The sequence below is a fragment of the Python bivittatus genome, unplaced genomic scaffold (assembly GCF_059951505.1).
Source record: "Python bivittatus isolate LINGU-HERP-01145 unplaced genomic scaffold, Pbiv_v1 ctg000050_np1212, whole genome shotgun sequence".
NCBI lineage: Eukaryota > Metazoa > Chordata > Lepidosauria > Squamata > Pythonidae > Python > Python bivittatus.
In genome coordinates this window covers 1,143,669-1,432,026 of record NW_028277033.1, presented here as the reverse complement: position 1 = coordinate 1,432,026, position 288,358 = coordinate 1,143,669, and the positions used below count along the sequence as shown (strand labels likewise).

Here is a 288,358-nt window from a genome sequence, read left to right as displayed (position 1 = left end):
ACCATCCCTGCATTTCTTTATATGGGAATGAGGGGATGTACAATTTGATTACATTGTGGATGTCTATAAAATCTTTGTTGTTTGCTTTGCAAGGTGTGGTTCTTTTCAACACTTTGCCACGGTGTTGAATGACCCATCCAGATGTTTCTTGGCCCAATAAAACATTTGTTAGATAAAATGCCTCGTCTCAAGTTAATTTGGTTCTCTAAACTTGGGTAAACGAATAAACAAAGGCTAGTGCCTAACAGGGGAAACAAACAGAACTTGTCCCAGCTCATGTTGCCCAAATTGCTTTGTCTGCAAGGTGTAGTAAAAAAAAGTCAAGATAGCAGCCATGATGGTGTAATTGAAGCTCCAACTGCTTTTTATGTGCACTGCTTCAACTGCACCATTGTGGCTGCCATTTTGATTTGTTTGACCATACCCTGGTCTATGAGAACAATTGCAAGGATCTGCAGGGAAAGAACAGCCCAGGCTGTTAAACTCCCCACCGAATTTTAAATGGGCTCAGTAGAGTGGTGTGCATTTGTCTGATTATGAAGGGGGACCTGCAAAGCTGTCAAGCTGCCTTTCCCCTTTTAGGACCAGCTGAAGCCCCAAAGACAGGAATTTCCCACAATGGGAAACAAACTGCTCGCAACCCCCCCCCCAAGCTTAATTTCTGCCAATAGAAAGCTTGCTTTTTTGTGAGTTTGGATACATCACAAGCCAGCTGCAAAAAACAGATGACAGTTTTAGTTTAAATTAAAGTTCATTCACCTTCACTTCTGCTGGCCTTGAAATTCGCAAGCAGGCAGAGAAAACCATAACCCCGCTCTCTCTCCAGCTGATTAAAAGGAGGGTCCCCCAAAAAAAGACGTTGCTATCATCATCCCCGTCTAGTTGTACACATTCATCTCAATGCTTGCAGTGTGAGCAGTTTTACAGAGGGAAGCCACGGTGCTAATGAAGCCATTCCTTCTGCGGTTGCAGCCTCTAATCCTGGAAATTGCCTTTGCTCCAATCAGGTGCACATTACAACAGCTCTAACCACAGTTGCAGTGTAGAGCCACTACATGTGTGTGAATACTGTATGAGTGCGAAAAGGAGCGAGGAATGGATCACTTGAGAAATTTGGATGGAGGAAGGAAGAAGAGTTCCAGGCAGGATCCTTATATAAGCCTTGGGCATTTTTCTACATAGATTGTGAAACTGACTAGAAAGTGACTAAGGTTAAGATCAGGTTTGCTGATAAGGCTGGGCCTATCCCTCTCCTAGCAACCTTAGGTTGCAGCCAGGGCTGAGCAAGGCCCACCACCCTCAGGGTTGCAAAGAAAAAAGGAGGGGAAATCCAGCTTTGCTCCAACATCAGATAAGCCAACAAAGAGTCAGGAAAATATCATCTCAGCTCTCAAAATGAAACAATATTATGGGAACGAACAGGTCTGCCTCTGATCCAGCAGCGGCACAAGGAATGTGTAGCAGGACCCTGGTGCTGGAACGATGCAAAGATCCTGTGCGCAACTGTGCTAAGACTATAACCTGTATATGCCTTCAACAGCAATCACATTTTGTCCCTCTCTCCACTTGACCCTTTTCTGGATGTTTAAACATCTTGCATAAAGAAGCATTCTCAGAAACTCAAAGATTTGTACATATTTTTGATAAACCTCCAAGTAGCCTAATCAAAACATTATCTTAATGTGGATTTAGGAAAATGAAGAAGTCTTTGCAGCCATAGAAAAGATACCATGTGAGGCTGTTGAGAGCATTCCAGGTCACAAATACAAAATATAAAACCGTATTGTTTCCTTTCCTATCACACCAACAATTTTCTAGAGAAAACTAATAAACATCTGCATTTCTGAAAGTTTGTTTTTGGTCTCTGGAAAATAGCTAGCCACTGCCAATTTCCTGTTTTGGAAATAGGATCTTTGAAAGAAGCTTATATAAATTCCTGAAATATCTGCTCTGTGTGAACAGTGGCCTTCAGACCAGTATATATCAGCTGAACTGGTCCCAGAGGATAGACAGCAAATGCCAGGAATGTATTATTGCCAATAAGCATCACATCTGGAGTTCTAGCAGAGACAGTTAAGACCTTCTCCTAGATCAGAGTTACTCAAACCTATTGAATTCAGGCTTTTTTCTGAATTTCCTCTAACTTCCCAACTTGATCTGCAGTTGTTTCTTCGTGACATAAAACTGCAGGCAATACTTCTGCACAGTGGCCCAAAGGCATCCTACAGCTGTCTAAACAAGGATCTGGGATCTAGACTTCTCCAACATTAACATTAGAGGAGGAATGGGTTGGATATCCTACATAGGATCACAGCTTTGACCGTGGGAAAGGCTGGTACCAACAGTCAAGTAGGACAACCTTTCTCTTGAGCATGAGAAACGTTTCATTTCCTCTGTGAGGGTTATACAATTCATTACGTATTTTCGGTCAGCTTATCTCACCTTGAACTCTCCTCTTCTCCAATTTCACTAGTATGAAAAACCAAGCTCAGCAGAGAAGTCCAGCTGCTGAAGGAAGTGATTCTTGATGATTCGGCGTGTGAGTTGTCCCTTCCCCACCTCACTGGCAACATCCCTCCATTGACTGAACAATAAATTTACTGGTTAATCAAAATCATGTCAACATTGTTCTCTCATTCATGCATAACAGTGCAAAGAATGGCAACCTTTTTAATCCACTACAGTACGGGGCATGCATCTGAGTCAAAATAGTCCCATTGTCCAGGTTACCGCAAGCTCTTTGCACGCCAGTTTCCGACTGATGCTTCCTACGGTTAAATTTCTGCAAATGGTAAAAATACATTCCTTTTTGTGCTGAAATATAAACTGAGACAAAAAGCAAGAGACTCAGCAGAATGTTATCCTGCAAGGAGCCTGAATATCTCTGTTTATATCTCTGGCCTAAATTCCAGCATTTGGCAACTATGCCTGTGCCTGTCCTGACTCTGGGTGGACCTAACATCTCATTTAGAGCAATGTCAGAGCCTGAAAGAACCACCACAAGGTACACAAAGCATGATTAAAATGATGTTCTGTTCCAGCGCCCGCCCAACAACGTGAAAAAGTAGGTAAGACTTTCCATAAAAACCCCCCAGTTTGGTGATTTTTTTAAAATCTTCAAGTACCTGACATGGTAAAAAACATTTTTTTTAATAATCAAGAACAGTGGTATTTATACAGTAAAAACTAGAAATCAACAATGTGATGATTTAGATAAATTAAACCTTTAAAGATGAGGAAAGAAGTTTATATCAATGTCAGATATGATTTCTAAAATGTTTGTGAACATAAAGTTGCTTAAATTGTACAATTAATGTTAAGTATCACATTGATAAAGTTACAAAATGCATTGAATTATTTTATAATATGAGATCTTTCAGCTTAATACTAACGTCTCCACTGCATTGTTATTTATACATGTTAAAAGAGAGAAAAGAAGAAAAAGGAGCTGCTTGGAAAAAGTAGATAGTTATTTCATTTCTAACTTCCCCCTTCTTTCTACTTCAAGTTACAGCGTTTATAAACACTTAGATCCCCTTAAAAACCATACTGTAAGTGTTTCTATTTGCCTTGTGCATGCTGTAGTGTGCACACGGAAGCCATTCTTGCTTGAATAAAAGTTTAGCCATGCTGTAGCATCCTAGGGAACCCACCCATTAAACTCTGTCAGAGATATATCCTCAAAGATGCAGGTTCCTGATAAGTTAGACAGTGAAGTATGTCTCACTTGTTTTTAAAGTTTCTATTCTGACTTCTATCTTTTTGTTTCAACCCAGAGTTCTCACTTGAGGCACAAATGACCAGGCTCAAATTATGCTACTTTGGACACATTATGCGAAGACCCAGCTCTCTGGAAAAGGCTCTGAGGCTGGGAAAGGGGGAAGGAAAGAGAAGAAGAGGAGGACCAGCAGCAAGGTGGATGGACTCGATTACAGTGGCAATGAGTGCACGTTGGAAGATCTGAAAGACCAGGTTAGGGATAGGTTGTCATGGGTCTCTTCTTTTCCATAGGTGCAAAGTCTCCTGGATTCACTGGTATCTGTAACATCACTTCATAAGGAGTGGTTCCAAGCCTGACTGATAAGCCAACAAGATTCCTACTCTCACCTCTAGCAAAAGCTTTAGGCAAGTCAACCTCTGCAATATAGGGAAAATAATATTTCTTCTACAGTTAGTTTACCAAAATAAATGTATGTAAGAAACGTGTATTTTTTTACCTCTTGTTATAATTAATGAATGCATATGTTTAAATTAAGCTTTCTGTGTTTTGTATGGGTACTATATTTGAACATCCTTTTTGGTATGCTTCAAAGATACTAAATCTCATTATGTTGACATCTTGGTTGATGGCAAATTCATGACCTCAGTGTTATTGGATTTTTTTTTTTTAATTTGGGGGGAAGAAAATGCAGAAGAAGAGACAGATGCAAAGAATAATGGAAAGGAAACAAGGGAATGGAAGGAGGTGGATCTCAAATTGTCAATCTCCCAGGGCTGCCCCAGAGTCTCCCAAAATAAGCTGTCATATCTCAGCTTGCCTTGAGAGCAGTCTGGGAGAAAGAGAAGGAAGACCCAGCTTTGGGAAGTGTTCCAGAACAGGAGCAAGGCAAACCAAAACAGCCTTCTTCCTGCTCCCCCACTTTTCTTCACAACTGTGGTTCCCATCACACTCCATCTACTAGCATCAAAGATGTCTGGAGGAGGGAGTGTCTCAAAAAAGTCAGGATGACAGCATGACCACACAATTGTGGCTGCCACCTTCATTTTTTTTTTAACCTCCCATGCAGATGTCCCTGACCAGTACCTTCCCTCCAACTGATTACATCTCATGCTTTGCTGCACTTCCTCTTCTCTTTCCAGTCCAGAAGACCTTCCTCCATACCTTGTGTCTGTCCCATTTGGGTCTCCCTTCCCTTCCCTTCCCTTCCCTTCCCTTCCCTTCCCTTCCCTTCCCTTCCCTTCCCTTCCCTTCCCTTCCCTTCCCTTCCCTTCCCAGCTCAGCCACCCCTGATGTTTTGTTTCTGCTAGAAGAAGGGGGGATGTACGTGTTTGAGTTTGTGAAAAAGAAGTGTGTCCCTATATGCAGTCAGAAGACCAGTTAACTTTACAAATGAATTACTTATTTTATCATCAATGAATTCCAAATAGTAACTATTAATTCAGTTACAGTGGTACCTCTAGTTACGAATGCCCCTCCTTACGAATTTTTCAAGATACGACCAGCTCCGGCCCCAAAAATTTACCTCTACTTGCGAACTCTGCCTCTACTTACGAACCGGATCCGCGGCCATTTTCCCTGCTGCCACGCAGTCGCGGCTTCCTGTGGGCGAGATCGCGGTAGCAAGGAGACGTTTGGTGAGGCTTGTGGTGTGTTTTGTGGAGTTTGGAAGGTTTTTGTGGCGTTTGGAAGGTTTTTGAGGTTTAAAAATAAAATGCATATGTTTCAGAACTGTTTAGCCGTATTTACATTGAACCTTATGGGGGAAATTTACCTCGGGGTGCGACCAAATTCGGAGGGCAGAACGGATTAACCGTATTTACATTGAACCTTATGGGGAAATTTGCCTCATGGTGCGACCAAATTCGGAGGGCGGAACGGATTAACCGTATTTACATTGAACCTTATGGGAAACTTTACCTCGAGACTCAAGTTGCAACCAGAGTCACGGAACGGATTAAGTTCATAACTAGAGGTACCACTGTAATATTAATTGAATTTGATTTTGGTCCTGGCTCTGCCGCTTTCTGAAGTGTCATACATACACACACATCTCTTGCTGAATTGTTTGAGGAACTGGCAATGCAGGAGTGTGTGTGTTTGAAAGGCCAGGGGAGGGCACGCAAGAGTGGTTTTGAAAAAGGCATTGAAAAAAATCTACCCTTCAAATTCTTCAGGACGATTTGTTTTCCAAAAAGTAGCTAATTGTTGAAAGAATCTGAAATACAAGGGTTGAAGAGAAGGCTCATGAGGAACTGGATGAAGAAGGTGAGGTCTAAAGATGAAAAAGAGCAGCTCTAATAAAACAAAATAAAGTACAAAGGGAGAAAAAGAACCAGAAGATGCGCCTTTTCAGCTGCGACTCCCACCCTCTGGAACATTACTCCCCCCGCCCAAGGTGAGTTTAGCCCCATCCCTGTCAGCCTTCCGGAACATGGTTTTTCCAACAACCTTGGGGATCCCATGGGGAGCCCATGAGATGGTTGCATTATATCTAGGTGGTTGTTATTCCCGCACAGTCTTGGTTTTTATTTATGTTTAATTGTTTTAATGGTTGTTATATTGTTTTTAACTATTGTTGGTTGGTACTGCCCAGAGTTATGTTGGATGGGTGGCTATATAAATTTGCCAAATAAATAAATAAATGGCGAACAAAACATTTTTAAAAAAGCTTATATGCTTGTGTTATTTCAATTATTTATCTCTGATAACAATAAAAACTTTAATAACTTTTTTCTGTCTGGTTTTCCTCTTCTCTAAAGATTATCTTAAATTCATGCTACTCTTTTTTTCAGATACATACAGCATTACATCTTGCTCATTTATTCTCTTCTTCGTGGATCACTGCCTTGTCGTGGCGAAGGGGCTTGCGTAACTCAGTGAAGCCATGAGCTATACCGTGTAGGGCCATCCAAGACGGACAGGTCATGACAGAGACTTCTGACAAAATGTGGTCCACTGGAGAAGGAAATGGCAACCCACTCCAGTATCCTTGCCAAGAAAACCCCATGGACAATGTTAAAAGGCTAAAAGATATGACGCCGGAAGATGAGCCCCTCAGGTCGGAAGGTGTCCAATATGCTACTGGGGAAGAGCGGAGGGCAATTCCAAGTAGCTCCAGAAAGAGTGAAGCGGCTGGGCCAAAGCCGAAAAGACGTTCAGCTGTGGATGTATCTGGAAGCAAAAAGAAGGTCCGATGCTGTAAAGAACAATATTGTATAGGAATGTAAGATCTATGAACCAAGGCAAGCTGGATGTGGTCAGACATGAGATGACAAGATTGAACGTCGACATCTTGGGAATCAGCGAACTGAAATGGACGGGAATGGGTGAATTTAATTCGGGTGACCATTATATCTACTACTGTGGGCAAGAAACCCTTAGAAGAAATGGAGTTGCACTCATAGTCAATAAGAGAGTGGGAAAGGCAGTAATGGGATACAACCTCAAAAACGACAGAATGATCTCAGTGCGTATCCAAGGCAAACCATTCAACATCACAGTAATCCAGGTCTATGCCCCAACCACTGATGCCGAAGAAGCTGAAGTTGACCGGTTCTATGAAGACCTACAACACCTTCTAGAACTAGCACCAAAAAAAGATGTCCTTTTCATCATAGGGGATTGGAATGCTAAAGTAGGAAGTCAAGGAGTAATCGGAATAACAGGCAAGTTTGGCCTTGGAGCACAAAATGAAGCAGGGCAAAGGCTAATAGAATTCTGTCAAGAGAACAAGCTAGTCATAGCAAACACTCTTTTCCAACAACACAAGAGACGACTCTACACATGGACATCACCAGATGGTCAATACCAAAACCAGATTGATTACATACTTTGCAGCCAAAGATGGAGAAGCTCTATACAGACAGCAAAAACAAGACCAGGAGCTGACTGTGGCTCAGATCATGAGCTTCTTACTGCAAAATTTAGGCTTAAATTGAAGAATGTAGGGAAAACCACTAGACCACTCAGATATGACTTAGATCATATTCCTTGTGAATACACAGTGAAGGTGATGAATAGATTTAGAGGGTTAGATTTGGTAGACAGAGTGCCTGAACTATGGACGGAGGTCTGTAACATTGTACAGGAGGCAGCAACTAAAACCATCCCAAGGAAAAAGAAATGCAAGAAAGCAAAATGGCTGTCTGATGAGGCATTACAAATAGCTGTGGAAAGAAGGAATGTGAAAAGCAAGGGTGAAAGGGAAAGATATAAGCAACTGAATGCAGATTTCCAGAGAATAGCAAGGAGAGATAAGAAGGCCTTCTTAAATGAACAGTGCAAAGAAATTGAGGAAAACAATAGAATGGGGAAGACTAGAGATCTCTTCAAGAAAATTGGAGATATCAAAGGAACGTTTAGTGCAAAGATGGGCATGATAAAGGACAAAAAAGGCAGGGACCTAACAGAAGCAGAAGAGATTAAGAAGAGGTGGCAAGAATACACAGAAGAACTCTACAAGAAAGATCTTAATGTCCCTGATGTCCATGCTGGTGTGGTCACTGACCTTGAGCCAGACATCCTAGAGAGTGAAGTCAAGTGGGCCTTAGGAAGCATTGCTAACAACAAAGCTAGTGGAGATGACAGTATTCCAGCTGAGTTATTTAAAATACTAAAAGATGATGCTGTTAAAGTGCTGCACTCAATATGCCAGCAAGTTTGGAAAACTCAACAGTGGCCACGGGATTGGAAAAGGTCAGTTTACGTTCCAATTCCAAAGAAGGGCAATGCCAAAGAATGCTCAAACTATCGCACAATTGCACTCATTTCACATGCTAGCAAGGTTATGCTCAAAATCCTACAAGCTAGGCTTCAGCAGTACGTGAACCGAGAACTACCGGATGTACAAGCTGGGTTTCGAAGAGGCAGAGGAACTAGAGATCAAATTGCCAACATTCGCTGGATCATGGAGAAAGCACGAGAGTTCCAGAAAAATATCTACTTCTGCTTCATTGACTATGCAAAAGCCTTCGATTGTGTGGATCACAACAAACTCTGGCAAATTCTTAAAGAGATGGGGGTACCAAACCATCTTACCTGTCTCCTGAGAAATCTGTATGCGGGCCAAGAAGCAACAGTTAGAACCAGTTATGGAACAACCGATTGGTTCAAAATAGGGAAAGGAGTACGACAAGGCTGTATACTGTCACCCTGCTTATTTAACCTATATGCAGAGTACATCATGAGAAATGCCACGTTGGAAGAATCACAAGCCGGAATTAAGATTGCAGGGAGAATCATCAATAACCTCAGATATGCAGACGATACCACCCTAATGGCAGAAAGTGAAGAAGAACTAAAGGGCCTCTTGATGAGGGTGAAGGAGGAGAGTGCGAAAGCTGGCTTGAAACTCAACATTAAAAAAACTAAGATCATGGCATCTGGACCCATCAATTCCTGGCAAATAGAAGGGGTAGAAATGGAAGCAGTAACAGATTTCATTTATTTGGGCTCCAAGATCACCGCAGACAGAGACTGCAGCCATGAAATTAAAAGACGCTTGCTCCTTGGGAGGAAAGCTATGGCAAACCTAGATAGCATATTAAAAAGCAGAGATGTCACCTTGCCGACAAAGATCCGCATAGTCAAAGCTATGGTTTTTCCAGTAGTAATGTATGGCTGTGAGAGCTGGACCATAAAGAAGGCTGAGCGCCGAAGAATTGATGCCTTTGAACTGTGGTGCTGGAGAAGACTCTTAAGAGTCCCCTGGACTGCTAGGAGGTCAAACCAGTCAATCTTAAAGGAAATCAACCCTGATTGCTCATTGGAAGGACTGATAATGAAGCTCAAGCTCAGATACTTTGGTCACCTAATGCAAAGAGAGGAGTCTTTGGAAAAGACCCTGATGCTGGGAAAGATTGAAGGCAAAAGGAGAAGAGGACGGCAGAGGATGAGATGGTTAGATAGCATCACTGAAGCAATGAGCATGAAACTGAGCAAACTCAGGGAGGCAGCGAAGGACAGGAAGGCCTGGCGCAATATGGTTCATGGGGTCACGAAGAGTCGGACACGACTTAACGACTGAACATTTATTCTAGTTGTGAGATTTTTTCCTTATTCTTGATGGATCTCCATTCCATACTGCTGAATATTTTCCAGAAGGTCAGGACACAAACATAAAACGAGCCCGACCAGAATCTAGAAATCAGCAGAATGAAGCCAAAAATGCAGTAAGCTAAGCAATAACAATAATGTCCAGTTTAAGGAAAGATCTGAACTTCAGTGCCTTGAAAGGCAATTTGATATTGTCAGTGTGATATTAGACAATGCCGCTTGCAGTAAGCCAATATAAAGCATTAAGATCTATCAAGTAAAAGTGAATCTGAAATACAAGCACGCAGATTGCATTTCCTAATGTAACTTTCTCTTGTTGTTTTATTCTTAAAAGTGAGTGACTTTCCAGCCCTTCTTAATGTCGTTTACTTCAATCACTAAATTAAGCACAGCTTTAAAAAGAATTGGTGGTGCATCGAACTGAATGACATCAATGATACATTAGACTGTTGAACTGGCTGCACCATGTTCTCTGTTTCCACTTTGTTACTGGGTTCGATTTCTGTCATTTAGAAGCTGCAGAGTTGCTTCCCTTGGCATGCTGCTGACAGTACAGCTGTTTGGGTAAGGCAGTTTATCACTAGAAGTGCTTCATGTGGTGGAGATCTCAGAAATCTTCTTTCATTCAAAGCCAGAAACCAACCACTAATGAGTCAGCCCTTCTTTCCAGCGTGTTGCTCAGGAAGAGAAATTTTACTCGGCAAACACAGTGTTGGCAGACATTGAATCCTTGCTTAAGCTACACTGCCCACGGTGATCTGGCAGAATGAAATGGCTAGAATGTTTTCAAAGTGAGAATTGTAGGTGAAACACAATCTAACCCATAACACTACAACTGCAGGAGAACGGTGAATTCACAGCAATTTCAATTTTATTTTTAAAGGCAGTAAGCTATGTGTAATCTTCACAGCTTGACAAGAAGGCAGACTGATTTGTGCAATAATTAAGCCTTCAGTATTCCAATACTTTAACTGGGTTAATTGCTGTCACTTGTGCCACCTTGTTGGTAAATTTATCTGATAACTCTATCCCCAGCTTCACAGCCACACAGGGTGCTGATCTAAAAGTAAATATTGTGGAGTTCTTTACTGTTATAAAAGTTGTGCAGATGGATTGTAAAAACTTGCCTCAAGGAAAAAAGTGTTTATTAATTTCTTGCCTGAAGTTTCATTCCCTCAGCTTGTGGACAAAGGAGAATAAGAGTAAATCTTCATAAAAAGATTGCTAATGTTGTCATTTTGGAGGGAATGGGTGGTACAAAGAAACCATTTTTCACTGAAAAAAGTATGATGCAATTCATTTGAGAACATTCAGAATACAGAGGGAAATGACCTGCATTCTTATTTATTTATTTTAAAAAATTATATAGCTGCCCATCTTAAATATATAACTTTGGTTAGCACATTCTTTGATACCATTAATCATTTGGACGAGGAGGTGAATGGACTGCAGGTGATATACATTTCTAGATGACAGGCATGAACTTAGAAATGATCTAGAGAAGTTACAGAAAATAACAAGAACTTGGAATAATAGTTGATATCAAGGGTCTAACTGATGTTACTGCAAAAAAAGGCAAGATAATGGTGGCTGCATCAGGAGAAATAAAGTTTCCAAAACATGGGAAGTTGTAATTCCACTTTATTCTGATATAGTGAGATCCCTCCTCAACTTTTATGTCCAGTTCTGGGAACCATTCTTTCTAGGCTGACTGAAACAGATTCATTGACGGGCATGTGGTCAGAGGACTAGAAATTAAATCTTATGAAGGAACATTAAAAGAACTGGAGATGTTTAGTCTTGGGAAGAAATAACTGAGGATGGATATGACAGCATTTTTCAAGTACCTGAAAGGATGTCACTCAGAAGGTCAAGACCTTTTTCCGTTCTGCAGGATATGAAATAATAGGCATAAGTTACAGGAAAGCAGATTCTGGTTGACTATGAGGAAGAGATGTTCTAACAGTAAGAACAGTTTGAGAGTGGAACCAATCACTGGCAGAGAGGGAAGACTCCCCTTTGCTTTGCTCAAGAAGAAGCTAGCAGCCACCTGTCTAGAATGCCTTCACTTGGATTTCTGCACTGACAAGAGGGTGGGACTCAGTGGTTTAGCTTCCTCCATGTCTATGATGCTATGAAATCCAAGTTCTTCTTGGAATCTCGTGGTAATATTGTAGCAGAGGTAAGGCTGTGGACGCTCCTCATACTCGGTGTGTATGTATATTGGTCAATGAACCATGGTGTCATAAAAATGGCCCTAGTCTCTGATGACCTGCCTCCAGGAAACTAAATCTACATAAGTGATGGCATCATTGAGGCTCAAAAGTGGGGTAGAACAATGCAGATTTGAACTGGCTGTCAATAGAGTATGCTCTGACCATCAAAGCCCCACAGCCGAGAGCATCTGTAATGATAAGAAGCTAGGCCAAAACTGACCATTTGAGAATGTTATTATTTGACTTTTAAGAAACCCAACAGGTGCAGTGCAGCTTCCCGAACTGCAGGTGCAGTTTACTGAATGAGCAGGTTCTGCCATACAAAGACATCTTCTGGCCCTGAGGCTAAAAACATTCTGATTGCCAGCTTAGCTGGCTGAATTGGAAAGCTGAACTTCCAGCAGCCTCCGCGAGAAGAAGTGACATTCTCTTCTTCACCCAGGCAATAGGGAGTGGTCTGTTTTGATTCACAGTCTGATCATGAGTGAATAAATCTAGCAGGAGGGGTGTAGCAGCTGGGAATCAGTTCCACCCGGCAACAGTGTTCTCTGATCACAACACTTTCTCAGTAACTCCAGTCCATACATCTAAGTGGTAAGATATACAGTACCTCACCTTTCTGTTTATTCCTACCCTCAAGATGGCTTACAGGAATAAAAAGATCTCAGTTTAATTAACCAAATTAATGAAATTAATTGATGGAATGAAGAATCATAATCAAAATTAAATCAAAATAATTTAAATGATTAAAGTGGGATATTTCAGCAAGACTATGATCCCAAACATACCCTCAAATCAACCATGATATATTTGCAGGAAAGAAAGAGAAGGGTTTTGGAGCAGCTTTTACACTTCCCAGATTTGACTATTATTGAAAAATTTGGGGGAGATGAGATCTGAAACATGCAGTGCATGCAAAGAGACACATGAGTTTTTCTGAACTAGTAGAGTTCTGCAAAGAGAAATGGGGAAAAATTCCAAAGCAAGAATAGAAAGACCCTTATTTGGCTACAGGAAATGTTTGGAAGCTGTTATTTCTTCCAAAGGAGGTCTTACAAAATGCAGACTGGAAAGAGGTCCAAACTCTTGCATCTGCTATTTTCCCTGTTTTCTAAATAATAAGAATTCATCCAAATGTGAAGAAAGATATTGTGTTTAACTATAGAGTCTGTCTCAGGTTCTGCTCATGTAGGAATTTATTGAAACATACAATTTGACCAGGGGTGCCTAAACTGTAGCATACAACTGGACAGTAGCTGTCACAATCAGTCTTCAGCAATAAAGAAAGCTTTTCTTTTCTGATCAAAAATAATTGGTGATGCTGCACTTTTTCAGAACAAGACTGCGGATCTCCAAACCTCTAAGCAGTGTTGAACTTGATCGGTACTTGGACAGGAGACCACTCTGAGGTCTGTAGGTTTGACAGAGAAGTTGGAAAAACACCTCAGAAGGCAGCAAGGACATGCTGTCACCCGTAACACTGCATAGAGGCATCTATCTACATCATTGGGAATCAACCTTGATTTGCAGATGGCTTTACTTTTTAAGACTGCAATGACATATATTTCATTGCAGATTTCAAAATCTGCACAGGAAAATATGTAGTATTTGTAATGTTTCCCTATCTTGTTGACAAAGGCTTCTTGTAATTAGTTGATTCAATGTTTTGGAGAGAAAGACTGTTATATTTAGTCTGGAATCTTAATTCTTGGGTTTACGTAGTGCCCAAATGACAATTCAGTTTTGAAAGTGGTCCACTGGCACTTGATCTCATCACCGTTTGACTAAAAAGGGAAGAAAAAGGCAGTACTGCCGATAAATCAGCAGTTTGCCCTGTGACTCATTTTTGAAGCAGAATAATAGTGAGGACCTGTCCCACGGAAGCTACCTGAGGATTTATGGACTTTCAACTGCTTTCAATTGCAGGGCATTGACTGCAACATTCTGAAAAGTCCCTGATGACATCATCCTGCTGTGCCAACTTTCTGCCCTGTTTCTGCCTTATCACACACTGTGCATCTGTTTCAAATCCAGGTGTGGTATTATTTGCACTGGCCTTTTGAGAGAAAACCTGTGCAATATAAACTGTTCACCTGAAACCTTTGTGCAGGGACTTCCAAGGATGTGTGAATGTGGCCATGAAATTGCACAAAGTCCTGTCCCTTTGACACTTCGGAGCAAAACTTTAGTCAACATGTTTACAGCCTCCTTGACTTCTTCTACCTGCACGTGGACATCCCTGCCTTCATAATTTGAAGGTGCTGATACTTTGCATTTGGATTCCTCTGCCATAAATAAGACGTTGATTTTTCTAACTTGTAGTTACAATAAAACATTTCCAGAAATCCTGTAGTACAGCTATATCCATGAAAATAGTATATGAATTATACAAATCTTTTATTCCTGATTTTTTGCATTTGTTGAGGGACTCTGGTTGATGAAATTTAATTACTATGGCCATCAGTTTTGAAGAAGCTTTTCCTGTATTGTTTTCACATAAACTACACTTAGAAACACCACAAGACACGTGCTGGTTTATTATGAAAATGATCAATATTCTCTTTCCAGATTCTTATGTTTGAAGCCTTGTACCTCATTAGACAAGTATTAAACTTCCTCTGAAGTATCTCTGAGTGAATATTCTAAAAACAGAATACTGAAGTTTTTGCAAACACAAAGGCAGGTAGCATGTTACGTAAGTAAGTTTATTGTTGCAACTACAGGTTGTAACATATAGCATTCCATAAAATAAAATAAATAAAATAACAGTAAAATGGTAAGATTGTAAAGATAGCAAGTGAAAGTGCTCTTCTTTTTTCAGAGTTTTAAAAAGTTACAGTATATAAGGTTTTTAACTTTTCAAAATGCTTTTATTGACCTTTGCTTTCTTTTAATTGTTTTAATCTATTGTAGATGGGTTTTTTTTATAAGTTGGACCCCACTGAAAAAATGGGGCCAAAATAAATTATTAACTATATACATAATAATTATTATTATGAATATAATAAATAAGGAAGTGCAATCTGATGCAGCCATTTGCTTATTGAATACTCTTCTATTAGAATAACCTCAAATGCAGCTCAGATTGTATTCTCTCCTCTCTCTTTCCCTCTCTTTCTCATTCTCTCTCTCTCCATGCTAAAAAATCTTCCTTTAGGGTGTTACACCTCATTTTATGTAGTTTTTTTTTTTTACTTATTAGTTTTTGGCAATTTTAATTGCTCTCACTTCTTATCAGTAAAAATCTTACCAGCTAAAGAGGAAGATGAGATCATCTTCATAGCTTTATCTCTCCATATAAGGGCTGAAGTTGGATGGGGGAACTTACCTCAAAGTTCTTCCTCCAATATTTCCAGAGATGTGAACAATTCTTCCTCTTTCTTCTTCTTCCTCCTCCTTCTTTGATTTTTGCCTATTTAATTATGAAGAATGAGGGGTTTGGCTGAACATGCTTACAACCTTCTTTTTTATGGAGATCTTGACTTATCACGGAGAGGTTATTTATAACCAGTGTACTATATATGAAAGTATTAGGAGGAAGCAGGTATGCAAGTACATTAGAGGCAGTGCCAACATCCATTGTCACCTCAGTTTTAGTTATTCTAAGCTCAAGCTTAAGAGCTACAGAGGGTTATCCTTGATTTCCTGATGTTACCCATAAACTTCAGGGTTGATGAAGCTATTTCATTAAAGATTATCCCCCAACCTGAAGAACACACAACATGGTTCTACTCTAGATTAGCCAGAGAGGTCCAATGTGCTATTCACCATAGTGGGAGAACAGGTTCTTACACAGCATATTTACTGGGGGGAAAGTGTACAAAACTTATCTCAAGAAGCTTAGATGCACCTAAAGCAGAGGTTTTCAAATTTGACACCCCCTCAAAATCATATATAAATTTGTGTGATTCCCCTCATAAATAAAACTAAAACAAACCCCAAAGAGGAAATGATAATAAAAATGCTATGATTAGTAGTTGGTTTTGACAGATGAATAGACTCATGGGTTTAACCATCTCTCAGAATGTCTGTGGTTTTTGTTCACTGGTTTGCCTCTGCAAGCCTGATCAGTGATTCCCCCCCAAGTGGAGACATATACATATACAGAAATATATGTCCCCCCTGGGGGGTGCATTACAGCCCACATTTGGAGAACTTTTAATCTAAAACAAACAAACAAACAAAAAACCCAGAGTTTCCCTTGAGTCTCTCAATTCTGGTGGTTATATGAACACATTGTTCTGCAAACGTAAATGTCCCTAGAATTCCCCAAAACAACTGCTGCAGTTCTTCATATACTTCATAAAAAGTAAATCTAATGTAGAATTCAGTTCTAACAAGAAACTATTTTGGGACTATAATTTACTGTATGGTTTTGTCCTTGCTTGCCTGATTGATTAATTATGTGCCATCAAGTTGCCGTTGACTTGTAGCAATCGCATAGGTAGATTTTCTCCATGACAATCTATCCCTAACCTGGTCTTTCCGGTCTCCCAATGGTGCAACCGTCACCACTGTAACGGAGTCCATCCACCTTGCTGTTGGTTGTCCTCTTCTCCTCTTTCCTTCCACTTTTCCCAGCATTATAGACTTCTCAGAGAACTAGGTCTTTGCGTAAAATGTCCAAAATATAATAATTTGAGCCTGATCATTTGTGCCTCAAGTGAGAACTCTGAGTCGATTTGTTTGATGATCCATTTGTTTGTTTTCTTGTCTATCCATAGTATTCTCAGGATACTCCAGCATCAAAGTTCAAAGGTGTCAATATTTTTCCTATCCTGCTTCTTTAAAGTCCAACTCTCACTTCTGTAGAGGGTCATGGCTTGCACTATTCTGATCTTTGTAAGTATACAGTAGATGCATCCTGGAATCTAAGTATCTTTTTTTTCATTGCTACCACATCCTAAATGTGTGTGTGTCTGATATATTTAGAGTTTATATTTCAACTTTATAGGAAATTAGATTCCTAGTGTTGACCCACTTTGTTATAGCTGATCTTTCTAAGTGGTTTATACTGTATTAAACTGAATATTTTTAGTTTAAAGCTTAATACTGATTTTCAGACTCTCCTTTAAAAAGTGATAGATTTTGTCATAACTTTATAAGTAATTAAGGATGTACTGAAAAACTGTAACCTCCATGATATTTTATACCCTAAGTTTATTTACTTAAATTTTACTTTATGCACACACACACACAATTTAAAAAGAGAGAACTTTGTTATCTGTCTTAACACGTTCAAGCAGTTGCCATCATAGCAATCTGCTTTTCTGGCCCTATTCCTAAGGGCCTGCTTCCCCATCAGGGACTGGATTTTCCCTCACGCCTTTGTCCAACTGCAGTGCTCAAAATCCTCAAGAGTTCACAAAGGAAGGGTGGAGAAAAGACAAGCAACTCAGTCAGAAGCAAAGGAAAGGAAGGGCTCGGCCAGTGACTCAAAGGAAGTGGAGGAAGTAATTGCTGATATGCCCAGACTTCTCTTGATCATGTCAGGGGCGCCAATTGAAATCTGGTTTTCCTGAAAGGGAAGATGATTTCTAGCCCAGGTCTACGCAGGCTTTAGACCAAGGGCTGTTTTGGTCCCATGTTTTGCCACTCTCTGAGGGCCACCTTTATGGTGGCAGCAACTGAATATGAACATACACAAACACACGCTTTAAAAAAGCTTTTTACAGGCACTTACTTTATTTGAAAGGTACAGTATAATTTGTCTTTTTAAAAATTGGGAGTTGCAGCAAGCATGTGAAAGTGTAAAGTCAAAATGTGCCATTCCATTCAACTCTATTTTAAACTCAGAACTATGTAGAAAAATCCTTCCTTCCTTCCTTCCTTCCTTCCTTCCTTCCTTCCTTCCTTCCTTCCTTCCTTCCTTCCTTCCTTCCTTCCTTCCTTCCTTCCTTCCTTTTCCAAATACATGCAGAAACAAGTGCAGACTTGCAGTAAGCTGAAATTTCATCAAGACAGTGAAATGTGTGTTGTGACATCATAACACAAGCTCCATTCCTTTTGTTCATGTGGGCTACATTGCAATTCACACACAAAAGGGGCAGAGTTTCTGCTGCAATGCCACAACACAGAGTATCATTTGCAACCCCTGCCCATGATGCCCACGAACAAGCATTATTTAAGGGACAGGCTGGTTCAGGCATGCAGATTCTTCTTTGTATTTCGATAAGAACCCTGAGATTCAGGAACAAAAGACAGATGCAGAACATTGTCTCCAACCGTTTGATATTCCACTTCTCCACCAATCTGAAAGCACTTCTAAACCTCTGTGGTCCATCCCACAGCATTGGTAGTGTTTGATAGGTGAGCTGATTTCTGGCTTTACTGTGGTGTATTTGAAAACACAGTAAAACTACCGTTGGTTTGTTGTTTCCCTTTAATGCTGCAACTCTGATGTGTTTGTTGGTAGCTGTTCCTTTATTCTCGGTTCTTGGCTTTAGGACCTTCAGCTGAAAAGGTGGTTTGATGACTTTTCAGTTACCTCTTACAGGGACCGTTGAATTTTTTAAAAAAAATAGCAGCAGAGAAATGTAAAAAATATGAAGGATGCTGAGGGGGCACAAGTCTTTTATTTTATTTCATAGTTGAAGATTTGAAGATGATCCATTTGGAGGATAGGAGATTAGAGTGGTGTTAATATGGAAGTGTTCTAGCAGTTCTTTGTTTAGTCAGAAATACGTGGTCACTCTTAGAACTAAGCTCACAAGTTTTCCCACACTGACCTGTTTCTTCCCCAACTTTCTTCTTCAGTAATCTAATTTTGGAATGAGATAAAGCTTTTTAGTTTATTTATTTATTTATTTATTTATTTTCTCCCCCGCCCATCTCCCCCCAATGGGGGAACTCTGGGAGACTCACACAAAACATTAAAACCATAAATATATATAAATATATAAAACATCAATTTAAAAACATTACTAAAAAAAGAAAAGGAGAGTCCAAGAAGATGAAGAATCTGGGGCTGAAGACAGCAGACCTCTAGTTGTTGCTATCATTCAACAGCTAAGTCTAAAATATGTGCCAGTGTGTTTTGTGAATCATTCAGATATTTACCAGTAGATTTCATTCACACTTTTGCCCCTTCCTCCTTTATTTGAAGAAATATTTTTTAAAAAAGGGGGGAGGGGGAGACCAGAGAGAAGCAGCAGAATGATCCTTTGCATATTTTCTAAGAAACAAAACTTCAGGAGGTCAATGACACCATTATTTCTCCTGATTAGTGATATGGATGTTTGGTTCACTCCTCGCCCCTCCCAAGCCATGCACTTTTCAAATCCTCCACTGCACCCCCAGAACTGCCTGCCAATTGGAACACCAAAAAAGCTCCTTCATTGTAGCCCCTCCTGGGAGTATCTCAATACAGCTGTAAAAAAGGTTTTCGCATGAATTATTAATATTTTGTGATTTAAGAGGTGGGAAGGAAGACTGTTTCACCATCTTTTAGCTTTGCTGGGAATGGGAAAGAGGAGACATCCCAGGAGATTTTTGTAACAAGATCTCCAGAAGTGCTTAGCCAGGCTCAAGAGAATGACTTCATGATCATTGTCATAATCAGACAATTACTTGATCAAGCATACTTTCCTGGAAGAAAAGAAATGCCTTCAGGAAAGGCCATGGAAGGCTAAATAAAGGTCATTTCTGAACTGCAAAATTGCAGAGCTTTATTTGTTGTATCCTGGCCAAGTTCCTGAACCTTCCAGAGGGCTTTCTTTAAAAGCACTGATTTGGGTACCAATTGACAGAGGGGGGGATGCCAGCTTATTCCAAGGGTGCAACCCTCTGGGACTCTGCCTGGCCAGTAGCATTGAGTCCCTTGCTTTCTCCTGTTGTAAATCACCTTCTTTATGATGGAGAAGGAAACTGTTCAAACAAACTGAAGAAAAAACAACAATGGGTGTAGGGAAGAAAGGCTTTTACAGACTCTGTTGTCTTTTTCAGAGAACAGTGCTACTTTCCATAGGCTACACAGATACTACTTTCCCTATGACATCAGTAGAAGAGGGACAACCGAAGAAGAGTTCAGTGCTGGTCAAGCAACCTTGGGGCAATTAGATCAGATTCCACTACACAGAAGGAAAGCTTATAGGCCACTGTTGAGATAGCTGATTAATAAGCAACAGTAACCTCAAAAAATATGTAAAATAAAATGGGAAATTTATTTGGACATACTTAAATCAACCATCACCCTCATTGCCACCACCACCCTTACTTTTTCCCAAACAGCAAGAAACTGATTCTTGGTTGAGAGAAAGAGGACTGAAGAGATCCAGTTAAAGTACACATTTTGATCACTTATAAACATACAAGTAGCCCATGGTGAAAACAGATTCTTCTCATCCTTCAACAGGACAATCTTCCAATCTTTGAAGTTCATTCAGACCAGCTAAAACACAGCTCTTAAAAAGTTTGATTTCTTTCTATATCTCTAGGTTCAAATGTGATTCAAGTTCTTACTTTCTCCCCTCCCATTAGCTGGAAGTTGTTATCTGCCAACGATCTCAGTCTGTTAAGGACAATACTCCAGGCCATTAATGGTCATTAATATTCTTTCAGTTAGTCCTCAAATTACACCAAGATTAGTCTCACTATGAATTCATGTAAGGAAGTAAAAGAGTCAACATTTTTGGATTCTGAACTTACTGAACTTTTACCAAATGAAGATATGAAAAATGAGAAATGATGACATCTATGATCTAATAGCTTGACAAAGTAACAGGATGCTCTTGTTTTATGCAAAAAGAAAAAGTATGTGACCTTCATAAATTATGGCAATATCATTTATGTCAAGATCTTTATTTTGTACATATAGTACCAGTTGGATACTGTGCTGTTTTATCACACCTCAGCACTTGGTATAGTAAGGAATTATGAATGATGCCATCAGGGAGGGCAGAATAATTCTGCTAAAAAAACCAAGGCCCATTTTAGCTCAGCATTTTCTCACAGTGGCCAACCAGATGCCTCTAGGGTACTTGCAAGCAGAAAAAAGACATAGCCCTCACCCACCTTTCCCCCCCTGCAACTGGTATTTGGAGGCACGCTACTCCCAATCTGGATGCAACATTGAATTTTCAAGACCTGTCCTTCAAAACTTATTCAGTTCCTTTTTATAGGTATCCAATTCATTAGCTGACCATTCATCCAGTTTAAAGACATCCTTCTGGAGCATTTCACAGTCACTTTGTTTTTTTCCAAACCTTGAATAGCTGAGCATCATCAACAAACTTGACCAACTCACTGTGTATCCTTAGGTCAAGATCATTTACGAAAAAAATAAAAAGTACTGGTTCTAGCACAGATCCTTGACAGACTCCTGTTCTTACTTCCCTCCATTTGGAACATTGCCATTTAATCCTCCCCTTTGCTTTCTGTCTGTTAGCCAGTGTGCAGTCCCTTAAAGGCACACAACCCCTCATATCCCATCACTGCTAAGTTCCTCTGATGAGGATCTCTGTCAAAGGCTTTTGGAAATCCAGGGATACAGAGTGAACAGGCCCACCCCATCCATGTGCCAAAAAGTCTAAAAGAGGCAAGATTGACCTTTGCAGAATCCATGATCTTTTTCCCAGTAATGCCTTCTGTTTTTACCAGGTTGTCTGGAAACATCAACTGGCCTATAATTTCCTTGATCTCCCCTAGGACCAATTTTAAACACTGGTGTCATACTGGCTACCTTCCAGTCCTCTGACATTGATCCTGATTTGTGGCATACAGTACTGAGGAATCACAATTACTATTTAAAGCCTAACCTCCAGGGGCTACGAAGACATTTCACTTTTCCTTTCAGTCTTTTTTTCACCAGTTTCTTTCTTTTTTACTAGAAGATTCCCTTTTGTAATCAAATCTGATTATGTTGGACCCTGCTGGGAACTTCCCATTTGCATGCATGCTAAATATAGTAGCATGAAGGTCACTGTTTTCTTACTGGTTTCACAACAGTTACATCTCACATCAGTTAATGGTCATTACTTATGATAAAGTCTAGGGCTTCCTTCCTTCCAGTTGGTTCAAAGACCAACTCTTTTAAGGTACAAGCATGTAAAGTACAACCCCAAATTGGTTTCTTTGCCTTTGCCTGAACATGAATACACCCAATATATTTGTGTAATGGTAATCAGAGTCCTCCATTGTTACAGCAACTTCTCCTTTACATAACTCCCTGCTTTCTTTCAACACCAAGAGATTATCCTCAGTATTTTGATCATGTGGTGAGTGGCATATTCCTAGATCTAATTTATATTTGTGGCTAGTTATTGCTACTGATAGTGATTCTATGGAGGACTTTTATGGTAAGTAGACTGTATATTTTACTTTATATAAACAGCAATACCTCTCCCCATGCAGTCCTTCCTGTACTCTCTATAAAACTTGTATCCAGGAATGACCATATTCTACTGATCCCCCCATTCCACTATATTACTATTATTTTATTTATTTATTCATCATAGCTGCCCATCTCACAATCAATTGACTCTGGGTGGTGTACAACAAAATTAAAAACAATATATACAAATTAATAAAATAATAATATTATTAATATTTTAAAAAGTTAATTATAAAAAGCGCAAAACTAAAACAGAATAAAAAAGAGATTGTGCGAAGAGCAGGTGTTAATTACATGGGAGCCATCTCCATATCCCCAGACCTGCTGACACAACCAGGTCTTGAGGGAGCTCTGGAAAGTTAAAAGGGATGAGGCCAGCCTCACTTTTGGGGGCCACAGCAGAGAAGGCCCCTGCCTAGGGCCCACCAAATGAAGCTCCCTAGCCGATGGGACCAGCAGCATGCCCTCTCTGCTGGATCTGGTGGGATGGATAGATGTAACTGGGGAGAGGCTGTCCCTCAGATAACCCAATCCCATGCCATGTAGGACTTTAAAGGTCAAAACCAACACCTTGAATTGGACCTGGAAATAGACTGGTAACCATTGCCACTCGCAGAGCAGAGGTGTAACGTGTGTTCTGCTAGAAACAGATATACCTGCCTGTGCTGCTGCATTCTGCACCAGCTGAAGCTTCCAGATGCTCTTCAAGGGCAACCCAAGGGCACATTACAGTAGTCCAACTGGGTGGTGACTAGGGCATAAGTGACTGTGAGTTGAGCCCCCCAATCCAGGAATGGGCGCAACTTACAGACAATACGAAGTTGAGCAAAGGCCCTCCTAGCCACAACCCCATCCAGCACCAAAGATGGTATAGTCCTAGAACCGGCGGGCCCCAAGCCCCACAGCCACTCAGTCTTGCCAGGGTTCAGTTGAATATAGTTGGATATAGTTGTTATCCACTGTATCTATGTTCTCATGTGCAACCAAATGCTTTAATACCCTAAACGTGGCTGAAAGACCTCTAGTGTCATTGGTGTCAATATAACCACAACTTCCTGCCTTCTGCTGAGTCAGCAACTGGTCCCATTGTCCTGCCTTGGACCTTTCAGATTCTGATCCAGACTGGGAGCTTCCTCCACCCAGGTCTCAAAAACACTGATATCTGAAGGCAACGAGTCCAAGAAGTGTTCTTCCATGCCAAGAGGCAGCTAGGTGTCAGCAGTAACCAGCTGAAGAAAGCCAGCCTTGATCAGGCAACTGTGCTCAAGGAGGGGCCAAAGGGAGCAAGTAGGGCTTGGAAAAGTAAGTGGAACAATGCCAGTCTGTGAAGGACTCTGAGAAATCTGGCCCTAGGACTCCTGGTTGCCAAGACCCTTTCCCTGGAAATCAGCTTGATTTGTCTTCAGATCTTCTCTCTTGCTTAGCCTTTGGATATTTTGACTGTGGCGATTCTGCTTATGCAGATAAGAGGCTTGCAATGAAGTTACAGTTGCAAGATCAGCTTGATGGATTTACTACAGCATTTACTACTACAGATAGGCCTGGCCAATAATGAAGTCCAGACTCCCTTCCTTCCTTCCTTCCTTCCTTCCTTCCTTCCTTCCTTCCTTCCTTCCTTCCTTCCTTCCTTCCTTCCTTCCTTCCTTCCTTCCTTCTCAAACCTACACATGCACACACACACACTTATTTTTCTATACAGCAGTGTCAGAAGGCATATTTTTAAATTGAATTTCATTTTTCACTTTTCCCAGAGCAATGGAAATTCTTTAAGGGGTGGATATTTTACATTTGGATTCTTTGTGAGGGAAATGAAGTCATACTGCATGAAGTCTATCTGCTTGAAAGAATCTCTTTTTCTTGTATTTCTCTGATGGTTTATAAATATGTTTTCCATAAAGGTCAAGATCTGGTTTACTCTATGAAAAGAGCTTTGATGAAATCCCCTTTATATGCTTCTAATATGGGGCTATGACTTATCTTGCTACTATTAATAAAAAATGAGTGAATTTTTTTTCTTAAATTTTTATTCTCTTCACTGAATATATATTTAACTTCCAGCTGTGGTATTTAGTTGTTTAGTCCTATCATTATAAAGACTTCTAACATTTCTATACCGTTACATGACGACTATAAATGGAAGAAGATTCTTTTATGTTCCTCTCCAGCATAATGCTGAATAATTATGTATCGGAGGAGGAGGAGGAGGAGGAGGAGGAGGAGGAGGAGGAGGAGGAGGAGGAGGAGGAGGAGGAGGAATTTATTTTTATCTTTGATCTGTTAAAAAAATAAATACTGTTACCTAAAAATATGGTGCAGTGGTAGAAGGTGCTAGGCTAGGAGTCAAAACTGACTCAAAGACGTGTGTGTGTGTGTGTGTGTGTGTAAATAAAATATCCCCTCTTACCCCTATGGGTGGTATGTTTCTTCCTCAATCTCGGGTCCTCTACCAGAGGCCTCGGAGTTTGATCTTAGCTGTTCCTAGCACTGCACTCTTCTGCACAGAGAGCTCTGATGTTGTCCCTGGGATCTGTTGGAGCCACTCTCCCAGCTTAGGTGTCACAGCCCCGAGTGCTCCTACCACAACTGGTACCACTTTGGCCTTGACTTTCAACATCCTCTCTAGTTCCTCCTTTAGGCCCTGGTACTTCTCTAGCTTCTCACATTCCTTCCTCCTGATGTTGCTGTCACTTGGCATCATTACATCTATCACTACTGTCTTCTGGTCCCTGTCTACTATCATGATGTTTGGTTGATTGGCCACTACCTGCTTGCCTGTCTGAATCTGGAAGTCCCACAGGATCTTAGCCCTGACCTTCTGTAGAATCTCTCATCTGGACTTGGGAGAGTCTAGCCCATACACAATGTCCTGTCTAGTGTGGTAGACCCCTGCTTTTATGGATTTGGTGCTTAGTACCTGTTCTTGTGCTATGATCAGTGTCTCAGTGCTGTCTTTTAGTCCAGCCCTTTCCAGCCACTGGTAGGATTTCCCAATGTCAGCCATCTCAGCTATCTATTGATGGTACATCCCATGCAGGGTCTTGTCTTGCCATGGCACTTCCTCCACTTGAACTTCCTCCCATGTTTGCTGCTGCCTCAGGCATTCTCTCAGCAGCTCATCTTTGTGTGCCATCTTACTGGTGTATTCCTGGATGCTCTGAGTTTCGTTTAGGACAGTGGCTTTGACACTCACCAGACCTCACCCACACTCTTTCTGGCTGGTGTACAGTCTCTGGGTGTTCGACTTGGGGTGGAAACCTCTGTACATTGTGAGCAGCTTCCAGGTTAGGGTATATGCCACACTTAATCATCATTTGTGCAAGCTCTCTTGAGTTGGCTTCCAGTGTTGCCCTCCACAATCCCATTGAGTTCTTGAGGAAGGTCCTTAGTGTCCTGTTGACTTTGTATAGCACCAGGCATTCACAGGTCCATGTGGCATTGAGTTGTAGGCTTTCCTGCAGTCAATCCAGGCTGTGCTCAGACCTTGAGTCTTGGGCTACTGCTCTATGAGCAACTGGTGTTTTGAGCCTCTGATGCTGTTCCCAGTGCCCTTCTGAGCTGTGCTTATGTACTGCCCCATAAGGTCCTGTAGCTTGATGACTATGATGCCTGATAAGACTTTTCATGTTGTGGGGAGGCAGGTTATTGGCCAGTAGTTGGCCAGTGCTGTTCCCTTGTGGGGGCCTTTCATGATCAACACTGTCCTTCCTTGTGTTAGCCAGTCTGGGTGGGAGCCTGCTGCTAGCAGCTGATTCATCTGTGCTGCTAGGCATTCGTGTGGTGCTGTTAGTTTCTTTAGCCAGTAGGTGTGAATCATGTCCAGGCCAGGTGCTATCCAGCTCTTCATGTTCTTGACCCACTGTTGGATGTCAGCTTCTGTGATGGTGATTGGTTCCCATTCTGGGAGATTGGTGTGGTCTGCTCTGGTCCTATAGCCACTTTGCACTGGTGTTATGTGTCTTCTCTTTCTCCCATATGTTCTTCCAGTACTGTTCAGTTTCTACTGTTGGTGGCTCTGTTGTTACTGTGTTTTTGCACTTAAGTTGGGTGTACACCTTGGATGGTTCTTTGGAGAACAGGGCATTTATCTTCTTGGCCTCTGCTTCTCTAGTGTATGTCCTTAGCCTGGTAGCCAGTGCTGTTAGCCTTTGTTTAGCAGTCTCTAGGGCTTTAGATGGAGCCAGGCCCTTGTATTTTTTCAGTAGCCAAGTCTTAACCTTAATCTCCACACCCTTCTGTAATTCTACCAGCTGACTAACTTCTCTCCACGTTGCCTTGATCTTAGCCTCCAACCACATTTTCCAGGGGGGGTACGTACTGTTCTTGATTATGTAGCCAAGCATCTCCAGGACTACAGCGGCTGTAGCATATATCAGTTCATTGGTTTGAGTTATGGTGGTAGTAGGGATTGTTGTGAGGGCTCTATTGGCATCTTCTAGCAAACTATAGGATGGTACTTCTCTATTGAGCCTTGGTAATCGGTTTCAAGGGTTGACTGTAGCTAGCTTATCCGTGATATTATGCCTCATATCTGCTGTGCTCTGTAATGGAGGGGGTGGCAGTGACATTCCAGCTTCAGGTGTTGGCTGTGCATCCAGTTGTTCTTCTGGATCTTCTTGAGTCTGGGATGTAATGTGTAGTTGGCCTGTCTCAAGTTGTGAGAGCAGCTTCCTCTTAATATGTTGAAGCATTGGGTAACTAGCTGTTTCTCAGTGTGGATGTAGGTCTTCTGTCCATCCATAGTTCCCTTATATGTTTCATACTGTATATCCCCTCTCATTAGGTCTACTGTTGTATTAGCATTCCATCAATTCCAGGTTCTCTTGTCTCGTCCATGTATGGTTTGTTCCAGTATCCCACTTATCGTCAGATTGTCCTGGTTCCCCAACATCTGGTGCGGACCTTGTTAATTCAGGTGATGTCCAAGTTGGCACGACTCTGTTAGTTCATGTCACTCTCATATCTGAGGTAGGCAGGTGAAACATTAGGGGTTCTTGCCCAAGGACCCCTACTGGTAAGGCAGGTACCAGCTGGGAATCGAACCCAATCTCCCCATTAAAGAGTGGTGCTTTAACACTACACTATCCAGCCGCTATATACTGTATATAATACATATTCCATCTAACCTTCCATATGTGTGTATGTGTGTGTGTGTGTGTGTATCCACCCACACAAAAATGGGGTTAGATGGAATATTTATTAAGTCTTTCCTTCCTGAGACTGAAAACCACATTTTTTCCTCTATTTTAGGGCTGAAGTTCATTTCCTTACTACCTTCAATCCTCCTTTATTATGCATATCAAAGCCTAATTACAGTCTTTCAGCAAAGCACCCTTGGGCGCTCTAAATAATTTTTTTCCAATTTGCTCCAAAGGTCAAAGAGCTTGGGTTTAACTTCAGAATACTGTAAAGGAGAGTCTGATTGTCCCATTTACTGCTGCATAAACAACTTTTAATTTTAAAGTCCTGCATCTTTTGGAGTGCCAAGCACTCTACTATTTTAGGGTAACAATCCTCTTGAACACTTTCTGCAAATGTACAAGCAAAAAACAAGCTGGGAATTAAAATCAGCCCTACCCTGTGATGATTAATAAGTTAGAGTCACTTAATTATACCTATCCATGCATTATAGCAAGTGGGGAAATTAGACTTTGGGGCCAATTCAAATGTTTAAAATTGGCTTTTTAGGAATTGGGGATTTCATCAGATTACAAGGCTGTATTTCATGAGTCCTGAGGACCTGAATCTTATGAAGGGAGTCGGTTTGGATCCTGATGATGAAACTCACTGCTAACCATGTCTTTTTTGTACTTCCAGACAGGGCTTTGGGGCTGCTCCCTATCTTCTCATACTGAGGTTGTCCTTGAGCACAGCCAATTTTCTTCTCGCTTGGCTGCCACAATCTCAAATGCAAAACTGCAGTTTTGTTCTTTGAGATGGACCATGAAGAAGAGCAGTTCCCTGTTGGCTGAAACATCTGCTAATGCCCACTCCCAGATCCACAGCTCCCCTGCTGCCTCTGCTGTGATGCTTCCCCATCACAGACGTGAATGCTTTTCACAGCCAAACTCACTTCCTTTCCCACCACCTTGTAGCAAATCAAGGATGGGAGGTCACCAGAATTTCTGTGTTCCATATTGGTCCCCTGGAGGGAGCACAACTTAACTGCAGCTGTCTTCCCAATGGCTGTGTGGAATCAGTCATGGGGCATTATGAGAAGAACTTAGAATTTTGGAAGCAGCCCTCTACAGCCACAGGTCTTATGCCACTATTCCAATACTTTTGTGGTAAGATAGATTACGCAATTTGTGAGCAGAGGTAGAGAAGGTGATGTCCACCTGGCCCAGGTAGATGTGGGACAGGGAGAGAAAGGAGGAAAGAATGCAACCTCACCTACTTAGCAAGAGTTTAGGATTGACTCTTTGATTATGTGTATCAGCTTCCTAGATCCAAGGCAGTGGAGTCTTTGCCAAAAGGGAATTTCCAGACAGGCAAGAAACTGAGAGAGTCCTCTGAAGCTGAGCTCCCATTTTTATTTTTGTACATTTGGGTGGGTGCCAGGAAAGAGCAGAGGAAAGAAAACTGGACTTCTAGTTGGTTTTGACCTAGTGTTAAGAAATGTCCCAGGGAAACGGGAGAGTGGCATATGAAAAATGTCCTGGGAGCAAATCCTGAAGAGCAACTGGCAGAGAAGATACTATGGGATCCTGCAACTTGGCCATTGCAGGGAAAGGCAGGCAGGCTGAGAACTGACCTCCTATTTCCTTCTTTCTGATTGAAGCCTAACCAAGAAATTCAAGCGGACAGCAGTAATGGGCCTTTTCATCTTAGAAGTCCTGCTCATTAATGCCAGGTCAATTGGTGGTAGAACTTCTGGTATCCTGGATAAAAGCATTGATCTGGTGTGTATCATGGAAAAACATAATTGACAGAAGGGGTGGGGGGAGTTCATCTGTGATACAGAAAACTAGGATTGAAAGATAGATAGATGGAATAACTGTGGCCTATAAAATTCCTTCTCATTGACAGATGCTACACCCACCAGTAAGCCTGCTCCTACATGTTAATGCACCATTCATTCTTCCAACTAATACTCTCTCATCCTAAAATAGCTGGAATAAGCTTGGGCATGGTGGTAGATTATCACCTATCCTAACGACTTAAAACATCCATGTTGAGGTTGCATGTATATTGTATGTTACTCACTGGCTTTCATTTTCCTTTCTGATGGGGCTTGTGATATAAAGGTGGAAGAATGGTCATGGGCAGATTATTTCCTGGTCAATTTTAGGTGGATGGCTTGTAGAAATATTGGCAGAAATGGAAGACTGATTTATATTGCCCAACCTGGGCACTTGATAATCAAGATGGTTTCCTTGCAAACACTTGGAGAATTCTCAGTACCATCTGTGGAATATGGAGATGGCCCCAAAGGCCCTCTTATTTCTTGCAGAGCCAAAACAAGATCTTGCTTTACTAGGGAGCAGACAGCAATGACTCAGAAGTATGACAGCTGGAGCTCAAGTGTAAGAATTCTCAGGAGAGATCAGATGGGACATCTGAAGATTCATACTCTGCAGTTGTAGAGACAGTAAGAATGGTTTCTTCTCTGCCTCCATTGTGTCCTCACAAAACAGCTGCTATGTGCACCATGCAGTCTCTCTTCTGTCAAGAAGTTGGAGGAGAGGCAACTGAAACAGATAGTGGCCCCTGTGAGCATTTGTTTTGTTTACTTGGCACAACCTGACCTTTAAAGCCTTATGCAGCTCAGGGTCAGATTAGCTAAGGGACCACCATGTCTAATGGGGAATAGTTCAGCTGCTTAACTCCTTGTGACTCTATCCCTTTCACTTCAATACATCTTGTTAAGAAGACTGTGGAATTCATCTTGTGAAAAGAATTGCTCTCAGTTGAGACCAGTGCCCAGGAGTCTGACCCAGTGGAACAGGCCAGCCCTGGAGGGCCACATTCTTGCCACTTAGAAAATCTGCATTTTTTTTCAGGCTTTCTTTTCAGCTATAAAATAATTTTAGCAGGGGATTGGGGATTGGGACTACAGGCAGTCCTCACTTAATGACTGCCCTGTTTAGTGATGGCACTGAAAAAGTAACTTTATGACTGGTCTTCGCATTTACGACTGTTGCAACGTCCCTGTGGTCACATGATCACCATTTGTGCACTTCACAGCCAGTTTCTGACAAGCTAAGTCAGAATCTCAAGTTGCAGTCACATGATGTCTTGCTTTTACCAACCGTGTCACTTAGCGATGGAGTTGCTGGTCCCAACTGTGGTTGTTAAGCAAGGACTACCTGTATTCCTGAAGTTCCATGGAGCATCCCATGATCTCCTCTTCCTTTAATCTAGCTCCAATGCATTATTTTTACTTCATTATTTTTTTTTCCTTTTTTCTGAACGGGAATTCAGAATAAGAAATGCAGGTCTCCCAAAGCATCAGTGATCCATTGAGTTCAACTCCTCTAGGATGACTTGGATAGCAGCAGTAACACTCTTGCCCCCCTTCCCCTGGTTCCCACCTCTAAATCCCCATGTTTCTCCTCAAGCATCTGCACAAAGACGCCTATGCCTTCTTTTATCCTTTTTAAAAATATCAGAATGTCAGAAGAGAGCGCATGCCACATTGTCAAACTAAAGTGGAACAACTGCATAGGAAAAGCCTTTCCACACATTGACTTTCTCTCAAGATGATTTGCATTGTTGATTACAGTATCATTTGCATCTGGACCTTCTCCTGTGCTGGTGGTTTGCATGGAGGATCTGTGTTTGCTGAGATTCCCCAAGCAGCAGATTGGGAAGGAATTACAATAGGGAGCAGGCAAGAGCTAACTCTTTCTCAATTGCTGATTCTCCCTACCCTGCCTTCAGGAGCTTCTGGCACTCCATGATATATGAAAACAGCTTGCCTGCAGCTTTTCATAGAAAAACAAAAACAAAACAGAAACATTTCCAATCTCTCTCTCCATACACATACACACATAGGGCTTCTCCTTAGTTCCCCTTAACCATGGACATAACAACTACTTTGTTCTGCAATGTTTCCCCAGCTGAAAATTGTCCATAGCGTTCCACTTTGAAAGCACCCTGTTCTCTTTTCCTCCCAATGCAGTGTTTGTCAAAGAGAAGGCAGCTTCCCCAATATTGTGGTTGCTGTTGTGGTCAAAGCTTAGGATCTGCCTGCTTCCTGTTGGCCACTTCAGGCTGTGCAGGTGTGCCCCCAGCCCTCCATGCTCATTTTGGCTTGGGCACCTGGCTTCCACAGAAGCATCTGCTCACCTAAGTGCTGAATCAGTGCTTTCCATAGCACTTCTCCATAGCAGTTCTTTTATGTAGCCTCTTTCTTACTCAGGTTTAGCCCTGTTTTGTCCTATAAAGCACAGAGGTCAGTTTAAACTCAGTTCTGCCAATTCTGTGTTGCTTGTTCCCTTACTACTGGGGTGCATTGCAGATTTTCCATTGTTTCTGCCAACTAGGTGTTTCCCAGGACTGTTGTAAGGACTTGTGGAGGAGCTCTTTAACTCGCTCAGCAATGCTCCTGGGGCTGGTCTCATGTAGTTGCAGCTTCTACGGCTGTTTGTGCAACACAACACAGTTATTTATGTTGCCCTTGTGTGTGTGTGTGTGTCACCACTGCTTATTCCATTTCTGGTCTGATAGTACCAGATGCCCTGGTGATACCTATTGCTACTACACATGAGCTAATCATAATTGTGTAAATCCAAAAGTTTGCCTTAATGTGCATGTTCTCAATGGCTATTCAGTGGTACATCTGGGTGTTGCTGGTCGTAAGTTCAGGACAGGACTCCTTGGCCACATGCTATCAACATCACCACTCCCTTGCAGCGTTAATCACAATGATAGCTCCCTGCTGTTTCACCCCTCTGCACCTTTTACTTGTCATTCAGGCTATTTCTGAACATGGGTGTAGCACTCTTCTGAAAACCACTATATCTGGGTTCAAGAGCAGCTTGAATGACAGGTAACAGGCACCAAGGAGGGGTTGCAACAAGCAGGAACATTGGAAATGTTGGTGGACCCATGTGTCTTTTCCACTCCTGTTACCTATCAGCTTGGCTATTTCTGAAGCTGGTCTTAGTGTACTTTCCAGAGAGTGCTACATCCATGTTCAAGAATAGCCTGAATGATTTTTATTAGGACTTATGGATATACAATTAGAAAGGACTCATGGATGATTGGTTTTATATATGGTAACTGCAGCAAGGCTACTATATGCGCATAGTAGAAAAATACAGAAGCACCCACAGTGGAGGAGTGGATTGTAAGATGGCAGAACTTGCAAAGATGGCAAAATTGACTTGTTTGGTTAGGACAAAACACTAAGTACTTTTATAAAGAACTGGAAACCTTTTATGGACTTTTTCCTGAAAATGGATAAATATGAACTGGTGATTTCTGGGTCTGCTGATTAAAAGGGGTTGAATATGGGAAGAAGGGAACTATATAATATAGTTCTAAAGGAGAGACATAATACATTGTTGGAACTGTGGGGAAACATGGGGTTGAGATGATGGAAATTCACACTGCGTTATAATTAAAAGAGGATTTTTATAAAATGACGTACTGTTGGTATATGACAGCAGAAAAATTATCTAGAATGTCTAAAGATACTTCAACTTTATGTTGGAAATGTGGACAACATGAAGGGTCATTTTATCATGCTTGGTGGACTTGTTAAAAAGCCAGAAAATTTTGGGTTCAAATACATACACTGATACAAAGAATTTTAAAGACTAAGATTCAACTGAAAACAGAACTTTTTTTTTTGTTGGGATTAATGGACAGACAACTAGAAAAAAGCCATGGAAGATTATTTTTATATATGATCTCTGCTGTGAGACAATCATATGCACAAAAATGGAAAGATTCTGAAATACCCACAACAGAGGAATGGTTGGTCAAGATGACGAAACTAGCAGAGGTGGCAAAATTAACTTGTTTGCTAAGAGAAAGATCAACTACTACCTTTATTAGTGACTGGAAACCCCTTATGGACTTTTTGCTGAAAAAAAGAAAAACAATGAACTGATGATTTATGAATCTGACGATTAGAAATGGTAGATTATGGAAAGAAGGAAACTTTGATGTAACCTTAGAGGGTAAAATATAAATGTACTTACAACTGCAACTTACAATTAAGAAGATTGGAAGCCACTTCTCTATTACTCTCTCTTTTTTTCTTTTTCCTTCTTTTCTATCTCTTTTTCTTTATTTCTTTTTTTACTTTTCTATTACTTTTCTCTATTTCCCTTATCTTTAATTCAAATTTCTATTGTTTTTACTCTGTGGAAAAACTTCTTTAATAAAAATTATATGTACAGAAGTAAAGGGGGAGAAATGATAAAACTTTGTAACTGCTGTAAAGAAGATCAGAAGCTGCTCCTTTAACGTTCCTTTTTCTTTTTTTCTCTTTCTCTCCTTATCTGTTTCAAGCACTTTTTCTTTTATCTTTTTCTGCTTTTCTTTTATACATTTGTTCTTGCTTATATTTCCATTATGTAAAAACTTTAAATAAAAAATATTTTTTAAAAAGCAATAGCCTGAATGACAAGTAACAGGTGCAGAGGATAGACTGTGAGGAGAATTAGATTTCCCTCCCAACTTCACCTTGGTACTCCACTGACATTGGCCACCTGGTGCTGGACGTGACAGATGCCTCAACCCACCATTCTAAGCACCTTCCCTACCCTTGTCCAGCCCTGCCCCATCCCAGATTAGGGAGAGTGGATTGGTCTTGGTCTCCCCGGCAACCCTGGATGGGCAGGGCAATGAACCAATCCCTTTCATTAACTTGGCCTGTAATAAATAAGTAAGGGCAGCCTCATTAGTCTGGCAGAATAGGGAGTGGCAGTGGGGCAGCACAATTTATGCTAGCATACTTTCAAGGGCTGATGGGTGGCACTTGTTACCCAGTGCTGCACACTGAGGATCCATAATATATTCACTGTAATCCTGCGTGTGGAGTCCTTGGTGCTCTCTGAGCTTGGTTGTTTGCTTGCAGACGTTTCATGACCCAACTAGGTAACATCATCAGTGCGAGTGAGTGTGGGGTTTCTATATAGTAGCTTGCCCTGCCAGTGTTGGTGGGGATCTGGTTTTATCCTTGATTAGGGTATTGTTTTCTGCCCGATTGTTTGTCTGGTGGCTTTTTGGTTCTTCTGAAGGGGCTAGTTACAAGGGAAGATTTAGTTTTGAAATTCGTGAGGAATGAAGAAAATGTTACTTACTTTAATGAAATATAAACTTACTTGAAGTTCTGATCATCATGGTGGGATATCAGCAGGCTCCGTGCAGCCTCTTATTTAGACAAATACAAAGATTTGCATTGCTTGAGGGGGTTGGAAGAGAGGATCCACTTATGAAACTATTCATACGATATCTAAGCACAGTGCATGGGTACTCCACACCGGGCCAAAACAAGCAAGGAAATGCTTCCTTGTGCTATTCTCAGCACAATGAACAATGGGTTTCCTCTCTTCACAGCGAAGTGTATTGTTTCAACCAGTCTGAGACTGCTTGCAGATATGCTAACTTTCAGACTGGCCTAACTGGTTTTGAGGGTTTTCCCTAGATTTGGCTGCGAGAAGGCTGAAGAAGTCCTCAGGTTTAAAGGATGCCGAGGAAGGAAGTATTTTTAGTTGCATGGTGTGTTACTGCTGCTCAGCCAGAACCAGCAACATGTCCAGCTTCAAAGGGTAGTCTTCCCAATGTGCTGATCTAGATGTAGTTAAGAGAAATTAATCATGAGAAATTCACTTCAGGGCTTCCTACCCCTTCAAGATGACAAGGGTTGAGTAAGCCTGGCTGCAGGCGATTGTCTTATTAACTGAAACTAACAGGGAGAACGTGAAATGCAGGGTGTGTGCCCGGAAGCTGAAGCAGGGAGAAAGGGTGGGTTTTAGGGATTACTCAGATGTTTTTTTAATCTGAATGAATTATTCTGATGCCTGAGTTAAATTTAGCTCATTGTTTTAAATTTATTTTTAGGGTAATACAGTTGACAACTTTCTTGACAATATGCTCTCTACCCAAGTTTGCCAGAAAATCCCAGTGTTTCAAAGGATATATATTTAAAATGTATAAGTATATTCTAATTTATTTCTAAAGGTCACTAGTAAATTTTACCAATATATTCTGTTCCAATTAAGTTACTTTTTACTCTGTCCTGGGATCTATATGTAGAATATAATTCATTATCTAAATAAGAAAATAGTGCAGATTTAAAAAAAAATAAATAGTTTTTTTTAAGAATTGAAAATAACCAGCTTTTGAGGTGTTTGAAATACTAATGTGGCCAAATGTTCTCCATAAAATCTTCAGCTTGACTGAATGGGCTTGGGTGTGTCTATCCAGCTGCTAATTGGTATGTGAAAGTGTTAATTTGGCCCTGAGGCTTGTATTATATGAATATTTGGCAATACTGAAACTTAATCCCAGAGATTTTCAGACATTCTACTGTCAAGAAATAGTTTCCCAATTACAGGAGGCCAAATAATTTTTGTATGTCCCTTGTGCGGTTTGGACATATTCCTGCTTCATCATCACGGAGAATTGTATCATGGAGGACATGATACATGTCCTTCATTAATAAGGGCACATTGCAGTTGAAGATCATCAGTGGTGCCCAAACTGTTTATCAATTATAAACCATTGGCTTATTATGGATATGCTTCCAAAAGCTCCAGTGCAAAAGAAGATGGTTTGAAACTGAGAAATGATGCTCTCTGAGATTTCATGCAACAGACCTCAAGGTGGTAGATATGAAGAATGTATACCCAAATTCTCAGCCAAGAATTAGCGAGATCAGGACCTTTTTAGCTTCCACAAGGCAGCTGGATTGTCAGGTGTCTTGTGATGCCACAGCTTCTTGATCTGTCACGGCCTCTTGGTGAGCACGCCATATGTGAATCAGCACACAGAAGCTGTTGTGCTGTTTAGAGACTCACTTAATACTGTGCCAGAGGGAAACTCACAATAATGTTACAAGGCAATTTGTTGTTGGTCTAGAAGCTTCCAATTTAAAACTGAAAACTGTCCTTGCCTTTTTATGATATTGCCCCAAGGAATTTTAGGTCCTAATATCTTAAAAATATCATGTGGAAATTTGAAACAGTGAAATATAATACCCAAAGTATTCCATGCAATCAGTTTGATACTTTATAGTTGCTTCTGATAATAAACCGTTATGGCTGAGTATCTGAAACAACTATAAGCTAAGGGACATTGTACATTTGCTCTCCCTGAGACATTGTTAATAGAGCTTTACTCCTAATGTACAAGTGCAGCAAATCTCAAAAGAGAAGGAGACGGAGAAGGAGAAGAAGGAGAAGGAGAAGAAGGAAAAGGAGAAGAAAAAGAAGAAGGGTGGATAAGAAGATTCAGGAAATTATATGTACCATGAATATGGATATGAAAGCAGTTTTGAATGTTTTTTTTTTCCTGGGGTTAAAAATTTATACAGTATTTAGTAAATCATCTTAACGTACACAGAGTTCACAAAGATTGGGACTGGTTTACATTTCAAGAGCTGTGGCACTTTAATTGGATTTACTTCCTTTCCAAACATTTTAAAACTCTCAACAAAGAGCAAAGTTAGTATGCTTTGTAGTGTAACTTACTACACAGCAGCAATGCCAGCATTCAGAGTGAGTCTCACAAGGTATATGCAACTGGCTATGCTTTGGGACTGGAACATGTTAACACTTGAAAACCTTTGTGGAAAATATTTGCATAGTGTATTTCAAAGAAGGCTTTGCTATTTCAGTGTTAAATTGCAGGTGGGAATTGTTCTTTTTAAAGTAGGATCATTAGCAGAATACCTGCCAACTGCACCTCCTGGTTCTAAGAATAGCCTTCCCCAATTTGTTTAATCACAGCACCTGCAACTGGCATTACTGTCTCCCCCCCCCCCCCAGGAAGCTGCTTATTCAGATTGGGTGTGGTCTGTAACTGCTGGGATTAGAGACAGAAGAACAACTGGAAGTCCTTATCTGGCACCGTGAAAGCTGCCCTCATCTTAACCCCTTGATTTAGCCTGAAAGAATAGCATTTGTGCTAAAGATTTTATTGAAAGCCGCTTCCAGATGGCACTCTTTCCATTCCCCATCCCTCCAAAGTGGTATCTTTACTCTTGCCAACCTTCGAATGCTGTCAGGGCCCCTCACCACCATCAACAGGAGAGAATCTTCATTCTGCATGCAATGGCAGTTCTAAAGTCACAATCCACACACACACCTCCAACTCCAGACAGAGAATGGCTCACTTGAACTGAGAGGCTGGGACATAGAAAGAGGCAAGAGTTTGATGTACTCTGCTTCAAAGAGCCAGGCAATTTGCTTGTGAAACTGACTAATCTAATTAAGACTGGGTTCAATAATAAAACTGCCTGTGAAATCTACAGGGGAACCCAGACTTCGATCTGCAATTTGATCTGTCCTGCCTGTCCTTGATGACAAACTGGATAATGAGGGAGAAAATGCTATCTTATTCACCGGTTCCCCAAACCAGCATCTCTTTTTCACAATTAAGATCCAAGGTCTAAATGTATTTATAAAACATACAGTATATCTAAGCCTGTTAAGAGTTTTAGCCTTAATTAAAATTCTGATTTAAGATTTCATTTATTCTTTTTGATTGAGCTGATATCTCTAAATGCTGCTACGAACTGGATTATATGACCAGAATTTAAGTGAGCTGAAATATGTTTGCAGAGATCCTGGGCAAACCTGATTACTGTAGGATGAGCGAATCCCAAAATTTGGTGTTTGTGGAGGGAATTTCTAGACTCAAATCAATCAAAAGATTGTGAATCATCTGTGAATGGAACATCAAATTTGGGAGACCCTCAGGCCTTGTTTGTAATGCTTATTCTCATTCTTTATTAAGGCATCTTGATGCCAAAGATGGAAACCCAAATTCCATCCACCATCATCAGTGGATTCCATAGGGGTACACCATCAAGCCATTGTTTGTGCTGCAAGTCGCTTTGAAATGAACTTCAAGACTTTCCAGACAATTGATTTTTGTTGGCCTAGGCAGGTCCAAAGTTCCTGTCCTTATAGTGCCTAAGACTGAGGGAGATTAATCCCCAAATATTTGTGCCTTGGTACCATTTTTATCTCAAGTCGAAGAAGCCCACCTTTTCTTCAGCAACTCACCTCTTTTGTACAATCATCCAAATCCAAGACACCCCACAAGTCTTCTCCCTCCTTTTGCAGAGAGATTTCTGTTTTTATCTACCCAGAGTTCTTCAGAGGTCCTCTCTTACCCTTCCATTTCTGCTCTGCAAGCTGTTCAAACTTCTAGGGGGCATTTCATTCTCCTGACTAGTTAGCTTCCCAAGGACTTGGATTTCTGCCTTTCTGTGAAGCAGGAAATGAAGAGTCTTCATTCCTCAGCTAAGTTATAGGGCAGATGAGCAAATCCATTAATAGAAAAATAATTCTCAACTCTGGATTGGCTATGCTTCTTCAAGCATTTATCAGGTTCTTTATGTCCTGTGCTCAGAAAACCCACAGATGGCCTTTTACATAATCCAGCTAGCTAGCTTTCAAAGGACTAGAGTTGTGTCCACAGGAGATAAGTGGATAGATGGTAAAGGATGGAGGGAATGGAAACTATAACCTATTTATTTGTTAGTTAATTGAAGGGTATCAGTTACCTGCAGATTTGCAAGGTGTTCAAATGCAATTGTGAGAACCTGTGGGTTGGTACAAATGATAGTGTCAGTTCTCCTACTTGGAGGTTTGGTTAGTGTGTTCAGCAAGTATTCTAACATCCTCCCACACTAAATCAGCATGGAAATGCAAAGATAAAGATATTCCCAAACTAATCTAAGTACATTTAATCCATGTAAAGGCTTAAGTTGGACGAGCTGGCCATCTGGAAAGTTTCTTTTACTCATTTCGAAGAAGCTTGTACAAGAAAGGTTTGAGAATACTGTGTCCCATAGGTCCTGTCCTATGTTTTGTCATAGCAACTTTGGGGTGGGGGGTGGAAGAGGAGAGAATCACCATCATGATGCACATCAAAATATTTTTGAGAAAAATGTCAAAGTGTCAAAGGTGTATAACATGGACAAGATGGTATAGCAGCTTTTAAACCAATTATTGGAGGAAGGACAGCAGATCCTGGGCATCATCTGGTTTGGAAAAATGTAGATGTTTCAGGAAATATTGTAAAGGTTAGGTCCAACTTTGCAAGTAAATTAATGGATGGACATGGCAAGTCAAGAGACAAAAACTGAAACTGGTGCTTTTTGATTTGTTCTTAAATTTTCTTTAAGGAGAAGCAAAGAGCTAATCAAGTTTGGAGATGATGCAAAAGATTCAGGGTAGTGAAAAAGAAAAGTGACTGTGAAAAACTCCAGAAGCTCTTTAAACTGAGTGAATGGTAGACCCAATGGCACCTTCACTGACCCAGTTGAAGGGGAACAACAGTAGAAGAGGCTTTTGTCACTATTTTGTGCTTGAGCCCCAGCTAGAGGCATCTTGTTAGCCATTGCAAGTAACAAAATGTTGGCCAAAGATGGACCTTGGGGGGCTATTATGGTAAAGCACTATATAAAGCTGTTTAATCTTTATTCTAACTTTATTCTCAAGGATCATGAGAATAAAGTGAAACTTTATATTTACATATGGGGTGGGTGCGTGGAGAAATTACTCATAGTATTAATATATTGATACACTTGGTAGTTTGCTGCCAGAGAAAAATTGGGCTGCCTTTTTGTACTGATATTTCTTCCAGGAAGTATCCTTGATTCCCAGCTGCCCAGGAAGTTGAAGGTGCTAAATGCCTCAGATCTCATTTCCCAACTTATTTTCTTTAGAGTCATAAGATTACCATGAAAATTAGCTTTCCTTCTACAGAATAATGCAGGAAACATGGGGACAAAAGAGAGCCCAACACATGCTGAGAAGTTTCTTCTCTTAAAAATGACTCATATCCACTACTACCGTAGCTTTGATTATTTCCTTATTTAGTTCAAGCACTTATACCTTGTTGAGCTCAAAATCCTGAAATAGAGATTTATAGAGTAATTACAAACATGAAAATCCCTGCCCTCTGATTTATAATTTCATAACAGAGAAGGAAAAGGAAATGGGAGGGAAATAGCTTTTTGGTCCATGAAATAGCAAATGGTGCTGGAATGAGCTGCTCAGGATTGTACAAACAATGCCCCACACCCTGAGTGTGTGTCTGTGCAATGTGTGTGATTCCTACCTGTTGAGTTAGTAAGACAGTCTCTAGATTAGAGATACTAACTTGCATAGAATAAGATTGCTGTCAGCCTTCCCAGGTAGACCAGATAGGAAACACGACCAGATGAGCTAATTCTACTTTATTGTAAAGCTATATTAACAGAATCTTGAAAGTTTGAAAGTACAGATCTCCTGCCATCTCCTTTACAGCCCAAGAAGCTAGGGAGGGTCCCTTCTGAGGCTCTTGTTCCTCCCATTATGCAGCTGTCGGCTATGCCCTCTCTTATCTGACCGTTCCCTAGGCAGCATCTCTTCATCCCATCTCCCAAGGTCTTTCCCACATACCATTACACAAATTGACCAGTGGTGTCCTTCTCATTAGCAGAGAATGCTGCATGTGGTATGGACAAGACTGCTAACTTAGCCTATACTTTCTCTATCTCACTTTTTCACTTGGTGAAAGCCTCAGTTGACCCATATCTATGGGCCAATATCTATGGGCCTATCTGCTGATGACCAAGGCATATAGAAGATTGTGACTTGGAATGGAAGAGGAGTAAGTGGTAAAGAGCATGAATTAATGCATCTGTACTATTAAAAGGAAGACGTATGTCTGTGAAAGTAAGAGAAAATGGAGTGAACAACTGTTAAGTTATACATAAATGTTAAAAATTAAAGGATGTAGATGAATTTGTGTCTGTTGCTAAAATGTTTACTAAAGATGGGGAAATGGATGCAGAAATGTTATTCAAATGCTGGTACAAATCTATAGTAGTCCAACCTTTCACCATTATAACACTCTGTTGGTTGCAAGTATATTACTTGACATACCAAGCTTTGTACAAGGCAGACAAAGATTTCAAAGGGCAGCTTGGAACATGCACTGAAATCTGGAAAAGTGAAGCTGCTTTTAGTAGTAGGAGTGATATGCAGATGGATGTGTTTGTACATTTACGCCTGGCAACATTTTAATAAGATTAGTGACTTGCTTGTTGTTTTATTTTCTTGCATTTAATCACTTTTTTCCTTTCTTTTAAGTATAAACTCTATGTGTGTGTGTGTGTGTGTGTGTGTGTGTGTGTAATACAATGGTATTTGAATATTAATTTGGGTTCCTATGCAGGTTCTACATCTGTGAGCAATATTAGAAAATATGATAAATATTTAACTAAAGAAAAGTTCATCACTACATGTTTGCCAATAGGTACAGGTTATAAAATGAATTGATATTGGGAGAATATTGGTAAGTGGCCAAAACAAAATTAATGGATGAAATTAATTAGTATTAATATAAAAGGGCTACGAGATTCCAAAAACCAAAATGTAATCTTAGCATATTTAAAATCGTTAAGGGCAGACATTGCTCATTTACAGGAGACACATGTAATGGAACAAGATAAATCTCTATTAATGAAAGATTGGGTGGGACAAGTTTACCTGATAGATACCTCAACGAAAGCCAAAGGTGTGGCCATTTTGGTTCAAAAAGGATTTTCAATTGATGTACAACAGGTTATTACTGATGTGAATGGTCGCTATTTAATTTTATGTGCTAAAACAGCAGGGACTGTAATAGTATGTTGATGGACCTAATTTAAATTCTCCTATTATGTTTCATGAATGTTTTTGACATTTGAATGAGTGTATCTATGGTAAAGTGGTAATAGGAGGAGATTTTAATGAAAGATTGGATCCAAAATTTGATAGAAACACACTGGTTCAAAGAAAACAATCATTAGCTAGGGAAACAATTAAGACCTATATTGAAGAATTGAGTTTAATAGACCCTTGGCGTTTGATGCATCCAACTAAAAGAGAATATACATTTTATTCAAATGTGCACCAGATTTTTTTTAGGTTTGATTATTTCCTAATATCATTGACTCTATATTATCAAATTCAAGAATGTAATATAGACCTTTATTATGTATCAGATCATAGTGCAATTACTTTGAACTGTATGTTTCAGAAACCAGTTAAGGCATCAAGAAATTGGTATTTCAATGTTTCTCTATTGAATGATAAAGAATTTGTACAACAAATGGAGGTAGAGACTTTGCAAGACTTTGATTTGAATTCAGAACATCAAGTGCCCAAATTTTTGAATGGGAAGCATATAAATCTTATATCCAAGGTTGAATTATTGCTTATGCATCATATAAAAATAAGATTAAAAATAAAAGGGAAAATAATTTGAAAGGTGAATTGAAACATTTATGGGCACAAATGGTTAGAAGCCCATCTACTATTTTGTATAGAGAAATACAGAAGAAGAAATATGAATTAAATACTATAATATCAGAGCAGAAAGAATTCATGCTAACATGTTTATGACAGAGATATTGGGAGAATGGTGAAAGATCAGGTAACATGTTGGCTAATCATTTAAAACAAAAGAAAGATAGGGCTATGGTTCCAATTATTAGAGGTGAAAGAGATGAAATATATAAAACTTCAAAGGATATAAATTGTCAATTTTATAGCACACGAGAGAATATATTGAACGAGGATATAGAGGCCTTCTTAGATGATATAAATCTACCATACCTAGATGATAAACAAAAGCAACTTTTATTTGCTCTGCTATCTGAGGTAAAGATTAAACAAATAATTTTAAAAATGGCAAGTGGTAAAACACCAGGACTGGATGGATTAAATACTGGAAGCCAACAATTGGTGTTAATTTTCCAAATTGGGGAACGTTGGAATATATGTATATAGCACCTTTGGTTGGATGGACAGTATTAGGACCTAAATACAACAGAATTCTAATATCTCTGGAAACAATTATGTCAGTTAGAAAACCATGGAACGGAATGCATAATAAAAAAAAGATTTGACTCTTTTTCCCATGCTAAATTGACTCTATGGGGAAACCCAACATTAAAGATTGGGAAAAAGATGGTGGTATGGAAAATTGGATGGAAGCAGGGATATTGAATCTGGATCAATGAATAGATGATGAGGATGAATTTTTAACATATGCTGTGTTTAGAGATAAATATCATCTATCAGATGTATCCCAATGGCAATATTTACAGCTACAACTTTTGTTAACAACATTGCTTGGACCAGCAGTGTTTTCAGCTTCTGAGATACCTAAGATACTAGAACAATTTGTTAAATCCTTTAGAACTAAAAAACCTACTATTAGCTTTTATAGATATTTGTTATCAATAAATCAATTTGATATGCAGATGTTAAGGGATGAGTGGAATAAAGATATATTTAGGTTTCTATATTGCCTAGGCAATGGGAGAGTGTCTTAAGTTCTATATAGCAAGAGTGTCAATGGACCTTAAACAACGACTTAAACAACAAAAAATAATATTTAGAATTTATTGGAGTCCACTACATCTATATAGGAAAGGATTGTCAAAACAGCATTTTATTGGAGATGTAATAAGGACAATGCTTCTTTAAAGCATATGCTTTTACAATATCCTATACTTACTATGTTTTGGGAGAAAGTAGTGGACTATATAAATATGATTGTGCAATAAAAGCTAAAATGTTCAGAGGATCCTATTCTCTTGAATTACATACCTAGTAATGAAATTTGATATCTGGACAATGTAAATGGATTCTCCGTGCCCTTACTATGGCCAGAAGGCTGATATTGCAGCATTGGAAAGATGAATACACGGCCCCCTCGAGCGGATTGCCTATAGGCATAGACTTTGTATGGACAAATATAATGAAATATGGGACTCTTTTATACAAAATACAGTAGGTTAAAAAAAATGATAGTGACATAAATGTATTGGAAATATATATGCATCTGAATAATATTTGCATTAGATAAATACAGTATATATAGATTTGTAACTATTCACTGTTATAATGATATACTATGCTAAGTTTTTATTTCTTTTTTTGTATTTTTGTCACTTTTTTGTAACAGAACTTTTAAATGAATTTTTGTCTTCTTCTTGATAGTATATTATTCTTTTTGTGTTTTGTTGCTCTTTTTGTTGTTAGTAATTAAAAAGAATTTATTTAAAAAAAGATTATATGGGCCTGAATGTACTAAATGGAGGAAATAAAAAAACTGCAGCACGTAATTAGCTCAGTTTAATCTCTGTCCCAGGGGAGTCACACAGAAAATAAACAATATCTATAGAGCAATACTTTCTGAAAGAGGCTTAAATAAATACAGTAGATAGAGAGAAAAAGAGTATCTATTGATGCATTCAAAGGTTAGACAGCTGGGCAAAGACTTATTAAAAAGCATGCTTTTTAATTAAACAATTAAAACTTTAAGCCACTTTCCCAGTAGCGACTTACTGCATTTTCACAGTATCTCCCAGCCATTGTTAACGTGATTTAAAGTCTGTCCTCATTCTGTTATTTTGGCAAAACAGTGGTTGAATTACTCTAGAATGCACAGTATGTTGTTTTTGGGAAAATAAGATTAGTCTGCCTATGAAACTAAGCAAGTTTTTAAAGAAGATATTATAAATTATTTGTGATTTGTTGAAAGTCAGGAAATGATAATGAAGATTAAAAAAAAAATCCCAGACTTGTGACATGTTTTTTACGGGAATGATCTAGAATGGGCATGCAAACGTACCTACTCATTCTCAACGGTGGTTAGGAGTCCCATTCTGGTTTATTTACAAACTCAGCCCATAGTTAGGTACAGAGAAGTTGGTTCTAATGTCAAGCCACAGTTGCATAAACGGCACTTAAACAGGTTCGCATTTTAACATAAATAAATAGCTTGAGTGTAATAAATTTAGATAGACGGAGGGAAATTGGCTCAATACATTCAAACAAATGCAGTCATTTCCTCTGATGCAATGTCAAACCACATACTGGATGGAGCAACTGTTTGCCATCAATACATTTCACAGATACTCTTTTCCCCCAACAGCAATCCAGACTTACTGCAACACACTTTTCCTAGTGTAACGTTCAGACTGCCACTTTATTCAGGATATTCATCACAGAAGGTCTGTCTATACCGTCACCCAAATTATGCCTCAACCAAGTGTTCGCTCTTGCAAAACTCTCAGAACTCAGCAGTGCTATTGTGATGTCCTATCTGCATGTAACCAATGACAGAGGGGTGTACATAAGATTAACCAGAGAGATTTTACAAATGTTCAGCGACAAACACAGTTTACAAACAACAAATCACCAGATGTGTCCTCTTTGATATAGTAATAAGAAATTAAGCTGTTCATAAATAAGAGAGGTTTGCAACATGACTTGGCCAAAATAGAAATAAGATTTTAACAAATAGCTTTTACAATTTTCTTCCTTTCATGTTTTGTCTGTACCCATTGTTATTTTTTTTAAAAAATAGTTTATGTTGCTGCCATCTAATTTCTTCTAAAAACCGGTGGCATCAACTTTCTTAGACTCCAACCCTCTTTAGACCCAGCCAGTTGTGGAAGATGCTGGAAATGTAATTAAGGAACATCTGGAGGCATTCTGCCAATTCTTCATCCTTCTTGCAAGGAAAGGCAGACTTTCCAGAGGAGATGATGATGTTTGTTTCTTGCAGCCAAACAACCACAGGTGTTTATAGTGTGTTAAAAATACAGATATATTGTGTCTCATGCTTTAATTTGCCAGAGCTTGAGACACCAATGTATTTATTTCCCGAAATAGATTTTGTGGCATCTTGGTGGTGTTTTAAAGCAAAGGCGGGAGAAATTTTGGAAAAATATTTTCTCAATGATAGAATGTCAATCTGTCAAGAACCCTAGCAATCATCTCTGTCAGCAAATTTCACTACATTAAGGAAGCTTAGCTTTATTTAGAGATGCTGTGATAATACCCCCACCCACCAATATATCTCCATAAGAAAGAGCCTCCTCTCACAAGTCAATTGGCCCATGTCCTCTTGGACAGGGGGTGTCCACAGGGGAGAGGTCAAAAAGTCAAGATGGCATCTGGGATTAGAGATGAAAGCCCCCACACTTTTTATATACAACACATGTCAAAAAAGGACAGAGCTTTGTTGATGTCATTGTGGCCACCATCTTGACCCATCCCTGTGGATACCCATGGAGTAAAGTACAACCCAAAATGGTCCTGAACTGTGTGTTTATATCCCACTGAGAAATCAGGAATTTTAAAAGGATGATTTGAAAAACAGACATTTGAGAGGATGTGAGTGATGATGAGCTTGGCTGTCTGTGAGCTCATGAGTTTGGAAGTGTGTGCATCAAAGGTGTCCACAAGGTTGGAGAAGGGGGGCAAGTGATCAAATGTGCATCACAATGCTGTGATGCAAACTCTGTCCTTTAAACAATTTCCCATAACATTGCAATGCAAGTATGAAAGGGTGGGGCTTGCACTCTGATCTTATGACACACATTTTGTCATTTTGACAATACTTAGTTGTAGACAGATATCTATGTGTGCTATTTGTAATACAAAGAAAATCCATACAGGTGTGACGTGTGTGGGGGAGATGGCCGGAGTTTGAGCTGGCTAATATTTTAACCACACGGTAACATTTCTTTGATTTGCTCAGCCGCAGCACTGCAAAACCCACTATGAAATGCTTGGGGCTCCTTTGCTGGTGGTGCCACCACAGCGGCACCACTATCTTGCATCAACTTACTTTGAAACTTTTGGTATACTTTGTTGGTAAACTAACCTGGTTCTGCTGGGTGTTGCACAGCGTGGATGTTGGGAAGCAATGAGGGGAAGATTGTTAGAAATGACTCATTTGACTGAATGTATGTGTGCAAACATGATCAGTTCCAAGAACAAATGTGGAAGGAGAGACTTGCTTTTCAGCGAAGCCTGGTTCTTACCCCAGATATCGAACTGATCCAGGGTGGTACGGAGAGGAAACTCAGCAGAGGAAGCCTGTGTGGCAACGTTGAGCGTAGCTGGGAAGGGAACAAAAAGAGCAGGGTGTCTGACAGCAAAACCTGACGACTGTGTCACCACAAAAGCTCACTTCCAATACATGTGTCACCACAGTAATGACCATAAAAGACAAGGCTGTGGGGACAAAACTTTACGTTTTTTTTCACTTTGTGGGAGCTGACTAGATTTCTTGCAATGGAACCCTCATAGCTGGGAATCCACCTCTTTTGCAGACCACGCTGTAATGCAGGGGTTGAGAGCTTTTCAAAGCTCTAAAAAAAAGCTACTACCCTGGAAAATTTCTAACTCTATAATGGAAAAATCCCAATGTGAACTCACACAGTCATTTTTTTTCCCCGTATCACACACTGACTTTTGTCAGAAGTCTGAAAAATCTATCTTCAAGCCAGACTATTGGAGGAAACCCAAGAAAAGGACATTGTATCTTGGAAAAGGCAGCAGCCCCAGACATATTATTTCTTGCCCTTTACAGACATTTCTTATGTTTACAATGAACATCTCTAAATGTGAAGAATGTTATCAGGGCAAGAAGTACCATGAAACAAATCATCTGAAAGGGTTTCGTATTTCATACTGACAGTCCAGTAATGAATATGTTAATTTAGTTGTATGTAACAATATTCTAATGAGGATTGCATTTTATAATATATAATAATATATAATGCAATCCTCATTAGAATATTATTGCATATAATATATATATATAATATATTATATTATAATATTATATATTGCATTATATTTTATATATAAAATTCACCGAATGGCTTTGGGCTAGTTACTCCATCTCAACCCAATAGGTCAGAAGGAATCTAGTAGCTCCTTGTCCAACTAACAAAAAGCTTTTGCCTTTTAATAAAATTTGTTACTCAGAAAAGTTGCTACTGGAGCTTTCTGCTACCATAGGCTAACGTGACTCTTGTCCTACAATGCCAGGCCATCAGGGCTGTTGTTGTGGGGGAAGTATGACTACAGACCCTCATGTTTCCAATCTTGAGCTGTCATGGTCTTCCTCACAGCTGAGTTGAAGTCCTATCTGCTGGTTCTTGAGCTAGCAGAAATCTAGATTGCCATAAAGTTTTCTGCCTACTCTGATGACCATATTCTGCCACAAGCACAATGACATAAATGGTGTCATTCCCTTTTATGGTATACAAAGCACATTAAAAATGAGAACTGGTGGATTCCTACTCCCTTCCACCACATGTCACCAGCTGGCAGGAAAATATCCACCAATCCCTGTCCTTAATGTGAGATGGGGATGGGGCTGCACGAGGAGGCATATTTTGACAGATGGCTAGGATGGTGGGTTTAGCCATCTGTCAAAATTCACTCTGGTTGTGCACAAGTATTTTGTGCAGGTGCATTTAAAGAGATACCAGGTAATAGTTGGATTCCTTGTAAACCTGCCCTTACTGCTGTTCCAGAACAACTTTATTCTAGAGCAGTACTTTTTTAGAACAGTGCCAAACCCATATCCCAAAGAAGCCCAAGTATCAGGTATGGGGAGATTGTATGAAGCAGCAGAGAGAGACCCAGCTTGCCCCCCCCCCATACACGCACACATACACACTTGTTTGTGCAGCCCTTCCCCACACGCTGCTACTGCTGGCGAGCTGCTGTTCAGGCAAATTCAGGTCTCTAATCTAGGTTTTCAACTGGAAGTCTGGAATATACAGGAAGAAAATCTAGTTTGAAGACCTGGACTTTCTGGCTGGCCAAAGCAGGAAAGAAGATAATGCCCAGGGACTGGAGGAGAGTTGGTATGCCCATGCCAGGCTAAAACTGCCAATAAATGCCAGGCTGATTCCTACTCCTGGAATCCCATCACCAGAATGGCTGGTGAAGGACTTCAGATTATAACCATGGAAAACCCTAAATTGGGATAAGGGAGAAAACATTATTTTTAACACACAAATCCTGGAACCTGAACTTTAAAGAAGAAGGTTGTGACATTATTTGCCCGATGATGTCATAATGTATGGGCCATTATTTGTCCCCCTTTTCAGATGCCCATGACTACAGTTAGGGGCAACTTAAGTCTACCACTGGTATGGGCTGGGGGTAAAATAAGGGTAATATTTTGAGGGCACCACAGAAAAAAGAAGTTGCCATGGCACCTCTGGGGCACAGTGAGATGCAAAGGAGATAAGGCTCTCGGGAAAGAGAGGATATGCCATACACTAGATTGTCTCTAACAACTACATTTGGCTGCTGAATTTCATGGCATCTCACCAGAACTATACTGACATAAGCATCCTAGTTCATACATTCAGGGAGTGGTGATTCAATATAAGAGGAAAGAGCCAGGTTGGTGGGTAAAAGAGAATTAGGAGTTCTCACTAAGAGAGAATAGGATTTTATTAGTTTCCAAAAGTGGTTGGAGAAAAGTAGCTCTTGTGTCCTACTACTCTTTGGAGGTTCTGAAACACCTTGTTAGGACTTGAGCCCTCTTTTGAGTCTTGAAATAGGATTTGGTGGGATAAACATCAAGTATTCATCCCATCATCCTTCCTCATTTTGACCAAATGAGAGAACTCCAAAGATATAGAGGTTTCTGGAGCTGCCTTACACTGAATATGAAACAGTAAGAAACTGCAAAAGGTGTCTTGGAGATCTGTGGCTCTCCAGAACAGCTTGCAGCCCCGCCAGCCATCCGATATGTTTCACTCTGGCAGGCTTTTCAGAGCAATCCATTGTGAGATGTTTGCTGCAGCAACTAACCCGTCATGGCTGTCTCATAATGCATTGCTCTGAATATGACCCCAAAGCAACATCTGCTGGAGGGAGGGACGGACGGTGCTGCTTGGATGGCAAGTGAGTGGGGGAGTGGGTGCTTGGGCGGAGCAGTGAGAGCCACAGTGGAAAAAGAAGTGGTCCTCACATGAAGGATCTCCTGGGTCATCTGGCCTGCTTTTGTTAAGCTAAAGATCACCATCAGCTTTTGTCCATGGCAGAGCATGGATATACATGATATAGCACAGATATGTTGTTTGTTCCTTCTGTTTCAAATTCCCCCATGGCCCCAAATCATGCAAACCAAGTGCTTAGAGGAGAAGTCTTCCCCACACATGCGCCAAAGTCCTGATGAGGATTATTTGTGAGCATTACCTGAGTTTGCCTTTGGTACAGCCTGCATTAACCATTGAGCAATATAAGCACATGCTTAGGCCACCAAAGGAAGGTGGGCACCACAGAGTTTTTCCCCCTAGCTGTCATGCGCCTAACTCTTTCACCACCACACTTAACTTCAGTCATTTTTTTGTAATTGTCCTTATCTGCCATGTTCAGCTTTAACCTGCCTTGTTAATAACACTTTCTTTGGCACAGGGAGTGACTAAAGTTTAAAAGTTTGGTTTGAAGGTGACATCAGAGATTGTGTTTGTTTCCAACTCATGGCATGAGAGTTTCGCTTCTGTCAAGTATAAACACAGCTGGCTGGACCTGCTAATATTGAACTCATCATCTGATTTCTGTAACGGACCCTTAAGTTCTTTATTTCATTATTTCTTTTACTGATTTTTCACATAAATGAGATAAGTTAATTTTTGTATTTGCATTTTTTCCCTTATAACTATTTTATTAAAAATGCATTAAACATGTTGAAAGTTTGCATTTTTTCTGTTGCCCTAGTTGGAAGTAAATAATTTGCTTATATTGCTTACTGCTATTTAGTGTTGAATAATTTTTTTAAAGTTTAGATTTAATATAGTTGTGGGTTCTGGCCTGGGGGACGGCCTGGAAGAAAACCTAATTTTTTATTTTTTATTTTACCTTCAGCACTTAATGAGTCTTAATGTCTTGTCAGTCAAGCAGTGGAAGAGCCAATGGGCACCAATTTTGGGCTGTGCTTAGGGCACCAGTTGGCCTTAATCCAGCCTCTCACTGGGATATATGCTTATATGGCTACCAGCTTAATTCACTGTTGGTGGCAAGATGTTTTCCATATATAGTTTCCTTTTCTTAAGATCTCCAAAGTAAAGTAGACAGACTCCAAGGAATAGGTGACCTATTTTTTATTTGACTTGATAATTATTGCTCTTTGCTTTGCCATGCATCTATATTTATTTATTTATATTTATTTATTATTAAATTTGTATGCCACCCATCTCTGTCTGACCTCATTCTGTAGTAATGAATAGAGTCTTGATCAGCTCCGTATAACACTCTGGATCCACCAGACCACCACTAGAGTCAGGGTTGATCTTCCGAATGGCCCAGCACCATCCCTATTTCCTGGTTGTGGCCTCTGGTGCTGTCAGCCTTGTGAGGTATACAGGAAACACAGCCAGATGAGCTAATTTTACTTTATTGCAAGTTTACATTAACAGAATCTTGCAAGTCTGAAAGTACATTTCTCCCCCCATCCCCTTTACAGTCCAAGAAACTAGGGAGGGTCCCTTCTGAGCTGCTTGCCCTATCCACATTCCTGCTGTCGGCTCAGCTGCCTCTTATCTGACCATTCCCTTGGCTGCGTCTCTTCACCCTGTCCCCCAAGGTTACTCCCACATACCATTACAAATGCCTTTTTTCTTTCTCAGCCTTAGAGAACTCAGAAGAGAAGATCATTTTCTGAAAATTGCTTGTCAATTCATCCCAACATGCTAAGATTTCCATTGCTGTGGTTGTTCATTATATGAAGAAGGATATTATTTTCTTCCATGGAAATAAAACTCTCCCTATTATAAGATTGAAAAAGAACAAGTACTTTCTTTGACCTAATATACCACTGCGATAATTTTGCTATGTCAGCAAGAAATTATTATAGAAATCTCCTCCTTGTTGATGTATAAGAGAAGTCACAAAGGAACTTGCTAGTTCCTTTATTTCTGCTGCTAGTTGTTTTCAGATTTAGTATCAAATATGCTATGCATAAGAGGTGCTTCAGCTGCTGTGTTAGATGCAGCACTAGCCAAAGTAATTCACGGAGCCTGTGGCTATAAGTAACATTTGATTTGTATCATATCAGCCTGAGATCAGCATGTCACTTGGAGATATTACTGTGACTGCAGACACTTCCCCTTGGTGCCCAACAGCTCCTTGAACCCTGGTCTTCCTATATAATCTGTTTTTCCACTTCTTTTTAGAGACAAAAGCAAGTTGTGATGCAAAGCACTCATCTCCACTATTATCTTTACCTTCCAGAATGCCTCTGGGACCCAGCATGGCAGGGCAGCAAAGAAGGGTAGGAAATAGAGAACTGGGCTCAGAAAGAGCTCAATTTGCAGTTGTTTATTAATGCTATGGGGACACGGTGGCGCAGCGGCTTAATGACGCTGAAAGTTGCTGGCCAGAAATGGTCGACGCTTCAGCGGTTAGAGTCCAGCCTTCGCGTTAACAGGGTGAGCTCCTGTTTCCTCCCCAGTTCCTGTCAACCCAACAGTTCGAAAACTCACGTGAGTAGATAAATGGGGACTCTCACTCCGGTGGGAGGAAAAATGCTGGTGGCGCCTTGCAAAAAAGGAGTCGGGAGCAGTTGCCGGTAAGCGCGAAAAACCGCGTGCGCCCGAAAAGGGCGCGAAGCAATGGAAACCCCACCTCCTGCGCTCACCAGCTGGGCTCTGCTCTAGGAAGGAGGCTCTGGCAAACCACTTCCAAAACAATTGCCTTGAAAACTGCAAGGACTCGTCCAAGCAGTCACTGCAGAGTCGGTAACGACTGAGCGCAGATAAAAAAAAAAAAATTATATATGCTATATTCAGCTTTGGATGTAAAAGGTAAAATCTTACGCTTATTAACATAGACATTTTAATTGTTAATACTGATATAATACCTTTTCTTCCTTTTCTATCTTTGATGGTCTAAGACAGTGTTTTTCGAACTTAGCAACTTTCAGATGTGTGGGCTTCACTCCCAGAATTCCCCAGCCAACATGATAAACATCAAGGAAAACCCATAACAGGCCTTTAAATAATAGATTGTATTATTCCAAATTCATCCGTGATACCCTGCACCCCTATTGGGCTCTATTAAGAAGCTGAGATAAGATCTTGGAATGAAAAACCTGAAATGCCAGGGGACAAACTGACCCCTTTTACAGTAGTAAAACTGAAGGAGAACACTTAAAAGAGTTTCTAGCTAATGACAGTGCTAATTACCCATGTGTGCTCCAGTTCAAATTAGACTGAAAATTAATATGTAAATATTTGCATTTATAGACCTGCTCAATACATGGCTGATCCACTATCCATTTATATAATATCCTGGAGTAGGAGAAGATTAATGTTTTAGTTTTAGAGTAGTTTATAGTTAACTACTCTATAACAATAAACATATTGCAAGATGGCCTTTAACAATCACTAGAGAACTAGCTGCGTCTGGGGGAGCAGAAGAGAATCACCAGCATATAATAACACAGACACACATGTGTCATCCAGATTAGGAGCATGAAAGTCTTCAGATTACAAAAAGGCTGCTAAATCATTCATAGCTGATTGGTGGGAACTTCCAAAGGTGTGGACGCTCTAAATCTTTTTGAGTTAAGGCCAACGCATTAACATTTTTCCTGAGCTTCTAACTTTCTCCACAGTTTTAAAAGTCCTTGCTTTCTTTTCTATCCTCCTCAAAATTAATTCACCGTGCTAGATAGCAAAGCATTCTTCCATTTTTCCATACAAAAAATATCTCTCCCTCAGTATGATTCATTTCAAAGATCAGCTGTTAACACGCCAAGCCAGACACTTCCTCTCTGCTCCCACCAAGACAGGTTGCTCTGATTACAAGGGGCTTGTGTGTTTGTGGCAGACAAGCAAATGTTTTTATTGTTTTCTGTGTAGGAGGCTGACCAAGCAGGCAAATACACTGCAAACATACTTGCTTGTTTTCTAATCCTTTTCCAGAGGACTTGCTATCTAGGCATACACATGTTATTACCTTGCTCAGATAGCAGAGGAGCAGCTGGAGAGGACAGGAGAAGTTCCATTGTTTATTTGGTATGGGACAAATCTAAGGTTGGCTGGCATCTGCCCACTGCTCTGGACAAAAGAAGGACATAATGCAGGTTGGTAACTTTGGTGGAGACAGTTCATCCCCAAAACCTTGCTTTTCAGTTTACTACACCAATGGCTGCTAGTACTAAGTTCATGTAGAAGAGATAAGTGGATCCATACACAATGGCTTCTTCAGTACTTACAATTGGTAAGAGTTGTCTAAAATGGTATGTTTTCACCTGCTAGTGGAACATTGACAAGGAGATGATCAAATGAATTTCCACTGGAAAGTGAAAGCAATGATAGAGAAAGACCTGCTCTTAGGCCTTAGTGATCTAATGGAACAAACAGTAGAATAGAATTTCTTCCAATGTAAGGGAACCTTAAGATACAATACCACTGCCAGACCATTTAGGGCTTCAAAAGTATTTGCCTCCTTTAGTTGTGCTCCAAAGATGTACCTTCTATTATTGACTGATAGAAAAGTACAATATGTAAACACGTCCAAGCAGATACTGTCACTTAGTGCTAAACGTATTTGAGATATAGATGAACCCAATGCCTTACTTGCAGATTTTGATATGGAGGGAAAGAACCCGCCCCATCAAAGGAGAGGCACTATTTTACTAGGAAAAAGGGGGGGGGGAATGCCATGGTCTAGGTCACTCATTCTTAATTCAACTAAACTTGTTTGTCGCTGGCCTACACTGGATTTAATATTGAGAACATGTGTTAACTGTTAGTGCGTTAATGTGTTAACAATGTGCTAATGTGTTAAATGGTCACTCATTTCTTTTCTCTTTATCTCTCTCTCGCTATACATACACATACATAGCTTTTTGAAACATTTAAATGTTTATTGCTTTAAAATCAAATGCACACAATGAATGAAAACCAAAGAATCTGCAGTGATTATCCCTATCAGTAATCTTAAGGCAGCAGCTTCTTTGGAGATTTAAACTACTCAACATCAGTTTGTAGAAAACTAGAGTCATCAAAATACTGGATATAATCAACAGACACCACAATGAGTCAACTCAACTGATCCCAGATGATTCACAACTGACCTACTTTTTTACTTCTCCTTCAAAGAACTATATTCTTTCTCTACAAGCCGACATTCTTGAGCACACTATGGAAATGAAGATGAGAACGGGATTTTTACTCCATCTTCCTCAACAGTTGTCGATTCCCAGATACAAAAGGAGGCAGAGGTCCTCCATGACCAGTTCTGTTACATGCCTTGCCTTCTTTCTCCAAATCATTGTTAACACCATATGCAAAGCCACAGGAGTCCATATTGCCTTTTGGATTTTTCAACCTAGCAATTGTTATTTGCAAGGATGGATATAACTTCTCTCAAGTTTCATTCCCCCCTCCCCCATAAAGAGTTTGGAGTCTCAAGTAGAAGAGGCATCACCTTTCTTTCCCAAACTGCTAGAGGTGTACCACCAAATCGTAGCATGTTCAGCATATTAGGTAACACACAAATTTGAGACAGCCAGATACCATGTTTGTTGTTGAGGCGGTTGATTTAGATGAAAAGATTGAGGCTCTTGGAAAAATTACATAATTATGCAGTAAACGTTCCATTTTTTAGATAATTATTCTAATTGCCTCCTTTGGAATAAGGAAGCCCAAGCTTTTGATCTTCTTGCCACACTTCATAGGATGACAGAACTTTAGACATCTGGAAGAGGCCACTGAGATCCTCAAATCCAAGTTCCTGCTCAGTGCAGGAATCCAAAAAGATGGCTCTTCAGACACATCCAGTGAAGGAGAGACCATCACCACTCCAGGAAATTGCTCCTCTATCACACTGCACTTCCTGTTGGGAAGATTTCTCCCTCTGATGTTCAATCAGTATCTGCCTTCCTGAAACCTAAATCCATTATTCACTACAGTAGAGTACGTTTAACCGACCTTCACTTATCCGACATTCCGTCTTATCCGACGCCCCTAAAAAAAACACAACAACACGCATAAATCGGCGACGAGAAAAGTGTGCTGCTTGTTTGCGAGCGTGAGTGTACTCTTTCTTGTTGCTCCTGATGGTGCAGCGCTGCAACGCAAAAATTGATTGCCACAGGCACAGCAGATCAGGGTTTTTTTTGTTTTTTTTTACCGCACTCAATCGTCACTGTGTGTTATCCGACATTTTCGCTTATCCGACATTCTGCCGGCCCGTTTATGTCGGATAAGCGAGACTCTACTGTATTTTGCACTTTGGAATAGTAAAGAACAGCTCTGGATAATCTCATTGTTATACTGTACTTAGAGTCATGGACAAGCAATATTTGTTGCTTACATCTATAGTAAATATGCATCTAAATCAATAAATCTATCTCTGTTCCAAATCAGTTCAGTACAAAAAGGAATCTGATCAAGTCTCTTACATTCCATTTTGTAGAAGCTGCAGGAAAATAATCTTGCCAAAAGGGAGTGGTTGAAAATTATTTACTACTAGTTTGTGCCAAAAGTGTGCAGTGCTGAATCAAAAATACTGCTCACTCCCAACCAGCAATACATGGTAGAATGGAAGCTACAAAACTGGAAAAACAAGGGAAATCCAGATGTTACAACATGCTTATTTACACCCTAATCACTCACACTAGACCACCAAATTGTTAGACAATGAAAATAATCCAAAGTCCAGTGATTCACATATATCAGAGCCAAATGATCCAGATGTCATAATAATTCACTTTAAAAGTCAGGGAATGCAATCAGTGGAGGGGGAATTTGCAAGAAAAACACTATGATAACCTCTTTCAAATTAAACATTCTGGAGGAGCAGTTACAAACTGTTGCTTTGAGGTGAGTTACTCCTGGTTATCCAGCCATTGCTCTTCCATTGTTAATTACAACTGGAACTGCAAGTGATAGGAGCATCTCATGTTTCCCACAGTGCTCCACCAACATGGATGCATGATGAACTCAGCACACATTCTTTATAAGCTCTGAGATCGGCCATTTTTGTACGTTATTCTTTTAACTGGGATACAATATTTTCCTTTTTTTTAAATAAAAGAGATGCTTTTATGCTATTATGATGCTATAATGTGAATGTCTGCATTGTAATACTGCAATGGAATAGTCCTAAAATGCAATAATGCTGAATTTAAGCAGTGATTTTAAAAGCCTTTCCAGTCAAGAATGTTTTAGCCATAAGCAGAAAAGTTTGTTCATTTTTAACATTATAGTAGTGTTATTCCTCTTAATTAAAAACAGCTTATTGCCATAAAATCATTTCTGTGTTCTTTATTGTTATTATTTTTTTAATAGAGAAGATCATAAACTGGTTTATGAGTTGTGCTGAGTTGTGATAGATTTGTTTTCTGGATAACTTGCTGGACTCGTATAAACCCAGCCGTTTTAAAAAAGAAACACTAAAGGAAATCTGTACCTGTTTGGAAAAAACTTTTTGCACTTTGGGAAAAGACAAATGACCCACTGGATGGAATGAGTGGATGCTACTATAATATGGATTCTTCCCAAAAGTCAGTGAAACATGAGAAGCCTACAGCCATCTGTACCTGGAAGAGCTGCCAGCATCTTGGGGCACCTTAAAAAATTAATGAGTGTATTTAAATAGACCATGATGTCATTGGGGAAGAAGGAAGGCCAAAGAGTGACAGAGAGCAGGATCCTGGCATCTCTGTGCTTTCAAGTTTGTGGCAATTCCCTCGCAAATGGATCTCAAAAAAAGACATTGCTGTTTCTAGAATTTCTGCTTTCTAGGCAACCCTAAGGAAAATGACTTATCCCTTTTCCTGGTCCCAACTGGCCTTTGGCTAGTCTTGCTCCTTGAGTGGCAAGTTCACCACCAGCAGACTCTCAGCTTAAGGGATGATGTCAAAGGACATCGCTCCTCCAAGAGGCTGGCCAGCTAGTGCAAATTGCTAACATCTGCTGTGTTGCCTGGGCCTTTATCTTTTGGGAAGGTTTGTCTTTTCTTTTTTCTTTGCTTGACTTCAGTGGGCTTGTTCAGGGATACATTTTGGAGACTGGGGACATGGAATGGCACTGAGAGAAAACACTGATGCTTCCATCCATCAGCAGGACGTTCTCTTTACTGGCAGTTTTCACGATGCAGAAGCAACTCCTTAGCTAACTCATGTATGTTCTTCATTCCAGATTTGGGAGAGAAGGAAGGAATTTTTTCTCCTTTGAAATCTGCAACGCTACCTGCTTTGTTATTCCACTAAGGAAACTCAGCCCACGCAGGCGGCCTGTTTTCCATGGGAGGGATTTCTCACTATACCTCCTGACTTCTGGCTCCTATTCTCAGCTTCACCATTTTATTTTCATTTGAAACCAGGGCAGATATACACTCCCCTCATTTTTTTGGTCTCCTGACCTAGAGGTCTTGTATCTTGCTTATGGTACTTCCACGCCCTGGAGTTTGTGTACTGTTTATAAATGAGCTTATTTCACTCCTGCTTCCTGTACACCATCCATGCATTTGTCTACCTAAAGGGCTTTTGTATGTAGTTTTACTCTTATATCACTACAGTCCTAGAGGTGATGTGTTCGGTGGCACTTGCTTCAGTACTCCTTCATCACCAGCATCAGCATCATGAAACTGCTGCTTCCAGCAAACCACTGGGCAAATATAAACAAATACAGGTAGACACATCCAGGAAAGGCAATGGCTAGCAATAATGTCCTGTTCTTTTCCTTGTGGCAGATACCAGTTCAGGACTTGCTCATGCCCAAATGCAAAAGCTGAAGACCAGGAAGCAGAATAGAGGACAGCATCTGTACAGCATTTGTTTGTCATGTATTGATTACAATGATTTGTGTACCACTATTCAAATGACACTAGGCAGCTCACCTCCATTACATTAAAAAGATCCGTAAAATCCATAAATATCAACATAATTAATATACTTAAAGATCTGCTGCTGTCCTCCCCCAAAACTTATTCCCCAAAAGCCCCACAGAAGAGGATAGCTTTTACCTATTTCCTGTAGAGTAAAAGGGGGGTCTGATTTGAGTGGAAGGCTGCTCCAAAGTGAGAGGTATTGTTCTTTTTTTTTTAAATCCATTCAATTGTGTCCAATTCTCGGAGACTGCCTGGACAAGTCCCTGCAGTTTTCTTGGTGAGGTTTTTCAGAAGTGGTTTGCCATTGCCTCTTTCCTAGAAGAGTGACTGCCCCAAGGTCACCCAGCTGCCTTTGTGCCTAGGCAGGAGCAGAAGTCGCGGTCTTCCGGTTTCTAGCCTGATGCCTTAACTACTACACCAAACTGGCTCTCAAGTTGCTCATTTACTAGGATGCAATGACCAAAGAGGAGAACTGACTGTTTATTAGGGTCAGTCTGAATTTAACTCTGACTATGAACAAAAAGAAACTACATATTACAAGGAACATATCATTTTCTAAATGAAATTACTTATTCATGCAGCATTCAACTCTACTCATTAAGGTCTGAATCGGTCTTTGCCCTGCTCCCAAGCTTTTCTGCCTGCTGCTGGTCCTTGGTCAGGCCACGTTTCTGACTGGTCAGTCTCCTTTCCATAAGTCTTTATCATGGGTGATGGCCAAAACCAGAGTATCATCACTGCTTTCAATTGTGAGTGAGCAACTTTTGCTGCTTGACATACCTCAGTAGTGTTTTCCTCCCAAAATAAGGGTTCTTGCACACAGTTCTGCCTCAGACAATTCGATCTTTGATCAAAGATTCAGTCAATATACCAAAATCACAATGCCTGTTCCGTAGTTCCAGATCTGTTACAGATTCTTCAATTGTCTCCATCTCCTTCCACAGGAATGGTCTGAAGATAAATCCTTTAGGGTTACATTTTTTTCAGACTCCAATTTCTGCAATAAGGCTTTTAAATTATTTCTTTATCAATGAATGTATTATGCACATCAAGGGCATCTCTTCCGGTGCCTATTCACCCTCTTCTTCATGGCAGTTGAGCCAATTGTTCTGAAGAACAATAAACATCTCTGTTGAAAGCCTTCCTATTGCTTCAGGGGATCTAAGTTTTGAGAAAATAAATTTGAGACTGTCATTACTTAGCTAACACCAAAGATGGCACAATTCTCTAATATCTGCTCTGTAAACCTGCAGTTGGCCTTCTAGCCTTGTGCTGACTCTCCATGGTTTGACTGGGCAGCAAAACGCACATGTACTTCTTTTAGTGGAAGTTTGTTTTTCTTCTTTTGGTAAACCTCGCCTGCCATCCCTGCTGCCAGGCATTCAGCTTCACTTCTGACACTGATTTAAGAAAAGACAATGACACAAGAGGGGAACTGTATTTATTAAGATCAACTTGGATTCGATTCTGACTTGGAACAAAAAGGAACCTAACATTTTATTATTTATTTGATTTATCCTGCCTTTATTTTTTGTCAGCTCAAGGCAGTGTACACACCTAATGCTCCCACCTCCTATTTTCCCCACAACAATAACTCTTTTTGAAGTGGTTTGGCTGAGAACAAATACGTTACATACAGTACCATTATTCTTCACACCTCGGTTAGGCTCATTTGTTGGTAAATACCTCACATGAGGGAGCTCCTGCTGAAAATGTCTTTTTTGTGGGTCCCTTCTCCCCCTCCCCCCAGTCTTTCTAGGGATGGACGCCCACAGCATTCCCTCCTGGACAGATTGCACAGGGCAGTCTGATTCTACCTGGGAAAGTTTAGTCAACAAGCACATTCAAGGCTTTGGAAATAGATGAGCGGGAGGTATGGAAAGCTTCATAACTCTTGGCTGGGAAAGAACACGACAGGACACTCCAATCTGGCTATTACAGGGAAAAGGAGGATGACAGTGACAATCCTTCCCTCTTTCCAAGGTGCCATCTAACAGAGTAGTCACCATAATAGCGACCCCGGACCTTCCCACTGGCTTTTTAGTGTCCCATCAGTTACTGAGAGGATGTCTCTCATCCAAGAGCTGATTGTGGATGGAAATGCCAGTTTGGCACACATCACAAACATTTAGCTAAGGAAAGAAGGGGTGGTTTTCTTGCCCACTATGTCTGTCAGATTACTCTGTGGCATAGCAGACTTGGTCTGGAACATGACAGCAGCCTTGAGGAATTCTATCCCAAATGCCAGATGCTTCATCCGGCAATCGATGCAGTTTGCCGGTCCAGATGCTAATTTTGGCTGCATGCAGTTGTGATTGAATGGCTGGGAGAGTGTTTGGATTTCTGTGGTCACTATGTCATTTTGCTGCCCAACAATCTGATTTCTTAGCCATCCACAGCAATCCAAGGGTGACTGTAGAATTATCCAGAGCCTTGGAATAACAGTGGGGCAACTTTGAGGGTCTTACGCCCTCTGGCCTCCCTGGGCACCTTCCTTTGGGCCCACAAACTCCCCCATCGTCACGTCCTTTTTTGCCTCGTAAGCAGTTGTGCATATCCACTTGCGTCTTCTCTCTTCCCTTCTTCATGGCGTCTCTTCTATGACTGAAGAAAGACAAGATGACAGCCACTAAGATTACTGTGGCAGTACAGAAGCAGTTGTTACCAGAAGTGGCAGGGGGTAAAATGGCAGCAGCCACAAAAGGTGGCTGCATCAATGAAGATGTGAGGATGCTGTCCTAGGAGAAACTGTTCACCAACTCTGGTGAGCTGCAGGCAGCTGGGTATTCAAGAAAACCAACCTGCTGCACTGTGGAATTTATGGAGCTGCATCCCATCCAGGGAAGAAAAAAAAAAAACAAGCTTTGTGTTGCCTGTGGCACATCTGTCCAAGAACTAACTGCAACATCTGGGAGTGAGATTCTTTGGTGGCTGCCCAGCAAAATGAGCTTTCAGGGATCATGGTGTCCAAGGTACACATGACTCCTTTATCATGGACAAATTAAGTCTGGAATGTTCATACTTAAAAATATAATAGGAAAATGAATACAACAATGAGCAGAGCTCAAGGCCTAAAACGCAAGCTTAACTTAACAACCAAGCATCATAGTTGAAATAACAGTAAATAGCTGTTGAGGAAGAAGTCTTCAAGGAGAAAAGCCTTCTAGAAAGAAGACGGAACTGTCATTTTAAGATATGCTATGACTCTGGATTGTTAATTGTGCTACCGATAATATTGACATGAAGAAAAAATCAGGAATCATCTAAGACCATGGCAGTACCTAACTTCATATTTTGTTCTATTACTTTGTTTTAATTTGTGAATCAGCTATTTTATACAGAAGGCAGATTCATCTTTTTATGTTTAGGGAAAAAGTTAACATGGTAGAAAATGTATACAAGTAGAAAATGTCATTTTAAAAATCAAAGCTTACAATGTCTTGAGTCAAGCTCAGTTGAGAAGGTTAAGATGATGCCAGTCATGCCTGAAGATAACTTCCAGCTCTGTCATAGCAAATGATTCAGGCGTACAAGCAACATGGATGTCCCTGGGGCTTGTCAATTGTGGGGTTCTGGTTTACAGCTTTTGTTTTAAAACCTGTAATATGAGAAACTAGAATTAGCAGCTTCCTCAAATACATGTAATGATTCAGCTCATAATCATTAACTCAAATGGATACTAAACAAATATAGTTTAATGTGAAAGAAAAGCCCATATTTCTCTTCTTCCTCATTTTGTCCATAGCCCCTTTGAAAGTTCAAGAACTCTGAAGTTTTAATTCCTCCTCAGATCCCAGTTTGCAAACTAGACTACTCATTTGTACGTTTCTCATGGTTCCACAGCAAGCTGTAAGTGATTTCTCAGACAGCTTATAACATTAAAAGTTAAGGCATACTACATAGTATCGAGTAAGCAAATGTTTGAGTGATATAATTGAGTTACAAAAGTGTAATACATACTGGCTGAGCTCTGATCCAAGCGTTTCTCAAAAACCAGAGTTGGCTTGATGCTTATGAAGTGAAGACCTCTGTTCTTCAAGGCTTATTTGCTACCTTGGTTTCCATTATGTTGGGTCTGTTAAAATGTGGGTGCTCCGTTCTTCTTTGGCGCATGGAATATATGTTATTTAAAACGTAAGCAAACAGTATGCTACTGGCCTGAAGGCAGCATTGTTTTAAAAATCCTAGTTTACATTCAACTGTTCTTGATTAAAATCATCCAGCTTTGAAATTACTGCAAATTCTTGGGAAGATGTGGGAGGATTTGGTGGCTCCTCAAGGCCCAAATAGTATGATGACTGATCTGAAATCAATACTTGTCATGGTCTTGCTAGAGTTCAATACTTAATTGAGACTAGGATGAAACAGAATGGAGGGTAAGCCTTTTGACTCTCTTGGGTCTCTCCATGCCTTCCTATATTGGTTGATTAACTAGAATTGTCCTCGGCACTGTTTAGCTGGCAGAGGAGTGGAGACAGAATTCCAGTCTTCCCAGGATGAATGTCTGAGCGGGTTGTGATTGGCAATTTCTCTTCTGTTCCATCTCATTGTCATTGATTTAAGTCATGGTGAGCAACTGTAGCTTCCTGTAACTTCCAAACCCCACTAAGTACAACCCCTCATTTTTGAAGGAAGGCTTTTTGCTATTTTTCCAGAAATAAGTCCTACAATATGTGTTCATATGACACATGTTCAAATGTCATCAATGTGTTGATAACACTCAGCAATATTACTTGCATCAATCTAAGTTTGAATGACTGTCTGGATGCTGTTTAGGATGTATGAGGGCAACTAAGCTGACATTTGATCCAAGCAGCACTGACTGTAGAAAAACCTAACTATATGTTCTTTTGAAAGCTTATGCTTTTTAATAAAATGTGTCAGTCTGTAAAGGTGCAGTCTTCCTGTTTTAGTCTGAAGGTAAGTACAGTGTCCAGATGGGAGTGCTCTTGATGTTAAACAGGAAAGTTCTTGAGCTACGAGTGCATTTTTTGAAGAGCTCTAAATAAACCACTGGGACAAAATGATCCAAGAAGCCTTCACCTCTGTACTACCTCCCTCACTTGGAGGTCATCAAAAGATGACTTTGTCTCTTGTAGTGTGTGAGAGAGCAACTTCTTTTTATTAAGAGCCATAAATGTCTGGAATCAACCTCCTTCTTATGTAGGCCTTCAAGAAAGTTATGAAGCTCGATTTATTTTTATAGCCACTGCTAGATTTGGGCTGCTGGTTTAATTGCAATTGCCAGTGTTCATTTTTTCCTGATTTGTTTTATGACATTATAGCCTTCCTTTCACTGTATGAAAATAACCTACTTGGAAAAAATTTCCTCCGTAAAGAAATGGCAGAAATAATATTTGATCAATGAAACAAAATAGTTACAGTATGAGTGCTGGTCTCCCACTTTCTCAGATTATGTGGAATGTTTAGTCTGCATCTTCACAAGGGTGGTGCCTCTCCCATTTTCCCACTCAGAACAAAAACTCCAAGGCCCCAGATTCCATGCTGGTGGACTGCAGCTGTTTTAAGAAAACAAAGCACGGCCTTTGATCCCAGACGCTGAAACAAGATCAGGGTAATAAATTAATTGGCTGTGTATTTGAATTAAAAATATGATGCTATAGTCTGCTTAACTATGAGTTTGGTTGCCTATCCTTGCCTATCCTTGCCCATCCTTTGCTTGTTATGGCATGATTTGTACCACACCCCTCAGGCAACAGATTGTAGTAGAGTTTGGTCATCTGCCTTGTGAACCCACATGAATTAATTAAGGAAACTTAAAACTTGTCAGAAATACTGGAAATAATATTTCATATAGCAATTTTAGTGACACTGAGTCTCACACTTTATGTCAAAAGAGTGAAGTTTTTAATTCTTGACTAAAGCCATCCATCCAGGTCCTTTTTCCAAAACTGTCTTCATTAAATATTTTAAAACATAATCGGGGGAAAAAACCAAAAAATAGGAAAAACAAAAAGTATATAGGGAACAGATTTGCAAGCATTATAAAATTAAATAAAACATTCAAAGTAATATTAGTTTGATTCTACATATTAAAATATAATATATCATACAATACATGCAGCTGCTAAAATACTCTGCTTCACATTGGAAATTATGTATAATTCCTTCTGTGGAACAATGTGAATTAAGTTGTGGGAGTACAGATCAATGTCAGAAACAATCTCATATTTGAGAAACTAATCTGATACAGAATTCAGTTCCACTTGGAACCATTCCTGGCTTATAATTCTACCTATAGGCTTGTTTAGCAATATGGATAGACTTTCTAGACTAGACAGAAATTATAATAATTTATTATCCTGATTTATACTTTGAGCTATACTGATTATTGTCATTAATTAATTACTATCTTGATTTTAATAATGATCTAAAGTTTTTAAAAGCCATCCATATAAGTTTAGCTTTGCAGACAAATATTTTGACTCAGTTTTGACTCAGTTGCCTCTTTTTCCCTTATCCCAAAAAGTTATTTTTGCCAAATAATTTCCCCAGTTTCCACAATCATCCCACCCTAAGGGTACTTCATACTATTTATTCTATGGTGTTTTACTAAGAGTTTATTTTCATACCAATTCATGGCCCTTCAAAGTTTTGCCATTCTTTGCCATATCTTTTCTACCTAGCCATTCCCACTTATTTTTTGGGTTAACTGTTTAATGTCGAAGGTTTATATTCAAAACTTTCTGTGGGCAGGAAATGGGAATTTCATTTATGCTTGTGGGGCAATGAGGATGATCTCTTCAGAGAGAAATAGCTCATGGTCCTGTTTTTTCCCATACTGCTTCAATCTTGGCCATTCCATTTCCAGCTTTCAAGAAGTTACAGCCCCCCTTCTGATTAACTGGCTCCCCAGGTTCAAGGGGACTTTAACTAAAGTAGTTTGGGGAGATTGCTAGCAAGTATTTTGTTTTCTTTCTATGTAGGGGGTGAAAGGATCTTGTCAGTTCAGGACACTCTCATCCTTGGATACAGTGGGGATAGGGACCAATGCAGTCAGGGTATAGATAGTTGTCAAATCTTTGCTGGAGGAAAGAGTGGTCTTTGCTGAGAGCAGCAGTGATGGTCACCAAATGATCAGCTTCCTCAGCAAACACCCCTTCCCATCTAAAGTACCATGAAATGCAAAGGCAGAGACATCCACAAATGATATGAATGTTGTTAATCCTGCCTTTACAGGATATAAGATTACCTGGATATGGTATTCCACAGAACTGTTACACACAAAATTGCATTCTCAAACACACTACTGTGGGTTGGCTTGCAGAGACAGATGAGCCAATACAATATCTGGGAATGAAAGGGCTCATAAACACCTGCCTTTCTTAGGTTTGTTTTCACACTTGCCATCTTTTATGTTTTATTAGTTTTATTGTAAATTTTTGTTTGATTGTCATGAGCCACCTAGAGTTGTTGAGAGTCAGACATCATACAAGTTTAATAAATTTTTATTTTAATTTTAAGAACACTGCTGATCATGGCAAGCTGGTCATACATTTAGCTCCTTAGCCTAGAACTGAAAAGGGGACAGTGTTAATCCATTGTATCAATCCAGAACAAACATTCAAGATATCTTGCAAGCAAGTTCTTATTCCTGCTTTTTCCCTTTTCCACTGTTGATTTGTGTATAATATTGTATGATATATTTCAGTAGACTGTGTAAACAGTAAACAGTGTTGAAATCCTGAATGTGGAAAGAATGAATGTCATCTGATTCTGCCTGAGCAGAACATTTCTTTGCATCCCAACTCTGAGCAATATAAAATCTTATAAAGTGAACTACAAAAGCAGATTTGGATGATCAACATCTGGCCTGTTTATTGGGAAAGTTGTTTTTCCTTTCATTAATCAATATAAGGATTTATCATAAAGAAAACTAACACAAAATTATCAGCCCATGAAGGGAACACAATGTTAAAAACACAATGTTTCAAAGACACAATAGTCTCAATTCATTCAGGTATAAACATATAAAACATAATAAAAACCTAAGTATGGCATGGTAGACCAGCAGCTACCAATTTATAATCCCTGCCAACCCCAAATGACTTCTGGACAAACTGTTTTCGGCTGCTTCCACGATGCAATTAAAGTGGAAGCTAAGCTTATTTCTACTGGGGGGGGGGGGAGCGGTCATTCCAAAGGTCCAGTGTGGCTGTCAAAAAGCAATACCCCTGAGCCTCACCCCATCCCCCACTTCCCAAAAGCAGAGAAACACCAGGTGTTTTCCCTAGTAACATTGAATTGGTCAGGCTGATTCTAGTGGAAGGAATGCAGTCTTGAACTTAACTTGGGGCCAAGCCATAGAGGGCTTTATAGGTGAAGACCAACAATATCAGCCTTGAGCTCCAAGCCCAAGCATCTCTTTGGATGGACAGGTACAAGCTTGCAATCTGAATGTTTTCTCAAGACATTCCATGATCTTGTCTCATGCATGTGATCTCATGAGTCATGAAAGTCATGAAAGATGTTTATCTTTGAAACTGCCCTTTTGATATCCAGATAACCATGGGCTTCAGTGGGAGTTTTCTACCATGTCTCCAAACATCCCTTGTTTGTTTGTTTAACATGTTATCTATGCAGAGGAAGTGTCTTATTATTGTCCTATTACATTTAATGTTATCACCCTGACTCAGTCCACTGCAGGATGAATGCTTCTTCATTAAAAGTTATGGATCTTAATCTATCACGTTGGGCTAGTGCTGGCTGGTAGATAGATGTCTTTCAACTTCCCAGTTAGTAGGGGTGAGAGAGAGTGTTTGTCCATAGTCACCCTGCTGGGCTTCCATGGCTAAGGAAGTACTAGAATCTGGGTCTCCCTCCTCCTAGTCCATCACCTTAACCATTAAACCACACTGGCTCTGTCAACATGTTTGCAAACATTTTATAAATACATACAGTAGATCAATTTAATTTAAAATTATACATTTCCTAGTACATTAATTAATAATATGTGATTAGGGAACAGTCCTATATTTTTAGAAAAATAAACAGTAAATCAGTCTAATAATATTACTGCTTTTGTAAAGTTTTGTTTTGTTTTGTTGAGGTAGGCAACACCAAGATGATATTATCTGACTACTTTTTGGAAGCATTGGATTGGAATTCTGTGATGCTTCTGGCAGCTTTTCATCACTGGTCACCTCTATCCTGAAATCATTTTAATCTAGTTATTGTTAATCTGTTTCCCTAACTAGATAATTCTTTGGTCTCTAAGATTGATTAACCTGTCTTCCAAACTGTATATCTCAATTTAACTGAATAACCATACTTTCTCTGCTCTATGGATCTGAGTAAGTTTGTTCTGCACAACATCAGACTGGATATAGCAAACTTAATGAGATCCAGATGGTCCACCTACATGAAATAACCTTTCATAAGTCTAACCAGTCATGCTGTATGACTTAGATGCTGTTCTTCTCATCCATACAGTAATGGAGATGCAGTCTTCTGTCTCCCTGGATCTCCAGGCCCCAGGAAAGTTCATCCTATTTTTTTTTTTCATGCTGGAACCTGCTGGAGTTACCTCAGATTTTCATGAAACAGATGAGGTTATCTGAAAGAATTATGACTGGTTATTTTCTGCATTATGACAATTATGAAATTGGAAAAAATTCTAAAAAAAAAAAAAAAATGAAGAACTTTGCCAAGGGAGAAAAAAATGAACTGCTTACAAATTTGAGGGCCAGTTATCTAAGTAGAAATAGATCCAAGAATCACTGTGAACATAACCCTATTTCTAGGGTGACAAATCTTCAGAAATAATGATACTCTCAGCCATGTGAGTAACAAAATTCAGAGAATTGGAAAGGCAGCTTTTTGATAATGAATTGGGTGTGTCCTTTTGGAATTTATAAAAATGTGAAATGGTGAATGGAAGCGATTGTCTGGGCTGTAAAAATCCAGATGACCACTAGATGGAACGAAAGAGTTAGAGATTTGGATATTTCTTTGCTGCCCTGTTGTGGCGAGATGGATTTTTGAAGCCCAGTTCTAATATTTAGAATCAAGGCCATAATAACATAAGTACCCAATAATAATTTCCATCTCAGGGATAATCCTGGAATTTACAATAAGGGCTACCATACCAATAAGGGCTGAAAAAATCCAAAAGACCACTAGAGGCAACAATAAAACTGAGTTTTCTGTATCTTTTTGCTGCATCTAGTGGAAATAATAATAATAATTTATTTTTCCAGATTTTTGCAGCTAAGATATAGCAGATGTAATGTATGTATTTATTTAAAATATTTATATTTAAATATTGACACTCAAGACAGGTATACAACACATAGCAATGCAATCTGAAAATAATAAAAACAGCAAACAACAATAATTCTGCAACTAATATTTTGATTATTTTGATTATTATTATTATTATGTGCCACCAAGTCGTTGTCAACTCTTAGTGACCACATAGATTTTCTCCATGATGATCTTCATCCACGCAGCGATGTTGACAGACTCTACTTACCAAGGAGCGTAGGTGGGCGTGGAATGTTGCAAGAACACCAGACAGTTGAAGAAGAAAAAAGGGCACTGGAAGAAAATCTGAATGACAGTGAAGAAGATGCACTGAAGCTAGTGCACTGGTGTTTGCTGGGGCTTCCCAGGCACTGTGGCTGCACACAAAGGGTGAAAGGTCGGTGTGGAGAACTGGGAGAGAAGGCAGCTGGGCAAACAAATGCTTGCTGGAGCTTGCTGGGGGGGGAGGGGCTGGGGCAGCTGAGGTTTCCAGGGGCAGCTGTGGCTTTGTGCTGAGGCTCAGGGGCTTCTTGCTGTGTGGTTCTGGGGCTGCTTGCTGCCTCCCAAGGCAGGGTGCAGGGCAGCCAAAAGGGTAGGGATGGGGCAGGAGATAGGTGGGTGGGGGGAGTTGGAGGCAGTCCCTGAGGCTCAGGGCTGGGAAAAACCAAGCCCAGAATGGCTTGGATTAGGGTGGGTCATCGCTTAACAACCAGTGGGATTGAGTTAATGATGGCAAAAGGGAGTGCCAGGATTGCCGTTGCTGAGCAGTGCAGTCATGTGACATCTCAGTTTACAGCCACATCACTTAGCGATGGTCCCAGTTGTGGTTGTAAGTTGAGGACTACCTATACTTTGACCCCTGTATAGCTATGGACACTTTAAGACTGTCTCATTCAGAGGCTGGGGACAAGGTGAAGACGATGTCATTGGAGAAAAGAAAGGATTGCCAGGGCATGACTGCACCGTGGTTAGAGGCAAGTGGGGACATGACTTAAAGAAGAAAGAAAAACCTCAAAAGGCAGCAAAAGTGCCTTCCACCCATTTTCACTATACTTTCAAATGTGGCACAGGTGCCCCCTTGGACCATGTTTTATTCTCAATACATTCCTGATGTTTACTGCTGTTGCAAAATCTCTGTTTCTTCCTCTTGCTCAAACGGCTCCTATTTCTGCCTTTCTCCTCCCTCCCTCTGCTCCCGATTGTTCCTGTTCTGTGCTGCAGTTTTTCAGGTCTGTTCCGGTAGCTTGTTTCCTTCTGCCTTGGCATGTTGCAGAGCCTTTTTAAAACAGAGCAGCATCTCTGAGAAATCCAGACAGAGCGCCCTCCACCCCACAAGACATGGCCCTTCCCAGCCTGGCACCTCCCACGTGGCTGGAGATGATGGGCGCTGTAGTTCAGCACCTTCAGAGGGCCCTAGTTTAAGAAGAGCTTGTCTGGAGCCAAGCCTGCCTTTCTTTCTGGGTGTCAGATTCCTTTCGGACCTGGCTCAAAGCGTGGACAGGAAAACACAGAACGCTTGGGTTAAGTCGAGGATGGGTCAGCATTTAAGCTCCGATGATTAAATTCTAAGTCAAGAATTTGTTTGACTCATCAAAGGATCCTAAAGGAAAGAAGTGGCGTCATTCTTTCTAGGAAGCGGATGGGTCAGAACAATTACCGAAAGATGGAGCTTTATTCCAGGAGGTTTCTTAAAGAAAAAATGATAATAATAAATTTGCTACAATGCAGAAACCTTATTTTCTTGGAATTTAGTTGCAGTGGCACGGCAGATGTGAAAATGACCTGGGAAGAACCCAGCTGCAGCAAAACATGTGACCATGATCACATGAGCCATTTTCAATGATGATTCACTTATAGTTAATGAGGAATCTGCCTCTTTTCTCCCTTCTCTTTCTCCTCCTTTGCCAGGCTTAGACCTGGCTTATGTTGCTCGCCTGGAGTCGCTAGATGAGACCTGGTTTCCCCAGGGCTGAGAAGGAGAAAAGGCTTTTATTCCCTCTCTGATTTTACTCTTTGGGGCAGGAGCAGCAAACAGAGGCGGGTGCCCAGAGAATGACTTGAACTGCAAAGCAACTGAATTAGAGCCAGGATAATGTCTGAAATACAGTAGTTGCTTTGGGGAGGGGGAGGCTAGAATGTATAGAGGCACCAAACGCTTCCTCCCTTTTTCAACGGTTTACTTGTTTGTCTGGAGGACAACAATATTGCAAAGACTGTCCTTTGCATAAATTTCAGTTGCCCATAGCTGCCCTCGTTTATGCCAAGTTTAATCACTGGGTAAATTTGTAATGTGGTCTCATCCACTGCAAGATTCCAGACTGAATGCAATTCGTCTCTGATTAATCTCAGTGCTAATTTCATTTGCATGCCCTGCCAGTCCTCCAAGAGGCTCCAGGCAATGTTAATGAACTTCAATATTCTAGTTCATTCTCCTGGCAAGCTAAGATAGGTTAGCCTTGAAAACAGGGTGATTCGCTGAACCCTTTCCTGGCCTATAGTACCACTGAGTAGAATCTGAATCTAAATCTCAGTCCCATTCATGGTCTGCTACACACACACACACACACACAAACACATATGCGCACACGCACGCACACACACACACACACACTTTGGAATTGCATAGTGGTTCATTTTTATTCAGTAATCGTTTATCAACCAGGTACTGACCGTTACTTTGTAATTCAACAGTTTAACTGCAGGTGTTGAGAACTTGGCACCCCAAGTGAAAATAATGATTTTTCTGGGGGATTGTTGCCTGTTAAGATGTGAAAGGCTTCTCAGTTAAGAGATTCAAAAAAGTCAGAAAGAATCACAGTCATAAATCCATTACAGGAAGAACCAACTACCATTTTGGGAAACTTGTTTTCTCTTGTTGTTGTTTAGTCGTTAAGTCGTGTCCGACTCTCCGTGACCCCATGAACCATACTGCGCCAGGCCTTCCGGTCCTTCACTGCCTCCCTGAGTTTGCTCAGTTTCATGCTCATTGCTTCAGTGATGCTATCTAACCATCTCATCCTCTGCCGTCCTCTTCTCCTTTTGCCTTCAATCTTTCCCAGCATCAGGGTCTTTTCCAAAGACTCCTCTCTTCGCATTAGGTGACCAAAGTATCTGAGCTTGAGCTTCATTATCGATCCTTCCAATGAGCAATCAGGGTTGATTTCCTTTAAGATTGACTGGTTTGACCTCCTAGCAGTCCAGGGGACTCTCAAGAGTCTTCTCCAGCACCACAGTTCAAAGGCATCAATTCTTCGGCGCTCCGCCTTCTTTATGGTCCAGCTCTCACAGCCATACATTACTACTGGAAAAACCATAGCTTTGACCATGCGGATCTTTGTCGGCAAGGTGACGTCTCTGCTTTTTAATATGCTATCTAGGCTTGCCATAGCTTTCCTCCCAAGGAGCAAGCGTCTTTTAATTTCATGGCTGCAGTCTCCATCTGCGGTGATCTTGGAGCCCAAATAAATGAAGTCTGTTACTGCTTCCATTTCTACCCCTTCTATTTGCCAGGAATTGATGGGTCCAGATGCCATGATCTTAGTTTTTTTAATGTTGAGTTTCAAACCAGCTTTCGCACTCTCCTCTTTCACCCTCATCAAGAGGCTCTTTAGTTCTTCTTCACTTTCTGCCATTAGGGTGGTATCGTCTGCATATCTGAGGTTGTTGATGATTCTCCCTGCAATCTTAATTCCGGCTTGTGATTCTTCCAGCCTGGCATTTCTCATGATGTACTCTGCATATAGGTTAAATAAGCAGGGTGACAGTATACAGCCTTGTCGTACTCCTTTCCCTATTTTGAACCAATCGGTTGTTCCGTGACTGGTTCTAACTGTTGCTTCTTGGCCTGCATACAGATTTCTCAGGAGACAGGTAAGATGGTCTGGTACTCCCATCTCTTTAAGAATTTGCCACAGTTTGTTGTGATCCACACAATCAAAGGCTTTTGCATAGTCAATGAAGCAGAAGTAGATATTTTTCTGGAACTCTCGTGCTTTCTCCATGATCCAGCGAATGTTGGCAATTTGATCTCTAGTTCCTCTGCCTCTTCGAAACCCAGCTTGTACATCCGGTAGTTCTCGGTTCATGTATTGCTGAAGCCTAGCTTGTAGGATTTTGAGCATAACCTTGCTAGCATGTGAAATGAGTGCAATTGTGCGATAGTTTGAGCATTCTTTGGCATTGCCCTTCTTTGGAATTGGAACGTAAACTGACCTTTTCCAATCCCGTGGCCACTGTTGCGTTTTCCAAACTTGCTGGCATATTGAGTGCAGCACTTTAACACCATCGTCTTTTAGTATTTTAAATAACTCAGCTGGAATACTGTCATCTGCACTAGCTTTGTTGTTAGCAATGCTTCCTAAGGCCCACTTGACTTCACTCTCTAGGATGTCTGGCTCAAGGTCAGCGATCACACCAGCGTGGACATCAGGGACATTAAGATCTTTCTTGTATAGTTCTTCTGTGTATTCTTGCCACCTCTTCTTAATCTCTTCTGCTTCTGTTAGGTCCCTGCCTTTTTTGTCCTTTATCATGCCCATCTTTGCACTAAACGTTCCTTTCATATCTCCAATTTTCTTGAAGAGATCTCTAGTCTTCCCCATTCTATTGTTTTCCTCAATTTCTTTGCATTGTTCATTTAAGAAGGCTTTCTTATCTCTCCTTGCTATTCTCTGGAAATCTGCATTCAGTTGCTTATATCTTTCCCTTTCACCCTTGCTTTTCGCATTCCTTCTTTCCACAGCTATTTGTAAAGCCTCATCAGACAGCCATTTTGCTTTCTTGCATTTCTTTTTCTTTGGGATGGTTTTAGTTGCTGCCTCCTGTACAATGTTACGGACCTCCGTCCATAGTTCTTCAGGCACTCTGTCTACCAAATCTAATCCTCTAAATCTATTCATCACCTTCACTGTGTACTCACAAGGAATATGATCTAAGTCATACCTGAGTGGTCTAGTGGTTTTCCCTACATTCTTCAATTTAAGCCTAAATTTTGCAGTAAGAAGCTCATGATCTGAGCCACAGTCAGCTCCTGGTCTTGTTTTTGCTGTCTGTATAGAGCTTCTCCATCTTTGGCTGCAAAGTATGTAATCAATCTGGTTTCGGTATTGACCATCTGGTGATGTCCATGTGTAGAGTCGTCTCTTGTGTTGTTGGAAAAGAGTGTTTGCTATGACTAGCTTGTTCTCTTGACAGAATTCTATTAGCCTTTGCCCTGCTTCATTTTGTGCTCCAAGGCCAAACTTGCCTGTTATTCCGATTACTCCTTGACTTCCTACTTTAGCATTCCAATCCCCTATGATGAAAAGGACATCTTTTTGGTGCTAGTTCTAGAAGGTGTTGTAGGTCTTCATAGAACCGGTCAACTTCAGCTTCTTCGGCATCAGTGGTTGGGGCATAGACCTGGATTACTGTGATGTTGAATGGTTTGCCTTGGATACGCACTGAGATCATTCTGTCGTTTTTGAGGTTGTATCCCATTACTGCCTTTCCCACTCTCTTATTGACTATGAGTGCAACTCCATTTCTTCTAAGGGTTTCTTGCCCACAGTAGTAGATATAATGGTCACCCGAATTAAATTCACCCATTCCCGTCCATTTCAGTTCGCTGATTCCCAAGATGTCGATGTTCAGTCTTGTCATCTCATGTTTGACCACATCCAGCTTGCCTTGGTTCATAGATCTTACATTCCAGGTACCTATACAATATTGTTCTTTGCAGCATCGGACTGCATTCTTTTTGCTTCCAGATACATCCACAGCTGAATGTCCTTTCGGCTTTGGCCCAGCCGCTTCACTCTTTCTGGAGCTACTTGGAAATGCCCTCCGCTCTTCCCCAGTAGCATATTGGACACCTTCCGACCTGAGGGGCTCATCTTCCGGCGTCATATCTTTTAGCCTTTTAACATTGTCCATGGGGTTTTCTTGGCAAGGATACTGGAGTGGGTTGCCATTTCCTTCTCCAGTGGACCACATTTTGTCAGAACTCTCTGTCATGACCTGTCCGTCTTGGGTGGCCCTGCACGGTATAGCTCATGGCTTCACTGAGTTACGCAAGCCCCTTCGCCACGACAAGGCAGTGATCCATGAAGGGGTTGTTTTCTCTAGAGGCAACCAAAAATTAAATTAGCCATTTAAAAGAGAGATGAAGGGAGGTAAACAGTGGGCAGGAAAACATGGTAGCTCTTCCTCCTTTTCTCTAGTATCTGTCCTCTCCAATTGCTTCTGTATCTGTATGGAAAAGCTTTCTCAGTAGGCAGTGTTCTCTGATAAGAACTTTATTATATTGTATTACAAAGTACAATTAAAATACAAAACAGAAAGTAGAGCAAAGAAAGAAGATAAAACTAAAAGAAAAAAGACAAAAATTAAACAGTGAAGATAGATAGAAAATTGAAACAGAAAGTGACTTCCAACTATCTCCAATACAGATATAGAAACAATTTTTTTAAAAAAAATTAATCTCTTACTACTAATTAATCCAAGTTCACATTATTTCTATCAACACAAACCATCTAATCATTAAAGCCCATAATCAAAGCCTCATTTTTTTCCCACACAAGCACATAATCTAAGAAGGGTTGCCATAAGGAGACAAATTTAGAAACAGTATTATCTCTTATTAACGCTGTTAACTTCGCCATTTGAGCCAAATCGATTAATTTAATAATCCATTCTTCCACTGTAGGTATTTGTGGATCCTTCCATCTTTGCGCATATAACAGTCTTGCAGCTGTGATCATATACAAAAACAGAGTTCCATGTTGTTTCTCCAATCCTTTCTCCATCAAACCCAATAGGAACAGTTGTGGGTTTTTTTGAAAGCTCACTTCAAGAATCTTTTGAATAACAATACATATATGATCCCAAAATTTTTGAGCCTTTTCACAGGTCCACCAAAGATGATAAAAGTTTCCTTCACCCTGCAAACATTTCCAACAAACATTTGTTACACCAGTATACATTTCTGATAATTTATCAGGAGTTAGACACCAACAATACATCATTTTATAAAAATGTTCTTTTAAATTATAATTCAACATAAATTTCAAACCTTTATTCCACATATTTTCCCACTGTTCCAACATAATATTGTATCCCAGTTTTTAGCCCATTTAATCATACATTCCTTGACTTGTTCATCTTCTAGATTCATCTGTAACAACATCTTATACATCTTAGCAATAACATGTTCATCATTTGTACAAAGCTGAATCTCAAAATAAGTTGTTTCATTAGGAAATCTGTAATTATTTTTGTCCAACTTGAAACATTCAAACAATTGCATATGAGTAAACCAATGACAAATAAAACCTTCTAACTCTAACTGTTCTATTGTTTTAAAACTTGCTTCACCCTCCTCAAAATTTAAGAAGTCTTTGTATTTTAATCACTTCATTTCTCCCACATTTTCTCTTCTAGCAAATGCTTCCTGAGGTGATAACCACAGAGGTACATTAGGAGACAATCTTACCTTATATTTATTCCAGATCTGCAGTAAAGCATTCCTAATATAGTGGTTTTTAAAATCCTTATTAACTTTAACTTTATCATACCGCAAATAGGCATGCCACCCGAATCTTAATTCATGACCTTCAAGTTGTAATAATTTTTTATTCTCCAAGGTTATCCAATCCTTCATCCAAAGAAAATAGTAAGCACCAAAATACAATTTTAAATTAGGCAGATCCAAACCTCCTCGTTCCTTGGCATCTTGTAACAATTTATATTTAATTCTCCTTTTTTTGCCTTGCCAAATGAACTTGGGAAAGCTTTCTCAGTAGGCAACATTCTCGTCTTCACTGACTCTCTTCTGTGGGCAGAAATGGGACTGTTAGAGCTGGACTGTGAGATATATCTGGAGCTGACACCTTCAAGATGAAATGCATCAACAGTGACACTTCCGTTCTTCTTTTACACACCAGGTCAGGCACAATAGAGACGGAGGCTGTGTTCACATCTGCCAACTTTAATTTCCAGAGTGTCTCCGGACTTCACTTAGAATTAGTAAAAAAATATAAAATATTAGTCTTGTTAGAAGTGACAAAAGTCTCTTCTGCACCACAGCCTAACGGCAGAAAGTCAGCCAGTGTAAAACTGCTGCCTGGATTTCAGGAGAGGGACAATGAGAGATTCCTTTAGGGCACCACATAGTGGTTTCCTGGGCCTTTGTTTTCCTCCCACTAAGCTGGCAAGAGAGGTGTGGAGGGGAGGGGGGGAAGAAAAGGCATGTTTCCCCTTCTTCTTCCCTGCTTATCTACCACTGGCAAGAGAAACAGGAGAGAGCCTTGAGTTTCCCACTGCCCAAAGGCCAATGGCCTTTCAGATCAGTGACTGGGGACTGGCTGTAGATGTGTGCCTGGAGTAGCCACAGATGACCAACAGAAGTAGGGTAGGCCTCAGTCCCTAACCTTACCTTGGCAGGATTCATCTTAAACAAACCACATGGCATGGCTTGCTCTGGCAGAATTTTTTAAAAAATACTTTAGAAGCAGGGAAAGAAAACACAGGTACAAGCCACATTTGTGGCGGGATGGAGGTGAGCTGAAGGCCATGTTTCATTTCCTGAAGCAGTGCCGATCTGTGTTTAATACAGTGTGGAAAAGCCCGCCAATCCAACAAAGTCATTTTGCCAAAATCAGGAATCCATCTAATTAGCCTCCACAACATGGTTCAGCCGGCCTTGGATCGCCTCCGCCAGGGCTGTGAAAGACCCCCTCTCAGCCTCTTCTCCAGGGCTGGCTGTTTCAGGAGCATCCTTTGAAAACAGCCAACTGCCCTGGACAAAGTGCTGACCGAGAAACCGAGAAAGACTTGGCTTGCTTCTAAGTCTAGAAATTGCAGGTCCAGCATATTTAGGGAGCACAGTGATGGGGAACACTTTTCTGCTATAGTTTAGATCACTAAATACAAATTAAATACAAAGCAGTTATAATTTCAGTTCCGATGCCAACTATATTGGAGAAAACCTTGACTAAAGTCAAGGGGTAGGTTAAATACAGTTAATATATTTTGTTCTCTTCATGTCCTTCTTGCAGGAAAAGCTGCTATAAAATTCTGATTCCTATCCCTTTCCTGACTTTACACAATTTCCTTTATCAAGGCATCCTGCAAGGGGCTGAATTGAAGTTGAACTGCTGGGGTTCCTAGCTGAGATGCAAAGGACACCTAGTGGCTCTTAGCTGTAACTACACCATCCTATTGTGAAATGCCTTCAACTCATCACAAACTGCTTTCTACAACAGCCATCATGCTTGGGTCAGTATAATTGGCGATCATCGATGAGTTGCACAAAGCAGCCCTAGAAACTACTAGTCTAGTGAAGGAACAGATCTCTAAGGCTGCTGCTTTGCATTAACAAAAACCAAGAATGAAGACTTGCAACATTCCAGTTGCAGTTTGAGGCACTGGTTCCATGCATCCCTGTGTCTTTGGGACATTGTGGGATGTGTGTCATTAGCTTCTGCCTCAGCCGTGGCACAGGAGAACACCATGAGAACACTCACAACTTTAATCCCTCAGAGATGCAGTTTCCTATTGGTCAGAACTCTCACTGTCCCACCTCCTGGCTCCTTGGATCTCCTCATTCAGAGCTGAAGTCAAGGCCCTGTGACATCTTATCACCATCTCACCAGGCTTAAGCCAAATGAAGGAATGAGCTTTTTTTTTCCCATGGAAATTCTGCAAAGGGAATCTGAAGGTGTGAAGTGGGATTGTGGCAAAATGCCTGAATTATCCGCTGATAGGGAACATGGTCATCACATGGAGAGTACTGGTGAGGACTCTCATGGGCATGAGAAAATCTTGTTGAGGGTTTAAGAGTAAAAATGGTGGCTGGGTGCAAATGCTTGATTCTGGGGTGATAAAGTGAATCTAGAAGGAGACAGTGACCTTCATCTGAAGCCACTGAGGGCACACGTGCATGAGTCAACTGAGCAGTTTATAATCAACTCCTTATCAACTTCTTATACAACAGATATAAATGAAACATAAAATAACCTCTTACTCTAAAACTACATCTTAACATACATTTTTTGCATGGTCTATTTATTTTATTAATCATCAAATCCATACATCATAATTTCATTTTTTTCTGTTTCCTACACAAAGTCCAAAAGGGGCTTCCAATCAGCATTAAAGTTCGTCAGTGTTTTTTCTCTAATCAAAGCTGTCAGTTTTGCCATCTCAGCTAACTCCATCCACTTTAGCATCCAATCTTGATGGGATAATTTCAAGATTGCCTCATTTGTGTATTTTGGGAAATAAGTAGAAAATGTCTGGTCAGGGCTCCTGGGATGTCTCCTTCTGGAGACTGTCCTGAATATCCTTAGGAAATTCTTTCATCAGATTGCGTAGATCCTTCTGATATGTTGCAATGGGATCTGAGGATAGAAATTGGTATAGTATGGTGATGGAGAATTGTTTCTCAGCCTCCCTGACATAATCCACTTTATTCATAATGACAATTGCCCATCCTTTGTCCGCTTGTTTGCTTATGATGCAATATTGTTCTTGAGGTCTTAGATAACATCACATTCTGCCCTGCTAAGACGGTTACATAAGGGGAATTTTTTATTGACGATTATAACTTCAGCTTGTTGGCAAAAGCATTCACTGTAGAAATCTATGAGTAGATAGTGAAAGCATTTAGTGTAGTTTAAGTGCAGTGGAAGAACAATGTCTTTGCAGCCCACTTCCCCTCACAACAACCACTCAGGTATTTTTGGAAAATGACCAAACAAATGCATACAACATGAACTGAAAAATTGGATAGCCAAGGTGGTGAGAAAGCAATCATTTCATTTCCTTTTTATGCAGATGGGGAGGGGGGATGAGGGGATTTTTATTGCTCCAGCAGCTAGAGAAGGAGCACTGATGGTTGGTGTTCTCGGTCTATTCTCAATGTTCCAAGGCTGGAAGAATTGAAACAGGTTGGCTTCAAACTGCTTTGTAAAGAACTGGGGAATAGAAACGGTAGGGTATAGAAGTCCCATAATTAATACGTCACTGGGCCAAAGTATACACTTGCCACTGAGCAGGTTGAGGCAGAAACTGACGACTTTAAATCTGCCACTCAAATGACAAGGATTTCTTACAAAAGGAACATGTTCTGGCTTGATCTTCATGCAGTGATTCCTTGGAATGGTCTTGTTACATTTTCTACCTTCTTCCCAAGCATTCTCTGGAGAATAATTGCCTTGGGTGGTGGCTGAGATCATTTGTACGCTTTAGAAATCAGCCCAGCTGGCTTATCAGACATTAGCAACTAACATCCGGGATCCTTGTGGTGGATCTCTAAGAAGAGTATTTTGGCAGGTACTGCAAATTTTATTCTGCCAATTAAATCGCTCGTATCTGTGTTTTGACTTTTTAAGGCTACTGAAAAATGATGCAGATGCGACAGCACGCATTGAAAATAGCCAAAAGTCCAGTTGCTTACATAATTACACAAATCCACATTAATCCTCCTGCCAGATTCTCAAAACAAGGGATTTAGCAAAGTGACAGAGCAGAAGGGTTACTTTCCTCCAACAGAAACATTCACTGCCCTTTCAGGCAGATTTTAACGCCTTGTGATTTTGGAACAAAAGCACTCGCATAAACGTTTTGTTTTACCACAGTCAAATCATTGTTATACTGTATTATTGTTTTATTTTAATATAAAACTTAATTTTAACTTTATGCTTTATTATAACTTTATTTATTTTAATTAACTTTAATTAAAAGTTAACTTTCCGTAAGTCCCTCAAAACTTGGTTATGTCAACAGGCCTGGGGGTTCCAAGGGAATGGTGAGCTGTTGAGGTGGCTTCACTATTGTTAGTATCTGTTGCTCTCTCCTTGCCTTTTAATCATAACATTAATATTTTTGGTTGATTGTTTTTATATGACTGTTTTTTAGTTTTTTATTGTATGCCGGCCAGAGTCACGTTTTGTGAGATGGATGGCTATATCAATATGATAAACAAATAAGTCTGTCTATAAAGCTCAACAAAGCTTTGGCAACCTTAAAGCTCATATCAGCTACCTTACAGCTACTATTTTCAGTTTCCCCCTCCAACAACCACAGAGGGAATGATCTGTGATTAGGAAACATGCTCACTTCTTACTGAACTATTTGGGAAGTTAGACTCCCCGCTCCCCCTCACCCCCCGCTCGACTCTCCTTTGGGTTTAATGGGGCAGCTAATATTTCCCACCAGGAAAGTTTCAGAAAAAGGTCTTACAAGAACTTTCTTTTCCAAATGGATGTCAATTCTTGCTATGAATGTTCATTCAATGGCTAAAAGCACTGAAAAACAGGAACAGGCCTTTTCTACAGAACAAAACAGGCAGAAAAATAACTACATTTTTGGCACAAACCCCAGCTTTCTAAAAGGGCTAAAGACTAGCTCTTTTGTAATTTCTTTTTTTAAAAAGTTGCTTCCCACTTGCTGATGTTCATGGCTGCACGTTGTACTTCTGTCGTCCTGGGTGGGCCTCTTCCTCTCTCAGGGCTAAAGAAGGATAGCACACAGCTCCCTGGAAGTTTCTAACAAATCACGGGAAGCTGGGATATGTAAAGATAATGGGTCTGTGTGCATCTCAATACAGTCTTAAGACTGCTGTACTTTTGTAATTGAATACTAATGCTGAACATCTGAAGGTTCAGCTAGTTGATTAGCATACAATGGGGACCTACAACAACATTTTGCCATGCCTACTTACCTACTATTCTTCTTCCTCTCCCTTTTCTCCAAGATACACTATTCTAGGGTTAATTAATCAACACTTCCTCTTCAAGGAGGGACGTTTTAGCATTTTTTGGTTATTGGATTAGGGAGAGACACTTACACAAAATATTGGGGGGCTGGGTGCTTCCTGGGATCCGCTTGGTGGCTATTTAGCCATAGCTGAACTTTGCTAGCCTCTTCCAGAGCCAGAATGGACTTTGCAGTAAATTTAAACCTGAGTCTCAAAGCTTAAATTAAATAAGGAGCTCTATCCATAAAGGCTGGTTTAATAAGTGGTTAGTTTATGTTGCAGGAAACCACTTTTTAAAACAGCTTTTATGCATGAATAGAGCTGCTCCTTACTTAATTTAAGTTTTGAGACTAGATTTACTGCAAAGTCCAATCCGGGTAACAGAATTTAACAGGAATAAACACAATGCATCACATTGCTAGTTGAGTTTACAGACTCTGTTTTGCCACAGCTTGTTTTAGCTATAGTTTGTTGTAAAATGAGCTCCTTTTACAACAACTGTGGCTTATGGGTTAGCATTACCAATGAATCAGGCCACAAGTAAAGATTTATTTCTACCTTCAAGATCTGTGATCCCTCAGGTATTGTCATTAGGGTGACCAAGAGTGGACTAATCAGAAGGAACACTGATCTGAGGGAGATCTCTGGGCCTTTGAATCTGAGGTTCTTCCTCCCTCTCTTTTCCACAATTATGTTTTACAGAAATGATAGAATCCTAGAGTTCGACCTTTGATATGTTCTGCAACAAAGATCTAATATCTGTTTGTTTCTTTGTTTCTTTGTTCTCAACTGCATTAAACATTAAGGTATACATTAAGCCATAATATAGCATGCTTGGGTTTTTGGCTTAATGCAATGCACTCTTGGTCACCCTAATGACAATACCTGAGGGATGACAGATCTTGAAGGTAGAAATAAATCTTTACTTGGATCAAAAGCGCAAAGATGCTTTGAAGCACATGGGGGCACACCTTAAGCCAAACAGCTGTTCCCGGAAGCACAGGGGGGCTGTTTTAAGGAATTACAGACAGGTGTTCCATTCAGGTCCCCAGTTGCTCCAAAGCATCTTTTGGCCATCAAATCCAAAGCATTGCACAACTCTAATGCCTTATTCTATAGCTACAATTAAATAAATAAAAATTGTCAAAAATCCTATACCCGATGGACAGCCCTGTTTTTCCAAATTGGTGGTCTGAAAGTATCCACGGCAGAAGAATCACAACAGTTGTGTGGAATGAACCCAGCCTTAAGAGTGGAAAGGTGCATTATCAACTACTGATAAAAGTGGGTCAGTTCTAAGTTTGCAAAAGGAAAGGGATTTAGTTTAGTGGCTCCAGAGAATCCATTCTGATTCTTTCTATTCTTTTTTCAGTGAAAATGAGAGATAAAGCAAGCAGGGCAGAAATAATGGGCACAGACCGTCTCAACAAGGACCATTACCACATCTCCAGACCCGGTGAGCTAGAAGCAATGCAAGAGTTCTGCACTGAAAACCAATTCCACCTTGATACAATGGATAGTTTTTGATGGTGTAATTGGACTACCCCTAGGTAGGCATTGATGCAGACTTTCCTCCATTATCCTCCTCGATTCTTGTTGTCCCCTTTCAGAATTATCTGATAGAAATGCATTGCTGTCTGCTTAAAAATAAAAGCATGACTGATGCCTTCTATTTGTTTCTATTTTAGGTCACTTTGTTGAAAAATATTCCCAGCCGCCTTAATGATTTTAAAAGCCTTACTTGCATTCAACTGCTTACATAGCAAAAACGGTTGCAATCGCACACAAGGGGGAGACGTCTGCGCACTTGGAAGAATCCCAGGTTGGCAGACGCGGAGACAATCCTTGGGGTGGAGTGGGGGGACCCCCTGCAAGACAGCAGCGCAGTGAGGAATGCGCATAAACGCCAGGCAGGGAACATGGACCACGGGCACCTCCGCCAAAGGATCCAAAGGTCTGAGAGCAGCTTCAGGTCACTCTTGTGTCAGCTGAGCCAATGTAATCCCAGCTCAGCTGCCCTGGGTTAGAACTGCAACCGAGGGGGTGCGGAATTTGTCTTTTGCAGTACTCCACAGATTTGGCAACTCCACTGAGTTTGGGAGTGATCCCCACGGAGAACGCCTCGCCCCACTTCCTGGCTCCTAGGTCTCAGGCCCCTGGCAGGTGCTTCCTTGGGAAGGGCCCTAGAAGTGCACCCGCCATGACGTGGATGTGGATAGAGTGTTATTTCCCCTCTTCTCTGGAGGGCTAAGGAACAACACAGATCCTCAGGCTTAATTCACTAGATAAACTACGTAAAAAGCAGTTCTGTCATAAGCCAGGTGGGCCAAAACTGGTTCACTATCACAAAGAAATCCTCAGGGCCAATGTGCTACAACATCAATATTCGTACACGAAGACGCTTGATTTCCAACCTGATTTAAGGAATAACTCTGCCCATAGAAATCTCCTTTCCATCATACGTCAGCCACTGACAAATTTTCCCAACGCTTGATCCAACTCAGCAGCATCTCTAGAAAAACTAAGCTACAGCAGCAAAGAGAAGAAATAATTGATGCTTAATTCTTCAGAAGAGAAAAATAATTAATACTCTTAGTTTATTTACTGTGTGTAGAGAGTAAAGTGGATGACCTTAACAGAGAGAAGGAAGATCTGTTACCAAGGCAACCAGGAGGTAAACACTGCAGAAGCCCAGATGAGGGGGAGGGGTCCAAAACGTCTCACAGACCCCCGCCTCAAATTCACATGAAGATAAAAGAAGGGGAAGGAGAAGCACATTCAGACTTGCAAGATTCCCTTACTAGTCAATCTTAGTAGTCAGTCTTAACAAAAGTAGTTTTAGGCACATGCAGTCTGTTTCTTGGTCTGGTCTACCTTGTAGGGCTGACATCATATTAACGATGCCGAATGTGTCTGCTATTCTGACAAGAATATTGACAAATGCCATCAGTGCAGGGGTTGCAGCCATCTTTGGGCTCGCAGGCCTGGGGAGGTGCAGCTGGAATTCCAGTCTTTAAAAAACTAGTCAAGGGTAAGCCAGCATGCGCTCCCAGAAGAACCTGGCCAATCCCAATGGGTGGGCAGGAAGCAGCACCCTGAAACAGGCTGTATCAGGTATAACCTCTCTGGGTAGTGAGTTGGGGAGCCACTAGATGGCAGCAAAGGGATACAAAACCTCTTGCCTTTGCTGCCATCCGGTTTTCATCTGGGTTCTTGCAGATGCAATGTTTTTCAAACTGGGCAACTTTAAGATGTGTGAACTTCAGCTCCTAGGATGTTGCCTGGGGAATTCTGGGAGTTGAAGTACACCCATCTTAGAGTTGCCCAGTTCCCAAGACACAGCCTTCATGCAACTTGCTGGCCCCACTCGCCCTGTAAGTGATTATCCTGAGAGACTTCTGGAGCGTGGCCAGTCTGTGTGAGCCCTGAGCTCTCCCTTGAATGTAGCCTGTGGCGTTTTAATCAATTATTAAGGGACAAATGAAGCCCATTGGAAAGGTCTGTCTTGCAGACCAGAGAGTTCCATCATCCTCAGATCCCTGGAATGCCCGTTCTGAAGAACCTTGGATGGTAGTAAACCTGCCAGGATGCAAATTTTTCAGATTCAACAAATCCCTGTAGGAAGAGTCCACGCTGTGTTAGAACCTGTGGACGGATTCTGAGTTTTCCAAATTGTGCTAGGCATGCTGACTTGCATATTCTTAAGGAACAGTCTCCTCTGATATGTTGAGTATTACTCCCAGGTGAAGGAGAGTCTGGGATAGTACCAGGCTGTTGTTCATTTTGCTGCCCAGAAAACTGGGTGGGGGAAGAAACCTGTATGATAGGGGTGCACAAGAGCCACACTAGGCTTCCATATTAAGCTGACAAATCACATTCTAAAAGTGGAGAGAACCACTTTTATTTTTTCCTTCCCCCCCCCCTTTTTTATTATGCTTTTTAAAAAAATTAATTGTGGTATTTTTATGTGGGTTTGATAATAGCAAAATTCTTCCCTCCGAGACACTGTAGCTTTTTCCCCTTGCCAGTAGAGGGCAGAATGACGCTGAGATCCTTTCCAGACTTAGTGCTCCCTCAGCTGAGAAAGAAAAGCTGTGACAGCTTCTTCTACATCAGTGTTGTCCAAACTTGGCCACTTTAAGATGAGTGGACTTCAACTCCCAGAATTCCCCAGCCAGCATGGCTGGGGAATTCTGGGAGTTGAAGTCCACTCATCTTAAAGTGGCCAAGTTTGGACAACATTGTTCTACAGCAAGTAGAAGTAGAGTAGAGAAGCCGCCAGGGGAGGTAGAGCTGAAGGCCTGCTTGCTTATGTTACTATCGCTTGGAGGAGATGATTGGGATTTTTACAAATGTAAAATTGGCCTAATTTGGGAAGATTCTGAGCTTTTTTAAGGAATGCAGTCGATGCCTTAAAGCTCTGTAAATTTAAGGAAACCCTCCCTCCAAACCTTCTAACAAACAAAAAAGTCTCCAAACAATTCAGGGCCACTCATTGTGTGATGCTGTAAGTAGCGTGAGGACTATTGGAGCCATGAAAGAAGTGCTGATGGGCCACCTGCAGGGGTGTCAAAAAAGTCAAAATGGTAGCCATGACAGTGCAATCAAAGCTCTGCCTAGTTTTTGTGTGTGTTATCGTCTTGACTTTTCATGGCCACCATCTTGACACCCCTGGCCACGTGTGCCCTGTTGGTTGGACATTTTGCACTCTTGCTGTAGGAGTTCATGCACTTATTTTATGCTTCCAGCCAAGAATGGAGATCTGATTAATACGTTGTTCCATCATAGATTGCCTGAGATGTTCCTCTTTTTGAACACCAGGAAGAAGGTACTCAAAGCAGATAATAGCAATAAGCAATACAATAAACAATTAAAATGGGGGGGGCTGTTAAAGTAGTAACTAACTGAAACTAAAATGTCTGGCTAAAGAAGCAAATGCCAATTCCTTTCCTAAAAGCAAATGGTGAAATGGCTTCCATAGCTTAGGAGCAACATAAGGCAAAGTCTCCATGTGCCAGACAAGTTAACCTCAGACAGGGAAGGCATCTTCTTTAATTTCTGGGCAGGTTCACTCCATGCTACGAGGCCTCAAATCCCCAGGCACTAAACTGTTTACGGCTTTCAAGACCAGCACCATCGGCTGCAATTGTGCCGAGACCCCAGGCTGCAAATCCAGGCACTTCTTTCAACACGGGCACAGTATGTTCCTAGTGCTGTGTACCAGTTAACAGCTTGGTTGCTGCATTTTGCCCCAGCTGAAGTTTTCAGACCCTCCTCAGGGTAACCTCAAGTACAGTCCATTCCAGGAGTCAAGTCAGGATGTAACTGAGGCACGGATAAACGTTCTGGGTCTGGCCAGCTCAGGAACAGTTGAAGCTGGCAGAACAGACGTCATGGTGCAAATACACTACTGGATAATTTCAGTGACTGGAGTCACTTTTTTCTCGTTGACAATATAGGCTACTCTACAATGCGTTCCTCATTCATAATTTTAATTTTTCAGTGTATTATTTTCTCATTGTCCATTGTGTACCTGCTAATAGGATGAGGCAAAATACACGAAGGAGGAGGAATAGGAAGGCAAATTTGTATTTTGAACATTTTGAACTTGGCAATATTGAAGGGGGGGAAATCCACCTTCTTTTACTTCTTTAATCATAGCATTGTAAGGGTAGAAGGTACCCTGAGGACCATCTAGTCCAACCCCCTCTAATGTGCAAGAAAACCAATTAACCATTCACCATCCATGAGAAGTAGCATCCAGCCTCTTCTAAAACACCTCTGGAAATGATGAACCCACCACCTCCTGGGTAGATTGCTCCATTGTTGTACAGAGCTTACCATCAGGAAGTTTTGCCTTATATTACAAGAAAGTTAATGCAACTTTGCAGCTCTGCAACATTATTTCTGGTCTGTTTCTGGGTCCTGGAAAATAGTTCTAGGCCATTTTCCCTGTATCTTTGCTTATGCACCAGTCTTCTTTCTCCAGATTGAATGCCCCAAGCTTTTTCAGCCTGTCCTCTCAGGCCATGTTCTCAAATCCCTGTATCATTTTTACTGTCTTCATCTGAACCCTGTTTAGTCTGCCAATCTGGAAATATCGTCTCCAGATTTGTACAATTGGTGCAACCTAAAGTCTTGCCTTAGATCCAGATCAATGTGGCATTAAAAGTGATCCACTCTGAATCCTTTCCTGCAAGTTCCGTTCCTCAGAAGCATGGACTAAGACTCCCCCCCCCCCCCAGGGATTAGAAGAAAAAAAGTGGCTTTTATTTGTTCTTCCCTTTAAAATTTTGAATGGACTAGACCATATCTGTCTGACATTTGCTTTGCAGGCTGGTCTTTGTAACTCTCATAAACTGTACTTCTTTGCTGCAGTCTGAAATAGAAATTATTCTGTTCCTGATGCTGCCTTTCAAGACTGGCCAACGTTGCTCAGAAACAACACATCCGTCGTTGGAGTACTCAGTACCACAGATGTGCAAGGAAAAGTTGGCCAGTAAGCAGCAAATCTCAGGAAGAGCAGGAGAATGAAAAGTAGAAGGGCAGCAGACTGTAGTGACTTAGGAGTTGGACAAGGACTGAGGAACTGCACGTCCAAGTCCACCTTCAGCCATGGAAACTCAATAGCTGACTTGAAGCCAGTCATTCTTTTTCAACCCAGCCTATTTTATAGGACTGTGGTTCTGGGGATAAAAGGGAGATCTTCATGTAAGGTACAGAGAATTAAATATGGTTGAGTTACTACAAGTTTAGTAGTCAACTTTAAAAACCTAGATAGGTCCTGACATAAAAAGAGAGTGATGAGAAATGAGTAAGATATAGATGTACAGAGGCCAACATGTTTACTAGTATTTGCCAATCTGTAGTCCAAGTGAGAGCAACCCACACCATTCAAGATCCTCAGCCTCTGGTAGGATATGCCCCCGTGCGGGTACAAGCCCAGTCCTTGTCTCCTCATTGTTAGCAAGTTCTGATCTTCACTTCCATTTGCTCTAAGGGAGAACAATTTTCTTCTCCAATTTTCCTGCTTCTCCAAGATACTGTCTTTGTTATAGATTATGCAATTCTAACAATAAAAACCCTTATTTACTGTCTATCAGATAGAAATCAGAAAAGCAGCTGCAATGCACCACTCTTTCTTCCTTTGACTTGTCCCATAGATTCTCATACATATGAACATTGTATGCCGCCCAGAGTAGCTTCGGTGAGATGGGCAGCTGTATAAAATAAATAAATAAATAAATAAATAAATAAATAAATAAATAAATAAGGTTTGATAAACTGAAGGGTGCAGTTTTATGAAAGCTTGGCAGCGTTTTCTGAGTGTTGCAGCTGTTCTTTAGCCAGATATATTAACTAAGCCTCTTTTAGTTGCAGGATCTATCCCCCCAAGAGAGGACTCTGAAGCCTATCCCCCCCCCCCTGCTTTTATATGTTAAGCAAGCCATGTGTTTGCTCATTCATTCATTCATTCATTCATTCATTCATTCATTCATTCATTCATTCATTCTCCTCTGGCTGCACAACCACTGTCAGGTTTCTCTGAGGCTGCCTGCTCGCCATCTCATCTCACTCGTGTTTGCAGCTTTTGGCTGGAACATTTGTTTTCCTAACAGATAAATGTAAATTGAACAGCTTAAGCGATACCAGAGCTGAACAGATTCCTTTTAATATTATCTGAGCATTTCCAAAACAAAGCTATTCTTTGTTCAGAAGAGAGAGATTTCTGGACAGGGATGGAAGATATGAAAGATAACAAGCGCAGCTTTTGAAAAATGGTTTATGAATCTGAGAGAACAAAATGATAACTAAGAAAGATTTCTCATAAGAACCTGGACAGAAACCAACTGATGAAGTAAATGTAAAACTTTCATTTATGAAGAGCTCTGGAAATTACACACTTATATTATAATTTTGTTATTATATCATGGTATGATATTAATCCTGCCTGAATGTGGCACGAGCAGAAGTGTGGACATCAGTCCAATTGATTTCAATTCCCCACCCCCCAGTAAATCTAATCAACCTGGTAGGCCCACAATTAGCCAGTTTCTGCAAGTGAAAACATACTCTAGCCCTTCTAATCTCTCAGGTTGTGACTGTTGTTCAGACTGCTTTCAACAACCAACTAATAGTTGTGTGAGCATTTGAAAATGAAGATCTATAGGTGATATACAGTATAATATACTTAATATATAAGCGAGGTAGACATACAAAGCAGGGGGAGACTATGTATATTAAAAAAAACCCTAAAAGCTTCCAGCTAACCATTTTAACTGTGAGGAAAAATTTTTAAGAACTGGAAGTTACATGGAATTATTGAAATCAAGGCAAGTTCTGGATGCCCAGAAAATGGATCAGATCTGCAAAATGATCATTGCAAATGACACTGGAGGGGTTGTCCACAATGGGCACCATTGCTTATATAACAATCATCTTGCATGAGAGTTGTCTGAAGGAAACCTGTCCACCAAAAGGAATTGTCTAAAGTATGCAAAAGAATCCCTTGATCAGCCTAAAAAAAATTGGAACGCAATGCTTTGGCTTTATGAAAGGAAATTGAACTGTTCAGCCACAACCACGCCAGATACATTTGGAGAAAAAAGAGTGAGGCCTTTGAAGAAAAGAACAGGCTGCCAACTGTGGAGCACAGGGGTGGCTCTTTTATGCTTTTGGGTTGGGTGGCAGCCAGTGGTGCAGGAAATATTATGGAAGAATGGACTCAATTAAATATCAACATATCCTAGGAGCTAACATCTCACAGCTCATGAAGAAACCGAAGCTGAAAAGAGGTTGGATGTTTCCGCAAGGCAGTGATCTGAAACATACCTCCAAATCTTTATTGTTGTTGTTTTCTTTAGTGCTTGTCCTGCATGGTTTCAAGGTCTGTTTGCTTTTGCACTTATGACGCTTGCTTGGTTCTTACAGCAAAGCTATCAGCGCATGATACAAGTGTGGGGTTCGTTTGTCAGCCGTCTCGTTGCAGAGCCTGATGCTGATTTGGGCGGAGAGGTGGTGACTGGCCCAGGCTCACCCTGCTGGTTTCTGTGCCCAGGGGAGAAGAACCAGGACCCATCTCTCCCTGCTCCTAATCCAGCCCCTTAACCACAGCAGCGCACGTTGGCTCTCAAATCTTCCATGAGTCCTCAGGAAAGAAAGAGGGAGGTTTCCAAAAGTCCTTCACAGTCCCCAGAGCCAGTTTCTACTAAAATCTTTGTCGAGGTCTCAAACATGCAATGCATGTAAGAAGTCCTAAGAATATTTCTGAGTTAGAAGAGTTTTGCAAGGGGGATGGGAGGTGAGGTGGAATCCAAAACCAAGAATAGAAAGAGCTCTAGTATAGGAAATATCAGGAGCTGTGATTTCTCCTAAAGGAGATATTACAAAGTACTTACTAGAAGAGTGTCCAAATTTCTGCACCTGCTTTATTCTATTTTTCTTATTTTGAATCTGAAAACACCTGCACATAAATAGTAAGCGTGCATACACATTTGTAGAAAGAGGTTGTGTCACTCTATATCATGTAGAGGCTGTGTCAGCTTCTGTTCACTTAGGGGTTCACTGAAACATACAATCTGACCAAATGCCTAAACTTTGTCATTCAATTCATTACAGTAAGGGAAAAATAAACATTAGTACAGAAGAGACATTGAAGGATTTAGTGACTGAAGATTTTCAGTAAGGCACGAAAGAAGAGCTTGTTTAGGTAAACTGACTTTTTACAATTTGATGCGCATGCACACAGAGAGTACTAATTTCAGAAGATAATATATTTTTTATTTTAAGACTTCAGGAAGGATCTCTTGCTCTTGAAATGTCACCGGATCCTCTTATGGACTTTTTGCGTAAAAATGAAAAAAATGAACTTTTGATTTATGGCATTGATGATTAGACAGGATAGATTATAGAAAGAAGAGAGTCATGATGTAACTTTAGAGAAAGAGGTTAAAATATAATTGTGCTTATAACTGCTGTGAAGAATATTAGAAGCTACTTCTTTATGACTTCATATCTTTCTTTGTATCTTGCTCTTTTTTTCTTTTCTTTTCTTACTGTATTTTTAGCTTTTTCTGTTCTTTCTTTTTCATTTTTTCTGTTCTAATTTAGTTTGTTGTAATCCTTATTGTTTTTAAAACTTTTAATAAAAATTATATTTATATAAAAAAAGAAATGTCACTGGATGACTATTAGAACAATCTAGAAGTATTTAAATACCACCTCATAAAACAGATTATCCATTAACAAATAAGAAAGATGTTGGTCTGTCAGGACTTGTAATGCAGTACTGTAATTGCTTGCTGTGGGAGAAGTAGTCCAGGACAGAAGCTTCTGCAGGTCGATACTAACTTCTTGAAGTGTGTCCAGAAGGCAGTTGGTAGCCAGTGCCAATTTTTCAATATGGGCATTATTTATCCCTGTTCCTTGGATTGATCAGCAGCTTAGTTGCCACATTTTGCACCTGTTGCACTTTCCAGGCCCTTCTCAGGAATAGGTCCATGTACAACCCATTGCAGTAGTCAAGATGGGTTGTAACCCAGGCATAGATAAGCGATGTTAAGTCTAGCCAGCTCAGAAAGGGACGTAATTGGCACAAATATGCTCCTCATAACTGCTATCACTTGCAAATCTAGTGCCAGCTGATCAGGGAGTATCCCCAAATTGTGAATATACTGCTTCTGGGGGCTACAGTTCCATCCAGAACAAGTCTTAATTCCAGAGTCCAGATTTCTTTTTACCAATAGCACTTTTGCCTTGTCTGAGTCTAATTTCTGCTTGTTCTTTTATCATTATCAAGTTTAAGCCAACATTCATGAATACTAATGCTTCCTTGGAGTTAGAAAGTAAGAAGCAAAAGAAGTGGGCGTCGTCAGCAGTCATACTTCCTGACTCCATTAGCTGTCAGCCAGTGGAACAAGCTGGCCCATGAAATAGCGAGTTCTCCTTCATTAGAGGTTTTCAGAAAGAAACAGGATGGTCATGTGTCCATAGAGAGTATGGAGGATGACCTTGGTGTAGAGAGGGAAGATCTGTTACAAGGCAACAAACAGATAAACACATCTTAAGCCCATATGAAGAGAGCAGTTTATGAAAATGTCTCAGACAGCAACTCCCCTAATTCTCAGGAATATAAAAGAGGGAGAAGGGGAAGCACATTCAGACTTGCAAGATTCTGTTATTTTAGCCATTCTAATAAAAGTACTAGGGGGGACGCGATGGCGCAGCGGCTTAATGACGCTGAAAGTTGCCGGCCAGAAATGGTTGACGCTTCAGCGGTTTGAGTCCAGCCTTCGCGTTAAACAGGGTGAGCTCCTGTTTCCTCCCCAGTTCCTGTCAACCCAACAGGTCGAAAACTCACGTGAGTAGATAAATGGGGACTCTCACTCCGGTGGGAGGAAAAATGCTGGCGGCGCCTTGCAAAAAGGAGTTGGGAGCAGTTGCCAGTAAGCGCGAAAAACCGTGCACGCCCGAAAAGGGCGCGAAGCAACGGAAACCCACCTCCTGCGCTCGCCAGCTGGGCTCTGCTCTAGGAAGGAGGCTCTGGCAAACCACTTCCGAAAAACAATTGCCTTGAAAACTGCAAGGACTCGTCCAAGCAGTCACTGCAGGGTCAGCAATGACTGAGCACAGACAAAAGTAAATAAATAAATAAAATAAAAATAAAAGTACTGTAGTATTAGGCCTATGTGGCATTTGTTTTTTGATCTGGTCTACCCTGTAGGGCTGACAATGTCAGATACTCTAATGGATCTTACTCTAAACAAAGGATTAGACTAGATGACCTCAATGGATTCTTTTGAATTAATTCTAGAAGACATCCCATTCCAACACTCTGAATTACCTCTGTTAGGAGATTCGTATCTGAGAACATCATAGATCTGCAATTTAGATGCTGACCAGAGTTCCCAGCACCACACTCTGCACATGTCCTAACAAGAAGGACCAGAACCACTGCAAAACAGTGCCTGCAAGGCTTACCCCAGTCAAATGGTTCAGAGAGATATGATAGCCAATTATATTGAATGCTGCTGAGAGATCCAGGAAAACTAGGAAGGTTATACTCCACACCTCCCCCAAAACTAGTTTCTAGCATAAGTCATCTACCGAGGCGACCAAAGCAGTCTCAGTACTAGATGAAATCCCACCTGCAATGGACTTAGAAAATCAGTTTCACCCAGCTGCCACTTTCTCAATCAATTTGTCTAAGAATGGAATATCTGAAACTGGTCTATAAAGACAACTTCTGGATCAAAGGAGGACTTTTTCAATAAAGTTCTTGTAACAGCTCCTTTCCACATTCAGGAACACATCCAGCACCTAAGGAGACATTAATCACCTTCCTTAACCAGGGACCTGGTCCCTACGTGGCTGATTTAATCAGTCAGAAGGGGCAAGGGCAAGGGGTGTCCTTACATGTCCCCACCTCTATGTCCACATCCTCAGGAGCTACAAGGTGAAGAGAATCCATATGAACCTGGCAAATGATAGGCAATTTTATCTCCATATCAGCTGCCCCAGTATTGGAGTGCAAATTGAGGAAAATCTGCAAAGAACAATGAAAATTGCTTGTGGCAAGTCTTGGCCAGTTCTGGATAGGAAGAGGTGCTACACAGTATGGAAGAACATTTTAACGGCAGTGGTTTATAGCAGTTGCCAGTCTAAAACTAACCAGAAAGTTATCAATCCAGAGGGACAATAGAATTACATAAAGTTCCGCTAATTTCAGACCACTAAGGCCAACTAAACACAGAACCAAATCCAGTGTGTGCCATGCTGCATATGTGGGACCAGATACCAGCTGGGACAGGGCAATGGTCATCATGTTGGATGTGTAATCCTGAGCCACTCCTGAGTGGTCAACCTCAACATACACACTGGAATCTCCCAAAGAAGTCTAGGGTAGTCCATTGGCACATCAGCTACCACTTTGGCTAGCTCTGGGAGAAAAACTGTTGTACAGCAGGATAGACAGTACTGTAGAGGTAGTCCTTGAATTATGACCATTTGATCATTTGCTCAGTGACCATTGTTGTCGGTGCTGAATGAAGGGACTTACAACCAGTCCTTGAAGTTCTGGGCCATTGCAGCACCCCTGTGGTCATGTGAACAAAATTTGGGTGCCTAGCAACCAGCTGGCAATTACGACCAGTTGCAGTGTCCCACGATCACGTGATTGCCATTTGCGCTCTCCCCTGCCAGTTTCCCCCAAGCAAAGTCAATGGGAAGCCGGCAAGGAAGGTCACAAGTCGTTGGGGTAAGTCTCCTACACACCCCATGCCCTCTTTCCCTACCCTCCCTGCACTTGGACCCATGCACACACCTGCACCTTCTTTCCACGGCCTCCCTGCAATTACACACACGCACATAACCCGTGCCCTCTTTCCTTGGCCTCCCTGCACATAACCCGTGCCCTCTTTCCTTGGCCTCCCTGTGATTGCACCCCCCCTGACCTCTTTCCTTGGCCTCCCTGCACTGGCATACATGCACATACTGTGTGCCTTCTTTCCCTGGCCTGCCTGCGATTGCATGCACCCCGCACCCTCATTCCCCAGCCTTTCTGAGCCTGCACTGCACCAAGCACCCCCTCCCCTGCATTGGGCCTCCTAGGGCCTCCCCCACCCCCCTGCAGCACCCCCACATTCCTTACCTGGGACTCCCTCTGCTTCCCACTTAACAGCTTGGGTTACATCGTTAAGTGATGAGGTCGATACATCATTGCTAAGCAACGTGGTCACATGACATCACGCTTTATGACTGCATTGCTTAGTGACAGCAATCCCAGTCCCAATTGCAGTTGTAACTCAAGGACTACTTGTATACTAATAGTATCCCAACAACGATGGAATTACAAATACATCAGCAGATCTTTAAACCTGTCAGACTATTGAATGGAGCTTCTGGTCAGTGAGATGGAATTTCTACAGACTACAGCCACACCACCTCCCCATCCCTCCACTCTTGTCTTGTCCCCACCCTCTCTCAGCCAGGCCTGTGTTATACATGCCAGGTCAGCTGTTCCATTCAGGATTAAATCTTAGATAGTGGGTACCCTGCCAGTAAATGACCTGGCATTAAAATGCAGGATTATTAGGTTGAGGAACCCACCATTGCTGTCATCTAGACTTCAGTTTGATTGCAACCTGAAAGGAGGAAAGACAGCCACTGACCTACCCTTCCTTTGCTGCAATGGTGGAGTTGCAGCCTCCCACCACATCTTCCCCTGCCAATTCCTACCTTAGGGTTTTCTCCCAGGCCAGAGTCTGTTTCCAACTATCCCACCATTTCCCTAATAATATCAAAGAACCGTTTGTAAAATAGCAAAGAAAAACATGCAGTTCTTCATCTGTCAGAGTCCAAGTTCTCTCCCAGTGTTGGTACATAAGGACAAATAGGGTGAGCACCCTACGGGGTTCCTCTTTATTTTTTTCAGAACTGCATTTCATTTTCTTATCTGGCAAACACTCAGTAGGTATAGTTTTTCAACATAGTATGGTAATGATGAGAGAAAGTTTCTCCTCTTACATTCTAGCTTGTCATACTGCTATTAAAAGCAAATGAACCTTGCCAAAGAAGTAGTAATCTTGTTTATCCACACTGTAGTTTTCCGAATTATGTGCTACGGCTGTTGATAGATGAGGTTTAGACTTCGGCTTGTTTCCTATAAACTGTAGCCAGATTTCACTTATGAAACTAATATGATTTGTAGGGTCTCTCCTTCCAGGCACTTTATACAGTAACTTCTGTGGTATGGAATGGCCAAATTCTGACCCTCACGATTTGGGATACGGGCAGATACTAATAAATAATTCAAGGTCTGTATTCAAGATGCAATTAGTATTTTGTTTCTTCATATCATCTATAGAAGTGGCAGCGTGCAAAGCTCATTGCATCTATGTGGTAGAAGCTTAAAATTAAGTCATTTTAAACATGGATCATATAATAAAATACAACTTCTAGTATATGTTATCAGCAACAGAAAGCCTTATGTTTGAGACTAGGGTAACCAAGGAGTCCCAGCCTGCTTCTCAACTCAAGTACACAAAAAGATATTCTTGGCTGGAATTCTCCAGGCTTAAGATCAATACCAAAACAGAAATCATTTTTGGCAGACATTTCACCTTGTGTTCTAAGAAGTCCACAAGAAAATATGCCAGGATGAAGGGGTAGCTGGACATATAATACTGGTTTGGTGTGGGTGTGTGTATGTATACTGTATAGGAGGAAAATATAATAACGACGACAATGGGAATTGTCATTCAGCAGTAACTGAGTGCTACTGGTTCTGCTATGTAATGTAGGAAGTAGATAGGATGGGCTCAATGTGTCTTAAAATGCCCTAATATAAATTTACCCCCTTATCAACAGTCTGTTTTGATACAGTTGGACATTCAGATCAGTCTTCTTTTCCATGAACAATCCTTTTCTTAAACTTTATGCCTTGAATTGAACATTTGTCTATATAAGGTTCAGGGATGCTCTTCTGTGACTAATGTTCATATTTGTTAACTGAGTTTCTGCAAGGTTGCAAAATGAGACAAAATTAACCTTGTGGTGGTGGGTGTGCTGGGCCCAAAAGCATATTTTGGTACTGCAAATAGAAAAAATATTCAGAAACTACAGTCCATCTGGGAAACCACCAGAGCAGAAAGAAAATGGAACTCTTGAGACTTGCTGAGAGGATGGAGCAGGCTTCCAAAGGCTGCACAGATGGCCATTTGAAGAACTTCAGCTATCTGAAATCCCATTATTTTTGTCACAGCTCTACAGCATCATTCAGATACTCTGGTACCAAAGGCTATGTTTGACCACTGAACATTTGACAGCATGTGGATGCTCCACTGAACTTCAGGACCAGGACTTTGACTCCTCTAGAGAAGGTGGAAGCAACCACTATCTTAGCAGAGTGAGCCTATGTGAAGATAGCAATATGCAATTCATAGCAAATAGTGAGGAAGCTAATATACCAAAACCTACAGTAGAAGTCTGCTATTTTCAGCCAGCAAATGGTGAAAATGACTAGGCAATGGTAGAGTTCTTGATTTTAAAGGAAACTAAACATGGCTGCCAATAGGTTTGGGGTTCAATCTGAGGTGCTAGTTTTGTTCTATAAGGCTTGGTCCCCAGTCTGCCTGCTCCTTGTGCCTGCCTGAATTGGCCTGTCCAGTGCATTCTTCTGGGAGAAACTCTTGGTTACACTACACTTCCATGAAGTGAATTCAGGACAGGGTTTTTGTTGTGGGGAAAATAGCAGGCAGGAACATTAGGTATGTTTGCTGCCTTGAGTTGACCAAATATGTGTCTAAAAAAAGGCGGAATAAAAATCTAGTATTAATAATAAAGCCAGCCCTGTGGAACAGTTTCCTCTTAGAATCAACATTCCAGAAATTATTCAAGACAGTGGTCTTTTGAAGAGCACTTCGTGGTTAGTATGTTGTCACCATCTTTAATAGAATTGTCAGATTATGCTGCTGCTGCTGTTGCTGCTGCTGCTAATATTTTATAGCTAATTAGCTAAGTTTGTCACGTATTTTTATCTTTTTTTTCTATATTTTTTACAATGAACATTTGATTGTATATGATGGATGTTTTATGGTTCACTGTTCTTGTAAACTGTCCTAGGTTTGTAGTTGATTTGGCAGTATAATGAAGGTATGAAAATGGAAAGGTACACATATAGGTAAGGGTAGTAAGAACAGGATGAGAGGTCATTAAGACTTTTTAGTTTTGAGTTTAAATATCTAGGACTTTGTGAATTGCATTCTGGAGTTGTAGAGGAACCAACTGATAGCCAGGTTGAACACTTATGTCTGATCTTTGAGAAAACCTGGAGGACTGATAGTGCCACATGACTAGAAGAGAGTAGATGTTCCTATTTCCAAAAAGGGAGAAAAGGAAGATCCAAGAAACTACAGATGAGGCCCTCTGACATCAGTCCCTCTGACTGCAAGGCAGTACATAAAGAAATCCATCTGTAACCATCCTGAAAATCATGGAGTAATTACTAGAAGTCAGCAGAGATTTCTTACGAAAAAAACTTATTACATTAACCTTATCTCAATTTTGATCACGTAACTTCCTTAATAAATTGTGAGAGCAATTTTGACTTAATCAAAGCATTTGACAAAGTACCCCATGACATGTTAATTAGCAATCTAATGACATGACAGTTAAGTGGATATATAGCTGACTCAAAAATTGTAATCAAAGAAGTTCCTCTTCAAACTGGAGAAAAGTGTAAAGTGGGGTGCCACAATGATTAGTCTTGTGCTCTCTAACTTTTCAATATTTTTATTAATGACTTGAAGAGGCAGAGGGTGTGATTACTGAATTTACAGAAAAGTAAATAATGATTGCTAGATATAGCCTCCTAATATGAGCAGCTTGAGCTTTCCTTCTTTAGATGTGCTCAAGCACGTCTGGAGTGTTTTAATTTGGATATGTACATTGAACAGAGAGTTAGTTCTGAAGGCCCCTTCCAAACACTATGATTCTATAACCACAGAATGTAGGAATTGGAAGAGACTTTTAAGATCATTCAGCCCAATTCCCCTGCCCAGTGCAGGAAACCACAACAGCATCCTTGACAGGTAGCTATCCAGCCTCTATTCAAACACCTTTAGAAAAGGAGAATCCAACACCTTCCAAGATAGTGTTCCATTATTGAATAGCTGTTACTGGTAGGGAAATGTTTTCTAATGTCCAACTGAAATCAACCTCCTTGTAATTTAAATCCATTGTTCTTGTCTTCTAGAAAAATTCTGCCTATTTTATGACAATTCTTCTGAAGTTGCAAGACATCATACCTCTCCATAATTTTCTCTTCTCCAGGATAACATGCCCAATATCTTCAGCTGTTCCACAAAGTCTTTTCTTACTAGGCCTCTCATTTTGGTTGCTCTCCTCTGGATATATTCCACTTTGTCCACTCCCTTCCTAAAGCGGAGTGCCAAGAACCAGACGAAATATTCTAGGTATGATTTGACCAACAGAGTGGAGAGGAACAGTAACTTCTACAATCTACAGTAGTATGTAAAAGTTTAGGAACCCTTGGTCAAATTGTATTTTCAGTGAACCATTAAGTGAACAGCAGCTAATACCACCTCTACATAATACAAAATTAAGTACATCTTTCTACAAATTTGAAGGCATGCTTCACATAAATAGTGCAGTTCTTTAGATTCAAAATGATACAGCAAGTAAGTTTGACCACCTTTCTAGTCTATAGTTTACAACACCTTCATTGGGAGAAATTAGAGTTTCCAAATCTTTCCTGTAGCTATTAAGAGGCTTTCTCTTCTTGCTTTTGGAATTTTTCATACTTACAGAACTCTTCCAGTTCAGAAATGTTCTTAGACGTCTTTGCACCCATGGCATGTTTCAGATCTCCCCATATATTTTTTGCAATATTCAATTTTGGGCACTGAGAAGGCCATCTCAATATCATAATCTTTCTTTCCAGTAGTTGATTCGGAGATACATCTCAGATCTTTATCTTCACAGTCAGTGAAGAAATTAAAGCTGAAAAGAAATTGGGTAATTCAGCAAGACAGTGAAGGACTCTTAGCTGACTACAGGAAATGTTTGGAAGTTGCTCTTTCTCCCAAAGGAGATGTTACACATTAATTGAAAGGGTGTCCAAACTTCTGTAGTTGCAATATCCACTGTTTTCTTATTTTGAATATGTCAACAACTGCACATATAGTAAGGATGCATTCGAATTTGTAGAAAGATGCATCATGTAGAAGTCATGAAAAATTCTATTTTTTTAGGGATTAATGGAAAAATACAATTTGACCAGGGGTGCCTAAACTTTTGCATACAGAGGCATGACATAACAGGTATCAAAATGAGTTTGGGCTTCTAAAATTTATATCACATAAGTAATGTTGAAAACTTTTCAAGATTAAACCTAAAGTTTACCATAAAAAAATCCTGGTGGAAAAAATATCCCTGAGATCCTGTTGGTTGGAGACCATCTTCCTGTTAAAAGAAAAGGATTATACGAGAAGCCAGGAAACACAATGGGGAAACCATGCCTCCAGTCCAATCTAGAAACAGCTGCTGCTCTGTTAAGGTTCAGTTCTGATCACTCTGATGCTTTTGGTTCAACTGATTCCTGGTTCCCTCTATGAAGATCATCAAAGCTATCTGGATTCAGCTTAATCTTCATTTATATATTGCTTCATTGTTGGTTATCCTGGGCAGAGTTGTAAATGGCATATATTTTAAACCAGGGGATGTGGGAAAGAGTCCAATATGTAACTGGCAGATAAAATGGCATTTTGGAAATCATCTTTGCTCTTTAACCCAAATATCTAAAGCATGTAGGCTTTCTTTTTGTCCATTGCTATACATTTTCTATTCATAAATCCTGCTCAGTGGCACTTTTGCTGGTGAAAAGCTTTAATCTTCAGAGCTTTCCCCCTGAAAAGATTAACTTGCCATAGATTGAGAATTACAGCTGTGCCCACTACATACTATTTAACCATAATTGCATTTTCTTGCTACATCATGAAGCTGTAAAAAGATTATGATCAATGAACTATTAAAGGTTGTGTTGTCCATGATTCTTGTTATTCATTGTTAGAGCATAATAATGATTTTTAGTCTTTTAGAACAATATAGTCAGTTATTTACAACTAATTAATGATATATTTCCATGACATTTTAAAATTCCTTGTTATTTCATCTGTATTTTGCCTTTTTATTCCTTTTTCCTGTCTCTTTTTATGTTTGTTTACATCTTCTTTAATGTCTAATACAAAGAGGCAAATCAAGGAGTTTAAAAGGGATGAGAACTGCATTTCATGAGATGAATCAATCACTCCAAGCCAACAAGAAAAGTTTAGGGAAAGTTTTATTTTTTAATTTAAAATGCTTACAGCCTTTCCTTCTGGCAGATATACAAGCTAGCTAAAGATAACTGAACATAACTTGGCATAATTTACAATATGTAACTGCAATACAAAAAAACCAATTATAGTCACCCAACATTAAACAAACATGATATAAACTGAAATACCCTAGCCAAGAATAAAACATACTTAATTCATTAATTATAATTCTCCACATATTTTCTGGGAAAAAACACTTTTACTTATGTTAGGAAGGAAGGAAGGAAGGGCCAACCCTAGGAAAGGACTCTTTAATGGGAAGGGAACTGAAGACCCCAACAGGCCCTGTTCTTTCTAATCTGGCTTCCCTCTGAGCCTTTAGTTATCATTACTTTATTATTGTGTATTTAAGAACTACAGAAGAGGATTAGATCAAAGGCCTCTCTAGCTCAGGATACTTACCTTAAAATCAAAACCCAGAAGAACTTAGTAAATCCGCAACACAGGCCTACCAGGAAGGAGGATAATCTTTGGGGCCTGAGAGTATGTCGGGTCAGGATTTTGGTGGCACACCTGTCAGCAACTGTAAGTGTACACACCCATGTACTTCCCTCTCCCCACCTCATAACTCACCCATACATCCTTTAATTTTCAGACACAATTCTTCCCACAGCCACTTAAAAAAAAATCACACAATGTATACCATAATTAGCAGGAAAAATAAATCCAGCACTTCTGAACTCTTTCCCCAAGGGCAACTTCACAGCCTGCAGGCTCCTAGCAAAGATGTCAAAGGACATAGTTTTTGCTGCTTAAGGCAAGAATAACAGAGCAATTTTGCATCCAGAATACGGCCCGGGTTTGCACAACAGGCTAGGCTAAAACCGGGTCGACTAGTTTGCAGCTAGGCATATCGTGCAAACCTTGCCGGTGCGATTTTAATAGCCCAGGGTTGAGGAAAGCTTGGCGGTCAGTAAACCGTGGTGGACGACGCTGTCCTGTCCCATTTTAATTCTCCTCCCTAGCAGCTGCCCATCCATTTTAGAACAGCATGGCCACAATGACGGTGGCCTTTGGCATCCTGATAGGGCCCTCTTGCATTTCGGTGAGGGCCGGGCCAGGCCAGATGCCCGCAGCCAAGGCAAACTCGAATCCAGCGGACCAGAAGGCCGCCCCCGCTCCTCAGCATCCGGGGCCAGAAGCAGCCGCCGCACCTCGCCCAAAGCCAGCAACATCCACCTTTCGAGGCGTCGGTGCGGTTTTGCTCTGCAAAGCGGCCTTCACTGGCGCCCTTGCCCGCGGCCACCTCAAGAGCACAGAGCGCACAACCCTCAGAAGCGAGCCTCGCCCTTGTAGGCCGCCCAGAGTCACCTGGGGCGAGATGGGCGGCTGCAGAAATGGATTTAATAAATAATAAATACCGTGCCGAGGAAGCGGGGCAACACCTGAGGCTGCCCCGGGTCCGGTCGGCTGGGTCCCCTGGGTAACCCCTACGGAGCAAGCCTGGCTTCCCTGCTTCTTGTTGCTGCTGCCGTCAGGGGTGCGCTCGGAGGCTGCCCCCAGATTACTCCGGGGTTTCGGGCGCGCTCTGAAGAGAGGCCGGGCTGGAAGGCGGAGGGGCAGCCCCCGTTTCAGACATCCGCCCGCCCCGCTGGAAAGCCTCCCACTCCCTCCGCCCTCCCCGGCACGCTCCTCCTCCCTTCAGGGCCTTCCTGGCTCGAGCGGCCAGTGGCGGGAGCGGATGACCCCGGCCGGCCAGCAGGCGCTCCAGCGCCTCTCCGCGCCTCACGGGGCGGGCCAGGCCAAGCCAAGCGCCCCCGGGTCACGGCGGCCTCCCGCGCCGCTTGTCCCCTCGCGCTCCGCCGGGGCGGTTGCGGCGGGAGGGCGCTGCTGCTCCGGGCTCGGGGGCCGGCGGGCGGCGCGGGTCGGGCGGGCGGGGAAGCGGCGCCCTCGGCCCGGCGGGGGCGGCGCCCTCCCGAAGGAGGAAAGCGCGCAGCGGCCGCCACCGCCTCGCCCAGCCCGAGTCACGCAGGCGCGGCCTCCGCCGCCCCGCCTCTCCACCCGCGAGGCGCGCCGCTCCAGCGGGCCCTCGGGGAGGAGGTGGCGGCGGAGGCTCTCTGGGTGCCTGGCCGCGGAGATCTCGCGGTGCTGGCGGCCGGCCCGGGCCTCAGACGCCGCCTCCTTTTCGTGTCGGGGTCGGGGACTGTGCGCAGTGGGGCGGGCGTGGAGGCGCGCCGGCACCAGCGAGGGAGGAGGAGGAGGAGGAAGAGCCGGAGCCGCAGCGGCCGGAGGCGGGAAGGAGGAGCGCGCTGGTCTGCCTTCGCCAGCGCCGCCGGAGCCTCGCCCAGTCCGATGTGCCTCCTGCGGCGGCGGCGGCGGCGCTGCTGCTGAGCGAGCCGACGTGCCGGCCGAGCCCTTTTCCGCCTTCTGCAGTCCGAACATGGCCACCCCAGCAACGTGCACCCGCTTCACCGACGAGTACCAGCTGTACGAGGAGCTCGGCAAGTACGTCGCCCGGCCGCTCCGTCCTTCCCGCCTGCCCCCGGGCCGCCCGGCACCGCCGCGCCGCTCCTCCCTCGCGCCCCTGGGGCCCTGGAGCGGAGCGGCGCCGGTTGCGCAGCCCGCGGGTCACCCTCGCCTCGCCTCGCCGTGGCCTCCCCGACTGACGGCTCGCAGGGCTTGGCAGCAGCCTCCCTCTCGCCCCCTCGACAATGCGGTCTTTCTGCAACTCTTCCGGCAGCCGCCTCGCCGTCCCGCACCCCGCTCGGCTTCGCGGGAGCCGCGCTCCCTGCTCCGCCGTAGTTGCTCAAGCGAGCTTGAACTTCTGCTACCGCCTGGGGCGGAAGGGGCTGCGGCGCGTCGAGCGGAGGCAGCTCGAGGGGCCCAGCGGAACCCGGGCCAGGGAGCTGCGGCACCGGCGCCCGCTCTGGGGACCTCACGGTTGGGGAGCCAATCTTCGGCTCCCGATCTGAATGCCAGCCTCACCTGCTCTCGCTGTCGCCTCCAACTTCAGGACTCCCCCCGCCCCTTTCTGCATTACCACAAGGAACGTTGCTACGTTTCTCATGCATCTCTGTGTGTCTCTCCCCCCCCCCCCGTCTGAAACATGCACCGCTTCTGTCTTTCCTTCTGCATTCTTCTCCTGGATGCCTACTACAGACGAACAGTAGCGTCTGGGGAGGGAGTTAGGGATATCCCGGTGCCTTTGATTCCTCCTCTTTTTGCCCCAGTCCCTGGACGCTGATGCATCTCTTCCCCTTGGTCTTCGGAGGGGAAAGGTTTGCGTAGACCCATCTTGTTCCTCGGGGGTGGGGGGGTTCTTTTTAACTTCTATGCAGGAATGGAAGCAGATGGATAAAGATGAGGAAAAGTTGTCTCCATCGGGGCTGAAACTGGCAAGGTGGGAGCCACTGGGTCCCAACCAAGAAAGGGCCCCTCATATAGATGTGTCTCACTACCCATGACCCCCAAGCAAACTGCCAAGTCTACAGCAGAGCAGAAGTAGCTTGGAATTTCTTGCCTCTCAATGGGCAAGTCCACTGCCAGCTTTAAGGCTTAATTCTTGTCTGCAGTAAAGATTCTAACCTTAGCCGTGCTGTGTCTGAGCGTCCTTTGCCAAGCCAAGCCAAGCCAAGCCAAGCCAAGTGCAGTCTCAGGGTGGGAAGCTGACAGTCTCTTCTGCCATCCACACCAAATTGCAAACCAACTCCCTCAAGGGGGTGGAGATGATATTTTCCTTGCTCTGTTGACTGGCCCCTCATTTCAGGGGGGTGTTCTTGTTTTCTAAGCATGAGACAAGGTGGGGATCCGGTTTCTCCACTGAAAAAGCTTCCAAACTACTTTGTCCGCACTGATACTACTTTCGAGGAGACTCCTTTGGGGTAGCTTTTGCTCGTCTGTCCTAGAACTGAGGTTTCCCTTGCTAAATTTGGTTTGACTGTGTTATAAAAGGACATAATAAATACTAGTGTATTGAGGCTCTTCCCCATTACACTATTTCAGCTCTGCAGACAGGGATGCTAGAATACTGGAATAGAAGTGACCACGACAGGTTTTCCCATCCATTTACTCTGCTGCTTTGGAAGTTCTGGTGCTACTATCCAACATGTTTGGAGGGCCCCTGGGGAAGAAAATGAGTGTAAAGTATTACAGTTAGCTAATGTGGGGCTGCATTCATGGTTATTCAAATGAGCAATAGTCACAGAACACACTGAACCACAATATAACCACATTATTTCAGTTTGTATAGTACACTGAGCCACAAACTACATTTTAGCTTACTGTGATGCACAAGCCCAGTTTCTGTGTTCAAGGTGATAGTGGAAAGCCGGGCTGGAGCCCAAGAGTAAATAAAGTAAATAAACCTCTTTGGGGGAAGATCAAAACTTGACAGTTCTTTTACCCATGCTGATTATTTTCCAGGCCATCTGGTTCCTTGGAAGCCTCTTCTCCTTTACTAATAATTTTTATGTTTTTAGTTCTTAAAACAATTGAGCATATCAGTGTCTTTAAATACCTTGACAGATTTAATTCTTCATTCTTGATTCAGTTTCACGGGATCAGCTTTTCCGTTTTTCTTCTAGAGGTGCTTTCTCAGTGGTACGGAGATGTGTGAAAAAAACCTCATCTCAGGAATTTGCTGCAAAGATCATCAATACCAAGAAGCTGTCAGCAAGAGGTGAGTGTCCGAGCATTGCTTTTGATCAGATTCCTATACAGGATGAAAATGGAGAATTGGTTGCAAGACTCTTAATTAATATAGTGTGGCAAACATCATCATTGATCTTCTTGGAATTGGTGTTTCTTATGGCTTTGATTTTGGATTGTGCTGCCTCAGGCTCGTAGTTAAAATGGATTCATTTTCTTACTAGTTACCAAAGTCTGGAATATCATCTACTGGTGTTTATTAGTGAGCACCTAACTAACTGCCTAATAACTCACTCAACCTATTAAGGAGTTGGTGCTGTACTTTTAGAAGTATAGAATGCATTCTCTCTCTGTCTTTGGACTGACTCCTTTTGAACTCACTGGGGCTTAGTTCTGAGTAATGCATAGAGTTGGGTTGAAAGTGGCCCCAAAGATTACGTCAGGCCTCTCCAATTCAGTATATTTTATTTCACATTTCCAAGCCTAGAAGAATGTTGGAATCAGAAAGAGAAAGAATTCTTAGAGGAATTGTCTGGGACCATTTAAAGGTGATGTCCTTAAGCTATTGGTATTGCAAGTAATAAAGTTTTTGTGTTTTTGTTTTTAGTGTGGGGATTTTGGGCTTGATTTTGTGGCTATTATTTAATATTGTGATGCATTTTTCTGGCCTGGAAATTTGACTTGTGAAAAGTCTGCTGTGGAATTTATGAAGAACTAAAAGAGTCAATCATAAAGTCTTGTTTTCTTTTCAGGGATGTTATTCTTTGCTTGTACTTTAGCTATAGGTTACTAACACACAACATCACCTCCCCATGACTTGAATACAAGTATGAAACAGTACTCATATGATGCCTAAAATGATGTATTCCATGATGTTTGTCTACTCATCCAAGACCCCTGTTTATACTTTGTGAGGTACATATATCGTACAACCATGCTTTTATGCTGCTTTGAGTTGAAATTGCTTGCAGTGACATACAATGTGTAATAATTAAATTCAAGTACAAGTATTCACTTATTCAGTGGCTTCTTTAGCAAACATTTACCTATTCTGTGTAATTATCCACTATGTATAATGAAGATATTTTCAGTGAAGCCAGGGTATTGATTTAATTCTAATTAGTGTGATATTTCTTTATTCATTTTCCAATTACCTTACCTGTTTTCAGGTTTCAGTGTATCTAGCTGACGGCATGCAGTACTTGAACTAAAGAGTTGTCTTTGTTGCAATATTAATCTTATTGTCTCGTCTTGTAATTCCTCCATGACTTCTATAATTGCATCTTCAATTCAGAGTCTTCTTGATTTCCTTCTTCCACTCCTATCCTTTTAAGCAACTTCAATAGTTACAGCCTCGGCCTGTTAAACAACAGTAGTTGTCTTGCTTTGATTTGGCTTAATAGCTCAAGCCAGGAAATTCCTTGTTCATAATTTACATTGGCCATGAATTTGAAGGAGTATCTGCTTCACTTCCCAGCATGGGGAGAATAATGATCCACTAATGCTTTTTCTACCACTGTAGATGGTAGAAAATTAAAGATCTAAACAGGTGCAGAGATGGAAATAGAGAAACACAGCAATGTGTGTTTGCTTCAGAGATGTTCTGTCTCCTACTGCAAAATACAGATTATAATGATTTTTTATTTACCACATTTGTGTCTTGTCCCTGCCAGTCCCCGTTTTCTTCTCATAACAACCCTGTGAAATAAGAGAGACATCAGTTGGCCTAACAGACCTAGTTACCTTAATGTCTCAGTGGAAATTTGAACTTTCTAGTCTAACTTCTAACTGTTGCATCGGTCTGGTCCTTGGTTTTCCAATGGCATTTTGGAAGAACTATAAAGCAATAATTAATTAGTGCAGGTAATACTGTGCTGCAGTATTGGTTTCTCTGACATACCTTACTCAAGGAGAGTTTTGTTAGATGGGAGAAAGAATAATAGATTACAGAAAATAATGTACCAAACTTCGTAAAAAGAGTAAGTAATTTTATTTGAGTTCCTAACAAATGTATGTAGCTTTGAGTGTATGATTCCTTTGGCCATAGATAACGGTGTAAGAGAACTGAGGTGTAAAGTTAATTTTTTTTTTTTTTTAGAAATTAGTGGAAAAAGTAAAACTGATGAATCAATTAGTGTCTGTGAAGAGTGGAGAGTTAGGACTGACTGGTTGTAAGATGGGACAGTCAGATAGCTTGGTTTGGGCTTCTACAAATTGGAAGTAGCATTCAGTATTGAATGGAGGCAGCTTTGTTCTGGCAAAGTCAAAAGCAAACCGTACAAATAGTGGTGCCAAAAATCATGGAATGTTGTTTTTTGGTGATGATAGGAGATACTCCTTTTGCTTTTATGCAGATGATACATAAAGGCAGCTGGATTACATGATATGTCAAGGCTATCCAGAGCTTAGGAACAGTTGTAAGGCAGAGGATATAAAGGAGTGACTGGTCTAAAAATTACAATAGCATCTAAATTGATTCATAATCACAGCTATAACATAAAAGATGGAAGGGGGACATCATTATTTGTCTCTGTCAGGGAAAACCATGGGTCTGCTCTTGCTACTGCACATCTGTAAGGAAAACTATATATTCAGCATTTTTCCTATTGCTGCTGGTTCTTCCTCCTGTTGGGTCCAGATTATTGGTTGCTCTGTTGTGTGGGAAAATGTGTCTGAAGTTAGGCTTTGCTTTTACCATATGTTGTGTGCAACAAGATTGTCATACAAATCTGTTCCTTGTGAATCACCACTATGTAGAGATGACAAAATAAACCACAGTACACACACAGACACCCAGTGAATGCGCAGATTGTGATAAGAGTTTGGAAATCTGCAAGAAAAAAAAAATCTGTCAATTGTCATGACATCTAAATAATGGGATAAGAATTTAAGTGCCCAGACAACTACTGAGCTGCAATAAAATATGGGCCATTATCACAAGCCAAGTAAGTAATAGGCAGTCTAATTATTCTAGCTGTTTTTGCTGATTTCAGGCTTGATTGTCTAGACAACATCAGTGATAAATAAAGTTCTTGGGCTAAAGATGGTGGATTAATTCATTTCAGCATTTTTGAGAACCATGTAGGATAGAGTCCTGAGCATTACATATTGAATAGAAGAGAGCAAAATAGGAAAATATATAAAGCCAGAAGGATACCGAGAGGCACCTTTAGATCTCTGTATGTATATAAAGAACCTCTGCTGGAAAAAAAGGAATCTGGCAGAGTATGTAAGATCAGATATAGCTCTGGGTGACCTAAGAGGTGTTTAGTTTCTCTGGTGCTCCAGAGCAGCAATGTGAGTCAAGACTATGACTAAATACTCAGCTTAGAAAGTATTGGAGCAACAGTAACACCAGCTGCAAAGTGGCAGTGAGATCTCCCCACCCCATCTCTTTCTTTACAAATTCAAGACTGCTTGTAAGAAAAACTGTGGTGCAGTGTTTCCTCTAGCAAGCATGAGTTGGCCTTGATGATTACTGCTTCCTTTAAATATCTGCTTTTTTACTATTTCAGTAGTATCCTGAGTCACGTGTTATAGTATACGCTTATGTTCTTTCCTTTAACATGTGTTGGCCCTCTCATCTGTGAAATAAAACTGGTTTAGACTGGGGCAGCTTACATTTCTTAGTACATACTTCTGTTGGAGCCAAGATTCTTGAAGCTAACAGGGATACTGAAAACAGAAGTGAATGTTTGCTTCATTACCGGTGTGGCAACTGTAATCTTTCCTTTGTTCTGTGCTCTGACTCGCTTGAGATTAGTAGAAGCAAGGCTGAAGAACTGTTATCTGCTGTTGTTCTGGTAAGGTAAGGGGTGGTTTGGTGGAAGACTTGCCTGAGTACCTTCTGCCCAGTGCTTGGTTCAGCCTTGCAGCATATTCTTGCTTCCTCTTCTCTGAATCTCTCTCTGCCTTTCATGCAAGAGGTAGACTCTTGACTTGGATGAAGATAATACCTTGCATTGTAAAGCATTTCACACTGCTGAACCTTGACATGAATTTAGAATAGTAGCTGTCATGACTATGACTTTAGACCAGAATTGATTCCTTAACTGGAAAAGAGATGTTGGATTTGTTTCTGGCACCACTTTAGTAGAGAAGGGCAGGCTATTAAACTGTTGCTGAAATGTTTGTCTGCTGTTGTAGCTTTTCACTTCATTATGACTGTGCTGAACTCATGTGAGTTTTCTTAGCTTTGGTTGAGAGTAACTTCTTTCTGTAAAAATTAATAGAACATTTTCAGACTGAATAGAATTATATATGCTGATTATTTTTTGTCAAGCTTCTTTGCCTAGCAAGGAATGGAGGCAATCCATAGGCCATAGGCCACACCTAACATCCCATTTGAAGCCTCTGCCATGCCAAGATAATGCTCTGCTAAAATTGGTGAGAAAATGGCTGAATTTAAATGGTATGATTTTTTTTCCTCCAAAATAATGTTAGGAGGCCTTTGGGAGGGAAGATGCCCTTCCATCCCCTTCCATTCCCAAATTGGGCTGAAGTCAGGCTGCTGAAATTTCAGAACAGTGATGCAATTTTTGACCATTTTGGGAGTGGGAAATAAGTGTGGTTTGCTTCCCCTCGCAGCCAAGCTTCTGTTCCCTTTCCCATATTTAGGCCAGCAAAGTAGACAAAAAGCATTTGCTTCTCCCATTCTTGTTATATAACCACGTCACTCGATGATCTCTGTGTCCTGCAGCAGGTCAGGGTGCCCAGAAGAGAACAAATAGGAAAACGGTTGACCAGAAGCTACTGAGAAGAACCCTTTAGATCTCTGTAGGTAAAGAACCTCTGCTGGGGGAAAAGTGGAATCTGGCAGAGTATGTAGGATCAGATATAGCTGTGGATGACCTAAGAGGTATTTAGTTTCTGCAGTGCTCTGGGGTAGCAATGTGAGTCAAGACTATGGTTAAATACTAGGCTAAGAAGTTGTGTACCCCTAGCCCAGCAGATGTGCTATTGGAAGCAAAGAGACGTTTCAATTGAAAGGTATTGGTACCATGCTTGAATCATGGCCAGTGGTTGCTTTCAGCTTTTTATTAGATGTTTAGGCTGTTGCATTTTTTTTTTCTTTTTGGCCTGGAAGAAAACCATTTTTATTAGTGATTTCCAGCCTTAAGCCTGGAGGTACAACTGCCCTGCTTGGTCAAGTTGCAATTAAGCACCCTGTTCTTGAAGTAATTTAATATGGGCCATTGAGGAGCTAATTTGCATTAAGGTTGTGACTTGTTGTAATGTTTGTGTCTCACTAAACAGTTAAGAAAGTCTTTTCTCCCCTTTTTCCTTTCTCTGCAGCCGCATTGGATAAGGGAGCTCCAGGGAAAATTGTGGTGGAATGACGTGAATGACCCCATATCACCCAACCAAATAAATCTAATTTATTTATAGCATTTTTATCCTGCCCTTCAAGCAAAAAGGTCCCCAAGTGGCTTACATAAAATCAGTGAAAAATGCATTGTACGTTGCAGCCTTACAAACAAAAGAGATAATCCAAAAATGAAAAAGTATATGGAGAAAGAGGTGAGCTAATGACCTCATCCCCCCCCCCCTCCATTCTGAGGCTGATGTAAGAGTTACTGCAGTTCCAGGAGATGGAGCTGATGGAGTTGGGTCTTTCAGCAGCAGCCTTACTTCCTCAGTAGCTTCTAATTTGGCTTGATAAAATGTCAGGTGTTGCTGTTCTTTTAGTTTACAGAACTGGGGAGCATTTGTGGGATTGGGGTCACAGATCATCCTTCCAAAGGGGATGCAGGAGGTCATCTGGTGACCTGTGACATCACCAGAAGGGACCTGGTAAGAGTACTTTGGGCAATTTTCTGGCTTAGTTTTGGAGGATACAGATGAGAGTGGGAGACAAACTGCTTGCACTGTCTGCACCCTTAAAAGCACCCCAAAACAGACCAGTGTCAAATGTTGGTATCACATTGCCCAAATTCAGCCAGTCTTGGAGTGCTGCAGGTGGGATGTGGGTTGATCAATTCTGTTCTGAAAATTAAAAGCTATTTTTAAGTGAGGTATGGAGTGTTTTTGCTGGCTAACCAAATTGTTTCCTCTTGTTCTCCTCGAGAGTACATGTGCTATGAAGCGCTCAGGGATGAAAATGAGGGTTAAGATGCTGATTTGAAACTGGCCATGGGGGCGGGGGGGAGCAAGTATGGAGTAGCTGGAAGTGAGCAAAAGGATTAAAAATAGGCCAAATAATATCTGACTGCAGATGGGTAGAAGAGCTTCAGGAAATGGGTAGAAGGAATCAAGTTTAACTTGGAAAGTCAGCAGATGTCCTTGGATCTCTGACTGGATTGCTTTGATATACTATACAAATTAGCTGTAGGGCTAAATATCATAAGTCTTTGTGCTGAGGATAATTTGTGGTTCATCTTGAAGTGTTTGAAATTGACACTAATATAATACTGGAGTTTAAAAGGGCAGTAATGCCAAGTACTAGTCTGTTAACACGTTATTGAATAACAAAACAAATACAGAACTAGCCAAACAAGAATATTCAGGTAATAATATTCTGTAACATGCTTTTGTTTAGGGAGGTTACCTAATTTCAGTCTAGGGATATCATATGTCAGGGATTTTCAAACTTTTTCAGGCTAAAGAATCTGTTAGTTTCCCAGATTCTCAAAATTCCCAGTCAAGAAGCAAAGATCTAGTGATACAAAATTGGCTACATTCAACTGATTTTTTTCCCCCTTTAGTTTTTCGTGAAAGCCTAACAAGTTTTTGTGGAATCTCTGGATACAATTTGAAATTATACAGTTTGAAAAACCCTGCCATGGATTTCATTTATATGATAACTGAAATGGAGTTCAAATGTCTTCATTTGTGAAAAAAATTGATCTGATATATGTGCAAGATTAACTCGCTGTGCATTTCTGGAGGTAGCAGCCATTAGAACCTAGGTAGCCTTAATACCTAGTTAAACTTTTCCAGAAAATGTGAATTTGTCCTAGAAACATGCAGAAAGAGCATGAGATACAGACTGATTGTAGGAAACACAAAACACTGAAATCGTAGGGAAGTGTCTTGCCAATTAGAAGATGGCTGTCAGTGTTTGATAAACTGAAAGAGAAATGCACAGTGGCAAAGGCCATAATTTGAGTGAGGACACTTCTAGTTCAAACCTTGACTCATTTATAAATTCACTGATGCAGTTCAGATATGCATTAGAATTCTGCAGCTAATATGTTTTTCTATAGGGAAAAAGCTTTCGTTTCTGGAAATGGATTGTCTCATAACATTAGTCAGTAACATAAAAGATGCATACAACTTCTATTTATATTAAATGGTTTTAAAATTGCATTATTTTTTGAAATTCAATTAAAAATCCATATATTTATGTAAGTGGAGATAAATTTAAGCATCAAAATACTTAATATTCCCAAGAAATGGAAAAATAGAGAAGGTTGAGCACTGTGGTTATTCCCCATCCTTGATTAAGGGTAGCAGCAAATTTGTCACCTCTTTTCAGAAAAAGCATATCACTTGCATTCTTATTCACACTAATATGGCGGTAGACCTCATTTTCAGGAAATGTCTTGAAGTGACGCTTGGATTGAGTTAACTATCTGGCTAAATAGATAAGGATTCACTCCAGCACAGAAGAGTCTCTTTCCATGTGGAGAACCTTTCCTTGTGCAAAGTCTAACTTCATAATTGCTGCATTATATAAAAATAAAGAATCTGAAATCTTGGAAGGCTGATTATCAGTGAACTGATGTACTTTGGAAAAATGGCCTATTTTGAAGACAGAAAACCAGCCCCTTTGAGGTATGCTTGGATTAAACAGACTTATTCAGCCACGCCTCCCCACAAATCTGATGCACAGTGTGGACTTTAGTTCATGGAATCTGTAGGAATGGCTGGGATGACCAGGAATTCTACATATCTGGTGCGCACTCTAGCTGATGATTGACCTCATGCCCTTCACATGGGTTACAATGTCCCTGCTAGTCACCAATTTAAATTTAATTTAAATTTAAAACTGTTCTTTTCAAGTGATGCCCTCTCTAATTTGGTAACACCTTTTCTGGCTAGCAAATTTTATTAAAAGGCTGAAGCTTTTGTGAGCTTTATCACTATATTAGATGAAGCTGCAGATCACTCTGTACATCCAGTGAAGTGAACTGCAGCTCACAAAAACTTACGCTTTTTAATAACACTTTTTAGTCAGAAAAGGTGCTACCAGACTCCTGATGTTTTCTCTCCTGGAACTAATGCATCGTCCTACTGAGAGATGTCAATTATTCCAACATCATTATTCAGTAGTTAATCTGCAAAAGTTTTAATTTAAGTAGTGAACTTTCAGGGCTTGCTGTTTTAAGTCTTTTTGTTGTGGTGGTTTTTGAGCTGCAGTTAAGCTTACTCTGATTTGGACAGAGATCCAATATTCATCTTCCCTTTTCCCAACTTGCACCAATGAACTGAATGCAAGTAACTGTTTGCTTCAGTGGAATTTAATGGGAACACAGAAATTCTTCAAGGAAGTGAACTAGTGTAATCGTTAATGGCTGATACCAGATCCTGAGGACGATGTGCGCTCTTGTATCTGTAGACACCTTCCTTGGTACTTTCAAGTTCTGTTTCTCCACCTGACATGTTTAGATTCTTTCAGTAAAAACTGACAGGCTAAACTGGCTTTAGATCATCTTTATTTCTGAGTAAGCTCTGCCCTCCCCTCAGGCATTCTTAGGAAATAAAAATAGAGGGGAGCTATGCTTCAGTGCTTTGTTTGGAAATGTGCCATTCCAATAAACTTATTTTTGTGATTGGCCATGCCAGTTACAGCAGCCATTTTGTGGGTAGGCTAGTCTCCCATGGCAGCCATGTTGTGAACTGCCCACATGAATGAATTGCCTGCCTCTAAAAGGTGTCAAGTCTTGGGCTACACACTAGAGTTGCAGATTGCCTTGAGATGAGGAAGGGAGAGAGTGTGCGGAGAACACCATTACATTTTTTGTGCTACAGAGTCTTACTTTGGTTTATAGTACATAATGAAAACTTCCAGAAAATGTTCCGGGGCCAGGAGGTGACGTATGCCATGCCATTGTCAAGTTGCAAAACCTTTGCCCCTATTCCACAGAGGCTCTCCATTTTTATCTTATTTAGCGCCAAACTACTTTCCTGCAGTAAATGAAAGCAACGGCCTTATGTGGTTTGTCTGCAGCATCTGATATTGGAATCACAGAGTTGGAAGGAGTCTTAGAGGTCACTTAGTCCAGCCTCTTGCTGAGTGCGGTATTGGTTAAAACATCTCTGACAGCCTCCGTCTGAAGATCTTTAATGAAGGAGAACTCAACACTTTATGTGGCAGCCTATCCCACTGCCTGACAGATTGTTTGTTTGTTTGCTCGATTTTTTTAGCTGCCCATCTCACCTTTACGTGACTCTAGGTGGCTTACAATAAAACAAATAAAAAGACAAAATACATAATATAAAACAAAAATAAAAACACGTAACAGCCATGCACAGTCTAATCTAGCCTCTCTCACCTTTTGACTCTGGAGGAACCCTTGAAATATTTTTCAGGCCTCAGGGAACCCCTGCATATTCAGATTCAAATATAGGCCAGAAGTTACAAAATTATTATATTTGTTTCATGTGTAGGCCTGTATATATGCATTAACAGTGTTCTTAAACTAAAAGAATGAAACTTAGCTCTTTAATGTGAAACCTGCGCTTGTTTTTTGCTGCACAAATACTCAATTCTAGGTCAAACTTGAGATAAGCACATACGGATTTCATCTTCAACTGAAATAAGATGATTTCTGTCTTTGCTTTCGATGCTTGCTAAAATAAGAAAAAGCTTGCTCACACATGTAAGAAGTCTAAAAGTGCAGCAAAATGTTCGGTGTCTTCCTATGAATGGCAGGATACTCTTCTTTCACAGAAATCCAGAACTTGTTCATGGGCAGATCAGTGAATCTCATCTTGAGTGTGTGATCAGACTGCAGCTCACAAAGGTCTTCCTCTTCCTTCAAAGTGAAATTCTCAGGCTGAGCAGAAGATGCAGAGAAAGGATCCCTCACCCAGTCATACATTTGTGTTGAAAGGGAGGGAAAATACTGATCAGTTTTGTTCTGCAGTACTTCCAGGTGGTTTTCAATTAGATTTGAGACTTTCTGATATCTTTCCTCACTCTCAAGCCCAAGCAGCAGTGGAAACATTTTAATATTTCCTTTTGCAACATGATTTTTCCAAACATTTAGTTTTCTTTTAAATCCAAGAATCTTGTCACTTGAAGTCAAAACATTTTCTTCAGTGCCTTGCAGAGACTTGTTCAGCTGGTTCATGTGATAAAGATGTCTGCTAAGTATGCTAGTTTCTGCAACCATACTCCATCTTCAAAGCACTCAGCAAAATGTGGAATATTATTTTCTTTAAAATACTCCTGCAATTCTTCCTTCAGCTCAAACAACCTGTTGAGAACTCTTCCTCTATTGAGCCACTGTATTTCTGTGTGTAACAGAAGACTTATGTGCTCTTTGTCCAAGTTTTCACTCAGTTTTTTAAACATTCTTGTGTGAACTGGTCTTTATTTAATAAAGTTAACCATTTTTGTAGTATCATCCAGAACTTTTTTCATTTCATCTCCAAGAGTGTTTGACACCCACACCTCTCTGTGAAGAAAGCAGTGTGTTGTGACAACATCAGGATTTTCTTTTCTTACAAGAGAAACGAAACCTCTCATGGAGCCAACCATTGATGAAGCACTATCAGTACAGATGCCAACACAGTTCCTCCAAGACAGACTTTTTGTTTCCAGATATGAAGACAAAACATTAAATACACCTTTGCATATTTCATGTAGTTCTTTGCAGCAGAAAACGTTTTCTTGAATTGCACTATCATTTACAAATCTTACAAATGCCATAACATGACATTGGTGAAATCTGTTGACTCATCAACTTGGATAGAAAAGCTGCTCTCCTTCAGTTTATCATACAAAACCTCTTCAGCATCATGTGACATGTCATCAGTATGCCAACTTATTATACTGTTTGACAGAGGAACCTTTCCAATTTCTTGTACTGCATCTGGTCCTAGCATTTTTCCCACTATTATTTTACATGCTGGCATGATTACTTTCTCACCCAAAGCATGACTTTTCCTTTGCTGTGTAATAAGTTCTGCTACTAAATAACTTGCTTCTTGGGCTATTTTACTATTATTTTATTAACATAAGCTTTACTCTGCTTGTTCCGTGATTCTAATAGCCATTAAAAAAAATCAGAACTTTTACTTGTCATAGGGCTGTGATTTGTAGTTAAGTGTCTTTTTAATTTTGCTGGAGCCATTGCTGCATTTGTAAATTGTTTGCCACAGATGAGGCATAATGGAATAGGACAACTTAGATCACCAGTCCATGTAAAACCCATTGATAAATAGCTTTCATTGTAAAGACAGACTTATTTTGAGTCTGTTGATGTACCAGTGCAGGGAAATGCCTGAGAAGATTTAAATTCTTCATTATCATCATCATCATTAAGCTTATCGGTATGGTCCATTCTAGAATCCTCCTCTTCTCTCTCGCACCTCCTTTTCAAAAATCGTGACATTGGACCTTCAGACATGACTGAATAAATATGTATGAAATTTATTTAAAATAATGGGATAAAATAACTACAGGAAAACCACAGGGAAAAGATGCAGGAGGGGGAGACTGACATCACAGACTAAGTTGGATGAGTCTATTAATTTCTTGAAAAATGTACTTCTTTCCCTTCTGGCAATATATTCCTCCCTTCCTGCAATATAGCATTTACCTGTTATCAGCGATGTCCCCTATCTCGCATCAAAAATTAAGAATGGATTTAACCAAATAAACACAGTCCTACAGCACAGTACCAGAGAGCTCAGAAAGAGTTGTAACTAGATTTTTGTTTGGTCTCTGCTCATCACTTAAGAGTGTGTTGCCTGAATTTGAAATATTTTTTTAAATAAATCATGATCTCCCAGGGAACCCCCAGTGACCTCTCCTGGAACCCTAGGCTTCCATACAACTCTGGTTGAGAAACCCTGGTCTAATCTATCATCCATACAATTTGCTCAAGCATGCCCATGCCCAGGGCCCCAGGCTTAAGCACAAAGCCAATTTTTTTAAGGCCTTGTGAAAGGCCAACAGGGATGGGGCCAATCTAATCTCAGGGTAAGTGATGTTCCAAAGGGCAGGTGCCATAGCAGAAAAGGCTCTCCTTCTGGGCCCCGCCAACTGACACTTCCTAGCTGATAGTACCCAGAGCGTGTCCTTCCTGCCAGATTGGATAGGATGGGTAGAAGCAACTGGGGAGAGATGGTCCTGTAGGTAACCCAGTCCTAAGCCATGAAGGGCTTTAAAAGTGATAACCAGCACCTTGAATTGCAAGCACATCAGAAGCCAGTGCAGGTCACAGAGCAGTGGTGTCACATGTGCCAAGTAACTGGCAGCAGTAACCACTGCATTTTGCACCAGTTGAAGCTTCCAAATATTCTTCAAGGACAGCCCCAAGTAAAGCACATTGCAGTAGTCCAATCTGGAGGTCACAAGGGCATGAATGACCATGAGCAGGGCCCCCCAGTCCAGGAACGGGCACAATTGATGCACAGCCCTAAGTTGTGCAAAGGCCCTCTTAGCCATGGCTGCCACCTGCTCTTTAAGTAGCAGGTGTGAGTCCCGGAGGACCCTCAGTTGCACACCAGCTCTGTCTGGGGCAGTGCCACCCCATCCAGAACCAAAGATTGAAGATCCTGGAACCAGGAGGTCCAAAAACCCAGAACCACAGTCTTGCTTGGGTTGAGCTGAAGCCTGTTGCGTCCAATCCAGGCGCCCAGAGCCTCCAGGCATTGAGTCGGAACCTCCACGGCATCGTTCAGATGGCTTGGGATAGAGATGGGTATCATCAGCATACTGATAATATCTCACCCCAGACTGTTGGATGACCTCACCCAGCAGCTTCAGATGTTAAACAGGAGGGGAGAGAGTACCAAGCCCTGAGGCACCCCACAAAAGAGGGGCCACTGGCTAGATTTCCCCCCCCCCCATCAACACCAACTGGAACTGAGCCTGGAGGAAGAGGAGAACCAGCACAACACCATACCACCCACCTCCAACTCTGGAGCCGGTTCAGAAGGATACCATGATTGATGGTACTGAAAGCCTCTGAGAGGTCAAGAAGAGCAAGAATGGACACACTACCCTCATCCTGCTCCTGCCAGGTGTCACTCAAGAGTGTGATCAATGCCATCTCAGTCCCATACCCAGGTCTGAATCCTGACTGAAAGGGGTCCAGATAATCCGCTTCTTCCAGAGTCCTCTGAAGCTGCAACACAACCACTTTCTCTACAATCTTCCCTAGAAAGGGAAGGTTGGAAAGTGGACGAAAATTGTCCAGAATGGTGGGGTCTTGTGATAGCCCCTTGAGGAGGGAGCGAACCACTGCCTCCTTAAGAGACGGTGGAACTATCCCCTTCCTCAACGAGGAATTAACCACTGCCAGAACCCAACCACACGTCCCTTCTCAAGAGGCCTTAACCAGCCAGGAGGGTTATAGTCAGGAGGCTCCAGATATCTAACCTGAGCCTCCCTCCTTGTAATTTTAAGCTGTTGAACCTGATCTTGCCCCCTGGGACAGTACAGAATAAGTTTACTCCTTCTTTTATATGATAATTCTTCTGATGCTTGAGGACTGCCATGATGTCTTTTCTGTAGGCTAAATGTATCTAGGTCCTTTAACTGTTGCTTGTAGGGCTTATTTCTCTGAGGACCTTCCACCAGGTATTCAGTGGTGGCTATAGAAGAAGCAACCAGTCTGTGATGGCACCCTGACCCTGGAGAGCTTTTGGGAAATCTCCCCATACATTTCCTTGATTTCTGTGGGCACCAGATCAAAGGTCTTCTTGTTTTCTAGGGTTAAGCAACAGGTTAGTAAAGAATTAGAACTTGTGTTTGGCAATTCTTTCTGTAAGGTTCCATACAATTCTGGTAGTTCTGTTTTAATTTGTTTTTGGCTAGTTGAAGGTTGTGGGTATATCAAATAAATAAAAACTTTGGGAAGTGCACTGCCTCTATTTGTGAAGGCTCAATTTAACATAGCAGTTTCCAACTCTCTCTGGCATTTGGAGGCCCAGCCAAATAGCCTGGTAACTTGAACACTAATATTCTGGTTTTAATATGGATTAAAATGTGCAGGTGATGTTTCCTTTGTCAGATCTTATCATGAAGAGAGTAAGTGGAACAGGTCAGGTAGGAACATAACTTCTGTCATGATGAGAAGAGTAGTATCAGTGTAAATAAGAACAAAAGGGACAGTTGCAAGATCAAGTGACAACAACAGTACAATGCCAATCCCAGTGTCAGAAATACATGAGGGCAGGAATTTGGGGGATTTTCAGAGCCTTGTAAAAACCACATGTAGGCTCTGGGTTATTCTGGGACTCCACATAATCTTATCCTAATGGATATCTTTCCCCATGGGCACTTACAATCAATATCAGGTTGCCACAACATGTTAGCAAAATTCTGGTGTGGAAGATTTGAGTGTGTCTTAGCAAGGCTGAAGGGCAGAGATTGACTTTCCTATGGTGAACAGAAAAACTTGAAGAATTTGCTGTTTTGCCTTCAGCCTGCCTGCTTGTGGACAGATGAGGCTCTTCCTGTGAAGAGGCTAGGCAGAGATTGATGGTAGTCCTTTGAATTGGATGTGTTCAACTCTACTGCAGGTTGGTCTGCACAACTACTGTGAAATCATGCTCAGGAAGGGCTGCCGCTACGGTATTGTGTGTGCATATGGTCTCAATGTCGACTGATAAATGGTCTAATCACTTCTGTGTCATTCTTGAACATGTATTTTCATTGGGACAGTATAAAGCCTTCACAGCATCACATTACAAATGATGGTCTTCTGACTCCTACAGCACTGGGGAGTGTGAATTCACCCTGCTGGTTTCTTCCCTAGGACTGATGCCAGGGATCTGATCTGAAAGCAAAAGAAGAATTCCATCTTCCATCTGCTAGATAAGTCTGTGAAGAATAGCTTGGCTATTACTTAAACTGTCCCCTTAATGTTGGTGTCCACTGCTTGCTGGATAGAATTAACATTTCTGGTTCAGTGCAGAAATTGCACAGCTGCACAATTAAGCAGTTACAACTTTTTATGGATGATAGGCCCAGAGTTTCCTGGGCTTTTCAGTTTGGAGGGTTTTGCCCACAACATGCTATAAGCATAGATTGAGGTTAGCGAGAGAGATAGCTTCTTCAAGTCAAAACTATTTATGAATGAATTCTGGAAAGCCTTTCTTGTCCTGGAGCTTCAAATCATATATCAAAACAAATTTATAGTATTTAACAATTCATCATAATAGCACCTTCATTCATCCCAGGACCATCCCACTATTCACTACTTAGCTAAGTCTTCAGAAACCTTCTAAATACCGAGAATGAAGGTGTAGATCTTGTTCCTGGTAGAAAGACATTCCACAGGAGATCTGCTGAGGAGGCTCCCTTCCAGTTCCCCTCCTGCTGCACCTCATGGGATGTGGACTCTCATGTGCCCTCCGTGCAGGACCCACTGGGCCGATTCTTTTTTGAGTAAGCAGTCTTTTAGATATTGGGGCCCAAAACCATGTAGACTGTATAACTAGCACTGTGAATTGTACCTGGAAACACAACTGCAAACAGAGCACTTTTCACAGTACTGGTCTTCTGTGGCAGTATCACATTGCTCATGTTAGTATGCAGACCATTCCAGATGATCTTCAAGGGCAGCGTAGAATGAATTACAGTACTCTAGGCATGAAATATCGAAGGCATGAGTAACTGTTGCCAGCATCTCCTGTTCCAGGAATGGCCACCACTGCCACACCAGTAGTGTGGGCAAAAGCTGGGCAAAGGCCCTCTGGACCACAGTTTCTTACTGCTGTTCCAGCAGGAGCTGAGAGTCCAGGAGGACCTCCAATTTGTTCACCATCTCTTTCTGGGGGAGCAGAGCCCCACTGAGAGCTAAAGTTGATGTCCTGTTGTTAGCTGAGTTCTGAATCAACAGCCACTCCATTTGGCTGTTTCTCCCCAACCAGACCCTACAGCCTCCTGACACCAAGGACTTTACTGCATTTCCTATTTCGGCTTGGGGAAAGATGTATAACTGAGCACCATCTGCATACTTACGATTACTGTACCCCAAATGGTCATATCTTTCCCCTGTAGTTTCATGTAAATGTCAAAAGATGGAAAAGACTCAAGCCCTCTGGCACTTCATACTAAATTGTCTGAGGGCTCACCTTCTCTTTTCTTACAGAGATTGTCTGGGATCATCCACTCAGGAAGGAGTGGAAGCACTGCAGAACACTTTTCCCACCTTCCGACCCCCACAGGCAGTCCAGGAAAATGCCACAGTTGATGGTATCAGAGGCCACCAAATGTTCCAGCAAGATTCCTCCTATTCCTATTCAAGTTCCATCATAGGTCATCAACGACTGTTACCAGATATACCTGTGTGTGTGCATTTCGGATAGGCTGGATTTAAATGATGTGCTAAACCAGGGTTAACAAAATCTCAGTTTTAAAACAGGACTCAAAACAGAACTATTTTGAGTTTGAAATCTTTCCAGAATGATCAGAACACATCCAGGAAGTTTGAATGTGTTCGTTTGGAACTTGAAACCATTTTGAGCTCCAAGCATTTCAAAGGAAAGACTTTTGTACCTCTACAGTTGCTCATTGGGGTGCTACCTTATTTACTTTAATGGCGTTAGAACCAGGAGGGTCTATGGAGAGGTGTTTTTACATTGCCATCTTCTGCTACCCTTGCTCTAGAATGAAAAATGAGAGGGCTCAGAACTCTTAAGACATCCAGGCAAAGTGCTCAGAACTGCATTCACTGACTCAGTTAGAAGACTTGGTGTACAGACAGAATTATGTCAGCTTGATTTCCCTGTGTGTCCTTTGCCTTGTGTGAGGCCAAAAGAGGGAGAGATAAAAAGAGGACAATTAAGAGGGTTTGGAACTATTATTGACATCAGCTGCTGCTTAATTCGGATTTTCTCCTTAAGCTATTTGTGCATCCTGTCTGTGTAATACGAACAAAAATACATTTATATTTTTAAACATTCAAAGCACCCACCATCTATGAATCTTGTTTATTACAATCCTGTAATGCAGGTTACATAAATTAAAAGGGAAGATTGAGGCTGAGAGAATATCTTACCTAAGGCCACTTAGTGGATTAAGGGAAAATGATGAATTAAGGGCTCTACATTTTTTGTTGTCAGACTGAAAATATTTCTCCTTTCATTGAGGCGCATAACCCATTTCTATACAGTGCACTGATTATAAATAACTAAATTGAATTAGTTCGTTTACACCAGTATTTTTCAAATTTGGCAACTTTAAGATGTGTGGACTTCAAGTCCCAAAATTCCCTGGCCAGCATGTTGGCTAGGGAATTCTGGGAGTTGAAGTCCACACATCTTAAAGTTTCCATGTTTGAAAAACGCTGATTTACGCCAACAGGTTACTTGCTGATTTCAAGAGACCATGAGAAGGTTGATTATGTTTTCCTAAACAGGAAATGTTAAAGTTGTCTTCTTTTTCCAACAGTGCTTGCCTACTCACAAATTAAGAGCTAGTGCATTTGGATGGAATTTGTCAAGTTGTACTCAGCTTCTTTTTATAGCAGCTTTGGCTGAGGCAGGAGGGTGGTGGTAGTTCTCCTGGGAATTCACAATTGCTTTGCTGGCAAAAGTAGTATAGTTGATTAAATACTAGAGCAGAGGGGTGTTGGAAATCATTCCATATTCCATCTCATCCCGTTATGCTCGGGGGGGCTGCTGCTACTGTATTGTGCGTGCTGCAACATCCAGCTACAGCTGGTGTGGGAAACCCTCAGCCTTGCCATGGCCCCCGTCCCAAGTGAGAAGCTCCTACAGGCAGTAGGCATTTTGCAGCTGGCCAAGGGTGTGTGTACCTGCATCATTATGTTCTATAGGGGACGTAGCTGGTCCTTCTCTTGGAAGCTCAATCCCACATCTCCTTCTATCTCTCTCAGTGTATTGAGAAGAATATATTTCAGATATATTTCCAAACTGAGAAAAACAAAGAGCGTGAGGGCTGAGAATGTAATAGAGAACGTGCTTTTGTGGAACTGATGTATTACTGGTCAACTGCTCAATTGAAAGTAGTCAAATACTGTGAACTAAGTCACTTCAGTTGCATTTTCAAATGCATATGCACAAGAATGTATGCATGTAGAAGAGCAAACTGCTTGATAGGTTAAATTAATGGTTAACCACATAAATAGTTAATTTACTGCGAAGAATCATCAGTTTCATCTTGCTTTCTTCTGATTCTCAAGAGAAGATTCATACCAATAGAAGTGAATACGTGTGGCTCGGGATTGAACTGTGGAGTCCTTGGGTTCTCTGAGCTTGGTTCTTTTCTTGCAAACGTTTTGTTACCAGGCTAGGTAACATCTTCAGTGCTAGAATGGAATGTCTGTTGATGACTGCTTTGTCTGAATACAAAGCTTCCAAGAATTCCCTCACATTTTTGGATTTAGCTTGGTCTAAGATGCTGACAGTTTCCCAGTTGAAACTATGGTTAAACCTGTCCATGACACATGGACCAAACTAAATCCAAAAATGCGAGGGAATTCTTGGAAGCTTTGTATTCAGACAAGGCAGCCATCAACAGGCACATAGAGATAAACAACATCTACACACTATTCAAAAGAGACAATAGAAAAGAAAACAAAAGGGCAGAACATCTCCTCACCAGCAATCATCATCCAGATAAGCAGAAATTAGAAATTACCACCAGGCATACAGTCAAGCAGTAAACAATACCCTAATCAAGGGACTACCAGAGGAAAAAAATAAAACAAAACCCCCACCCCCACCAACACTGGCAGGGCATGCCATAGTATATAAACAGAGAGCAAACCCCATTCCATTCTAGCACTGAGATGTTACCAAGCCAGGTAACGAAACATTTGCAAGAAAAGAACCAAGCTCAGAGAACCCAAGGACTCCAGGATTCATACCTTCTGTACAGAAATCAAAACACCTCAACTTTGCATCGTTTATAACTTCTTAGCTACGTTGTGCACGGATTGTTATGCAGTAGAACTGCCCCAATTCTCAGTTCAGCTAAATATGATATGAAACCTTGCAAGGCAGAGATGACAATGTAGTGTTTGTTCACAAAACCAGTTCAAACCAGCTGAGCGTACATTCCAAAGAAGGAGAATATTTTTTTAGCAGCCATGCATTTGTAAGTCCTTGCAAAATGTTTTATTGTGAGTACATACAAGAACATCTATCTTATGAGCTCGCTTCTTTTGAACCATAGGAGGAACAATCATGAAATAATCACTTGAGGAATTTTATCTTTGTGGTTAGGAAAGGTTGGGGTTTGGGGTTCTCAGCAGGGAGTTTATAGAATCTGCAGTCAAACTTAGAAAAGTAGAAAAGATGAGTAAATAAAGGAGTGAGCTCTTTGACAGCTGCATACCAGTCTCCTGGCTGAGGAATCCCAATTTGCATTAACACTTGAATGTTGACTTATTATTATAATACACAACATCTGGCAGTTGTAGGCTCTTTATATTAACAACAACCTGGCACTCTCCAAGATATGATGTGCTACAGCTACAACTCATGCCCAACCCCAGCTAACATGGGTGCCGGTCAGATGGATGGGGGTTCATGGAAGCACTAGTCCAGTACAGCTGCAGGTTTCAAAGTTAAGGAGGGTGCCCTAGACCACAGATGGTAGAGCCATTTGGAGGAAATCAGCAGAAGGGCAAATTGGAATTGCATGTCACAAATTCCTCCTCCTCTTTTATGTGTCATAGTGTTTGCCGCAACATACTGGTTTGAGGTAATTAATACTTCATTTAAGTCCTATTAGGTCTTCAGAGCATAATTCCTTTTGCATTTTGCTGTTGTCATGAACATTTGTAAAGATAGCCAGCCTTCTGGCAGTTGTAAATCTTTCCTGCCTCTCTCAGGAAGTTTTGCTAAAGTGCTGTTTTCTGCATCTTGGAATAGTTATTTATTAAACATATTTCTATACCTTAGCAACCATAAGACTCTCGGCTTACATAAAACAACAACAGTACAACAGTAAAACCATAAAAAATAGAAATAAAGACAGACATCAAATCAAGGAAGTCTCTCCAAAACTGTTTGGTCTTCAGAAGAAGGCGTTAACTAATTGTGCCTGGATTGTTATGCTGTAGAACTGCCTCAATTTGTCAACTCAACTCAATAGGAGATGAAACATTGCAAAGCAGTATATATTACTTGCCAGATACACTTCCCAATGTCAGGTTCGGTCAGCACGAGGCTTCAGGGAAGCACGGGGTTGCAGGGAAGCTCGCAACCAGACCACGCGGAATCCACCGGCGGTAGCTAGCGGGGAAAAGAGGAACCGAAAGCGCCGCTAATTAACGAGCCACCTGCGGCCAGCTAAACAGGAAAACCGCAGCGGAAGCTTTTAACTATGAACTGATAACGGCGCGAGCAAGCAAGGAACGGGGCCGCAGGGCAGCGAAACAAGATCGCAACGCAGCACAGAACCCGCGGGTCTGCACGTAGCAGGGAGGGACCAACCCAGCCGGAGGGGGACTGGCAATCAAGGACAATGGACTCTGACCGACCCTGCCATCATGAACGATCAGGGGGGACATTGGGGGGCCTAATAGCCCACAGCCGCAACGCGATCACGAGGCGGGAAAAAGCGCGGGAAGGGGGGAATATAACAAGTGATGCAATTGTACCAAGCCAGTCCTGGCTTTGCTTGTGACTACTACGTTACGCATGAGTAAACCTTCTTTGTGAACCACACGTGTCACGAGAGTTTCTCTGTCGAACGGGGCAAATCTCACATAAAGCCAGGACTCACCGTCAGCGCTACCCGGTACCACCGAGGAGCGTTTTCTTTCTCAATACAGGCATGACCAGCGACGAGGAATCCGTGGGTCAACTGGAGCGCGAGGGATCCAGGCTCGCGGAAGGGCGGTCGGAGCCGCCCGGGAGCGACGGGGCAGCGGCCAGGGCCGGGCGCACTCCATCCGAGCGGTGGTCGATGGGCGTGAACCAAGGACCAGACGATTCAGGCGTTACGATGACCCGGGGTTCGGGGTTCCGGAACCGTGAGTGGAGCGAGAAATTCGCCCGACTAGAGGAGAGAGTCGAGCGACGCCTAGACGCCGTGGAGGCGATGCTCCAGACCCTACTACAGAGAGTGGGGCCACCGGCGGTGAACGAGGAGGCGAGCGACAGGGGGGGCGGTCCGACACCCCCGCCGGCACCACCCACGGCGCCCCGGTCGGAGGACCAACGGGCGGCAGACGCCCTGAGACTTCGAGGTATCACTGGGAAGTTCTCAGGGGACCCCGAACAGCTGCCGCACTTTCTGACGCACGTCAGGGGGTTCATGCAGAGGGGTGGTCACCTATTCGCTAGAGACGAGGACAGGGTATCCTACGTGGCCGAGCTGCTAGATGGCCAAGCAGCCAGCTGGGTGATCGGGCTGTACGATGCCAACGCGGCGGAACTACGGAGTTTCCCGGACTTCATGCAGGCGCTCCGGGACAGATTCGAGGACACATTGAGCGCCAAGCGGGCGGAGGACGACATCCTACAGTTCAGACAGCGGGGCAAATCGGTATCGGAATATGCCCTGGAGTTCCGGAGGTTGGCCGAGAAGCTCGCGGACTGGCCGGAGTCCCTGAAGGTGAAGTATTTTAAGAGGGGACTCAACCCAGAGATCCTGGAACGGGCACTGGGGCGGGACGACCCGTCCACAGTGAAGGATTGGATCTGGCTGGCCGGAACGGCGGAATCGGCGTGGCGGCAGATCCAACAGAGCACAAGACGACGGGACCAGGCGAGGGACCGGCCGAGGGAGAGGACCCCGAGGAGAGACGGAGCGGTCGACGGCAGTCCACCGGGAGGCGAGAGGCGACCAGAGCCCCGAATCTGTGCTTCCGATGCGGAGGCAGAGGCCACCGAGCGGTGCAGTGCCCGACGGAGCGGGAAGGCGCCCCACCACGGCCCGAAGTCAAAACCCCGCGTGCGAACGGGAAAAGGACCGGTGACCGACCGCGGAAGGGGGCAGTGGCGGCGGTGACCGAGAAAGGACGCGGGGGTGGTCGACCCCGGAGACAGCATCCTCCGGAGAGGACTCGGAGCCGGCGGGAAACGAGGCGCGCTCGCACTGAACGGCGTCCCAGTGCGAGTAGGGGAGTCGAGGCGCGCGGACCCAATAGGAGACGAGGACTGCCCACCGTTCCGGGTGAGGATACACGTCCGGGGGGTGAGATCCGGAGGGGAGGCGCAGCTACGGGCGCTACTGGACTCGGGCTGCACCCACTGCTTGATGCACCCAGCGGTGGTCTCGGGGCTCGGGCTACAGCTGAGGCGCCTCCGGGAGCCCATTTCATTCAGCCAGTTAGATGGCACGCTGGCAGGGGGGGGGCCAGCTCAGTATTACACCGAGCCGGTCCAGATGACGATCGGGAGTCACCGGGAAGAACTGAGGTTCGTGGTGGTCCCGGTGGCCGACTACGCGGTGGTACTCGGCTTGGCGTGGCTGCGGCGGCGGAACCCACGAGTCGACTGGACGGCGGAGGCAGTGCGGTTCGGGGTCGACAGACCGGCGAGGGGCGAGAGCAGAGGGGACCGAGCCGTGGAGACGGAGGCAGCCGCAACCACCGGCGGACAAGCGGAGGGTCCGGGACACCGGGAGACGGGGCGAGAGCAGATGGGGCCCGAGACCCGGGCGGCAACAGCAGCAGCAGCAGCGCCGGGACCCCGGAGACCCGCCACGATCCCGAGGCGAGGGAGGCAGCGGCGACTGGCGAGGCGACCGCAAAGCGAGGGGCCGGACCCGGGGAACCCCCGACGGGCGGCGGAATCCCGAGGCAGTATCGAGACCTGGCGGCAGCGTTCGGGGAGAAGGAGTCCGACCAGCTCCCACCACACTGGCCCAGTGATTGCGCCATCGAGCTAGAGCCAGGAGCGACCCTGCCTAAGCCGAAAATGTACTCCCTGTCGAGGAGGGAGATGGGGGCCCTGCGCGAGTTCATAGACAAGAACCTAGCGCGGGGATTCATCCAACCCGCGAAGTCACCATTAGCGGCCCCGGTGTTATTCCGGGAGAAGAAGGACGGCTCGCTCCGTATGTGCGTAGACTACCGGGGGCTAAACGCAATCAGCACGGAGTACAAATACCCCCTCCCCCTGATGAAGGACTTGATGTCGCATCTGTCGAAGGGGAGGGTGTTCACAAAACTGGACTTGCGCGAAGCCTACTTCAGAGTTAGGATCCGTGCAAAAGATGAGTGGAAGACGGCGTTCAACACCCCGCTCGGAAGCTACCAGTTTTCCGTGATGCCGTTCGGATTAAAAGGGGCCCCAGGGGTATTTATGCAGCTAATAAATGAGGTGCTGCACGACCTACTCTACCGGGGCGTCCTGGTCTACCTGGACGACATCCTCATCTACACCGAGACCCTGGCGGAGCACGTGAGCCTGGTGCGCACGGTGCTCCAGAGACTGCTGAAGGCACAGCTGTACGCAAAGCTCTCGAAGAGCCAAAGAGCCAAAGCCGACTACAAGAAGCACGCGGACCGCAAGAGGCTCCCCGAGGAAAAGTGGAAAGTGGGGGACCAGGTGTATCTGTCAACCAAAAACCTAAAGACGCACCAGGCATCGAAAAAACTCAGCCCGAGGTTTGTGGGGCCGTTCCCCATTTCGGAGGTCATCAATCCGGTGACCGTCAGGCTGACGCTCCCGAAAAGCCTCGGGAAGATCCACCCGGTGTTCCATTGCAGCCTGCTAAAGTTGCACCAGCCGGGGAACGCCTGGCACAAGGCGGAGGGAGTACCACCACCCATCATGGTCGGGGGGGAGCAGCATTTCGAAATCAACCGGATACTGGACGCCCGGAGGCACAAGGGGCAGACCCAGCTCCTAGTGCAATGGAAACATTTCCCCAAGTCCCACAGCGAATGGGTGAGTAAAACCCACATAAGGGCGCCGGACCTAGTGCGGGACTTTTACAGCAAATACCCCGGGAAGCCGAAATAGGACCGAGGGGGGGGAGTTGTCGTCAGGGGGGCGGCATGTCAGGTTCGGTCAGCACGAGGCTTCAGGGAAGCACGGGGTTGCAGGGAAGCTCGCAACCAGACCACGCGGAATCCACCGGCGGTAGCTAGCGGGGAAAAGAGGAACCGAAAGCGCCGCTAATTAACGAGCCACCTGCGGCCAGCTAAACAGGAAAACCGCAGCGGAAGCTTTTAACTATGAACTGATAACGGCGCGAGCAAGCAAGGAACGGGGCCGCAGGGCAGCGAAACAAGATCGCAACGCAGCACAGAACCCGCGGGTCTGCACGAAGCAGGGAGGGACCAACCCAGCCGGAGGGGGACTGGCAATCAAGGACAATGGACTCTGACCGACCCTGCCATCATGAACGATCAGGGGGGACATTGGGGGGCCTAATAGCCCACAGCCGCAACGCGATCACGAGGCGGGAAAAAGCGCGGGAAGGGGGGAATATAACAAGTGATGCAATTGTACCAAGCCAGTCCTGGCTTTGCTTGTGACTACTACGTTACGCATGAGTAAACCTTCTTTGTGAACCACACGTGTCACGAGAGTTTCTCTGTCGAACGGGGCAAATCTCACACCCAATATATATTACTTTCCAGACTCAAAGGCACACCAATACAGCTTAAATGTTCACATCATAGAGGACAAAAGGTTTTTCTGGTTTCCTCAGGCCCCTCCCAGAGAACAGATCAGTGTTTTAGCATTTTTTGGAGGGGGGAGGGATAAAGAGACAAAATAGGCCCTAAGCCCTTATTTCACCTCTTAAAAACTCAGCTGTCCCTCCCCCACACCAGGTTCTGGTGCCATCACTTTTAGCATGTGGCCAGTGCAAATTGTACACTCCTATCACACAAGGATCAGCTGCAAAGCATCAATGTTGATAGAGGATGTTTTAGCAGTATTTAAAATTACTGAGTCAGCCAGCTTTGATAGGGACTCTGTGTAACAGTTTCCAGCTATTGATTCCTTCACCCTAAAGCAGCTTCTTCCTAGTTCTTAACTTTTCCCTTTTCTTCCTTAGACATGCAAAGATTGGCAGGTAGGAGGAAGCAGCCTTACATCTTGGGAATATGCTGTCAGCACAGTTAGGAGAATCCTAAACACCTGCTTTTATAGGACTTCCTGTGTTTTCAGGGGGTGAGGGTAGTGTTTTATGTTTTATTACCATTTTATTGTTCCCTGAGTTCTCTTGGGTGTCCTAAATAAATGGAAACACAGTCAAATTTAGTCAGCCAGTAGGCAAACAGACTGCTTGTTGCATTTTCACTGATGAAGCTAATTCAAGGAGCAGCGGACTGTATTGATCTGGTTGGCCCAAACATTTCCGGTTTTGTGACCTCTTGGGGATCTTTCCTCAACCCTTCTGAGATCTCCAGGTGTGACTAAAGAGCCAGTAGCTTATTGATATCCAGAGCTACTAAATGCAAGAACTTGGAGGTTAAGTGACATACGGGGGTACACATCAGAAGTATCTGTGTATTTCTCTTTTCTGTAATTGTCTAGTAAATATGGTATATTAAACATTGAAGGGAGGCAGTCTGATAAGGAGGACTCTGTCCTTTTTGTACTCCCCTCCCCCCCGCCAAATTTTGAAATGTCCTGTCTTTAACATAACCTTGTATTTAAAATAATGGCCACTTGGAGCTTGAGTATAGTGTTGTGCATTCCTTGTTCTTGTTCAGAATTTGGTTCTTAATTACAAGATTGTGCTTCTTCATTTTAAATTATTACCGAGAACATACAAGTAAGGAATTCTTTAATGTCCTATTCTGATTTTTTTTTCTTTTTTAATTTAGAATATGTTCATAGCCTGTGAATCAGAAATGGACTTATTTTGTGCTTTTGTGAGCCACACTTTGAAAACCTAAAGCAAATATTTGAAATGATGGAAGAGACAGTAATAGAGAAAGCTGCTAAAGTTCTTATTTTACAGGACATTCTGCATAAAGAGGCAGCATAGCTGAAATGTCAAGATGTGTCCGTGGGCACATGCATCTTTGTGATGGTGGAGTAAATGAGATCAGAATTGCTCCATTGGTTTCTAATAAACTGCCTGTTGGATCATGTCTAACTCTGGCCTGCTGACTAGCTTCATGGTGTGTGTGTCCACTTTAAGAGGGTTTATCTGCAATGCAGCTGTTAGCTGAGGAATTCTGTAAATCAAGACAGAGCCAGCCCAAGACCTGTCCTTGCTTGCATCGTGGCAGGGTCGCTGTTGCAGCAGGAGAGAAGGGGAGGGAGGGAACCTGCATACATAGGCTTTCCACCTGAGATAAAGTATTCTCATTAGAAGTGGCTGGCACAGAGGCTCATTAGCCAAAGCCATTCTCTTTATGCCTACATCTGCACCAGCTGTTCTGGCTAGAAGATATTGGACAGCCGTGGCCAATAGTCCAGAAACTAGAAAAAGACACCTTTTTTGTCACTCCTAATAACCTGCCCTCCTACCCTCCAGTAACAAATCTAATCTTGTGTTTCGTTTCTCAGTTGATGCCCTGATTTCTGGGGCATCTGTCTTCATTTACAGGTAGTCCTCGGTTAATGATGGCAATTGGGACTGGAATTGCCATTGCTAAGCAACATGTTCGTAAAGTGCAGTGTTACATGATCGTGTAACAGCAATTTCGGCACTCCTGGTTGCTGTTGTTAAGCGAATCATTGTGGGTTGTTAAGCAAGGACGTCATGTGGTGCCATTTGCGACCTCCTGCCAGCATCCTCATTGACTTGGCTTGTAGGAAGCTGGCAAAGAAGGTTGCAAATGGCGATCACATGACCGTGGGAAGCTGTGACTGCCGGAACTCAGAGGACCAGTTGTAAGTACCACTCATTCAACACTGTCGCAAGTTTGAATGGTTGCTGAATGAGTAGTTGTTAAGCGAGGCCAACCTGTACTGCCAGATTTTTTCAGGAAGGGCTACTTAATGCTCAGGTTGTATCCATAAGTGATTTTTGAGAGCCCCTTTCATTCCCCTTTGGGCAAAAGGGCTTCAAAGCCTTCTCTTGAAAATGTTGTCATCCAGACATAATGTAAAATGCAGGCATGAGAAGTATGAACGTAGAGTTATGTTTGGCTGACAACAAAAGTGCAGGCATATAACGGCAACCTTCCCAGTTATAAGAGAATCATGAAGATAACTTTACAGTCAACTGGCTATAGGAGAGGAAATGTAAGTTTCATTTCCTGTTTTTCCTCCAGCTGCTCAGTGATCTAAAAGAACTTATGTGGGGAAGATATTGGAAGACATTTCTGTATCAGTGGTTTTAATGTCTTTCTGATTCAGAATTTGTATCTGAATAATAACACAGTTGTATGAAAATGCAAAGTGCAGCATCTCTTTCAAGTTGGTATCTACTTGCAGCCAAGGGTAATGTTGAAAGCTACCCTGTGATATGGTTGAGCCACTGACTTTCACAACTGTACCACCATTATACAGGGTTGTGATGGTAAGATGGAAGTGAAAAGGAATGCTGAACCAATGTTTGACTTTGGCAATGGCCAAATGAGGATGCCCAAGTTGAATGAATCTCAAAGGAGGCAAGGTGCCTCTAGATAAGGAATAGGACGAGCTGGATGAGGATAATCCTCTTTTGAAGGGGTGAATTCTCAAGCAGAGGTCTTCATTCCTGTGTTTAATCTTAAATTTGACTGCCTGGGTTTGGCAGTGGCCAGTAGCACTTTTGCACTGCTAAGGTAAATGTTCACATTTTCTCATCTCATAAGAGTATCTTCAAGAAAGAATCTTTACTGACTTTCCACTGTCAGGCAAAGGGCATATTTAACTAGCTGTAGTTTGTTTTATTGATGCATTTTTTAAATTTAAAAGTTCTTGATGTTGTATATTTGACTTTGTATATTATTAACTGCCTTAAATGCAGCTTAGCAGAAAAGTGAGAGACAAATTGAATGAATGATAAAAGGACCAATACCTAGGTGACCATGGCTGATCCCAGAACAACTGAGTCCAACTAAGTTTGGACTTAGTGCTTAAATGCGAATCCGCTAGAAAATCCTGTAACTATACTGGAAAATTGAGAAAATATCCCCAAAGAAAATAACAGCAAAACATTGTGGTTAAAAAAGGACCTGAGTTGTGTTGAGCAAGAGAATAAAAGTATAGAAGATCTGTGGAGGACAGTGGAAATAATATAATCATGGAGCCAAAGCCACAAGTATAACATTCTGCTCTGTAATGATGTGTCAACCTGGGTTTCTCCATGTGGTGGTTTTATTTTTTAAGAATACAAAGAGGCTAAAGAAGTTCTGGTTAGATGCCTGCTGGGTGAGGAGCCAGCTAAGGTACTCTAAACTGGCCTGGGCCACGTGTCCCATCCCCCTCTTGCTCTTGCTGTAAGAGGCTATGTTTAGGATGGGCTCCCTGGGGTATAGTGTTCACATGAGGAGAATGTCACTGAGGCATTGAGAAGGCCCTAAATCATTGCTGATTCTTTAAAATGCATGCCTGTGGAATGGTTGCACTGGAGAGAGTTCAGATGCCAAGCCCCTCAGAAGCATATTTCAAAAGTTAAGTATTTTACAGTTATTTAGATCAAATTTGGTGTTAGATCAAAATTATTCTAATTGCTAGAAAAAATTGAAAATTGAGAAAAGAAGTCTACTTGATACAATCATCCAGCATAGGCTAAACTACATGCAATATTAGTTATGTGCCTTAACTTGAGCTTTTGAATTTTGGAGAGGACTGTAAGAATCGGTTTCCAGTCCAGATTGTGACCCTGTATCAATTTCCTGTTTAAACTTATTACTTGCTTGCTTTGGGGGAGGGGGGTCATTCTCCCCCCACTCCTCCAAATAATCCATTTACTGTCCCTTTCTGGGAATGAAAATGCAAAGACTGTGGACATGATGAAAACAGAAGAAAAGTTATTAATAGCTTTTGGAGAAAAGAAGAGATCTGTGTGGTCTCTTCCTTACTTGAATATCATAGCGATATATGTGTTTGGAGCCTGCTTTTTGAATTCCTTGGTTGATTTTAATCCTTGTGGCGCAATGAAGTCCTTGTGTGAGGGATGCAGATATGAGGCTCTTCCCAATAAGTCAAATTACTATTTTTAATGTGTAAAGAGTTAACATGTTAAATATTTGCAGGGGAAGGACGACTGGTTCTCCTCCCCTGCCTTGGACCAAGTTGCCATGGAGGCACTATGGCCAGTTGTTGGGAATATGAGGAGTTGGTAATCCAGGGTCAAAAGTTCATCATACCTCATCAAAATGGTCATGAGTCATATCATTTATGGTCAACTCTCCTAGAGTTGTCTAAAGTGGTTTTGGTGATGGAGCAGGAATGAACAAATTTCAATTATTCCAAGCCTGTCACAAAATTTAGTAATGTTTCTTTTACATTATGTGGTTTATAGTTCTTGGCGAAATCCTGATTGGCATTCTAAATTGGACTTCACCATAGAAAAGTTCCTTAATGCTATTTATCTTTCCCAGTCAGTCATCCATGTTGGAATAGGCATGCATGACTGATTGGTATCAGTCCTATGCTAATATTTATAGGGAAGTTTTAACCTCTGGGAAATTTGTCCTGTATTTAGAAAAGTGTCTCCTTAATCTAAGGCAACCTTAGAATTGTGCCAGCAAGCTCTCTCTGGAAGGTGACATTATTTTTATAGTTTATGCCAGGAAAGCTTTCTCTTTTCTATCAAATGAACTGGTGCTTCTCATGTCTTTAACATACTCTGCACCTTTATGGACTTTGTATGTTTGAGACTGGATACTATTTCCTCTTTCTTTTCTGTTTGACCCTACGTATGTTAGCCAAGATAAATGCGGAGCTTTCTGGAAAGATAATCCCTCTCTGTCACTGAGGTTGTGCACGTTTGAGCAGCTTTGCAAGCTACTGCCACAAATACATTGTGGTAGAATTATCTAGAACAGGAACAGTCAGCTGACAACCCATTGGCCAGAGCCAGCTCACTGCTCCTCGGTAGCATTACCAAATTTTAATTACAGCGTAATTGAAAGTTTACTCAGAGAGCATATTTAAGAAATAGTACTAAGTCTGTATGTATAATGTACAAGACTGCATTTATGTAGAAATCAATAGCCTAGACACTGACTTGAAGGAAATGGTCTATTAAGCTTTGGGCTATTTTGGAGACAGTCTAGTTAGACCCAGTACCTAGACCTAGAGTGGAATCTGGAAAAGGACAGCTCTTTTCTTCCATACTTAAAATGGGAAAAAAATGATGTAACCTTTTTGTTTTGCAGCAGAAAGGAATGATGTTGGCGGTAAGGCAAGGCATTATGGGAAGACAGAGCATGCAATTTTCATAGAAATAAGTGCAGGGGGGGTTATAGCTACACTCCTTTAAAAACTTACTGATAAAAAGTGGCAGTAACTTAGTTGTTTGTAGACATACTGTCATGACTTTTCAGTGATATTAGTTCCCCTTGTGGGGAACACCATGCCAGATTTCATACAGAAAGACTGAGGGGGTTTGTGTGTGTGTGTGTAAGGGAAAGCTGTGTTCATTAAGAAGGATGCATCTTTCTGAAAAGTGTCAGAGTGCTTCCCCTTTCCTGAGGAAGTATTAATTCGCCTGTTTCCATCATGTCCAGTTGTCACTAAGCCACATCTGCTAGCTAATGTAGTTCAGAAAAATGCTCAGAATGAGACAGTGATGGCCATGACACAGAGCCATGTAAGGAAGTGATAAACTAAAAATATGTCACATAGTTTCTGTTCTTCTCAGGCATTGTGGCTGGGCTGGCCTGATCACAAGGATTACTCTGTTAAACTTCCCTCGCTACCCTTAATAACTTCTTGGAGTGCAGCAGAACTGATTAAGACTAGAGTATACTTGAGGCCAAGGAGAAGATGGTTTTGTCCGTGGCTAGTTTTCTTGGGAAAATAAAGTCCATTCTAAATTGCCTTGTTCAAGTAACCTGGGTTGGACTAGACCCAGTGCGTAGTTGGACACACTGTTCGTTTATGCATTTTGGGTGGCTATGGAGGCCTTTGACCAGATTATGTCAATTTTATTATAAAACTTGTCTTATTATATTTTATTTTATTATAAACCTTGACTGTTGTTTCTGAGTGGTTTACCTTGCTAATGTCTGGAGAATAGGTGACCAATATACACAGTTCTGTCTAGTTTGAAATGAAATGTCCATTAGCTCTTCCTTGAAATGAAATGTCCATTAGCTGATATATATCCTTGGAGCTCAATTACACTGATCTTAGTAAGACCCCTACAATCTTTCCCCTGCTATTTTGCGTTCTCACTCTATTTCGATTTTGTGAAATTACTCATCTTAATTCAGATACTTAATATTTTAATTTAGCTATTGACATTGCTCATGAAACTTCCTGTGGAAACATCCACCCAACTTTTCTGACAACCACAGAGCTACTTGCTGAGAAGAAAATAAGAGGGATTTTGTAGCTTCCTGTCTTTTGTTGGTGACTGTAATGGAAAGCTGTCTACATTTGGGCTCTCTGACTTGAAAGAGAATATGTATAAGGAGGCTGGATCTTTCCCATTCTAGAAATCTGGCTCTCAGCACTGTAGGGCACACATGGGAACAATCCTCCTAGAAGCATATCGTACCTTGTATGTGAATCCTAAGCTGTTAAGAGGGCATTTGTATGCTTGTAAGGGAAAAATGGCTCACTGGCTAAAAATGAAAGGATATTTAGCTAATGGTTCTTATAATGAAGGAAAATACTTCTGTTGATACAATTCCTTGTCCTTCTATTTCATGCCTTTTTGTGCTCTTATATTCTATGATTATTCACCCTTCTTCTCCAATTCATACTTGAAAAATAAGAACCAGGCATTTTTAGTAGTGAATAAGCTGTTCTCTACCCTGTAATTCTCCTCTCATAATAAACTATGTCTAGAGGTACAGACCCAGTTTGGTGTAGTAGTTAAGGCCCTGGGCTAGAAACTGGGAGACTGTGAGTTCTAGTTCTGCCTTAGGCACAAAGCCAGATGGGTGACCTTGGGCCAGTCACACCCTCTCAGCCTTGGGAAGCAGGCAGTGGCAAACCGCTTTTGAATCTCGCCAAGAAAACTGCAGAGTCTAGTCTAAGCAATCACCAGGAGTCAACAATGACTCGAAGGCACACATACAGACATATAGAACAGTAACCCAGAATCTTGTACTGCCTTCCCCATCAGGAATGGGAAAAACGGTGTGCTCAGAGCTGTTGCTTGAAATCCAAGTCAGTAGTCAGCATCTATTTGTTAAAGGTTTGGAATATTGTAGAGATACTCTTTGCTTTTTTTGCATTTTTCAGTATAGCTACATTAGGAGGAGAGATCAGGATGGGGAAATGCCTATTAATTTCACATTAGCTTGTTAGATAACTGTATATCTAATGGAACAATAGAGGATAAGTTGCCACAAAATTGGCTGAATGTGCTACAGCATGACTATGACTTTTGCAAGGCACTGCAGTAAAAGAAAAAAGGATTATTTATTGCTTTCCTCAGGTTGTCACCCAGTATTTGTACAGTTAGGGCACTATTATCTGCCTGGTGCCTAATTTCTACTTATCAGCTTGCTCTTACATGTTGAACATTTGAAGGAGAAAACTGCTAGATCTCATACACTTGGGTAGGATGTAATCTGGGACAAAAAGTCTGGGTTATAGCAGACCACAGACTTGGAGAAAGGTGTTTTTAAAGCTACAGACTGGTCCTTTACTCTTTCAATTCCTGTCCATAATAACTAATCACATTAATCATAATAAATTAGGGAAGAGGCAGGGCTAGGTGGGTGAATCAGATGGTGGAGTTGGGTTCTACAGCTCTGCATGATGAAACTGATTCTGCATCCAGGAAAGTTAAAAATTATCACCCAGAAGCTACTTCTATTAAAGCAGCAGCAGCAGCAGCAGCAGCAGCAGCAGCAGCAGCAGCCGCCGCCTATTAATATATTAATATATAGCAATAGCAACCCTAGCAATCTGCAAGTCTAATGTGCTTCCCTTCCTCCCTTCCCTTCTTCATGTGAATTGGGGGGGGGGTGCTGTCTGAAGTGTTTTCATAAACCACTTTCTTAGTCTTGATAAGGGAGAGATGATGCTGTGAGCAATATGTAATAATGAGTCCTTCTAATTGAACTGAACTCCTAGTGACTACATGGGTAAGTCTATGTTGTTTCCTTGGTAACAATTGGAAGTGGTTGGCTATTGCTTTCTTCTAGGGCTTGCATTTGTTTATTTGTTATTTTTTACTATTCCAAGTCTAATCCACAGATTTCTGGAAGTCTTCCAACCAAATACTAACCTGATTCAACACTGATTAGCTAGGTGCTACCACCCAGGATAACTGAGAACTAAATGCAAATTCAGGGATATAGCTACATCTGCATCTGCATCTATATATCTATTATAGGAAGAGGTCCAGGAAAGTAAAGACCAAATGAATTGTCACTGGTCTTCCAGTAGTCTTAAATGACCAATAAAACAGCTGTGCTAATAGCCGGATTCAAAGTTTTGTCACCAGTTTGTAGAATATCAGGTAGTCTTCAAGTTATGACCATTCGTTCAGCAACCGTTCAGAGTTATGGCAACAATGAATGAATGGTACTTATGCCTGGTCCCTGAAGTTGTGGCCATTATAGCACCTCTGCGATCAAGTGATCAAAATTTGGGTGCTCGGCAGCCCACCTGCACTTACAACTGCCTATTTATCTCCCCCCCATCTCTGCTCTTTTGGCCCCCTGTGCTCTGAGGCCCCTGCTGGTCTGCATTCTGCCGCCACCGGGAAACCCCAGCTGAGTAGCACGGCACAAAGCCCCAGCCCCAGCCCCCCTCGCTGCCCTGCACTCCAAAGCTGACCTTTGCTGTCTTCTTGCTCCCACTGTGGATGAGGCGTGCCTGGCCCGTCCCTTTGCAAGTCAGCTGCTGGCCACGGGAGGCTTTCTTCCCAAGGTCACATGTGGGTTTCTTGGCAAAACCTGGGAAAGAAGGCCTCATGTGGCTAGCAGCTGCCTTGCGAAGTGCTGGGCCAGGCATGCCTTGTCAGCAGTAGGAGCAAGAAAATGGCAAAGGTCAGCTTTGGAGTGGCAGGGCAGCTGGGGCTGGGGCTTTGTGCCATGCTACTCGGCTGGGGTTTCCCAGGGCTGGGCTGGGCTGCAGTAGCTGGGGCTTCCAGGGACAGTTGCAGCTTCATACTGCGCTGTGGCTCAGGGGCTTTTTGCAGCCCCAGAGTTGCAGCATGGCTAGCAGCCCCAGAGCAAGGCAGAGTGTAGGGCAGCCAAAAGGGCAGAGATGAGGGGGAATAGGCGATTGCGGGGAGTTGAAGGGGAGGTGGTCCTTTACCTTGAAAGAACTGTGTCTTGGGGCTGGGAGGACCAAGCCAGGATTGGCTTGGATTAGGGTGGGTCCTTGGCTAACGACCAGTGGGATTCAGTTAATGACGGCAGTGGGGATTGCCATTGCGAAGCAATGTGGTCATGTGACATTGAGCTTTATGACCGCATTGTTTAGCAATGGAAATTCCAGTCCCAATTGCCATCATAACTTAAGAACTACCTGTACTACTTTGTGTGGAAAGATGGATAGAAGAAGCAGGAGGTGATGAGAGGAGAGACTTGGTGAGATTTGAGATGAAAGGATAGCAGCAGTAGCAGAGCAATTTGATGTATCCAGGCACATGCACACAAGCACCCCACCTCCCTCTCCAAAAAGAGAGGGAGAGATAGGAAATAATTGCTGGAAGCATGAGGCCAGTGAGAAGTAGTGAGACAGGTGACAGTTGATCAAAGCAAGATGGTCCAGGATCCTGAGGAGACAGTAGTTTTTAGGCAGATGGTAATATTGCATTATTCTTCTTGAGAAGATCTGGCGAACCAGAGTCCTGCATGAAACTTGCCTTTTTTCTTGGTTAGTAAATGTAGCTAGGAGGAAGATAAAATATAAGTTACCAAGTTTTGGTAACACATGTTAGCTGAATTTATTTATAGTTGTGTTCAATTTTGCTTCAAATAAAGTGATGTTTATTGATTCATTTGAATGTTGAATTATCCATTCAGTAGAAAAGGTATGTTTCTGTCTTTCTTCCTCAGGAAAGTGGTGGTGGTAACAAGTACAAAACAACAGCAACAATGATAATGGTAATAATGATAATAATAGTAATAATGTGATGGTGGAAGAGGAGGAGGAGGAGGAAGAGACAACAGCCATATAATCCCTTTGTTAAAGGATGTGCCACAGCTGACTTTCTCTCAGGCAAACCTTGAGATTCTGATTGTTAAGAATCTGATGGGGGACAATGTTGGACATGGATAGTTCTTCCATTTATATTTGCCTGATTGCTGAAGCCATTATCAGAGATCATCCTGGTTGTGTTACGTGCGGAAAGCTTTCTCTATTGTGATACCCACAGTCTAGAACGCTGTCTCTCAGAGATAAAACACGCTGACTCTGTTGCAATTTAAGCACATGCTTTTTATATTTTTCCCTGGCATTTGAGAATATATGATTGTACTGTTGTGTTAATTCTTGGCCCCCAATTAAGTTATAAGTTTGTGTTTTATATTTTAAGCTATATGTGACAGCTGGCATCTAGAAATTTAAAATAAATTCTCTACACACTTTTAAAGAACAGTTGAACAGTTAAGTGACCCTTTAACAAACACCTCTTATTCACCTTGTCCTTGGTAGACGGCCTAAGTCTACAGATTACCTCTAATATTCCTATAATTTAATTTCAGGACAGTCTGCAGCTTTTCCAGGGCTTGATTAAAGGCTATAATGCTAAATCCATGGCCGCCATGATTTGAAAAGCCTCTTGTGGTGAAAGGCAGACTTCAGGCCTAACATTCCCAGCCTCCCAGTCCCTCGTGGCAGACAGGCTCCAACACAGCCAGTACACATCTCCTCTCAGGCATGGGCTCCCCCATGTAGTAAAAGACGGATTTGCTTCAGCCTATCCAGAAGGAGGAAGCATTGTTCTTTGGGAGCCTGCAGTCAAATCTCCAGAGGAAGGGGATGATTTTTTTCTTCTTGTGAGATTGATTTGTCTCCAAGGGGGGAATGCCTTGGACACTGTGTTCCTTAGAAGATGGACGGTGGCAGCGAGAACTACCGAGCTGCTGCTCCAGGGATCAGGAGGTGGGGCCAAGGTATAAAGACTGAGACAATTTTTGGGGAAGGAGGTTTGAAGCCTCCAGCCCTCCACCCCATGAGAAGCTAGAGTTATATATTTGAAATCTCATTGGTCACTGTGGCTTGCAAAGGGCAAGAAACAGAATATTGTTTACAGTATATAGAATTCAAACAGGTGATGTTCAGAGCATTACATATAGACAAAATTCCTACTCACAAAACTTACCGGAACAAATTAACTCATATGCACAATGTCTTGTAACCACTGTGAACTATTACTACTACTACATCTTACATTTTCTTGATTTTGAACTCCTGAGTGTGCTTCAAAAGTGAAAAGCTGAGATGCAGCCTGTCCTGGCCTCATCTGAGGAAGACTTGTCTGGAGAAAAGGGCAGGGCAGGTGATCCTTCCAGATCCTCTGACCGGATGAATGAAATCTTTGGACAGGGCTGGAATCAGTCTACATTGGCTCCAAACCCTCTGCTCAGAACTGCAAAAGATGCCACTGCTGGCTTGAAAACCATACAAGTGTTTGTTTACAGGGAACAGCACCTTAGAAAGGAGCCTTCTAAAGAATCATCGCTATACCTGCCTCTCTTGGCAGCCAGATCCCAAAGTTTGAAAGAGTCAGTAATGTAAAGGTAAAGCTGGAAGCTTGTGACATTGCCTGCCTTTGCATCTTTCCTAGCAGATCTTTCTGTTATACCAATTCTTTGCCGCGTGAGCTTGGCATTTGCTCTTTGCCCTTCCGAACCTCAGTTATGCTTTGATTTCTTGACTGAATTTATGACTGTTTTTCTGAGATTAAACCTCAGATTGTATAATTATGCTTTTGCTGCTTCTAATTCCTAACCCTATCACAGGATAGAATACTCATCACATAAATGTCTCTAGGACCCAGAAAAAGCACAGTGCAGTCCTTTGGAATTAAAATGGCAGAGTGCATGACATCATTTTGCAGCATGTCAGTCTGCAAATGTTTTGATCTTAAAATACTTATTTTTTTAAAAAAAACAAGTAGGCCAGAGTTCTTGGCAGCTATAGAGGACAGAAACTCAAGTTCTAGAACTATGAAAATCTTTTTGAGCAGAGCAAAGAGAGAAAGTCAGGAACAGGAAGAAAACTGATCAGTGACTTTGTGAAAATGTTTTGGTAGCACTAAGCACTGAGCAGCTGTTGTTCTTTTTGTTGTCCTAGTGATATTGACACTCTCATTGATGGAACAAATATGATCTGCTACCTGGTTCCATTTAATGAAGCCTGCTTGATCTTGGAAAATTTGTAATCTGGAAGACTAGTTTTAAAAATTCATTGGTGAAATCATGCTATACATTGCAATTAAGAACACAAACGTCCTTTTCACTAGAGTAGGAATGGTGTTTTCTTAAAATGGATAATAATATGGATTTAAGGAACAGTGACTAGGTTCCTTTGAACATTTCAGAAAGAGAGACAGTACGAATGTAATGGCCTGATTTGAACCTTTTTCAAGTTCTCAGTTACAACTGATTTCATAGCTGTTCGTAGGGCTAACCAATAATAATTTGCCCAAATTAAAGTGGCTGTGAAAAAAGTTGGCCTGAGGGTACTATTTGCAGGATAAAGAGTTGTTAAAGAATTCCCTGAAATGATTTGTGTATAAATTATAAGCTCATTTCTAGTTATTGTATTCTGCAACTGTCAGTGTATAATTGCTTGTTTCTTTATAATCTTAACAAATGTGTGCTAATCTAAACTCTTAGTTATAGTCATGTAAAATTTTATCTCATGCTTGAGATCATGATCTATACTGATACTGGGAGATTCAACGAATTCGTTGCTTTTCTTAATTTGCCCTCAAGATCATTTATTTTAAAAAATCTGCTACTCTTCCGTATGGGTCGCCAAATAGTAGGATGATGATCTCCTAAACCGTATTTCACAAAAAGAACTATACAGTATTTGAATGACAAGAATGCAACTGAGGTGGATTAAATGATATTTCATTTAATAACATTTTTGCAGAAAAAGAAGAGTTTCTGAGGGACAGCAAATTAACTAGAGATTCTCAACTTGAGGCTTGTCAGCATCAATGCACACATGACGCTTGTCCAGGGTAGAAATTAAATATGAAAATCTTGTGAAACCCCCATTTATTCATGAGAGTTTTTTGTTCCTATTTGAAAGATTTTGCTAGATTTTTAATATCAAAATCCTTGATCTTGAAATATTTTGCCCATTTAAAAAAAATAATTGCCTATACCATGTTGAAAACCATGAATTAAAGCCTTGGAAGCATTTGAGAAAAAATCTTTGCAACAGCTCAGTAAGATATTGTGAACTTTTAAACAAGGCTGTGCTTCTAATCATGAATGTAATGCTATATAATCACTCATAATAGTTCACCTCACCTTTGAAGGTATAAAACACCAGACTTCTTCTATATTTGGAGCATAAAGATTAATGGAAATTAAGAATGTTTAGTAATGGGTTTTGCATTTATAATACAGTCCATGGTTAGCTGATAAATTTATCTTAGGAATTAACTCCTCGGATTAAATGTTCATTAACTTGAGTTTTTCTAAATTCTCTCCATTCCTTTCTAAAAGTGTCAGTAGGATCCCTCGCCCTTGCCCTTGGAAGAAATACTATCCCAGTATATTACTTTTAAATGATTAGTGCTACTCCTTAGTATAAATATTCTAGGGCAGTCACATATTTATGAAACTTTGTAAATTTCTAAGAACATTGGGTTACTAGTTGCCAACATGTTCCAGATGAGTAAGAACTGTCCAAGCCTGTGTCCTATGCCAGACAATGAAGAGTGGATAAGCAAGTTCTCATTGATGCGTCTCTGTAAAATGATTATCACCCTTCATGTTCACAATTTAGGGACAACAAGAATTAAGCCTGCTGCAACCCAGCAACACAAATCAGTATCTATACTCAATTAATACATAAATAAGGTTGCCAGTAGTTGCTGGTGAGATTTGATTAAGTGAATACTTTGGCCCAGGTCAGATTTAATTCTAAACCATATTGTAGCTTTAGAGAAATCGGCTTGAAGAAAAGTTAACTCAAATATGTATCTTTTGTGATCCTTGTTTCTCTGGTATGCAGTAAATGATTTTTCAGCAGCATTTTAGCTGCTTCTTGCCCTTTCTGAAGTATCTCTGTGGTCATTAGAAGTTGTCAGTGCTCTCTCAATTTCTCTTCATTGCTCTTTGTTACTCTATATCAGAAAAGTCTTGGAAGATTTCAGGGCTATTTGTTAGTTTCTGGAGCTGTTTCAGGCTGAAAATCCTGCATTTCAAGAGCTGAAAGTTGTACTTGGAGAACTCAGAATGCATTCACTAAACCTCTGTGCTCAGAAGGAACATTTTCTTTTGGGCTTTGGAGCTGGGCTCCCTGATTTCCCTTGGAGGAGGAGGACTACAGAGATGATCAAGGATAAGTGCTTTTGAATTGCATAGTTCTAATAGTAGAGATCTTGAAGGCTGCAGTCCTGAAGCTAGTGCTTACGTTTGAAAAGAGATGGGAGAAGAGAGAAAGTCAGGAGGAAAAAGGTATTCCCTCCCCCCCCCCGAAATAAAAACTAGAGTATGGAGTATTCATTAATGCTTTCTTTTTAAATGGTGTATATAAGGGCTAAGATGGAAAAATTGGTCTATGTAAGGAATACATCAAATAAAAAAATAAGCTAATAATGTTAAAGGATAGAGCAGCTTCTCACAATACAGGCAAGCTTTAATTTTCAGAAGCATATGAAAAATAATAACATTATAAAAATAAGTGCCCAGGAGAAATAGAAATAGTTGACTTTACTTCAGATTTAGAAAATGAGATTAATTAGAGTATGGCTCATGTAGCAAAACTGTTCTGAGGCTTCCATCAGGGATTTTTTTCCAGAAAATTAATACTTTCTTTATCTGTTTGGTACAGTAGAGGACAAAGTCCAGAAAACATTTTTGCTACAGTGTTGATGTTTCTACTGTTTTCAACTTTTTTTTTTTTTGCCTGCCTGCTTGTCCTAAAAAGGTAAAAACGAAGAGATGCTACATTCCTTAAAGTTGAGCAGCTGTAGAGTTCAACACCAAATATACTTGTGTGAGCAAACCAAATGATGCGTTTGTTTTATAAAGTGTTGTGATATCTATAGTGGAAGCTATTACATATTTTTCATGTATTCTTTAAAAAAACATCAAATCTTTCAGGAAAATGAAAGATTTTTTTCCCCATTTCTCCCAAATTTCCAGAAATTTTGCATCTCTATATTTGAGTGGACATATAAAACTATAAGTTGACCTTTAGGTGGAGGCTGGTCTCTTTGGATCATTCCCATTTTGCTTTTCCACTATGTGCCACTAGGATTTAACTCTTGAAATCTTTCTCATATTGAACATAGATCTTTTGGTTAAAGAAGCTTTCCCCAACTAATTTAAACTATGGCTTACTGACAATGATTATTTGATCCCTTTTTTTTTTTAAACTAAGAATAGATAACCCTTTTCTGTCTGGGCTACACATTATCAGAGTGGCTGGAGTGAAAGTTTTGGCCTCAGCCATTTTTTTTCAGCCTTCTAATACTTGGAAGTATTAGCTTGCAAATTGATCTAAAAGTTACACCGGAGGATATGAATATGTGTTCAGCTTTCCTTAATGTATCCATTTTTGTACACATGCTTTGATCAGGGAATTCAGCTCTGCAAAATTCTGAGAAAGTTGTAGAATGAATGATAACTGTATTCTAATTCTCATATTAAGCTTGGTATGTATGAATTAGATCCGTTCCTGTTCCAATATTAATGGAACAGCTTTCTTAAATCAACCCCATTTTAAAGGAGAAAGTGGATGCCTCCAGTTAGGAAGGTGGGAAGTGCTTCAGACAAGATTTTTGTCTTTTATTTTGTTTCATTCCCCCTTCCATAGCCATCAGAAGCAATGGAAAATTCTGTAAACACAATGCATGCACAGGGACTCCAGTGCAAAGTTATGCATTTGTAAGCATGTAAGTGCATGTTCTAATACCTAGGTCAGAATAAAGCAAGTGTAGATGAAATTAATTTCTTTTCTACTCTTTCTGAAGCAGAAAAGTGCAATTCTACCTGGCCTTTGACTTCCACCAGTCATTTCTTTTTAGATGTGTTTGTTTTCAGAACTATAAGAGAGGAATGGGTAACTTTCCGTTCTCCAGATGTTGTTGAATTACATCTCTCAGCCTATTTCATTATTGACTAGGACTGCTAAAAGATGTGATTCAGATGTGATTCAAAAGGATGACCTGTGGTGGGACTTGGAGGGAGGGAGCACAATTATCCTTTTCCACCTAAATCTCTTGGTGGACTTCAATACTGACAACCCCAATATCCTTCTGGAATGCATGCAAAATTTGGGAATTGGTGGAACTTTTGATCTGAAAATCTTCATTCTCTTTCATCAGCTGAAGTATGGCCATTCACTGTTCTGATTTTTCTTCAAGCAATTAGAAGCTAGGCTGTTTGCGGGAAGAGGTACACATATGCTGCAAACATTGCATTCCACTTTTTGTTTCTTAAGGCACCAGTACAAGACTTTTCTTTTTTATCCAATTTGTGGGTAACATCATTTGTGGACAGGCAGCTTTTCTGAGGCCAACTGGAGGCAGTCTTGAAGAAAACAAGGGGGAGTAATGCAATACACTCAAAAAATGGAAGCATAATATAAGCAAGCAACAAATCCCCAATGTATAACTTCATAAGATGAATTTATTTGCTTCCTGAGATGAAGCTTTAAAAGTTGCTTGATGTCAGTTCTTCAAGGCAAATCAGGCCAGGAAACAGATACTACAAGGTCTATTGGAACTCTACTCTGGTGTTTCTCAACCTCAAGCAACTTTAAGATGTGTGGACTTCAACTCCCAGAATTTCCCAGCCAGCATTCTGGAAGTTGAAGCCCATACATCTTAAAGTTGTTGAGGTTGAGAAACACAATTCTACTCTATCGTTGTACAATATAATAACAGAATCTTGAAAGCCTACCAGCGTTTCCCTTATGCCATGCAGAATCAAGGTTGGGGTAGCGTAAGTCTGCTTCCTATGTTCCCTCCTTTCCCAGGGCTGAAATTTATTTTACAATCTCTTTTATCAATTAAGAGTTCTTGCATTCCTTTGCTAACATTACTCTGCCTCCCTCTACATATCTTCAAGAATTCTTTACATCTTAGTACTCCAGGGAAGAAATTAAATTCTATATTATGACCTTGTGGTCTCTTTGAGTAAAGAAAACCAACTAAGCCCACTCTTGACCTGGTCCATCCCTCTGGCATAGTGTTTAATTTTTTCAAGGAACAAATAGTTAGCAGAGAAACACATCAAGATGCTGAGCAGATCATTTGCATCCTGCTTGACTGGAAATGTCACTAGAGTTTTGGGAAGATTCTGCCTCCTGCAGGAAATTTTTAAAAAATGGTGTTCAGTCCCTGGAGGTGGGACCTTTCCTTTGCTGAAGGAGAACAGAATGTCACAGGTGAATATATAATTTCTGCTTCACTAAAACTTCTTTGTGTTTATGATCAGTATTTTTTTCCATTTTGCAATATATAGCTTTTGTAGCAGGCAACTTCTGCATAGTATAGACCAGGGCTTCTCAACCTTGGCAACTTGAAGACGTGTGGACTTCAACTCCCAGAATTCCCCAGCATGCTGGCTGGGGAATTCTGAGAGTTGAAGTCCACACGTCTTCAAGTTGCCAAGGTTGAGAAACACTGGTATAGACTATATGTGGAATGCTGAAAAATTTGAGGAAGCTTCAGATAACACAAATGAGAAAGATTTTCCTTGGACATGAGGGTTGAAAAACAGCTGCTGTTTTACAGGACAGTTTATAATATTTAATTAGCAAGCTAGTTTGATGCAGGACTGCTAATGTTCTCTACTGATAAGAGTAAACAAAGAACTTGTATATTATGCAAATTGCATCTGTGTACATTGCATCAGCTTGCTTTAAAACTGGGAGTTTTGGGAAAGAAACAGCATAGTAATTAAAGAGCTTGTTGATAGTACAAGAAATATTATTTAAAACATGTCTCATTTTTCTTCAGCGCAGAGCGCAGCTGAATGCTATGTGGGAAGGAATAGAAACCGCATAATTGCTGTCCCCCAAACAGTATAATCTTAATTGGACACCTTGCTAGACAGCAAAGTCTTTTACATGAGCCTCTATGCAGAATTGCCAGGGACACACACCCGTAATCATATCATAGACTTCCCTCTTGCTCTGGCATTCAAGTTTGTTCTCTTGTTTATTCCATGCTGGTGCAACTGTTAGGTAGTTGAAATGACAGCTTTTATTGCTCTCCATTACCCACTGAGATGTATGTCTGTTTTATTTTTAATCACTCAGTGTGTAGCTCCATAAGCAATGCATTAGTCATAATGAAGTGGAGAATCTGTTTCCAGAATCTATTCGTCTACTTGCTTAGGGACTTAGTTCTTTCATTGTAGGCTCTTAATGGTGGCCCATTAACATTCAGAAAAGCAGGCACTGAATCTCTTTACATCTTTATGTTCTTTACTCAAGCAAGTAATAATGATAATAATTGTTTGTGTGTGTGTGCGCTCTCTGTGTAGTAAATGGATCTGAATATTTTTTACTTGAATTCCAGTTCATAGAAAACCATCCTAGGACCATCACAATTTTCTCAGTGGAAATATATTTTCACTTAAAGCAGTTTTACTCTGTGCTTGTTGTAAGATTGTTGTAAGAATAACCAAGAGTTCTGGATGCCTTTAAGGCTAACACATTTATTATTGCATAAGCTTTAATGGGTGAAAGGCCACTTCATTAGGGGCACAGAAAATGGACTTATGTTTTATATCTGCACAGTCATTAGAGTAGTGAGACAGACTGACCTATAGATCATGCCCATTAGCAAAACAGTAGTTAGGTATAATGCAAATACACTTGATTTCTGAACCAATTACAGATAGTCCTTGACTTACAACCACAATAGGGACTGGAACTTCCATCACTAAGCAATGTGGTTGTTAAGAGAGTCATGCCTGATTTTATGACCTTTTTGCTGTGGTCGTTAAGTAAATCACCATGATCATTAAGCGAATCATGTGGTCGTTAAGTGAATCTGGCTTCCCCCATTGACTTTGCTTGTCAGAAGCCCTGTGGGAAGGTTGCAAATGATGATCACCTGACCACCGGGATGTACTACTGTCATAAATACATGCCGGTTGCCAAGTGCCTGAATTTTGATCACATGACCATAGGGATGCTTGACGCTCATAAGTGCGAGGACAGTTGCAAGTCACTTTTTCAGCATCATCGTAACTTCGAACTGTCATTAAACGAATGGTCATAAGTCGAGGACTACCGTTAGCATGCGGGGGACGCGGTGGCGCAGCAGCTTAATGACGCTGAAAGTTGCCGGCCAGAAATGGTCGACACTTCAGCGGTTCGAGTCCAGCCTTCGCGTTAGCAGGGTGAGCTCCTGTTTCCTCCCCAGTTCCTGTCAACCCAACAGTTCGAAAACTCATGTGAGTAGATAAATGGGTACTCTCACTCTGGTGGGAGGAAAAATGCTGGCGGTGCCTTGCAAAAAAGGAGTCGGGAGCAGTTGCCGGTAAGCGCGAAAAACCACGCGCGCCCGAAAAGGGCGTGAAGCAATGGAAACCCCGCTTCCTGCGCTCGCCAGCTGGGCTCTGCTCTAGGAAGGAGGCTCTGGCAAACCACTTCCGAAACACTTGCCTTGAAAACTGCAAGGACTTGTCCAAGCAGTCACTGCAGAGTCGGTAACGACTGAGCGCAGATTAAAAAAAAAAAAAAAACCGTTAGCATATGTAGTGTGGTAAGCAATCTTGATTCCTGTTTATTACTGAATCTAAAACCTTTAAATTTTCTGATGAATTCTAGCTCTTTGCTGGAATAAACATGCAGTAAACTCATTTCTCTGAAAATTGTGAAATTGTTATGTTGCATTATGCTCTCATTATCTGTTTCCTTGCTCTGAGAACATCACTATAGGTGATATTGTTAATTAATATAGAAGAAAGTTCCATGAAAGTTCCAAACCTTGGAGGGGTTTGAGCCTAAATCTCAACTTAACTAAAGGAATATGTGATACTAAAATAGCTGTTCTATTTTATTGAATGAAAAGCTGGATTTCACTGTATACCCAAAAACGACTTTTGTGTATTTCTCAGTGGATATTCCTTTTCTTGGGAAATACAAAGTTAGCAGGTGACAAGTGCTGAAACCAAACACTAGACCTAATTTGCAGTTCAATTTCAAGCATGTTTATTCAATAGTAATTCTAATATGTGTGCAACATTTCCACATATTAAGGAATACAGCCGTATTTATCAACAAATTATCTTAAAGATCATGTATGAAAAATTGCAGTTACTGCACTGTGTTACAGTATTGTACATTCAGTTCACCTTTGAGACGAAAAAAGGATTATGCAGGATAAGGATTACCTGTGACCAAAAAGGGGGAGTGAATAATGTTTAGGAAAGTGCAGCGTATTTGGGCTGTGGGTAATACACAGTTTCCATTAAAAATGAAGACGGGGAAATCTTGTTTTTCTGGGGAAAAATTTGGAGAGATTGAAAGGGGTTTTTTGTTTGTTTGTTTTGTCCCCTGGACTAATATAAAATATCCTTTTTACTTTAGGTGCAAAAAATATTAAGTATAACTTAGTATACACATAAAATAAAAATTAGGTACTGTATTTCCCAGATAGAAAAACAAGGATGAATTGCGGAGGTCATCTTATATTCCATACAAATAAGAAGTAGTGAAAAGGAGCACAAGATAAACTGTCACCAGTAAATTTGGGGTTGGGTGGTGGTAGAAGAAGGACTCATCCTACTGCTTAACTAGTTTTTTGTTTATTTAACATATTAGTTGCCTCAGTCCCTGAAGAAATTCTGTAACAACTCAGCAGGGCTGTCCCTTCCATCATCCTGGCCTCACTTCCACCATGTTTTGTTCTCCATTATCTCTTTTCTCCCCTTTCCCTTCTCCCCACCCCCTGCATTCTGTTTTACTTTTTGGCTTTTTCCATTGGAAAGTAGCAGGAGAATGTGTGTGTTTCTGTGTGGATGGCTCATATGTATGAGAGAGAATATTTATATTAATTCATTGTACAATCAATTTTTAATCAGTAGATATGATTTCAATTAATATTAATTCAGGTTTGTGCCTTAGCTGTTTTTGGAGTGTGGATTTTGATGCATACATATTTGCACAAGTATTTGCAAGCGTGTCATACAGATGTAGTTGTTGGGAGGCTGGAATCCTAGTAATCCAGCTGCAGCTGGAGTTGACAACAGTAGATTGACATGGGGGAAAACTGGTTTCTGCACATGATTTTTATAGATTGTTGTATTATTTGTAGATATTATTGTTGGTTGCTCAGTCAGCCAGAAGTTTAGACTGGATTTGGCATTTTTATCCACCTATCGAGTCCTTCCCAAAGACTTGGGATAGGCAGATGTTGTTGATTGATTGGTGTTAAAGGTATCGTCGTTCCAACTTGATTTTCCATTTTGGTTGTGCACTGTTTGGCTTTTTTTCTTGTTTGTTGATTTTGCATCCAAGGTTATAACTGTACATTAGTTGGTTTGTTTCTTGCAGTGAGCTGGGGTTTATATTTGATATTACAGTATTGGCATCTTTTAATACTTGCACTAGCTGTTTCTTTGTAACAAGCTTCAATGCAGGCAACCTTGTTCTGTTCTTTTTGTGCTGTTTTAAATGCTCAATTATTCTTTGTTTAATTCCTCTTGTTTTTTAGTTAGAGGACTTTGTTCTTTCTGAGGAGAAGGCAGAGGAGAGGGTGCCTAGTTTGGGAATGAAAATGATTCAGTAGCTATGCTGGCTTCCTCTACTGCTAACTCCCCCTGGTTTGCTTCTATAGTCTGAGCTACTTCTGGCACGGCTTCAATTTCTTTGCCCTGGGTAGACCTTTGCAGTTCTTCCAATTCTACTTTTGTGAATACTTTATTTCGTATTATGAATCAAGATTGATCTGCTAACCTCTGTTCTGTTATTTCTGATTCTGGATGTTGTTCTTTCCAAAACTGGTGTGTTCTTTTCAGATATTCCCTTCTCGTTGGACTTGATTTGTAATAGCAGATCGTTATTTTTTTGTTTTCAGTCATCACATATTTGTGAAGGGTAAACAACTTTTCTTCCAGTAGTCCTGCAGCCACTGGCCCTGGTTGCTCAGCCAACAGTCCTGAGTCCTGTAGCCCACTTGTCATCCAGATGTCCAGGAACCAGAGCACCTAGTGCAGTCCTTGTTGAACCTGGGAGATGACTGATCTGGTATAGGTTTCTGTAAATTACGTCTCACCATATTGTTTATGGGGGAGACACTCTTAGTTTTGTACTTCTGAGGAGATGGCCCAGTATGGTTGAACCTCTGGCATAGCTCTCATCCTCTTCAGAGCATGCACGCCCCACAACCACATCAAGGTAGTGCCTTGCTTGGGGATATTATTAATAATCATTATTATGGTTTGTTGCACAGTCAGCCAGATGTTTAGACTGGATTTGGCATTTTTATTCACCTATCGAGTCCTTCCCAAGGACCTGGGATAGGCAGGTGTGGTTGTTTGATGGTGTTAAATGTATTGTTGCAGGATATAAGCTGTTCCAAGTAAAGCTACTATTTGTAATTGACTGATGGTGATTTTGTCAATGTCGATGGTGTTCAAGTGGTGCTCCAGATGTTTTGGGATTGCACCTAAGGCACCTATAACTATTGGTACTATCTTTGCTTTCTTTTGCCATAGTTGTTCTACTTCTATTTGCAGGTCTTTATATTTTGTGATTTTCTTCTGTTGTTGTTATTATCCCAGTGCAGCCCATTGCAAGATAAAAGCTATTTTATTAAAGATTATGGACCATAATTTGGTCCAGTGTGGGCTGTTAGAAGTTTAACCAGCACCCAGTCTAGGACTGAGAGTGACTAGCCCAAAATCACCCTGCTGGGCTTCCATGCTGCCTGGGTTTCCCTGCTCCTAGTCCAGCACTTGAACCACTATATCACACTGAGTCTCATACATATGTACACACACAAACACACACACTTCTATTGAGATGATTGTATTAAATTTGGGGTTATCTTTTTTTCAGACATTTTTCAGAATTTTAATATAAAATTGTAAGTTGTGCTTGATGACTGGGTAGATGTAATGGGAAGAAGGAATAACTTTGAGGAACAGGAGGAAGACCCGCAACCAAGACAATGGTCAGATAAAAGAAATCTAAGTCCGGGGTAGAACTGAAATCAGAGCAAGCTCCTCAGACAAGACCCTCCCTGGTTCTCACAAAGATAAAAGGGAGGGAGGGAGGCAGGGAGGGGGGAAGCACATTCACAGGATATAAGCTGTTCCAAGTAAACTGTTACTGTAACCTTATGATAAAAGTAGTATTAGCATCCATGACTTTGGTATACTTCTGATATAACCTAACTCTGTCTTGTCACACCTGTCAGTCTACCTGCCAGTCTTTGAGTGATGGAAGAACAAATCTGTGTTACTCTTGGAGGACAGAGAAGAAAATGTTTTAAAGTAAAAGCACCGACTTATCAAATTTTGATATATTTGAGCCCATAGCCCAAATCCACAATACAGGAGATCAACAGTACAGGATCTCCAGCCTTAATTTCTGGTTGTCAGAACTTCATCCTACATTCAGGATGATCTAATTGTGTATTTTCTTAATATTTTACAGTAGGTCTGAATGAACATGTTGAGATTAACTTAGTTCATAATATGTCTAGATTTGTTTTTGGACCTTACATTCCCTGAGAGTACAAGGGCAGGAACAATCTTTTGCTGATCTCTTCTTCTCTGGCACCAAACATGGCCCTAGGATAGTCACAATTTCTGCAGTTTCGGGTGTCAGAAGGTGCTGGAAGTACAACATAACAGCCAGGATTCCACTACCTTTCCAGCCCTGATCTTGGAGTGGGATGGGGAGCAGAATTTCTACCACCCAAGTGAGCACCAGCCTTTATTTTGGAGGCCAAACCATACTTTGGAGCTTCACAGCAGGCTTCTGCCAACTTTCAGCCTTTTTGTCTAAAGCAGGAGTCAAAATGATGTGCAGTGAATTTCTGTTTAATTAATCATGCAAATTGCGAGTTGCAGCTTCTCTAACTTGGAACTGCAGAAATGGGTGGAGATTTTCCCACCCACTTGTGTTGAGCTTAACATCATTGAGAGGGATGTCTTTATCTCTCTTTCAACTTAGCAAGGAGGGTAGGTGCTATGTAGTCCTTGCATAGGACAGTGGAAATCTACCATGATGAGGAGAATGAACAGGTTTTTCCAAACTCGTGCATGTGAGCTGTATAAATATATTATGCACCTTTATTAAAGAAAGTAACAAAATTACCTGCCTGTAAAATCTGAATTTTACATCATTGAAAAGTGGATGAGACTCCCGATAGCTATTATGCAGATAAAGCAACTGTTTCTATATTGCCTTATGTATAAAAGAAGTTAAAAATGATAAGAGGCACACCGAATCTCCTGCTGCCTGAGGAGGACTTGCCAATTCTACTTTTGCATAATGCAGTTTTGAAAAATATACATCTTCCTTTTTAACAAGCCATGTATCGTTTGATTTGTTTCACTGAGCCATTGCAATTTATTGCATTGTGAGAATCATAGTAAAGGTACATCATGAATTCCTCACCATGATTACCGTGATTGTGGAAGCTACAGAGTCTGAACCCTCCCATCTCTGAAAAGGAGCACGCATGTGAAATGATCTGTTTTGATTTTTCTTCCCACCCTACAGAGATGTTTTCCTGTGTGTCTTGCACATAGCTTCTGGTAGGGAACATGTTTGTGTTTGATCCCTGATAGTGTCACCACCCACACAGTGAGTCACTGGTAATGTCTTAGGTCTTATTTTTAGCCTGGTTGCTGCCATCATTCTATATCCATTAGCCAGTAAGAGACTTATGCCCTGAGATAAACCTGTTAATCTGTGTGACCGCGTTCTCCCTTAGTTGCTTTATCTCCAGATGCAGTTCTCCCTGGGCTCTAATCACTGGCTGATTAAAGTGATTCAGGTCTTCTCAGGGAAGGTGCTGGAATATTCAGTTTGATTGTAATAAAGTCAGATCACTTTTACTTCAGTCCAATTTTGAACTTGCTTTGATAAACATCATCTTTGAAAAGTAGTACTTGCTGCTTGGAACGTTCCTATCTTTTTGGTGACTAATTTAAATTCTCATGGAATTCCAAAATACATTAAAAAATATTGATACATGTCTGAATTGGCTACTTTTCTTATTACTCTTGTAATTGTTGACGATGTTGGTTCTTGGATTTGGAAGAAAGTCTAGAATTTTGCATTATGACTAGTAATTAGCTCCTGTTATTATTGGGCAGTTAGTTACATGTAATTATTCAGCATTAATAGTGAGATGGGCGGTGACAAATCTGAAAAATAAATAAATAAATAAATGGGGTAAATACCAAATCCTCTCCACTACCTATGAAGCACATATGCTACTGTGTCCTCCCCATCCCAACCATGAATAGCTTTCATGTGGGCAGTTAGATGTAAACTGCCTCTTATGGAAATTTGTATCTGGGCCATGTGGCTATCTTAGTTGCACCAAGTACAGAACAGAGAAATAAACTGGTTGTTGAAATGTGGAAATGCTTGAAGAGAAGGAGTGGTTGGTTAGCAAAGAATTGCCTGCTTTTTAATGTCTGTCAATACGAACCCCATTCAAGTGTTATGAAGTGCTCATAGTAAATCTCTGCCTCCTACCAATGTTGCTCCAGTGATAGCTTCCTTGTTGGCATTTGTGCATTTATTTATTTATTTATTTAATTTATCCCCGCCCATCTCCCCACAATGGGGGACATTTAGTACATTTGTCTGTAGCAACATTCAGTCTGAGGTGATCCCTGAAAAATGGACTGTTTTTATATTGTATTTTAATTGATTTTTTCTGTGCTGTAAACTGTCCAGTTGTTTCAACGAGATGGGTGGTAACAAATTTGATATATAAATAAATAAAATAAATAAGTTAATATTGGTATGAAACACAGCAGCCTGTACAGACAATGCTGGTTTCCAGCTGCTTGCAATTTAAGGTGTTGGTACTGACCTTTAAAAGCCTAAACATCTCAAGGCCTAACTATCTAAGGGATAATCTCTCCTGTTACAAACCTGTCCAATTATTAAGATCTGCAGGAGAGATCCTTTGGAAAGCTGTCAGAAACTGGTTTCGTGCCATGTGGGAGAACCTGCCTTGCTCTTGTCCCGGCTCAGCGTTTAGAAAATCTACGAAGGAAAGGGATGAGATTATTTTAGTATTATTTTGTTGTTAATTTCAGTCTGTGTTTTTAAATGTGTATATTCAGTCTTTGTTTTGATGCTGCGTTGACCTCCTTGAGTATCACCAGAGCAGAAAAGCAGAGATTAGGTGAAATAATAAATAAGCTGCATTGAATTGCACAGCCAAGGCAGGAGTAAGTGCAGGTGGTAGAGAGCCTCCTGGAGGCCAGAGAGGAGGCTTTTATAATAATAATAATAACAACAACAACAACAACAACCTTTAACACCATGAAGCAACAACATCTGCCTATCCCAGGTCCTTGGGAAGGACTCGATAGGTGGATAAAAATGCCAAATCCAGTCTAAATATCTGGCTGACTGTGCAACCAACAATAATGTGAGTGGATACAGTTCTCCCTTTAGCAACGAATATTAAAGAGCTGTGATCACAGAGAACAGTGATGTGTGTCCTATGCTCCTGAAACAGATGCTGCAAAGATTAAGCTGCATCAGGATTGAAGAACTCAAATTATCTGACAGGAAAATATCCATTCTGTCCCATGCTGCTAATGGACTAGTTTGTTCCTCGCTGCCATCTGGCTGTTTCATCTTGCTCTTATTAGCAGCAAAGAGGAATGTAACATTCAGGGTTTGACCTGGGCAGCAAAGGAGCCAACTGCCTTTTTCACTATCTAGCCTTGATTTTGAATATTCAGTGCACAAGGGTGTCTGTTTTACTGGCTTTAAAAATCAACAACTTCCATGTCCTGGTCGCTATAGATAGCAAAATGAAATTGGGGAGAATACTTAGTTTCCTTACTGCAGATTGCTCTGATAGTTGCTTACAGCACATCAGCAGCTTAAAAATGAAAGTCAGTCTTTGAACTTGCAATAGGCAATTCTGCAAGAAGCTGTTTACAAGCCTGGCTGATATTTTAAGGGTTCCTTCCACCCACCCACCCATCTATCCATCCATCCTTCTCTTGCCATTTCCTTTCAAGGAAGGAAGGAAGGAAGGAAGGAGTGATTGCCAAATGCAGAAAAGGAGTAAGAAATGATAAGCCAAAAATTAAACACATAAGATACAGTGGGGCAAAAAAGTATTTAGTCAGCCACCAATTGTGCAAGTTCTCCCACTTAAAAAGATGAGAGAGGCCTGTAATTTTCATCATAGGTATACCTCAACTATGAGAGACAAAATGGGGGAAAAAATCCAGAAAATCACATTGTCTGATTTTTAAAGAATTTATTTGCAAATCATGGTGGAAAATAAGTATTTGGTCAATATCAAAAGTTCATCTCAATATTTTGTTATATATCCTTTGTTGGCAATGACAGAGGTCAAACGTTTTCTGTAAGTCTTCACAAGGTTTTCACACACTGTTGCTGGTATTTTGGCCCATTCCTCCATGCAGATCTCCTCTAGAGCAGTGATGTTTTGGGGCTGTCGCTGGGCAACACGGACTTTCAACTTCCTCCAAAGGTTTTCCATGGGGTTGAGATCTGGAGACTAGCTAGGCCACTCCAGGACCTTGAAATGCTTCTTACGAAGCCACTCCTTCGTTGCCCGGGTGGTGTGTTTGGGATCATTGTCATGCTGAAAGACCCAGCCCCGTTTCATCTTCATTGCCCTTGCTGATGGAAGGAGGTGTTCACTCAAAATCTCACGATACATGGCCCCATTCATTCTTTCCTTTACACGGATCAGTCGTCCTGGTCCCTTTGCAGAAAAACAGCCCCAAAGCATGATGTTTCCACCCCCATGCTTCACAGTAGGTATGGTGTTCTTTGGATGCAACTCAGCATTCTCTCTCCTCCAAACATGACGAGTTGAGTTTAGACCAAAATGTTCTACTTTGGTTTCATCTGACCATATGACATTCTCCCAGTCCTCTTCTGGATCATCCAAATGGTCTCTAGCAAACTTCAGACAGGCCCGGACATGTACTGGCTGAAGCAGGGGGACACGTCTGGCACTGCAGGAGTTGAGTGCCTGGCGGCATAGTGTGTTACTGATGGTAGCCTTTGTTACTTTGGTCCCAGCTCTCTGCAGGTCATTCACTAGGTCCCCCCGTGTGGTTCTGGGATTTTTGCTCACTGTTCTTGTGATCATTTTGACCCCACGGGGTGAGATCTTGCGTGGAGCCCCAGATCGAGGGAGATTATCAGTGGTCTTGTATGTCTTCCATTTTCTAATTATTGCTCCCACAGTTGATTTCTTCACACCAAGCTGCTTGCCTATTGCAGATCCAGCCTTCCCAGCCTGGTGCAGGTCTACAATTTTGTTTCTGGTGTCCTTCAAGAGCTCTTTGGTCTTGGCCATAGTGGAGTTTGGAGTGTGAGGTTGTGGACAGGTGTCTTTTATACTGATAACAAGGTCAAACAGGTGCCATTACTACAGGTAACGAGTGGAGGACAGAGGAGCCTCTTAAAGAAGTCGTTACAGGTCTGTGAGAGCCAGACATCTTGCTTGTTTGTAGGTGACCAAATACTTATTTTCCACCATGATTTGCAAATAAATTCTTTAAAAATCAGACAATGTGATTTTCTGGATTTTTTTTTCTCATTTTGTCTCTCATAGTTGAGGTATACCTATGATGAAAATTACAGGCCTCTCTCATCTTTTTAAGTGGGAGAACTTGCACAATTGGTGGCTGACTAAATACTTTTTTGCCCCACTGTACCTAAATCTAGTTTACCCCAAAACCGTTCATATGTCTTTCCATAACTTTCTGTCCTTCCAAACAGGATATGTTATTTCATACATTACCTTTTCTTTAAACTTCTTGCCTTTTTTTCTTTGCGGATTTCATTACCCTTGTCCAACCCCTACTTTCTCTGTCTTCTCCCACTTAACTTGTTCACTTGTCCTGCATTTGTTTTGCTATTTTGCTATTTCATTCTCTCTGTATGACAAAGTACATCAACATACTTAGTTCCTACTGGTTGCTTACTTTATATTCAGTCTACATTTAATCAATATGTTCTTAACTCTAACTCTCCTTGTATTACTGCATACACTTTCAGAGTACCCCATTCCCATTGCATTCAACTTACTTTTATTTTTCTCCCGACATACTCAACTCTCACTCCTGTGAAATAAAGTCAGCAGTAGCATGCTTTTATGCACAGCCAATTTCACTTCTTTCAGCAAATATTCATTCTTTGCAACAGATCACATTCAGTACTATCCATTACCTTTCTATCAACATTTGCATGTCTTAACGGTTATCTAACTGTTTCCCCATCTTTAGTAAACATTCTACCAAGGTACACAAATTCATTTATTCTGTTTTGCCATTTATGTATAAACTACAATCATCACCACATTTTCTGTGTCCAACATGAGTACCTTAGTCTTTGATACAGTTCTATACAGATTGCATCATTTAAGCCAGCTGACACTTTCTGCCAGTCATTTGGCTTCTTGGCCAACAGAATGGTATCATCAGTGTACAAAAGTACACATATTCACATCCTCAACCAACACACCTCTAACTAAAAATATACATTTATCCATATAAATTAAAAACAAAGGAACATTGCACCTCTTTGTTACTTCCTGTTCAATGTTGACTCTTTCACGAAGCATTCCACTCTCATGGATTGCTCCCATTGTCATTTGGCAACTAACATTCATATTTGCACAGAACATTTAATAAATCAACACTATTCACTTTACCACATACTTGTTCTAAATTAACAAATGTTCAGTAAACTTTCTTTTTCACGCTCATATCTTTTGCAATCAAGCGAAGAGCAAAAATGTAGTCTGAAGCTGCACTGCACTTTTTCATGTCACCTCCATTGGGATCAGAATTTTTCTAGGCACCTTCTCAGACCCTTAACAGACAAATCCATTTACTTTTTGCATTCACTTTTGCATTTCAGATACTTCCATCCCACATTTCAACTACTCTGAGACTTGTAGGGCACTATCAAATCAATTTAAAACCATGTAAGATGTCTCAGTGAACCATTAGAACATTATTATCCATAAACCTAAGCCTATGAAATAGTTAAAAGGGGCAGCAGCTGAAGAAATTAACTGAATGCTCTCTGCCTGGTGGTAGAGCAAGATGGTCTGATGAGTTGATAACGATGAATGTTTATCATTAAATACTTGGAAGGACAGCAATGAAAGGACTACAGTGGCATTGGCAAAAAATGCAGTCCATGCTGTGATTGAGCCCAGGTTAAAGCATTGATTACACCTATTCTGCAGTGATAATGGCAGCAAGAAAAGAAAATTGTTTGGCATCTGCTCAATGCCAGCTAATAGAGCTGTTCTAAGTAACAAGAGATCTTGTAACCATGGCTCACAGGGTGAGCAACTGGACTGATTAGTGATTTGCTGTGACCAATTTGTAATGCATTTGGAGTCAAAGTCATTCATATCTATTCCTGCTAGATGCTTAAGTTAGAGGAGCACCAGTAGTTGTGTTCTTGGTAACTTTTTGTCCAGGTAAACTGAATCCAGTTCAATCTGAGCAGACTGAGGATGTGAACAGGATTCTTGAAGAGTGGATGTGTATTTGACCCTTGTTCATTTTGTCTAATATGTGCACCCAGGGATGCACTGGCTGAGTGGTTGCTGGGAATAAGAAGTGAGTTAGTGCAGGAGGGATGCTTTCTGTATGTGTGGAAAAAATCTAGGATAAACATTTTAAGAAATCAACTAGTCTGTATTCCATTTTGAAGCAAGGTTTTCAAGTATGTAGTAGTTTCTCAGCTCCAGGTTTTTCTGAATGAAATGAGTTGTGTAGGTCTATTTCATTCTGACTTTAGGCTTTGTTTGAGGACTAAGACATCCTTGATCACATTGGTTAGAGACCATCAGGATTTGGACAGAGAACATCCCTGTTTGTTCTGCTGGACTTCTCTCTGGAACCAGCCTGTGCTCTTGGCTAGGCTTGCATAAACTGGGATTTGGAGGCACAGTTTTTACAGTGCCTTTAGTCCTCCCTGAAGAGCTGGTCTTGGGAGGTAGTGTTGTTTGATTTTCTGGCCAGTGGTCTTTGGAATTCCCCAGAGGTCAATTCTGTCCCCATGCTAAAATCAGAATTTTGAACATTAATTTTTACATAAAAAATTGTTTTTTATGAAAATTTAAGTAAATTTAATCAATGTATAAATAGGAGTGCGTATCAGATGCATTCCTTTAACTTGATGATAGTTACCTACAGTATATGCTTAACTAAAAGGGTAGACTGAGAAATGAGACAGAAAGAAGATGTTTGTGATCTCTTTAAATCTTTTTAGTATACCAGTTCATGTTGAGAAAAACTTGGTTGGAAAGCTGTGATGAAACTGGTGACCTTCAAAGAAAAACTAGATGGGCTCTCTCTATGTATATGATACGATGTTGGGATTGGTGTGTAGAGAACTAAGTTTCCATTAGTGAACTTGACCATGTAAGTATCTTCCATTTTTACAAGATCTTGAACTTGGCCTTTTTTTCAGGTTAACCATTTTAGTGTGAGTTTCTGGTTTTGCATGGCTAATCCCAGGTGAAATAGGATAGTTTTTCCTGTCCTTTTCTTCAGCTTTATTTGTGTTTTTCTCTTGTGCTCCATAAGATAGCTGATTAGGCACACTGACTTTTTTCATCATATCTCTTTATGTTACATAAACATTCCCAGCTGACGGTTCTGAGGTTTGCAAGAGTTTGCAGATATTGCTTTGTATATCTGTTTGAACATATTCTGCCCAAGGGTTCTCCCTCTCCCCCCACCCCACTTTTTTTCTTTTTTTAATGTGCCACTGTGATTTTTGTGGACAGGATAAAAGCTATGGATTCCTATCACCTTGGCAAACCCTTTATGCTATCTATATTTCCAGTGAAAATTCTAATGTATACAGATTTAATAATTAAATGTTCAGAGACCTGTTTGAGCTTGAAGAAAATTCTTGAGATGTGCTATACCAGCAACATTGTTGAATAAAATACATTTGGAGGTGGAGATGTAAAGATTTGGGGAAAAACAAAAAAAGTTCAGAGGAGGAGTTGTTTCCATTTCTTAATACTAATTTGTGATTCAGCATTATCAGATTTAGCCTCAATGAGTTTTGGCTGTGAAGGTTTCTTTTTCCATTTTGGAAGAGCACACTTGAATTCTGTGGTTCATCTTAATTCATCTTAACTCTGTGTAATAAAGCAAACTTCATAAATTGTGCTTGGCTGACATAAATGGTGGTGAGTGCTCTGCTAGGAATTAGTTTTTCTGTTTCTATAAGACAAAAACACTTTTTTACACATTGGAATTAACAATGTGAAATGGGCTGTTAAACACAGCTGAGTATTTTTTTTTTCTAAAGACAATTACTGCCACATCAATTAACAGGCAGTCTTTCTTGTTTTGGACGTAGTTTTGAGGCTTGAACAAACATCTATTTAAAATCTGATTAAAATATCTGTGCTTGCAAAATTTGTTTTTAAAATCATCTCCCCAAAATGTTCTGGGACATTATTGTTTCCTGCCTTTCGGAATTTGGTTTCTCCGCAATTTTCACATTATGTTAACAGATCCTTTGCTTTTACTTGCAAGCTACTGCTTTACGTTCTTATCATTCTGTATTGGTATCTTTTCCTGGGCCATTTTCAAAATAGAGTATCTGTGTCATGGGTTATGTTGTACATGCTTGGGCATTTCAGTGGCTTGCATGGGAGGAAACTTGGAAGCACATTGCTTGAATATGTTTCAGAGTCTTTAATTACAGGGTAATCTGATGGTCACAAGAGTTTTTGGAATAAGCGTTTCAACTGATGATCTGTCTGCATTCCACGTGAGTCAATGGTGGGGGATCCCAAACCCATTTTTACCTGACCTTTTATTGTTACTAGTAGCTAATGCTGTAGAGACCTGAGAGGAGACCACGCAACTGGAGTAAGCTTAATTTTTTGCTTTGTGCTTGTCTGCCTGTTTTGTTGCTCTGGAGACGGAAGAGCATGGAATTCTTTCCCCCAGTCCAGAAATAGTTCCATTACCTTGTGACCAGAGTGTTTTCCTCCTTGGTTTGAGGCCAACTCCCTCTGTGTATGAGCACATTTAGATGAGGCAGATTTCTGGGAACAGAGAGGTCATAGTTCCTTGTCATAAGCAGTGTACACAGTATCATGTCTGCTTTGCATCTTCTACCTCTGATGCCTCAGATGGGGTAACATTTGCAGGAGCAATTGCTCTTGATTTACATCTCCTTTGGCACTTCACTGATTATGTCATATCTGCCCTAGGCTATGAGCTGGTCAGCTGTCCATCTTGGCCGCATGGCTGGACAGCATGTGTAAGCATTTGAAAGCTCCTATCTTTTCCATTTCTATGTGGATAATCAGCTGTTTGCTTTCTTGTATTATTGCCCATAGAAACTGATTTCCCATAGGCTACAGGGAACTGGATTTTCGCAGTTGAGAGACTTGGATTTTGAGCCTCCAGTATGGAAGTCTTCCATTAAGGAGAGGGTTGTAATTGTAACATTGCTCATCACTTGTTTCGTGAAATTCCTCAATTTTCTGAAGCCTGATAGGTGAATTCTAAAAGAGGGTAGGTTACTTTTTTATATCTGTCATAGGAAGGTTATTAGCAGGAATTGTGGGAATTTCTTCATTAAATGTTGGGCACCTCCAAACTTCCTTTGAGACTGGATTCTTAGTTTGGAAAACAGTCTAACCTGCCTTCTGTTGATCCAGTGTAACTTGTTCAAGCTCATTCTTAAAATTCAAGTGTTATTCTGGAAATACGGAACTGTGCTATTAGTGTTCTGAATAAATAGTGGCCCTAGAAATGTTTTTCTGAATAGAAACAGTATTGGTGCCTGCTTCTCCCTCAGTCCTGATTTCTTCATTAGAGTCCCTTTTTAAACCTTTTGCCCTCCTGAGCATCATTTGCATATTGTACAAAAACTCAGATTAGGTTTTGTATGAAGACTGCAAAAAACAACAAAACGTTCTTTTCTTCAATAACCTGTAGCTTGGCTCAGATTTCAGCATGTGCTCTTAGAGTTGATTTTCACATAAAGAAACTAAACCATTTGTGAAAAGTGTTGCTGTACACTAATGCAGAGTGGCCCATTGGCCACCTGTGATTTTCTGGCTTAGCTTTTTATAGTTTATGAAGCTGTCCATTGTTTAAGGCAGAGGTCAGCAACCCTTTCTGGCCGAAGGGACCATAGTGCTATCTCATATAATAGCCCAAGTGCCTGCTGAAGTAGCATGGAATCATGTGAGATTTTAGTCATCTTGCTGGGGATCTTGTGGGAGAGATTGCTGAAACCTTACAAGATTTGGGCCCTTTTATAAATTAAGGATGTGTGAACTATTTCAAATTAGAAATGGGTCAAATATGAACCAGCCTGTTCAAAGGGCAAAACACCCATCTCAAGGAAATACAGTAAGTATTCTGGAAGCATGACTAACTTAAAACAGTTCAAATCACTTCCAGAATAATCAAAACAGACCCATTAAGTGCTTGGATTGGAGTGTTTCACACTCAAAACTCCTCAAATTCAAAACATCTTGCCCAGCCCGGTTTTAATTTAATTGGGTCGGGGCAGAGTGTGTTGAGGTTTGCTGGCTCTTAACCTAAAGCAAACATTACTTCTCCCTGTGTCATGGTACAGGGCTATGGTGCTGGACTAGAATGGAGAGACTTAGGCATAGAAGCCAGCTGGGTGCCCTTGAATCAGTCACTCCCTCTCAGCCCTAATCAGCATCAGGATCTGCAGCAAGCCAGCTAAAAAACAAAAACCTTCAGCTCATCATGCATTGATAGCTTCACCACAAGTACTAGGTGAGCTCAGTTCAGAAACAAGGGGACCCTGCAACTGACTGGGACCAGCTCTAAGAACAACTGTTGCTCTTCATAGAACTCAACTTCTCTCCTGATTATCTTCGTTGTTCTTTTCTAGACCTGTTCTTGTTTGTCTGAATCCTTATTAAAGTACAGTGCCCAAAACAGAATCTAATACCAGCCCAGTTAATTTTTTTTTTTTTTAATTTTCTTGTCTTGTGATACAGCGGCCAAGTGGTTTGCAACCTGGCCACTATTCTTGTGAAGTAAAGCTAGGTTGGCCTTGAACTGAGCTTGACTTCTGATGACATGTTTGGGCAGTTTCCTTGGCAGGAACCTGGAAGTGGTTTACCATTGCCTTCTTCCAGGTTGTTTTGACTTCCCAGTCTAACCTATCGCCCTGAGATTCCTTGTTAGTACTAAACAGACTCATTCCTGCTGAGTCATAGCTTCCAAGCCCAGACAAGGCTGAGCAAGCGCTGCCTCCATTACCTATCCTTAATATTTTGAGGTTTACTTTATTCTTCTTTGGCACTCTTAGGAGTAAATAAGACTGGATCTTAAGAGTTCAAGGCTGGATTTCAGATTGGGGAACTTACGTATTTATGAAATGGTGCTTTATGATGCAGCCCTGTTGCTTCCCTTCTTCACCCTAGTGCTTGCTCTGACAGTTAGGAAGAATCCGTTTGTTCACTGCATTGTTATTGTAGGACAGGAAGAGCTACACAAAAGATAAAATATGTTGTAGTAGTATGTAAAACAGTTTTTCTCCTGGAGAATGTTTCTTCTGAACAGCATTCTGGCAAAGGTAAAGGAATTCTGGTCTGAGTGGAAACGAAGGGCTTTCGAAGATACAGTTGCTTGTGCAGTCCATAAATCAGGGCAGCAGCTTTAATAGAGGTGCCATAAACTTTGTTGAAGAAGGAACAGTCTCTTGTGGTTAAAAACAAATATACAAAACATACTTGATGTTAATACTCTGCTTGCCATTGTCAGTGCATTGTGACCAAAGTTAACCTCACACAGATAATTTCCCATGCTTGCTGCTTCAAGGTCCTGTTTCCCTTGTCCTTTTATTTTATTTTATTTATTTTATTTTATTTTATTTTATTTTATTTTATTTTATTTTTTGGTGCCGCTGCTTTAGAAAGTGACTTGATCAGTATCTTTACAAATCCCTTTTCTGTCTGATCTTCAATGACCAAGAAGGCCCTACTGGCATTTTCTCCATCTCCCCTTGCCCACTTCTTCTGAGATGTAGCCTCAGGTTTTTTTTTTCCTAGCTCATGGCAACCTTGTCTAACTGACACTACTTTTTTATTGCAATGCACAATGTTTTGGCATTTAAAGACAGCCAGCAATCCTCCTCTCCCCCCCACCTCAAATCCTGCTCTGCCCCATCAAATTCACTTTGCTTCGCCTCAAGGAAACATATTTCTGCACTGAAAGTAAATTATGCAAACAGTAAAATATATATCCAGCTGCCTGTTCTAGGTTCAATGCTTGAGCATGCAATTTTTAAAAAATGGCATGTGAGAGATGATTACTATAAAAGGTGAACAGATTTATTGAGCCAACAAAATGACTACAGGCTGAATGTTTGTGAGGTTACACATGCCTTCTTCAGAGAAATATCTTGATATAATTATTATTAGACCCACGTAATATGCTATTCAGTTATAATAATAATTAAAAAAAATATTTCCATTTAAGAAGACAGTATAAGATGGTTCAAAACCGAAAATTGGAATAAAGTAGACATTTTGTAACCTGTGCCAGAGATTTTTGCTCTGCCTTGTATGTTATGATGGCCTTTCTGATCAGGTTCAATGGATCCCAATTTGCCTTAGTTTTTCAGGCATTTTATTCATCAGATTCAGTTTTCCTAACTGCCAGATTAGATGCCCCTGAGGAATTACAGCTGAGCTGCCTTGATAAGGATAGCGGATAAAATAAATAAAATCTTCTAACATACACAAACGCATGCACACATCAAAGAGTGTAGGTGAATCTCCCTGAAATGGTGAGAGAAAACCTAGAGGGCAGAATGCCACTAACTGTAGTGAATTGGTCCATCAGAAGTTCAACAGGTCTGCAATTCATCTACAATCCATTATTACAGAAACGAGATGGATTTCCACCTGGGTCATAGCAACTTTAGAAATGGTATTGGGTAAACCAGTTCTGTTGATATAAAAATGTAGTTCAGGAGGTTCACAGTTGATTCCATCAGCCTTTTACCTCACTAGAGTTTTTGAAGGAAGTTATACTGACCCATACAAAAAAGGCAGGATTGGGAAAGAAAGAAAAAGCATGTTTCTCCTGGGGAAAAAAAAAGTTGCTGAAAAACTAATACAGCCACAGGTTTTTAAAATGCCATTTTGTGGCCAAATCACAGGCAGTTTCTGCCAAATAAGGTACTACCCTATGAATGTAAGTATTCACAAGGAAATTAGCATATTCTTAGTTTTTTAAAACTTTTTCTGTACTGTCCTTAATATAAATCTTTTCAACGAAGAACAACAAATAAAACAACAACAATATGAGTGGATAAAATAAATAAAATCTTCTAACATACACAAAAGCATGCACACATCAAAGAGTGTAGGTGAATCTCCCTGAAATGGCGTGAGAAAGCCTAGAGGGTAACTTTTGCTGGCAATCTGGGAATATCAGGAAGTCAACATTTTTGGGGGGTATTTTGATTCCGAGCTATGCAGGACTTTAAAAATAACATTCCGTACTTTAAATGAGGCTGAAACTAGAAAGAACTGCAGATGGTGAAGGGACATGACAAGCTCTTGGTCCTGGATAGCAACTTTGGGGGTGGGGATGTAGCAAGCACCCACACCTCGCTACAGCAGATCCAATCCTTTGAATTGGTTCTACTTGTGATTGCCTCCAGTGGACTCACCTCTTCCTTTCTTGGCTCAAATCTGCCTACCCACAGCTTTTAAAATGATGATTAAGCTTCAGTTGACTGACTCATAACAATCCATTATTTCCATTGCTTTGTCCATTTTGAATTGCAAGAGGCTAGGGTATGCTAATCATAGAAGTGGCATTTATTTATTTTAATCCCAGAGATGTATAAACTATTTCCAAATGTTTCTGGGCAAATTGCAAAAATATAAACTTGAAAAAAAATCACTGTGAACAGGATAAAACTCTGAAAGCCATACTAGTTTGAGTTAAAATATACCTTATAAAGCCTTCCGAGAGGGGTAAGCCTCAACTAAATATAGTTATTACATACATGGAAGGGACATGAGCACTCTATTCTAACATATTAGACCATTGGTTCTCAACGGGGGCGGTGGGAGGATGCTGAGGGGCAGTGAACCTGTTTTGGGCGGTAGGGGGGTGGTGGGCATGTTTTGGGCGGTAGAGGGGCGATGAGCACGTTTTGGCATTCGAACTTAATTTTAAAACTCCCAAAAAAATTTATTAAATCGATTATCCGGTTTACAACATTTGTACCAGCAATAAAATGAACTTACACGATGGCTGCCCTCACGCACTTCTAAGAATGGTGAGACGAATTTATATTCTAGGTAGGCTGACCTTGAAGAACTCGACACTACGATTCTTCTCCGATCCCAACCAGCACAGCGCATGCATCAGCTGTTTTCCCGCGCGATTAATCGCAGCGCGTGCGTCAGCTGTCTTCCTGCGTGATTAATCGCAGTGCATGCGTTGAGCGTCCTTTCAATATGAATGTTTGATTTGACCTGTGTTTCTTGAGTTGCTTTTCGTTCGCTTCATTTCTGTTTTTTCCCCTCAGTTTCGATTTACTTTCATTGTTTATTTGGCCAGTCGGCTAGGTAAGTGCGCTTATTAGTTCTTTATCGTGGTCGTGAATTATTAATTTTGAGAAATAGTTATCTTTCCCTCATCATATTTTGCAGCCGCCAACGATGTCAGTTAATAAAAAGAAGTGTCGTCAATACAGTTCCACGTACTTGAAGTTCGGATTTGTTCGAATTAAATTACTTAAAAATTTTGCCTTTTATAATTCAGTAACTCGCCCCCCCCATACCCTAAATTACAGGATTTTCACAAAGGGTGGCAGTGAAAGATTTTCCGCTCCTTAGGGGGGCGGCAGCTTCAAAAAGGTTGAAAACCACTGTATTAGACTAACATGTCTCTGAAGAGCAGAAGATGGTACTAGGCCTTCTGAAGCTGTGATAATGAGGTGTAGTTTTTTTGATGTGCTAAGAGAGGTAAAGTAGGAAGATGCATGTTCAGCAGCTATAATTCACAATAGTCAGCTCTTGTGACCCTGATAGAGGATTTTTGCTGATATGTGTACCCTAGTATATGTTCATTATAAATCACACTTACCTGTCCTCCAGGACATTTCCAAATAGATCCAAAAGCTCAGTTTAGGCTAGTCAATAAATAACTGGCCATTGCATTCTTGCTGGAAACCTAGTACTATTACTAGATGTATAAACGGTTAGTAAAACATATGTAATATTAAGCATTATTATTGTTAGATAATGCTTGACAGGAAATGGGAGGAAAAAACTCACCAAGCCAGTTGAAATTCACATTTGATTAGCATGAATTATATAAAGGATAGTGACAGCTTTGAAGGAGGACTGTATGTCCTAGAAACCTTGAGGCAAAGGGAACAAAAAAAGATAATTTGTCTACTAGCTGTATTATATGTTGTGATCTATTATTTTGATTTTTATTATACCCAGTGTTATATTTCAAGTGATTAGTGAGCTTAGCTTGAGGAAAACTGTAAGCATCACTTCAATGTCTCTTAACTATATATTTTACATGTTAATTTCTCTGATTCTAATAAAGTAAGCTTTCATTTAGACTGTGGTTTTGCAGTTCCATTCACAAGGTAGAGGGGGGATTTTATTTATTAAACAGATTTCAGTGACTGCCCATCCAACCAGTGGAACTCTGAGCGGCAATTAGGACTTGATCTCAGTATATTGTAGACTATAGACCAGTTATGGAAGAATATGTGAACGTCAACAATAGACTTTGCTTTTTCCTAATGTCTCTTACAAAAGATGCAAAAGAGAGAAATGGGTATCATACTCATGGCATTTCACTCCAAAATTCTGGATATTGTCCCCTGACACCTTTAGAAAAGAAAAGAAATGCAGTTTATACTCTTACAGAATTGGAACACGTTAAGAAAGCTAACCAGACATCTATAAGCAACACCTTTTGGATCTCTGCAGTGCCACTAACTCAGAATGTGTCTAGAAGGAAACCATAGTTGCTGGTATCAAAAACCAGGCCTGAAACTGAATTGAAATGGCTGCAGATAATGCAAAGTGCTAGAATTAAATGCTGCCTTAGAGCACTTCAGACTAATGTTGATCAGGCACAGCAAAAGCAGCTTTTTATCAGATGCAGGGCAGGGTGAGAGGCTGAGGTTTTTCACATCATCTGCTGTCTGGTCTTCTGAAGTAATGTAGTCCAAATGCAGTCTTATCTTCTCAGTGAGAAGTAGATTATAGCTTTGGGCAACATTGGGATTATCCTGATAAGTATTTGTATCTATCTGGAGAAGGGGTGCAAGCTTTTCCTTATGGAATGTTTTTCAAAACTGAGTATGCTTTCACTTTGAGAACAAAAGGATACCCATTTTGTTTAAGAGCGTGAGGTACGTTGCTTATCTCTTCCTATTTTCTCAGACATTTTTCTGAGAAAGGTTACTCGGTAAAATATTCATCTTTTAAATCTTTCTTCTGTCATCTTTTGTCCCATCACACTCTACTGCAGCATGGTAAAGCAAGGATTGGAAAATTAGATGCTGCCCAGTTAAGATGTGTTCCTGGAAGTCCTTAGTGTAGTGAAGTCTAACCACAAAAGAGAAAAATGATGCTTTTTTAACATCTGTTGCAATTACCCACTCCTGGTACTTAAAACAGTCTTCAACAAACTCAGATGCCTACTTTGCCCCTGCATCTACATCAACAGCACCATCACAGGCCCCAACAAGTAGACACACAAGATTAGGGGCACCTTCACATGCTCTTTTTCTAATGCGGTATATGCCATCTTGTGCCAGCAGTCCCTCTCTGGATTCTGTGTAGGATAAATGGGACAAACTTGACACAAAAGAACTAATGGGCACAGATTTGACATCATGACTGCAAAGAAGGACCAAGCACTATCAGAGCATTTCAACCTCCCAGGCCACTCTGTGGCTGACCTCAAAGTAACTGTTGTGGAAAAATGTGACTTTAACCATACCATCAAACAAAAAATTGCTGAACTCATGGACCTAAAAAGTTTTCAGGCAATCTCAAAAGGTCTCAACAAACATAATGGGTTTTTAACACACTATACTTGTTAATTGATAAAGATGCTTGTACTCTGTCTCACATGTAACCTGGATCTGCATAACGAACCTGTCTTTCCCTTCCTCACCCCCTATTTAAATACTACATCAGTCCAGCCACTTTTATCTAGCTGATGAAGTGGGCTAGAGCTCATGAAAGCTTACGCTTTTGAATAAAAAGTGTTAGGTGGAAAAGGTGCTCCCAGGCTCCTCCTGATTTTAGCCCTGTGTTGTCTTCTCATACTGGCCAAAGTTTTCTGAAGCCTGTTTCAGCCCTCTTACTAAAAGCCAGTAACTGGATTGATTTGGGATTGGCCCTAACATTTTCTATGTGCATCCTGTTGAACAAGGTGCATTTAGATCCCAGTCTTTGCTCAGCCATTAAAATTCACTAAATCTCAGGCTTGCCTGCCTCTCAGTTGCCACATGGATTATTGAGAGCACACTTTAAAAACCACAAGTGCTTTTTGCACATTGTTATGATAGGTTGTTATTTATTTTCATCCTGATATTGCAGATTCTGCATAAAGCTGAAAACAGTGAGTTGGCATAAGGCTAAATTTGAATCAAGAATACCCTATGGTTTTTCTTACTATATAATAGCAGCTTTTTAAGAACAAGAGTAACTGCTGCAGAAGACAATAGCTGTTTCCATAACTGAGTTGGGCTATTTTTGTAGATAGATCATTTGTTTTTGTAGTTGAAAGCACAGCAAACAGACCAGTGACTAGGTGGAACCAGCATATATACTAAACCTAAAACAAAAACTAAAAAGGGGTTTAAACCTTTACCAAAAGTTGGACCTTTACCTTGTGCTGTAAAGCCATAATAACTGTACTGGAAAAAAACAGACAGCATAGAAGAACGTGGTCCATTGATCTCACAAGAGCAGAGTTTTGCCTCCGGTGGCGTCTTCTGGTATATGCCCATCGGTTTGCTACAGGAAGGGCATTAAACTGAGATAGATGAACTCTTGGATATTTTTGCACTGGGGCATGGGAAAGGTGGATGGTGGAAGCAAGGCGATTATTAACTAATCCTGCCTACAAATGACTCCCATCACTTTATAAATCTAAGTCCCAACTTGTTTGATTTTTTTCTTAGCATTTTCAAATCCCAGCAAATTAACAAATCCTGGGAGAAACCTTAGAAGTGGAGTTTTTCTCCCAAGATTTTTTTCCACATAGATTTAAATCTCTGTTCTAGTATTAAAAAAGGTCGAGCTGGCCAGCAAGCAGGAAATATTGTCTAAAGACTGAAAAAGAGTCTAAAACTGGAATATATTTAAATCTAAAAGATCATATAAATCATTTGCTTTTTGCAATATTTTGCCTATAGAGTATTTACTATAGAAAGATTGCCTTTTTTAGGATGTTTGCAGGTTCTAGGAGAAAGCTGCTCTCATGCATCTGCTGCTTTTTGTTCTTGGCCCATCTGTGTCTGGCTTCTGTTTTAACTCTGAACATAAGCAGTAAGCAAAAGTCACTAATACATTTTCCTCTTTTCTTTTTTCCAGATCATCAGAAACTAGAGCGGGAAGCTCGAATCTGCCGATTACTAAAACACCCAAATATTGGTAAGCGCCATTACAACAGGCCTTCAAAGGAAATGAAGCTTGCTAAAGTCTTCTCTCGTGAGAATGGTGAGCCAGAACTGTAGCGACCATTTTGGATAGACAGGGTGTGTACTTTGTGCTGAAGGAACTTCTCAGAAAACCTGCCTCTGGGTATGGAGTGTTTCTATCTGTCCTCTGCTTAGACAGATATTTCACCAGAGAAAATGAACTGCGTTATTGTTCCTCCCCAAATCTCAATTTAGCCTCTCCCATAAAGCAGAAAAGAGTTTTTGCTAGAACATATGTACAGTAAGGATGTGCAAAACGTTTTGTCCTAACCCTGAAAGGGGCCTTTCCAACCTCAAAACAGGCTATTACAAGTCTTCTGGAAAGGGTCCAGCCTTAAAATGGGCCCATTTCACGTTTTGAGGTCAAACCACTTCAGAATGGGGCTCTTTCAGTGTTGGATCACTTCTCAGAACTGTTTATTTTGACAGTCTGTGTATGTTGTTGGACAGTGCCTTTGGCTTATAATCTGATTTCTCTTGCATTTTCCTGTTTCTCCAGTGGAATGAAAGATATATTGGATGTAGAAAAACTGCCTTACTGGATCAAAGTCCCTCTAGTTCATTTTTCTCTTCCTTAGAACAACTAACCATTTCTTACAGAAGACCACCAGAGAAATAAGGTGGTTGTGTGATTCTTTGTATTTCAGTGATTGATCTTTAAAGGAACATTGTTCTCTAGGTGGTGATTTGACTCAGTTGTTGTGGTTGATAGCTGTTGATTAGACCCATAGCCCTTTTTCTTGCATCTATTCTACGTTTGGAATTTCAAAAACCTGGGTGTTTAAAGGCTGCCATTATTCCAGGATGGTATTTCAATTCTTTGCCTACTGGCTTTCCCTTTTATCTTGAATTCTGCTTCCAGTTTCAATGATCAGAGTATCTGTGTTTGGTATATTTACCCTCCTCTCCCACTTAATTTAGTATTAGTTTCCTTCTGCTGAGTTCTGTTGAAATCATATTTCAAAAAATGTTGTGCTTTGGGATCCACTTTGGAATCCAGTTCAGAAATAAGTCTTGAAATGCCCAAAAGAATTTTCCATATACTTGGAAATGGGGCAGAATTGACATAAACTTAAGATTGCTCTGTTTATAAAGAACACAGTTGCTTACCCTTTAGATTGCAACTAAACAGATCAATTTGAACAGAATATATCAAGAACTTTCTATGAGTCTCTGAAGCCCTTCCTTTTGTGTTCTCACCTGGTTATGCCTCTTGCTATTTCAGCTACATCAGAGTAGTAAAGCAAGCAAAAGTTGCAGTCAGTTGTCTGGGATAGTATGAGGAAGATTCCTGCTCTGAGTAGGAGGTTGGACTGTAAGATCTTGAAGACCCCTTCCAACCCTGTGATTCTGTGAGTTTTTTTTCCTCCTCTAGTTCCCAGCACGCAGGCCAGGCAGTTGCCAGAGTACTGGGAAATGTAATGTACAAATGTACATAGCACTGTCTGACCCGGCAGTAGGGTTGCATATCTCTATCAGAAGGCAGAGGCTGCGGAAAAACATCTAAGATGGAACGTTCTGATGCTGGAATAAGCTGTTCTCAGCTCAGAATGGCCAGTGTTGGTATCAGCACATTCTGCATAGGAATGTTTTGTGTTGTCCCAGTAGACAACTGTTTTTCTGACAGTAGCCATGTTCTGTTATGCTCAGGAGTCACTAGTGTATGGTGTACGGAGTTGAAACAAGCAGTGGTAGTATGAACCATTGTCTCCTTTAACATCAAGGCCCATTTTGCTCTTCACTTCAGCTGAAAGCAGACCACAGGAAAAAGCTTACTAGAAATACAAACTTATCTCTTATCGAAGAATTTTGTAATTAGGCTGACGGCTACAAATTGCCTGCTCCAGTCTTAACTACGTTGTTTTGTAAGTCACCTACTCCTTTCAAAATAAAATGTGCAGTTGCACAAGAATATAGAAGGCTATGAAAGAGTTCCCTATTATCTGCAGTTTCTTTCTTGCAAATACATTGGTGCTCACATGTACAGCGTTGCAAACTGGACAGACTGTGTTTGTCAGATTTGTTATGTCTCTCAAGAAATGTTGTTCGTATCCAAGGTATTACGCTGTAACAGACTCACTTTAGTGAACCGACCTCTGTGCTCAGAAGTATGGATATTTAGTGCAAATTTTTTTTAACAGGGACTTATTGCTTGATATGACCTGCTTCCCCAGAACTCTTAAGATTATTCTTTGTTTACATTTTCCAGTTCTTGTCCCTGAAAATTAAAGGCTGCATTCAGATCAAAATGCTTTTAAGCAAGCACCTAAGTTATGAGCTTCCTAATTCTTGGACCACTAGCTTCTGAATCAGAAGAACTGGTAAAATTTATTTATTGAGATTCCTTTGTCTCCTGTTCGGGTAGATCTTACCCTAGTTCTCCATTTCCATATTTTTCATCCTATGGAATAGATTTATTTTCTCTCATTTAGAGAAACAGGAAACCCATTAAAAACCCATTGGGGGGATATGACAAAGGACTAATGAAAAAATATAGTCAAATTGTGGTGACTGTTCCCATTTTAACCAAGAAAGAGTTTGTCCCAGTGAAATCATTAACTTCGGCAAACAGCAGGAGGATTGTTATTTATTTTTGAAAGCCCATGGAATCCTGTTATCCTCCATTCATTCTCACATCATTCTCATAGTATTTGGAAGGAGGAGAAGATTGCAAAGAGAAAGAAACCTTAATTTGGGTTTGCTTTATAGGACCAATTATCATGATTGTATTTCTGAGACAACAATTTGGGTTATACCTATCCCTAATTTGTAGTTTGAACAGAAAAACAAGGCAGTCACTAAAGCAACAGCTCTGTTTTGCTTCTGGGTCTTTACTCCTCTTCACAATGTCATCTCTTATTTTCCCAGTACAGTGGAACCTTGGGTTACAAATGCTTCTGTTAACGAACTTTTCGGGTTACGACCAGCTCCGGGCACATAATTTTGCCTCGGTTTGCGAACTCCGCCTCGGGGTACGAACAGGATACGCGGCCATTTTCCCTCCCGCGACACGGTCCGCGGCCATTTTCCGCCCCTGACACGTGGTCCGCGGCCATTTTTCTGCCCCTGACACGTGGTCTGCGGCCATTTTCCGCCCCTGACACGTGGTCCGCGGCCATTTTTCCGCCCCTGACACGTGGTCGTAGGGAGGGGGACTCTCCCTCCAAGCAATAGCCGCCTCCCTGTCCTCCACGCCAGAACGGATTAATGGTAATTACATTGAACCTTATGGGGAAATTTGCTTCGGGTTGCGACCAATTCGGGCTGCGACCAGAGTCACAGAACGAATTAAGTTCGTAACCCGAGGTACCACTGTATTCAGATACATTGTACTGTGTTCTCTTGCCAGCAAGAGCCAGCCATGGAAAGCAGGTGTAGAAGAAGGCAAGTGGTTACTTATATGCTTCCCACCCAGCCCAAAGTATCAGAAATTATTCAGAACTCAGAAGTGGAATTCCAGCAACCTGGCCAGCATTTTGGAAGCAACAGTTTTAGCTCTGTCAGAGACTCACCAAAAGTTCAAGTGTAGCTGATTGGAAAACTGCTTCCAGAAGCTCGACTCATCAAGAGGGCCTTCAGTGACAAGTAGATCATTATGCATGAAGGCCCTTATCTGTGGTTTCTCATATGAACCCTTCTACATTAGACAACTGTTGTCTGAACCAGAAGGGTCTCTCTTCACATTCTGAAGAGAAGACCCATCCAGAAATGTTTCCCTTGAGGAACTGGGCCCTGTGCAATTGTTTGAGAATCTCCTGCTTCCAGAACCACTTCCAAAAAGGTGGTCTGTTCATGAAGTCTGCTTAGTGTTTTAATAAGTATTTTTCTGACTTCTGGTGCAGCTGGTGAGTTGACATGCCCTGGAGGCGTGCAACAATAAGGATGAGCAGAGGAGCCTTGAGCAGGCTGGGCTGGGCTGTGTGTCTAAAGTACAACATACATTACTGTGCTTCAGTCCCTCTTCTCCCCTTAGTAAATAATGATTTGGTTTGGCTTGGCTTGGCTTGGCTTGCCCTGGGTATCCGAAGGCCAAAGACGTATTTGGTTTTGATAGGGAAAATTGCTGGAAATTATTTAATTTGCTCGGTCCGTTTAAAGCAAAGTAGGATTCAAGGCACAACATTATCAAATGTAGATAGGTCATGACTAACTTATCTCGTTGACTTCAGTGGGAGTGCAGCATGACTATAGTCTAGTATAGATCCAACCTATAATTAAAAACAAATAAAATTTGCTAAAAATAACCACAATCAAAGCTATTTGGTGCAAATTACACAAGTGTATGTGGCAAAATTAATTAGAAGCATTAACTTTCTGCATTTGCTAACAAAACAAGCACCTCGTCAATAAAATGCATCAGTCATGAAATAGACCATTCCAAACTTGGTGCACTCTTCCCTTTTTCCTCCTCGCCCCTCTACAACATATTCTTAGATGAGTAAGGCAGCATGGATCAAGGGCTCCACACATTGAAGCAAGTAGGGAAATTAGTTGGGATGCAGAATAGTGATTGTTTTGAGTTTGCAGTTTTAATTTCTTCATGGGCTGAAAAGCATATATGTAAAGTTAGCTTTGTCTTATCAAGGGTTGACTTAAGCACCTTTTGTCTTTTTTTCCCAGGCTTAACCTTGCCTAAATTAAACTGACCTCCAAATTTTCTTCCACAATGTTTTTCCCAAATTCTTCCCACCTGATCATTGGCTGGCCATCTGGAAGTAAAGGCACTGCCTAGTCTGGAGTGACAGTCATCCAACTTGGCAAATGTTTTGCAGAGCTCTAGATCCAAGGAGATTTTCAAATCACTCTCTTTCAGCAAACCAGGGTTGCTCCCATTGTAGGGAAAATAGAGGAGGGAGCATTATGTACTACACCTAGAGTTGTACAAAATAATAACTAGATACCATCCAAAAACCTTTGTCCCTCTACAGTGCTATTCCATTTGTGAAGAGTTATATTCCTTGCAATCTTTATGCCATCTAAACTTTGCCTATTTACCTGTCCGTGATATCATCTGTCACACATGAAATACCATTCCTTTGCTTTGCTTTGCTGTTGCTCTTCTTGTCCTTCCATTTCTTTCTCCTCTCGAAGAAACTAGAGTGGGAATATCACTCCCAATTCTGCTGATTTTGCTCACAAAGGAAGAATTTCAGCTTAGGTTGCACTGATGGATCAGTTATATATGGCTTTTAATCTATGGAGATTCCTAAATATACAAGTAGTACTTAGTAATGGAGTTTGTTTGTTACACTCCACCTTGGAATGTTTTCTCACATTATCTCTTGTCAGATTGTGAACTTTATCCCTTTTTTAATTGTGAGCTTGAAATTGTAGCCAGATAGATACATACTTTCATATGTGGTGGCAGTGCTCATCCATTAAAAAGTTTTGGACCAAATTCTTTCATGGATGCAGTAGGAATATTCAAAAAGTGAGAACCCCATTCCCCATGTTAATTCTGTTGTTAGTATCTGAAGACTTAATGTACATCTACTGAATAAAGAGCAACTTTTCTTCTGACAGCCACCTACCAAGTCATAGCTCGTTTACAGCAGAATATGGCAGGGTATTGAATCAACCATTGATATAAGACGGCATGGAACATTTAGCTTAGCTGAACCTCATCAGGGGAAGTTGAGCAGAAATATTAACTATGGGGATAATTTTTACTGAATATTGAATCTTAACTGAATTTTATTGGTATTTATTGAAAGAGTAGTGCCTTATGGAGATTCATGGGTTGATTTGTCATAATTGTGCAAAAGGGGCATATTGTTATCAATCAGTTTTTGTGTAGTTTAGAATGTTGATAGTAACTGAGTTAGTTTATAGTTTTACTCCATTTTTGTTGTCCTAGTGCTTGCACATGACATTTTTTTTGGAAAAATAAAAATAATATTGTGGGCCCACAAAAAGTTAGCCACGAAGTCCAAGATATCAAAATCAGTGTCATCCAATTTTGAGTTTGGATGAAAAGGCAATATCCTTCTATTGAGCACACCATCTTCCTCATACAAGTCTGCCTTTTACTGTGCTCTAGACTTATAGCTGTAGCCTGAATAGTGTAAGCAGCTGTTTTATTCTGGCAGAGGTTCTCGGGGGGTTTTGCTGTTGTTGCACCAAGGACTAAAGGTACCAATGACTAAAACTAGAACCTATTTATAAGTGAAGCAGGTGGTTTTACTGTTGAATTTTGTCACTTTTCAAAATTGGTAGAGTTGATTAAAGTTTGGGGTAGATCAGAATCAATTGGCTTTGTAACCTAAAATTCTAGCATCAAGTGCCTGCCTTAGTGAACGAGTGGGCCATTGAACAAAATCATACAGTGGGGCAAAAAAGTATTTAGTCAGCCACCAATTGTGCAAGTTCTCCCACTTAAAAAGATGAGAGAGGCCTGTAATTTTCATCATAGGTATACCTCAACTATGAGAGACAAAATGGGGGAAAAAATCCAGAAAATCACATTGTCTGATTTTTAAAGAATTTATTTGCAAATCATGGTGGAAAATAAGTATTTGGTCAATATCAAAAGCTCATCTCAATACTTTGTTATATATCCTTTGTTGGCAATGACAGAGGTCAAACGTTTTCTGTAAGTCTTCACAAGGTTTTCACACACTGTTGCTGGTATTTTGGCCCATTCCTCCATGCAGATCTCCTCGAGAGCAGTGATGTTTTGGGGCTGTCGCTGGGCAACACGGACTTTCAACTCCCTCCAAAGGTTTTCCATGGGGTTGAGATCTGGAGACTGGCTAGGCCACTCCAGGACCTTGAAATGCTTCTTACGAAGCCACTCCTTCGTTGCCCGGGCGGTGTGTTTGGGATCATTGTCATGCTAAAAGACCCAGCCACGTTTCATCTTCAATGCCCTTGCTGATGGAAGGAGGTGTTCACTCAAAATCTCACGATACATGGCCCCATTCATTCTTTCCTTTACACGGATCAGTCGTCCTGGTCTCTTTGCAGAAAAACAGCCCCAAAGCATGATGTTTCTACCCCCATGCTTCACAGTAGGTATGGTGTTCTTTGGATGCAACTCAGCATTCTCTCTCCTCCAAACATGAGGAGTTGAGTTTAGACCAAAACGTTCTACTTTGGTTTCATCTGACCATATGACATTCTCCCAATCCTCTTCTGGATCATCCAAATGCTCTCTAGCAAACTTCAGACGGGCCCAGACATGTACTGGCTTAAGCAGGGGGACACATCTGGCACTGCAGGATTTGAGTCCCAGGTGGCATAGTGTGTTACTGATGGTAGTACAATTTTGTTTCTGGTGTCCTTCAAGAGCTCTTTGGTCTTGGCCATAGTGGAGTTTGGAGTGTGACTGTTTGAGGTTGTGGACAGGTGTCTTTTATACTGATAACAAGGTCAAACAGGTGCCATTACTACAGGTAACAAGTGGAGGACAGAGGAGCCTCTTAAAGAAGTAGTTACAAGTCTGTGAGAGCCAGACATCTTGCTTGTTTGTAGGTGACCAAATACTTATTTTCCACCATGATTTGCAAATAAATTCTTTAAAAATCAGACAATGTGATTTTCTGGATTTTTTTTTCTCATTTTGTCTCTCATAGTTGAGGTATACCTATGATGAAAATTATAGTGGCTGACTAAATACTTTTTTGCCCCATTATAACTGTTGTTCAGGATATATATTAGAAGAAAATTCACCAAGCAAAATACATTTCCTAACCTTGAAAGTTTGCAGAGAGTATTTTCTAAGTTGCATTTAAAATGAAGCTAGGAATGGACTATTTTAAGAATAGCTTGGAAAATATAATTATAATAATTCTTCAGTTACCTGTTTCAGCTTCTCCATCATGCAGCTCACACAAGTTCTCTGCTAAGCCAGCCTGTTTGCATCATGCTTTCTTAATAAGGTACTCAGTTTTTCCCGTGTGAACCAGCAATTGCACAGAAGCCACAAGACCATCTATTTAATTACTCTTTATAACAAATACTGTTTGATGCTTTCCCAATTCCCACTTTGAATAGCTGTGCCCTGGAAGGGTCCCATAGCTGCTGAAGAGAAGGCTAGGTTGTCATGGTTCCAGGCATTTGTAGGGTAAAATAGTTGTCCCCTTTCCCTTCCCTTCTTGGTGATCCTGCTCTGTAAAACCTTTCCTAAGCAGCTGATTGCACTGCAGGATAAATGTTTAGGGAGACCAAAACAAGTTGCTTGGGATAAGTTTGTCGTTTTCTTTTTTTAGAACTTGTAGAACTTTTAATACTGAGCATCTGTCAGATACGTTTTTAAGTAAGTGGATTCTGTCATGCTGTAGTGAGGGAGAGCTCAGATAGATAACATTAGCACATTGACATGTCACTCTTTTTGGAGTCTGATGACTCCAGTATTTTTATTTCTTTGCCTTGCTTTAACTCAGCCGTGAGGTTGATGTTAAGCGCTGAAATGTTGGTCCTTCTTTCTCCTTCTTATTTTTCCCCTTTTATGTTGGGTAGTTCCTATACTGACACTGAGTTTGGCATGGGGGGAGCACTTTGTGATTATTTCTGCTCCTTGCAGATAACTGCACCTTGAAAGTTTTGCATTTGTGTGTCTGTGGTGTTTAGCTTCCTTAGTGCCCTTCAAATCTTCTGTGTCTGTTTTCGACAGTGCCAAAAAAAAGAAGTATGTGTGTGGGGATAGTGGGGAACAAAGAAATAACTTTTCCATTTACTTAAGTTACAATAAAAGGTAAAGCAAACATTAAATACCAGTTTTTCCTTGCTAGGCATTTCCTGGTACAATTCTCTGGAGGGGAAAGGAAGCCAGGTAGCATCATGGCTGGCCACAGACTCTAATTCATTCAGCCCTTTCAGCAGAGGTATTAAATCCTCACATTTCTAGAGAAAATTCTTTCTTCCCTATAGTTGAGGCATTTATTTATAGAATTTCCAAAGACTAGTTGGTGAATATTGGGAGGAGGAGGAACAATTTATAATACAATTAAGTCTTTAAGAAATTAGGATATTGTTCCTCCTCCTCCCAATATTCACCAACAATTTCTTAAAGACTTAATTGTATTATAATACATACAAGTTTTAATCAACTAGAATTAAAGGTAAACAGAGATGGAGGTCTAATCTTCAGTGGAATGGGGTACATGCATAAATAGATACAGAAGGAAAAATCTCTGCCTTGTCTTCAATTCATGAAATGTGAAGATAATGGTGATAGTAGGTTGGGGTTATGTGAAACCAGTACTAAATTTCTTTTCAATTTTGTTTGAGATAGTTTGTGTAATTAAATAGATCAGGACTTAACCTCTATGAAAGCAAATACCATACTTAGATTGTTTTATTTTCTAGGTATGGCAGGTTTTAATGTCCAAAATTTAATTGCACAATTATGCAGTTAAGTTGGGTTCAATGTGCATCATTAAGCATTTAACCAATTTTTTGTATGTGTGAAGGTCAAGCCCTATCTTCCCAGTTTAATCTCTCCTTAAGGCAGTTATCTATACCCTCAATATGTATAGGTGCTAAACTGAGTGGTAGTTAAAAATAAGAGCATATGCTGTGGTATATTTTTCCTATAATTATCTGAGATTGTGATTTTGAGGTAGGAATTTATTCTATTTACCATAAATCATAATAAATATAAATTAAATAGTATGTATGGAATAATGCAATAAAACAAAGCAAAGCATCCAGGCTTCATTAAAACAATCTGTCAGGTAGAAGTTCTGATGAAACTGTCTACATGTTTGGAATGCTAGCACAGAGGAAATTATTCTAGCTACAATAGGCTTCTCTTGGTAGACCACGGTCTGGAATGGAATCTTGTGAAAAATGTTGTGTTTAATTACTTTAGTCAACTTTATTCTTGGAATAGGCAGCTTTATGACCTTTAGAGGGTTTGGATTACAAAGCCCATAGCCACTTATTGGTATTACTAGGTTAGATTTGTGGTCAGATGTCTGGACAACTCTCGGATCCTTCGTTCTGCTTCCTCCTGAGTAGCCTCATATCTACATATTAGAAGATCCATCAGGCAGCCTGACTATTGTTCACAGATTCCCCTACTAGAGCATAGTGTGGTCACTAAAGCTGGCAAGGCCAGAAGCAAAGAGCCTGAGAAAGGGGAGTACATTGTAAGCCTTGGGACTGTTATAACTAGAAGGTTTGTTTGCGTGATTCTGCTGTAATTTGATTACTTAATTCTTCTGGCATCTGAATAAAAACTTACCTAACCATTGTCCTTGACTTTTCCACTGTTAGCTTCTGAGAGTTGATTGACTTTCTATAATTTACTGCTATGCCCTCTCAAGTCTTGATGAACCCTACACCCCACTCAACTCTTAGTGAAGTTTCCATTAAGATTTTTTCCTTAAGTTTGTCTTCATAGTTGTAGTCACAAAGGCTAAGAACATCTCAGAAAGATGGGTTGTAGCAGTAGAGAAAGGGCTCTGCAGTTACCTCAGAAATCCTTTTTCCTTCCCTAAAGTTAATATAGGCTTTGTGAGGATACAGTACAAGCTATTGTATTGCTTTCCTTCTAATCCCATTGCTCCAAGTAAGGAAATGGACCAGACCAGGTATGGGAAACTTTCAGATGGCATGGAGCTCCTCAGACCAACTTTGATGACCTCTAATGCCTTATCTATACAGATAGGGCCATCCCTGATTTAGTTGGTTTCTTTCAATTGGGAATAATGGGAATAACAGATAAACAGAAAATTACTGTTTGCCTCACCCAAAATAGTTTTGCATCAAAAGAAAAAATGCGGCATTTTTCTTTCCTTCCTCCATTATTGTCCAGGACATTTGCACGTACATTCCATTAAACAAGGAGTATGCAAAAACCGTATTTGGTGAATATTATCCATTAACTTTTGTCTGCTCAAGACTCTTCCAATAGTTCCTTGGAACTTTCAGAAGTTGATCCATAACATATTTGCTTTTCTTAAACACATCTTTGTTTTGAAAGGCAGACACTGCCTTTTGTCTTGAAGACATGAAGCTAGAATTACTAGTTCTGGGATTCAACAGTATGGGTGGCCACTAGATGAGAGCAAAGAGTTATAGTTTTCTGTAGCTTTCTGCTGCCATCTAGTGATGGTCTAGATTTGTGTTGCTTTACATGAAGCTCTAAACCTTCTTGTATCACTCATATTCCTTGGCTGGGATGCAGAGATTAAGATTTTTTTAATGTGTTTTGTTAATTTACCATCCATATGTCACTAGGATATTATTCCAGAGGAGCCATGGTTAGCTATTGGAGCAGATTCTTTCTAAAGAATTATTTGTATTACACCTCATGCTTTCTAAGGTAAATGTTTAATTAAAAGTCCTTCTGGAACTGTCTTAGCAGCTAGAGAAAATTCTGGCCCTTTTAATATAATCATGAAAGCTGGGGGTAGGAAGCTGTGCTGTCCTTGACAGACTTTGTTTAAGAGTATATTTTTACTGGCAGCTATGTGGCAGCCGTGCTGGCAATGCTTGGTTGCTCAGCCTGTGGTTGATGATGTGGGTCGTTCCCAATGTTTTCCATCTGTGTTCTGGCTGTGTTGGCATGGGTGGGTGGTGGCCATCAGAGGCAATTGATCTATCAGTTATATTGCTTGCATATAACTGTAGTTGCTTTACCGTTGCTCAGGCCATGTGTATCTTATATTTTTAGCTTCAGCATATCCTTAATGCTGAAGGTAATATTTTGAATGGAATGGAGGAATAGGTAGAAGTAATTCATGCTAGTTCCATTTCTCCCATTGCCAGTCAGTTTTCTGCAGTCCCCCAACTCCCTGTTCATCACAGTGAATCATGAGAGAACCATTACAGGTCCTCTTAAGGGATGAAAAGGCTTGCTAATGGCTGTCTGTCAAATATCCAGAGGATATGATAGTAGTGACTTTGATTACTTGGCTATTACCATCGCTCATTGAAAAAGATTTCCAAAATATTTTGGAGATTGTGCCACATAAGACTTCTTGGCATTATTGTATAAAGAATTAAGATCTCTGTTTTGGCATTGCGTCAGGGATGTCCATCATTTGCAGTCCTAAAGAGAAATCTGCCCACTTCTTGGGTGGGAAGCAGAGGCTCTTCAGTCTCAGTGGAAGAGCCCACTGCACAGTTGCAACAGCAAAAGAGATGTCAGTGGCTTTCTTGGATGGAAGTTTAGAAAGTTGAATGTTAGATGGTGAGAATATAATAAGGATAAAGGGCTTGGGTTTAATTTCATTAATTGGTTGGACCTATGTAGCCCTCTTAAGTGTCTCATGGTGAGTTTAGCATGCCTTGCAAAGACTATAACCCAATTAATACTGGGATTAGTAAAACTGAGTTTTTAGCCCGAAATAGTCATGGCGCTCTGGGGCTATGCAGAGCTTCCCCAGGCTTCCTAATAGGAGCAAAAGGGCAAATCCTCTCTTCCTACTACTGGACACAGAGAAGAAATCAAAAGCATCCCCACAACAACGGAGCTGCCCTAGGAGCCTCCTCTTGCCGCTCCTGCTTCTTACAGCCTCACCAGAGCCCCACATGGGAGGTGAGACTGGGAAGAAAGGGGGCAGGAGTGAGGAAGCCCCTTCAGCTCAGCCCACAGTGGCACCAACTCTGACTGGGCCCCCCATTTTTTGCTTTTTAACTTTTTCTCAGAACTTTTGTTTACAGGGCAAGGAGGGATAGTCACTCAGCCATCTCTGCAAGGACTGGAACAGAGTCAGATATTTCTGGCTCTGGCTTGATCCGGGCATTCTGGCTTATGTGCCGTTGACTTACCAGATAAGTAACCGGTATTCATTTTGGGTCAACTGAGTTTGTAGACATAGCTGTTGATTAGCACTGGCTACCTGCTCTGCTCATAGATACTAAAAAAAAAAAAATAATCAGTAAAACTCTATATAAATTCCATTTTGAGTGTTGATTTTGAATGTGAAGATAGTGGAAAAAGTATAGATTTAAATCACACCCTAGTTATGTGAAAGTGGGTGAAACTGTGGTGCTAAGTGACCCAAAAATATTTTTTCATGGGCAGAATCGATTTTGAAATTGATTTTGGAAAGACATTTTAGGATGTGTAGTAAGACATATCTTTTTCATTGACATAACGGTCTGTCTTTCTTCGCATTTTTTACCAATGTGTATTCATTTGAACACAATGTTGGTAACTGGGAACTGCATTGCTTGGAAGTGCCTATGTTCTGTTGTATCCAGTCTCAGTTGGCCTTGTTTGTTTTTAGCGATCTTGCCAACAAGCTAAATTGGCCGTATAATGCCATGGTGACACCCCATTCATTATGTGATCTCTGACTGAATCAATTACATTACCAAATAAGGAAGAAATGGATGCACTTTATTTTTGTTCTCTTTCTAAGTTAAATTTTATGCAAATATACTTCCAAACATTATAATTGCAAATATACATTTGTATATTGGGTTGAACAATTTTCATATATTAAAGTGGAAGGAATATCTAAATAGTACATAAGTGTCATAGTCTGGAAAAATTCCTATAAAATTAATTACCTTTAGCTTAATGCTAATGTAAAGAGCCATGGGTAATAAAGAGGCAATTCCTTTTTACATAATTTCTGTCTATTTTGCTTCTGCAAATTTTCACATTTTCATAACTAAGTGTTTAAAAATAGGAATAGCTGCCCCTTTCTTGATATGAAGATCTTTGGACAGATTAAAAAAGTTTCACCCATACTCATGATTCTCTACATATATGGCCTGTTCAAGATAATCCAATAAGTTTTATATGGAATGTCAGTTCCAAGGAATAGAGAATGTCATTCTAAAAAGCAGTTATAGACATCTTCACCAAGTAGTAGAAAGATATTTCCAATATTCTTGGAATAACTAGTTGTAACTCCCCCCCCCACACACACACACATTAGACATAAAAATATAAATCTGGCATTTAATTCCCTGTTAATACTCTCTAAGTTGATGGTGTTCCTCCTGTCTTGTGGTAGTAAATTACAGATTGAGACAAGGAACTAATGTCTCCCCTTCCCCCCCACTTAGGTACAGCCAGTTCAGTTTTTAGAGTTTGTTGCCTAATCACAGTGCCCACTAAAGTATCTGGTAAGTTGACCCCATGCTGAGAGGGGTTTTTATAATCCTATTGAGGGTTAGGAAGGTGGGTTTTGCCCCTAGATAATATTTAATTTGCCGTCTTAGACCCAGTACACCATACATGGAATGTTGTCCTTGATTTGGTGAAATAATCATTGGTCTCCCAAAGAGGGTGGTTTTGCTTGTCCTCCACATTCTATAAAATTGAGGATAACTGTTCAGGAGAAAAGGGAGGAGCTTATTCAAGTAGGTAATATATACTTATATAGCTAGGCTGAGTGTAGTGATGTTCTTGGGATTCTTGGTGTGTGATAGTTACCTTCCATTATAAGCCTCAGGACTGATATAAAAGTTTGTATTTTCAGGGTTGGGTGGAAGGATCCAGTACACCTCCCTTTCTGGTTTTCCTAGAACTGGGCTGAAGGGAGAACTCTTGTGAAAAAAAGCTAAGGACTCCCCCAATGGCCAGACTAGAAGAGGTTCAGCCTGAGCATTGATGCCTTATCATAATTACCTTTTATTGAAGAAGCATTGCGAAAAGGGTCTGACAGGAGTGATTCAAATTATCCCATCTTCCATTTTAGAATGTCTGGCCTGTAAATATGGGAAATAATATCTTTCCACTTGTTCCACACGAGAATCAATTTCTGTCCAGATGGCTTGGATTGCAGTCCGACACCAATGTCCATGCCAGATAAAGTGATTTGGGATTAAAAACCAAATTGCCGTTAATTGCTTCATCCTTTCCTTGTAGGGATATACTAAAGTCTCTTGATGCTTTGGGGGTTTTCGGTACATGTTTTCCAGCTATAAATACAGCATTCCAAACATATGATTATTTGTAAAAATAACATAACGGTGCCAGGTTAATTTTCCAATTTCAGATTTTTAATCTCAAGCATAAAAATGTTCTATTTTTAAAAAATAAATGCTGCAGAATATCCTCCTAAATCATTTTCTCCTAGACATGGTAGGAGGCTCCTTAGCTTCAGTGACCATAAGAGTGATGCCATTTAGACCTGGAATTCTGATAGTATCCTCCTTGCTAGTTAGGACAAAAAGGAATGAAACTAAAAGTAATACATAGTGGTGGTGAAGGCAAGTGAAGCTTATCAGTCTGAGAGAAGTAACCCACCCAGAACCCACCCAGAAGAAGGAATTACCAAATCAATTCTGTATTGTTGCCAAGAGAACTGAATATCTCAGAATCAAATTCAGGATATGCCTGAAACATTAGACAAGGTTGAGTACAGATAATCAGCTCTACTGGTCAGAAGGCATTCCTCTAATTACTGGGGAAGAATGTAAAGTTTCAAGAGTAGATTTGGAGGCCTGGGCAGCTCAGAGCCATGAGGAAGACTGGTCACTGATGATGTAAGTCTTGAAAGAGGAGTTGCTTGTTTTGGAAGGATGCACCCATTTGGAATATGGAATGTGAGAAGCACAAACCAAAGAGAACTTGAAATTATCAAAGAGGAAATAATATGTATTAAATTGGAAGTTTTAGGAATAAGTGAATTTAAGTGGACCAGAGTGGGCCACTTTAAATTAGATGATTACATGATGTACTTATTAACAACATGAGTGCGTATGAAGGCATGGGGTTTAAATGATTCTTAAAAGGACATTGCTAAGTATGTGGTTGGCTATAGCCCAATAAATGATAGGCTCATATCTATTAGAGTTAGTGGTTATCCAGTGAACATCAACTTTATGTGAGTGTATACCCGTACTACCGGTTCAGCATGGAAGTCATTGGGGAATTCAGTGGCAAATTCAAATCATGCCAAATGCTCCATCTAAAAAGGATATATTACTAATGGCTGATTGGAATACAGAAGTTGAACAAATGGAAGAACCTGAAATTACAGGAAGATGTGAACTGGGTAAATAATGCATGGGATAGTTTAATAGAGTGTTGCAAAGATAATTGCGTGTTCATTGCTAATACTTGCTTCAAAAATCATAAATGCAGACTCTATTGGATGGATGACATTGGAATCAAATTGACTATAAGAAACTAAAGGTAGAGAAGGGCAATCTAGTTAGCCAGGATACTTCTAGATGCAAATTGTAGAACAGACCTTGAATTATTGGTGTCAAAATATATCAGTTAATTTTAAAAATGGAATAGAATAGGTATGCCAGCTAGATTTGACTTGGAAGGCATATAACCAGAATATAAGATCTGTTTAAGGAATAGATGTGAAAGAAAACCTGAGGAGCATGGGAAGAGATGAAAACATTGTGAAAAATTAAGGAAAAATAAATAAATCCCAAAATTCCAGAGAAAGGCAAAAGGTAACAGCCTTGGGCTTTTAAATAATAATAATAGTTTATTAAACTTTAATCTCAGTGACTCTGGGTGGCTCACAACAATCAAACAAAGAAATTACAATAAAGCATAAAAAATAAAGAAAAAAGATGACAAGGGTGATGAAGTGAGGGGTCTCACTCTCCCTCACAGAAGGCCTGGGTGAAGAGCCAGGTCTTCACAGCTCTTCTAAACAACAGTAGAGTGGGGGATATCTGGATTTCAGGGTATGATAATTTCAGCATCAGACAAGTAAGATAAAGGAAATATAGTATAATCAACAGTGTCAATAAATAGAAGAAAAGAACAGGAAAAAGAAAATTACAGTGTTTTTAGGAAAATCAGAAAAAAACTTTTACAGATAAAGTAATATTACTCAAGAGTAATCATGGGTTGAGAGGGATGGACAGGTCCTTGTGTTGCTAAGGATATGGATGAATGGTTTTGTCTCCCTAATAGTTGCTAGTTTGTGGATGCTTATGGTTGTATACAGCCATTGTTTTTAATTCTGTGAAGATGCCCAGAATAGTTTGGAGTAGGATGGCTTAGAAATTTAATAAATAATTAAGAGATCTAATAGAGGCAAATATGCAAATTATGTGTCTGGAGATGGTTACTGATCAGTCCTGGACAAAATAAAGCAAACTAATTAATTGAGGTAATGATCAGCAACCAGAATCTTGACCTTGTGATGTGAGGAAAATCATGGACTAGAAAGAACGATTCTTGGCAAGATTGAAGGAAATAGAAGAATGGGAAGATAAGGTGAATGGACAGAATTTAAAAGATTGCTGGAATGTCCTTGGGACCATTACAGATTATCACTGAGGAAATGTCAAGATGGTGGGAATTTGTCCATACAGTCACTGGGTTAGACCCCACTTGGTGACATCTAACTGAGTTGATTTTTTCACTAGCTATTCAGCTGAATTCAAGATTTTTCAGGGATAATCATAGTTCCAATTTCAACATGCATCATTTTATGGATTGCATTAAATTATGCAGTACATTTTGGCTAGTCCCTATGGAAGCTCTTCTGTTTATCGTCTCGGAATATAATTTTATCTAGGGAGGAGGAAAGATTGATTCATACTGACACTGAACTGCAGCCCCTTGGCTTTTGAAAAGTCAAGATTAACCTGTAATTGTTAAATTGGGGGAAGCACACTTTTTATGATCCCTGTTGCTTTTAGCCTGCAGTGTACAAATGCACTTGGCAGTCTGTCACCCCAAGGTGAAGGGAAACAGTTATATGTTGAGCTCCTAATTAAATCCTGTAATTAGAGGGTAATTCTTGAAAAGTTTTGCAGGAACTTTTCTAGTGCTTAATTTTTCAAGAAAGGGTGGAAAATTAGTGTAAAAGTACCATGTATCAAAAACCAGGGGTCAGCTGAAAAGATACATGCTGTTTCAACCACTACATTTTTATGTGTAAATAGTGTTTTTAAAACAGCATCATTTAAATACTTGTTATTTATTAATATCTCTTTCTACAATTGTCAGTTAATTGATTTAACTCCAACTGAAGATGCGGGGGAGCCCATCCATTTAACTGTAACAAGCTGTTTCTTACTTGTGTATTAAGCTGCATTTTCACTGTTTATAGTACAGATGATAATTTTTAATTTTTTAAAAAAATCCTTTATTTCATGTACAATACAATGATAAGAGTATAAAATCAAAATACATATAATCCTATTTACTTAAGTTATGTAGGAACCTGGAACTAGGTAGTAAAAAGTAGTTATGCCTTTTTGTACATAATCAGTTTAAATCAGGTGGGATAAAATCATTTTTGCACTATCATAATATTGACTCCATCTTTTTTTTAAATCAAGTTTTCCATTAGAGTGCTTTTCCAGCATACTTCCCACTATATGTAAATATTTTAATCCCTTCTGTTTTCCAAGATTTTGCTATATCTGGCTGGCCACAACCAATAAAAAACACCTAATCAGTTCTTTATGCTCTAAAGAATCATTTTGGTTATTTAAAAACAAAAACCTTAATAAGATCAGCTTAAGATCTCATATAATAGACTGAGTTGTGATTTTTATTGCTTGAATAGAAATTCTGGCCAAAGCAATTGAACAATTTTATAGGACCACCACACTTGGTGATATGTACCCACTTCTTTACATTTTCTCCAACATGTGAGATTTACATTAGAATTTATCGTGCTCCATTTGCTGGGGGTTAAATAGTATAAAATATTTTCATTGAATTTTTTCCAAAATTTATTTCAATTGTTTTCTAGGTCAGTTGAATAACCATAATGTTATGGGGAAAGAAGCCTTTATATCTGATTCCCATATTGCTTTCAATTCATTCAAGAAGTTTGACTTTGAACAAGATGTTGTAAATTTTAGAAATTTTCCCATTAGGTGAATTTAACCTAATTTGAAATTTTATCTTGGCTCTAATCATTTGTATACTATTACCTTGGATTCCAGTGAAATGCAAAATTGGAGAAATTTGAAATCACGAACAAGCCAAATTTCCTAACATTATCTATAACTTTTTTCCTGCATATAAATCTTTTAAATAATAAAATATGTTCACTTCCCTGATATGGTTTCATTTTATCTTCATCATAAAACACATGATGAAATATAAATGGTGGAAGAGGTGATGGGTATAAGATTAATTTAGATGGCCATCTTTTCTGAGACCACTTTTATTGGTACTTCTGTAAATAAATTTTGAATTCATTCTTTTTTGGGGGTCAGTTTTATAAAATTTCTAATCATTTTCTGCTATTTGTTAAGACTGTTTTTCAGGGGTGTGTGTGTGTGTGTGTGTGTGTATTGCTGTAGCCAACCTTATTTTTCCAGTTCATTTTTGTCTCTTCTTGCTTGCTGGTAATCAAGAAAGGTCCTTGCTTAACTTCTCAATCTGCTAATTTTTTCTCTGCATAGAAAAGGATAGAAGGGCATGTCAGGACCTCTTCTATATTCTGAAGTTCAGAAACAGGTTTATCATCTCAGGTACAACTGGGTATATACTTACATGTTCTTAATAATCCTTCTAAGGGATACAGGCAATGTAGTACCCCACTTTAGTCATCGCACCATTCCCTTTTCCACCTAACCTCTGAAGAAAGATTCTTAAAAATAATAGGAAAGTGGCATGCTTTTGAGCATCTGCCTCCAGCATCACATTCATTTATAGAAGCAGCTTTGGGCTTCACAAAGGCCCTATTGGCATGGGAACTTCCAGATTGCCTCCAGGTATGCATACCATGTCAGCCATGTCAGAAATGTTGTGAGCAAGACCAAATCATGCTGTTGAAATGTCACCATCTGTATCAGAGGTGAGTTTTTTCTCCTTGTGGAATAAATTTACAAGTGTTGCCTGACCACAGACTGGCTTGACTAAGAGGACTGTGAGAGTCCTACTGAAAATCTTCATGATCAGGACCCTCTCATTTTTGAAAAGCATTGGGGACTTCCAATTTTCATGCTGCCTAGGTGTCAGCCCTTCAAGGTAGATCAGACTAAGAATCCAATATCATGTAGGTCAGTACTACTTTTATTATAAAGGTATAGTAACAGAATCTTGCAAGTCGGAATACGCTTCTGCCCTCCCTCCTTTTACTTCATGAGAACTAGGGAGGGTCTTGTCTGAGACGTTTACTCAGGTTACATTCCTGCACCAGACCCTGTCCTCTTTTATCTGACAATTGTCTTGGTAGTGATTCTTCTTCTTGTCCCTCAAGACCATTGCCTCTGCCCTCTACACTAGGTGGTTGCCTTTCTTTACCCTGCTTCAACTCTGTTTATGGGATTGCTCATATAGATAGCCAAATGGGGAGAGATTTGCACCTGAACTCTTTCAGCTTATCTTAAATAATAAGGATATAACACGGTTTTAATGGTATGTGACATAAAATGAAGAAGATAATTATTCAGTCATCTTATGCCAAGAGCTCCACTCCAAATAATGGAGAGGAAGAAAATTAGGATGAGCTTATACGTACAGTATGCTCTGTTGAAATCCCAGAGAGTCATGGCTTGCTCTCCAAGCTCCAATAGTTTAGGTAGGGTTGCATTAACTCCCAGTGTATTGCTGCCTCAACAAGATCAGCTAAAAGTTTTGAATTAAGAGTTAGTGGTCTACCTGGTGACTGATATTATGGATATTATAGCAGATAAATTGGAATCCTTTGTCCTAATTTCACTGGACACTGAAAATGCCTTTAATATGGTTCAGATTGAATTTATGAAGCATATTCTAAATGATAAGCATTTCTATTATCTTTTGTTCATTGGATTATGCTTTGATAACTCCACTCAGTTAGAATTATTATGAACTGATTTGTCTCTTAACCTATCAAATTATGTTGTGGCACCCAATAAGGATGTCCCTTGTCTCCTTTAATCTTTATTTTGGTTCTTGGCTACTTCCGCTAGAAGGAGGTGGTGGCACTCAACAATGAATATATATTGTTCTTACGTGCTGATGAAATTATGGCTATTCTTTATAATTATGTAACGTCATTACCAAAGCTTTTTGAAATCATACAGCAATATGATTTATGTTCTACTTATACCATTGACTGGAACAAGTCTAATTACTGCCTTTGAAATCTACTATATCTATAGATTACTATAAGAGATTAGGATTTACAGTCGGTACAGAGCCTGTAAAATACTTGGATTGATATCTTTCTTGAAATATCACACGATATGTTGAAATAAATAGGTCTAAATGTATCAATGCAATTTCACTATAGATGTACCGTATTTTTCCGACAATAAGATGCCCCCATGTACAAGACGACCCCCACTTTTCCAACCCAAAATTAAAAAATCAATATTTTAAAGATAGTGCAGAACACATTTTTATTTAGTAATTAGTTAACATTTACCTGATACACTTGGTGGGAGGAGGTCCAAACCGTCTCTCTGCAGCTCTATTTCCAGGCTCTTTTGCATAACTAATTACATTCAAGCACGAGTGAAACTGCAGATAGCTTGTCTCTGCAAACAGCCTTCCTCTAATTGGTTTGTTCAGCATCAGCTGACGTCAGTTACATCAGGCTTGTGATTGGAGGAAGTCTGTTTGGGAGACAAGCTATTTCACTCGTGATTGGAGGCTAGCAAAAGGAGGAAGCCTCTCTGCAGAAACAAAGTATGGGCAGTTTTGCCACCGCGTGGTTCTCTCCTCGGCTGACTTCCTTGAATAAGACGCCCTTCAGTTTTAGGGTAAGGATTTTAGAAAAAAGTATCGTCTTATAGTCAGGAAAATATGGTACTTGATAGTTAAAATTTCCCTTAAATTTTGGGGGCAAGATTAGTGTTATGAAAACAAATATTAGATTGATATTATTGTATATTCCAAGAGGGATTCCTATTAGATACTTTACAAAGATAGATAATTTAGTGAGTGAATTTTATGGAGGCTAAAGCCCCTTGAATATCCTTGGCCAGGTTGAGATTACATTATGATGATGTTGGCTTCAGTTTACCAGATTTTCACTTATATCATTGGGCCTTTCTCTTAACATCTATACTTTTTTGGGAATGAGATTTTCTATAATTACTCCCCTCTTTGGAACTGTTTGTAGAGCAAGTGTGTAACAACTTGGAAATCTTAGCAGGTTTTAGGCACCAGATACTATGGAGGGATCTTGGTTTTCAGCTTTGAATGCTATCAAGGCATATTTGGTTATGAATAAGTAAGCGATTATGTTTTGATCCTGAATCATGTGAGAAATTGATGCTGTGAAATAACCCAATTTTGAAAATAGGGAGTGACACCTCTTATTGGAATGCTTGGACTAAGCAAGGGATCAACCCTTTAGGTGGTTGATGTCTCATAATTGTTTTAAAGACTGAGAGATTGCATGTTGAATATGACTTGCATGTATATTACTTGGCAATATATACAAGGGTTGAATGAAACGTTCAACCAAATAATCTCCAAATAATCCCTGAAATGGGCTTCTTTGCAACACTCAAAACTTTGAAACAACAATTAAGCAGAGTTCAGAAGCAAAAGAAGGAAATTTTGCTGCAAGCACTAGGCCTCACACCTCAGGAGTCACCCAAGAGGCAATTGTGAAGTTGGATCTCACAGTCTTACCCCATTTGCCATAATTCCAGACCTGGCACCATATGACTTCTACCTTTTTCCCAAAATTGAAGGAGCACCTTCATCAGTTTGATTTGATTCAAATGAAAAATTGGAAAGGGCTGTCAGGACCTAGTTGAAGAGACAAAGTGTGGAGTACCTTCATGTTGGCTTTAGAAGCTTGTCCATTGTTGGCAGAAGTGTGTAGCAAATTGTGGTGGTTATGTAGAAAAGTAAATAGAGGTAACAAAAGAGTGCATTTTAAGGATTGTTTTTCTATTTCATTTATTAAAATATCCCTACTTAAATTGAAGTAATGGAGGTGGAGGTGTTACTTTTCATTCAGTCCTCATATCATTGAAACTTGTATTAATTGAACAGTTTAGCTCAAATGTTGTAGCAGCCTCTGGGATACTTGCAATTTTAGGATCCTTAAGTGATGCAGCACTTGAATGGAAACCAACAATTCAATTTTATAAAGAATTAAAAAGGTAGTATTACAGGTAGTCCTAGGTTAACAGTGGTAATTGGGACCAGAATTTCTGTTGCTAAGCGACATGGGCATAAAATGCAATATCACGTGACCATGCTGCTTAGTGACAGCACTTCCAGTTGCTTTCGTTAAGTGAATCCCATGCAGTTATTAAGCATGACATCACATGGTTGCCATGTGCAACTCCTGCTGGCTTGTCAACAGCTTTTGCTTGTCAGAAGCTGGCTGTGAAGGTTGCAAATGTTGATTCTGTGATCACGGGACATTGCGACACTGTAATTGTGAGCCAGTTGCCAAGTGCCTGGGTTGCAACTTCGGAGATGCGACAGCTGGAACTTTGAGGACCAGTCATAAGTACCACTCATTCAACACTGTTGTAACTTCAAACAGTTGCTGAATGAGTGGTCAGTAAGCGAGGACCACCTTTAGTTAATCTCTCTCAACTATGTAATGAAGTTGAAGTGGATTATCCAGTTTTGGAGAATCAGTAGATCCAGTGTTAAGAAATGTGAAATATAGTTCTTATGTTTTAAAAATGAAATTAATGCATCAGAAAATATTATTTTATATCTATTTGACTCCTCAAAGAATGTTTTAAAAGAGATGGGCCCTAGATTATGTAGGTGTTGTAAGAAAGGTTTTTAACTCATGTGATCTGGTTACCATATAATAGTTTAAAAAATTCTTTGTTCTAAAAAAAATAAGTTGACACAATGTATCTCTGTTATTTTATGATAAGCTTAAGGACTGAAATAATTTTATATCATTGGTACTTATTATATGGATCTTCTTCTGTTTTCTTCACTGTAATATATTGAGTTTTTCTTTGTTCACTGACTAGTTACGGTCTATTTATTTTGATGGTGCTGTAGCTTTTTGTATTTCACTATTTAAAAACAAAATAAAAAGCATGGTATGTGTTTGTGTCTGTGTGTGTGGCTAAATAAGAGCTGGAATATTTGGGGAGTGAAATTTAAATTCTTTTAAATCTACTTTTTTCTGATCTAAATTGCCCATAGAAATGCTGTTTATACTATGGAGGTGGGGATGGATGAAATAGCAGCTTTGAGTTATGGAAAATAGCACCAGGGAAAGAACTGGTTTTTCATACAGTCTTGGTTTGTTCTCATCCCACTCTCTGTGCGTTACCTTCTTATTCTTAATTCCTATTTATTGCACCCTAAGTCTATGAATCAGGATGCCCCTGTTCACTCCGGTCCCATATTGGTCCATGAACTCTCCAGGTTGCCTTAGGCAAGCCATATTGTCTCAGCCTTAGTACTCCACCTGCGAGGTGACATTACTCATTGCCTCAGGAATCACTGAGGGCCTATATGCACAACAGGGTTCGCTATTTTCTAACGACAAATACTTTAATACTATTTCACATACAATGTTAAGCGTGGGAATTTTAAAAAGTAATTTGTTGGAAGGAAGGGAAAATATTAGTTAAAGGTGGTACAAGGCTTTTTTTCCTGTTTAAGTAGATGTACTTCTGAAAAGTTTCAATGTTGTCTCTTTCCTGATAGTTTTTGTCTGTCTTTGCAGTGCGGCTCCATGAGAGTATTTCAGAAGAAGGTTTCCATTACCTTGTCTTTGATCTGTAAGTCTTTTCTATTTGATTTTGATCTTTTGTCATTGAGAGGAATGTAAGGCTTGCAGAAATATCTTTTTTTTTTGTTGTTGTTGCAAAATTGCGTATTTCCCCCTCATAGGTAGCCATATCTGCATGTTATTCAGATTAAGCAAACAAAGAAAATTATGGCCCTGAATCCTGTATAAGAAATTATCTTTTTGTCACAAGTTACTAGTTTAAGCCAGAGCTAAGACCTGCTTGCAAATGAAGTTATTTCAGCCCACTTTCTTGTCTGCAGAGATATTGGGTATGAGCTGATAGAGAAGCAAGAGGTCTTGACACTTCCAGAACAGAGAGAGAAGAATCTTCCTCCTGTTCAATCAGCAGAAACATGCTTCTACTGAGGCAGAATTTCCATTGGTTTCTATCCAGTAAATTTGCAAAATTTGAGCTAAACTAGAAGAAATATAACCCCCTGATTATTCATAGTGTAGGCTGTGGCCCATAGCTTTCTTTTATTGCTATTATTTCATTTCTCTTATTTCATTTTGCAGCTCCAAAATTCAGGTCCTGCAGTTGGCCTTTCTACAGCTACAGGTGTAGGAAAAAGCTTGGCAACAGCTAGTGTGTGCTTGACCATACATGGTTTCAGAACTGGCATTTGGAAAGCCTGTGCTTTACCTCTGCAGTTCCTCTTTCTTTGTCTACTTTGAGGATCATGAGTCTTTCATGATCTCTTGCTTTGGAATTAAACCTTTTAAAGGTTATTTAAGAAACTGAGGAAGGAGCTTCTCTTTCCATTTGCTATTGAGTTTTTGACATCTGCTTCATCAGGTGTGACTTTTTAACTTCATGAATTATGTTTGATTCCAGGGTGACTGGGGGGGAGCTATTTGAAGATATTGTTGCCAGGGAATACTACAGTGAAGCTGATGCTAGGTAAGGTCATGCCATTTAGTATGCTCTACAATTTATTTTACTTTCATTTATGTGTGGTCTGTGTCCTGAACTATAAATACCCACGCAATATCATTTCTTGACAAAATTTTACTGTAGCTATTCATGCAATTTAGGTGTAATACTTGTACAGTTTATAGCCTTTTTAGACATTAGTTGCCAGAACAAATTGTTCTTAGGCCAGATTGCATAAATACAGGCAGAACAATTAAAATGTTACAAACCTGATTAAAGGGGTAGCTTTTAACAAAAGAAAATGTTCAACATGTTACTTCTGAAGAAAGGAAGGCTAGGTGGTCTTTGCTCTACTTATCCTTACCTCATTATTTTGTATACATATACGTTGCCTAATTAACATACAGTTTAAAATAATTTTCTAAAAAGGTGTAGTACAATAAAATTGTCCTTAAGTTGCATGTGCTGCTAAATTCCTGTTAATCTTAGTGATTTTTTTAAAAAGCTGTTTATCTAGTTTCCTGTTGCAAAGCAGGGTGGTCTGAACCATCTTGCTGAACAGAATAGCAAATCACCATAGGTTGCTTTTAAGTGCATTGGTGTCGATAACGGTAAGGAAGACTGTGGATAAGTTCTGTTGAAGATCTGAAAATTCATCACATTCATGTCGTGCTTTTCCTCTGGGACCTTAAGACACCTTACCCAATAATGGAATGGTAGTAGTGGAACATAGTTAAACCCTGGCCCTCTACGTCCTATAATAACACCTCCTTCTCATAGGACATGCTCTCTACCCATCCTTCCTCCTTCTACTTTTTTTTAAGCTGCATTATTTGCAGCTTGAAAAAGAGAAAGCCAGATCTACCAAATCTGCATTGCTACTGATTGGTTAGGAGCAACTCAACAATAGAGACGGGCCCTTATTTTAAATCTGTTGGTTTTGTCAGGAGTACAATCTGCCCCAGCCTTACATGATATTTTATAAGGGGCTTTTCTGTAAGGGAGATGGATATAATCTTCCTCTCTACCATCCTCTATGGCTGGCAAATGCAAGTAAGTTTAGGTCATATCCAATGCATTCATGATGTGTAAGTAATTCTTACTTTTTTCTTGGTAAATATATAATACTCCTCTCTCAGGACATCTGATACAGACCATCTATGAATATATCCAGTTATACACTCTTTAGTCTTTCAGGTGCCACGATGCTCTTGTATCGGCTTCAGCAGAGTAACATGGCTGGAAATTGCTGGCTAGTTTAGGTTTGGTACTAATCCACATATGTATTTCTGTATGATCACATCCCCAGCTAAATCTCAGCTCTACTGCATTTCCCTTGTCATTGTTTGCTGCCCCTTCCTGCGGAGAGGCGCTTGCAAGGAAGCGAGAGTGGAGTTCACTCACTTTTGCCATTTTTGGCTAGAGAGGCCTTGCTAAGCATTCGGCTCTACTCTAGTTCTACAGTGTCTGCCTGTCTGTCTGATTCTGGCTCTCCACCCGGCTTCCAGTTCTGGGACTGGAGCGCAGTTGCACAGCCTGCCAGAACGGTTCACCCTGCCAGCCTGTTTGCCTGGTGTCTGTTGGGGATGTGTTGACATGTCTTGCTTTTCCCCAGAGCAAGCATCTGACCTCACCACTTAATGCAAAGGCTTTTTATTGTACCAGTTAATTCCCGCATCTCCGTCTGGGTAATCTACATTCAGTGGTACTTCGAGGGTTAGGGTTAGGGTCAGCTTCTCCATTGCTGTATTTATTGAGTGATATAATTTGCTATAACACTTGAACAGATTATGCACACCTCCCTTCCTCCAATATAAAAACACTGATAATGTGGTGGGTCTGACTTCAGAAACCCTTTAAGCATGAAGATTGCCATGGGGTGGCATAATCCAGGTAAATGTCCCTGGTTTGTGCTGTGAGAACTGTTACAGTGCAAAATTAGCTACTTCCTTCTTTGCAATAAATTGCTTATGGCAGCTGTTATGTTAGTTTCATTACAAGTGTCTGGAAAACTCTATTAGGGTAATGAACATTTGCAGGTTCTGTGTGTGGTGCTTCACGCACGCACCATGTGGGTGTAGTGTTGTACTAATATGATAGGTGTTGATAACATGTTATTCCATTCATTGCAAAGAGAGAGGGACAAAGACAACTTTTTGTTTTGCTGGAAAGCTTGTCACGTGGAGCTTGAAGACTGAAACAAGGGGATTAAAAATGCAGGTTAAGCAGGCTCCGTACTTTCAAAATCCAACCCCTTTGTGCAGACATGCTTGCAATGTGCTTCTGTGCATTGCTACTAAAAACTTTCCACTGGCAGCTTCCCAGTAGGAATGAAGTATGGGACTCTTCAGTTTCAGGCCGGCTAGCAAAGAAGCCTTACTAAATGCTGGCTGGTGGAATTTGGGACTTGTCTGGCATATTTTAGGGATTCCTGAAAAATCTCTTTCAAGATACCCATGGTCAGGGGAAGAAGTTACTGAGTCACAGTGGGGCTAGGATTCAGGCTTCCAAGCACTTTTCAGTGCACAGAGTTGAGCGGCAGAAATTACATTGTCTTAATAGAATAATGCAGACAGAGGGCATGGTCAGTAATAGCTCATATTTGCTTGTGGTATTTTATGTATTGTTAAAACTTGAATCTGCAGTTCCTAGTTAAAAGCATACTTGCTGATATTGGGTAATAATTGTGCCTTGGGACCCTTACTAGAAAAATGTTTATATATTCAAGAAATAAATCAATAAATCGTTTTGCTGTTCTGCTTTGTTTGTTTGTTCTGCAGCCACTGCATTCATCAGATTTTGGAGAGCGTCAATCATATTCATCAACATGATATTGTACATAGGGATTTAAAGGTAATACTTGGTTCCAGTGAAAATTAGACTTGCCTGGAGGCTACAGTTAATTGAAATCAAGATAGTTGCACAGGTGGGTCTAGGGCAGTATAAAATTGGTTTGCTTCTCCATTACAGTCTTTGTGCTTAATAATCTTTCATTTAATTTAATACACTGCTCTCTTCAAATGCTGCACAATTCACAGAAACATTTAGTACCCCCAGTTGATATTGTACTGTAGTTAAGGGAGATGAAAACTAGGCTTTCTGCTTGTACCAGACCATAACTACCATGCAGAAAATTTAAATGAACTAAAAGAAGGCATATGGATGGAGCTTTTTGTTAACTCCTATTTTCCCAGTTGGTTCTAATCCTAATTTTTAAAGAATTACATAATGGTAAGCATATTTTCCTTGGGTTCATTATGCACATAAGATGATGTACAATGAGTCTAACTATTCATGTATAATAATAATTCAAGTACAAAGGACTTTTAAAAAGTTGCTGTTATAGTAAAGGTGAATCTTGAAAAAGGACCTGAAAAGGTCTTTATCTGCAGTTTTGGACTTTTTACTGCTTTACATATGAGAAAATGGCAGAAGAGCTTTTAAAAAACGAAGTCATCTGCATGATTTTGGATTTGTATTGTATCTGATACCTCCTCAGATACATCCTCCTCACTAGGTGAGCCTGTTCATGAGACACCATATGGTGTCCTTGCAGCAGCTGGCTGCCTTCTTTGGAGCAACTTCTTGATAGAGGAAATCACCCTGCTTGTGCCATATGGCACACACTGTCTTCTCTGGTCCTTGCAACTCCTTTATGATCTTGGTGGAGAGGCTTTTTGATCATGTTGCTGGATGCTAATGCTGCCCAGAGATTGCTTACAGCTTACTACTGGGCGACACTGGTATCCAGGAGTGCAGTTGAAAGGTCCCTCCACCAAGAAGCCAGTATGAGCTATGTAACCCAAGCAGGTGGCCTCCCTCCATTGCTAGCTGAACATGTCACTCTGAAGAAGGCCAGTTGCCACAAGAAAACCACGTGAGACCTTGCAACTGGGCTGACCCTGGTAGCTTCTGCCTCAACCAAGTGAAGAGGAGGAGGAACAAATGCAGATACATTGCATTAATGACCACTATAGTAGGAAGAGGATGCTCAAGGTATAATTATTTATCATTTGTTAACCATGGTTTTACATTAGAATGGAAATCCCATAAATCAGGAGGGCCACCTCTATCTTTTTTTGTTCCCTGCAATTCAAAACAATTGACTTTGTGCTGCTACTGTACAAAGGTAGTCATAGCTGCTTTAGCAGAAATATAGTGTCATGTCCAGGAAAAGTAATAATTCCTTTCTATTCTGCGTTGGGCAGACCATGCCTAGCACATTGCACCCCGTTTCGGGTACCACTACATTGACAAACTATAGTAAGTCCAAAGGAAAACAACTTAGAAGAAAAGGGAAGTAAGAGGAATGGTTTGAAGGCATGGGCATTTTTGGCCTGCAGGGAGACACGATAGCTCTGTTCAAGTATCTGGAGGGTGTCATTTAGAAGATGGAGCAGAAATGTTTGGTTGTTCTAGAACACAGGTCAAGAAACCATAGATTTATAGTCCCATCAAGAAAAATTCCTAATTTGCTATTCAACAATGAAACAGACTGCATTGGAGGTAGTGGAGTCTCTTCTGCTGGAGATATTTCAAAAGAAACTAGGTGGTCATCTGACAAGGATGCTGTAGTCGTGGATGCCTGTGCTGAGCAGGGGGTCAGATTATAGAATCTCTTTTTTTCCAAATAATTTTATTAAGAATTATAAATGGAAAGAATAAAAGCCAAAGATTATAGAACTCCAGGATCCCATCAAACCCTTCCATTCTATGATTCTAAGGGTTCCTTTAGCCAAGATGATTACTATACAGTAGTAAAAAAGGTTGAGAACCCATGTGATCAGCTTCTGGTGAGTGGTTTGCCATTGCCCTCTTCCAGGATAGAGCTAGTTTTTTCTATTGTTTATTTATTTATTTATCACATTTATACAGCTGCCCATCTCACAAAAAGCGACTCTGGGTGGTGTCTTGGAATTCCCTCATGGTTTTCCATCAAAATACTAGCTCAGAGGGAGTTGACTAGGTGCAGCCCCTTGCTGGGACTACATATAGGAAGGTGGTTTGCCTAGTCCTGTAATAAATTAGTTAGCCAGTGTAATAGACTCCAGCCAGAAATGTTATGAGGAATGATCCTTCCTTCAGTAAATACTGCCTTAACTGGTATTGCTGAAGGATGACTTCTTTTTCTTGCTTTGTTTTATTGGGATCTCCATGCCAATTATGATGTTGCTGCTCTGTTAGGAACACAGCACTTTGCTGTACCATTTCTTCTGAGCTTCAGGGCATATCCACACTTACTCTTGAAGCTGTTCCTACCCTGTGCTCATGCTGGCTTGATTCTATGCTGGCTTCAGATAATCTTGCCTGGACAGATTATAAACCAGAAGCTGAACAAATTCTTCGCTTCAGTCTTCACAGGAGAAAATTTGGGGGATACCCTGAGCCCAAGCTCCTGTTCTCAGGAAGGGAATCAGATGAGCTGAGCCATGTGGTAATGATGGCAAGAGAAGAAGTGCTAGGCCTTACTGACCAACTGAACACCAACAAATCACCTGGCCATGATGGCATCTACCCAAAGATTATTAAGGATCTTAAAGCTAAGATTGTGGACCTTCTAACTAAAATATGCAGCCTGTCTCTACACTCAGCCTCTGTAGTTGAGGACTGGAAGGTACCAACTTAACTCCAATTTCTAAGAAGGGCTCACAGGGAGATCCAGCTTAACGTCTGTTCCAGGGAAGACAATGAAACCGCTATTAAAGATAACATTACCAAACATTTGGAGACACAGGCCTTGCTCAAGGATATGCAACATGGCTTCACTAAGGGAAGATCCTGTTTTAAAAAAGCTATTAGTTTTTGAGGATGTTAATTAACATGTAGATAAGGGTATGCCAGTAGTCGTCATCTACTTAGATTTTCAAAAAGCCCTTGATAAAGTCCCTCATCAAAGACTTTGTAGTAAGCTTAGGAATGAAAGGGCAGATCCTCTTGTGGATAAGCAGCTGGCTAAAGAATGGACAACAGAGGAGTAAATGGACATGCCTCACAAAGTAGGGTCCCCCAGGTTCTGTCCTAGGACCTGGGCCTTTTAACATATTTATAAATGATCTAGCATTGGACTTACTAATGAAATAGCCATGTTTGCTGATGACATTCTTCAGAGTGGTAAAAACAATAAGGGACTGTGAAGGGATCTCTGCCCATTAGGGGAGTGCGTGTCAAAATGGAAAATGTCATTCAATGTAAGCAAGTGTAAAGAGATGCATATTGGTGCCAAAAATCCTAATTACTCATACATATGAATGGGGTCAGAGCTAGCAGTGACTGATGAGGAAAGAGATTGTGGAGTAAACAGTTCAATGAAGGTGTCAATTTTTACATCTGTTGTAAAAAAGGTTAACAGCATCTTAAGGATAATAAGAAACAGTACTGAAAATAAAGATGCCGGTGTCATAATGCCCTTATAAAAATCAGTAGTGTGACTACATCTGGAATATTGTGTGCAGTTCTGGTCACTGCCCCTCGAAAAGGTGGAGCTAAAGAAAGTTCAGATAAGGGCAACTAAGATGATCAAGGACTGGAAAAGTTATGACATTCAAGGTTTTTAATCTAGAAAGGAAACGAGGAGGGCTTTTACTCTCATATTTCAAATAGTCCAAATAACCAGATCTGCTTTTGACATCCTTTTTGGGGAGGGAGTTTACGAAAGCCAAAACCTAATAAAGACTAATTCATCTCATCCCCCAAAGTCTCCATGGAATATTTTTTACTCTCATTGTGGGTTGGAAGAGATGAGCAGGCCAGCCATCAGTATGGTCAAAAAGACTTGGAAGCAGCCTATCCATTCCTACCAGCTTTTTCTTGGCGAGTCAAGATGAAATGGCCCTGATGTGGAGCCAGAACATGGGTGACTTTGATGGTTATGGAGCTGTATGTCATAAGTGACTTACATTTTGGCTCTGTTTTTGTAGATTTGTTTTACTAGTGGAGGTACATTTTAGCAACATTTTTTATTGTTTCTGAAAGATAGGAAGGAATCAGCAAATGGTATCACGTGAAGAAAGAAGTATATGAAGGCATAGACATTCGCAACATAAGCATTTGATCCTTTTGCAGATAGCTGACATTACAGAAACATAAAGGCCAAAAAAAAGTTAGAGGCATATGAAGATTATGATCCATCTTTAGGCCTAAGATCATGGCAATAAATATCTAGCATCGCCTATTTTATACTGCTCTAGACTTAGATGACTTAATTACCTTTTTAGTCGTAAAAGTGCTGGTTTTCATGTTAAAAACAAGGGGCACAGCTGGATGCAAAGCCCGTGTATGGTTGAATGTCATCATCTGCTGCTTCTGGATGGGCATTTATGCTACAAAATTCCATGCTGCTTCAGAAGTAAAATGCTCTGTGCCACTTTGGCAATAGATTTTTTAGACTTCTGCTTCTACCTCCTCTGATATCTGCACAGGGTTATTCTGGGAGCAAAAGGAGGGGACTCTTAGTCTAGGAAAGAGAAGAGGTGGAGGATGGCAACATGTGGCCTCCTAATCGCTACCTTCTTATCAATGAAAGCTGTCAACAGAACTAACATGGAATCATCAGGCATTAAAATCTGCAGTTGGCCACATTATTTTCCATCTTGATCTCTCTGTTCAACAGCCAGCATTAGAACTGTTTGTGTGCTACACTTCTCCCCAAATAAGGGAGTTACGTTGGGCAGAGAATACAAATATAATAAGTGTATAAAAGGTAAGTTCTTGGGCCTTAAATGCTATGTTGGGTAGACTTAAAAGGCTTTGAGCAGATGAACCTCCACACAATTAGCAGGATGCATTATTCCAATGCATAATTGGGATAATTAATTTTAATTTTTCTTGGAGTATAATTGGAATTTCTGTGCAGCAAAGCATAACTGAAGTTTTTGTGCAGTTGAATGAATGTATGCATGTAGCCCGGCATCTGTCGTTTATACTGGGAACCTCATGCAACTTTCACTGGGAAATGTATCACTGCAGCTTATTCTGCTGCCTTCAGAATATTCTTCAGTAGTATGTGACAAGGAAATCTGAAGGCAGTGCGGAATTAGTGCCACCTACTGCCAGTATGGTATATAAGAAACGCCTGTCTGGGTAAGAGAGTTTGGCAAGCTGCATTGCACAGCTGTGAAGATGAATTTTAGACCATCCCATCCATCGCCACCAAATAAAGTTTGTTAATGATCCAAGTAAGAATCTGGATTTTAAAAAGAACTTTTGAAGGTCAGGATTGAATGTGATGCTGTGAATTTCAAAAAAAGAGGGCAATGGTTTTAAGGTAGAAATATTAACTAGAGGTCTTTCTCTTATCTTGCCTTCCCATGTCTCTTACTTAGCCTGAAAACTTGCTCCTTGCAAGTAAGTGCAAGGGCGCTGCTGTCAAACTGGCTGACTTTGGACTTGCAATTGAAGTGCAAGGAGAACAGCAGGCATGGTTTGGTAAGTATTTCAGAAGTGTTTACGTTTCATCTGGTTGCGTTTCTTCTTTATTTAAAGTGAGGGTTGCAACTTGTCACTTAAGAAACATCCACCCAATTCTCTTCCAAAATGGGGGTGGTCCTCCTTGCATAGATGGTACAACCCAAACTCCATTTTGTGTCCTCACTTCACACACCGTAGCTTTGCCTCATCCCACTCAACTCTGTAACGGTGACTTTTGTTCACCCTTCGTTTAACATGCCAAACTCTGGGACATGAGATTCTTCAGCTTTCATTCTGTTGTGAAAATACATACAGTGGGGCAAAAAAGTATTTAGTCAGCCACCAATTGTGCAAGTTCTCCCACTTAAAAAGATGAGAGAGGCCTGTAATTTCCATCATAGGTATACCTCAACTATGAGAGACAAAATGGGAAAAAAAATCCAGAAAATCACATTGTCTGATTTTTAAAGAATTTATTTGCAAATCATGGTGGAAAATAAGTATTTGGTCAATATCAGAAGTTCATCTCAATACTTTGTTATATATCCTTTGTTGGCAATGACAGAGGTCAAACGTTTTCTGTAAGTCTTCACAAGGTTTTCACACACTGTTGCTGGTATTTTGGCCCATTCCTCCATGCAGATCTCCTCGAGAGCAGTGATGTTTTGGGGCTGTCACTGGGCAACACGGACTTTCAACTCCCTCCAAAGGTTTTCCATGGGGTTGAGATCTGGAGACTGGCTAGGCCACTCCAGGACCTTGAAATGCTTCTTACAAAGCCACTCCTTCGTCGCCCGGGCGTTGTGTTTGGGATCATTGTCATGCTGAAAGACCCAGCCACGTTTCATCTTCAATGCCCTTGCTGATGGAAGGAGGTGTTCACTCAAAATCTCACGATACATGGCCCCATTCATTCTTTCCTTTACACGGATCAGTCGTCCTGGTCCCTTTGCAGAAAAACAGCCCCAAAGCATGATGTTTCCACCCCCATGCTTCCCAGTAGGTATGGTGTTCTTTGGATGCAACTCAGCATTCTCTCTCCTCCAAACATGACAAGTTGAGTTTAGACCAAAACATTCTACTTTGGTTTCATCTGACCATATGACATTCTCCCAATCCTCTTCTGGATCATCCAAATGGTCTCTAGCAAACTTCAGACAGGCCCAGACATGTACTCGCTTAAGCAGGGGGACACGTCTGGCACTGCAGGATTTGAGTCCCTGGCAGCGTAGTGTGTGACTGATGGTAGCCTTTGTTACTTTGGTCCCAGCTCTCTGCAGGTCATTCACTAGGTCCCCCCGTGTGGTTCTGGGATTTTTGCTCACCGTTCTTGTGATCATTTTGACCCCACGGGGTGAGATCTTGCATGGAGCCCCAGATCGAGGGAGATTATCAGTGGTCTTGTATATCTTCCATTTTCTAATTATTGCTCCCACAGTTGATTTTTTCACACCAAGCTGCTTGCCTATTGCAGATTCAGTCTTCCCAGCCTGGCACAGGTCTACAATTTTGTTTCTGGTGTCCTTCAACAGCTCTTTGGTCTTGGCCATAGTGGAGTTTGGAGTGTGACTGTTTGAGGTTGTGGACAGGTGTCTTTTATACTGATAAGAAGGTCAAACAGGTGCCATTACTACAGGTAACGAGTGGAGGACAGAGGAGCCTCTTAAAGAAGTAGTTACAGGTCTGTGAGAGTCAGACATCTTGCTTGTTTGTAGGTGACCAAATACTTATTTTCCACCATGATTTGCAAATAAATTCTTTAAAAATCAGACAATGTGATTTTCTGGATTTTTTTCCCCATTTTGTCTCTCATAGTTGAGGTATACCTATGATGAAAATTACAGGCCTCTCTCATCTTTTTAAGTGGGAGAACTTGCACAATTGGTGGCTGACTAAATACTTTTTTGCCCCACTGTAAGTTTTCTTGATTGAGCCAAGCCTGAAGCAAAGGCAATAATTCAATACTAGAAAATGAGTTGAACAGAAAAAGAGGCTTGTATGGGCCGAGCCCCATGGCTCTTGCAACTGGGCATATCTGTGAGACCTGATGCCATTTTCCAAGTGCTGAGGAACACTTCATATTGCAGATCCCTGCTTTGCTGCTCTGGACAATGTCTGGCCCAGCAGAAGATCTTTGGCAGTGGGTATTGGGTAAAGACATTTTGCTGCATCTAGGCATATTTGCTGGAGCTGACACCATGGGTTCAATTATTGGAAAGCACACTCCCTTGCAGCTTCCTGCTTCCCTGGATGCTAGTCTTCACCCAGAGGAGATCCATGGTCTCCTCCAAGAACTCTACCTTGAGAGCTTTGCATTGCAGAACTGAGTTGGACACTCCAGAATATAACAAAGCTGGTGTAATTAGAAAAGGAAGAGAGAGGAAGACACTGGAAGTGTGACTGAACTTTATGGGAAGAAAGGGGAGGAAGGGAGCTGAATTCCTTCTGATAGACCCTGGTGAGGGGGCAGGAAGGGAGTGGAGGCACAGTTTTAGAGCGAGGGGTCCTTGATTGTCCCATTGAGGGTAGGGGTGTGAGATAAAGGATGAAACTTGATTGAGATGGTGGTTGCAGAATTGGCATTGATTTTGTCAGGTGCAGCCAGGAGTCTACGTGATTCTTGTGGGTGGTGGAGTGGATGTTGGATGAATTAGTGGCAGGAGCCCCCTCAGGAAGTTGGGGAGTGGGACTGAAGGGCAGATGGAGGCTTGTATTACTGAAGCCTGGATTGGGGGGAAGGGGGTCTTTCCCCCTCAGAGATGTGCCCATCTGAGTTTTGGGTTTTGTAACAGCTATGAACTCAGGGAAGGTGGACTGACAGTTGTCATCCAGGAGACTCTGCTGGCATCAAGGGGCACTGACCTGAAAATAACTGGATGTAAGAAGTTTGGTTGTAGTGATAAGGTGGGAAAGCTCCTTTTGTATCATTCTCTAACTTCCCTCCCTGCACTTATCACTGGGGTGGTGGTGGTGTTTCCAAGGCTGATCATTCTTGGGGACTTCAGTTTGCCTTCCCTGGGAGCCAGGGTCAGAACTGGCTCAAAGGAGCTCATAGTGACTATGACACCCAAGGACCTATCCGAGATCATATGGGGCCCAGCACACACTGAATGGCACTCATTAGATTTGGTTTTTGTCTCAGGGCAGTTGCAATAACATTTCAAGCTATGAGATATTAACATCTGTCCCTTATCATGATCAAATCACTGCTGCGCAGTGGCCCTCTTTAAAATGACCCAAACCCTACTCAGGAGGGATGGGTAGGAGAAAGACCTAAAGGGCTGCTGTGAGGAGTTTTTTAGACATCTGGAAGACAGCGTTGCTCAGATATGCTTGGAGTTGAACCCTTGTTGAGCAGGTCCAGAGATGACTCAGGCTTCATTTTGCAAAATTATCTGGGATGACTTTGACCCTGTGAATCCTAGGGAAGTGGATAGGATTCTCTGCAGCATCAGCTCAGCCACTTGCAATTTGACCTCTTGCCCTTCCTAGCTAGTGAAAGCTTCCAAAAAGATGACAGGGAGCTGGTCTGGGGTGATGTTGAATAGATTCTTGAAAGAGGAGTGCTCAAGAAACCATTGTTGAACTGAGATATACCAGACAACTATCAATCTGTCTCCAGTCTCCCCTTTTGGGGGAAGGTTGTGGAGAAGGCCCTGGAGGAAAGAGATTATTTGGACCTATTTCAGTCAGGTTTCAAGCTGGGATATAGCATAGAGATGGCATTGATTTGAGCTTATTGATGATCTCTGGCAGGCCTGGGACAGGAGTAGTATGACCTTCCTGGTCTTGCTTGATCTCTTAGCAGTTTTTGATACTATTGATTATGGTATCCTTTTGAGCTGTCTCCAAGACATAGTAATTGGGGTATGTTTGGAAGGGACGGTTTGGGGGAGGGGAGAGGAAATTAAGCTCTTTAATTATGAGGTGCTCAATACTCCCCCTTCTCCTATTTATCATTTATATGAAGCTGGTAGGCAAGATCATCTTTGACATGAGGCCAGGTTTTAGCAGTATGCTGATGATAACCCAACCTTACATCTTGACCCCTGGCCAAGTGAGCAAGGCTGTCAAAGTGCTGACCAGGTCCTTGGGGGCTGTCCAGGTCCTGTTGGGGAGGAACACTCCCCAAAAGACAATTCCAGTGATTTCATTGTTAGCTCTGGATGGGGTTATACTCCCCCAGACAGAGCTGGTTTGCAGTTAGGGGTCCTCCTGGACTCACAGCTCCTGCTTGAGGAGCAGGTGGCAGCTGCGGCCCAGAGGACTTTTGCATAGCTTTATCTTGTGCAACAACTGTAACTCTTCCTGGAATAGGAGACATTAATCACTACCATTCATGCTTCTATCATCTCTCAACTGGACAACTACAGTGCACTTTATATGGGGCTGCCCCCAAAGAACATTCAGATGCTACAATTGGTCTAGAACATAGTAGCTGTAGGTGCACTATGGGAAACCCATGTAACACATCTATTCTGAGAACCAGACTGGTTGCCAGTTGACTTCTGGGCGCAATTCAAATTACTGGTTGTCATCTTTAAAGCCTTAGGTATTTCAGGACCTGTCTATCTGCCAGATTGCCTTCTCCCAGTAACATCTTTATTGTTGTACAGAGTCACTTTGTGTGAGATGGGTATCTATATAAATGTGACAAATAAATAAAAATAAACATCTGCCTGCCTAATAAAATCTAGTAGGAGTGGATCTTTACATGTCCCCTTGATCAGAGACTGTCATCTTCAAGGGCCATGGAAGCCTGGCTTCTCAGTCCCCATCCCGCCCTATGGAATAGTATGCCCCCCCCCACCTCCAGCTTTTGAACTGACCCTTCCTTCCTGGCCTTCAGAAAAATAGTGAAAACCTGGCTGCTCCACCAAGCCACAGGAGGTGTTTCATTATATCGCTTGTGAGGAGGAACTGGTTTTTTTTTGTTTTGAATGTTTCCTGGTTTTGTGTTATCATTTGTATCAGTGTTTTTCAAACTTGGCAAGTTTAAGATGGCTGGGGAATTCTGGGAGTTGAAGTCCACACATCTTAAAGTTGCTAAGTTGTTATAATGTACAATTTGTTTTTCAGTTTTATTTGTATTACTTCTAATTTCTACTATGTATTGGGGAGTTGCATGCCATTCAGAGTTGGCTGATTGGAGTGGGCTATAAGTCCTGTAAATATATAAATAAAAAGCAAATAAAATGAGGGAAACCCTTGGATATGTCCCAGAGAAAATGTGGGGTACAAATACAATGAATACATAAGATTAAAATATGATTAATGTTTGGCCACAGCATAAGATTTCACCTGCTAACTGAAGATTTATATGAGAAATGCTTCTCATGACATTCTATGATTTGCTTACTTCCCTGTGGCTTGAGTGGGAGTGTATTCCTCTGAGTAAATGAAATTAATTTGATTGGCATCCTGTAATACGACCTGGCACAAGATTGCCTAGTCTGGGAAGGTTTTTATTAATAATTCATGGGATAGCCCTCTAACATGTTCCCCCTGTGTCAGAAGGCTTCTTTTCTAGTCATCTGATTTACCAACTTTGTGAAAATAGTAGCTTTATTCTGAAGTGCTGCATTTTATTTTGGCAGGGTTTGCAGGTACTCCAGGTTACCTATCTCCTGAGGTCTTAAGAAAAGATCCTTATGGAAAGCCAGTGGATATATGGGCATGTGGTAAGATCATCTAACTTTTAACCTTAGTTGTTTGGGTTGTGGGATTTCTTTGCTTTAAAGTGGGACCGAGGTCCCTAAAGGCCTCTGATCTGTTTTAAGCGGAATGTTGCAGTATGTAAAAAAAATAAAAATAAAAATTGAGGAGACTCAGAATAGTCTATGAACCTGTGACTGTAATGTTCCCCAACTGAATTGGAAGGGCAGCTCTACACTCTCATTCAACTGCCATCAGTTCTTTAGAGATCAGTCAAGGTTGGCTCAGCGCTACCAGCTACACAGATGGTGCTCATCCTTGTTATTTGGGAGCTTATTATTTTCCTGAAAAGAGAGCTGTATAACAAAGAGCCTTGATGTAGAAGGATGATTGTCATAGACAGATTCCCTTCTATCCTGTGTGATGGAAATGTCAGAAGCTGGACTGACAGAAGTTACAGTGAAGGGAAGCCTGCATGCAGGGATTGTTTTCATTCTCCTTTTGGTGTGAAGAGACATCAAAATATAGATCAATCTCTTCCACCTCCTTGAAGGTTTACACAAATGCTCTTGGGTTCCTTGCTCTGGTGCTGTTCCCAGGATGAGCTTTCTCCTGCACTATATTGCTTATATTCTGTAATCCAACCAAATATATAAAACACTGTAAACTAGATCTGTTTGCCAAAGGAGCTTTTGCAAAATGTGCATTACAGGTCCTTCCTAAATCTTTAATCACAGCTGAGTCATTCCATCATAAAATATATTAGTTTATATAATGTCTGGTGGTCAAGTGCTTCATGCTAGAGTCCTTGCCATATACCATGAAGGTTCCTTCTGGCTGGATATAAGACAGGCTATCATATTATCAAATGTACTTAAAGATGTGGCTTGAATTCAAGACTACTTGAATTATGATATTATATTATATGGCCATTAAGATAGGGACAGGCAACCTTTTATACCAGGATTCATCTTTTTGTTCTGATGACTCCAGGGATTATGGCTGGTGACATGACATTACAGAGCCTGTTGTTTGCAGGGAACCTTAGAGGTGAAATGAGCACGTTCTGCCTTGCAAAGATTCAACACATCCATTTCTTTTATCAAAAAAATATACTGACAAACATTTTTCAGTTTGTTATTAAATTTCAACCGTGTTATCTGGATGCCTATAATACTAGTCCCAGGCTTTGAAGGTTACCTGCCCCTATGCTTTTATGGGGGCCAAAGTATTCCTTGGAGAATAAACTCCATTACAGTATACTCAGTAATCATTCCAAATTAAAATATTTTATTTATAAACACAGATAAAGCACAGAGACCCAAAGCATTCAAGTGATTTTGGGCAATAGCCAGAATAAATAAATAAAAAGTTCTAAAGGGCTTGTTGGATAAATTAGCAGTCAGAATTCAAAATAAAATGAAATTGGCTAAATGAGATAAATGTTACCAAGCTACAAATTGAAAGAGGGCTTTTCTTAAGATGAGGTTTGGCTGGCGGAAACACAACTTACATCAGGTTTGAACTCTTTAATGTTCTCAGTTACTTTAGATTGCCTGAGATCATCAGCAGTCAGGGCTGTTTAGAAAATCTAGCTTTAAGCAAATCAAGTGCCATAAGGATCAGAAATTGGGGTAGGATTAGAAATCAAAAAGAATTGCAAAAACAATGTTGGGAAAGAAGGAAGCTCTGTGGAGGTTAATAACCCATTTTTAGGCAGTTTTAACTGTAATGAGAAAGAGGAAAGATTTAGAAGTAGCAGCCAACTGTGGCAGGTACACAAAGCTCCGTTTTGTGCAGACCTTGGGGAATGGTTAAGGGGGGACTTTCATAAAGTTCTAACCTAATTTGTAAGGAAATTAAACATCTGTCTTTTTGTCTGCTTGGACTCGAGAGGGCCATAGGAATATTATTGGAATTAAAAAAAAAACTAAAGTAGTTGTACTAATTTTGGTTTATATTCCAAGTAAAATATAAAAAAGTGATGAATCTACACATACACAAACATATACACGCGTACAAACATTTTTATTGATAAAGTGTAAGGCAGCTTTAATTGGGATATAGGATTTATAACCAGTGAATGCACTCTTTCCTGTCCTTCAGGAAACCCAAATTGCAAATTTCCAAATGAAGATAATGAGGACCTGAAAAATCCCAAGAAAACAAAGTTGCATCCAACTCCTGAGTAGGGAGGATGATATCAGTTGTGGAGGCACAAGAAGAAAATTATTCAAATGTTATATGGATTTCCCTTGATTGATTCCTTAACTGGGAAGCCCATATTTAAGTGAATTAGCATATGATTGTGATATTTTAATAAATTATTCAATCAAAGAAGTTCCTGCTCCTTAACCAAAAAGACATTTTAATATTTCTTTATAAATCAAATTAGCAGGCAGAGACTCAGTGACCCTAGACTTCCCTTATCCAGAGTCAAAATGCAGAAATCATATTTTGGTAAAGGCCATTTCTGCACCTAACAGTCTAGCTTTCAAAATAGGGTGCTGCCCATTTTAGCTATTAAGAATAGTCACTTTTCGTTTAACCAACATTTGGCTGCAAAACTCTCAGAATAATCCAACTTCTGTTTTGATTGCAATATATTTTACAGAGCTCTTTTCATTTTAGTATTTAGATTATTAATTAGGCTTCTCAATTCTCAGACATTGTTCCCTGTTTTTGTTCTTTTAAAACCATTTTGTCCCACGGAAATTCCCAGGGCACTAGTGGGACAGCATTTTTGTAAACATAACTTAACACTTTTTCTTTATGTAGCCTGCAATTATCTGCTGTTCCATTAAGCTCTAAGAGTGTTTAGACCTTTAACTCTCTCCATCAGAAGTTTGAAAGAAAAACTTGTGTTAGATGGGGTGAAAAAAGACTGAGGTTTGTTGTCCGTTTTTTTTGCCTCAAACTGATTTAGAAGGGAAATGGTCCAGGATAGTCTGTTCATTCATCTCTGAGATGAATAGTGCTTTTAAACTTCTCATTAGGATACTCTCTTCATTGTAGAAAAACAGAACTTTTACTGCATGAATGGAGCATTATTCTGTGTTTGTTAGAGTAATAAACATGGTTTCAATTTATTAGTGCACTTCTGATGCTATGTTACATCCTATAATTGGAATGGACTTTGTCCCATTTGTGAAAGTATATACATATAATTTGAATAAACCCTGCCAGCTGGAACAAATGAGAGAGCAATTCAAAAATGTCCTTAATCATCCACTATATTAAAGGAACAGATCAGGAAAAGGCTAATCTTGCTGCATTTCTTTTGTCTGGAATGTTCATAACAGAATGCTTTATGAACTTGCTAGGTGTTGTCATTAGCACACAGGGAGCATGGCTTCATCAGTGTGCTCACTGCTAGAGGTAGAGGATTGTGTCTTAATGCAATAGGGGCTAGATTGGGATTACTAAACTGATTCTGACTTGGTAAAACAAAGGCTCTGTGATCAGTTGGTTCCTCAAACTAGAGATCAGTGATTTGGATAGGGATCTGAATAGGGATCTCCTTTCTCATAGAACCATCGCCATGACAGGTGACCCCAGTAGCTGCAGTGACAAGGATTCTTTTTAGCAGCTCCCTCCATTAGGATAGCTTAGCTACAATGCCCCATGCATTTGCAATCTTATGTTCTGTTGCTGTTACATGCTCAATGCAAGACCGTCCTCCTGCATGGTCTGGAAGCAGCAGAAAGTATAATATGTAACATCTATGATGTTGTGCAGTGTAATTAGCCACTGCTATACAGCTGCCATTGTTGAAAGAGCTGCACTTAGTTTGCTACTGAGCCAAATTTACATTTTGATGTTACTCTGAGCATCATAGGATCAGGACGCCTGAAAATAGCATCTTCTATTTGGATCTGTGATTGTTATGGAGGCCCTCCTGGTTTGTGAATATTCATTTGGCATCAGTCCAGTTAATCTATGAACATGCAGTAAACTAACTGTAGTCACAGGTTTGTGGTTGACTGAACATAGAGGGGCTCAACATGCAAGAGACTGACTCCCTTTTGCAATATTTCATTGAAATTTAAAACTTCAAATAAATTTATTAATGTATAGTACACGATGGCTGAGGATGCTGCAAGCATTCTCAGATTTTTCCATGTAAAAAAAATTATGGTAACTTGAGAGATGTTGGTATGACAGAGAGGGAAAGGTATGTTCATCCACAGAAATTGGAATGAGTCTTGACGATAGAGGATAGGATGTATTGTGACAATGGGCAGCAGCTTAAAGGGTGGGTAGTCACCATGGATTGAGCTTGACTCAAGGGTGCACTTGCCTTTTAGTGTAACCGTAATTTTTTTCTTCTCCCCCAGGAGTTATTCTGTATATATTACTTGTTGGATATCCCCCATTTTGGGATGAAGATCAGCATAAACTGTATCAGCAGATCAAGGCGGGGGCCTATGATGTAAGATAATTTTTATATGTTGTTCCTGCTGTTAATTGTCTGAACTAAATTATGGTTTTGATGCATCATGCTAAAAGATACATTGTTGGGCATAGGAGGTAAAGAAGAGGGATAGTGTCAGAAGTTGCTCTTCCGTGGATAGTTATGGAGGGGTTTCTTTTGCCTGAATAATACTGGATCAGTAATTCCTGAAGTATTAAAATCTTTTGGTGGCCAAAAATTCTTTTAAAGAGAGCTGTTTTCTATTGTTAGCTGGATGAGATACCAGGAACCAACTAGTGTTTCTATTTAGCTGTCGCTTAAATTCAGCAATCTAAAACTTAAAATTCTGCTCTAATAGTTTGTAATCTACAGCTCACATCCATATTGAAACTGTACCACATATATTTTTCTGCTTTGAAATTCTCCATAATGTGATTCTCTGAAAGGCCACTAACTCATAGTGACTCACTATGGAATAACGGCAGAAGCATCAACCAGAATACATGAACTTAAGCATTCTAGTGCCTTTGTTATCTCTCCTCATAGTTTCCTTCTCCCGAGTGGGATACTGTGACCCCAGAAGCAAAGAACTTAATCAACCAGATGCTGACGATAAACCCTGCAAAACGCATCACAGCAGATCAGGCTCTTAAGCACCCATGGGTCTGTGTAGGTATCTGCATCTTTACTAAAAGGAAAATTTGTTGATCATTCATGTTATCCTGTTTACTTGCAATAACTTTAGAAGCTTGGAAATAGGTTCCACCCAGGTTAAAGCTGAAATGGAAGAACTACAAATATGACATGTGGAGGGGGAGAGATTGAGACTGAGAGCCAGCGGTTAAGTGGTTGGACTAGGCCTGGGGGAAACCCAAGTTCAAGCCTCTCTTCGTTCATGGAAGCACTCTTGGTGAATTTGGGCCGGTTACACACACAGCAGAATAAAATGAAGAGAGATTGCCATGTAAGCTGCCTTAAACACTTGGAGGAAAGACAGGATAGAAATCTAATAGTTAAATAAATTGAGACTGAAATCTAACAATTCTCCTTGGCTTTTTTCCAGCAACGATCCACTGTAGCTTCTATGATGCACAGACAGGAGACTGTGGAATGCTTGAGAAAGTTCAATGCCAGAAGAAAGCTGAAGGTATATTCTTGAAGAAAACACTGACTTATGTTTCCATATTTTGTGATTATAGAAGTTGGCAATATACATTTTAGTTACTGTGCCTAAAATTGATGAAGACAAATAGATATATAGATATATGTATGTGTGTGCGCATGCATGCACATGGGATCTGAGCTTTTTCTTGTGTCTGGTGTCTGAGTGTTCCCTTCTACCCACTCACTCTTCCTTCATATATTTGTTTTGAACTCAATCCTCCTTCATTTTTTCTACATAACCAATCCACCTCTACATACTTCTTTCCTCCTATTAGTCACACAGCTTTGTATTCCGCAACCATTCATTTTCTTCTTGTTTCATGATGTGCATTCCTCAAATGCCTCAGTCCACTGTATGGTTCAGCTTTTTGATTCTTCTGATGTACGCCACTCCCACTCACATATAGCAAAGTAAGCAGAAGCATACTTTTATGGATAGCCATTTTGCTTCTTTCAACTAACATTAATTCCTTCCAACAAACCACATATTATTGACTACCTTTCTATTATCATCTGCACCTATCAGCAAGATATAGAATTTTACCTCTATTCTCTAGTTTTTCACCATTTATGTAAAACTTGCAATTGTTTGCTCTGTTTTCCCTGTCAAAGATTAACTGTCCTGGTCATTTTTGGATCTCTATCCCATGTTGCATCATGCAATTTAATATTTATCAAAAATTGTTTGAATTTCATCCAGCAATATGGCATTATCTGCATACATTCATATTCCCAGTCAGCACATCTCTGTCATCACAAGTATTCCATATACATTTATTGTTAAATACATTAAACAACATAATACGTCCTTGTGTTACCTCCTGATCACTGTTGAACCATTTGCTTACAACTCAATGTAATTTCATGTATGTTCACTTCCACTACTATTGTTTCATCATCACCACCGTCATCGTCATCAATTTCATCAGTTGTTATCATAATCACGTTCAGCAACCAACCTTCAACTCCACATTCATGGAAAACATTGCGTAATTCAAGTCAATATATTTTATGTATACTTTCCCTAAATCAACAAATGAATGATCAACTTCCTTTCTCACTTAAGTACATTTTTCAGCCACCTGCGGAGAAGCAAAAAATTGGCCTGTACCCCATCTGCCCAGCAGAAAGTCTCACTGCAGTTCTCAAATTTATCTCATTGTCAGCTCTCAAACCCCTTCGATCAAAATTCTGCCAGATGCCTTTCCAGATACTGTATACTTAACAACTAAACCCCGTAGTTTTTTTCATTCACTTTTGCTGCTTTTCCCTTTATATAAGTATAATGCTATTCGTCCAATCATTAGGCATAGATGCATCCCTCAAACATGTTAAACAACTCAAATTGTCACCTCATATACAAACCAAATCCACATTTTAACACTCATTTAGTTATACCATGTACCCCTGCAGCCTTATTGCTATATTTCCCATGTAAATTTCATTCCACCAAGCATCCTTTTTGATACACACATACAAATACATACATGCACATACAAATACCTCCATGCAGGTATACACGCATACATATATACATACTGTGGCACTCTGTACATAATCCCCTTCTGCCTATTCAAAGGAGCTTCCACATCCCCTGTCCGTGTGTGAGGAGAAAAATCTAATTCTCATTCATTCTTCAGTCTCTGAATGGCCCAAACAATTTTTCTTACTTTCTCGTCGTGTTCCCTGGTATCCATTCATTTTACCTAGCACAGCATTTTTTTACCCCTGGATTGCATTTATTCAGAACATTGCAGTTTTTCACCAAACTCATGTCTAGTACTTTTATTATCAGCACTCAGAATAACATGCTTATACATCATACCTTCTGACACATATTTAGCCCTTCCATTCATGGTTAATGCTACACGTTCAGTTCTCTGCGTGTATTCCTCGGCTCCACCCCACAAAATGAGATAGCTGTTATTCAGATCTGTTACATCCATTCCCTCTGTCTTAGTTTCACGGACATAGAATGCATCTATTTTTCTTCCTTTAATTTCATTAATTAATTAATGCTCTTTACCATTTACTCCTCCTACATTTCATGTTGCAATCTTATATGCTATAGTGGTCACCAGATTTATCTAGATAGCTAGCTATCTAACAAATTTATACAGCCGCCCATCTCACAAAAAGTGACTCTTGGTAACGTACAATGATCCAATAAAACAATACATTTCTAAACAATCATTACATAAAACCATTATATAGTAATTATTAAAAACATTAAAAACGATAAAAACAGAACTAAAACAGAGAAAAGGAAAATAATAGGTGAAGGGATGTTAATAATAGATAGCTCTATAGATATGGATCTTCACTACTAGTAAGATAGAGTGTGTAGAGGTTACTAACCTTAGTTGTACCTGTGGCACATGCAGCATTACCAGCTCTTGGTAGATAGAGTCAGTAATGGCCAGTTTTAGCACATTTTGGTCAGTATGCTTTCACTAAAACCAAACACCAGTTTTGCCCAAGCATAGTCACGCTGTTTTAAGCAAAGTAGGATATCTAATCTAAAGAGTGCATTGCACACCAATATATTGTGGTTCGCATCCTGCCAACTAGGAGGTCTATCTAACATAGAGACCCATTTGGGAGGCTATGACAGGCAAAGCAGAGAATTATTTCCTGCAAAGAGAAGAAACTTCAGTCTTTCTATCTTGTGTTATAGGCCATAGTAAACATGTATATGCACTGGTATGGTACAGAGAATATGCATTCCTCAATTTATAATTTTTTTAATATATATATATATATATATATATACATATATACATATACATGTGTGTGTATATTGCTATTTTTAGGGTGCAATCCTTACTACTATGCTGGTGTCTCGGAATTTTTCAGGTAAGATTTTTTTTTTCTGTTCCTTGATTTATTTCCATATGTGTTAAACAAATTTGGACTGGAAATCAGGCAGATTGCACTTAATTTGTTTGAAGAACAATCCCATTTTGTGCAGTGATTGTATATCTAACCTGGGCCTAGATAAGAATTGCCACAATCTACCTGAGAAATGGGACTTCCATCAAAAAAGGCCCAGTATTGCACTTGGCACCCTTCAATTTTCTGTTGGTTTTCACTTGTTTATATTGTGGCAGCAAAGTTTGTTTCTTTCAGCTCAGAGGAGGGGAACAAAATCCTAAACAAACACCAGGTTGATTTCTGGGAGAAATAGTAGGATGGTCCCTACTATACATGAAGAGCATGGCTAGGGAATTCTGGGAGTTGAAGTCCACACATCTTAAAGGCTCTGAGATTAAGAAACACTGTCCTAGAGCATCCAGAGAGGGGCAGGGAGAGTGGGAAAAAAGTCAAAATGGTGGCCACAGTGCAGCCAAGAAGTAGGTGGAGCTTTGTGTAGTTGCTGCCACCTTCTTGACTTACACCTTCTTTCTACTTACAATTTTTTATTCTTTGTAATTGTAAAGTACCTAAATCATGGATTACATAGTAGTACTCTTTGACGGTTTCTTAAAAAACTATTCTCTCTATATCCCAACTCCCCAAGTTTAAGCACAACTTTTTCAATTTGCAGAGGTGGGTATGCTTATGGCGGTGAGATTTTCTTTAACTGTGGCAAGAAACTGTGGTTACTTTGGAGAGACAGTGCCCCTAGCAGTATTTTCTTTCAACAAAACTGAAATGGTTTGAGAGGGTACTTTTCTAATCTCACTCCTAAGTGTAGGGAAAAGTCTCAGATCTAAATTTTCAGTCAAATGGAATCTAATTTCTCACTATTCATAAACATGATACTATATTTATGCAACTACTCCAAACTCTTAATTTCTCTGTCAGAATGCCATAAAAAAGAAGATATTAATATTCACAGTGGAGAATTATGATAACTGTGATATATTGAAAAAAGTCAGGAAAGGATTTGACAGCTACAGTCCCTTCCCTGCTTCTGCTACTGCTGAATGCCAGATCAGCCCATAATATTTATCAGTGACTTGATCGTGGTCAAAGGACTGACTGGAGTGCGTTACTGAGATCTGACTGAGGTCAGTAAGAGGATTTGCAGCAGTGAAAAGACAGACTTTTAGAACTAAAATAGATCAGTGTAGCTGAAGTTCTTTGTTGTCCAAGTTCTTTGTATATGAGAGGGAGAATGTCAGCTTAGTGTTGGTGTAGGAATCAACAGGACAGTATAGGAGTCACAATGAGGTCAAGCACCTGTAGATTTAATAAATAATAAAATACATTTAAGCACCTCTATTCCTACTAATGGTCATCAGCTGTGGTCTTGGCGGTCATGGTAGTATTTCCCCAACAGGCTAAATCCCTCAGGTAGGAAATAAGTGACTGCATTTGCTGACTTTTGATACATTTTACAAAACACATGCATAAGTATAAATAAGCAACGCAGATCACGTTATTAAAGCTGTACTGATAAACAATATAGAAAAGTTTGCACTAACATCTAACACTGTATTCAAAATGATACTCATGTTCCCTTGTACAGATAGTTGCAAAGGTCACACGAATAATACGCTTGGTACAGCTGCTCCAGACAGAGCCCCAGATCAAGGAAGGCAAGCTCTGACTTAATCTCAGAGAGATGCATACCCAGTAATAACCTGCAAAATCCAGGTAGAGCTAGAACTCCATGCTTAACATGCAGGTGACTGGAAAGAACGGCATGGCTGCAGAACGCCACCGGGCTATGAGGCTTCGCTACAATACATGTGGGCATTAATCCTGAGACCCACGTATCAGAACGATACCCAGGGATAACGGAAACAAAACTTTCACAGATCCCTCAGTCTAAATCAGAGTAGCCCCAAAGGAGCAGAGGAAGCAGATGCAAGCCAAACCGCAAGGAAGAAAGCCCCGTAATTTTCCGTAAGGGCAAGCGATAGGATAGTATTGAACAAAAGGAGAACTAATGCACCTAGCAGAGATGGAAAACAGTGAACTAAGCTAGGGTCACAGAGTTCTTTCAAACTCATCAGCAGAAGGTTGAGTGTGTGTTGCCTCATAAGGAGAGGCCAAAGTCAAGGCACAGCAGTGAATAGAGTCTTGCTCGTTAGGAAGTGGAACATTACTCAGGTCTCTCAAGTCCTGGAATTTCTGACACTGTTGGGGTTCATTTTTTTCACCTGACTAACTTTCTCTCCACTGTTTCTCAAGCAGATATGTTCTCCACTTCATAACTTTCCTGGCTGTAAATGATTACATTAATAAACCACTCTGTTTCTTTAGCTGTCATTTTGACTTGTCTTGATGCAGCTTTCGAGATATCCTGTCTCTTTATTGTTGAAAGCCACTGCTAGGGAGCAAGTGATGGGATTTCCTGGTGCTCTATTGGCAAAACAGAGCCTCCTCAAACTTCTTCCTTACTTTCTCTATCGTATGTCTTTGACTTGTGGGCATGTGTTCAGGTGCTTATTTAAGAAACTGCCAGAGGTACAGAGGTTAGTTTAAAATGGGTCTTTTTCTTGAAAGGTGCTTCAGTTACGGGAATGGAGAGAAGGCCCAAGGTCATTGTGAAAGCTGTTTGGGATTTACATGATCCACATGTGTTGCACAGCCTTTCAGCCTATGTGCTGCACAGTTTGAATTGTAATATCCCTCAGGAATAAGAAGTGAGTATTAGGGGTTGGATGAGGCGGAGAATTGCGTGCCAGTATGTCTAGCATATCTCTGGAAATTTGCTTGGGGGAGGGCTGTTGATTTCATATTCCTAGCAGGCTGTTTCATGTATCTGGACTTCACCTTTTCAGTTTACGTAGCCACCGTTAGTGCCTTTCACACAAACACCTACCTGGAACAGGTTCATTTCTGAGTATCATTGAGGTTCTTCTCAATTTTTCTTAAAAATCTCACTTCCACCAAAGCTTTTTTAAAAAATAATTGTAGCATCTTGAAGAAGGTCAGTTCAGTATGTCGTAACTCTACAGAGACACCCGCAGAAAAACAGACACCAGATTAGAATTGAATGCAACTCAAGAGAATTTAAAAAGTGTATTTGAGTTTGGTGGTCTCAATTTGAAAGACAATTGATAGCTGGCTGCTCTTCTGGCATCTCAGAAATTCTGCCCTCTTCCTCCTCATGCACATGATCCCTTCTCATCTTTCTCTTTCCACACAGGCACACCCCCTGCCTTTTGTTAAGAAAATCCACAAAGTTTCTCTGTTCCTCTCAGCAAGAACAAACAAAACAAAAAAAAAAGCAAAATCACTGTGACTGTGCTGCAAATAGCAGCAGGAAACTTGATAAATTAGTGCTTTTGCTGGGGGAGGGGGGGGACTCTCTTATCTCTCCGTGAGAGAAAATGGTCCGAAAACAGAATGATTGATGGGCAGGTTGACTGAAAGAACCAGATGAAGGGCTAGGTTGCTGTTGCTGCTGCTAGAAGATTAAAAATGTGCTCCCTAGCCCTTAAGAAACGTCCTGGGTCTGTCACTGATGCAAATGGAGTGGGAATCAGATTCAGATTCACCTGCTTGTCCCAGTTTGGTTACAGGGCTGAAAATGTCAGCAGGTAGCAGCTGTGGCCAGGAAGGCTTTTGCACAGGTTCATCTGATTTGCCAGTTGCTCCCTTTCCTCGATCAAGAGGCATTTCAGACTGTCACTCATGCCCTGTTCGCTTTATGGCTTGACTACTGCAACATGACTTATGTGGGGCTTCCCTTGAAGGCTACCTAGATGTTTCAACTGGTCCAGAATGCAGCGGCATGGGCAGCGATGTGCATGCCTCAGTGTAACACCCTTGCTTTGTGAGTGGTACTGGTTGCCAGTTTGCTTCTGGGTGTGATTCAAGGAGCTGGTCATTACCTGTAATGCCTATGTCATTACCTACATGACATAGGACCTGATTACTTAAGGATCTGCCTGGCTGATTTGATTTGGCAAGGTTGGCATGCTCCAGGTTCCTTTGATTGAACAGTGCCTTCTATCAGGACCCCAGAAGTGTGCCCTCTCTGTCGCAGCACCTATCCTCTGGTATGAGGTTCCCTGAGATCTGGGTGGCTCCCTGTATGTGGGAATGACCTTGGGAGACAGGGCAACAAGAAGGTCAGATAAAAGGCAGCTGAGCCTGCAGCATGAATGTGGGTGGGGCAAGAGGCTCAGAAGAGACCCTCCCTAGTTTCTTGGGCTGTAAAGGAGACAGTGGGAGAGAAGACTTGCAAGATTCTGTTAATGTAACTTTACAATAAAGTAGAATTAACTCATCTGGTAGTGTTTCCTGTCTGGTCTACCTCGTAAGGCTGACACACCTACCCTACTGGTATTTCAGAGGGCCTTACAGATCTTGCTGTTCACCCAGACATTCAGCTAGGGTGGTTGAAACCCTTTTTGAGTTGTGTGAGTATCTCTCTCATTGTTGCCCCAGTTTTGCCATCTTTTGCCACAAGATGCTGGGGGCTGTGCACAAAGTAAATAAATACATAATCAGGCAGGTGGTTTAATGGCCCTGAGCGTAGTTTACCTTTCCCTGCTCCTTCTCTCTCACTTCAGGGTCCCTTCTCCCTGCAATAGTTTTGCAACAGAGGAGGGAAGAAGGAAAATACCCCATTTTGCCCTAAAATTTCAGTTTGGATCTGAGTGCTGAATGCATCAGTCTTGCCCAGAGGAGGAGGGCCATACACTGAATGTCCATCCTCGTCACCTGGGGAGTACTGTGGACAGGACAGAGCCCAAGCTGGCTAGGAATCTGTGGTGCTGAGAGGGAGTTTGGTGTGACCTCATGTCAGGTGTAGGATATTCTAGGTATCAGTTGTCATATATGTGACCAATTATTTCTCAAGAAAACTGATATTTATTTATCTGTAGATCTAAACTGATTTGGTAAGAACTTACACAATCTTTTCCACATGTCTATGGAATTTTGTAGAAGAACCAAAAGGCCAAAAAAAAAATCCTTCTCCCCCACTTTCCCCCCCACTTTTCCTTATAGCATGTAAAGATACGTTTGGAAACTCTGCAAATGATGCCTGCTATAATCCTATACCCCAGATTCTCAGATTGACAATAGATGTAGGATAGCATTGCACTAGCACCTTCTCCATCATGAGGAGAGGTAGAATAATCACGCAGAAAGAGTTGAATGGTGAGAAATTGCTTAATTTGAGTCGCCCTGGTAAATCTTAGCTCAATGTAGAATACACAGTCTCTCTCTAAAGCCTTCATTATGTTTCCCAGCTAATAGTCTGTCATTCCAATAAATAGAATTTAGAGCTTTAGGTTTTTTTTCTCTACGTAGTCTTTTATACTATAGTAATACAGTTATATATGCTGCCCAGAGTCACCTTTTTGTGAAATGGGCAGCCATATATACAGTCAGGTCCAGAAATATTGGGACATCGACACAATTCTAACATCTTTGGCTCTATACACCACCACAATGGATTTGGAATGAAACAAACACAATGTGCGTTAACTGCAGACTGTCAGCTTTAATTTGAGGGTATGTACATCCAACTCAGGTGAACGGTGTAGGAATTACAACAGTTTGCATATGTGCCTCCCACTTGTCAAGGGACCAAAAGTAATGGGACAATTGGCTTCTCAGCTGTTCCATGGCCAGGTGTGTGATATCCCCTCAGTACCCCAATTACAATGTGCAGATAAAAGGTCCAGAGTTCAGTTCAAGTGTGCTATTTGCATTTGGAATCTGTTGCTGTCAACTCTCAAGATGAGATCCAAAGAGCTGTCACTATCAGTGAAGCAAGCCATCATTAGGCTGAAGAAACAAAACAAACCCATCAGAGAGATAGCAAGAACATTAGGCGTGGCCAAAACAACTGTTTGGAACATTCTCAAAAAGAAGGAACGCACCGGTGAGCTCAGCAACACCAAAAGACCTGGGAGACAACAGAAAACAACTGTGGTGGATGACCGAAGAATCCTTTCCCTGGTGAAGAAAACACCCTTCACAACAGTTAGCCAGATCAAGAACACTCTCCAGGAGGTAGGTGTATGTGTGTCAAAGTCAACAATCAAAAGAAGACTTCACCAGAGTGAATACAGAGGGTTCACCACAAGATGTAAACCATTGGTGAGCCTCAAAAACAGGAAGGCCAGATTAGAGTTTGCCAAACAACATCTAAAAAAGCCTTCACAGTTCTGGAACAACATCCTATGGACAGATGAGACCAAGATCAACTTGTACCAGAGTGATGGGAAGAGAAGAGTATGGAGAAGGAAAGGAACTGCTCATGATCCTAAGCATACCACCTCATCAGTGAAGCATGGTGGTGGTAGTGTCATGGCGTGGGCATGTATGGCTGCCAATGGAACTGGTTCTCTTGTATTTATTGATGATGTGACTGCTGACAAAAGCAGCAGGATGAATTCTGCAGTGTTTCGGGCAATATTATCTGCTCACATTCAGCCAAATGCTGCAGAACTCATTGGACGGCACTTCACAGTACAGATGGACAATGACCCAAAGCATACTGTAAAAGCAACCAAAGAGTTTTTGAAGGGACAGAAGTGGAATGTTATGCAATGGCCAAGTCAGTCACCTGACCTGAATCCCATTGAGCATGCATTTCACTTGCTGAAGACAAAACTGAAGGGAAAATGCCCCAAGAACAAGCAGGAACTGAAGACAGTTGCAGTAGAGGCCTGGCAGAGCATCACCAGGGATGAAACCCAGCGTCTGGTGATGTCTATGCGTTCCAGGCTTCAGGCTGTGATTGACTGCAATGGATTTGCAACCAAGTATTAAAAAGGGAAAGTTTGATTTATGATTGTTATTCTGTCCCATTACTTTTGGTCCCTTGACAAGTGGGAGGCACATATGCAAACTGTTGTAATTCCTACACCGTTCACCTGAGTTGGATGTACATACCCTCAAATTAAAGCTGACAGTTTGCAGTTAAAGCACATTGTGTTTGTTTCATTCCAAATCCATTGTGGTGGTGTATAGAGCCAAAGATGTTAGAATTGTGTCGGTGTCCCAATATTTCTGGACCTGACTGTATATGATGAGTGACTAAAAGACTAAATAAATAAAGCTACTTAATATGTATAATATTGCAAAGAAATAAATAAATAAAGGCTTTTAAATAAATGTTAATTTTAATGTTTTTAATTTTTAATTTTGAAAAAGTAGCAATTAATTTAGTTCTCAGAAACATTCGCTCTGTGGAAGAAACAGGGTAATGTTTGGGGCCATTACAGTAAAACTTTTGTACCAAAAAAATAGCTCTTGATCCTAATTAGTAATACAGGCTGTCCCCGGGTTAAGAATGTCCAGTTTATGGATGACCCATAGTTAAGAATGAAGCCTATTGTAGCAAAATTTGAGTTAAATACACAATGATTCAAGTTAAATAGATGATGGTTCGAGTTCATTACACAATGCTAGTATTAAACAATAATATTGTTGCAGTTTACATACAAATTCGACATAAGGACAGACCTTGGGAACAGAACTCATTCTTAAACTGGGGACTCCCTGTATTGTCTTCCAAGTACTTGCATGAGATGATTCTAACTTTTCACTGTATGCAGAGCATGATAGAAATGGAAGTCATCGCTCTTTCCAGCTTAGCAGTTCTCAAATTGCCTTCTCACACCCAAACAATATCATACAAAACCAGAAGCAACATTTTCAGTGGCATGATTCTTTTACAGTTTAAAAAATAAAATGAGGGCATTAAACCTATTTTTGTAATCTTGAATGTTAAGGATGAAATATTTTAGTTCCAACCATTCTCATATCAACTTGTAATTGCAGAGATATCATCATCCCAGTCCTCACAGCTAGAAAACAATCTTTTAAAAATACACTCCCCGGCCAAAAAAATGTTGCCTATTATTGCTATATAGGTACAAGGAGTCAAATACAGAATGTCTTAAGAATGTTTTAAAATGTGAAGTACAGTTGTGTAATGTGTTTGCAAATGCGTGGAGCATGCAAATGCATTCAGGGAGGCCTGATGTGGTTATGATGTTGTATTGAATATATTCTGCACATCCTAAAGAGGTAGAGCTGCCTTCTAGTTGAGCTTGACTCCTGGTGGCTTCATAGACATAGCCATGGCGTTTTCTCAGCAGCAGTACAGAAGTGGTTTGCCATTGCCTCTTTCCAAAATTGGACAATGTTGGCCAGTTGCTTCCACTTGTTGAAAGTCTACACATACTACCTGAATTCAAACCATGATGGTGCTGAAATTTCATTGTTGACTATTTTAGTGCAAAAGAAGAGTCTGATATGGGAAAAAGTGGTTAGAAAATGTCATAGTTGCCTGGCTTACTGATCAGAAGCTTTAACTTCATAAAGATGAGATTCTGATTAATTGATCATGGACATTGTAAACAAATCCCACCCTCATGGAGCACTAATCACTATATATGCCCAAATCAGAACAATAATGCTTTTTTATATTAAATATGCTTATATTTTGTCCTAGCCCATTCTTTAAAATGCCACATAATACCTTTTAATCATAGTGGTGTTTGCCATAAAAATTGTTTGCCTTACCCCTCCCTACTCCAATCTTGTTTCATCTAAAGTTGGTTAAAGAACAGGCTAATTTTGGGTTAAATTTTGGTTAGAGAACAGGAAAATTATTTCCTTCTGATCATAAGCCATGCAGGCTTCTGGTTACATGGATGTGTTTTTTTCCAGTAGGACGACCTAAATGTGTCAGTGGGCATCAGAGACCACATATTAAATAAAAGGGTCACACGTGTATTATTTAATCTATTGAAATTTATCAAGCCAATTGTTTTTGGTCACGTGTACAATCTCACGTGTATTATGTCTGGGTTATGAACATTCTAATTGTGAAGTTATTGGATAGCTTACTCAAAGTATTGGGGACGAATTTGGATACATTCATTGCTCTATCCCTGACAGTGCTGGAATTATTTCTTCTACAGGGAATCTGGTGTCAATAAAATGTTTCCCTGTTCAGGAAATTTACATGGCTGCCCATCTTAAGCAAATAAATCTGGGAGCCTCACAATATAAAATGATAAAAACAGCATAAATACCAAATACAACATAATATACGAATATAAACAAACACAATACATGTACAGTACAAAAGCCAAGGCCATTCACACTTATCCTCAACTACAGATTCACCTATATTGGGTTCCACTAACAATCCAGCCTTAATGCCTGTGGGAAAAGCCAGGTTTTTGCAGCCTTCCAAAGGCCAACAGGGTCAGGGTCATCCGGATCTCCAGGGAAGCTATTCCACAAGGCAGGCGCCACAGCAGACAAGGCACATCTCCTGGGTCCTGCAGGATGGCACTCTTTCACTGAGGGGACCCAGAGCATGCCCCCCTACTGGATCGGGTGGGATAGGCAGAAACACCTGGAGACAGGCAGTCCTGCAAGTAACTTGGCCCTGTGCCATGTAGGGATTTAAAGGTGCTAAGCTGCACCTTGAATTGCACCCCAAAACATAGTGGGAGCCTGTGCAGCTTGCGCAGCAGAGGTGTTAACATGGGTGAATCTTGGTGCGCCCAATACTGCATGCGCCGCTGCATTCTGGACCAGTTGGAGCTTCTGAGTGCTTTTTGAGAGCAGCCCCGTCTAGAGCACGTTGCAGGAACCCAGATGGGAAGTGATTAAGGCATGAGTGGCTATGAGTAGAGCCTCCTGATCCAGGAAACGGCACAACTGGCACCCAAGATAGGTGCTCTCCTACACACAGCCTTGAAGTGATGATCTTTCAAGTATGTGCTACCCTTAAGACTGTTGCTGACTTAGTGTGCACTTCTGCCTGAGTGAGAAGACATAGATGGCATTTTAAAATGTATGACTGGTGCTTATCAGGCAAGATCATCTTTTGAATTAGTAAAGTCCATAATCTTTTGAATATGCCAAAGAAGAGGCAAAGAGATAGAGAACTAGATTTGTGGGGATGATCAGTCTTCATGTCTTGAAACTGGCATTTATTTTCCATATATCTCTTCCTTTTGTCCCTTCATTGTTTGAGGGACTTGACAGGGATAAATGAGAGACTGGTGTAGTCCAGAATATGAACTATGAGTGTCAGATCCCCCATTTAAATCTCAGCTCAGCCATAAACTCATCAGATGGCCTTAAGCACTTCACCCAGCCTCAACCCTCTCTTTGCACTCCAAGTTACACGATCTATGGTATACAGCTTTGGAAAGGCGCTAACACAAGTGAAGTGCCTTGGATTCTTGAAATGAACAATGTTAATAGAATAGCCTGCCCCTTTATCTCTTTGTCTTTCACTTGGATTAGAGAAGAAAGTAGCCCTAAACTGTTAAAACAAGTTTGCGGTTGGCTGGCTGTATTTGCTTTGAAAATGCAACTGCTCCCTTTAAAAAAAAAAAAAAAATTCTATATAATCCTCTCTTTTTTTCAGAGCAATTTGTTTTCCAGCTTCCATACTACTTTAAAATGCTATCCTTTATTATATTTTTATTATTCTTTTAGTTTAGTGGTTCTGCAGCATTACTAAGATACTAAAATATTTCCATTACTCTGCATTTTTTCTAACTGGTGAGATAGAATTACACATTTTCTTCTTTTCCTTTGAAATCTTCTGAATAATTTAACAAACTGTGGACTTTGACTCATTTGCTGCATATCTGACAATTACAACGTTGCATCGGTGATTATCAGAAACTTTCTAACCCTTTTGAGTGCCTTTCAGGCTGGAGGATAATAAAGAATCCTGAGCTAAACATCTGTATTTTTCTAGAGAGCAAAGAAATAAAAGCACTTTAATAAACTAGTTTAATGCAGGTCAGCACTTCATTCTTCTTAATGAATACTGATTTCCTTGTTAATGTTTCTTCACTTGGTACACAGTGGCTGAAGCTGCTGTTCATAAATCCAAGCCGACTGGTTGACTGATCATTCTAATGTATGTTTGTCTTTATTTCTTCTCTCTCTCTCTCTCTCTCCCCCCCCCTCTTTCTGAATAAGGTAACACAAGCTGTTGTAGCTGGTGTACATAGCATCCTCCAGTCCCTTTTGTGATGTTAAAGTAGGCATTGTAGTCTTCTGTTCTGCAGCTAATACTTTCTTTGATTTTGTTGACATAGAACTCTATAACTGAAAGCCTGTTTTATAAACACTGTTTACATCTAAAGCCTGCAGCTTTCTCAACTCTTCCTGATGTCCAACCCTTTGTGCTGGCTTCTGTGGTTTTATCTTCATATTTAAAAGGGAATAATATTATCTTTTTTATAATATTGTGTTTCCCCTCTCTTTTCTCTTTTTCCACATTTCTTTTTAAACTAATTTACTTGCACCATGCTAATGGGCCTTTATTGCTTTATTATGGCTCCTCCCACTGAATGATTGTGTCCAATCAGTTGGCAGGCAGAGCTCCGCCCCTGCTTCGGCCGCCATGAGTGCTGCCGGCCTGGCTGAGCAAGGTATGTGGCATGAGTCGTATCTCCTGAGTGCCTGAACCTAGAACACACACTTGCCCACCCTTTATCAATTCCACTGCCAGTCAAAACCAGCATGATAGTCTTTGTGCACCTAGTGAGACACACCATCCATGCTTGCTGGCTGAGAAAAGGGCATGCACTAAGGTATCCATCTAACCAAGAATCATAAGTACATTGATTTTAAACCTACTAACAAAATGCATGTTGGGTAATTAACCCTGTTTTGCTGTGAATTGACGTAAAAAAATTGGAGACAGGGATTGTCGTGTCAGTACATGTTTGAAGTGGTTTCAGAAGGTCGGTACAGCTCATACAGCTATGAATGTCTTAAGATGAGGATATCAACATGCTAGCAAAGTCTGTAAGCAAGGCAAGAGTGGGATGATGCCTTACAATGAATTTTGTTTTTAAATAACATCGAGGATAGTATAAGATTAGCTTGCTATTTTCTCATATGGACTGGTGATAAGCAGTGGCACACAGTAGCATTCAGTACTATGCATCATGTTTGTAATTCTACGTGAATGTACAGGTTTAAATTTGGGGAACAAAGGATAGGGGAAATAAGGTTTCTTGTAGTGGCAAAGGTGCTTAGCTTTTTTATCCAACTGAGAACATTGCCCTGGTACTTCCAAAGTTATTACTGTATAAGAATGGCAAATATGTGTTGTCCTCCTCCGCCAAATCCCCCCAAGCAGGAAAAGGATAGTGTGCAAGTAGAAGCATTAATCCCAGATAAGGAAAATGGTTCAAGGGCCAGATGATTTCCTATTGCTAATTCCTCTTCAGCTAAACAAAAGTGATTAGTTCAGGGACAAGAGCAAATAAATGTGTCCGTAGCCTGAACACTGCTTGAACCTGGGAAGAATACAATGTGAGGTGCTCATTTGACAAGTTCCAGAGGAGTCTTCTAATGACCTTGGAGCCAAAGCTGATGTGCCAGCCTTCCTAGGATTTCTTCACCAGCTTGGTTTCATGGACCTACAGGTGAGGGAACTCTGAAGATGCGTTCCCAGAACTACTGAATACACGCAAACTTTCCCATGGTCCCCTTGCTTATCAGATGAGGCCCTCCTAGGACAGGAGGTAGGATAAGGACCCTGTCATCTTTCTCATTTTTATCTCCTTTCCTACTTATTAACTTAATTTGCATGCTTCTATCTAGGTGCACCTACATGTGTGACATTTCACACAATGTATATGAACTCATGCGGTATATATGAACATATATTGCAGATTTTGGATGTACTGTGATCTAATTTCCCTGTCATAGACTGTAGGAGTAGGGTTTGGGTTTGGTAAAGGATGCATGTCCAGAACTTATGGGAACAAAACCAGGCTTGCTGTTCATATAAGTAGTTACTAGATTTGCCAATAAATTTTCAAAATTAATGTTGCAATCTTGAAAATTAAAAAAAAATTATTCAGAGAAAGAGCTTTATCTTTCAAGATATACACCAATTGCTAGATTATTCTTTAAAAGCCATGTTAGTTCAAAATGCAGTCACACTGTATCCCTTATACTAAAATGAGTCTACGTATAAATGAAAAGTGCACTTTTATCCAACCAAATTAGATGTGACTGAACAGGTGTGTACAATTTATATGTTGCTAGGAGCAATCTTTTTTTCTTTTTTTACGTGAAATGGACTTTTTTACATGAAATAGAATATATATGGATGTGAGGAAAAACTCTGCTCGCCTACACCTTGAGCACTTTCTTGTCTAGCCTAATTAACTTTTGATATCAAAACTAGACTTGGAGAAAATTGCTTGAAGCAAAAGAGAGCATCTCTTCGCCTATTTGAAGCCTTTGGTTAGATGTGTGAGGATAGCCCCATAAATAATATTCAGTGGAGGAAACAGGAACACTTATTTTCCAGGCTCCTCGTTTTTCTTGCAAGGGGTTTTCCTTTTCTTTTCCTTGAAAACTGGTAGAGTCAGAGTTGCCTGTCTTTGGTGTAAAGACATTGGACTAATTGGTAATTTCTCATAAATTAAACAGGGATTATGGTGAGGGTTAAAGGCCCTCTAAGGACTACTTGTAAAATATTTATCATGATATGCTAATGAAGGGATGCTCCCATTTGCTTCAAACAACTTTCTCCCAGACTATCTGCAACTCTGGAGGGTACAGACTCTTTTTAAACCATTATTTAAATGGTTTAGGCTAATAATAAGGAAGAAATGTGCATAAAAGCATTTCAAGAACACACATTATTGGGAACAGAAAATTTTTTCCCAGTTAATGTTGGTCTATAATTCTAGGAAGGGTATTCAAGTGCTGGTAGCACATTTTTGTTGTCTTTAGGAGGAAGGCATTTTAGTAGTTGTGAGTCTGCTAAACAGGATCTGTTTTTCGAAGGTGAATTCACTTTTAAGCTTTAGCTAGGCTTAAAAATTAGAACCATGGCTCTTGCACATTCATTATAGCCACTTACTTTTTTAGATATAATACCTTCACAATTGCAGGTCCATTTAGAAACTTCAGTGCAGATTGTGTGTCATTTAGGCCAGTACTAAAAACTGAGAAAACTAAGAAACAGGATAGAGTAATAACTAAGGGATGAGGAAGAATCAGATTCAAGCAACCATTGGATTATATTCAGCCAGTTTCTCTTTCTCACTCGATCCTACTGTATAAGGACACTGTTAAAATGTGGGGAAGCCAACATGTGTACCATCTTTAGATCCTACAACAGAAGATTCCCCCAGGCCACACATAATTTCTGAAAGACTTAAATGATAGCTCCTGGAGTCCTAAGTGTCTATGTCTGTCACAATTTTTAATTAAGTTTAGCTTTTATCCTGATTGGCACATTTGTTTTGTGTGATCCATGAAACACTATTTAAAGGCTGTGTACAACTCTCAGCTCAAAAAGGCTTTGGTTCCCCTGTCCTATATCAAAGGCAGAATATAAATGCACAATAAAAAAATGTGAGTATGCTTTTTAATATTCAATTTCCAAAGGCGTCTCAAAGCAATTATTTCACTTTTTAACAGGTAGAATGCAAGTTAGAATTAGATGGTGGTATGTCAAATTCCATGTCCTAGGTATATAGTTCAAAAGAATATGATCCTCTGAAAAGTTTAGCTTTTCTTGCACGTATGTGCTACTGAGACTTAATTTTTGACAGGGCCAAAGGAAACTGCCTGACAGGAGTAAGTACATCTTGGCTATGATTACTTTGGCAGGAAAGGGCCAACATTAGGCTTTTATGAAACTGGCTTTGAGTTTCATGTCACTGTTCAGGTTGCTTATTCTTCCACTGTTATTATGTATTGTCAACTCCAGTAAAAAGCACTGCATTTCTCAGTAGCTCTGCTATTGTGAGGGGTTTGTAAGCTATTTGCTTTACTGTGTGAAAAGTCTCTATCCAGGTGGAATTGGTTTTCAGTGGCCACTCTGTGCTCCATATTACACAACAGCATCAAGTGTAATGGAGGCAGAACTGAGGAAAACTCTGGAAGCCTCAGAGAGGCATCCCTCTTCATCCTTTCTCACATTTTCTCTTTTTAATACCTGAGGTATTGTTTCATTTCCATATGATAGCCATATTAGGCCTGGAATGGGTGGAGTTAGGACTTCTATTTCTTCCAAAAAAGTTCCTGAATGTGCCAGAACCAGCCTACTGTAGATAACTTTGATATTTCCCTTATGCTGCAAATAAAACTATAGGAATTCCAGACATGAAATGTATTATGGTTTAATTACACATGCGTAAACTAGGTTTTAACCACGGGTTTCCTGTTGGATGAATGCACCAGTGCCTTGACATCTATAATCTTGCCTTAATATCTCAGAGCTCCATCTCTTAACTGCTGCCCTGAATTTTACCCCATAGTATGGAAACATACATAAACCAACTCACCCTTTGCACATGTGAAATGTTTTTGTGCCATAGAGTTTTGTAAAGGAGAAGGAATATCCATTTCTCCCCTTCATGTTCTTGCACACATGTGTTTTAAACATTTGCTTCACTCGAAAAAGAAAAACAATTGAAAGCAATTAAGACTTGGTTGTTCCATCAAGCTCAGGGGAAGGGCATACTGTGAGTGAAGCTGGAACCTGGCAGGTACATGACTTTGTATAGTTGATTGTTGATTTTCTTTATATTATGAGTGGGTTTGTTTATTATTTTTGAAGGGGTTGCTTTCTATTTTAAGTTGATCTTGATTATTAGCTGCACAGGGCCTTTGGAAGTGGGTGGCAAATAAATAAATAAATAAAATTAGATTTTAATTTTGTTTGCTTTCAAATGACTCACAGGACAGCAATATGTTACCTAACACAATTTGGGATTGAGGGCATAGATACCATATATAGTGAATAGGAAACCAAAGCTTGCTAATGTGTTTTGTACATATTTTTCTCATAGTATATTAATATCATAACCTGTCAGGCCTTGGGTTGTAAAAATTCCTTGAGCTACAAAATAAATCTGAATCTAGGGTTGTACTAAATTCATGTGACATTTAATTTTTTATGTATAAAGAAAGTCAGTTTAGTCTTGTGATTAAGGCACCAGACTAGAAAGCAGGAGATGGTGAGTTCTAGTCCTGCCCTTGGCATGAAAGCCAGCTGGGTGACTTTGGGCCAGTTCCTCTCTCTCATCCCCCAACGTCAGGCTCAGGCAACAGGCCAGTTGGTCAATTTCTGTCGCAACCAATGGATCAACATTCAGTTGATCTGAAAAAAGTGGACCCTGCGTGTGCTGGAAAAATGCTAGGAGGAAAATATATATATATATATTTTTATGTATGATGCAGGTAGCCTACTTGAAATGCCCCGGTAGGCTCCTGGTTTGTTTAAGGCCAAACATATGCTGCCTTGACCCAGTATTCAAGGTTTATTCTTCACTCTACGATCTCAGGCAGTCAGACCAAATATTGTCTAGAATAATGTTCTAGAGCCACAAAGACCCTTGGTCTTTGTCACCAGGGGCAAAATAGGCCCTTCTGTTGCCTTTATGTTCTAAAGGAGAGTTAGAACAGAACTGACAATCCCAACCTTTTGCTGTCATCTCAGTGAAAGATCTTCATGAAACAAAGCCCCAGTTTCAGTTCAGAGTAATTTGGAAAACTTAAAGCATCTTCCCTGGATATTAGAGTGTCAAAACTCTTGGGCTTTTAAGCACCTAGATTAGTGGTTTTATTTTTTAAAAACATAAAGCATGTTCTCTAGGTGACATAAACTCTCCTAATTTTTGTAAGGGCAGTGCAGATTTTCAAAGTATGCTGATCCTGACCCAAGTGATATATTAGGTGGATGTGAAGAATTTGCAAGGAGGGTTAACTAAGTTAACTAATTTATACTATCTAGACCCTAAAATTCTCTTCCAACCACAGTATATGATTTCTGTAGTATAAATTACAGGGTATAATTTACTTTTGTGCAATGTCTGTTGAGTGAGTTGATGAATCAAAGAGCTGCAACACAAAATTTGCTTTGATAGGTATATATGAAAATTGTAATTGGCATGGATAGGTCTCATGTGCTGTCAAGCTCTTCATGTGTCCCTCTGTTACACACACATGTTCTGGTGGTGAGAGTGTGTGTATATATATATTTCTGTGTGTGCCTTTGCAAGCTAGTTATGTGAAAAACAAGATACTGTAACTTGCTCTTCTGCAAATGAAATATTTAAATTTCACCTGATACATGGTCTCTGAATTCTCCCTCTTGGAAACTGCCAATCTGACTTCTGCCCCAGAATAGCAACATCCATGCTTTCCTAATAGTTATTCCAAACTGGATTTTAGTGGACAGTTGGATTTTTCATTGTACTAAAATGCCCAGATTTAATTTTTACTTTTTTTGTTCTACAATTTGTAGGTAATATCTGTGGAGGAACTACTTCACATGCAATATTTCTTACAAGAAAATCATACTTGCCTGTTGTCATGTCTATGTGCAAAAGGAACTTGCAAATGATCAAAATACCTTTAATATTCAGTGCACGTAACAAATGACAACTTGGCATTAAAATGTAAAAAAAAAGCTTTTTGTGACTTACTAGAATAAAATCTGTTATGTGAAGCACTGATTAATGATATTCAAGGGATAATTCTTCAGCATGTCAATTTAAGAGTTGATTTTTGTTGCTTTTTTGCTAATAGCTTTGGCTACTGAAGGGGACAGAGGTAGTAAGTAATGAAAGCAAAGATACAAACATCTCAAGAGCTCTGAAGGTTTGTGTTATTGTCCAGTTCCTTTGAAAAAATATGATTGTGATGTAAGGTTTGAATGCTGGTAAAGCTATTGCTCATGCAGATTTCGTTGTTTTGAGCAAACAAGAGCCTAAAATGAATCTGGCTTGGTTCGTGACACTGACCTGCTTGAAGGGAAAAAGAAATAATAATAAAATGTAGCTCACTTGCTTCTCTCAATTCTCTTTGCAGCTGCCAAGAGCTTACTGAACAAGAAGTCAGATGGAGTAAAGGTAGGTTTGGAATCCGGGGGCGCCCCTTTGTTTTCCGGTCCCTTTCATAGAAATCTGCATCCCTGGCCAGTCTAAATGAAAATGGCTGTGCACAGCTCCTGCTAAGATCGTCTCCGCTACTTGGCCATGGGAATGCTGCAATGAAATTGATATTCAGCCAAGTCATTAAAGCTCATGCCTTAATCTAGGATTTTCCTCCAGTTATTTCCTAGGATTTTCAGATAGTGCAACAACCACTGTAAGATTGAGCTGTAGAACAAAGGACTATCTGCAAAATTCTTAGACCAGCAATTCCACATTCTCTTATCAAAATATTTCATACTTAGCAAATTTGCAGGGTGTGATTCAAGTATCTGGAAATTCTTACCTCTTTAAATAAAAAGAATGATTTGCATGCTACAGATGCCCTGCACATCTACAGATGTGGAATTAAAATAGAGATGTTGACATATCAGAGAGCAAGAGATCTCTGATTGGATCGGTATACTGATCCTTGGATCAGTAAAGCACTGTGCAGCAGTGGATTTCTGAGCTATTTTAACAAAGACTTCACTCTTGATGATTCTTTCTGCTTCCTTTTCTAGTGGGTGTTTGTCTTACTTGTAGGAAGGGAAGTTTACCATCTTACCTATATTCACTGGGATAATTCGTTTCTTACTTTATATATGAGTTTCATATCCCTGAATACTACTTTCAAATCAATGTTATATTCTTTTATAATATCATTGGTTCTTTTACCTTTGGGAAAACTAATGGTCCTCAAGCAAAGAAATAAAGTATAGTCCTGATTCTTGCATCTTATCTAGTATTCTCTGAATGTTACTTCTTCTGCAAACTATTTTGATTAGCTGTTTTTTTGTTTTTTGTTTATATATCAGCTTTGGTCTCTGTCGCAAGGGCTGTTCAATATCATTACTACTTAAAAGCTCCTGTCATATCTCACAGAATTCAAGAATTGAATTTTTAAAAAATCAGATTTTTTTCCATACGTATGTAGGCAAGTTTGTTTACATTACAGCATTTCTAGGCTCCTGCCTCCAAACAGGTTCTGACTGTTGCATTTATTAAAGGGGAAAAAAGGGGGAATTGCACATCATTGAATTAACATTATTTCCCAGTCATAGTAATTGAAGCCAGCAGCTCCCCATTAAAATCCATTGCTGCATTTATTTATTTTGCTGTATTCTGTTAAAGTCCACTAAAGAGTTTGCATACTTTCCATTCCACATATTCAGTGAATGCACAGAGAGAATTAAACCATGCAAGCTGAGTTCATATGTCGGTGGTTCTCCAGTTCTTCCTGTCCCCCCAATATATATGCAGCATAAACTAATACACCTAAGTAGTATACTTAATACTCTGCGTTAAGTAATAATATGCAAGGTGACCAGGCTTCACTATTGCATGAATGAGGTCTCTGTACAGAATATAAAGGCTCCTTTAACACTAAACATGTGGGTATTGCTAGAAGATATGATCCTGTTCCTCTGTCATGGGTTCAGTTCGCACATTAGAGAATGGGTGTTAGCACTTCTAGTTATTGCTTTGTTTTTTTCTTTCCAATTTCCCACTCATAAATATTTCTTTAGGTGTTAAATATGAATCACATTATGGTTCTCTCTTAATTCTTTTAGCAAAGAATGATGTGCAGTAATAATTTTGCTGTTAGGGCAGAAGAATGTGTCCGCTATTCTCAGAACTCCTAAGTTAACAAGATAGATTATTCTAGAGCAGGGTTTCTCAACCTTGACAACTTGAAGATGTGTGGACTTCAACACCCAGAATTCCCCAGCCAGCATGGTTGGCTGGGGAATTCTGGGTGTTGAAATCCACACATCTTCAAGTTGCCAAGGTTGAGAAACACTGCTCTAGACACTTCCCTATGACTGCCCTCGCTTAACAAGTTGTGGATACACTGTGTGCGTTTGTCTCTATTTCATTGTTTGTCTGATTCCCTTTGGATATCTTTCTGAACTGGATCAGAGAGAGTATGCTCAAAGAAGGGTGAGCTGTGGGTCAATGGAAAAAAACAGTTAAGGCATAAAAGAGAAAATCTTGTACTTCGTATAATCCTTGATTTCACCTCAGTGACAAAGTGAGTTTAGGCTTTTCTTCTGCAGGTGGAGAACTGGTTCAAGATGTTCCTCCTGGTTCAATCCCATAGCCAATTTATGTAAGCAACAAAGAAAAAGAGGGCTCTTCTTTCTACCTTCCCTGTTTTGCCTTTCCCTAAAGTCTTCATTTTTAAAAAAGAAAGAAAATGGGCTTCAAGCTCCTTGCCAGGAGATTCAGACAACAGTTTCACTGATGGGCAATTTTCTGATGTTTCTTGAAAGTGGAAGATTTTTCTCTTACTAGACCAGTGATGGCGAACCTTTTGGGCTCAGTGTGTCAGAAATTTGGAAAATGCCTAACTTGACTCTGCTGGTGTGTCATTCCCCTCCCCGCCGAACAAAAGAGAAACAATTCTTTACATATTCATTAATTTTTAAAAAATACAGTCCAGTCGTGTGGTGCTATGTATTATCTAAAGAAAATCAGATAATTACAAAAATGAAATATGAGTAAAACTCAGTTTCTTTGGTAACTCAAACAGGGAGAATAGTTGTTGCCGGGTATTGGTGAACACTGGTATGTCACCCAAAATATGGCATGTCACCTTTGACACACATGTCATAGGTTTGCCATCACTGTACAAGATCCTGATGATCTAGTAAGATGTGTAGGCTGAAGGATTCTATTATTGCTTGTTGTTTTCTTATGCATTATTCAATTACTCTATTTCTGAGCTCAGCTCATCTTAATATGTCCAAGCTAATGGGAGTGTTGCTATTTGCTCTGACTAGTTTCAAACCTCAAAAGGTATTGGTCCTAAAAGTAGTTAAAGGGGTGGATTCACCTAGAACTCCTGGCTATTGGTGACCCAGAGGATTGATTGATTAATTATTAAATTTGTATGCCGCCCATCTCCCCCAATGGATGACTCTGGGCAGCTCACAATTAATTATGTGGTAATTGAATTCCAACTGTAAATGTCCTGCTTCCATATTCTCCTGAACCCCAGTCATTTCAGTAGTTTGCCTGTAATCTTACAGAAAGATACAAATAAACCTCCTGCAAGATTTTAGAGCTTCTTAAATGCAAATTACAAGATTTCTTTATTCTTTATTCACTGCTACTTGCTCACAGACAGCTGTGGCTGCAGAGAATCAACCTAAACCAGCTGAAGATTAATCAAATAACTCTTTTATCTGTAACCTTTTTCAGTTTAAATCCAGATGCTATAGTCATTACTTTAAAAGCCCTTTGTGGCTTGGGCTAGGTTGTCTAAGAGACTGTGTTTCCCAGGTAGATTTTGCCCATCTGACCTGGACAGCCAGGTCCACTTCCATTGTCAGATGTGATGGGAAGGGGGACAATGAGCTCCCTTCCTTTGGAACAGGTTGACCCCTGAGGCAACAGCACCTCTCCCTTTCATGGCTTGTAAAAGGCTTGTAAGGCCTCTGGGGATTGATAACTGTGAAGTCCTCAGCACCCAAAATCATGTATTATTAATGTGTATTTTATTACAAAAAGTATTATTTAATTGTATTTTTTTTATTAACCTGGGTTTATTTATTTAGTATACATATATGGCAGCCCATCTCATATACATGACTCTTTGCGGCTGACAAAACAGAATAAAAACACAAGCAATAATTATAAACATATTTTATATTCTAGGAGATTGAGATGTACCTTCCCTGGCAGTAATTTAGTGAGAGAACACTTATATGAGGTTCAGATGGAAATTAAGTATAAAAGGAATGCACCTTTCTGTGATAAAATGGGAGAATATAAAAATAGTGACTTCTTAGTCCTTGTATCTCTTAGATTTCCCAAGTTTACCTAAAACACACCCTTCAAGTTTTCTTCCAGGATAGGCTCTACTTGCTACAGGATCCAAAGTAAGAAAAAAATAATACTTTAGCCTAATGCCAGTTCAGATCAGTGAATTCCTTTTGTTCTTTCTTTTGCAGCAAATACAGGTTTCTCATTATTTCTTCTCAAAATTTAGTTCACAGGAATGTGATGAGTAGGCAATGGTGTATGCTGCTCAGAGCTCTTAAAAAAAAGATCTAAATGAAAATGCAGTACATTCTCAGAGAAAATACTGCAAGTGAAATAGGATAAACTTCAGGAGTCTTGCTTTGCTTACACAAAAGCACTTACAGTTTATGTATTACATTTGTAATACTTTTCTGATAAACTTCAGATTGAAATTCCAGTAAAATAACTTTATATTCCCAAGGCTGTCCAAGCTTTTGGCACATAAGAACCATAGTCCATGCCTAAGCACATTTATTTTGTACTCAAAGCAAATCAAAATGTTGTACTAAATCTTTGTAAAAATGGAAAAGTCATTTGGAAGCTTCAAAAGATTATGCATATAATCAACACAGAGTAAAAACGCTGAAGATATCAAAGATCTAGAAGTACAACTGTTAATATATGTGAGAGATTAAAAAGGTCTTCATCTGGCTGTGAAAAGATGATAACATAAAAGCCATTCAGCCTCTCTTGGGAGAACATTGTTCAAATGTGGAATTATCACTGCCAAGGCTTAGTCTCTAGGGGTCAGTGGGTGAGGTATGTTTCTCCTGCTTTGCTCTAGAAGGCTTAATGTAGGTGCAACAGGAAAAGGAAGTTATCTCAGATTGATGGGGTGCAAGTGGGTGAGTGGGTACATAACATAGAATTTCTTCTGGGCAAAATTTGGAGAGGGGTTGCATGTATGGGTATTAGTGGCTTGTGAAAAGGAAAGAGAAAAGTAACTTCAATTGGGTGGATGGACTAAACCATAACCTGGACCTTGAGTAAGCATGACGTAGGGGAGATTTAGGGGAGGAGACATAATCCCCCTCACTTTGATCATTGTAGGATAATTTCTGTCTCTCTTCATGGAGTTCTTAAGAAATTCCCTTTCTCTTTTCTCTGCCATGTTAGTACATTATTGATGTTTCTCCTATTTTTTCCTCCTGATTTCTCACACTGTTAGGGCAAGCAGGGAGAAGCTCATAAAGTCTAGCTTCACCAAATGAAATCTCTATTCCATGTTCTTTTCATTCATACCCAGTGCCCCCTTGCTGGGCGTATCTGCCATCTGGTCAGTCCTATCTGGCCCCTGTGTTCATCTTTGTATGTGGGTATTACAGAAAGTAAGAGGAGTTATTTATGCTGTCTCCAGTGTATCCTGAGAGGTGTGGCTAAATGTAAAACACTGAATAGCTCTTTCTCACGTGATCTCATTTGTGCTTTCTAGGTCTGTGTTTAGGTTTGTGCTTACCTTGGAATTATAAAGCATAACTATAATTGTCACTGTAGACACCTTCTCAGTCATTGCACCAAATCAAACCTACTTCATCTGAGTGAGAAGATACACAATTGCTGTATACTAATCAGGGACTAGTCATTTGAAAATAGAAGATTCAGTATCCCATAGGTCAAGTATTAGTGTCCATGAATCAATGCAATAAAAATATTTTATAGGTAGATGTTGAGTAAAATACTTCCTGATGGACATTGTGTTGTTTCAGTAATTTGTAGCTAAACAATTCTCCTCCTTTGCTGGATTGGATGCAATTTGAAAAATAATGGTCCTCTGGTTTCAGTCTCTCCTGTGTCACACTGGCTACATCTTTTGCTATTTTGCTAAGCTTGGAATTTTCTGTATCCAGGTTTCTACTATTATTATATAACTGCTGGCTTTCATGGGCTCATTTATTTGTGGCATTTGGTTCCTTTCTTGAAGGATTGGCAGCAGGGTCTCTGCTGATGCATAAGTGCCAACATTTTCTTTGCTTCTCTTCTCATCTCTTCTTTCCTTCTCTTTCCTCCTTTCAATGGTGTGCCCAGAAAAGGAAGTCAAGCTCCAGCGTGCATTTGATGGTGAGCTCCTCCCATAAACTGCCTGTGACCCTGTTTAACCACCATTCTCATGCCATGCACGTCCAGCTTGTGCTCATCACCCCACATAGCATGTCTGGGCAAGGGGAGGCGGTTGGTTGGATGGAGAGACATCTTGCACTTCAGAAGGTCCACGTTCTCACAAAAAGTAGATACTGAATAAGAAACAGTCTCCCACAAGCTGAATCTATTAGGCTTTTTGGGCCAAGAAGGCGTGGTCTCTCAACTCTCATAGGGGTACAGAGTCTTGGCTGTTTTGTTGCAGAAGTACTGAAATGGGCGGTGCTAGTGGAGACCTCCTTGGTGGTAAACAGCCCTGCCGCAGCACAGAACAAACTCTCTTTTCTGATATGTGGGTGTAGCGCTATTGGAAGCTCGCAACTACCATTCACTTCTCTTCCAGGAATTTTGAACAAAAACCTTGTGGAATTCAACCATTTTCATACCTCTCTTCTTCCTCTCTCTCTCCCCTAACATTTCAAATGTATATGGTTGGCATTAATGCCAATATTAGTTGGCATTAATCAAAGATCATCATTCTTCCCATTCATTCTTTCTTCATGTGAATGTGTATTTTCCCTGGGATGTTTTGGATGTACAATACAATCAGAAGTGAAGAGGCAGATCCCTTATTCTGGGTCACTTGTGATGCTGAAGCCCTCACCTCTTCGAGGCTCAATTTGGATGAAATCAACATTGTTCCCTTGTGTTAGTAGAGTATTTTGAATCCTTGCATGATAGCAATTTTTTAAAATGCAAGCCACATCAAATGCTAGACTGACTATTTCAAGAGAAAAGCATTCTCAGTCATTCACCCAGCTGTACTTAGTGGTGGCAAAGCAAAGTACCCTTATAGTTACAGCTTTTTTTGTATGATTTTGTTATGGGATTATTATTGTAATCTTCCTAGACCCTTTTCTTTCTCATGCACCTTTCTGATATGTCCCAAAAAGATACTGGGATGCTGGATGACACAGTATCTGATGATGGAGTATAAATGACACTTATCCAAACTCCCTTCTAGCACATAGGGCAGGACAGGGTACAATGCCATAATAAAATTCCTGATTGGCCTTTACCTTAGAGACTTAGACTTTGACAATGACTCTAAGACTCTGAAATCCTTGATGTCTTTACTGTAAGAAGTGCTAAAAACTTCTCTCACTCTAAACATCAGAGCAGAAAAGATATTCTGGCTAATGGTGAATCCAGGAATGAAAATAGACATACTGTAGCATGGTCTCCATTTTATAGGAACGATTGTTATAAACTTCAAAATGGGAACCAGGGCATTATTTAAGAGCATAAATTATCTGAGTTAAGAAAGAGTCTGGTAGCACCTTTTCAGACTAACAATTTTATCTAAGGTAGCATCTTTTCAAACTAACAATTTTATGAGCTGCTTATGCCTTAAGTAAAATTATGCTGCTGACAGATCCTTTCTGAATTTTGGCTACCATAGACTAATTTGGCTCTCCTCCTACAGTCTATAATGAGTGATCTGAGGAGAATCCTTTACACTTGACCTAAATGGAATTGGGGGCAATCCCTTTTATTAAGAAGGCGCCCTGCCTGCCAGGATTAGGCATCTGCTTTCAGCCCATCCCATTGCAAGCAAGAAGCATAGGAGCCACGAAAAGTTGAGACTGGAATAAAAGTGGGGAAGACAGAGCTCCCCTGAAGAACCTTCTCTCTAGTACTCTTTCTCAAAGAATTTCCAGCTCATATTTCCCCTCCTGACATTTCTGGAAGAGGCTGTTTCCCCTTTCTCTACTGTTGTATTGTGAATCCCACCTTAACTGGACTATTTAGTACTGCAGTTCTGGACTATTTAGTTTTTAATATCTGGGTGTTGTCCTGGATAATATGGCAACTAAATAATGCCTGCTATCAAGAAATATGGCCACAAAGTCCACCATAGTCCTTCCAGAGTCTAGTGCAGCTCATTAGCATTACCTAGAGAAGCTCCAAGCAACTGTGACTAGCAAAGGGAGAGTTTGTTGCTCTTCTTATTTCAAAGTCTAAATAGCTGAATGAGTTATTTGAACATGCACACTTACCTTTGGTTAAAGTTATTAGCCAAAAACCTGAAGCCTTATTTTTCATCCCTCACCTGTTAGTGGCACTTTCCAAAGGAACACACCTGTTATTTGGTTTTAGCATTTGTCCTACAAACATTAGCAGTAGAGCTTCTAGGTTGTTCTCCCAAGTCATTTTTATAACATGTGAGAACTTAGAAGGCCTGTATTTCCATCACTGGCTCCAAATATATGTATATTTGTGTATGTGTGTGTGTGTGTTATTTAATTAATTAATATAATATAATCTATATATGTAATTTATGCAGAGAAGCATGCCAGAACTGAGTGTAAGTTCCTTTTGAGGGAACATTAGAGGATTTTACTCCTTTTTTCCAAATCCAAGGATTATTAACCAGATTTGTAGCTAATCCCATCTCAAGAATGCTTGCAGATAATAAACAGGTGAATGTCCTCACAGCAACTCTGTCTTTCAGGGAATAAGTCTTTCTACATCTGGCAGCGAATTCTAATCAAACAGCCTATGACATGGATGTATTGGGATTTTAGAACAAGATTTGAAGGCATAATATGTTCATAATGAGCAAAGTATGAACACAAGGCTGGATCAAAATGCAGAGTATTTATTCCCTGTCTCTCTGTGGGGAGGCTATGCTATCCTGAGCTGTCTTTTCTTTGTCAAGGCAGGGTATTTAATGGCTTTTTCCACTAAATAAGTGACAGAGAAAATGGGCAACAGATTTTCTGTTCCTCACTTTGGGATATTGGTACTAAATCTGGTCATATCGCCAGAAACTGCCCATGATAAACATAGTACTTGATAAGGCAGAATGTTATATCCCCTCAGATCTTTCTAATAGGACAGTGGAATTGAGAAGAAAAGACATAAATGTTGGAGACCAAGACACTCATAATTCTTGGCTCTCTGTGACAATATGGTCTTGGTAGAAATACAGCCACTAAAAGTATCTTCTATCTCAGAATCCACATTTACAAGATTTATTCTGTCTGATAGCAGTGAGTCATAGTGGCATCAGCTGCAACAGTTGGGCTGTTCAGATGCAGTGCTGGCTTTTTTTCTTTTTTTTTTAATCTTTTAGTGGCAACCCACTAACAAGGTGTATTTGGGAGACCTTCATGAATTGATGCAGCTGAGCATTGCAGGCTTTATGGGGTTAAGATGCTTAGGCTGTTCCTAATGTTTCTACCCGCTTCACACAGGGATGATCAGATTTCATGCTTGCACTGTCTACTCTGTGTTTTGACTAAAACCCTGAAGAATCTAGCACAAAAGGCATGCATTTAGACTGAAAGAATTCTATGTCCAGAAATTTATTCTGAGTGCCAGAAATGAATAGAATTCATAGCCTTTCTGACAGGAATTCTCACGTAGTTATGATGAAGTCTTCATTTCAGCAGTATTTGGGGTAAGTTGAAATCTACTTTTTGCTTTAAATAATTGGGTGACAGAATGATTTGCTGATCTACTGCAAGTCATCCAGAGATCTGCCAGTAGATTCATAGCTACTGTCTATGCACAATGAAGCAGCAAGTTGCACTTTAAATAGGATCTGGGTAAAGGAGTGTTTTCAAGCAAGTCTGCTAGCTAAAGATGACTAAATGAAATAGCTTTGATCTTCTTGCTCACAGGCTTCCCACAAGAAGCCTGAACAGGAACTTCTCAGTACTAATGGAAATCATCCTTTACCCAGAAATTTCTTAAAGATCTTGATTTTTCTGATAGCCATTGCTTTCTACCAGAAGGTTTGAAATTAAAGATTCAGTCTTGTAAATTACATTTATTTCACAAGACTAGGGTATAATGCAATCAAGTATGAGTTTTGTGCCCAATGGTAAAAATGTCAGTAGTATGAGAATGGTAAACTGATTCTCAGATTTTCTCTTCTTACAATAAGAGAGGCCATAATTCTTTTAAAAGTTTCTGGTTCTTCAATAGCCAGTGGAAAATTGATTATGTCCTGTCTTCACCATCTGTGTAAACACTTCATTGAAGGACTCATATAATTCCATCCAAAGAATAGGCTCTTTGACAGGTCTTATAAAGATCTATTAGATGAAATGGGTACAACTGGAATATGAGATTGGTACGGTCTTTCACCAAGGCATTACAAATTGATATGTGTCCTTCAGCCAATACTCCCTTGTAATGCTTTTGATACTGTGAAAACCTGGTCCAGTTTCATGCCCACCCTTAAGATATCACTGAATTTGTATGTTCTGAAGGATACAGAATGCCCTCTGGAAGCGAGGAGAAAGCTATTTCTTAATTATCAATTCCTCGTATGATGAGGAAAAGGGTAGCTCACAAAAGCTTGTTGCTTTTCATAAAGTTTGTTAGTCAAAAAGGGTACTTTCCCTACTAGCCATTGATTTGTCTGGAACCAGTTTGTCTAAACGGTCTCATTATATTGAACTACTTTTTCTGTGCTTTGTTTTTATATACGGCAAAGTATTCTTTAGTTGGACCATCTTTTCATGTTTTATATTTTTCCTTGGCAGTTCTAATCTACAGAATATCTCTTCAGTCTTGCCTGGGAGGGGAAGGACCCTCTTCCCCCTTAAAAGAATTGGTGTACAGTTTGGGGCCTATCTTTGGCTAAAGTAGAAATATGGAGACTTTCAAAGGTCTTCCTAAAGCTACCGAAAGTGGGGATTTATGATAAAACCCTCTCCCCTTTTGCTAGAACGTGGCAGAAACTGGTATTGATACAACAGCGCTTAACGGATAGAAGACTTTTATTTCAAGCATTTTAGACCACATATAATCACGGAGCGACTTTCAGTTTATTAATCTCTCTCATCTGTAACCGCAGAGACATTCAGCTGTGCATCGAATAAATACAGTTTAGATTAAACTTCCCTCTGTAGGGAGGTTAGGCACTTAGTGGCACATTCTCCAAAGGAATCTCCTTCAGCATCGTGCTGTTGGCATTACTGCCTAGCATTGATGTTCCCATTTGCTGTACTAAAAAGCTGGTACTGACCTTGAGTATTCAGGTGGATTTCTTGCCTGCTGCTGCTTGATGGTAGTTGCTTCAAAGACAGACAGGTGTCTGTCCTGCCCCATTTCTGCTATACAGTTATATAATATATAATGATGAATATTTCCTTTTACGTAATTTGAATGTAGTACATGTTTGAGCATTTGTTCTGTCTTTTAAACTTATATTTAGCATTATTATCTGATGTTAAACGTAATTGGATCACACATTTCAATTCATGCAGGTTTATGAGGGAGTAAAATTCACTGAATACAGTAGAGCTTACATCCAGGTAGAGATCCACACTGCTTAATACAATGAAAAGCCAGTTGGCTGGAAAGGAACGAGTGGCAAACTCACTTGAGGTGATTTTTGCTCTTTGTTCGTGTATTGTGAACACTTTTCTTTAGCACACCATTGTATTATTTAATTTAATTTTAAGAATACTGGTTGAGCAGCACTCATTTTAAAGATAATCAGTGATGCTCTCTTCCATGTCAAAATATGGAACTCTTCTTAGTTTAGAAGAAATGTTTGCAATATAATACATAGAAGGAAAAGCCAGTGTATGGCAGTCTCATAAATTAAGTGTTAGACTATAGTCTCTATTCCCAAGATTTTTCCTCTTCTGAAAGGTACCAAAATGTTTAGCACTTACATCAATGTCTGTAGTTAAATAAAGCCCTGTAAATGGAAAGCATGTTATTTTAGTCTAAGTTCATTTACACCACTAATGCTGTTTAGCTGTATGTTGCCACCTCGCTGGTTGATGACCGCAATAAAGTTTGATTTGATTTGATTTGTATTTTGCCACTGCATTTCTATTTGTTCGCTATAGATCCTTAGCTAGGTATGTGTTTGGTGTAAATGGAAATTATCTTGTGTTCCATGAAAACTTGATAGGGGAACATTTAAAATGACCCATAGAAAAGGAGAAAATGCAGATGTTAAATCATTTGAAACATTCACCCAGCCACGTTGAGGCTGTCACAGACAAACATCTGCCCTCTTTCTAGAATAATAAAAATAATTAGAGATTTCACTAAATGTGTGTTTGAGATGTTCTCAGTTCAAACTACCAGTGGAGCCAGATAATGGCATTTTTTACCTGTATTTTTAAAAAAGCCTTTGTGTAGCAGTCTGCCATGGGAATTGTTTTGCATATGAGCCCTAAATAGCAGGCAGAAGCAGGCAGAAAACAAAATGGATTTAAGGGCACTGTTGGGTATGGAAAAGGCGGGAGAGGCATCTGTGCCTATCCTGGAATGCAAGGTGCCTGTTGCAGATATTACTCCTTAAGCTACCAGCATCAAACACATACATGGCCTTAAATTTTGAATTAGTGAGAACACTTGTTAGGAATGTTAGTGCTGTGTAATAAGTAAATCAGTTTTTGTTTTTTTGGTTAGAGAATAAAGGTCCTAGTCATCTCTTCCAACATTTCTGTCAACAAAAAAATTCTGAACCTTGTTGGTTTCTGTAACACATGCAAACAGGTCCTTAATCCACTTCTACTTGTCTACTTCTAAATAAAATATTAATTCAAGAAAAGAGATGTATTCATGCCGATACAACCTCAAATTGTAACAGTATCATAGAATGGAAGAGTTGATAGATACCTTGGAGATCACCTAGGCCAACCCCTACTTAGTACAGGAATCCACTACTATAGCTTCCCCAGCAGATGACCATCCAGCAACTATTAAATGCCTGTAGCGGAGGAGTGTCCACATGTAACATATTTTAGCAGCTCTTACCATTAGGAAACTTTTCCTCCTGTCCAACTAAAATTTATTTCCTGTACTTTAAACCCATTGCTTCTTGTCTTGTCTTCTGGAATAACTCTGCCCCATCTTCTACATACTTGTCTTCAGATACTTGAAAATAGCTATCATGTGTCCCCAAGGTCTTCCCCAGGTAAATATACCCAACATACTCAACGTCTCCAATCATGTTTTTTCTTTTGAGCTCCTTTTCATCTTGGCATTTCTCATTTGGACTTAATATATTGTAGGTGCAATGCGACCAGTGCAGAATAGAAACTTCTTATACACTATTTTGCATGCAAGGATCATTTTTAAACATCCAAGCTTACTTTGATTCCTTTGCATTTGATTTTCCATCATTCTAAGCCAAGAAATAGAGGATGCTACTTAATCTAGGTTAGAGAAGGAGAAGGAGGTATTTGAACCAAGGAGGAGTAGGGATGCTGGGTTGGACTGCAGAATTTTACTTTGGATGGGGCATAGAGGGAAATAGGATGTCTGTGTTCACACACACACACACACTCATTCATTCATTCATTCTGGATAGAAAGACTCCCTTTCAGACCAAACCTGGAGGTGTACAACCTAGGCCACTCATCACATGAGAACCTGCCACAGGCTTCAGTCTCTCCTAGTTGAACATTGTGAAGGTTTCCCTGGATGTAGGCAGAAAAAAAATGAATATCCTTTGTATATCTGTGCTGGGGTTCTGAAAGATTGTGATTCCTTAAGGTGATAAATGAATTTGTGTGAATTTTCACCCCTATGATTATTTCATTGATGTTAATGTTGGGCAAAAAATAAACATGCTATTTACTTTTAATAATTACATCTTAATTTGTGTATCACATGAAACAAAGCTAGAACCTTATGAGTTTATGAAACAAAACTGTTAAAATATTACTAAAATACTGAAGTTTGCTAACATGTACATTTTACAGACATTCCACAGATGACTGGTATATTATTATATGACACCCAAGCAGAGTTGCAGGGATGCATGGATATTTCCATAAGAAATTGAATGCAGCTATCTGTGGTCAATGTCAAATCAAATCTTTGTTACAGCTACAGGCCTACAAAAGGTGACCAATGTGTGTAAGTCATCTGTATCAGTTAATAGATTGTCAGTAGATGTGCAGAAAAAATAGAATTTTGTTCATACTAACCCTCTCCTCCAAGTCTTTGAATTATATTAAAGCTTTCATTAGAGGAAATTATAAAAACATCAGTGTTTCAACATAATGATGGATTTTAATGGATATAGTAGTCCAGCCTCTTGAGGAGGGGAAGCACCACTGTCTCAGCTTTTTGCCAAGCTCATACCCAGTTCCCTGTCTTTCTCTGGGAGCTTGTACTCACATCGAGTGGTGATCAAGCCCATGGGTGGTAGAACACACCTTTTGAGAAGAAGGTCGGGATGCACTCCGAAAGTAGGAGATGGTGTGTAAAATGTGTGCAGAGACATCAACATTTAAAAACAGTGCAAAATTATGAACATATTTGAGCATGCACACACAGGTACTGAATTCTTCCTAAGCCCCATCTTTTTTATTGCCTGTCCATTATAGTAGCAGCAGTTGCAATAACAACAAGTTGAAGTAGTAGCTGTAGTAGTAGGACTGGTTTTTAGAGGAAGAGAAAGTAACAACAAGCGACAAGGCAAAAAAGTTACGGAGGAGGTGAGAGTGTAACGTGCATTCAGAATCAGCAAATTGTTGAAAGGAGCATTTGGTCAGCACACTGGCATTCCTGTAGACCATGTCCAGTCCACCATCGTTGCTACTTCTGCTTGTCTTCCAATATGTGCCTGCCATAATTATGGAATCACCACATAAGGGTGAATTCTTTTCTTTGATCTCAGCCAAGTCTCTGTGATAAACATCATCATAGTACTTTTATCCACAATCCTGGACATCCTGGATAATTGGTGTTTTACCAGTAACCATCCTGTATTGATGAACAGAACCCAGGAATTGGAGGGGCCTCCTTCGCTGTCACTTTTACTTCCTTGGCTAGAATGCGGCCCGAAAGGAAGGGAAGCCAGAAGCAAACTACCCATTTTTCCTTTAGGTTGCAGTCTTAGTGTCTGCTCCCAAACTGTTTCTTGTACCTCACTCTCCCTATCTCCAGGCCTTTGTCTTAACACAAAGGTCTAATAAAACCAGCAGTATTTTAAAAAAACCTCTCACATATTCTCAGTACGTGTAGAAAAAGAGCAAGGATGTCCTTGTTCTCCATAAGAGCCCTTGAAACTTTCTCTAAAGGTTTCCTTCAATAGTGACCCCTTTTGGGGTGAACTGATGCAGTCTGGAGCGTCTTGCTAGGAAGACTAGGCCAGCGGCTGCATAAGCACCACTGTCTCAGATACCAAGAGTCACTTGGGAGCCCTAAGCCACAGTTAAGGAGGGAGGCATGGAGCAAGATGACAAAGCATGGTGTCCTTCTCAAAGAATGGCCAGTCTCAAGGGAGTGCTGGAACTGACATACAGACAGCTCTTTTTCAGCACCAATTCCAGGGAGTCTGGATGCAGTCTGGAAAGAAGCCTTTGCTAGGTTTGGTTCTGCAAGGAGACAGAACTTTTTGGACTGCCTGGAATCTCTTAGTAGCAGTTTAAGAGGTCTGATCCCATGTCCTCAATGTTCCTTCCAGAACATGGAAGCAATAAACATGTATTGATTTTCTATAGGTAGTCCGCGCTTAAGGTTCAAAGTTCAAAGTTATGAGAGCACTGAACGAATGGTAGTTATGACTGGTCCTTGAGGTTGCGGCCATTGCAGCGCCCCATGGTCAAGTGATCAAGATTTGAGTGCTTGACAACCCACCTGCATTTGCAACTGCAAGATGCACTTCAACTCCCCCACCCACTTATCCCCCCATCTCTGCCCTTTTAGCTACCCTGCACACCGCCACCACCTACCCCCACTGCCCCCAGCTGACTTTCACTATCTTTTCCTCCCACTGCTGATGAGGCACACCTGGCTGAGGCAGCTACTGGCCCTCTGCAAGGCAGTGGAGTGCAGGGTGGTCAAAAGGGCAGAGATTGGGGCGGAGATAGGTGGGGGGAGTTGAAGCAGAGGTGACACAGACCGGGAGCCCTGTCTGCCAAAGGGAGCTTGCCAGGCCCAGCCTGGAGGAAGCAGCAGGATGGAGCTGGCTATTTGTACAGGGCAGGCGAAGTGTGAAGTCCTTGCCTAAAGACCGCAACCAGGACTACTGGAACTGCTGTCGCTAAACAGTGCGGCCTTGTGATGTTTCATCTAATGACCACTTCACTTAGCAACAGAAATTCCAGTCCCAATTAGGGTTGTTAAGCAAGGACTACCTGTAGAGAGCATCATTATTCTGCTTTTCATTATTATTATACACAGCATTGCTCTTAAGTATTTGAGAAATCCATAAAAATATTGCTTTTTATGTCACTGGATATAGACGGTTTTAAAATGGGGAGTAGGGCTTGGTATCTGTTGAAATAGATGGTTGCAGGGAAGGAGATTTGGAACAACCACGATTCTGTCATAGCCCCCCCCCCCCAAAGCATGATGCAGGAGTTCTGTGCCTAGATATTCTTTTACGCTGTTACATTTTACGTAGAGAGTGTTATTTTATCGTGTATTTGTTATATGTGTTGTAAGGAGCTGCCTGTGATTCCTGGGTAGTCCAGCCTGGCCCTTGATGGGGCTAGAACCACTTAGCTCTACTTCATACAGTATGCTTTTGGACACTGTTAGGAGCAAGGCAAATTCTTTCTCTGATTTTCAGCTCAGCAGCGAAACCTCCCTTTTCATGATTAAGTCCTGTAGGTGAGCCGGAGGGGGCCTTGGCTCTCTTGTTCACCTCCAAGTGGGATGCTTGTGCTGGCTGGCCTCCCTGCACATCTTGAATGAGAAGACACCCACGAGAGGGATGGCTTCTTACAAAGCGCCCATCTGGGTCCGCCCAACCTGCTGCGCTTCCTCCACCCATTGGCTGATTAAGAGTCTGTCAAGGCCGCTCATTTTCCTCCATGCACTTTGGGCCAACCGTCATTTTCCATCTCCTCCTTTTGCCCATCCTGTCTAATTTTCTGGTATATCTGTGTTAGATGACAAACAAAGCAGTGCTTGTTATCGTCGTTCAGCTCTCTCTCTCATAGGGTTGATTTGGGGAAGGGGCTGAACTAATTTTTAGCAATAATAATGTCATGTTGTTATAATTACTGCCCAGGAGGGCAGGGGAAAAACTAAACCATCTGTTTTTCTGTCTTAGCCACAGACCAACAACAAAGCCAGTGTAGTAAGCCCAGCAAAAGAAACACCCCCAGTGCAGATGTCCATGGTATCTTTCCCAACCATTTCTTTGTCCTTGCTTTATTTTTGGTTCCTACCCTTGCCCAGAATGCTGCCTGTGTTGCTCTTTTGTTTTGGCTTAGTTCTGTCTGCGCTCCTAAACATCACCCCAACTTCCTTGCAAGTGAGAGGTGCAAAGTGCTCTGGTGTCTGTATGTGGGGCCTGCAGCTTGTCCAGACCCAAAGGAGGCTGTAACAGAGTGGCCAACAGCATCCAGTCTCCAAGGAAGGAAGGAATGGAAAAATCTTCTGTGGTCCGATTTGCACAGGGTTTTTCGCTGCTCCCCACTAACACTCTTGCCGAGGGCCACCCATTCCACAGGCAGTGGAAAGGCCCTTTCGCTGGTTGTCCTTAAAGATTGAGTGGTAGCCTTATGCAGTAACTGATGGAAAAACATATGAGCATTATGGCACTGTCGTGCTGCTGACGAGGAGGCACCAGAGGGCCACTGGGGAATGAAACTGGATAAGGACAAGCCTCTCCATAGTAATTCAGGAATGAGGGCCGGTGTAAGAGCTTAGTGGGGCTCTTAGAGACTGGATAGTTGCTTTTCATTCTCTGTAATGCTTTTTTTTTTCCTCTTGGGATATTTCATAATTTGAATTCCCACATGGTGTATCCCATAATGCGCTGGCTTTAAAAGAGTTGCTTGTAAGTTGCTTAGCTATCTCCTTCTGTTTGTATTGAAGCCGTCTCATTTTGGCAACTCCATTTGAATCAAACATGAGATTTTGCCTGTTCTCTGTGTAGTCCTTTGCTGTAGAGTATTGGGGTGCCTTTGTCGCCCGTTGCGTGGGAAATTATGAATGTTCTCCTAGAGAGAGAAATAATGCCAAAAAGCTCTGTGGGGAAGACATGGAGACAAAGCCATATGTTCAGTCTCCTTGTTCTGGGTGAAATTTTAAGTGGACATTTTCCTTATTTAGTGAATTAATTATAACAGTTTGCCCAAACTTTTTTCTTGACAGCTGTATTGAGCTTTCGGACAAAATTTACACTTTATTAGAATATGGAGAAGTGCACGTGGCTTTGTCTCCTTGCAGATGTAGGTATTAAGTGGGTTGGTCTTTCTGAAGACTTTTTGTGGTTCTCCACGGAGTGGTCTGTGTACATCTGTTATGTGCTCACACCATCCTCAGATAGAAATCTTTGTGCTTTGTTCCTGTTTGTTATTTTGCTTTCCCAGCAAATACAGGGGAGGAAAAATGCTTTGAGCTAGAATTTGATTCTTTATTTCTGTCCTCTTTCAATTAGGAACCACAAACTACTGTTGTCCACAATGCTAATGATGGCATAAAGGTAAGGTGAAGTCCGCAGAAGGCCTCCGGAATTCCAAACTGTCCTCTCCCTTATCCTTTGAAATTGCATGCATTACATAGGATCCCCATTAGCCAAAGTTGTATGTAAATAATTGTGTAGCCCTGCGAGAAGAGATGATCATGTCGTTTTCCCTGAGTCCTATGTTGTCTCATTGTCTTACTCCATTTATTAGATCGCTGGCACACACAAAAAATTATTTTATTTTGAAAAATACCAATATTTATGGCAAAACACTTGGCTGTTTCGGATATTTGGATATTTCATTCAGAGCTTTCTCTTTGTCTTTTCTGATACAGAAAATACAGTACGGTACAGATACAAAAGTTATTCAACATTTTCATCTTCTGCAATTTTTACAAAATATAGCAGTTCCTACAAAGTACAAATTAGGTGTGGTGCATCATGTGCAGTTGCAGCATAACTCCTCTTCCTGGCTATTTTTTCTTTCATTACTGAAACCTTTCTCTTAATTGTGGACTTTGTTCCATTTCATCCCGACATTTGTCCCATATAAAAGCTTGTAGTAGCTTTGTAGGAAATCAAAATGTACAACATGACACTAGTACTTGGCAACTTCATCATACCATCTCAAATAATTCAGCTCTCCACTTCTCATCTTTTCTCCCACACCACATCACATGCTTGGTGCTGTTTTTCACAAATTCAAAACTATTTAAAAACTGACCATTTTGAAGCAGGCTTTCAGCATTCAGAAAATGTACATGCCAGAAAATGAAGGAGTTAGCTGACAAAAAACCAATTAAGCAAGAATGAAGAGTGAATTGGTCTTAAGTTTAACATTGCTGAATTTGGCTAGCTTGACTTGCAGAATTCATTTTCCAATTGATGACTTGAACAAATTTGTTTGATTAAGAGAAGTCTCTTAATAGTTTGAGCACCACTATAAAGAAAGTCCGGTACCAGGCAGGGACCGCTAGGTTCTACTTCGTTTAAAAAGAGAACAGATAGATAAAAAAAACGTCAGCGTGTAGGAGATTGGAGAAGACGTTCCATAATTAACCTGTGATGTAAACAGTACAGTGCCTTGGAGACGTTTAGAGGCCAGTGCAATGAGGAAAGGGGCAATAAAAATTTGGTTGTGGAATTTCAAAAGAGTCTTTAGGATAGATTGCAATAATCAGCAACTGTCATGTGAATGAAAGTTGCCAAATCTCCTTTACCGGTTTGCTGCCCGTTTTTCACATCTGTTTCTCTTTGAAAAAGTCTGTCTTGTCAATGCTGATGTTTCCATCCAGCAATGTTCTATCTTGCAGGGTTCTACAGAGAGTTGTAATACCACTACTGAAGATGAAGACTTGAAAGGTAGGTACAGCTTCGTAGCAAGCAGAGAAGAGATTGCAGGCTCATTGGCAGAGCAGCTGTTTTCCATGCTGGCTTCTGTGCATATGAACATTGATTGACCTGGGCTATTTGTCCCCCTTAAAGGAATAAGAGTGGTTGTAATTAATGTCTTCTGGACTTGCTGGTTTCCAGACTGGGCATATTATGATTATGATTATTAATTAATTAAATTTACATACTGCCCGACTCCCAGCAACTCTGGGTGGTTTACAGTTGTTGAAAATATTTAAAAACAACAATATAAAAACACAAAAGTAGCAGAAGCCAAAAAACAATGATGGCAAGGAAAACACACACATATATAAGCAGTATATCAACCTCATCTTTGTTCTTATTTCTAGTATTTAACCATTTAGGAATCTTACTGAATCTTACTAGTAGTTTCTAGGAAATAGAATTGCTGTATTTCTATGCAATGTGTAAAAATACAACATGAATTATTCACAGTTCAAGCTGCCAAAATAGGCAAAAATTAACTTCCATTATATACAGCATATCCCAATGAGCCATTTAAATTGACCTCAACTTGCTAACTAGAATTGAAGGAGGAGAGTACTTTAATTGTTCTATGTGGTTGTGATGCTTTTGGTGAGAGTTCTTGTATCAAATCCTTTCCTCCTTATCTGTCAAGGAGGCCTCTCAGTCAAGGATCACATAGCCAGGGCTACCATATCTCGGATGCAAGAATCTGTATGACCACAGGATGGCAGTGCAGGGTGCATTTCTATGGAAAATGCAAATACTTTGCTGCCATCTAGTGGGTGACTAGGTTGTACTACCTGCACTGCTTGTCTTGTTCTCCCTTGTCTTTTGCAGTTGAAAAAGAGGGTGGGGATGGGGATGGGGGTGGGGATGGGCAGAATCCTGGGAAAGCAGCATACAAAATTCCACCTAACATTTTATGGTGGTTCACTCCAAGTGACCAAATCCTTTATTAGTAAACAGAAAACTGGACTGAGAGTCAGCCTGTTTTGAACAGGATGCATGCCTCCTGAAACAACAGCTTTGAAACACACCAAACAGGGAATATGCCTGTTGTGCTCATTTCTGAGCAGGTCACATTTACTTTAGTTCCCTCCTGTCTTGACTACTGTAATGTCCTCTACATTAAGCTATATTTGTAAAGTGTCCAGAAGGTGCAGTTGGTGCAAAATGTGACAGGAATTTAGTGATGGCTATATGATTATGTGATACTGATACTGAAAAATCTGAAGTGATGGGCACTTGTTCACCGGGTATGTTTAAGGTGTTATTTAAGGTGTTATTATATTTAAGGTGTTATTACTGATTTTAAGCCCAAAAATTATTTAGCGGATGGCTATCACAGGAACCATCTCTCCCTTTATGAAACATGTGGTGGCTGAAGATCATGTTCCTGCAGTTGGGGAAGCATCTTCTTCGCATTGTACTTGTGAAATTATCTCTCTCTAGGATAATTAAAAATGAGACAACTCCTTGGTTTGACTTTGCTTAATTATCAAAAGGCACCGTCTTTGATCTTTCAAGGCTTTTACTTCAGGGACCTAAACAGGAAGTTCCCAAGCCTCAGAATTAAAAGAGTGAAGTGATCCTTGAGTTTGTCTAACCAACCTCTAATCTGACTGAGTTTAAGTTTAGTAAAGTCAGTTTCTTATAGTCTCAGTAGACTGTTTCTACCTCCAGCTAGTCCGCACATCTTTAAGTTGCCAGGGTTAAGAAACATGGCACTACAACTAACTCTAAATACATTGCACAGGCTGAAATAATACAAAACAATTCTGTTACTTAAAGACATTTCCTTGAACTTGGTGAGATAAAGCATAGCTTTCTTGACTCAGCAGAAAAATCTTCCTGGCTATGCCCTGTAGACAAGCCATTATATCTGGACAGATTGCAGAAAAACACTTATATGTTCTTGTTTGCCTGGTTTTGCAGAAAATTCTCCATCATCAAAGTGCATATATGGATATGAGAAAATAGTTTTCTAATAAAAAAGTGGCTTAGTATTTGGCTGTGATTCTGAAGAGACTTCCAAAAAGTAGTTTTTGGGACTCTACCTTGATCAGCTGAAGTAGATGTTAAGAGGTGTTAGATGGGATGAAAGGGACAGAGATACGTGAAATCCCGTTTGGCCAATCTGCTTTCTCGGTCAGACTGTCCCAAACTTTCTTTTCATTTGTGAAGACAGGAAGTTCTCTGCATGCATGAATATGAGGCGCGAAAAGCACTGAGAGTCATACACTGGGCATTTCTGTCTGTCTTTCTTCAGTGGGACATGAATGGAAAAGAGAAAACATATAATAGAGTTAGAAAAGTAGCATTATGTTTGCTATATTTGTAACTCACATTTCTTCCATGACACTCAAAGTAGCCTTGATCAGACCCAAACCTATTGAGGTTAAGTGGAGTTGCTCACTCAGGAATTGTTACATTGAGACAGTGATATAATGATCTGTCCTTCTTACAATGCCCCTTTCCAACTTATTGATTGGTTTAATAAGAAAAATATTGATTTGGGGACAAGATCTAACATTTTTGTTACTGAAGCTGACATTTTTAAAAATTCCAAATAATTGCAAAGTCTTTTGTTTCCTCTTAAATGTCTAGAAATTATGCTCCAGTGTCAGACAAACGAACTTTTGTCTGTGGTGTAGCTTTGTTTGTAATGTGGAATCCGTGGAATATTTTATTCTCCTCCTTTGTGTCTCACTGAATTCTCAGAGTCAGTTTATAAAAGGAGTGGATCTCTTTGTGAAGATGCTTGGAATGTCTTTCCTTGTATGCAAAGATCCATACAAAGAATGGCCCTGGAGCTGCTTTTATCTGGGAGCAGTTATGCTCTGGGATTTGGTCTCTGTGAATGTGTGTGGATTTGTGTTTTCAGTGTAATTCTTATCCTGCTTTCATTTTTATTTTAATGCTTGCATTTGTTTTGCAGCTACTGCTACACTGTCTTATGAAGAGAAGCTTCTTGCCTGGGAAAGCCCAGGGCAAACAGTGGAGTTGGATCGTGCTCAGTCGGAGCCTGTCCTAACTCCAGTAGTTCCATTTGCATTTAACAGTCTATCATGTAAGTTAGCTGTTAATTAGCAGTAGTAGCAGGTAGAGAAATATTAGTACTGATTTATGTACCTTATCTTAACCCCTTCCCTTTTTATTTCTCTATTCGTATGTTCCTTCCCTATCCTCCCATAGCAGTTATTTCTTCCTGGTTGAATTAACTTGCTGTAGCTAGGAGAGTGAATCTGTTCATTACTAAGTGCCCGTATCCACTGGGAAATTGTCACGTGCCAGGCTTGTCTGTATTCCTTTACATTTCAACATAGGATAAGTCACTGACAAATTGAAGGTTTGTTGTAAATTGCTACATTGTTTATTATGTTTGGTGATAAATCTATTCAATTTTATTTTTAAATTTTATTTTATGGTCAAACACCACCAAAACAGACATGCTGGAGGAAAAAAGGAAAGACATTTGTTGTAGATGACCAAGAGTTATAAACAAAAATGTACATGGAAATGTATCAAAGTGAACAAAAATGCTAAAAAGTAAAGCATATGATAACACTGGCAATTGCAGCAAATTAGCTGCAATTCTTCTAGCGATATGAGATTACTTGTCAGCTAAGAGGAGGAGACTTTTCTCCTTCTTTGAGCTGGTTTAAAAAGGGCATTACTATATTAGGCTTGCCATGCCATGAAGAAGGGACATATGCACAGAAGCATATGAGAAATCAATTATGTTTCTTTTGTCAAGCAGGGACAAAGTGTCCCTTGTGGAATCTTCTTGCATATTTAGTTGTAACCCAAGGTGGGAGCATCCTTACCATGCCATAAGGTGGAAACTGAATCCGTTGGCCATCTTTCTCCATTGTCCTTTCTACCTGCCTTAATCACCCGGAAAACCTAAATGATAATAGATACTGTTCTTCTCCTCCTGCAGATAAGTGATGACTTCTAGGAATGTCACAGATTTTTTTGCAACTGTCATTGCAATTTGTCATGAGATTGTTTAATTTCATGCTGTGGATTACTGAGTTTAATTTTTTTGTTTATTGTATGTAATGGTCAATAAAAAGCAAGCTCATGTGTTACTGTCCATTATCCATAATGGTTACTACACTCCACTGGGTTTTAAAAGCTTTTCTGTTCATACTATCATGCTTGCTTTAGTCCAAGACCATAATAAAGTACTCATCATCACTGAATCATCCTTCCAGCAACAAAGATGGCAAAATATTGTAGCAGGCAAGGATAGAAGCTCTGCTGCCAGATGCCCAAGAAATATTTGCTCGGACACTTGGTATGGGAGAATGGTTTTCCAAATAAGCCCACTCATACAAGGTTGGGGTTTTATTTGGGTTGTACTGGGGTGTTCAAATCAAGCTGTTTCAGGGCTGAGTGAAGTCAGGTGGTGGGCTGATGGTCCATAATACTTTAAGTGTGTGTGATACCTGTCTTTTGTAAGGACGTAAAATTGTCCTGTAAGGTCAGGGTGACCAAGGTATTCCATAAAAAAAGTAATTTAATCCAATATTTCAGGTAGCCAAGCTACATGAGTCTCCACAGAAATTAGACAGATTCCAGGGCTTGGAAGGGCTCTTGGAACAGGTCTCAAAAATTTAGGTTGGATTACCTCTACCGGCTCAAGTCACAGTAGTAACAAATCTGCCTACCATTATAGCAGATATTTAAGGATCTTAACTCTGAAAATATTTATTTTCAGGAGTATGATTATTATCATTATGGTTAGAAAAGTATAGAATTTCATTTGAAAGTTTATGGTCCTGGCAGTGATATCCCTCTGCTGTTACTCCTGGGTTACCAAGGCTTGGAAAGTGTGCCCAAGTATTTCAATATAAATATATTTTGTTTACTGTGACATTGTTCTATGGAAGAATGGCTCAGTGAAGTAGGAAAGTGAGAAAAATAGATGGTTGGAAAACACGATTAATGTGACATTTCTTTCTCCTTGTTGGTTCAGATGTTTAGACTGTTTGGACACAACTTAGTGCCCCGTATGTCTACAATCTATTGACAATATAAGTTGTTTTACTAATGCTAAGCACATAACTGCAGTAACTAGCCAAAAATAATGCATTACTCAGTATATGAACTCATTATAATATGAGCTCAGTAAAATAAGAGTTCAGTATATGAATCCCCCAGTGCCGCTCCTTCCTGTCACTTACTGCCATGAGCCACAACCAGATCTGCACCATGTACAGTCCAAATTCCAGTAATTCAGATGGAACTAGTCAGGAAAGGCTTCAACTACCAGCCTAGTTTTAAGGCCAAATCAGGAAAGGAGCCACAATGGAGTAAACCCACACGATATCATCATCCATTTCTACAATTCCGCATTGAAGGAAATAATAGTTGACTAGATTCTGCAAATGAATTGGTCTAGTTTCTGTTGGAGTCAACTCTCTTTGTGTATCAGATGCACACAGTGGTGCAGATTCACCTGAAGCTTCTCACTTCACAACAGATCAGACGAGAAATGATGAGGTTGGTTGCACAACTACTAGAGGGAGTGAGGTTGGAAATTCACATACCCTGTAATAAGGACAGCTCCAAAACGATATCTTCAAATGGAGAAGCAGCATTAAAATGATGCACAGTTAAAGTGATGCACATGGGTGTAAAAAATTCTAATTGTAAGTATTACAATACTAAGTTGACAGAGTATGGATTTTTTAAAAAGAAATGAATGGAAGCTGGCTAATATAGAATTGAGCAGGATATCATTTACAGTTGCGGCACCAAACCATCATGCAGAAAGGATATTGCAGAACTGGAAAGGTTGCAGAAAAGTGTTAGAAAAAATGTTACAGTATTTGAGACTTTTTAAGAAAATATTTATAATGACCATTACAGATACATACACAATTATGGATGGAGAAGGTGTACACAGAGACATTTTTCTCCTTTTCTCAAAATTATAGAATCCAGAATCACCAACTGAAGCTAAATGGTTAGAGATTCAGGAGTAGTAAAAAGCAAATACTTTTTCATACGATTCATAAAATTTATATGGAATTTACTGCCTCAGAATATAATAATAGTCACCAAATTGGACAGCTTTAAAAGGGGGTTTTTTTGACAATTTTATGGTGAATTATCTTAATGGCTATTAATCATTATTGCTATTTGTTGTTTGCTAGGAAATATGAGGGATACAGGGTGCTAGTGCATCTTCCTTTTGTACCACCCATTCAGATCTAGCTGCTCATGGAATGATGAACATAATAGACTTTTTACTCCATTCTAGCATGAATGGTTTAATATATCTATTAGCTAAGCGAACTGAGTAACCAGTATGTTCAGCAAATGGTAGATGACAAAGATATTGGGCATTGATTCCATGGCTTCAAGCGCAAGGTTTGTGTGGATTCCACAAAAGCAAGGAGTTTGGTTGCACCAACTCCTGGAAGGGAACCAGGAAAAAATTTGGTAAGAATTAAGGAAGTCATGAAACAATATGCTCTCTGACTACAGGAAAGATTGACAGATGTGAGATAAGCTACACATGTCTGCTTTTACAAAAGTGTTTGATGGAATTGCACGTTGTTAGTAACTGGATAAAGAGAAACATAACATAATGTGTAATGCATTGTACCAATGGATACCATTCAGAAGACTTAAATCAAATGACAGCAGAGTTGTTTTTGCTTATGAATACTTCAAACAATAGAGTAATGTATCTTCTGTTATCATCCATATGACACGTCTGTAAACATTCAAAGCCTACAGATGAACCTGTTCTTTGAAGCGATTCATTTTTGACATGGAGGAAATCAGAAACAGATTATTAAGTATGCTGTGTTGCTCAGCTGGAGGGTATCCGTGAATTCTAACCATATGCTTGCTGTGTGCAGTTAAACTTTGCCTTAAATAATTTCCTTACGTGGTGAGAGTTAGAATTTTGGGTTGAGGTAAAAAGAACCCAGGTTTCTACAGAAACAGGAATAGTAGTCAATCATAAAAGCTAATAGAAGAGGATATGAAAGTTTGGATAGTTTGTCCAAATGAAAGCGTGAACATTTTTGTGCCCAACATGAAAGCAAGATAGCTTCTGTATACCAACAGAATCTTCTGTCTTCATCACTGAGCTCTCCCTTAAAAAAGTAAAAGCCAGGATTAGTGGATCATGAGCTCTGCAGATGTATTTTGGTGAAACCATTGCTGAGGCTCTACTCCTATAGACTGAGTTATTTCTCTGAAAATTGCTGCCAGTGTGACAATTCTACAAATGATATGGGGTACCATGGTACAAAATAACAAGCTGCAATAAAATACTGATGACTTTGCATCAGTTTAGCAAAGACACTCTAGCAGAGTGAGACTACATTTGGGACACCTTCATGAGAAGCAGCAATTTTATTCAAGAATAAAAACAGCTACTATTAAATCATTTATTTAAGCCATCAAGCAGACATTGTAGGCAGTATCTGAAAACCTAATAGTGTGCCCTTTTGTTGATGTGTTTGAGGCTCTGTAACTTTGAAATCCCATACTTTCATAATTTGTTGGAAAGATTCAAAGAAATGAGTCTTTTACCTTATCTGGGTCAGTTCAAACACAAATAAGCTTCTTCCTGCAGATCTGCCACCAACCTCAGAGTTGGTGAATGCATTCATTCCCACTGACATTTTGAGTGTCTCACAAATCATAGTTACTATAACCCAGGTTTCTACAGAACCATAGTTTACAAAATACAATTCATGGTTTAAACTAGAATTGCATAAACTGAAACTAAGGGTGTAGCCCCTAAAATAACTAGGATACAGCCCTTTGAATCCTTCCAGAATTTGCTGTTGAATTGTAATGTTTTTATTTGATAGAAACGAAAATGGATTATACTGAGGATATCTAATTTAAATTAAGTTTTATTCCTGTCACTGAAAAGCCAGTTGTGGCCATTGGCTGAAAAAATTGAACAATCCTGGTACAATTTCTTGGTTTATAAGGGAATTATAAACCAATTATATACCTACAATGGGCCCATTTCTTCAGATTTGCATCATACGGTGACTCTTTCCCATCACGGAGGTGAAGCTTCAAGATCTGTTTCCTGGTTCTTGGAACATTACTGCTCTGTGTGGATTATATCTTAGATACAGTACAATACTAGAGTAGACTTTCTGGAATAGTGTAGTCCTGTTGCCTTTCCTGCTTCTTGAGCTCTTTCTACTTAACAGCAGATTCCATACTTCCAAATGGTTGGCTTCATTACTGTACTGCTTTTCTGGAATGCAAGAAGGCAGCTGGCCCTGCAAGAAGACTAGTAGTTACTCTGTTGATTCTCCTAAAGGGGTGACTTATTCACCATATATTTTTTATAATTCCAGTGCTTTAAAACTGCCTTTTTTATGCTTGTCCTCAGTGCGTAAGCAAGAAATCATCAAGATAACAGAGCAGCTGATTGAAGCAATCAACAATGGAGATTTTGAAGCTTACACGTAAGTGGAGAAATAGAGGAGTGCAGAGGCCACTCTCTACATCATAATGGCCATACAGGTAGTCCTCGTTTAGCGACTGCCTTGTTTAGCAGATATGACAGTGATGAAAAAGTAACTTTGCAAACAATTCTTGCATTTACAGCCTTTGCAGGTCTGTAAAACAAAGGAAAGCTGAAGTGAGATCATAAGCACAGTCGCAGTTTCATTTACCGACCACTTCACTTAACAACCGAGTTGTCAGTCTGAATTATGGTGACTAAACGAGGACTACCTGTAATTAGTTAAATAAGCTAAGAAAGCTTATGCCAGCTAATAGCCAAAAATACTTTTAATCTATTGATGACAACATTGAATGTTATGTGTCAAATGTACCTTTGTGTTTTTTGGCTATAACATCAGAAAGGCACAAGTGAATCTTTCTTGCTGCTGTAGCACCAGTATGAATCACATGTAATAAGTGCAGCTCTGTCAATATCAGTATTTGGAAGGCATGAAACAATGCTCGCTCATTGTATGGAACTCATTTCTCCATACAAAAATATTGTTAGTTTTAATTTTTCTCAGCAAAAGTGGTTCATTAATCTGAAAATGAATATGTATAACTGTCAGATAGGAGGAAATTATGAGTCTTTGTGTATTGAGTCCTAATGGGAATAGAGACTGGGCATACATCCAGTTCTGTAAAATGAAACTATAATAAATGTAGTTGGAAATGAATCACAAGTAAGACCCACATATTTCACTTTGAATTGGGAATTAGAACTTTTTACCCCAAGGTCTGTTTTCCTATATTCGGTATCTATTTTGTCAGTCCAAGAGAGGGTTAAGATCTTCTCTAAACCAACTAGTAATTAGCATAAAGGATTGTATCTTAATATTTGAGGCAGCTCCAATTTCTTTGGTAGGGAAAACCTGCATCAAAATGGCATAATACTAACAACATGTATGATGTAGCTGCAGTCTGATAAATTATTTCAAGGATTAGATGCCAATGAGACCAGATTACTTCGTTTGTTGTAGGAAGATCTGTGATCCTGGGCTGACTTCATTTGAACCCGAAGCACTGGGAAACCTGGTGGAGGGGATGGACTTCCACAAGTTTTACTTCGAGAACTGTGAGTGGTAGATAACTGGCAAATTCAGAATGACCCTTCCCCTGTCTCTGTGGGTGGGAAACGGCTTGGGATTTCATGTCCAGTTCTGGACCAGCTGTCAGTAAAGATCATATTATACCTTTATTATATATACAGTGGTACCTCGGGATACGAACGCCTCTACTAACGAACTTTTCGGGTTACGACCAGCTCCGGCCGCAAAAATTTACCTCGATGTGCGAACTCCGCCTCGGGGTACGGTCATTTTTCCGCCCTGACACGTGGTCCGCGGCCATTTTTCCGCCCCTGACATGGGGTCTGCAGCCATTTTTCCGCCCCTGACACATGGTCCGCGGCCATTTTTCCGCCGTGCCATGCAGCACCCGGCCGTTTTCGCGCCGCGCCTGGCCTTTTTCGCGCCCCTGACGCATGGTCCGCGGACGCCAGAACGGATTAACAGTAATTACATTGAACCTTATGGGAAAATTTGCTTCGGGGTGCGACCAAATTCGGAGGGTGGAACGGATTAACCGGATTTACATTGAACCCTACGGGGAAATTTCCTTCAGGTTACGACCAACTCGGGATACGCCCAGAGTCACGGAACGGATTAAGTTCGTATCCCGAGGTACCACTGTACTTCCAAAATTTACTCCATTTTTCCCAGATCTTTTCTGAGATGGGACAAATCTGTTCCATGTCCTCCACTTCGTTCTCTCTTTATTTCCAAATTTTGTATATAAAGTATGTGCACTTTGCTACAGCTTTCTGTCTGTATCATTGTCTTTTGATAGTATCTTGGTTTGAGAGCATATGTTTTGGATACCTAAAGTGTTTAATCTTCAGCAGCTCCAAACTGGGCTCAAAAGCACCTTCAAAAGGCAGCATTCTTTGTTTTTATAAGCACATACATGTGATGAATAAAACTCACCAAATGCAGTTTTAATGTAATTGTATATCAGATTGCATCAAGATTCCATTTGTGTGTTTTACTAATACACAGCACTTATGTACTGATTAAACACCACAACAAATAGAATGTATATTTATTAATTAAAAGTATTATATTGACAACTACTGAAGTCTCTTGGCAATATACAGTAAAAGAAGTATCATCAATATTACATTATTTAATAATAAGGTTAATGTATCTTAGTGAACTACAGAAGGGGAAAGTTGTGACAAAGTGCTCTAATTATTTCATCTGTTTCAGGAACTTGTATACTATACTTCAGTATAAGTATTTTCAGGGCACTTAGCAGAATATGATCTATTAAAAACATATTCAGAAGCTAAATGTTTGGGAAAATAGCAATATAGCTTCCAGGCAAGTCTTCCTAGAAGGAGATCCTCATGAATAGGGTGAACAGGCCCTCTACTTGCATGCTGTGTGTCTCATGTCATTTGGTGGGAACATCTAGAGATGAAGGAGGTGACTGGAGTTTTTGCAGAGCGTTGACTCCTAGTTCCCAAATCATTTAGGGCTTTTAGAACAAGCAGTAGCTCTGTGATTTTTGTTCACATATGGACAAAAGCAGTGCAGTGATTTTAGGACTAATAAAATTCAATTATAGATCAAGTTTCGTACTGCAGTTTCCTGCTTTGGCATGGGTCATTTTAGAGATTGCCTGAGTGGAACGGAAGTCTTAAACAGAACCTTGTTTCTGGAAACCAGAAGCTTCCTGACTCTTGCTGAGTCTCACTGCAGAATTAACAAATGGTGGTTGCTCTTTCACAGAATTAGATGACATTTATAAGCACAGTCATAAATGATTTCTGCTAGCCCATTTACAGATAAATGGATGCAGAGGAGCTGCTAAAAACATTTACATATTTATTCATAAGACTGGATGCAATTTGCCAAGTTGCCTGCCATATTTTGACTACCTAAGGGGAAATCTTTACATTTCAGGCATTTTCAAAAATGGGTTGGCTTGTTCTGTTTTCTGGATGGGCATATATGAAAATGAAGTTTATAACAGAGACACCCCTAAGGAAAAAACTATAAAAATTGCTACCGAAAGAGCTTGTGCTATGTATCTTTAAAGTTGATTTGCAGGGGAAGAAGGTTATGGCTAAAAACATATTTTCTTTCCGCATCATGCTAGTATAGATGTGTAAATTTCAGACAGATATGTGATACGTTTGAAAAGCTATGTTGAATGAAAAACAGTTCTAGAATTTTGTTTCTTGCATAATTCACAACAGTAAAATCATTGAAAAAGTAAGTGCTTCATCCTTGATGAATGTCACGCTACTAAGAAAACACGTGAAAAGTATTTGTTATAGAACTCTCCTTTTTTGGGGTGGGGAATTTGTGCTTTTTACTATGTTGTACCACACATCTTCCTTCTATTTTCCTCCGAAAAGGAATGTGATTGGAAATAAGACACAAAGAGAAAGAGAGGAAGCATGGTAATAAAACCATTTCTCACTGAGAGCTAAAGAGAGCCAAGGCCTCTTTTCCCCTCTTCCCACACTGAAATATTTATAGGGAGATCTCTGCAGAGAGATTACATGCTCTTTATGATACTCCAAATCATTCATCGTGTTTTGTAAAGACCCAGATTGACTTTGGTACAGTTTGGGGGACAACTGCTTCACTTTGGACAAATCCTCTGTCTCAGTTAATCCTCCTCAGCACAGGATTTGTCCAACTTTGATGCACACCCCTAGTTTCCTGAGATTTGTTCTCAGAACCACCTAATTTTGAAAGTGCTTTTTAAAGAGTTCTCCTTGTTAAAAATTAAAATTCAGGACAAGTGAGTAGAAAACTTCTATTTATATCAGTCCATGGCTTGTTTGAGGGTGCCCAGGGCTCAAGATTAAAGGGTAGCATTTGTTTTAAAGGAAGTGTGTTATTTCCCCCTAAAGCACTGCTTCTCTTTTCTTGCAAAAGGAAAGTGGGAGTTTTGCTGCCAAATTTCCTCCTTGGCTAGGATTCGAGGTATCATGTATAGGCTGTAGGGAATATGGTAATCTAATGTAATGATATCCCTGGTTTCCATCCACATGGATTGATGGCAACCTCTGCAATATACTCCTTTCTTGGCAGCCAGGTGTGAGCAAATATTTTTCTGTTGCCAACTGACGGCTTCCCAAAGGCAGACAGAGGAAGCCCTATAGGATGGTAAAGTTACTGTCTCCTTCCTCTTCCTGCTGTTCATCCGCGTCTGTCTCCTTTCTCAGTAATTTTCCTGATTCTGTTATATTCCACAGAGGCAAAATAGACTCTACGGCATATAATAATGTTAAACAATAAAGCCATTAACTTCGTACTTCCAAGGATTCTTTAGATTCAGAATAGCAGGAAAATAATAGTTTTTAGAATTTATGGGGAAGGTGTCTGAGATGGTGGATGGATTGGAGCATTGCTATGATTAAGGAAAGGAAAGTTAGAAAAAGGAAAGAAAACTTAGAACACTTGCAAAATGGGGAAACTTGGATGCTGCATCTCTATCTGGGATGGAAGAAAGAAACAAAGGGGATGGAAGGTGGGTCATGCGGTCACCAAGCTGTCACTGACAGAAACAGTTTCTCTTGGTGAGTTGAGAAGAACCCTGATTGTTTTTTGTTATCTCCTCAGTACTATCCAAGAACAGCAAACCAATCCACACTACCATCCTGAATCCCCATGTTCACGTTATTGGTGATGATGCAGCTTGTATTGCCTATATCCGCTTGACACAATATATCGATGGCCAGGGCCGGCCTCGCACCATGCAGTCTGAAGAGACCCGTGTCTGGCATCGCCGTGATGGCAAGTGGCTGAACGTACACTACCATTGTTCTGGGGCTCCTGCAGCTCCGCTCCAGTGAAGCTGAAACATGGGTATGTTTGGCAGGGGAAGGCTTCAGGTGCAATTAGGAACTGTATCGAGCAAAAGATTAGCTAGACAAGTTCACGCAAGTCTGAGAACGTGCAGGGAAACTGAGCCATTCAAATACCTCGGATAGTGTCTTCCAGTTAGTAAACAGTATCTTCTGAAATGTCAGACCTCTCAGGTGGGCAGAGAAGGCAGAGGTGAAAAGTGTACAAGGCAAAGATGAGCAGATATCTTAATTCATATTTGCAAGTCTTAATAGAAGGGGAAAAAAGACCATTTGAGCTACTGCAGCTGATCACCTTATAATTCTTTTTTTAATAATAATTTTATTAATTTTTTTAAAAGAACAGTAAAAACTAACCAAAACTATTAGTAAGAAGGAAAATAAGAAAAAAGGAGGAATTGGAAAAAGAGAAAATAGTAAAAAGAAAAAGTGCAGAAAAGAAAAAGGGGAAAACAGCAAAATGAATTGACTTCCCACCCACCCTGCAACACATATAAGTAACAATACACATCAAACTCTTGTTCTCAATTTACAACATAACTTCCATTATTTCTATTAACCCATATTATTTCTAATCATCAGACCTATACAACAAAAAGTCCAAAAATAAAATTCCAATTAACACTAAAATTACACAATGTCTTATCTCGAGTCAAAACCATCAATTTCGCCATCTCATCTCTATCAACTTCCAAACCATTCTTCTGCTATAATGTCTTTATCTTTCTACCTCTATGCATTTAAAAACCTTGCTGCTGTTATCATATATAAAAATAAAATTATAGATAATGTCATATCCTTCCACCTTTATGCATATAAAACCTTACTACTGTTGTCATATACAAGAACAGAAATTCCATAAATTTAATAACAAATGTATTTTAACTTTAGTTAACTTTATACCAAGATCCTTAAAACATTGTCATTCAGTCCTACTCACAAAAACAAATCCCATTAATAACTACCGAGAGCCTCAACATACATGTTAACCATAGTCCAATAAATTCACTTTGTAAACCTTCTGTTTACTTTTAAAAAGTTTAAACTTTAATCCTTTCATATAATGTTCCACAAGTTGATTCCCCATCATCTCCTTGTCTTCTCCCAGAAACATCTCCAGGAGTTTCTCTTTGTCTCTTCCCAGGAACAGCTTCACTGACGCAATACATTCCTTTTTTAAATCTAAGATAAAAAATCGTTCCAAATTGCTCATCACCATTATTTGTATGTCCCCTTTGAACTTTGTAACATCAGTTGATTCCATTTGTAGTCCCATCCTGGTATCTTTTTCCATATCATCCTTTGGCCATCTTAAGTCCATGTTTAAATCCACAACTTCTTTATTCATGCCACTTTCATAGTCCAACATTTTTTTGAACTCCAGTTCTACGTTCAGTTCAGTCACCAGCTCTTTTTCAAAGTCAGTCATCTTACCCACTCTTTCCTCTATCTTTTTTTCAAGAGATTTAAATTTAGCTCCTAGTGCATGAAACATTGACTGGAGTAAACTTAAAAAAGTTATTTTATCTTCTAACGGCTTCTCCAAAGGACCTCTTTTAGCCATTTCTTTCCCTCCACCCCATTTAGACAAGTAAAATGTATAATTAATTACAAACCTAAGTAAACTGCAGTTCATGCCCTCTAGTGTCTTTCAAGCTAGAATTGCAGACATGCATACTCACTTCAAAGGGATCACACAGGAATCAAGTTACAATCTACTTCTGTTTTAAAAGCCCCACCAATCAGCAGACACAATTGAACAAAACAAGAAACTTTCCCATAGAAAAGGCAAACCTTGTCGTCACAAATGGAGTTTCATAAAAAAGTAAACTTTTAACAAATAAATCTTCCTTTTTCACTGTAAGTAAATTTTAAGTCTCTTTTAATTCCACTTTTCCTCCAGCTTTTTGCAAATTAATCAAATTTCATCACTTAAAAATATAGTCCCAAAAATAAGGATAAGCCCCAAGAGAGTTTATCTGTTGTGAAGAAAGGTGAAAGCTGAAAAATAGTTATAATCCAAGAGGTTTAAGAAATGAGAATCAGTCAGCTCTAGTGTCCATTGAAGGCTGCACTGCAGCATTGAACGAAGATGGATCCCCCACCTCCCAGCCGCTTGACTCGAAAGCCGCTCATAGAAGCTTCCATCTCCGAGATTAGCTTTCGAGGAATGGCTGTCCGGAGACCTTATGGGTTGATTTCCTCACTACCTCCTTAATCCAGAACAAGTTGGGTGGCCAGCAATTGCTGCCAGTCACTAATCCAGCTGTGGTGTTGCCTCCCTGTCATGCAGGGAGATGTTTAAGCCGCCATGTTCTCACCAGAAGCCTCCCTATAATTCTTTTAATCAGAACTCAGTAAACATGTTCAGATGAGATTTACCTCTTGTGTGTAAGAACAGAGAGCATGAAGTTAGATTCTGGGTCCACAATCTAGGGAAGCAGAACTAAAAATGGAGATATCAGAACAGTCTTTCTATCACTAACATAATAACGTTGGGAGGGTTGTTTGTTTTGGAGTTCTTAAGGAACTTAAAAACTGATAGGGAAGAAGTTCATACTGAAATGAGTTAGAAGGCTTTTATAGAACAGGAGGAAATGGATTAAGTTTCCTTGTTCTTAAGGTTCTCAGAAACAATGGCCTTAGGCACTCCCCTCATACCATAGAGAACCAAAGGATTCAATTCTCTCTTCTCTCATTTAGAGGCAGAGGCCAGCAAAGCTACCTCTGGGGAGTCTTCACCACTCCTGGGTGCTGATGTTTGCTCACTGCTCAGCCCTGCAAGATTGGATGGCAGAACTGTTTTTCAGTCAGAACCATATTTGACCCCCCCCCCAACATTTTAAGGCTCCGGTTAAAGCAAAAGCCCCATTCTCACAATAACTGTTTCATTATGCATTTGTGGGTTGAATGCTTCCCCCACATGGTACCACGTCTCTTGCTCTTGTGGCTCCAATCAGGACAGTGGAATCATTAACAGGGAGGGTCAGATTGGGTCTCATTCTCCTCACCATTGTGTGAATAGGGCTTTTGGGAGCAATTCTATTTGGTATCATTTGTAGCTTTCCATCACTATTCTCTCTGAAGAACTAAGTGGAATAGAGCTGTTTTTCATTAACCGAGCATCTCACAGGGCAGTTCTTTTTAGAGTGAAAAGACTACATTTCTACTATCCTCAAGTTGCAGAACTTGGAAATGTTTATTTGGGTATGTTTTCAAGATAAAAGCTATATAACTAGTACTATATAAAGCCTATATAGTACCGTATTTTTCCGTCAATAAGACACCCCCATGTACAAGACGACCCCCACTTTTCCAACCCAAAATTAAGAAATCAGTATTTTAAAGGTAGTGCAGAACACATTTTTATTTAGTAATTAGTTAACATTTACCTGATACACTCGGTGGGAGGAGGTCCAAACCGTCTCTCTGCAGCTCTATTTCCATGCTCTTTTGCATAACTGATTACATTTAATCACGAGTGAAACTGCCGATAGCTTGTCTCTGCAAACAGACTTCCTCTAATTGGTTTGTTCAGCATCAGCTGACATCAGTTACATAAGGCTCGTGATTGGAGGAAGTCTGTTTGCAGACTCAAGCTATTTCACTCGTGATTGGAGGCTAGAAATAGGAGAAAGCCCTTTTGCAGAGACAAAGTATGGCCAGTTTTGCCACCACGCAGTTCTCTCCTCGGCTGACTTCCTTGAATAAGACGCCCTTCAATTTTTAGCGTAAGGATTTTAGAAAAAAGTATCGTCTTATGGTCGGAAAAATACGGTATTTATCAAGGTGTTCAATTTCTCTCACCATTTCCAGAGAAATCAGAAGTTATCTGAACAATCCTAAGAGTAACATACACTCTTGGTGGGATCTCTTTTGCTCTGTTATGATGAATCACAGTAGATCTCCCAGAAGCTTTCTTACCTGACCAGTCTTTGTTGTTCCTTAAGATTCAGCTAGATAACTAGTATTGGTAACCAAGGCATTATATTTGTTTAAATTTTATCCCAAAGACTATGGTAGTTCTCATGGATTGTGAATTTTCCTATCTACCCTTGCAGAGGGGCACAGAAAAAGGGGACAGTAGGCAGCTGGGGACAAAGAAACATTGTCTTCTAATAGTTCAACAGCGTGGTTTCCTAATCAAAAAGACTGAGTTCCCTTCAACAGTTCAAGAGGATAGACAAAAGAAACTTAAAAAATGCATCTAAATTGATGATTAAAACAAAACAGTAAGGCAGACCAATCCACCATTCTCTCCTGACAGCATTCTGGACGTGGCCTGCAAGTGCTTCCTCTTGTCTCTTTTCACCCTATTAAAAAGTTTTAATTTTCTTGAATCTCTTCTTGGGCTTAACTCTAGTGTTGACAACCAACAAATTTGTGTTATTTTATGGCCTCTTCTTCTCAGTTTTCTCCTGTAATTCCCTCCTCCTCACATTTTTTAAACCTACTTTCTCAATTCCTGTGGGAGGGTCTAATTTGACTTTCAGTCCCTGACTTATTACAAGAAGAATAAGAATTCATCAGGTAAAAATATTGATAGGAGTATGTGTCTGATACTCCATAGGGTTACAAGTTGGAGGCTACTTTTAGCAAAATTTTGTAATCTTTCCTCTACTGTACTGTAAACTAATGTCTGAAATGTTTTGCAGATTTATTTTTGACAGCTCCTGAATAATGTTGGATATTTAATTTTCAGAAAAAAATAGTCAAAGCTGTACCTCATTAAAAAGGGAATTAAGCTGTTCTAGAGTTTATAGTGCCTGAAACCCAGTATATTTGGCTTTCACTGTACAAGCTCACCCTGTTTATTCATTCAACAAGATAAATAGAGCAAAGGGGACCTAGATCACCTCTTCCATAAAGTTTACCCCTGAAATCTGTAGAACATAAAAGGAAATATGTCCTTTTTATGCATTCTGTGCAATTTGGTTTCAGCATCAGAAGCATGCCTCCCACTTCCTGTGCTGGGCGTGCTTAAAGGAGCAATGCAATTTTGTTTGCTTTAGAAGCACTTTGAACAGGAAACAGTTCAGGTGATGGGTCTGACACAGAAATTATTTCTGGGCAACACATTCACCCTGTAACATCCTTGGCATGGAGCAGATATAATGTTGGTTAAATTCTCAACTATTGGAAGAAAACCACAGTCCAACAAATCATTTGTCTCTTGTTCACCTTGTCCTTTGTTCCCTGCTAACTTCTTAAATGTATTATTTTAAGCTGCTGAGATAACTTATAGTCAGTGGAATATTAACTTAAAGAAATGGCGATCACTTTTAATAATCAATAGTAAAATAAGTGGGATAGGGAGGACTATCCTCTAACTATTGTGTGCTGCAAAGTGTAACTGTCTTCAGTATCCTAGGTTAAATGCAGGGGTAACCTCAGGGTTCCTAGTCTGATTTGTCCCATTGACTTGGCTGTTTTTCCTTCCACACTTTTTCTCTTCACATTTATCCTTTTCTGACTGCAGCAGTTTTCGGAGATACTCAGCGGGAGGGCAATATCTTCTCAGCAAGCAGCTCTGGAGTACCTGAATTACAGCGACGGTCATGTTCGTTTTGACGTTTAAAGAAATATGAATTACAAACCGGCAGCAGCCAAATGCACGAAACCCTGCATGAATCTGATGCTCCGGGTGCTGCTGCCTTTCTGTTGTTTTTCCATGGATCCATCGTGTCTGTTTCTGCTGTATGAAGGTGTCTTATAAATCCTGAGAGAAACCCATATTGTTTGTATAGAAAAGAGATCATCTGTGATGGAATATCCAGCACCTCCTCTCCAGGGCTGATGGCGGAGCCACAGCTGTGGAACATCTTTAAGAACTGGAGCAAAGAAAGGGAGAGAGAGTTTGAGAGCGAGAGACCGCGCATCTTAGGCAGCAGAATGCTGTCCTCTGTTGTAGGCACAGTGGAAATTGACCTTGTCTTCAGGTTATGCTGCAGCTTTAATCAGTGAGATATGGCTGGTGGTGAGCTCCATAGGGCCAGCATAAAGAAAGGGGCAAAGCGAAAGGAGGACTTATCTCACACCGCAGCCATCCAGCCAACCAACTGGAGCCCAAACATCAGCAGTAGAGATGAGCCAATTATTTGGCCATTGGCTCCCACTGATGGATTGCATAAAATGATCAAGAATGTTTTAAGGAACAAGTATGAGCTGGTTTTGTTAGCATAGGAGCTTGCTCTTCAGAGATGCACTGATTTTTACAAACAGCCACTCCTCGATGATGTAAGTCAACTTATAAGAGTAGAATTTAAGAGCAAATAATCTTAAGAGGGCAAGAAATTACGTGAATGGCTTACTTTATTTTATTTTTTATTGTTTAGAATAGATGGGATCCAGAGTGCTGCAGAATATGTGCTCCTTAGGAAACAGTTGAAAAGCTTTGTTACACTCTGCCCTGAAGATTTGCACACACATGCATTTGCTTCCTGTATGGTGTGTAATTTAGTCTGTGTGTTATACTGAAATACTATATTATCTATGAATTTTAAAAAAATCTCTCTATAATTATGGGGCTAGCTGGCTTCCCAGTTTGATTTGTTTTCTGATAAAACTAGCAAAGGGAGCCAGCAACTTCCGGCAAGTGCTTTTTTCAGTACCCCAGTCTATTTGACATTGCTTTATTTCCTGTTGTTCTGTAGTTTGTTTTTTTAACCCACATAAACAGGGAGCTTTTGCATCAACCATATCTGTTGTCTTTACTATAAAGAGAGCAATTAATGTTCTTTATTTCCTACATCAGAAGTGTTTGTCAGCTTTATGGTTTGACTATTATTTTCCTCAGTTTCTGAGTGGAAGTAGGATAAAAGCTTTCCTAATAAACTTCCAAGATCAGATTTGCACCGTGACATTCTCTACCCCTTGTATACAATGCACACCAAACTTTTTGCATGTTCGTTCATTAGAACTGAGAACATGGAATTCCATTATGTACCTGAAATAGGATTGAGTAAAATTTTGCTGTCTAACTAGAATAGGGAATAGAAGGTGACTTTTTAATGGAGTTTAGGAAAAGACAAAGTTTCAACTTAATTGAATCAGAAGGGAAATACCTGTTTCTGTTCTTCTAATGAGAAACTCCTAGCTTAGCTCCATAACATTTATGATAGCTTATGACTCAGTGCAAGAAAAAAAGCATTCACTCTTGCAAATATTTGTGCAAAATTTCCTTCTCTTTTAAAGAGAAGAAATATTGTGTCAAATGAGAGAGATGTTCTACTGAGGCTAGAGAACCTGTGATGCTCCAGTTGTTCCTGGCCTACATCTCCTAGTATCCCTCACCATTGACCTGTTGGCTGGGGATACTGGGGGTGTTAATTCAACAGCATCTGGAGGGTGACAGAAACCTCAGCTCTTCCTATAATTTTAATAAAGAACATACCTAGAATTAAGTGTGTGAAGTAACAAAACCCCTGATAATTTTACTAAGATTTTTAAGAAATTTATGAAGTAAGGAACAGGGAATTAGTTACGCTGCTTAAAAAAAAAAAAAGATGTGCATGCTTCTAGGTCTGATCTTTTCTTGTCTTTATCTGATTATTTATAATAATCCCTCTGTATTAAGTATCTGCATCTTTAAAACATATTTTTGGAACTGTTTTGAGTTGTTTTGTCTTTGTTTTTTGCCGTCTGTAAGACCTGTTCCAATTTAATGAGAACCTTAGCTTGGTATGGCCATTATCAAACACAGCTATAGACTTTTGGCTTTCTTAATGTTCTCTTATGAGGTTAATGTAAGCATCTATATCATGTCCAGTTTTACACAGGAAATGGAACACGTTTGATGCAAATTTTTGCATGATAGTGAAATAATAAAATAAAGTTAGTTTTTTTTTCCTGAATGTTAATAGAACCTTCATAGCTTTGTTACAATGAAACCTTGAACTGAACATATTTAATAAAATAACATTTAAATGGTGCAAAACATCAGATAGTAATTTTCTATTTTCCTGAGTGCCTGAGAAAACAGGGCATGGGTTGTTTATAGATACGCCTTTGTCAAATCTGCTTATAGGAGCAAAGATTCACTTGCTAGCATTTTGAGCTCCTGATGAATTTGCTGATTGCGTGAGCACATGCTAACAGGAAGGGGAAACCTGCAACCAGCAAGTAGGTCACAGGAAGCAAGGAGAGGGCCTCTGCTGGTTTCCCACTTCAGTGGAATCTCTGGGGTGGGAGTCTTGTTGCTTCCTCTGTGTTGTCCTGCTCAGAATCACCAAGGAAGATGGCGGTGAGGTGTGTATGAATGTGTTGTACACATGGAAACAGCTGAGTGAGATGAATGAGTTTATGTGTATATAGATATGCCCAAGTGACATTATGGCCACTAATCTACCAACAAATGGCTACGTAGCTCTGTTTTAGAGCATCACCAGGTTTTGTTATTCTTACAATGTATAAATTGGTTAAATCTGTCTAGTTTATTATTACCATCTAGTTTATTAAAACCTCCATTGTTTATTAGGTTTTTCTGCTGCACTGATTGCAGCTGCAAGTCTAAATATTTGAATGGCTGTAGTTCCACTTGGGATTGTATAGGTCTCTGAAGTTCAGCTGTTTGATGTATAATTTACATAGAGTCAGATTCAGCAAAGATCTAACATACAAATACAGAAATCTCTACGTCCATAAAAATGACTTCACCATGTGTAGAAATTCTAGTCTCAGGATTTTGGAACTGACAGATCATCTAGGCCAAAGTACCAAGTTGTAAATATTGCCAAGAGACAGTTTAAGAGAGTTTGAATTCCAGTTGAAGATTTTTAAAAGCACGAAGGCTATCCTTCTTGCCAAATAATATCAATTTAGCTCCAATGCTTATATTAGAATTGTTCAGTAATCTTTTATTTTAATCAGAATGCAGGACAACATATACGTATGTATGAGTCTTCCCATACTTTCCATAAAGGTCATGGTACAGATAATGATGTTTATGTAGATTGATAGTATTCAGGGCTATAGACCACTTAATGTTGCTATTCTCTTTTTACTTCTGCCAATTCAGGCAACTCTATCTCAATTTTTTCCAGTACTATCCTTGAGCAAATTAAGTGAAGTATTATGATAAATTTTGAAGTTAAGAGAATTAATTCTTGTTGCCTAGTAGTTGTAGTTTTATACGCAATGTAAGGGTTTAGTCCAATTCTCATTATTCAATGGAAGGAAATGTTCTTCTAAAAAAGATTTGTCCTACAGATATGGCTGTCGAACTGCCATTTTTTTCCTCCAGTGCTATTTATGGAATTCATTAGTTCTAGTACATTGGTATGATCTATCTGATAACAGCCAAATGTCATCTGCTTTAAATACATACAATTCTTGATTCTCAGTTTTGAAGAATACCATATATTTGATTTTCGCATCACACCAGATGGTAATGCGGCAAGGCAAACTGAAGGCATAGGGAAGGTGGGTGACTGTCTTTCACCTCTTACAAATTTAGATTATGAAATTACTTGTGCTTTGAGATCTCTATACAAATTTTTGTCCTGATTTACAATTAGCAGACTCATTGCTTTCAGAACACAATGGATATCCACCAATGCACTTTATTAATGGTCTTTTCTGTGTCTTTGTTCTGTGAATTGTAATATTGGCCAGAATAATTTGATAATGTTCAGTGATCCATTCAGCCTACTGGCCACAGTCCAGCTTTCTGGACAAATCACCAGATGTATAGCCAAGACTGTGAAGATAACCTCTATGTGCACAATTATTAAAGAAAAGGACTTTTAACTGCTATACCTAAGCCTTAGGTCCTAGGAGAATCCTTGCCTGGTCAAGGTATTTGGGACAATAACTATCTGGAAAACTGAAGACCAAGATGAAGACACCAGGCAAAATTTCATCCCTGTATGTGATTAGGTGTGGAACGGGTCAAATATAAATCCCCAGGGATTTTAAGAAAAAAACTGAAGACCCTTTGAGAACTGTTATTTTTTAAATTTTTAGTTGCTTTTTCAATTTGTGTGAACTTCAGACCTCTCTACCTCAACCTTGTCTTCCTTCAGGTTCTATCTGAAGCAAATCTACTTTTTAATCCAATTAACCTCTTGTTTCTTTGAATTATTTCCTACATTTATTTAAATACATTTTCCTGACAATAAACTCAGGAAATTCTCTTAAACATAACAGGACTTCTTAACAAACATAAGATTTTGCTGTTAAATAATGTGTATTTTTAAGAAAGAAAATAATTCATTGTGGGAAATTGCATGACAACTGATTAGAGATCATCAGTGAAGATTACACCACACATTTTTATTCAGGGATAAATAAGCTTTCTGATAACCACCGGTGTATGAAATCTATAACATAAAACAATCACACAATGAAATACCTTTTAAGTATCAGTAAAAAACACTCTACCGTTTACACTGAGTCCTAATACTGTTCTTGAAAGCAGAAAGTATGAAAGTGATGAAACAAAAAATTGACAACATGCCCAACAAGTGGGCCTTTCTCCACTGGCCCTCCAGCCAGAATCTGATCTTTCATTGCCCTTAACTGTGTGCTAAACTGAGACCAACACTTCTACTTGGAGAGAAAAGGTGCCAGAGAGCAGTAACGTCATCTGCCTAAGCCAATTCTTTTTAATTCACAAGGATTTGATTGATTGATTGATTGATTGATTGATTCATAAGGTTGCCTCAACTCTAAACTCATTCTGCGTAGCATACAATTAAAACTAGTACAAAATTTAAAAAAAAACAAAATGAACAAAAAATACACTGTGAACAAACAGTACACATCTAGTGGGCATACTTGTGATCTGTTTGTGATGAACTTGGGGAAAAGCCAGTTTTTTAAAGATCGTTTGGAAGTGTGCAGGGTTGGGTGGTCTGAACCTTGGGGATTTAGGCAGGAGCCATGACAGAGAAGGCACATTTCCTTCTCAAGTCCAATCAGATGACATTGCTTAATGGATGGGACACACTATTGGATCTTAATGGGGGGGAGGGGATAATGGCCATCCCTCAAAGAGTCAAGCCCTGAATCATGAAGGGTTTTATAGGTGGTAACCAGTACCTTGAATTGCACTCACAAGCTCACTGATAACCAGTGCAGTCACATAGAGTTGTTACATGGGTGCACTGAACTAACCTATAACTGCTCACACTGCTGTATTCTGGACCAGCTATAGCTTCTGAATGACATTCAAGGGCAACACCACATACAGCATTTGCAGTAGTCCACATGTGAGGTGTCCAAGGTTTAAGTGACTGTGAAATGGGACTCCTGGTCCAGGAAAGGGTGCAACTGGTGCGGTAGATCAGTTTGTGTGAATCCTGGTCACAGGTGCCACCTGCTCCTTAAGCAGAAGCTGTGAGCCCAGGAGAGGGAAAGTACAACCCCACCTAGAACCATACATGAGGAATCACTGGAACCAGAAGAACCATGCACCTATCGCCTTGTCTTGCCATATTTAGGTTTGAGCCTCTAGCACAGACATGGCTTCAACAGCATGGCTTAGTTGACCAGGGGTTGAAATGTACAGCTAAGTATCATAAGCATCCTAATGATACCTGATCCCATCCTGGCAGATGACTTCACCCACCTCTTCATGTAGATGTTAAACTGGAGAGGCAAGAGCATGAAACCCTGAGGCACCCTGCAAACCAGAGGCTTTAGGCTGCACCTGTCCCCGCCTGTCAGTGCTGACTGGAAGTGGCCGCTGAGAAAGGGGGAGAACCACTGCCATTTAGATTAAGATGTTTTGCACAGGTTTGAAAGACAGTTCTCTCTCTATTTGTCTATCTACCTGGAATCACTTAGGTTTTTTTTAATCAGTATGTTGCCCTTCAAAACGGTTTTCCTAAGGTAGCTTACAACCCTTTAAAACCACTTTTTAAATTAAAATGGAGTAAAAATACAGTATGTAAACAATAAAAGCAGAAATAGCAGACACTGAATACAAAGCTTTGTTGCAACTTTAACCTGTTAATCTGTACAAAGGCCACAGAGAATTAAAAACACCTTTGCCTAGAAAGGACATTCTGAATCTGGGGCTACACTAAGAAGAACTGCTTACAGGTAGCCACTTCATAAATCTCAACATGGAAAGGCACCAAGAGCAGGATCTCTGAGGATATCGTTAGGATACAAGTAGAAGCGTCGGAGAGTTTCTTTTAGATACCACGGGTTCTAAGCTGAAAAGAGCTTTACAGTATATGCTAATACAACACGTTCAGCAGAGACTCGACACCAAGTGGGATCCAGTGAAAATCACATAAAATTGTCATAATGAACAATATTAATCAAAAACTTTAGCTGTCAAATTGTCAACTAATTGAGATTGGTCGTGAAGAGAAGACTTAAGCATTCTCCAGAACTCCAACGGTAGGGAAACCTGCCATTTTAATGTGTAATATCAAAAAAGAACATGACACACTGAGTAGAATTTTGGCTGAATGGTAGAGGGGGCATGCTTAAAAGCTGAGAAGTGGCACAGATTCAGCAATAGCGCCTTTCAATCTCTTTCACTGCAGCTGATTTCTCATAGTTGGGCCCTGCAATTGGAGGAATCTCCATCACCAAGGATTGGCTTCAAGATAAAAAGGATGGTACCCTTTTTTCCTATATGAAATCCCTCATTGCCTTGAGTTTTAAAATAATTTTAATACACCCTTCATCAAATGTGAAGTGACCAGGTTTTGTTTTTGCTTCACATATTCTTAGAGCCAGAAATGTTAATAGTTGCCATTAAGAAAAATGTCCATTTTGATAGGCTGCTAATAATAACAATATAAATCAATCCAATACTTAAGGTGCTGCTTGTTAAGGAATATTTACCTTTTTTTGTTTTTGTTTCCCTACTTTTCAAAACCAAAAGCCAGAGAATTCTGTGGAAATGACATTTGCTGAACACTGTAATTCACAGCTGTGCCATTGTCACTACCTAGCGTATAATTGTGACCTCAACAGCTCTTACATTTACTTTTCCTGAATCTGTTATTTTTGTGGCCTGACTTCTATGCCAAAGGACACCCCTGAAAACCACAAGTAGCTACTTAGGCTCTAAATAAAATCCAACACTGGCAAACTGCAGAAAAGACAATCACTGAAAATCAGAATAAATTAATTTTCTATGGATGGTTTGTTTAATTGGAATTAACCACATTGAAGACTACTTTTAATTCCATGCCCCACTGCCACCCCCTTTCTGGGAGTCATCTGTCCCATTAGGCAGGTATTTTTCCATTGCTTTCTAGGGAATAAGTTCTGTAAAAAAATTGTGGACAGTCACTTGTTTTTGTGGGATTTATATTCTCTACTTTAAAAAAATCCGTGCATAATTGCATCTCACTGTTTCTATCATCTTAGAATGATTCAGTGACCAATTAATATTGCATAGTTATCTAATATCTGCATCTGCCTGGCCGATTCAATCTTTTAGGGTTGGCGTACTCCAGGTTCCTTTGATTAAACAATGTTATCTATCAGGACCCTGGAAGCACTTTCTCTGTAGCAATGCCTGACCTCTGGAATGAAGTCCCCCCCAAGATCCCAATGGCCACCTCTCTGGTGTTGTTTAGAAGAGCTGTGAAAACCTGACTCTTCACCCTCTTTGGTGAGGGAGAGTGAGACCCCCTTGCTTCATTCCATCTGAGCTGTTGCACTTGCCATCTTTTATCCTTACTGTAATTACTGTAATGTCCTTGTTCTTATTGTTGTGAGTCGCCCAGAGTCGTTGGGAGTCAGGCAACATGCAAGTTTAATAAATTATTATTAGGAATGATTAGAGGGTAAAGGGAGTAAGTTCTTGCAGCATTTTGAGTGTGAACAGGGAATCTCTTTTTAAAGTTAGGAAGAGAAAACTGGTCCACCAGACACCAACAGGGTCAGGTGTCCTTCCTTTTTAATCCAACAAACTCCAAACAGAATTTGCCCTTTTTCAGAATGCTCAAAAATGGTTCTCTCCCTGTCCTAAACAAACAGCTGATTATCCAGTCAACCAAATCAACAAACTCACCCAGAATTCTTTTTCTACATAAAAGTAGAGAAAAAATGCCAAAAGACACAAATCTTATTCCAACGAATCTTATACTTACTCCAACCAAAATTCCATTGTTTGAGAAAACTGTCCAGAACACCAACTTCTGACCAGCCAAACTAATCAAATTCACCTCCACAGGAATCACATTTTGCTACTTGTAGTACACAGGTACCAAACTATATTCTATATTTTGGAAAATTGCATGGAACATTGGAATTCTTAGCCAACCAAACAACCAAATTCACCAACCATGGAGGAGTAGGTAGCCTTGATGCAATAGAACTGAAAGTATCACAAAGACCCATACTATATCACATGTCCAAGGTAGAAGCCTGTAAATTAGCCTGGTTTGATTCAATTAGAGGTGTTCTGGACTGTTCCAGAAGGCTGTTGGGAGTTGTGTTATTAAGAATATTGATAGAATTACAGGTAGTCCTCACTTAATAACCGTTCGTTTAATGATGGTTCAAAATTACGATGGCCTTAGAAAAATGCTTTACAACCTGTACGCGCACTT

General features: G+C 40.4%; 1 protein-coding gene across 30 annotated transcripts; it reads left to right on the top strand.

Moving 5' to 3' along the window:
- The first annotated feature begins 103,728 nt into the window (after positions 1-103,728).
- On the top strand, positions 103,729-281,771 carry CAMK2G (calcium/calmodulin dependent protein kinase II gamma). Of its 30 annotated transcripts, none has more exons than XM_088128544.1 (23): positions 103,729-104,508; positions 106,587-106,681; positions 174,755-174,880; positions 199,317-199,371; positions 200,218-200,283; positions 203,037-203,109; positions 208,578-208,680; positions 214,260-214,343; positions 218,655-218,749; positions 219,278-219,400; positions 219,795-219,878; positions 222,709-222,751; positions 234,175-234,237; positions 240,659-240,699; positions 246,595-246,627; positions 257,702-257,770; positions 259,037-259,081; positions 260,377-260,425; positions 263,382-263,513; positions 268,833-268,908; positions 269,929-270,023; positions 273,589-273,834; positions 279,316-281,771. In XM_088128544.1, exons 1-22 carry the CDS (start codon positions 103,745-103,747, stop codon positions 273,819-273,821), a joined length of 2,547 nt encoding a protein of 848 aa, XP_087984670.1. In that variant the 5' UTR covers positions 103,729-103,744; the 3' UTR covers positions 273,822-273,834; positions 279,316-281,771. The 30 variants fall into 30 exon arrangements, with proteins under 30 accessions (XP_087984670.1, XP_087984666.1, XP_087984677.1 ...); XM_088128540.1 differs by having other exon boundaries at positions 103,730-104,508; positions 279,313-281,771; XM_088128552.1 differs by having other exon boundaries at positions 103,731-104,508; positions 174,755-174,814; positions 279,313-281,771.
- Positions 281,772-288,358: the final 6,587 nt, after the last annotated feature.

Coding starts and splice junctions, on each gene's coding strand:
- CAMK2G (XM_088128544.1), top strand. CDS start 103,745: ATGACCCCGGCCGGCCAGCAGGCGCTCCAGCGCCTCTCCGCGCCTCAC. Junction 208,681..214,259: donor AGAACAGCAGGCATGGTTTG/GTAAGTATTTCA, acceptor TTATTTTGGCAG/GGTTTGCAGGTACTCCAGGT. Junction 219,401..219,794: donor TTAAGCACCCATGGGTCTGT/GTAGGTATCTGC, acceptor GCTTTTTTCCAG/CAACGATCCACTGTAGCTTC.